Genomic DNA, 288,358 nt, shown 5'->3' with positions numbered 1-288,358 from the left:
AGGATAGCCAACCCTTTAACCTGACATCTTTGACAGCAGTGATTTGATTTTAATGGGACGGTTATTCAGAGCCATTGCTGTTCCAACAGAGGAAAGAAAGATGAGCACAAACCCAGCAAGTCTCTTTCTATGTTTGCCAAAGATAAGGGCCTCATTAGAGCATACAGAAAGGCTTAGTTGCAGGTTGACTTGTTGTGGCCATTGGTTGGTGGAAAGGGCGATATTAGCAAAGAGCACAGAAAGCGCATCAGAGAGAATTGATTTGCAGCCTTCATGGCGGCAGAGAGAAGCATCCATTAGGATGGTGTATTTTCAAAACTTTCACATCAGCAAAGCAATGCATTCAACTGAAACGAGACCCGGTCAAACTTACTTAAAGCAAACTATGGCAGCCACGGTCTTTCCAAAGTGCATTTTGCCCTGGGGCTAACTCCTTTTGCAAACAAACACAATGGAAAATGGAAGCCTTCATCGTTGCCCTCATTTGATACGTCTCTTTCTTTCATTCCACTTCCTCCTGCATGTTAACATGCAGGCCTCAGATAGAATCATTTTTATAAAAAAAAACTTTCCTCTCTGGAAAACTAAAATTTGGAACTGGCATCATTCTGTTACTTCCAGCCCTGAAATCCCCATGTACTCTACTAAAAGAGGAGCATTGATCATATATATATATATATATATATATATATATATATATATATATATATATATATATATATATATATATATATATATATATATATATATATATATATATATATATATCCTTTCAAATGCCTAAAGCAGGAACCTTGGCAACTTTAAAACTTGGCAACTTTAAAGCCTGTGGACTTCAACTTCCAGAATTCATCAGCCAGCTTAAAGTTTGGAGATGCCTGGCCTAAAAGAAAGCTCCAATTTGTGAGGCAAACTCCACTTTCAAAGGTTGGGATGGTTCTAGAGCAGAAACAAATAAAAGCATCTGTAGTTTTTGTGTGTTCTATGGAAAGTGATGGGATATTAGTTCATTGGTCAAGACACAGCTGCTTAGCAGATAGGCTTATGACATGGGAACTTACTGATCATTTACTTGGTGTAGAAAGCAGGTTGTTCAATGCATTTTGTGTCAGAATTGACATCCTGGCGTTGTTACCAAAGAAGGTTCTTCCTTTTAGTCTTGTTAGGATTTTACCTGAATGGGGTTTGTCACAACGATCTGATCTGTAATTAGGTCTTGCCCTCTCAGCAGAACTGGCTAGCCATTGCCAGCAATAGACATTGTTCTCCAACAGTCCTCCACTCAGCCTTAAGGCAACCCCCGCCATGTTTTTTTTTCTCTCCTCCAAAAGTACACTCTCCACACTGTGTTGGTACACGTGTTCCTGTCCACTTGGCCTGGAGTGTTTCAGTTTCCTGCAGTTTAACCTCAACAGTTTTGAGGCTAACTTTGTAAAGAAACCGTGGCCCTTTACCTGAACCAATGCTGATCAGTATAGATCCTATACTTTCCCGTACTAGAACTAAGGAAATTGTGAGGTAGTTAAAATATTTGCTGACCAGAATGAAGAATATCATCTTACAACCTGGCAGAAATATTTTAGATTTCTTTTTAATCACAATCTTTTTGGAGTAGATTGCTTTCTCTTCTGTTTTTTAAGTAGCTCAGAAGTCTACTATTTCTATTTATTTATTTATTTAAGTAACTCAGAATTCTACTATTTCACCGTTTCTCCCGTAACCTGAAGAAGGTTTCACACAGAGACACACACAGCTCCTAATTAGCCCAAACAAACCTCTCTAGGCTATCTCTCAGCAGTTCTTTAAAGAATTAGCATCCTTAGGTTGGACCATTCAGCTAAGCTCTGCAGCTGCAGTGAAATTCCAAAAAAAGTCAGACTTACTTTGAAAGTTCCTGCAGAGTGTTTTGGAAATGGGCAGTGAACTCCAAAGCATCTTTGTGCTTTGAATCCAAAAGATTGATCATCCTCTTGCGTAAGAGCCCTTGTACTTTGTTGCCTGGGTTCAGAGATCAGTAGGAACAATGGCAACTATGGGTGTCTTTAAATTGTTTTTGAGGGATTGGAAATTGTGCCAGTATGGAAGTACCCAGGTCCGATCCACCAAAGTCCCAAAATGGGAAGTCCAGATTCTATTAGACGGTCCAGTTACTGTAAGCTTTTGCAAGGAGGATACAGCTCATTCAGACATAAGGCCTTACCTCACTCACATTACGTCTACCCCAAATTGTGCAAATTGTCTTAATCTCATCTGGAAGGTTATATTCCTGACCTGCAGCACAAAATGTTGCTCCAAACCAGAGATGATGAAAGCACTACCTCTGAAGAACAGTACATCCAACCCACACTACAAAGAATACAGTTTTACAAATATATGTAAAAGAAATCATTAAAACTCAGATCATACTATAGACCAGGGGCCTTCAAACTTGGCTCTTTTATGACTTGTGGACTTCAACTCCCAGAATTCCTCAGCCAGCATGCCTGGCTGAGGAATTCTGGGAGTTGAAGTCCACAAGTCATAAAAGGGCCAAGTTTGAAGACCCCTGCTTTAGACTATGTATGGATAGTTTTAATGTTTTTTTGTTCCTGCATCTATCATCCCAATTCTGAAAGCCTGAATTACTGGAGCCAGTTCCAGTATTGGAGCCATTTTCCTCAAGGATGAAAAAACCAGTGTGAATATAGTTAATGATAGGAAAAAAAGGCATTTATCTTTTCCTTTCTTCTCCTGGACCATGCTCAAAGATTAAATTTGGAAATAGTTTTACTCTTCTTAGAAAAGCTGCTGCTTGAGCTGGCTCGGGAAGTTTTCAGAGATTTGGAAGGCATAAAAACCTGCTGCACTTCCTTTTAAAATATCAGATTTCTTGCTAATGACAGTAACAACTGATTGGCTAAAATTGTCATTCAGGAAGCTGATTGGAAAAAACATGACTTTTATTTACTTATTTAGTTGTTCATAAATCTTAATTTCAACTTATTTAACATATGTTTGTTAATGTTTCTTGATATTAAAATGATCCTTATTGTGATTTTGGCAAATCAAAATAACCATAATGCTACCGTAGATGAAAGTTCAAACAGAGCCTGTCTAATCTTCCAAGAAACTATGATTCTTTGTTTATTCTCCAGATCTTGAAGATCTACTGGAACCAAGTCAAAGCAGGACAAGAATGTGTTATATTACCATTGAGTTTAGTCTGTCTGCTTGAACATTTAAATCAGAAATACAGTCTGAGAAGCAGAAAAATTTGCATTCCTCAATTTGCTATGACAGACATGTCAAACGCAAGGCCCGGGGGCCGGATGCGGCCTGCAAAGTGGTTTCATGTGGCCCGCGAAGCCATCCTGGAAACAGTGAGGGAACGGTCCCCACTGCCTTGGCCCTGGCCCAGAGACCCTCCTTCTGCCAGAGACCCTCAGATCTGTCCCACTCCTGCCCAGGCCCCCATAGGCACCCTTGATGCAAATGATGTAGAGCTGGCCACGCCCACCCAGTAGGCCATACGCACTCTAGCCACGCCCACCCAGTAGGCCAAGCCCACCCAGGCCACACCCACCCAGCCCCCCTGAGGGGAACCACAATGCTGATGCGGCCCTCAATGAAATTGAGTTTGACACCCCTGTGCTATGATGTCTCAAGAAAATAGAAGGAAAAGTTTCCTGGCGAAAGGAGAAACCACCCTAACAATCAGGGATATTGATCAATCAGGAAAGAGGAAACTGTGATGCTAGAAAAATTTACAGCCCCTAAATATTCATGTGTAAAGTCTAATCTAATCTGCAGTGAAGTATATATGGATATTTGCACAGATGTAATCAAAGAAAAAAATGCAAGCTAGTTAATAAAAACTGCTTCAGCACTTCCATAGAACTAAAAAAAAATCCATCTAGCTATTTTGTCTATCAACTCTGAATAGGAAATAGGGAAAATACTCATGATTTTCAATTGAGATAAGCAATGTGATTAATCAAATATCAAAAGGATCATTACTTTGGAAGATTAAAAAAATATATCAGAGACAAATATTTATCAGGACCAAGTAAATGGCTACAAAATAATCTGTAAGCTTAGTAGGGCTGCTTTTCTGGCTTGTGATATATGAGAACCATTTCCTGATAATGTTAGGCTTTGTGCAGCTAGCTTAGGATGGTAGGCTATGGAAAGAGGAAATGAGAAGGCTGAAAAAGTAGAACAATATAAACAACTCCCCAAAGACACAGATTTTCTCAAAAATCTGAGAAATGACACATGGAAATGATATGGAGATGAAGAACGAAGATAATTGAAGAGAACTTGCAACTAGGGTAAAAATCGCATCTCAGACCAAAGCTTGTAGCTTTCCCTAATTTGTTATCCCCTAGTTTCCTCCAGAAGTTCTGGACTGCAACACCATCATTATAATTATAACCCCAAAAGCATCAGATCGGAGATGATCCTAAAGCCAAAGTGCGCAACCTAAACTTCTCAGCTTGTATGCAACTTTCCCCAAAATTTCAAGGCCTCCCTAAAGACTTCCTAACATTGTTTTCAAAGTATAGTTTATATGAGAGTGAAAGAGAAATTATTTAATACATGGCTAGAGAATAACTTTAAATCTATTATATTCTAATTGAGTTTAAAAGTAGAATAGAATAGAATAGAATAGAATAGAATAGAATAGAATAGAATAGAATAGAATAGAATAGAATAGAATAGAATAGAATAGAATAGAATAGAATAGAATAGAATAGAATAGAATAGAATAGAATAGAATAGAATAGGATGGGATGGGATGGGATGGGATGGGATGGGATGGGATGGGATGGGATGGGATGGGATGGGATGGGATGGGATGGGATGGGATGGGATGGGATGGGATGGGATGGGATAGGATAGGACAGAACTGGAAGGGACTTGGAGGTCTTCTACTCCAGCCCCCTTCTCAAACAGGAGAACCAATACCATCTTAGACAATTGACTGTCTGGCCTCTTTTTAAAAACCTTCAGTGAGGGAGCGCCCACGACTTCTGGAGGCAAGCTGTTCCACTGATTAATTGTCCTCACTGTCAGGAAGTTTCTCCTTAATTCCAAGTTCCAAGTAAATGAAAGGAAGATCAATTTTTGTTCTTGAAACCCCACATATTTATTTTTTGAATACAGGCAGTCCTTGACTTATGACCACAATTGAGACCAACATTTCTATTTATAAGCGAAACATTTATTAAGTGAGTTTGCCCCATTTTATGACCCTTCTTTCCACAGTTGCTAAGTGAATCACTGTAGTTGTTAAATTAGTCAAACTGTTGCTAAGTGAAACTGGCTTCCTCATTGTCTGAAGGTCGCAAAAGGGGATCACGTGACCCCCGAGAAACTGTAACTGTCATAAATATGAATCAACTGCCAAGCAACTGAATTTTGATCACATGACCACGGGGATGCTACAACTGTCATAAATGTGAAAAACAGTCCTAAGTCATTTTTTTCAGTATCATTGTAAGTTTGAACAGTCACTAAACAAAGTGTTGCAAGGCGAGGACTACCTGTACAGCCTTAGCATGCTTTTTTTGACATTTTATTAAGATGTAAAGTAAAATACAAAATACAAAGCAAATAGTAGGACCCAATGGGGAGGAAAAAGGGAGAAGAAAGGAAGGGAAAGGGAGGGGAAAAAAGAGATTGACTTCTGACTTCCCCTGTTGTAGTAAAATAAAGCATTAACATCAAGCCTCAACTTTTTACTTTTTCACAATAGTAAAAACTAGCCATTTCTGTAACAACAAATCAGTCTAATAAGTGAAACCCAAAATCAAAGTTTCATTCTTTTCCACCTCAAGCACAAAGTCCAGAAGCGGTCTCCGTGTAGAAATGAAGGTACTTATATTCTTTTCTTTAATCAAAACAGTCAGCCTTAGCATGCTATTGAGGCCAATACATTCCTCAGATATGAACCAATTTACTCGGCCCTATTTTAAAGACAGGAGACGTTTGCAATATTAGTAGAAATGTAGTAGGCAAGAGTGGAAATCTGAAGAATTAGGGACCATGGAATTTAAAGCCTCGGAGAAATGATACTGATAGGCCTTAAGCCCAAAACCAAATTAAAAAATTCTGTCAGTCTGCACTGAGGAAATGCGCAAAAAAAAGGGAAAAATTCAGAAATACCCATAATGGAGGAATGGATTATGATGCTAGAATTAGCAGAAATGGCAAAACTGGCCTGTTTGATCAGAACCAAGACTATAAGTACTTTTTATTAAAGACTGGAATAAAAATGATTTAGTAGGGAACTAGGTAATTTTAAACAGGGAGGTGTGAAGATTTGTTTGCTTGTACAGACCTCTCACATCCTGGACATAACCTGTTTCACCTTCTTCCCTCAAGACTACGATATAGGGCAGACATGTCAAACACAAGGCCCGGGGGCCGGATCCGGCCCGCAAAGTGGTTTCATGTGGCCTGCAAAGCCATCCTGGAAACAGTGAGGGAACGGCCCCCACTGCCTTGGCCCTGGCCCAGAGACCCTCAGATCTGTCCCACTCCTGCCCAGGCCCCCATAGGCACCCTTGATGCGAATGATGTAGAGTTGGCCATGCCCACCCAGTAGGCTATACGCACTCTAGCCATGCCCACCCAGTAGACCACACCCACCCTGGCCATATCCACCCGGCCTCCTGAGGGCAACCGCAATGCTGATGCGGCCCTCAATGAAATTGAGTTTGACACCCCTGATATAGGGCATTGTACACCAGAGCAACTAGACATAAGGACAGCATTTTCCCCCCACGCCGTCACTCTGCTGAACAACTAATTCCTACAACACTGTCAAACTACTTAGTAAAGCTGTATTATTATTATTCTTTTTAATTGTAGGGATTTACCTGCCTTGAAACGCTGCGCTTGAATCTGATTAGCGCTGCTTCTACAAGTGTAACACTCGGCAGGAAAAAATCAATCTTGCTTCCATAATGAAGGAAAACAAGTCATTTTCCAAAAGAAATATGATTATGCATTCACAGTTTGGGTAGAAGGAACAGAAGGCAAAGTAATACAGAGTGGTTTTGCTCAGAGGGACTCTCTGCTAGCTGAGACCAGCATAACAAGATTCAATTCTAGTTTAATGTGGCTGCAGCTCAAATCCCATTGGAGAGTTTGTTTGGCAATCTGACAAAGTTATCTCAAGAAAAATAGATTAAAAAACATAAACTTGACTTGGGTAACTGCATTTTCTCCTCAGCACATGGAGTTCCTTCTTCTTTTTCTTTTTTGTTTGCCTCAGGGCCCTTTTAGCCCTCAGCCCCCAAAGTATTACCACTTGGTGCTTCTGCATAAACCAGGACATCTTAGCCACCTTTTGCTCAAAGATAAAAAAAAAGCCAGCGCCATGATTTTAAGGTGAAGAAGATTCCTTTTAGATACAAACTAGTATAGAAATTAAAACATTATGAAACTGCTTGCTTGCCAAGGGATCTGCATTTATGTCCTTTAATCAACTTGTCTTATGCTGAACCCTTAGAATAATTTTAAGTGATAATTATCAAATATTATAGAAGAATTTTCACTCGAACGTCAAAAAACTATGTAGAATCACGTATTACCCTATGTTATGTAGAGGCATCTAAAATGACATGCTAGTTTTGGGACAAACTTAAAATATATGAAATGAAATGCCTTCTAGACATTTTGGACAGACACTCGCACAATTCCTGATTATTACTTACTCAAAGTTTGGATTTTACTTATGGACTTTTCATGGGTCAGCATGTCTTTCCCACCTGGTGCTCTGTAATGTTATTGGGATTATAATTTCTGGGATCCCTGTACCATAACCACGGCCTTTGGCTGTGCTTACTAGGTAGAAATTGAAATTCCCATGCAATTGGAAAATTCTAGATTGGGCAGGGCTCTCTGGAACCATTGTCCTCAATTGTTAATTTAGCCAATAATAGAAATGGTCAAAGCATATAACCAAAAAAGATGCCACCGAGTGTTGGGTCATTTCCAGGACTAGACGAGCGCCAGGCACAAACTCATTACCTGTACTTCCTCATGACTGCAGCGTGGTTACCATCCACTCCAAATCAACTTCACTGCTTTCCAAGGTTTCTCAGTAAGCTGCAATGGGCCTTCGAGAGTGCATACGTTGTGCTTTCAAACCGCTAAGTCTCCTAAAGAACCCACGATGCTCATGTTCATGCTTATTACTTGTGAGGTAATGAAACTGTTTAAATCCATCTGCACTATTTTTAGACATGTCTGACCTTGTGCTCAATGTGTCCCTTGCTTTAAAATCAGATCTAAGTATTATGTTGATTTTTGATGTTATAATAAATTAAGGATCCATTTTCCAATTGTAGACTGTAAGCATGTAAGCACAGATTTGCCAACATAATGCTGGATCATGGTTCAAAATTGGGAAAGGAGTCCAGCAAGGCTGTATACTGTCACCCTGCCTGTTTAACTTATATGCAGAGCACATCATGAGAACGGCAGGGCTAGATGAATCAAAAGTTGGAATTAAGATTGCCAGAATAAATATCAAAAACCTAAGGTATGCAGATGATACCACTCTAATGGCAGAAACTGAAGAGGAACATTGTCCATGGGGTCACGATGGGTCGGACACTACTTCGCAACTAACAACAACAACAAAGCACAGATTCTTGTTACAAGGATAAATAGCAGCCTTGCTGTTGTCTTCTTGTACTTTTACAATAGAAAAAGGAATTGCAATAGTTTTGAGAGGATGTAGAATATGAAAGGGACAGCATAGTTTTTAATCCAGATTTTTACAATTTTTCATTACAATTGTATATACTTTTGACAACCATAGGATTTATTTCCAAATACTCCACCCTCGGACAGCAATTGAAATTCATCACTGGCCAACAAAGGATAAAGAACTCTATAGAAAGTCTTTATAAAATATATGGTATGTTTGCTAGAGAAAATGACTTGTCATCAATATTTGATACTGAGATAATGGGCTCCTTGTTTGATTTGTATTATGCATCAGGTTTGACCATGCCCAATGTTTTTCTTTGATTTGTTTTGAGTTTTTTTAAACAAGAATATATTTTCAAGCCAGTTTGCAAAAAAAAAAAGGAAAACAAACAATTTTAACTCCAGAGAGCTGCAGAGTAGTGGAAAAATGCAGGACCTAACCCAGCTCTATTCACATTGTCACTAGCAATCTATGCATGTTTCTTCTGAGTAAGTCTCATTGTGTCCAGTAAGGTTTGCATCAACTAAGTCTGCCCTGGATTTCAGCCTTTGTTGCATTATTTGTGCATGACATCATTTGAATGCAAATACTCAACAGCCACATGCATCCAGTTCAGTAGAAACCATGTATATACATCACTAGCTTTTTATGGATCAGCTGCATGTCCTCATCTTCCTTTCCGGATGGGAATAATTCATATGTATGCATAAACATTTTTTATCTAATCTTAAAGAAGGTGAATCACATGTGAGAGGGACCTAAGAAACCTCCACAAATGGAATCTACAGTGATCAATTCTGGATCCCTTGCCCCACTGACATGGGTTCATTTGAAGGTCTGAATGGCAGCTGCTCATGCCCATTAATGTGAAACTAGAGCAAAACTGATGTTCTCATTTGCAGTGCTGTAGCTTGCAGAAGGTCTGTTTTTCTATTAGTTTTATCTCTTGCATCAGGAAATCTCCCAGTTGGTCAGCACAGACTGCAACCGAACTATGGCTACTTCCACAAGAAGCTTTGCTTTGCTCCTATGTGGATGCAACATCTTCAGGTTCCTCCAATAGCATTCCAATGCAGCTCGGCCACTTTTCTTCTAACTCTGCTGTTGCAATTTGAGCCCCTGGAATTTCATGGCCAATCTCCGTATGCCAGCTCTATGGTTGGCTGGGAAGGTATTGAGACGCCATGGTGCCTGGGCAGTAGGCCTAATAGCTTTTCCTACCCAAGCCAACATTTTTTTGCCTGTTCTGAACAAGGGAGAGTACAACTCTGTCCAAAGGCCAATTTCTGGGTTCCCTCATTGACCAGCTGGAAGATACACAGATCAGTCCTGATGTGTTATGGGGCAGTCACGATCACCATCTACCATTAGGGAATAACAGAATAACAGAGTTGGAAGGGACCTTGGAGGTCTTCTAGTCCAACTCCTGCTCAGGCAGGACCATTTCAGATAAATGGTTGTCCAATGCCTTTTAAAAACCTCCAGTGTTAGAATACCCACAACTTCTGGAGACATATCCAAGTTGTTCCACTAATAGTTCTACATATCAGGAAATTTCTCCTTTGCCAGTTTCGATATCCCTGGCAAAAAGCTTATTTTCCCCTACCTATCGGAGCAGAAGGCCCCAGACTCTTTCCTCACCCAACCTCTGGATTAGGGGTCCCCAAACTCATCACCTCATTAACCCCTTCATGACATTTCAGATTGTTCATTGACTCTTCCCTCATTATTATATGAAAATAATGTAATGAATAGTACTTTAACTGATAATCTCAGGAATACTACTACTACTACTACTAACGATAATGGATAGTCCCATTCACCCATCACTTTGGAGAACTCTGCTCTGGATTCAAGTGAGACATGAGTCATTATCCACCCACCCACCCACCCACTCCCATCATTAAACACTTGACTCTTGACTCTTCAAAAAACAAATGAAATAAAAATGCTCTCATGCTATGCTGGCTGAATCAAAGCCAACAGGACCTTTTTAATAGAAGCCGGAGTAGCATCTTCTCTGCACAGTGGCTTTCCCCTACAATAATTGCTCTTTTGTTCTTGTTTAGATTTGTAGTTTCATTCATATAAACGAAGATATAAAGATATATTGTGGGGCAAATGCAAGCAACAGTTCTTGATGACTTTAGCCATTTTTATTTCTTTTCATGGAATGCTGGTGAAAGGATTTTCGTTACTCCAGGATCTACAACAGCTCAAGCAGACAGGACTTTGTGTCAGTCTCAATTTATGAATTCATGATTAATCAGCCATAAGGAGAGCTGATTGGCTTATGTATTTGCAGACCACTGATGCTAGGGAAAATGCTAGAAGGCTCCATTCAAACTAGTTTGTGAGGAATTGAGTGCAATCGGTTGGTAACAATGGAGTGAAAATGGCTTTGCGGATGGGCTCTAATCTACTTCCAAATTAGTTATTTTTCTTGGAACTGGTTTGGCAATTCTCACAACATCACATCTGTGTGACTGTTATTAAAAGTATTTCCAACATTATTTTCTACTGCAAAGAGTATATATTTTTCTTTAAAAGGCTGTCATATTCCCCTGTTCATTAAAACACGGAATATTTCCCAACATTTCATCAATCCTTCCGTGATGTTTTCTCACCCATTTCTCCAGGTTTCTTCATATCACTCCTCTACCCAGAGACCATCCACTCCATTTTTCTGTGGAATATTTAGCTAGCTGGCTGCTTTGTCTTATATTTACAGTATACAAATAGATGAGTTGTGGTGGGAAAGGGACAAATGTTTTTAGGAAAACCTTTCTTTTCTTTTCTTTTCCCCACATAGAGTGGGCTGTGAGCTTGGCTTTTTGTTTTTACTTTGTTTTGGTTTTTTTAAAAAAAACCAATACAACTACAGCTATAAAGCTGGAGGTAGTAGTGAATGGTCAGCTGGAACAATCATGAATTGATTAGCTTGGAGACTTTAAGTCTATCAAGTCACAAAATGGTTGTCATGATAGGGTGACTGGTCCTAAAACGAAACAAAAGTCAACGAGGCAAGAAGCCATGAAGACTCATGTCTACAAGTGCATTGGTGCCAATAACCTCCATTTTTCTGAGGGTTAACAAATACTGTACGGTCCATTCACATTACATTCTCAAATAAGTATTTGTTAAAAATACAGCCCCATTAAACTATCCAGGTGCAGAATGAAATTAAAAAGTCCCTATTAAAATGTTTAGATTTTTTTAAAAAACACTTTGTTCAGCTTAGTCATGACACAACGGGAAGAGGGACAAAAAGAGCAGCCATAAGATGATGCATGCCTGCGCCAAGGCCCATCCCAATGTTGCTGAAATACCATGATTGACAGGTGACTTCCCAATGGCTCATGATGTGCAGAAGACAGCTAAACTGAAAGAATCAACTAATTTTTTTACTTATCACTTATTATTTATATTGGACACACAATGTCAGGTTATGTAGAGTACTTTCAGAATAGGCAAGACAGGGATCAGCGGTGTAAACAGAAAATTCCATGCCAATATGGCATTCTGTCAACATCAGGGTGAAAAGTACTTATATTCTACAGTGAGGAAAATCCTCTGTCTTAATCTCACTCTATCACCCTCTTGTGCACCTTCTCTCCATTGAATTACAGGTACTCTCTGACTTACAATGTTTCATTTAGTGACCGTTCAGAGTTACAACACAACTTTAAAAAGTGACTTAAGACCATTTTTCACACTTACAACTGTTGCAGCATCCCCAGGGTCACATGATCAAAATGTAGACTGCTTGGTGACTGGTTCATATTTATGACCGTTGCAGTGTCCCGGGGTCATGTGATTCCCTTTTGTGACCTTCTGACAAGCACAGTCAATGGGGAAGCCAGATTAACTTCACAACCGTGTTACTAACTCAACAATTTAATGTTTCACTTAACAACAGTGGCAATAAAAGTCCTAAAAATGAGGCAAAACTCGCTTAATAAATGTTTCACTTAGCAACATAAATTTTGGGCTCAATTGTGGTCATAAGTACTGTACTGCCTTAGTTTTATAGAACATTCAATTATATGTCAAGGGTGGTTTAGGTTGAATTTTAAGATTCCATTATTTTGCTAGCTACAGTGATTACTATGGTCAAAATAATGTAGTGGCTACAGTATATAAACATAGCAATTAGGAAGGTAAGCTCTTTTTTTAAGATAGTAGAAATGTAAAACTGTTGCGATGACTTGTATGAATACTTAAATGTTAACTAACTAAGAAAATCTTAACAGGTAAACATGTTTTTGAACATTGTGGGGAAAACAAATTTAAATGAGAACTTTAAAAACAGGATCAATGGCAAGGTGATTAAGATGATTAATTAGAAAAGAAGCTTCATATTGATGTTATTTGTAGAAATAATAGTAAAATGCCTATATTCAATTGTTATCTACTAAAATACTAAGAAGTGTATTAATTTAAGGTTGATAAAAGAGAATATTATTGGAAGAAGAGAAATTCAAGGAAAGCTACTATGTGGAGTATGGAATTACAGAAACTAATTGTTATTGATTGTTTATAAACATAAACCCAGAAAACACATTGTTTACCAAATATTAATGGTGATTATGTTAAAAAAATAATAAAATATATTTAAAAAGGAAAGTAAGCTGTACAGTAAAAGTGTTAATGTAGGAGCTGGTTAGTATGTATCATATTGAGAACTCTATGATGGATTACCTTACGAACAGTTGGGATGAAAGTTAATGTCAAGAATAACATTGACTTTGATATTTATTGTTATGTTCATTACAGGTATTGTTGTTAATGTGATTTCATTGTCTAAGAGAGCACAGTGGAACTAGGATGATAAGGAGAGTAATTATTAGAGTTTTTTATACTAGTTAGACTAAGGTAATGTTGGATTTTATAGTCACAGTAGTTGTAGGAATGCAATAAATTTTAATGAAGGAGGGAGCTTGCTAGCCACAAATTTCAAATGAATAAGAAAATACATCATTGCGGCTATATACTGTATATCATTTGCACAATGACATCGTAAAGCAGATGACACGGGTGTGTCAAAAGCACAAATTACTACAGAAATATGATCTGTTGCATGCAAAGTCCATATTACTGAGTGCTAACTGAGGCTTTACTGGAGTTCCTTGTTTTAAGTACAAGTTGACTTCACTAACCAAGTAAACCTCTCCACTGCCAAATCCTTTCTTTTTTTTCTTTCTTTTTTATAGAGCTACTGTATATGTGAACAGATTGCCTATTGGCACAACTGCTGTTCAGGATTTCAAATAGTTGCTTTTTGAGGTAAATTAGACCTAGGGACATTTTTTTATGGAATACAAAACTGACAGAAAGAGCTGAGGGCAGAAGGAAAATGCCAATTTCTATTTCTTTCCCAATTTTGTTTTTGTTTTAAATAAAATCCTCATTTATTCTCTTAATTCAGATTGTTTTTCCAACAAATACATATGTGAGTTCACCGTCAATTTGCAGGGTGGAACAATTACGTTGCATTCATTAACTCAATCAGCTTTCCCTTAACAGTGTGAATTTGATTGCTTCATAGCCGATAGGTAAATCTCCATCAAAGTTACAACCGTCAGTTAGCCCTCATTTTTATAAACTGAAGTAAAGATTACACTGCTGTTACCGTTTCCTCCACAAAAAAGGCACTTGTTTACCCCAAAACACTAGAAATAAAAACCATCAAGAAAGATACTTTTCTGAGAGATGGTACCACAGTGACCTCAGCTGGCCAAAACAAGTTGGAGGAGAGGAGAGAATCCATTTGTTGCACTGACAGCAGCTGTATACTGAAACAAGTGCTAAATTCAGCAAAGAAGCTGACCTGTTGGACTACAAAGTACATTACCCAGGCCAGTGCCAGATTAGGAAGACTATGGCAAAATACTTTCAGAGCTGGAATAGGACATTGCTCCCAGAAGCCTTTAAAAAAACTTAGCAGGAGCTGAGTAACTTCCCAGGCATTTCATGTAGCAAATTCTCTCCTCCCTACAACTCACACTTTCTCACTGACTTACACACACATACATTTACAACTGCCCTTGTGAATGGGATGAAAAATCCCTGAATTCTAATGGAAATTCTTTCACCTTTTCACAGATGAAAGAAGGAAGATTTCTGGATCGTGGTATCTGTGAGAAGCCTCCAGATTTATGTCTAGGGGTCCTGATCCAGTTTAGAAATCTGTGCACTTCGTGTCACCCTTGAATGTAGACCAAACTGGGAAACCAAAATCACGAACGCAAATACAAGTAGTCCTCAACTTGCATTCATAACTGAGCCTGGAAATCATGGTCGTAAATCATTATGGTCATAAAGTTGATGTAACCGGACTTGATTTTGTGACATTGTTTACAACAGTCGTAAAGCAAACACTGTGGTCTTTAAGCGAATCCATTTTCCCACAAAGGGTGCTTCTTGCCAGAAACAGGACGTCAACACGAGAAAACAACAAAGAACATTGCAAATTGCAGTCATGTGACCACAGGGCACTGCAAATGGCCATGAAGAAGGTTGCCAAGTGCCCAAAATGCAGTCACATGACCACTGGGGAATGGCCATTGTAACTTCAAAAATGGGTTGCAAGTAGCTCTGGGAAGGTCTCTTCTAATTTTGAATGGTAATTATGCAACTGGTTATATGTTAGAGGACTACCTGCAGTACTTCTATTATAGGGTTATAGTAACCGAATCTTGCAAGTCTGAATACACCTCCCCCTTCCCTGCCTTTATCTTTACGTAAACTAAGGAAGGTCAAGTGTGAGGCATTTTCTCAAATTCCATTCCTGCTTTGGTCTCAGATTTTTATTTTTAATCTGACCTTTGTCGTGGTTGTGGCTCTTCCTCCTGTTCCTCCAGGTTATTCTTACAGCCCATTACTCTTCTTTAGTTCAGATGAAGAGGAAGAGAGACAGCTGAACCATGTGCCCCTAACATAATACAGCGAACCTTGATTTACCAAACAGCAATACAAGGGACTCGCACACACTCAAACTGATATCATTTGTGTAATGATGTCATGATGCAAGAGACAGGATTTGCTTATCGTGACGTCAGTTTGCATGGTATGATGATCACTTCACCATGCAAGTGATAGAAAAAGGTATATGAATAATGACATAAATCCCTGTGTTAATCTATTTTTCCGTTGAGCGGAGACTGATGAATAACAGCTACCGCTTCTCCTATCTGAATCCTTTAAAGAAAAGTCAGTGCATGGTATTTGACCTTGACTTTTTAAAACTGTTATAGATTCAGACAAATGCATTCATCCGTACTCTTTCCCATACATATTTCCTCTCACCAAAAGATTCTAGAGAATGGCAAGTGTTAAGTTGGGTTCCGGAATCAGAGATGGCACAGGTTCAGGAGCTAAGTTGTTTTATTGAGGAACATGGCCGAACTGGGGAACAAAGGATTTCAGCCCTCATTCATACCTGGCCAGGTAACTGCCTGGCCAATGGGTTAAAATCCAAGCATCCTGACGGCTGGTCAGCCAAACCCCTTAAATCTGGCTCTCCCGCCGAATGCTGTCTCTTTGTTCTGGCTTCCCGCCGAACACTGTTCCTGCTTGCTGTTCCTGCGCAGAGCTGTCCAGCTCCACGCCTCCTTAATTCACTGACCCACACGTGTATGCAAAACCTGCATACACTACACCCCTTCCCCCATGGCGGGAAACACCCTTGTTCCCATTTGCTTCTTTCCCCAACCCCACACTATCAACACAATTTACCTACAACCCCCTACCCCCCCTCAAGTACGTACATAATCTGAGAGGTAGGCTGGAGGCCTGTGGGCTCGGCCAGACCACCTAGGGGGATCCCCCCCACAGGTTTGATGTTGTCCTTTGAGTTTATGATTTTGTGGTTATGCTCCCCTGGTGCTGCTGAAAAAGATGATGGGTTTTCAGGTGTGGTCGCCCCTGGGTTAAGTGGCCTCCTTGGACTGGCCCAGGTGTTGTCATTCCCTCACTCTGATCCAGCTGTTGATGAGGTCGGAGCAGTTCCACCCCCTCTGAGTTGGGAACTATTTCCCTGTTTACTGTGTCTCTTTGGTCACTCTGAGTCACTTCAGGTTGGAGTGAGGCCTCTTGCCCATTATTGGCTGGGCCCCTCTCTGGTGCTCGACGCCTGAGTTGGTCAACATGTCTCCTCCACTGTAAACCCCCCCTCCACCCTAACGATGTACGATACTGGTCCCGTCTGCTCAACTACTTCCCCTTGCACCCATGTATCCCCAGATCTATAGTTCCTAGCCCAGATGAGGTCCCCCATTGTAAATTCTCTGGGAACCTTTGGGTGTTCCACATCTGCCGCCACTCTGTCTGGGTGTAATCTGTCAAGAGTGGTTATGAGACGTCTTCCCCAACAAAGTTCAGCTGGGCTCTTCCCAGTTGTGGTGCAGGGAGTGGTGTGTTGGTGCAACAGGAATTTAGCCAAACGTTGTTTTCAATTTCCATGGATGATGCGCTTCAATGCGTCCTTTGTGGTGCACACTGCCCGTTCAGCCAAGCCATTACTGGAGGGGTGGAAGGGAGCTGAGGTGACGTGTCTAATCCCATTGGTCTTCAAAAACGCCTGGAATTCCGAGGATGTAAATTGTGGACTGTTATCAGAGACCAATACATCAGGAAGGCCATGAGTGGCAAAGAGTCCCATGAGTGCCTGGACAGTCCCTGATGTGGTCAAGATACTGACTGGCACCACCTCCAACCATTTGGAGTGGCTGTCTACTACTATCAAGAATGATTGGTTGTGCAGGGGGCCTGCGTAGTCAATGTGTAACCAGGACCAAAGGGTGTGTGTCTCCTCCCACTTGTGGACAGGGGCATGTGGCTGTGGTAGCCGAGATTTTTGGCACATGTAACAGCCAGCTACTTGTTCTTCAATATTCTTGTCAAGGCCCGGCCACCACAGATAGCTCCTTGCCAATGCCTTCATCCGTACGACCCCTGGATGCCCCTCGTGTAGTGAGTGGATAACTCTGTCTCTCAGTGTTTGTGGTATGATGACCCTGCATCCCCACAATAGGCAACCCTTGTGTGAGGATAACTTGTGTCTTCTTGTGAAAAATGCCATGGATTCGGGCCCTGGTGATTTGTCTTGCCACCCTGTGTTAACCCACGTCTGTGCCCTACTCAAAATCCTATCCCTTGTTGTTTCTGCTGCGATGTCTCAGGCACTGAGAGGACATTCTGGCAAATCCTGAATAGCTAATATTTGGGCTGCTGGTGCTGGATCTGGTTCCGTGTTGTTAAGAGGAAGTCTGCTTAACCCGTCTGCATGGCCCATTTCCTTGCCCGGCTTGTGTACTAGTTTACAAGAGTAAGCCGCAAAGAAGATGGACCAACGAAGCATTCTGGGTGACAAGATCTGTTGGGGTTTGCTTATCTGTGGTAAACAGACCTAGCAAGGGTTTATGGTCTGTAAAAATGGTGAAATTCCTCCCATACAAATAATCATGGAATTTTTTTACTCCAGCAACTATTGCCAGGGCTTCCTTGTCTATCTGTGCGTAGTTCCGCTCGGCTGCTGACAAGGTCCTAGAGTAATATGCAATGGGAATTTGTCTGCCATCCTCCTCTAGGTGGCTCAACACAGCCCCCACTCCATAAGTAGAAGCATCGCAAGCAATGCAAATTGGTTTATTTTCTATGAAGTGGGTGATAGTGGCGTTGCTTGCCAACAGGTTTTTTAGAGATTGGAAACTGGTGTCGTGTGCCTTGGTCCAGTTCCATGTTGATTTCTTATCTAATAGCCTATGCAAGGGTTCAGCAATTGAAGCCTTGTGGGGTAGGAAAGCGTGATAGAAATTAAGTAACCCCAGGAAAGCTTGGAGCTCTGCTTTGTTTTTTGGTGTGGGGGCCTCTTTGATCGCTTTCACCTTAGATGCTGCAGGGTAAACCCGCCTCAGGTATTCCAATGCAGCACTTCTCTTTCTTAAGCTTAAAGCCAGCAGCACGAAATCTACCCAGAACAGCCTGCAGTCATTCTGCCAAAACCTCCTCTGAGTCCCCTGCTATGAGGACGTCATCAAAATACGGGCAGACGCCCAGTATGCCCTTAAGTGTTCACTCCATCTCCTCCTGAAAGATGCCTGGAGCTACACTGACTCCGAACTGCAACCGGTCTACCCGGAATGCCCCCTTGTGGGTGACTATTGTTTGCGCAGTGGCAGTCTCTGGGTTGACCGGGAGCTGTAAATAAGCCTGAGCGAGATCCAGCTTGGCGAAAATGGCCCCTCCCTGGAGTGATGCTAAGATGCTGCTAACTGTGGATACTGGGTATGCGTGGGGGTTCAATGATTTATTGATTGTGCATTTATAATCAGCGCAGATCCTGATGTCACCGTTTGCCTTGAGCGGGGTGATAATTGGGGTCTCCCACTCTGCCCCCTCTACCGGGGGCAGAACCCCCTGCGCAACTAGCTTGTCAAGTTCCCGCTCAATTTTATGTTTAAGGGCGAATGGTATTCTCCTGGGCTTAATTCTGATTGGTTGAACATTGGGGGTCAATTTGAATGCAATCGGTGGACCTGTGTATTTTCCTAGCGTTCCATCGAATACATCTGCAAATGCCTTGCACATGGATTCGATGCTGGACATCTGAGTCTGTGTCTGGTGAATTCCCATGAGGCGGATTCCCAGTGCTTTGAACCAGCTTAACGGTGGAGCCTGAGTCCAGCTCCATTTTACATGGAACCCCTTGGAGTTGCACCTCTAGCTTAATTTTGGGGGTGAGGGATTGAGAACCCCCTGTGTTACAAACCGCCCATCTGCTCTTGGTATAGCTGATAGGCACTGCGCTTTGGACCCCCAGTACCTGCCGGCAGGTGAGTTTCAGCATCCACCTCATGTAGCGCGTCTCTGCTCCGGCTCCAGCAGACAGACGCGATGTGTCCCATCTTGCCGCATGCTCGGCGTTTGGCGCCATGGAATTTGCAGGTAGAACGGTGATGGTTCCCCCTGCAACTGGGACATTTTTGTCGGGACATGCAGCTTTTGCACCCAGAGCATCTCTTGTTGGCGGCTGGTGTTGGCGGCTGGTGTTGTTGATGCTGGTCGTTGTCTTTTTGTGCTTCCGTGCCGTCCGGACGGATGGGGGGGTCATAGATGAACCACGTCTACTTCGGCCACTAGTTCATCCTCGCTGGTTCCTTCTGCCCCATGCGTCTGATGGATGGTGCTCCCCTGGCTGTCGCGGCTGGCGTCAGACATCTCTGGCTTCTCAGCTAGCTCCCAGGCCAATACCTCTTCTTGTAACGTCTTAAGGGTTAGACCCGGTCTGGCCAGCAGCTTTTGTCTCAATTTTCGGTCTCTGAGCCCACAAACAATTCGGTCCCGCAATCTCCTCTCTAAATCATTGAAGTTGCATAGGCGAGCCGCCTGCCTGACTGCAGCCATGAATGCAGACCCTGACTCCCCCGGCCGCTGGTTCCTTTTTTCAAATTCAAACGTCCATGCCACTTCCAACATGTGCGGGTTAAAATGCTGATTTAATTTGTCCATAAGGTCATCATACTTCACCACCCTGATGGCTGTGGGCGCGCACAGGCCCACGGCTAATTGATAAATGTCCTTTCCACATGTGCTGAGCAGGGTGGCTGCCTTGATCCTGTCCTCAGTAATATTATTGGCGATGAAGTAAAATTCTAGCTGCCCCACAAATGCCTCCCACTCTTCTGGACGAGCGCTATTAAAAGTGGGGGCTACACTGACCAGCGCCATGGGGGCTTGACTGACCTAGACCATGGGAGCTGGACACGCCTGAGCCATTTGAGCCTGACCGTCCTGGGACATCTTGTGCATTCCTTCCATTCTGTTCCGATGCAGGTGGTGATTTTCCAGTCATTTGGGATTCTTACCACCCTTCAGAACAAAATCCCACCTTCGTCGCCAGTTGTTAAGTTGGGTTCCGGAATCAGAGATGGCACAGGTTCAGGAGCTAAGTTGTTTTATTGAGGAACATGGCCGAACTGGGGAACAAAGGATTTCAGCCCTCATTTATACCTGGCAAGGTAACTGCCTGGCCAATGGGTTAAAATCCAAGCATCCTGCCGGCTGGTCAGCCAATCCCCTTAAATTCGGCTCTCCTGCCGAACGCTGTCTCTTTGTTCTGGCTTCCCGCCAAACGCTGTTCCTGCTTGCTGTTCCTGCACGGAGCTGTCCAGCTCCACGCCTCCTTAATTCACTGACCCACACGTGTATGCAAAACCTGCATACACTACAGCAAGTAAAACTTCTCCACTGGCTGAAGTTCTGGTTTCAAGCTTTTACCAGCTCCTGTTGTCTTTGCACCAACTTCTCTGGAATCGTTTGAAGAAGAATTTAGTTTCTAGAAGGTGTCTGAGCCAGCTTGATGTGGTGACATAGGCTTCACACTAGAAACTAGAAGACTGTGACTCAACACTGACTCAAAAGCACATAGATACAGAAGGTATCTCTCAGGCTCTTTGCTGTGACTGTTTTGTAGTGGGTTCTGGAGAGCAGGAAGGAGGCCGAGACGATGAGTACAGCATAGCAGCTCTTTATTAGGTGGAAGGGACTGTACTGTAGAATAGGGGCTACCTGCACTCTTATATATACCTGGCCAGTACCTGGCCAGGTACTCAACCAACCAATCGGTTTGAACCTCTGTTTCCCGCCGAAATGCTTCCCACCAAAACAGTTACAGTTCAACGCCTCCTGGTGGTGACTCTTATACACAGCTTTAGGTGTTACAATAAAGCTTAATACATAACAGTGACCTTAACCAAAAGCGATTCTGACAGAATTCTCCTTTTAAGATCTATAGAGAAGGTTTATGACAGAATTACAAGAATTCTGGCCAATGAATTCTTTCCCAGTTAAAAGCAGTATTTCTCCATTTACTGTAGGAAGGAAAGAAAATGCCTTCATTTTCTTTCTAGCAGCTTTCTTTCTAAAAGCTTGCTGCTGGGTATTTGCATAACAATCTCCTGAATCTTTCTCTTGGGACCCTCCTTTACAGCAATGGCTTCTTTTTTTAGTAACACTATATTGCAACCTGTTACATTTGCAATCTATGAGCTAGAAGTCTGTCTCTCCAATCCACAAAAAAGGCAGGAGACTCCCAAACAGATGGGTGTACAAAGCAACCAAATTTGGAGCAAATTCCAGGGTGCCACTGCCAGAAGATGGGTAACAAGATGAAGGGATCTCTCCAGAAATAAAGGTGTTCCCCCCCTTGTGCAGTAGACTTCAGCATCAGAACAGTTCTTACCCAAAGGGTTTAGGTAAGCTGGATATTTGCTCTGATCCTTTTTTATTTGATCACCCACTCTACCTCTTGATAAAGCTGGAAGCATGGGCCACTCAGATATTCAACAATCCTAGTGGCATCATATCTCATCCAAACCTTCTCATGAGAACTTTTCTTAACTAGACCTGTATTTGTGGGTGAAGTTGAATGGATGACGGAGTGTGCTGTTTATGAGAGGTGAGTCTAACTCATTTGCTCAAGCAGGGCTTTAAAAGTAGGCCAAGTGCCACATGAAATTAGGCCATAGCTTGCCAGTGGCCCTACAGCTACAGGTTCCCCAGCCCTAGAATTAAACAACAGAAACAGTCCTACTTTTGCTCTCCTTCAGAGAGCTTTGTCTTGAAGCTCCATGGCAAGAATGACATCCCGAATTGCAACTTTCATTTTCTTATACCAGCTTTGTAGCATCTGATGCCATGTAGCCATAAATTTTCTGTCTGCCAAACCCGGCTCTGAAGTATTTAATTTCACAGTACGATGAGCAAGTCATATGCATGATTTTATGTGCACACACTTTAAAAAATCATTTAGAAGCTGACTTTTATTTTACTATTCGTGTATTTGCATTGACTGGAGAACTGGAGACAACTCAAGAGAGAAACCCCACCCCTCTGCACTATGTAAAATAGGTATTTTTCATTCTCCTTACAGCCTGAAGTCAATGCAATGCAATCTGTGTTTGACTAAGCCAGTCCCATCCTTCTTATTTTCTTTTTCCCCAAAAAATATGCATTGGAATTATTAGTTAGGGAACCGTATCTAGCTCACTGCACTGGAAATAAAAACAGTAGAATAGTGCTGTATTTTCATTGCTAAGTGTGGAGTTTTTTTCTCTCTCTTCTACTTTGGGGTACAGAATCTCAGCCATTGGATAGTATTACCTCAAGCTTGATAAATATATATCATGAGGATTGTCACATCTGACAGCAAAGCTAATCTGTTGGTTGTCAGGTAGAAAGCCACCATAAGGAAGCCTGATCTTCAACAGCTGGAAATCACCATCAGTATTTTGATAGTTCATCTTCCTCTTGGTGCAAAAATTTTTCTTTTCCTCTTTGTTCTGTGACCGACCCGTCAGTATAAAAGCTGAGTCTTCGGAGAAGGGCGGGATATAAATGGAATTTTTAAAAAATGCTCATGAAATAAGGTACCTTTAGATGATGTTAGGAACAAATCCCTAAGAGGTCTCATCACCAATAAACCAAATTCATGCACCACCAATAAAGATTAATTGTTACTTCCTTAAGTTTGGTTTTCAGTGATTTTAACCTTCCTGTATTTCTAAAGTTTGTGTGTGTGTGTGTTCATTCATATATTTATTCATATATTCAACCGTTCATTCTATATTCAAGCAATCATGGTCTATTTTAGGGTGGGCAAGTTGTAATACACCAGCCATAGGTCTCTCCCCCAACTTTTTTATGCTGCCTCCATTGTCAAATTTTCTCGGCAACCAAGTAATGACAGTATGATTTCTAGTGGTTATATACAATGGATTCATACACAGCCATCAAGCTATTCCCTTTTGGAGTAAGCAACATTGTGCACAGCACAGAAAATGAGCAAAAAAAGTAAGATAGGAAATGTATTTAGAATGAGTTTATACCAACCGTCTTCACTGTCACCTGTTGATTGGACTAGTATAGCATGTTCTACATCAGGATACTCCCAGAGAGCATTCAGAAGTGTCAGCTGGTCCAGTTTCCTTGGGCATCTTGGTACAGCCACGTAACATTGTTTATATGTGAGCATCACTGGTTCCCAGTGTGTTTCAGGAGGCAATTCAAGGTGCTGGTTGATGTGTCATATAGGGCCAGGTTATTGTGGGACTGTGTTTCCCAGTGGTTTCTGCCTGTCCCACCACTATTGATAGAACGGGCATGCTTCAGGTACTGGGGTTGAATGAGTGTCATCCGGTGGATGCTAGGAATTGAATTTTCTCTATTTTGGCACCTGCCCCATGGAAAATTCTTTCCCCCCCCCCCCCCAAGACATATACAGCCTACCCTGCTGGACTTTCAAAGGGATGTGAAGATCTAGCTGTTCCTCAGGAATTGGAGCTGGAATGTTAGCTACAGAAAGTCTGATATTAGGGTATTTATTTATTTATTTATTTAAATCCCATTTATATCCCGCCCTTCTCTGAAGACTCAGGGCGGCTTACAAGCTTATGTCAGGAGCGTCAAACTGGCGGCCCATGTCACACACAGGCCATGCCTACCCCGGCTCCACAAAAGTAAAAAAATGTCACAGTATGTTACAATATGTCAGGTGACACAATCGAGTTTGACACCCGTGGGGTATGTGATGAGTGGTTACTCAGATTTTATATGGCTCCAATTTGCTTTCTTTTAATTTTAATGGATTGTTAGTTTTTACATTGTTTGGTCTTCCAAAGTTTCTTTGGATTGATGGGTGGCCATATATAATAAATAAATAAATCCTTACTTTGCTTTCTTTGCAAACCATCACCGCTTGAACTGCATCCATGTATTGCTTCATATACTGCCTTCAGTTCTGTAAACTTCTAACTTCTCTTTTCTCAAAGATCTCATCAACTCCATCCCACACTTATTTTTATGTGCTTTATTTGAATGCGTTTAGGTCATTTCATTAAAAAAACGAACAGTTTACAAAAGCAATATCAAACACATTAAATATGAATAATTTGATTTCAGCAGCAGCAACAGAAATTACCAATGGCATCCACGTGCAACCAGGTAAACACATAATCCTCCTTTGAAGCTCCTCTATTGGCATACCATATGGGGGTGGATTTTTTGTTATAAATCTGGTAATTACTACAACATTGCTTGTTTCTTTGTTTGTATCCTACCTTTGTTATTTTTTACAAATATCTCAAGGCAGCAAACATATCCAACACATTTTCTCCTCCTATTTCCCCCACAACAACCCTGGTGGGTTGTTGGGTTGAGAAGAGTGACTGACCCAAAGTCATGGCTAAGGTAGGACTTGAACTCAATAAACATTTTCAGCTGTTGGATTATTGAAAAAGTGTTGCAAACTTTATGTAAAGCCAATGACCAGCCTTTTTAGAAATGAACCTACAAATTGCTTAATATGCAGTAAGTTTATCTACTCTAATCTAGCATCAAAGCTTGCTGCCCCCAAAGACTGCTTCAGTTCTTTTTCTTCATTGAGCAGTCCTGTTATGTCCACACACCCATTGAGAATGATCAGGTTGGACTTTTTGTGCATTTATATAAAAGCATCAGTGTTTCCATTCAAGTTTCTGCTAGCTGAAAGACTGGAAGGATGAAATATTTTATTTATTGAAATATATAAACTTTGCTTTTCAATTGGGACACCTTGAGCAGAGGACCATCCTTGGGTTCTGCTATGAAGTCATGGGCAGAGTTGCAGATTTAGAGAAGACGGAAGAGTATTTGAAACCCTGCCCAACCATGATGCTCACTGAGGAATTTTAGACCAATCCTTTTTTCCTTAACCTGACCTCCCTTTCAGGATTATTGTTGAAATAAAATGAGAAAAGCCCTTTGCACATCATGCTGGACTCCATAAAGGAAAGGTAAAGAGATAAGTGTGTTGCAAATTAATTCTTTCTAATAAACGACCAGTTTCAACATGGCTAAATTCACATAGGTGAATTCCAACAAGGCTTACTTTACATTCTTGTGTGCAACGTTTGAGTATAATGTAGTATTCCTTTTGAATTCAGATCAAAAGGGCTTGTTTATTAAGGAATACTGTCTACATTATACTGTTATTCGTAGTTAAATCAACTGATATCAGTAGGAGAACTAGGTACAATCCATTTGCAATCAATGGGTTTAAAAGGTAGTAATTTTTGTTTGGATTTTTTTTCCTCCAACTTAATACTGACATGACTGATATTCAAATGAACAAAGGATATTTGTTTCTGAGATAAGCGGCTATTACTACCAATTTATGCAAATGAGCAAACCACCATCATCAGTGCTGATTTGCATCATTATTCCTGTTTCTGGTTCATCATACTGGAGGTATTCTACTTTCTAGGAGAGGCTAGAATAAGGATGCCTTCCACAACTGAGATAATCTATTTAGAGACAGCTGACCTAAGACAGAGATAACAGAGATGAAAATTTCTTGACATTTTTATGAACTCATCATTTCTGCCATTTAATATATATATACAGAGAAAATCCTATTTTCTACTGATTGATTACTTTAATGAATAAATGTAATGTACTCTTGGTGATTTGGTGGGGCAAGTGGATTAAGCCCTTTGCTGGAGGAAAATGGCGTTGCATGAAAAGGATTTTGAGGCAGTTTCATTTTCTAGACATCCATCCAAATTTCAAATTATTTGAATTCAAAATAATTAATGCCTTCTGAATCTGGTGCAACAGATAACATACTTACAATATTTATTAACTCGACAGCTTTTTCTTTCTACAGATGCTACACATAGCCATTCAGACCTTAGGCTCATGAATTCGAAGTAGGATCAATCTATATATTACCATGTTTCCCCAAAAGTAAGACCTACCCCAAAAAATAAGCCCTAGCTTGATTTTTGGGGGTGGGCATAATATAAGCCCTATCCCAAAAATAAGCCCTAGTTTGCAGGTGAGGCACACACCTAAAAGTCAAGTTAGGGCAGGAGTGGGGAAGTAGAGCTGCCTCATGCACCCCACATTGACATACTTGACAACCAGGCCTCTCCTCGCTGGCCCACTTCTTCTGCAGCGTCCCCAGGCCTGCATTTCACAGTCAAAGGCCTTTCTGAAAGGCCTCTGCAGCCAAGAACTGAGCTATGGATTGAATCCATAGCTCGGTTCTGTAAGGCCTCTGCAGCCAAGAACCAAGCTATGGATTGAATCCATAGCTTGGTTCGCGGCTGCAGAAGCCTTGCAGAACCGAGCTATGTGGGGCGCGTGGGGCAGCTCCACCCACCCCCTGCCCCTTCACTTTTGGGGAAACACTAATCCTACTTTGGATTCATGAGCCTAAGGTTTGAATGGCTATGCGTAGCATCTGTAGAAAGAAAAGGCTGTTAAGTTAATAAATAGTGTAAGGATGTTATCTGTTGCACCAGATTCAGAAGGCATTAATCCAAATAATTTGAAATTTCAATGGATGTCTAAGAAAATGAATCTGCCTCAAAATCCTTTTTATGCAAGCCGGGTCTTATTTTCAGGGAAACATGGTACTAAAACTCCTGTTCCCATCTTTAAACTAGGCAAAATGGTGTGTCGAAGGGCAACAATCTCTGAACCAAGGTACCTCAAATGGGATAACTTACAAAATGTGTTCAAAATGTGGGACCCATCACCCCAGTGGAATTTAAATTTGGCAAATTTTATAAAAGATTTCCTTTATTGTTTGACCATGCTATGCAGTTCAACAAGGGCTATTTTCAAGGTAGATATGTCTCTGAATGCATTCTAACTTTTCTAGCAAAGGCAGCACATTGGAAATTCTATCAAGGCATTGACAGAGGCACACCATTAAGGAAATCTGAAAGGATGACTCAATGAGTCACATATTGTCTAGTCACAGCTAAAGCTGTATGTGATTAGAGGCACATTCCCTTATTAGGCATAGAATTGCATATTATTATGCTATCATTCAAAGCACACTCACTTCACAATAAAAGTAAATTCTCCAGCAAATCAATGTTGAGCCCCTGGCCATGTCTATGTTTTCCTTGCAGCAATACAGAAGTTGCTTTATTCTAGGATGTTTTTTCAATTTCACAACCTGAGGTTTCCTGGGCATCTCTTGTCCCTGTACTGACCAATTCCAACTCTACTTAGCTTTTCTGAGCTCCCTGCTCCAGATGATCATACTTATTCTTTTAAGATTATGACAGGATGTTTTTCTTAATCCAGGATCATGGAAATTAAGGTGGGAATTCAGAGCAGGACACCTATTTTTGTTAAACTAATTAAGAAGGAAAGAAAAATAATAAAAATGTTTTCTTTTAATAAGCCATTACTAGATAACTTGCAAATTAGTTCCAATTTAAGTGGCCTGATATTGTTTTAGTGCAGGGCTGTCAAACTGCCGGCCCACGGGCCAGTTGCATCATATGGAGGCCGAGCCCACCCCAGCTCCGGCAATGCAAAAAATGTCATGATACATCGCGACATGACATGGCGAGTTTGATACCCATGCTTTAGTGTAATCACTGAGAAAACTTTTCCAAGTCACTGCCTTACTAACCTGTGGTGACAGAGAAGCCAGCATTTTGACAATTCATGTTGAAGTAAGGGGGGGGGAGGGGAAGAGGCAATATGTCAATCTTCTCCAGATGTTGCTGGGTAATAACACTATCCATGTCCATTGCCAGACATCTGGAGATTCACAGATTGATTTCCCAAATCTGGTGCCCCCAGGTTCCAAGCTGAGTCAAAAATCCCAACCATTATAAAAATAAGGGCCAGCACACTGAATTGGATTTAGAAATTTAGGCATCGTTGTTGTAATGCTTCCTGTTAATTATGACATGAACAAGGGGAAAACTAATGCAAGTTGAAAACTTGATCGCATGCACTAAAACTGCCTGCTTATATTTCAAAACACAAGAAATCATAAACAACTCCCAGTCATAACACTAAATTATAATGTGGTTTGCTTTCGGTTTACTATAATCCATTCCTTATGACTCAGCACTGTGTGTAAATCAAGCCTACTTATCCAGCTAGGTTAGTGGGTAGGTAGGTAAAAACAGCTGACAGAATAAAAAATGTTGCCTGGCATTGCCTCTTCCAGCCATCTAACTAAATTGCTAAGTTTAAAAGCAGTATTGAAGTCATATCGCTTTCTGGGGTAAATTCAGAGTATCAGGAAAATGTTACAAAAATTTCATGACAAGCTGCCATCACCTCACATGGGGCAAATTCAAGAGCCTACTGCTGAAAATGTGCCAATAGAACCAGCCTCAGGTGCTGACAACACTTCTTTAACACATTCACTTCTCTTACACAACTTATTCACAACAGCTGCTACCAATCAAGCTGCTACTGATCAGATACCCCCCCTCTCTCTCTCTCACACACACACACACACACACACACACACGCACACACACACTTACAATGATAAATTCTCCTCACTAAAAGGCAAAAATGAAGTGTTAGGGAGTGATACAGCCCCTGGTTTTCTCCGTGATTTGCTAGGAAATCCGAAAAGACCAAAGTGATATTTGTGAGGGAAAAAATGAAGAATCTATTATAATTTTACAAATCTTTCCTTTTAAACTTTTTAGGATTAGATTAGATTTTATTAGAGACTGTTAGTGGAAATCAAGTTGAAGGCAACTGATTCTATTATAAATAATTAGTCTTGACAACCATACATTAAGAATATTCAATACATGTTTAATAGCATCAACAGTATGTTTCAAAATACAATGTCATTTTTAGTAACGTTCAAACTAAAAAGATGACATAAATTTCTAAATAAAATGTCAACTAATACATTTGTGTTCTAAAATAGGCTACTCAGGACTGGCTTCAAAATTTGAGCAATCCTTCACCAAAATCCTTTCAGTAACCCGTTCTTCTCCTCCATGCAGTTAACCAGCTATTAGCCTTCTGCATTTAAGGGCAGTCCCCATGACTGAGAAAGGGCAGACACTTGGGCTTTCTTCAAGTAATTTTCACTGCCAGAGATACAACAAGGTAGCATTCCCTGTGTAGATGATTCTGAGCACCCATTCATATGGAGCCTAGACAAGGGAGAGTTGCATTATTTGGGTCATGTACGTAATCAGAGTACCCGAGCCTTGTCCCCTTTTGCAAAATAGAAAGCTGGAGCTTCTTTTGAAACAAAACAGAAGCTACTCGACCAAAGCAGAAAAGAATGAGATTTAACACCCTCAGAACTGATTGGAATTATTAATTCACTATTGCAAATAATATGTTGCTCAATTATAAAATTATAATTATAAATTATATCAATTATATAATTATATATCCATTATGAAATTATAATATATAAATTAGAAAAGAGCTGCTGAGAAACGATATAAAATCAAAAAGAAATATTGAAAACAACTCCAAAACCCAGTGAGAATCAAATTCCTAGCCATTCAGGTATCATGTCTTTATTATAACAATTATGTATTATAGGAAGGAAATCTACTATACCATGTCATACCCTACCTAACAACTTTATGGAAGAGTCAGATCTTAGTAACTTTCCACATTGATACCGATTGGTGGTTACCAGACCTTAAGTGCAGCAAATGCCATGAAAAAGAAATTTGAGTAAATCCTGGATTTTTTAAAATCTTGAGTATTTGCATTTTGTCCTTTAAAACTAAAGGTTTTACATTTGATTTGTTTCTGTTTATTTTCTTTTAATAAGGCTTTATTTTGTTTATGTCTTGTGAGATTGGTTTATTTTCCAGAGAGAAGTTAATGCTATAGTATAGGAGCAAGAAATTATGCTATAGAATTTATTTCACTTTTTCTTCACATTTTTTCATTTGCCAGAAAGGCAATACAGGTAGTCCTTGTCTTACAACAGTTCATTTACAACAACACTGAAAAAAGTGACTTATGACTGTTTTTCACTTATGCCCATTGCCATATCCACATGGTCATGTGATCAAAATTCAGACATTTGACGACTCACATTTATGACCATTGTAGTGTCCCAGAGTCATGTGATCCCCCTTTTCCCCAAAGTCAATGGGAAAGCCAGATTCATTTAGCAACCATGTTACTAATATAACTGCAGTGATTCATTTAACAGCTATGGCAAGAAAGGTTGTAAGATGGAGCAAAATTCATTTAACAAATGTCTCACTTAGCAACCAAAAAAATGGGCTCAATTGTGGTCTTAAGTCGAGGGCTACCCGTATAGGTAATGGGAGCTCTATATTTCACATGCCAGAGTTATATAGTTCTGAGAAATATAGATGGTGGCAGCATTCACAACCGAGCTACACATCAAGGCAGATAGTAGTATTTGAGTTATGTGTGATTTTGAGAAAGGAGGTTTTAGGCCTCCTACCTTTCATCTAATAGGTGCATCCATGCTATTACAATATTTCCAAGTACAGTTGCTTTACCACATTATATTGAACAGCTTTTCTTATATTTGCCACGTACTAAAAATCACATAATTGTTATTCGCATGCTTTTTAGGAATTTCTAATTGGGAAAGTAGTAGAACTGCTTACACACATCTAAGGATGTTGCTATTGCTAAGAGGAGTCTAAAATCTTAAATCTTAAATAATCATAACAAAAAGAAATGCGAGCTTCAGCTTCCTTAAAAACTAAACTTCTTATTAGTGGAGGAGAGGATTTATCCTAACATATTTGTCCTTCAAGACTTTTACTTTGCATATAATCAACTTAATGTCCTCTATTTATAATCAAAACTCCATTCCAAACAGAAAGGGTTTACAGACCCTTTCTCATTGTATTATTTTGCTTTGGTCTTAACTAGCTAAGGTTACTGCCATTTTTAAACTCTGCATTTTTACCTGGAGAACCTTAGGGCTACCTGTTAAAAGGCATTATTGGCTATTTGATTACTTTTCTGGGAAAAAAAACAAAAAAGGTGGAATAAGGAGTGGGAAATATTGGACGTTACAAAGGGAAGATGCCATTCTCATCACTTTTTCAAGAAATACCATCAGTAAAACAGTAACTATGCAATAAAAATCTTGGGTAGAAGTAACCAAAGCAGCAAAGAGAAAACATTATGATGCTCCTATTCAAATTCTTTGGCATGCAAAGTTCATTTGAAGTGATCCCAAAATGACATCCATAAAGCTGTCAGGCTTCCTCCAAAGGATAATCGTTCGCATCATATTTCAAGCACCAAATTAATTGTTTCTGACATTTAACTTATAACCTAAGGAATTTTCTAGTTAAAACTTGACTATGATAACAGTAGATTAGAACTGGGTGCTTTTTGACAGAATAGATTTTTCAACTTCTTTTCACTGACAGTTCTTGACAAGGACTTTGTATATGTGTGTCTGTGTCTCAAGCACACTTATAGATTACATACCTCTCAGCAAAGTACAGCTACACCATCAGCCTCCTCATCCATGCCTCCTTGACTTTGAACAGTTTCATACCTTATTTGGAAGGCAAATAAGCTGGATCAAGCATGAAGCGCCACCTACCGGAATAACCCAGAAAATGGGCTCTGGAAAACAGCTGAATGAGAAATAAATGAACGACAACCACTAATATTTTACAATGAATTTACTATGATGAATTCACAGATTCAGGAAATTGAGGAAGACAGGGGTTGTATACACCAAATTAAGGACAAAACCTCAGTGTTCTGCTTTGGATTCTTTACAGGCACCAATTTTGTTTCAGCTTAAGACTAAATCCTTTTTATCTCTTCACAATTTTCCTTATTTCCTTATTTGCGTCTTTTTTTCCCCATTCCCTTACAATTTTATGGAAATGTCTCCTTCAAACCCCTACTCAGGTCCAATAATGATGGACTCTCCCACTGTAATGTGAAAAATGTTGGTCAAAGCCTTGTTGAGTCCCGAAAACCAATCATAGTGGTTCTTGAGAGTCTCAACTTCTTTAAAATAAGCAATTTTTCAGAAACCATGATCGTCCTGGGAAATGTTCCTTCATTTATGCTATATAATCTGGTGAAAACTATTTCAAATTAAACAGACCATTGGAGAGAAGCATACACAGGAAGGTGCAGTGCTTGTGATATGATGGCATAATGCTGCTGTCACTATGCTGATATGCTGATTAAAGCCTTTGATCCTTTGGAAATAAATGTGCAGCTGTGCATAACCCAAAGCTTCTGAGCATGTTGTAATCCCCTGAAGATTTTGGAAATACAATACGGCAGCAAGACAGTTAAGGGAGGAAACAGTCCTGTTACAGCAAAAAAATTCTTGAAGTGTAAGTTGTGCAGAATTAATTTTCTAGGTACTTTGAAGATTTTGTTACATTGCCCTATTAGTGCTTGACTTGCAACCACAACTGAGCCCAAAATTTGTTGTTAAATGAGACATTTGTTAAATGAATTTTGCCCCATTTTATGACTTTTCTTGCTTCAGTTATTAAGTGAATCACTGCAGTTGATAAATTAGTAACTGTTGTTAAGTGAATCTGCCTTCCCCATTGACTTTGCATGTCAGGTCGCAAAAGGTGATCACATGATCTTGGGACACAGCAATGGTCATGAATACGAGCCAGTTGCCAAGCGTTTGAATTTTGATCACATGATCATAGGGATACTGGAAAGGTTATAAGTGTGAAAAACGGTCATAAATCACTTTTTTCAGTGCCATTGTAACTTTGAATGGTCACTAAACGAACTGTTGTAAGTCAAGGACTACCTGTAAAGGTTTCCAGAAAACCAAGTAGTTCTGGTTTCCTGAACTTGCCAGCCACATAGCACTCGATGCTGAGTTATAATCATCAGCATCAATAATAAAATAAAGATACCATTTATCAGTTGGACTGTTGATTTGATCACCGAGCTTGGCAATTTGGCTGCAAACTTTCATCTCCATTCGGGGGGGGGGCATCTTCAGAGTTTGCAGCCAAATCGCCAAGCTCGGCGATCAAACTAACAGCCCAACTACCAACCCAAGCTACTAATATTCAAACACATCTCAACCATTTATCAGTTTTTGAGTAACACAAGGCTGGCTTGTGAGAAAGGATGCTGGGAATGGATCTTAGAAAAAGGATGCTGGGAATGGTTTAGTAAGGCCCAACACCACATTCACCACACACCAATCTCTTTTTGGTGGAATAAAGAAGATCAGCCAGTGATGCATGACTTTTTGAATGGAAGCATGTTATGAAGATGGTAGAGGACAGGAAGGCCTGGAGGAACGTTGTCCATAGGGTCGCGATGGGTCGGACACGACTTCGCAGCTAACAACATGTTATGAACAGGTTTGTATTTTATAGTATAGCCCAGAGGTCCCCAACCTTTTGGGCACCAGGGACCATTACGTGGAGAGGTTTGTCCATGGACTGAAGGGGGGCTTTGTGCGCTGCCTGCATCCCGCAGATGGGGCTGTTTCTGCAGCCCAGTTGCTGGCATGCTGTGGCCCGGTACTGGTCCACGGACCGGGGGTTGGGGACCGCTGGTATAACCCAGTGGAAACAGAATTCCACAACAAAGCCCTGTTTATAATATGCCAACTGCTTGGGGTAGAAATATTATACTGTGGAGAGATTGAAATGCTTATATATATAAGGAAATTTTATCTGGATAAAAGCATGTCTTAAGTTTATCATCTTTTTCAGTCAGATCTCTTATTTAACAGGGAGAAACAGCATACATGCTGCACATTTCAAGACGGATGGGCAAACTTCTCCTTTCCATTCATTAAACTATGGTAGTATGGTAGAATTGGAAAAGCCGCAAATGAGTGTCAAGTAAATTGGCCAGGTTTTTTGTACTTTGGTGAATTTCAAGGGACATTTGATACAGAAAGTAATGGTAACCTTGGGAAACAGGAGGGAGAGCCCCAGAACAGGTAGTCAGCATGTAAAAGTCTCAGCCTACAGAAGAGGGCAGAGCATGAAAGTTTCCCAGAGAGTAAAAGAAAGGTGAAAAATACTTTCATTCCTGCAAGATTCCGCTGAAAGGCAAAAATAGTACTCCTGGTGGTGCTTCTCGTAGGACTAACCAGAGATTCCCTGCCCTAATTCCTTTTTGCAGCAGCTCCGAGGCAGTGTGATCGAGAATTCATCATTAAGCAACCTAGTCAACGTCTTTACGAAGAAATAATTTTTACAAGATTAATCATGCTAATTTCAACTCTGATGGTTTCCCCACCCCCCGCCGCGCTCCCCAGCCAGGCGGGCCAGCCTAGCTCACTGGCGTACTCCTCGGCTCCGTCCCTAGTTGGAGAAAGCTAACGGTTGCGCATCTGTGCATTTTTCCCACGAGAGGAAACGCAGGTCAGACAGCCCTTAACGTCCGCACGCGTTTCAAAAGGAACAAGCATCAACAAACAAACAAACTTGGGAGGCCGGTGTGTGGTGTAGTTGGTTCACATAGTGTGGTGCAGGGGTCTTCAAACTTGGCCGTTTAATGACTTGTGGACTTCAACTCCCAGAATTCCTCAGCCAGGCACGCTGGCTGAGGAACTCTGGGAGTTGAAGTCCACAAGTCATAAAAGGGCCAAGTTTGAAGACCCGTGGTGTGGTGGGATGGAGGGTTTGTTGTCACTGTTGGGAGGGGGGGAAGAGCACGGGGGGGGGAGAGAGAGCAGGGGGGGGAGGCTCAACTAATCTCAATGTACACATGTTGTACTTTGACAATAAAGGTTTATTATTATTATTATTTATTATAAACAAGCGCTCGTTTCCCAAGACCCGCACGCGCCAAAGCCAACGTGCTGGTGGTGGTGGTGGAGGAGGAGGCGGGGGGGGGGAAGAGGGGAAAAACGCCTCCGATTGGCAATCTCAACTCGTCCCGCCCCTTCTTCTAAACCAGTCCCGCCTACCGACGGCGAGAAGGAAGGAGAAAGATTCGGGAGGGCGGGGCTCGAGGTGGCTCGTCATTCCTCCAATCACCGCGGGATTTGCCGGTGAGTTTTTTTAAAAAAAAACAAACGGTTCGCCGAGCCTCTTTTCCTCGCCGCCGAAGATGGCGGGTGCGGTAGGCCCGGGGCTGGGCGTGGAGGAGCTGAGCTTGCTGGAGAAATCGCTGGGCTTGAAGAAAGGCAACGAGTACAGCAGTCACGGCGAGCGGAAGGTGAAGGCGCCGGGGAAGCGCGGGAGGCGGGGGACCCGGAGCCGGCAAAGGGTGGCTCGCCCCCACCCCGGACCCTCGTTGCCGACGGATACGAGGGAATGTTAGTCGGAGTCTTAGGAGCGCCGAGGGGGTGAACGGGAGTGGGCATCGGTAATCTCTTCGCCAAGCAGCCGCGGTGTGACGCCCAGTAATTCACTCATAAATCTTCCGAGCCTTTTCGCACGACGCAATGCGAAGCGTGGCGCCTGCACCTTTCGCTGCCTGCTCCAACGGATCCACATGGGAACGTTTTTTAAGTTCCACCAGAGGCTTTTTTGTCAACGAATCGGGGTTTTTTTTTTGCCGTGATAGAAAGCTGCTCCTTTTTTTTTCTCCTTTCCTTTCCATTAAAAGTGCATTTATGTTTTTATTTTTTTAAAATTGCATTTATATCCCGCCCTTCTCCGAAGACTCAGGGCGGCTTACGAGCTTAGCAGTAGCCTTCATTCTATGTATATGCCTGCTTATTAGGGCTTTCACACACACACCCCAAGCGGCATTATTACAAAGTCAGCTTAATTGCCCCCAACAGTCTGGGTCCTCATTTTACCAACCTCGGAAGGATGGAAGGCTGAGTCAACCTTGAGCCTGGTGGGACTCGAACCTGCACTAATTGCAGGCAGCTGGTGTTACTTTTTACGGTAACTTAACAAGCGCTAGCATTTAAAGAGGTTTCGATGACTACATCTGCCTCCCCTGTTGGGCCTGCAGCATTGCATGCTGCCGATTGAGAACCAGTCGGATGTTAAAACATTGCAGCAAGGGATGCAGTGCCTTTGATTTGTGAAAGGTGCCGCACCGAATGCATTGGAAGATACCTTTCAAGCAGCCTTGACCCTTCCCAAGGCTCCGCCTACTTTGAGAGCTATCCCTGATAGCCATGCCAACCCCTTGCAGAAGTACTGCCTTTCGGATGCTTTCTGTGGCCCTAAGATTTTGTTAGCATCTAGGAAAAATTACGTCTTTTCTCTCGGGTGTGCTGGTTGATGTTTTTCTAGTGGAACATTTGAAATGTGCAGATAGTGTGAGAATGGTTATCAATGGGACAACCTGCTAAAGAAATGAACACAAAAAGCAACAGGTTGCCTGTCAACAAAAGTGCGTATAGTCAAGGCTATGGTCTTCCCAGTTGCAATGTGTGGCTGTGAAAGCTGGACCATAAGAAAGGCTGAGCGCCAAAGAATTGAAGCCTTTGAACTATGGTGTTGGAGAAGACTCCTGTGGGTCCCTTGGATTGCAGGGCGATCAAATCGGTCAGTCCTAGAGGAGATCAACCCTGACTGCTCTTTAGAAGGCCAGATCCTGAAGCTAAAACTCAAATACTTTGGCCACCTAATGAGAAGGAAGGACTCACTGGAGAAGAGCCTAATGCTGGGAAAGATTGAGGGCAATAGAAGAAGGGGACGACAGAGAATGAGGTGGCTGGATGGAGTCACTGAAGCAGTAGGCGTGAGCTTAAATGGACTCCAGAAGATGGTAGAGGACAGGAAGGCCTGGAGGAACGTTGTCCATAGGGTCGCAATGGGTTGGACATGACTTCGCAGCTAACAACGACAACCTAAAAAAAAATAACTCAGTTCAGCAGCAGGGAAGAAAAAGAACACTCTTCCTGAGAAAGGTGGCCACCTGCTCAAATTCTTATGTTGTGTGCAGAGGAGAGGATGCCATCCCTCTTCTACCTGATTACTCATTTACCTTTGTGTAATTTCTGGAAAGCAGGGCTAGTACTGAAATACAGAACCTAAATAGAGAACCTCAACTTGTGACAACAGACAAGATATACTGCTTAAGGTGCTGGACTTTGAGCAGAAAGATTCGGGTTCTAGTCCTTCCATAGGCATAAAAGGCAGGTGGGCAACCTGGGACAGTCACTTCCTCCTAGCTCCAGTCAGTGCCAAGCTTTGTAACAAAGTGACCAAAACAAAAACCCTCTTTGTCACAGCATGCATTTGATGTGTAAGAACTAGGTGACCACAGTGCAGAATAAGCAGAATCTGCAATTAAGTGGGACAACTGCTAAGAACAACTCTAAAAGCATGAGGTGGTATTGCTAAATGGATGCCTGTACAGTAAATAGAACCTATTCTTGTTGAAACCTATCAAAGAATTGTGATTTACTTGGTAGGAATCAAAGTTAAAATTCCTTAGTGGGGCAACTTGGATTTTAATATATTGAGAAGCAAGGCTGCCATCCGTGACTAATTTGAATTCTGTCATTTTTTAAAAAATAGTATTAGATTTTTAAAAATATTAATAAAATTTGCTAAATTGTATTATGGTAGAACTTTAATCTAGTTTCATTAAATCATTTTGAATTCTTTCTAGACTCCCGTACTTCAGGAAAACAATGGCCCTAGTCTGACAGGCCTCACCAGTATAGCTATCTATTTAGTCAAACAAGCAAAGAAGGAACAGCTGCTTGGGAACACAGCTGAAGAAAAAGCAGTAGTACAGCAGTGGTTGGAATACAGAGTGGCACACATAGATAAACAGTCCACTAAAGAAGAAATCAGGACAAATCTGAAGGTAAGGATTATTAACACAGTTACTTGTCCCAGTTCCTACCAACCTACAGTTCACAAACATGCAAATGTGAGTAGATAAATAGGTACCACTTCAGTGGGCAGGTAACAGCATTCTGTGCACATCAGTGTATAGTCACGTTGGCCACATGACCACAGAACTGTGTTCGAATAATGCCGGCTCCATAGAGTTGGACACAACTGGACGGGGAAAACCTTTACTTTTATTATTGCACTGTTTTTAGCAATCATTACTGACTCAGCAATACAATTTTCGCTTTTTCCCCTGATTTGCATGGAATTTATTTTTCACCGCTATTAGGATTTATAAGAAGTAAACAGATTTTGGGTCTGATTAAACAAATCAGTTACTCTGTTTATAATGGCTTGCGTTGCTTAGAAAAATATCTGCTTTCTATTTTAGGAGGGGAAACTTTGTTTTTAAGATCTGTTTTACCTTAAACCTGTGCAGGGGCGTGGACAGTTTGGGCCGCAAGGGTGGTCCATGTAATATCACTGCTTCACTAGCTGCATTGGCTGACAGTTTGCATCTGAGTACAATTCAAGGTGTTGGTAATCACCTTTAAAGCCCTTCATGGCAAGGGTTCAGGTTATTTACAATACTAATGGGATTCGCCCTCTCCACCTGTGCCGACAGGATGCTGTGGCCCCATTGGTCAGGGAATTCTGGATGGTGGGGTCCAAGAGAAGGGCCTTCTCTGCCATTGCGCCTGCCCTCTGGAACATCTTGCCTCCCCAGAGTGAGGTCCAGTCCAACTGTCCTGACTTTGTGGTTCTAATCTGATTCTGCCAGCTGGCTTGGGGGCTTCGTGTTGGAAGTGGTTGATAAATTAATATCAGATCCTACCTTACCCGCCCCCCTGCCCACTCATCCTAGTCCCTCCCCATCTTTTAACTGTTGTCTTTTATATTATTGTAGTATTTTATTTATATAGTTTTATCATTTTATATTGTAAGCAACCCAAAGTTACCCTATGGTAGGATGGGTGGCCAGTGAATGAATAAATAAAATCTACTGTCACAAATGAAGGTGAATCTACGCGTCTCAGGATATTGTGGCAGGATCCAATCGGGGCCAGTCACCAGGACCAGAGGTTTAGTCTTCTGAGCTTTTGGACTCATGCTGGAGCCCATCTTTAGGGAACTCCTCTCTAGCAGTGTGTATGGTTTGGGCTATTCTGTGTGATATTTATATGGTGCCTGTTGTGTTGTTTCCTTGGGCTTGGCAGCACAAAAATAGGCATATTTCCTCCAATTGCTTCCTGCACAGCATTGAAGTCTTGTTATTGCATAGCCTACAAAATGCCCATTTCTGCCTCTCAACTACTCGTCACTTTCTCCTGTGTAAACTTTGGTACCCTCACACCTTGAATAAATAGGCTTGGAAGACACATACTGAACTCCTCTGGTGGGTTGCCTGCAAGCATTTTGATTTGACAGGAAAGAAGTCTATAAATTGATAATGTGTTTGATTTCTTCTGCTTCTTCTAGGACCTGAATTCATACCTTGAAGATAAAGTTTACATCACTGGAAACAATTTTACTTTAGCTGATATTTTATTATACTATGGACTGCACCACATCGTAGTGAGTACAAACTTATTACAATTGAAAAATATATAACTTTAAAATCTCTCTTCCACGTGCATGGTATTTTAATTTGAAAAGTGTTAATACAGGTGGTCCTAGCTTAACTAAAATAATTGGGATCAGCAGCTCCATTCTTAAGTGACAGAGTTGTAAAGTGTAATGTCATGTGATCACTATTTGCAACCTTCCAGCTTACCAATTGACTGCTTGTCAGAAGCCAGCAGTGAAGGTTGCAGATGGTGATCATGTGGTCTCGGGACACTGCAACTGTTATAAGTGTGAGCTGTCAAACACCCAAATTGCAATTGTGTGATGCAATGGTTGCAACTGTAAGCAACAATCGTCGTAACTCCAAACAATTGCTGAATAGGTGGTAATTCAGTGAGGATTACTTGTAAATAATTTGTAATACCTAATACAGTGTAGGCAAATTGTCACATTCCTGACTAATTTTTCGTAATCGGAATGAATTTTTATCTTTCAAACATTTAGCTTAGGCCAGAAAAAAAGCATAGAAACAAGGAATTGGAAAAAAGCAAATGTTATCTATTTGGTAAAGGTTTTATTAAGCTTTGAAAATGCTGCTGCTTTTATAGTCTGCAGTGATCATATCAAAATGTGCACAAAACATGGCATAGATCAATGAGCAAAAAGGAGCAAGAGCAAGCAAAGCAGTGAATCCTGATTTTTATGAATATTGTATGGGAAAAGAAATGGATCATGTGATAAAATGACATTTTCTATTTAGGAAGAAATATTTTTATACTTGAGAAGTCATTTATCAGATTAAATTGTCTACAAACCGCTTTTTCTTCCATTCTTTAGGCTGACCTTACAGTGCAGGAAAAGGAGAAATATCTTAACGTATCTCGTTGGTTCAATCATATTCAGCACTATCCGGGTATCCGGCAGCATCTGTCTAGCATAGTTTTTATGAAAAACAGGCTCTACAATACACATTAAACACTAAGTTAGGAATTCCAGACAAATGAAAATAATTTTTCAAACCTTTAATGTGCAAGCATGGATTTTTGTCATTTCCATATGTGAAGCTGAACAGTTGGTGCCTAAAGTAATAAAGTTGCATCGAGTAGCTATTTAGAAATATAGACATAAAACAATAGTTTGGTCTATTTCAACCAAACAAAATGTGAGTCAAATGTCTTCAATTAGAACATTGTATCATACAGATCCATAGCTTAACTTATATGGTATGAGAGACAAAGTCCTTAACTGCCATGGTGTTACCTATGCTCACTGCCTCAATTGTATCGTGGATAGTATGCTGTTGTATTTTTTTTTTTATGGATGATCACATTAGTTTTGTAAATGTTATTATGAAAAATTTATTGTGCCGTGTATTTTGAAAGAACAGTGAAATATATCAGAAGCAAATACTATTTAGTGTACAAATTATGTTAAATCTCATACTTAGATTATATCTTACTTCCGCTGTAGAAAATTCAAATTGTTGCAAAATTGCAAAAAAAACCTCCAGAAGAATATTTATTGAAAAGATGAAAAATGTTTTATTTTAAAAAGTAAAATTCTCAGCCTCTCAAATGACCAAATGTGCTGTCTTTTTTAAACTGTTCTGAGTTCTTCTATTCTTTTTAAAAATTTCCTCTTTTTTTCTTTTACTTTATGCCTGCTAACATTTGCAGATATATAAATGAGAGACATCGGCAATTTAGGAATATTCCTGTATTTAATTAATTAATTAATTAATTAATTGATGGGATTTATATCCCGCCCTATCTCCCGAAGGACTCAGGGCGGCTAACAACAAAACATATAATAAGTACAGAAATCAAGATAAAAATGAAATTGAGAACATCAGTGCAATAAATTAAAATTAGAGAATTTTAAAAATGAATTAAAAATACTAAATATAAATTAATTAAAATGCCTGTCAGTCTAGGTCAGCCTGGCGGAACAGGTGTGTTTTGAGGCCGCGGCGAAAGGATTGGAGGTTTTGGGCCATCCGAAGCTCAGGGGGGAGCTGATTCCATAGGGTTGGCGCTCCCACAGAGAAGGCCCTCCCCCTGGGGGTCGCCAGCCGACATTGCCTAGCTGACGGTACCCTGAGGAGGCCTTCTCTGTGTGAGCGTACTGGACGATGGGAGTTTGTTCCCGGCAGCAGATGGTCTTGCAAGTATCCCGGACCTAAGCCATGTAGGGCTTTAAAGGTAAGTACCAGCACCTTAAATCTCACCCGGAGGGCAACTGGTAGCCAATGCAGCTCACGCAGGAGGGGTGTAATATGGGAGTATCGGGGAGCTCCCATCACAACCCGTGCAGCTGCATTCTGCACCAGCTGAAGCCTCCGGGTGGTCTTCAAGGGCAGCCCCATGTAGAGAGCATTACAGTAATCAATACGGGAGGTAACGAGTGCGTGGGTGACTGTACGTAGGGCATCTCGGTCCAAAAAGGGGCGCAATTGGTATATAAGATGAATCTGTGCAAATGCCCCCCTAGCCACGGCTCCAATTTGATCTTCAAAACTGAGTCGTGAATCTAGGAGGACGCCCAGATTGCGTGCTCTATCAATGGGAGGTAACATCTCTCCTCCTATAGTCAGAGATGGAACCTCTTGGACTAAACGAGATGACGGTATGTACAGCCACTCAGTCTTGGCCGGGTTGAGTCGAAGCCTGTTTTCTCCCATCCAAATCTGTACCGCTTCCAGACAACGGGACATCACATCGAGGGCATCACTGGGTTGGTTCGGGGTGGAGATGAATAGCTGGGTATCATCAGCATATTGATGATATTTCACCCCGAAGCTACGGATGATCTCTCCCAGCGGCTTCATATAGATGTTGAACAGGAGGGGCGAGAGCACCGAACCCTGAGGCACTCCACAATTAAGAGGCCTAGGGCTTGACCTCTGCCCTCCTGCCAACACCGTCTGCGAATGGTCCGAGAGGTAGGAGAACCACCGCAGAACGGTGCCTCCCACTCCCAGCCCCTCAAGACGACGCAGTAAGATACCATGGTCGATTGTATCAAAAGCCGCTGATAGATCTAATAGGACCAGGACAGAGGAATAACCTCTATCTCGGGCCCGCCAGAGATCATTCACCAGCGCGACCAATGCCGTCTCCGTGCTGTGCCCTGGTCTGAAACCCGATTGGTACGGATCTAGATATTCAGCTTCCTCCAGGTTCAAAGGGAGCTGTCGTGCCACCACGCTCTCAACGACCTTCGCAAGGAAGCGAAGGTTGGAGACAGGACGGAAGTTGTTTAAAACAGCTGGGTCCAGTGCCGGTTTCTTGAGGAGGGGCCTTACCACCGCCTCTTTCAAGGCAGCAGGGAAGTACCCTTCACTCAGTGAGGCATTGATAACTGCTAGGAGCCAGCCTCGTGTAACCTCCCGAGATGCATAGACTAGCCAGGAGGGACACGGGTCCAACAAACATGTGGCGGCACTTAGTTTCCCCATGATCTTGTCCACTTCATCCGGAGTCACAGGATCGAACTCTTCCCAAATGTACTCGGCCAACTTCATTGTTTTCCTCTCGTAAAATAAATTGCATTTATTTCCATATGCATTTCATTAATTTATGTATCAACTATCCCTTGTATGGACTTTCTGGATATCTTCTGTTCAGAGCTCAATTGAGCTTCCTAAGGGGGTCTAACTTACAAACCTTTCTAAAGTTGTACTTTTAATTCTTGAGGAGATATCAATTTTATTATTTCACATGAATAAAATTGCTGCTCCAGCAATTTTTTTTTAAAAAGCTATCACTAAGGTCCTGCTTTAAATAATTTTAGCTATTGCCAAATGATAAAATTCACTCCTAAATTTCAACTCTAATTTAGTTATTCTTTATACTTTTTTATTTACAATATTCCATCTTTATAGTTATACTTTTATTAAATTTCTACAAGAATAAAATGTATTAAAAACTTGAAAAATAGGGAGAGGCAAAGTATAAGGGATACATGGAAAAGGAAGGAAAAAGAAAATAGTAATTTCCAAATGCTTTGATACAGTTAGATATAAAATACATTAGGTTTTTGATCTAAAATTCAGTAACATGCAGTATTTCTATCATCATAAACTATAATCAAATTCCAAAATTAATCTAGCATTTCTTCAGTCTCGAGTAAAAAGTCCAAAAGTGGTTTTCATTTACAAACAGACAAAATATTTTCTTTAGCCAAATAGTTTGGGTTCTCAGCCAATTCCATTAATTTCCCTATCCATTCCTCCATTGTGGAGATCTGTGCATCTTTCCCTCTGCGCTAATATTCCACCATTTGATCAGCATCTGAAGACAGCATCTGTTGTATCCCCACCACCAATTTATCCTTTTACTTTCGTGTGCTTGAGAACTGATAATACAAGTGGAAGAAACTGCAACAGACTGTTTTATATCTTCAGAATTGATATTTCTACCCGTTAGTTGAAAAAACCTCTCTGTAGTCTGTTACTACATTTACATTTTAATATTTTGGATATCTTGCTTTTGTGTTTCACTTTTAAGATACAATATCTCAGGTATAATTTATTCTTTTGACTGTAGTTTTTTCTTCACAATTATATAGACATTGTTATGAAAGTGAAACTATATTATCCAGGCACTGAAAATTAATATCCTGCATAACTGCTGCATTCAAATTCACTGAAAAATGTTGATGTTATTTTCGTAAGTATCTGCCTGTGGGAAATAATACTCTGTCAAATGGTGTGATTAGACTACACACAAAAAAGTACTCAAGAGTAGAATAAAACATATCTGCAAATAAACAGCCGATTGTCATTCCTGCTGATCTTAGCTTTCTTAGTGAGCCTTCCTGACTGTTATCAGGACAAAAAGATGCTGCTGCAAAAAGATGCATCACACTGCTTAAATTTGTTTTCCTGGCTTCATCTTTATTTTTAATATAGTTATAGTTAGTTATAGTTTATTTGATTTATATACCGCCCTTCTCCTTGGTAGGGACTCAGGGCGGTTCACAGGGCATATATAAAAAGAAAGACAATACAAAAATTAAAAAAGGATTAAACCCATGCCCAATTAAAAACAGTAATACAAATTTAAAAAACAATTAAAAACCTATAATCCCCCATCAGGCCAGACCAGCTAATTCGAACAGGTGGGTCTTCAGGCCCCGACGGAAAGTTCAGAGGTCTGGTGCCATCCGGAGCTCCACCGGCAGTTGATTCCATAATGCCGGAGCACCCACAGAGAAGGCCCTCCCCCTGGGGGCCACCAGTCGACATTCCCTGACTGGCGGCACCCTGAGGAGGCCCTCTCTGTGGGAACGCACAGGGCGGAGGGGAGTCGATGCCGGCAGCAGGTGGTCCCTGAGGTATCCCGGACCCATGCCATGTAGGGCCTTAAAGATCGTAACCAACACCTTGAACCTCATATATGCATAACCATATATCAGTTTGAATATAATCTGGTCCATAGACTAGACTCTTACCTGAGAGAGGCCATACAGCAAGGAAACATTTTTGCAGTATAAGTGCATACATCTTGCATTACTGGTGCCAACATATGTATGAAAAGAATTACATCTGTGCTGTTTTCATTTTTTTATGTATAAATATGTTAAGTCTTTCACAGAGATATATAGATATGGATTTACATATGAAAGGATTAGAACCAACTTCTTTGTGGCTCAACACTAGAAAGAAATTGTACACTTTGAACTAGCATGGGCTTAGGCAGCATCCTGTTCTTCATTTCACACCAACACTGCTTGGCTTTAGAGAATTAAATAAAAAATAATAAATCATGCAATGCTGAAAATCCCGTTATGATTGTGTGAAATGCAAACATGTTGGTCTCTCCTGCAGTTACAAAACTTGATTTTTTTCCCATTTCTCCATACATTTGTGATGAATTTATAGTGCCATTACCCCATGGATTTAGCATAATGCAGAAGGAAATCAAAGTTTGATTTTGCAGTAGCAATTACTTGTTATATTCCTGAACCTATACAATTTCCTGTAATGGTAATAACTGCAAAAATTTCAGCTGCTACCTGGATCGTAATCTTCACTGCCGAGAGAAGATGGTATTTTAATAAGCATTACATCTTAAGGATATCCTTTTTTCCCCTCTGATGTTAGCTTGGGCCCCTTTAAGAAGATTTGGAACCATTAAACTTTTCCTTTTATTGGAAGAACTAAATCACTCTCAGCTTTCTGCAGCCTCCTTATCTAATGTGACAGCTCCCGGGCTACATCTATTCTACTTCAAAGAGGCAGGTAGCCTAAGGCCAGAGCTGGATTGCAGATTCCCCTGATTTGGCTTGCTGTTCCTGCTGGGTGTCATTTGTCTTCTTAGTCTTGCAGTGGGTAATTTCTGTCCTTCCCTAACATCATCTGTCTGAGCAGTTCCTGCCTGGCAGGCCTGTCTGTCCAGGTTGAGCATCAAATACCATAACCATATGATTAATCTGATGAGGCAACTACTCTGAAACCGTTCAGCCCCAGGCTTGCTTTAACCAGGATCGGCATCACAGCCTGCAAACTTCTAACAATCATGACCGTGGTCTTAGTTTTCCACAGATGATGCCTATGGATGTATTACGCTTTTGCAAAGTATCTTCTCTGCCCCACAACTCCCCTTTTAAAGAATGTCATTCTGATTGCTTCTGTTTCCTGAAAAGTCTGCCTCAACAGGTTTGGGTTTCCCTGCCGGCCGTCAGCATTCAAGTTTTGCACCGCCATTTGAATGAAACAATTCTTTGGTGGAGTATCATTGCTTGAGAGCCCGTGGGAAAAAAACGGCAGGACTCTGCATGTTAATCTGAAACTTCTACACTACAAAATGCCCCTAACACTAATTGCAGATGGCACGATAATCCCCAGAACAGAACATCGCTTCAATTGCAAGGCAAAAGTGACATAATTTGTTTAGTAAATCTTCCCCAAGACACTACATGATGACTACATATGTTGATTTTCAGACTCAGAGCTAGCCATTCCCGAGTTTTATGATGTGATTATTTTATCTTACAAAAAACAAAATAGATTTTACTTTTAATATTTTTCCTAGCCCATACTTATTTAAGGGGGACATATACTCTTACAAATGTTCAAGAAAGTAAAGAAGTATAATAATACAAAAGTTTATAGAATGTAGAAGAACAGATAACAAAGACAATAGTTGAAAAAAGCCAATTTAAACAGTAAAATAAGAGTGGATAGTCAATAATTCTTAGATAAACCATCAGTATACTATGAAATACTTCATAGTATGTAGTTATAACATGTCTATTGAACAGTTAAAATATTTGGTTAACTCATTAGAATTAGCAAAAGGAAGCTATAAAAGATAAACAATGCATTACGAAAATAAAGGAATTAACATATAGGCCAAATGTCATATTTAAATATAAACTCTAAAGTTAAATTTTCAGCAATGGCACAATTCTGTGTGTAAAGCTGTAACCTAAAAAATATTTCTTTACATAGTTTTCTTTCTGTTTGATGCTAAAGAAAGAGTCCTCTCAGAAGTAAAGAAAAATGAAATGCTTTACTAGCCATGTTGTTAAGGACGTTTCAAAAGATAGATTAGTCTGGAAGACATTTTTCTGTTAATACTTCATTTTCTCTATCTATTCAATTTAAGATGCTCTACTCCATTTTTTATTTTTATTTCTTTTTCCAAGGCTAGGGGTTTTATCTCCTTGAAAACCAGTTCTCCGAGTATCTGGAGGAGCATCTGATAGAACCTCAATTATACTATCTCCCACTTTTAAAGAGGTTTCATCTCTCTTTACTTCCAAGATTGCTTCTATAATTTTGAGATGCACTAATTTTACTAAAACGTATTGCAGAAGCTGTCTTTCTCATGCATTCCGTTGGCTCCCCTAATTTCCAAAGATTCATCCACTGATGATTAAAGTAGACTTTTAAGTAAAATCAAATAATTAGAAGAAGCTATAGAGCTCTTTATAAATTTTCCTTGCCTAATTCTTCTGGCCTGCCTCTAAATTTTAGATTGCTTTTATATAATTCGGCTTCTAACAGTTATGGTTTAGCTTCTAATTTGTTTAGTTTCATCCAATGAAATTTTGGAACTAGACATGGTTCTGAATATTCAGTCTTTACTTCTTTAATCTCTGTATTCTAAGATTCAACTTGGGTTGCCAGTTCTATCGCATCTGTCATCTATTCTTGCCTAGAGTGTATCGAAAATTGCTTACATTTCATGGAGTGATTGTTGAAATAACAACAGTAATTGGATTATTTCCGATAGACACATCTTCCATAAAAAGAACTACAGGGGTTGTGCAGAAGAAGCCTAAATGTCTTGCTGGGATTCTTCCGCTTTTGGTCTTTGCTTTTGTTGTTTTTATTTCTTCTTGAAAAATAATATGTACCATAAATCAAACCAGTAAGAGTAAAAAGTCAAAAATGAAAATCATTAAGATTTGATACATTACAAAAAAGTAGTCAATTTTTATAATATGGGAAATATACCCAAGAATATTGGATAAATGTTTTTAATAATATATTAAAATTGTATGTCATTCAACTCAACATTTTTTTTAAAAAAATAATGTTTTTATTTTTTTATATTTCTCAGGTAGTAAAATATTTTTTATTACCGTAATTGTTGACTGACAATTAGGCTACCTCTCTGCTTTTCCATAGCTGTTAGTTTCCATCCATTCTATTACGAAAGTCTTCAGTTAAATGACAAATTTCTATATGCATGCATTAAAACAAAACTCAGTGTGAAACATTTTTTAAACAAAAATGTTTTGAATCCTATATTCTGAAATACGTTTTCATCAGTTGTATGATTACTTCCATATAAGAAAAAAATGAAATATTAGTCTTTTTATAGAAAATTAATTTTATGACATTTATGGTAAGCAAATTTTAGTGTGGTGGTATACTTGCACTGAAGTCTTCTGCATTTAATTGCTGAAAGTTAGAAATGCTATTTTCAGAAACATTATTACTTATTGTAACTTGATTGAAATGTCCACAAAAAAATCAAATTATGTAATATTAAATTAAAAATAGTCAGCGATCCTAGAAACTTGTGACTTGTTGGCAGATCAAGTCTGGCAATTTTATTTGCCACACTTCATCATCTACCCATGTTTTTGCGGCTGCAACTCTACTTTTACCTTGCTTGTTTATTTATCGATTTATATGTGGCAATTCTCTGATAAAAGATAGCATGCTTTTCCCCAACTATAACCCTGTGAGGTAAGTAAGCATTACCTAGTTTGGGTAATAAAACGTCAGCAAGAAAACAGCCAAACCAAAAAGCACCAAGGAAGAAAAAGTTGTTTACCCATCAAATATACAAACATTAAAAACAAAGAAATAATGATCTGCTGTTGCAAATCAAGTCCAATGATCATTAGCATTGACAAAATCACCATCAGTCAATTGCAAAAGCCAGCTTTACTTGGAACAGCAGGAGTCTTCAAACTTGGCCCTTTTATGACTCGTGGACTTCAACTCCCAGAATTCCTCAACCAGGCACGCTGGCTGAGGAATTCTGGGTGTTGAAGTCCACAGGTCACAAAAGACCCAAATTTGAAGACCCCCTGGCTTACATCTTGCAATACTTTTAATATTATTAAACAACATCTGCCTATCCCATGCCCTTCGGAAGGATTCAATAGGTGGGGAAAAAATGTCAGTCTTAACATCTAGCTCACCATGCAACCAACCATAAGTAAACAGTTCAGAATTATTGTTCCTCTTGTTTTGCATGGTGTTGCTCAGACCATACCTAGAATACTGCATCCAAGTTTTGTTACTGCATTTTAGGAAATCTCCAGATATCTACAGAGATTCTCAATCATCCAGGTCCTGGTTGTACCAAAGGTTCTTTTTTTTCCAAAGGCAACTGTATTTTCTTGGTGTGTGTTTTTTCTTTGAAGACCTTTCACTTCTCATCAAGAAGCTTCTTCAGTTTTCTGAAAACTGAAGAAGCTTCTTGGGTGAGGAGTGAAATGTTTTCAAAGAAAAAAAAATCAAGATAGTCTAGTTACCTTTTAGAAAAAGCACCTTTTGGAAATGCCCAGATGTTAACATTTAAGATAATAAAAGTCCTGGAAGGAAAATTGTATGAAGAATTGTTGGAGATGTTGGGTATATTTAACCTGGAGAAGATTATAGGGAGACATAGAAACTATCTTAAAGTACCATAAAGTGCTGTCAGGAGGACTGAACTATGTTGTTCCTGAAGACCGGTCAAAAGAAACAAGATTTAAATTACAAAGAAGATGATTTTGATTGACATCAGGAAAAACTTATTGATTTTAGAAATATTTTCAAAGAAAAATTTAGCATTTAAAATGGATGTTTAAAAAAAGTTTTTTACCCTTTGTTAAACAAAAAAAATCTGAGGAAGCATAATAAATTATGTTAATATCAATGAATATATATTATTTTCTACAGCAAGAAATAATATTAGAGACAGTTAAATTGATTATGTCATTCAAAGAAAAGAATATATCTAATTTTGTTTCCACTTGGAAACCGCTTCAGGGTTTTGTGCTTGGGATGGAAAAAATAAAACTTTTAATCTGGTTTTGCTGCTTAGACAGATATAGAAATTAAATTATATACATTATTGTATAAAAGTAAGAAGTTGAGGTTGTAATGTTATTATCTTCTACTGTGCTTAGTGGGAAATCAAAGCCTTTTTTTTCTTTTACCTCTTCTTACCCATACTTTCTCCTTTCCCCTTTTTCCTCCCTGTATTTTCCGATTATGTTCATTTTCGTTATATTACACCTCTCCAGGTGTTTAAGCAAAGACCCAATGGCCCTCCGTTGGGGACATTATTATCATGCATTCCTTCAATACTTATGAGGCTGGAGTAAAAGATCTCTAGGATCACTTCGACCCTTACTATGATTCTATGAATATCTTCTCTCAACTAGCAAAGAGGTTTCCTCACGTACATCAGGGAGATTTCACAAATAGCCAAATTTGCTTACAAATTAAAGAACATTTAACAGCTTCTCTTAGTCTTGTTTACATTTCCTGCAGGGCTAAGCACGACGTTAGCAGCATTTCACAAAAAGCATGAAATATTACGTTGCTGGAGTGCAGCTGATTTGCTTCGCTTAAAATGTATCGTTCCTGATGCAATATTTGTTGCACAGTATATTGAAACTGCAACTTAGAAAAGGAGATATTTTTAAATAGATGGAAAAATACCCTCCACCATATCGACCTGTAGATCTAGAACTCTGTAGATTTCTTCCAAAAGATGGAGACGTACCGGTAGCTTGCTGGCCAATTCATATTCACAATGCATGCCGAGCAAAAATCTTTCCTCTTAGCTCCGACACTGACCCTAAGTATTTAGATTTAGAACGAGCCATTTAGGGAATCTTTCAATGAGACTTCAATTGTTGACGTCATAGAGGGCGATTTCTCCCACCGGTTGTTTTGGAAACTGCTTCACAAAGTGAAAGCCTTCCTGCTTATGCGCAGTACTCACATCTAGTCCCGTCCAGAGCGCCTTATGACAGTTGCGCATGCGCTTTCGTAAGGAGGAACTGCAAAGTCGTCCCGCTGTGGTCCTCCTCGGGAGGCTTTTGAGTGAAATGAGTAGTGGGGCTCCCGGGACTTTAAGCGTCAATAAAACTGCGGAGTCTCCGGTTTCTGGAAGCGGTAATAAAAGGAGGGATTCAGTGGGTTCCGCCTCCTCGTGTCCTATTTTTAAAGGTAGGAAGCGCTGGTCCTTCCTTTTGCTTTCCTCCGTTAAGTTTCAGTTCTCTTGCATGCTGATAGGGTAATTGCAAACATATTACATAGTACCCCTAGAGTAGCGAGGGAGTAGTTTGATTTGGAAGTAGAGCGGGCATGGTAATGGTGATAGGCGTTCACCGCCTTCATCGCGATCTATTGCCCAATAAATGAGACGTAGCAGAAGGAAGCAGAAGAAGCGAAGGTCCGCAGACAGCACAGGTATATGGACGAAATTCGCGCAAGCTATTCTAACCCTTTATGTATAAAACACCAATGGATTCTGAGAAGAAACAGAAAGGATAAAATAAATACATTTCCTATGTCCTAGCTGCGAACCTGGAATGGCCCCCGGAGGAAAGACCAACTCTGCAGATCTGTCAAGCAAATGGACGTTGTCATTGTTTGGCTGATTCAGTGGAACTTGGTTAGAGTTGGTTTATAGAAGGATGGCTTAAGAGGGCTTTTGTTGTCTGAAGGCATACTTCTCTCTTGCCATTTTGGTCTGTTCTTACTAGAACTTTTATTTTTGATGTTATTTTGCAATTCGAATTATTTTGTTTGATTATCCTGTGGATGTTTTAATTAAAAATTGCTGATTGTAACCTGCCAACCTGTACAGTGATGATGAGTAAGTACACTGTTGGGAGATTTAAAAAGACAAGTTAAGAATAGGCTGTCGGAGAAAATCAAGGTGGTGCTCAGGAGTGAAAAATGATTTGATGGCACAGAGTCAATGTATCAAACATGCCAAGAGTCAATGACTCTTGTGCATTCCAAAGCATCTTTTTGCATTTAAGTCCAAGCTTTGCACGGCTTTCAGATGATCATTGAGATCTGTCTAAAAACAGTATCTCTGAGGGTATCTCTTTCCCAACTTGGACTCATGCACACACAAAGACAAAACTAAAGAATATGTTTTTCCAGTGGGTAACAAAGATGGCATTTGTTTTATTTTTAAAATGTTCTATTTACCTGTGTTATCCTTCACCCCAAATAGTACAATAAAATGTATAGGTTTCATATATTAAAAAGTATCTGTTCTCAGTAAACTAGCAAGTAAAGTTCTTTGACAAAGTTACTCTGTAAAATGTGCTATCTATAGATATAATTCTGTGTATTTGCTTTAAGGTATAAAGCAATTGTATTGCATGCAAGTCTCTTTGTAGTCAAAAGCTCAATACACATTTGAGGGCTGTTGATAGAAGGGAGTTTACCTTGTCATCTCCTAAATCTTATGAAATTAAAATGGCTTTTGTAATGGCCTTACAAACCTGGACACTAATTTGTCTACAAAGTGACATAAAAAAACCTTAATAGCAATAGCACTTAGACTTATATACTACTTCACAGTGCTTTACAACCCTGTCTAAGCATTTTAGAGTCAGTATATTACCCCCAACAATCTGGCTCCTCATTTTACCAACCTTTGAAGGATGGAAGGCTGAGTCAACTTTGAGCTGTTCAGATTTGAACTGCTGACAGTCAGCAGAGTTAGCTTGCAGTACTGCATTCTGCCACTGTGCCACCATGGCTCATATACTGTTATTTGAAGGAATTTTCCTCCCTGTATCTGTGGGAAACTGTAAGTGAGAAAAACTACTATTAAAAAGTGGACAACAGAGGAAGAAAAAAAATCTTAACCTGTCCAAGTTTTTATACATCTCTAATAATAAATAAATAGATTATAATTCATCATTTTTCTTGTAGATGTTGGCGAAATATATTCCCGACTTCTGGACCACAGACCAGTTATTCAAGGAGAAATTCGTTATTTCATCAAAGAATTTGAAGTAGGTTAGATGTTGTTTTGAAATGAAGTAAGATGGATTTGTGGAAGAATTTGATCTTGAATTAAAAAGCGAAGCTGCACAAGCATATTGTGTAGGACTCACTGGAGAAGAGCCTAATGCTAGGAAAGATTGAGGGCAAGAGAAGAATGGGACGACAGAGAATGAGGTGGCTGGATGGAGTCACTGAAGCAGTAGGCATGAGCTTAAATGGACTCCAGAAGATGGTAGAGGACAGGAAGGCCTGGAGGAACATTGTCCATGGGGTCGCGATGAGTCGGACATGACTTCACAGCTAACAACAACAACATAGGAGAGACTGACTATTTTTTAAAAAAATGTGAAATATGCAGAAAAATGCTTTTTAAATATTAAATACCCTTTTATGCAAGTGTAATATTGAATATAATTGCCACAAGATGGCAGCAAAACCTTAATAAGAATAAGAAGATATATATGAAATTTGGATAGCTTTCAAACTATCAGGGTAGTTTTCTTTCAAAACTGGATGATAAAATAACAAAATAAAAAGTAATTGTAAAAATGTTGTTTAAACATAGGATGTTTAAATGAAGAATAGTGGGGATGTATTAACAATGTGTGGAAATATTAATTGTGCAGTTACTGCATAAGCATATTTAATCAGTAATAAATCTCTGAGTATTTCCAAGTAATTATGTAGTTAACTGGAGTCTAAGAATTAAAAATCTAGATATTTTAATCTGTTTTACAATGAAAATATAAACATGTCTGATTAGTTGTATATAACACTGAGTTCAATGAATTTTACTTTCCAGTAAAGGGCTATAGAATTTCAGTTTAGTTCTTTTTTAAGTGAAACTGGATTTGATGTTAATTAAATGTCAGCTTTTTTTGTAGAATGTTTTGAATGATCCCTTTCTTTTTTTTCAAACAGGAAAAAAGAGGTCTCCGAGAATTGCGGATTCTTGAAAACTTAAACAACACAGTATTTGAGGCAAATGACAAGATTTTGCCAAAATGTAAAGGAATAATGCATGGAAATCTAAATGAAATATTGAAGAAATGTAAGGGGAAATTTATTTTCTTCAATGCCTTTTGTATTTAAAGAATATTGTCAAACTGTGTAGATTCTTGAAACACCAATGAGCTCACCCATCCTTTTGAAATTCAAAAAAAATGCATTTCCCTAGACAGCTTTGTTGACTTGCTGTGTAATGATTCACCTGGGCTTAGGGACTTGAGCATGGGGAGGGAGGGGAGGGGAGGGGACAAGGCCTTCAATGGGAACACAGACCACCTTTGTGTTGAATTGAGGCAGGAGCTTACTGGTAGCACTCCAGTTCAAAGAAAAATAAATGGACTTCTTTTCACATTTGCAAAAAAGATAGGAGAGGGAAGTATGTAAACTGTATCTGAAGTAGAACCACTTTGGCATTATAAGAACTGCCCTCAGGCAATACAACTTCCATATGGATTTTGGTAGTCCCATAAGCTGCCTGCAATTAGTGCAGGTTCGCATCCCACCAGGCTCAAGGTTGACTCACCCTTCCATCCTTCCGAGGTAGGTAAAATGAGGACCCAGACTGTTGGGGGCAATAAGCTGACTTTGTAATAATGCCGCTTGGGGGGGAGAAAGCCCTAATAAGCAGGCATATACATAGAATGAAGGCTATTGCTAAGCACATTGGTTTGTGCTTAAATTGTAAGCCACCCTGAGTCTTTGGAGAAGGGCGGGATATAAATGGGATTAAAATAAAATAAAAAAGTTGGGCCTGAGTGCTAAATAATATAATTTGGCCATTGTAATGCTATCACAAAATAGGTATATTTCTGTTCTAGGTAGCAACATCAGATCGGTCCAATAATATGCCTCAATGAAGCCTTTGGCATTATTTATTTATTTTCCACATTTATAATCCACCAGATCAAGCAGAGAGTCTAGTTTAAACTAAAAGAAGTCTTATAATGCATAACAAGATAGCAGGAATTAAAGCATCAAAAATCAAATTAGCTAAAATGATAGCAAATCCAATTCTGTTGGAGCTATAAATCATAGCAAAATAAAGATAGACATCCATTCTAAATACAATAGTACAGTAGTGACAGTTTAAACATCACAGGTTTGTCCAACATCTACAAGAGAAATGAAATAGCTCTGTCTTTAGCATTCTGGAATGACATTAAAGAGGAGCAAGACGTAATTTCTGAGGCAGGCCCATTCCACAAAGCGAGGGACCTAACTGAAAAATAATATCAACTAGCCTCAGTTTCCCTCATTTCACAAACCTCAAAATAATAGCTTTTCTCTGGAAGAACATGCCTTATTGGTTGACATTGTTGGAAAAGATAATCTTGTAAATACCTAGCAAAGCCATACAGGGCTTTATAGTAAAAACCAGCACTGCAGGGCCCAAAATCTAGGTGTCATGTGTTTTTTAGAGCTAGTCCCATTGCATTCCGCATCAGTTTCAGTTTCAGAGTAGTCTTCAGAGGCAGCCCCATGTACAGTATTTAGTATTGTAGTAGTGACAGCATCGTGGGTCACTAGTAAACATCTTATGCTTCAGATAAGGCCATAACTGGTGCAAAAGACAGTGCCAGACAAAGACCCTCCTGGCCACAGTCTCCACCTGGAAGATACCAAGTTGGGGACCTGTTCCCTCCTTAGTGGAAGCAGAACTGTAGAACAGTTCCTCCAATCCTGAGCTTCATTGGTGGTACAAAAGGTTAACCTTTCCTTTATCTGTACAGGGTTACAGACAACAGAAAACATCAGTGTAGTAACTTCTGTACAGAAAGTCTTCAACTTATGACTACAATTCTGCCCGACATTTCTGTTACTAAGACAGTTGTTAAGTAAGCTTTGCTCCATTTTATGACCTTTCTTGCCATAGTTGTTAAGTGAACTGCGGCTGTTGTTAAGTTAGTAACATAGTTGTAAAGTGACTCTGAGTTCCCCAATGACTTTGCTGGTCAGAAAGTCGTAAGAAGAGATCACATGACCCCAGGACACTGCAATCATCGTAAATATGACTCAGCTGCCAAGCATCCACATTTTGATTACATGACCATGGGGATGCTGCAACAGTCTTAAGTACGAAAAACAGTCACAAGTCACTTTTTTCAGTGCTGCTGTAACTTTGAACGGTCACTAAATGAACTGTTGTAAGTCAAGGACCACCTGTACTGAAGAGTTAAATCAGAAGATGCTGGTTAATCTCCCCTGCTGTGTTACGTTCTTCTGTTGCTGTGATTGCTGTCTTTAAATGAGTTAAGTTTGCCTAGAACAGACTTGTCAAACACAAGGCCCGGGGGCCGGATCCGGCCCGCAAAGTGGTTTCATGTGGCCCACGAAGCCATCCTGGAAACAGTGAGGGAACAGCCCCCACTGCCTTGGCCCTGGCCCAGAGACCCTCCTTTAACCTTGGCAATTTTAAGATGCCATTTTTTGGGCTCAGGGTACCTGAGGAACTACCTCATCCTGATGGGACTAGCCCACCCTACACATTATAGAAAAGACCCTACTTCTAATCCCATTGGCCAAAATAGTTAGGCTAGTCCCTAGAAAATAGAGAATTTGATTTCATGATATGTGTTTGTTAGACATCTGCCTCTAAAATTAACCGCTATTTGTTTTCCCATGGTGATAAATTCCATTTGACAAATGGTGGACTCTGACTTTTTTTTCTACCAGATTTTGAAATTAATCAATAACTTATCAATTAAGGACAGCTATAAAAAAAACATTGTCTCCTTTGGATCATACTTGACTCTGTATAACTCTATGCCATATCCATGTAATTTTTTTGTCCAGAAGTTTTATGTGTCTTGTCCTGTCTTTTTCGGGGTTGGGGAGATGAAGGATGAAATATTTTTCAATTTTCTGGTCTAACCTGTAATTCTTGAATTCTTTGATGGCTCCTCTCTAAGGACTAATAAGGCCTTGCCAGCTTAGTTACTAAGTCCAAATCAGGTTAGCCAGCTGCTACTATCATACGCTTTATTTGTTTCAAATGCAAAGGCGAAATGCCTGTCAATAGCAATTTCTGTAATGTAAGTTGGAAGAGTACAATTTTGTCCTGTTCCTGGATTTCCAATTGCCATCCAACTAGCTCTCTTAAAGCAGGATGTTTGATTAAGATAGGATTTCACTCTAAGGTGGTACATAGTTTTTTTAAGGGTTGTGCTACCTTTATCCTATTATTTTTCAACTTAAGACAAAGGTGATAGATGTGTACGGCTTCCAGACAATACATTTTCATATTTTCCAGGTTTCCTTTCATAGAGTAAAAGTGTTTAATCTGGTTCAATTAATATCAGAGCTTATTTTTAATGTAAAGTGGTTCCCACTTTTTGTTTGGGCTGTATTGTTATAAGCTACTTTTATAAGGATTTAGAAATGACATTTAAACTAGGCTTAGCAAATCACAGAGATGTTTTTTTTTTCTTACATTAGAAAGACCTAATGAGTATATAGCACATTTTTGTTTAAAGTAGTGTGAGCAAAGCCAGTGTAGTTCTCACATTAAAAGCTGATCCATTAAAAATACGAATGATGAGTTGCACAACTGTAAACTTGTATTTCAGTACAGGTAGCCAACCAGATGTTCAACACATTGCAGCAAACAGAACAGGAAGAAAGAAAGGTAAATACCATACTAATATTTTACATTTACAAATTAGCAAAGTTAAGCTTATTAGGAAGAGGGAGGCTGGGAGAGCACAAGGGGCTTTAAATGGATTATTTTAGCCACAAAGGGGTATCTAAAATTGGGGAGGGGGGACTAGTTGACAGCCCTTCAAGATAGACTAAATTAAGAAAAGAAAGTCATGAATGTGAATACTGTACGCTTTTTATTACAAGGTTACAGTAACAGATTCTTGCAAGTCTGAATGCGATCCCCACCCTCCCTTTATCTTTGTGACAAGTAGGGAGAGTCCCATCTGAGAGGCTTTCTCAAACTACATTTCTTCTCCAACCTCAGATTTCTTTTATCTCACTGCTACCTTGGTTGTACAATAATTCTTCCTCCTGCTTCCTCAGGATTATTCCATCTATCCATTACACTAGTTCAACATTTATAAAAGGGTATATTAAGTTTGCCACTTCCATTATGAGTACAGGAAACCACAATTAACCATGCTAACTGAGGCTAGAAACTTTGTAAAAAAAACATGTTTAGTGACGGCAGTCCAGCCATCCAGATGCTCTCATAAAGCGAGGACCTCACACGGCCCTGATTTGCAACTTCCTACTGATTTCCTCATTGGTTTTGCTTGTCCAAAGCTGGCAGGCAAGATTGCAAACCACAATCACATGACTCTGGGGGTGTTGTGCCGGCCATAAGTACAAGGAATAGTTATTAAACAAGTACACTCTATATAATATTCAATGGATAATTATGTGAATGAAAAGTGCCCATCTTATCTCGAAATTTGAACCGTGGTATTTGAATGAGAATTAGATTTGTTTTATGCTCACAACTAGTTGCCCATCCAGATTACCATTTTAATATTAAGATTTTTTTTTTACTTCACATCCAAGATTCTCTAGACTGTGCCTCTTGCTCTTTCTTCTTGGTTGATATATTGTTATAAACTGGACAAAGTGGTTTTGTTTCTTAAATCTCTACTGTTAAATTTTGTGGGTAGTGTGCCCACTATGTCATCTAAACACTAAACCAATCAAAGATATGTCAGGCTATGTGCAAAGGCAGTGAACCTTCAAGCTGATTTCCCTTTTCTGTCTAGATACATCCTATTAAGCTTTACACTGAAGCAGTCTGTGATTTGGTACTTCTTAATCTGGTGTGTCTTTCAACAGGACTACTTAGGAATATATCAGTCAAAAGATATATTTGTTTAACTGGCAAAATGGACATTTAATTCCCATCAGATTAAAACTGCGTGTAAGAATGTGAATTAAGTAACTCTGAGATTCACCAATTGCTCTGAAACAAATCTCGATGTTATTTTAAAGTTCTCAGGAAGGTGAAAAGCATATCTTCTTCTGGAATAGCTACACTAGATGTAAAAAAAAAAGAGCCGTAGGTAAACCTGCAGCTTTAATTAGCCTTTCATAGTTGCTTAAAAAATAGCAAAGTTTTTATATCTTCCCCGGCTTCTGTATGGGTGGAAAGTTTTTCTAAGAATTTCGTTCACAGCCAGAGAAAAGGGAAATCCCTGTTTTGCATGGAACAAAAAATACCCAACAGAATGGAAATGTAAATCTGGTCAGTCGAAAACACTGAACATATTATGACTACAGCTTTCTGAAATGGAACTATTTCATACCTTTGGATCTTACTTCATAAAAGGCTAGATTATAAGAACATGCGACTTGCTATAACCTCTCACAAGGCTGCACACTGTTGGTTTGTAATACATATTCTTAAACCTCAGCATTAGGAAAAAACTGCAAGAAATTAATTCTGTGTTTTTCTTCTGTGCTTCCTTTAATTATGATTAGGCAGCCCTTTCAATTTTTTCAGCCCTAATAGAGAAGCACTGTAAGCAAATTGAAGAAAATTTCATATTTCTTATTTCTGTAATTGATAAGGGCAAAACACTGTAGCATTCCTAAATTTCCTAAACTTGCTAAGAGAGAGAAGGAATACTACAGGTTTACATATCTCTAGTCCACATATTTTCCTTCTCTTCTGATTTTGGAGCTAAACATTAAGGCACAACCATGTTCAGCCCAGTTTTTTCTAGCTGTGTTGTACACCAACTGGTGACCGTTAAGATAAATTGCATAGTCCTCAGATTACAACCATAATTGAGCCCAACATTTCTGTTGCTAAACAAAACATTTATTAAATGAATTTGCCCCATTTTACCACCTTTCTTGACACAGTTCTTAAGTGAATCATTGATTTTGCTTATAAGAAGGTTGCAAAAGATGATCGCATAATCCAGGACAACCATCATAAATATGAGTCACTTACCAAGCATCTGAATTTTGATCTCATGACCATGGCGATGGTGCAACAGTTGTAAGTGTAAGGTCGTAAGTCACTTTTTTCAGTGCCGTTATAACTTTGAATGGTCACTAAAAGAACTGTTGTAAGTCGAGGACCACCTGTATATTTGAAGAAGGAGCAGATGTCCTGGGAAAGACTGGTTCATTTTTTTAACCAATGTTGAAGATTGGAATGTATTGGGAGACACTTGTTTTTTCTCTATGATACTCATTCAATAAGCCATGGTTCCTAGCCTCTTTTGCTGCAGGACACATTCTGTGCATTAAAAGAATGTCAGAGTCCTATGGCAAGTATCCATTCAATGCAGGTCTCCTAATACTTTGAAAAGTGTTTTGGGGAAGAATAGTATTCCATACAACCTGCCCATTATTGATTGTTCTCAGCTGTTTCTCTTTAAGTAAAATGTCTTAAGACAATTTTATCTCCTTTTAGCTTACTGTTAGACTATCAGGAAGTTATTCATGCCTTGGTCTTCTCATGATTGGATTTCTGTAATGTGTTATATATGGGGCTGCCCTTGAAAACTATCTGGAAGCTGCAGTTGGCCCAGAATGATGGATGTCCCATAGTATATATCCCATGTCTCCTCAGCATCCTGAAATGCACTAGTTACCACTTGACTTCCAGGAGCTGTTTATCACTTATAAACCCTTTCATGACATAAAGCCAGGCTACTTTAGAGACTGCCTATTTCCACATTTCTGTCGATCTGATGAGGTCAGGTAGAATGGGCATGCCGTGGATCCCATCAATCACGCAGTGTCATCTTGAAGAACCCAGAGGCGTGTGTTTTCTGTGGCTGCATCTGATTGCATCCAATTTTATGACATTCATTGGTTTGATCATTAAATGAGATCATGTGATCATGCCTTGTGACCTCCCTTGCCTATTTTCCTATTGACTTTGTCAAGAAGCCAGCTGGGAAGATAATCACATGATCCCCAGGCACTGCAACTGACATTAATGCAAGATTTATGCTAACCATCTGAATTATGTTCATGTGATTGAGGGGATGCTGCAATGGTCATGTGAGGACTGGTTGTAAGCCATAATTTTCAGCACCATATTAACTCCGAATGGTAGCTAAATAAATGGCTGTTCGTCAAGGACTACCTGTAATAATCTCTCTCATGTAGATCAAAATATAATTTCAAACCTTAAATGATAGGACAGCCATTGATCCAAACAGATACAATGAGTGAACTTGTATGTAAAGAAATGTTTCAGAGACCACTATTGTGTATGGTTTTTTTTTCAAATGGGCATATGGCATCTTCTCTCTCTTCAATTCTAATTTTGGAATTTTGTTGTCTTTTTACTTTGGCCTGGTTGGCTGTACTACTCTCTTTAGTTTTGGGGGACAATATAAAAACATTCCTTTTCAGCAGTACTTATGTCAATGTGCTAATGCAGGGGTCTTCAAACTTGGCTCTTTTATGACTTCAACTCCCAGAATTCCCCAGCCAACCAGGATTCTGCAAGTTGAAGTCTGCAGGTCTTAAAGTTACCAAAGTTGGACATCCCTGCTCTATAGGAAATCAATAAAGATACATATCTCATTTTAAAGAACTACCCCAGTAAATAGCACATCTGAGACTGCTTCTGTCTGATCAGGACCTTGACACATCTTGCCAAGTTGCCCAACTTTGTGCTATCATGTGTTGTAACTTTGTGCTATCATGAGCCTTGGTGGAGCAGTGGGCTAATGCCTCCTTAAGTAACACCAGCTGCCTGCAATTAGTGCAGGTTCGAGTCCCACCAGGCTCAAGGTTGACTCAGCCTTCCATCTTTCCAAGGTAGGTAAAATGAGGACCCAGATTGTTGGGGGCAATAAGCTGACTTTGTAAAAATGCCGTTTGGGGGGGCCCAAAAGCCCTAATAAGCAGGCATATACATAGAATGAAGGCTACTGCTAAGCACATTGATTTGTGCTTCTTAGATTGTAAGCCGCCCTGAGTCTTCGGAGAAGGGCGGGATATAAATGGGATTTAAAAAAAACCTGTCCAACCTACAGTTGATGCTTAGCACAAAGTTTGGTGATTGCCACTGCTATTTGTACTACAGTTACTCCAATAATGTATTTTATGTAATTTCATTGCATTTTAAAAGAGTTTTATAATTGCACTTCTTTACATTCTATTGTTGTGGCCCAAAGGCCATAGCAAAGGTTTGGTTGATTTTTTTCCCCCCTTTTTTTCTTTCTGTTTGTGAATTTATTTATTGTTACAAGCTACACATGTTCATAAAATGTTCATTAAAAAAGACCTGGTTGTTTGAACAGGCCGTCCTGGACTAAGGGTTTGGGTTTATTTTTAACTATTTATTGTTAGGGCTAAATTCAATTTAATTTTACTTTTAACTTTTGTATGTTGTATTTTATTGCCCTGTACACCGCCCTGAGTCCTTTGGGAGAAGGGCGGTATAGAAATTAAATAAATAAATAAATAAATAAATAAATAAATAAATAAATAAATAAATAAATAAATAAATTTTAAAAAACTCCCCTACTGAAGAGATCCTCATTGCAATGTACAGTAAACTGTCTTCTCTTCATTGCCAGATTCAACATTTATTACCTGTTTTTTCTCCTCAGCTTCAGGCTGAGAAACTAAGGGCTGGTGAAGCTCAACATATGGCTGACTGGGAGGAATTCACCAAGGAACAGCAGCACCTGAAAACAACGGTCGATGAAGAACACACAAAAGCTATGGAGCATCTTAAAGAACAGTATGAGGCTTTGGAGAAGGACCTCCCAAAACAGGCTCTCTAACAAACAGGCATCTTCCACTCCTAGTTTTCAATTTCCAGGATTTCCAGCACAGTATTAAGAGTTTAGATAAAAAAAAATAACAGGGACCAAAACCAAAAGTGCTAACTGAAATTTGGTTCCTTGCACTGAATAATTTTTTCATATTCATTTTAAGTGCATGTGCGTACATGCACACACACACACACACACACACACACACACACAAGAGGTTTGGTAGCAGCAATAACAGTATTATACTTCAACAAGCCAGATTAAGTGCACATTTAAAATCTATTTACAAAATGAATAATTACATACTTTTTGTTTGGGTCTTTTCAATGAGCTCTCCTGTTACTTTCCTGAAGAGTTAGCTTCTGTTAGAGACAGGGAGGAGTCATAATTATGTGCAGACATACAGCAATAGCCTGACGTGTAGAGTAATAACTGTAAAAGGCCCATACACCTTGGGAGTATAATAGTCTGAAGTCTATGAATGAATTCTTTAGGTTACTAAGGTTTTCAGTATAAGTTTAAAGAACCTTGAGAAAGAAGTCACAATTTCACTGAATTTGTCCTGACTAGAAACAACGGGAGAGTATTACGTTGGCTGTCTTTGAGGTATGTATTTGCCCTACTAGTGTTTCTGTGCGTAGTACAAAAAAAATACTCTCATACGCTTAATGGCCTGAAATCTCTGGAATAGGGTTATGTAGATTCAAAGGCAAAATGCAATTTGTAGTATGCAGTGATCTGCCTATAATGCCTTCAGGATCACCTCAGACTTTCCCAGGATCATGCTGCAGCTGCAAATGACGCACACACAACTCTAAGAAAAGTCACTGCTTCTTTAAGATGTTCTTTACAGATGCTACTTGGGGGTCCACACAGACTTTCAAGCATGTGTTGGCTTTGAATCTCCTGTGTAGCCCTTCACTGACAATATTCAATGTTATGGTTGAGCCCTTTCAGTGAACATTGCAAATGACCAGTGTTCTTGCAGATCAAATTGTGTTTTCCATGTAAATAGTATTCTGGAGCATAATTAAGTTTGTGGGTGAACTCCATGATTTAATATGTATTAAAAATTTGCATACTGTGGGCCAAGTTCATGCTGTAGTTCTTTGTCATTTCAGTTGTAAAAAAGAAAAGCATTAATAACAGGATGAATGTTGAGGTACGTTAGGCAACAGGCAGGAAAATTGAGTGTTATTTTAACAGGCAGTGTGTAAAAGAGAAAAATGTAAAACAAAATTACCCATTATCTATGTTGCAAATGCAATAAGCCAACAATAGGTTGTTTCTGCGATTGTATGGCTTAATTTCAAGATTCTCTCCTGACAGTCTGTTGATAATGTGATTAAAGCGAGCAGAGCAGATGGAATAAGTATCTGTGATTTCTTTCAATAATACTGAACTTCTGCCAAACTGCTCTATCCACTACTGTATGGCTGACAAGCTTCATCAATCATCATCAGGTAGCTAGACTAAAACTCCATTTGCCAACATTGAGGTATGCTGGAATGTTGTTAATCTCTTGTGACTTGTGGGGGGATGGGGGGGCAATAGGTGACTTTAAAATATTTCTCCACTGGAGAAAGAACATGTAATGAAATCCCTATTCAGGGGAAAACAGTTTTTCATATCTGTGTGGCTCCGTCTTGCTCAGTAGAAGAGAAAATTAACAGAGTTCATGGTTTATTACAAACAGGCCTTTAATCGTTCTGTGTGCATTAATCCTCAAAAGTCATATCAATAATCTTGTTGCAATAGCATTTTGCCTTGAATATTGAATTTGATTTTTATATTGCAACAGAATAAATTAAAAGACATGGTAGCCCTAGAGCAGGGGTGTCAAACTCAATTTCATTGAGGGCCGCATCAGCATTGCGGTTGCCCTCGGGGCCGGGTGGGTGTGGCCAGGGTGGGTGTGGCCTACTGGGTGGGCATGGCCAGCTCTACATCGTTCGCATCAAGGGTGCCTATGGGGGCCTAGGCAGGAATGGGACAGATCTGAGGTCTCTGGCAGGAGGAGGGTCTCAGGGCCAAGGCAGTGGGGGCCGTTCCCTCACTGTTTCCAGGATGGCTTCGTGGGCTGCATGAAACCACTTCACGGGCCGGATCTGGCCCCCGAGCCTTGTGTTTGACGTCTGCCCTAGAGCACGTCTTCCAATTTATAGCCCTGAAAAAAATGTTGTAAAGAAATGCCTGGTTGTATAGTACATGGCTGACTGAGGAATTCTGGGAGTTGAAGTCTACAAGTCATACAGTGGCCAAGTTTGGGGACCTCTGGTACCGTGCCTATCAGACCTAGCAATGGCATCTTCATTTGTTAAAAGACAGGAATGTCAGTTCTCAGTTGCTTGGCCCAAGTTAAGTCTCCTTGTCTTCACGAGTCTTCATATATTTCCCATCTGTTGCATGTTTAGCAATCGCTCACAGTTTCACCTGTGTCTGTCTTATGGGTTCCCCTGGTTATATTTTCTTGAGCCCTTCAATCTTTACCTTCATCCTTCACCCACTTACTCAGTTCCTTATTCCATTTTGTATTCTGACTTCCGTGCTAACTAGGAACGTGTTTTTTTTCCTGTTTGTTCTTCCTGTTAATATTTTTTTACTCACCTTCTTCCCAATCTTCATTTTCTTCACTTTTCCTTATTTCTCTCTGTCTTCATTGTGGGGTTTCATTTTCTTTTACCTACCTACCTGTTTAGTTTTTGAAAATGGGGACATACCAAAATAAACATTCTGTCATCATTATTCTTTGATAACCTATTTCGATTTATTTTTGGTTCTGTTTGTTCTTAATTTACTGTCTTTTCATCCATTTCTTGTTTCTCATTGCTCTTAACAACGCTTCCTTGTTTGTTGTTGTCATTATGTTACCCATCCAGTTGGCATAGCATTTTTTTTGGATATTCTGCTCGCTCTTGAAGGTACAGATCTGCCAATTTTTCAGACAACCGGTGGGGGGGAATCCCTGCTTTTTACGGGGAACTTCCAAAAGCCATACATATTGCCTATTGAACAGCACCTGGATTTGAATAATTGTTCACACAGAGCAAATAAAAACTTCAAAGAAATATTTAAAAGATTAGGAATGAATGAACCAGAGTCGATCAGTTTCATGTAATTGCCTGCTTCCAGTGATCTAATATGGATCTAGTTCCATTTTTTATTACGAATCTGTAGGAAAGATTATCACATTTTGTTTCTTTTTAAAAATACCAGTCTCCTCTTCAGTCCAATCCCTCCATTATGTGTGTGTTTCTGATCATATTAACTAGGTTAATGGGTCTATAATTAACAAGGTCTACATCGCAATAGAATAGCCTTACTCTCATCAGGATTTGTAACATAAATCTTTTTAATCTCTGTCAAAGAGTCCTCGCCATGTAAACGCTGATGGGCAGAAGCTATCCAAGCCTAGAATTTGAGATTGTGACAAAATCCCTCCTAACAGCTTGAGTGCTAGAATTAACAACTTCTACTTCTTTACAAATATCTCAAAATAATTCCTTGATGATGAAACTATTTCTGGAAGTTTTCCGCCTAGACCAGGGGTAGGCAACCTTGGCTCTTTTATGACTCGTGGACGTCAACTCCCAGAATTCCTGAGCCAGCATGGCTCAGCTTGGAAACCTCTCCCTTTCCCCTCAACATGGCTGGCTGAGGAACTCTGGGAGTTGACATCCATGAGTCAGAAAAGAGCCAAGGTTGCCTACCCCTGGCCTAAACTTTGAGATCATCCACTCAGCTTATTCATTGGTTCCTAGCATCTTCAAAGAAACACTTGGGTTTTTAATATAGTTGAATACCAATAAATGCCCAACCTTTGGTCTTAAAAGTATATTTAACAAATATATTTGTTCAGTCTTTCCTCCCCCACCATCCCTCATTATTGACTTATTTATTTGTTCATTCAATTTACATAGCTGCCCACCTTGCCCTGAGTGACTCACAATTAAGAACAAAAAGAATAAACAAATGCAAATAAACAAACATACAAACTACACTAATGCCAAGCTCTGATGGTGATAGAGCTTTTTGTTTGGAGGGTTGTCTTGACTCAGTGTCGTGGGTTGTTGTTGTGGTTTTAATCTTTGCACCCTGTTCAGTCACTGCTATGAGATAGGCAGCTATACAGACCATGAGTACATAAATAAAATATTTTTTTATTATCCTAAAACCTTGGGGTTTCCTTGAGCATTCCAGTTCTTTTCTCTTGTTTCTCAAAAGAAACAACTTACCACTTTTCTAATACTCACCAGCTGAATTAATTATTATGAATGCTTGTACTCAAGATGTCAAAATGGTATTCATTGAACATGTAAAATAAATTCCTGGTGCACTATTGTCTGTTCAACACTTTACAAGAAATAGGAATATGACTTGGCTGATCTCAGACTGTTAAGCTGGGTCAGCCCTGATTAATTCTTGGGAAACTACCAGGAAATACCAGGGCTGTAGGCTAGACTGGACTGGAAAAAGATCCTGAAAATAAGGCAGTGGAAAACCACTTCCATATTATAAGAGAGTGGAAAAAAAACCCTGGGTAACATCTAAGAAATTTCCAGGAATTGTGTTTGATCTAAGACATTACTTTTATAAGGAAACAAACCTCGGATGGAACTCTGCAGATTGTTTCTCATCAACAGATGGCAGTAGAAGAATTTAACAAACTTTCAAAATGAGGGTGAGTTTATTGTCACCAGCTTTCGACATCCCTATCTTTTCAAATACTATTTATATATTAATCTGGTCGCCCTGCACCATTTTTGTCAAAAATGTTCTTGCACCAGCACATTTTTGGTTGCGACAATCCGGTGCAGTACCAAATTTTTTTATCATGTTTGCAAAATTGAAGAGAACACAGAGCCCTAGAGGAGGAGATCATAGAATTATCAATTACTTCTGAGCAATAAAACCAATATAAAGATTAATTTGAATATATGGACTGCGGTGGAGAGAGTCACTGAGGTTAGTTTCACACATGATGCACGAGTGAATGGGTACAACTTGCCTCGCTTTTACATCCCAACTCACTTTCCAAGAAATTGCCTGATTTCTGCCCATTTTTGGGGAAAGCAGACCAAAAAGAACATCCTTTAGGCCACTGTGAAGAGTTTACAGTACATCTGGAGGACAAAATTGTTCTGATCTCAGATCTGTCAACTGGACAGACCCAATGGAAGTGTGCCAGACTTTATCTGGCATGGTTACCTAGGGTGAATGTAAGTTTCTTGCTCCTGAGGAATGGAAAAAGTTTTCCATTCAACTTATCAACTTTACTTCTTATGGGTTATATCAGTGCTCCCTTTATGGAGGTGATAGAGGCTAGATGAGAGCAGTGTAAATATATCCTGGATGCAAAGCCACCAGCTTTAAGAGGTGATGATGCACCCCTGCTGAAGAAATCATTGCTTCATCCAGCTAGTTTGGAGAACTCTCAACTAGTTTTTTAGTTTTTAATTAAGCTTGTTGAGAAAGTGGAAGATCTCAGAAGGACTGTGAAACTTTCTCAGTCAAGCTGTTATACCATGATCACATTGATCACTCTTGCTGATTACCTGTGGTGAGACCAGAATGGGGGAAACATGACCGACCTCTTATTCCCCTTTGATCTATGAAAGACCTTCAACATCATTGATTGCAATATCCTTCTGGATTTTCTCCAGGGTTTGGAAGTGTAATATAAGATGTTACAATGGTTCTACACCTTCCTCTGGGATTGGTTGTGAGAGTCACTGTTAGTGGTAGAGGTCAAATCAGAAAGCCTATCATGAAGTTCTCCTACTATCTATATATCGCCTCTGAGAGAACTTATCCTTTGCTATAGGTTCAGATATCAACAGTATATTTAAAAGTGGAGCATCTCAATTCTAGGTTGAACAAGATTCCTAGACACTGTCAAGATCTGGGTGGGTATACTCAATCCCCAAAAGATGGAGTAGAAGTGGGTTCAGAGACTACAGCTTCCGTTGCACGGTCACTATGCCCAGTGATATTTCACCATTGGTTCTTGACAGGGTTGAACTCCAACATTTAAAACAGATTTGCCATCCTAGGACTCTTCTGGACTTTCAGTCTTGGTTTCACCTTTGTTCGTGCCGATACTATGTAGCCATTAAGTGTGTTCTTTGAGGAGAGCAATTGCCTCGGAATTCTTATTTCTACTGTTCTCATCTATCGGAACCATGACACTGTGTTACAGTGAGGAAGTATTCACCACTTAAAGGGCAGCAAGTAATGAACATCTTTTTCTATCATTAGACAGTCCTACTCATCCTGCATTTTTTTTCTTTTTTTAAACTGCTTGCTCATATCACATTACACTGAACTGAATAATACCTTTGTTTTATCTGAGCAGCCCAGGAATTTCTTAAAAAATGTTTGTACTACTGTAGGTAGAAGTGCTGGCTAAATCTATTCTAGGATCATTTGGGTTTCTGAAATACCTATGGGTCATATATTTTTTTCAAATACACTGGCTGATCTTTGGGGCACAAGTTAACAAGGGTATTATCTGTCATGCTCCAGTGCCATACAGTAATTCATATTCTCCTCATTATAGGAGAAGTGGATATTGCTGGAAAAGTGTACTTATAATTTGTATTTTAAGCATGTCAATATGCCATGAATATACAGTATATATCACTACAGCTGCAGAAGTGAGGACACACTATCATTCACTAGCAAAACAGGTCTGGAAATGCAGAATGTACTATTTGAGAAAACAGACAACACAGAACCAAGATAAAAGGTACTGTTGGTTAGGGACGCGGTGGCTCAGAGGGTTAGGACGCTGAGCCTGTCGATCAAAAGGTCAGCAGTTTGGCGGGTCGAATCCCGAGTGCCGCATAACAGAGTGAGCGCCTGTTACTTGTCCCAGCTTCTGCCAACCTAGCAGTTTGAAAGCACGTAAAAATGCAAGTAGAAAAATAGGGACCACTACGGTGGGAAGGTAACAGCGTTCTGTGCGCCTTTGGCATCCAGTTATGCTGGCCACATGACCACGGAGACGTCCTCGGACAAACGCTGGCTCTTCGGCTTTGAAACGGAGATGAGCATTGGCCCCTAGAGTCGGAAACGACTAGCACGCATGTGCGGGGGAACCTTTACCTTTACCTTTACTGGTTAATTTATTTAGGATAAATGGTTGTCTTGCTAAGAAAGTTATCTAACAAAAACTAGGTAATTGAACTATAAAAACTTCATTACTCTTGCTACTAAATAGTTTCCTTTGAACTATCTATGTTAATAAAGACATTTCCATTATTACATGCATATTCTTATAACTGCCATTCAAATATGTTTAATTATCCAAACTGTTATTCTTAAATTTCAGAACCTTTTGGTGGCGATCACATAGAAATTATCTCCCAGAAGCATTTTCTGATTGTAGATAATCTTGCCTTATGTAAATAACTTTTTCAATGGATATTGTAATAGGTTTTGCTTGGGAGTCCTTTTTTCCCCCCTTTTTCTTTTCCTGAAAACAGGAAAAAGAAAAAGAATGCTTTTAGTCACATGATCTATTTGTCTGAGCCAAAATCTTATCTACATAAAGACTGATTTAGCTTCGGGGATTTAGACTAAATGTCCTCATGGCCCTTGTTTCTTTTGAAATCACATGTATGTCCTTGTTTAAAAACAATTTAGAGAATATATTGAAATTGTTTAAAAACCTTGCTGGCCCTGTCTAGGAACAATCCAACACTCACATCATTTCCTAAAAAAAATATAGTGTTGGAAAGCAATTATCTATTCACTAAGTAAGCCAAAACAACAGTTCCTGATGTTCTTCAAAAAATATTTCAACTTCCCCAAGAATCCGGAAAAAATAGTTTCATGAGATGGCGCTATGAATGAAAGTATGACATTTGGGTTTGTTCATCAAAGGCTAATAAATTACTACGGACTTGGCACTGGTGCAGAAATGTTCAGTTGGATATGGATAAGAAACAGCTAAGTGCACATTTCTTTTAGAACATGGACAAAACTTTGGCATTTGTTTGTACCTTAAGGGGAGAAAAATGGATTGGCCAGGAACAATATAAACTATCTTTCATTTTTATCTTAATAATATAAAAATATCCATTAAAATAACATTATGGTCCAAAGAAAAATAACTAAGGTAAATTCCAAATTAGAAAACAAATGCTTTTACTGTTCTTTTCTAACCATACAACAGTACAATTCTGTGTTAATGTTTTTAAATAGTTTATTCCAAAAACCACTTTTCCAAAAATTTCACATGAAACCTAAGATATGTTAGATTTTCGCTTAGCATGGCTTAGTTTGAATCCTGACACTATGATTTTTAATCTGTACCTGAGGATTTAGGCTAATGATTGAACCATGTCACTGGAGCCTATTCTAGTCATGTCTTTATGTGGTGATTACCCAGGTAATGTTGCATGTTAGTTATTAGTTTAGAGTTCATCTTTTATATTTTAAGCAAACATTGTCTTAAGTGGTTAATTAACTAAGCATTGCAAGTCTTTTGACTGCATGGACATTTCTGTTTCAATATACATGGCAAATAAAGTTCTGAATGAGTTGCTCTGTTTACCTATTGTCAGTTTCTTAGATCTATTTATTCTATATCTATAGTTTACTGAACTGATCATTTGTTAACCCTAGTTTGGATAAAAAAAGTACTTTCTATTGTCTTATCCAATTATTCCCCCAATCAAAAGCAATTACATTTTTGTTGTAACATTGAAACAATTTTTTAAAAAGGAGTTTGCTACCCATCACTTTGTTCATGATTGCGTAAATGCTTTCAATGTCCTCCAATTCTTAAATGTCTTTTTTCCAAACTTAATGAAATTTTTTTGTTCTTGCTTATCCAAATAGTTATGCAATTCACCATTCTAACCTCATGCAAAATCTATGAGTAAACACTGGAAACACACAACAAGCTTTACTTTAGGTAGTGGTTTCAGACTAATGTCAAGGAACCCTGTTCTACAAGTATACTTTGCACATTTCTCTCGTGTGTGTGTGTGTGAGAGAGAGAGAGAAATGTTAAGTATTTAGATTACCTTGCTAGGCCCCAAACATGGGACAAATCTTATTTCCTGTTTCAGCCTAACCCAAGGCCATCAACAGGCAGTAGTCACAGCAGTGACAGCTCATATTTGTGTAAATATACACATACACACACACACACACACACACACACCTCCAGTGATGGACCAGCCATGATTTCTGAAGGCAAGCTGTTCCACTAGTTAATTGTCCTCACTGTTAGCAAATTTGTCCTTATTTCTATAGTTGCTTCTCTCTTTAGTCAGTTTCCATCCATTGTTTCTTGTCCTGCCCTCTGGTGCTTTGGAGAATAGTTTGACGCTCTCTTCTTTGTGGCAGCTCTTCAAATACTGGAATACTGCTGTCATGTTACCCCTGTTTCTTATTTTCTTTAGACCCAAGTCCTGCAGCCATTCTTCATATGTTTTAGACTCCAGGCCTTTGATCACTTTAGTTGCTCTTCTCTGAACATTTTCCAAAGTCATCTTTTTTGTAGTATGGTGACCAAAATTGGTGGCAGTATTCCAGGTGTGGTCATAAAGAAATTATTATAGGGAGAAGAGAGAATGGCTTTTAAGAACAGGAGGAAGACTGCTACCAAGGAAACAGTCAGATAATAGGGGCCTGAGTGAGAGAAAATATCTCAGACAAGCCTTTCCCTAGTTCGCACAAAGATAAAATCAGGGAAAGGAGAAGCACATCAGATTTGCAAGATTCCTGTTCTTGTGATGGTTACAATAAAAGCAATCCTGACTTATATCGTATTGGTTTCTTAGTCTGGTCTACCTTGTTGGGCTGGTAATTATATTGTGGCAGAAGATTCTAGGAAGCATTAAGAGTCATTAGAAGGTGCAATTTGTCAGAATGCATTTCTGAAGCACATCCTATTTTCGGTAGGATCAAAATCTCTTATCCTCTCTCACCATTAACTATCCCATCTGGGCAGGTTGGAAGCTGTATTCCACATTGGACACCTGAAGTTGATAAAGTATATTTTAGAGCTTTACATATATCTTTGGGCAAGGGAATTTGATCCACCATTGCTGGTCTTCTTGCTGATGTTAATCCACATAGTCCACAGCCTCAAAGGCAGTTTAAAAACCCTACTGCAGATCTTGGAATGGAGGGGGGGGCGGTGTGCTTCTCTGAAATTCAGTCTTTTCAATTTCTTTTTAAATAATCCAACCATTCAGTCTTATGATTGAGGACGTGTTGAAAGAAACTACAGTTTGAGACTGTCGAGGTAAATAAGGAATGTCAAAATTCAGAAGGCTACGTTGTTTAACCCGAAGGCAGCGGAGAGCAGAAATGAATGGAGCAAAGTAAAGGAGTGCTTACAGGGAAACGTCTCATGGGTGAAGGCACAAAGTCGGCTGTAATCCTCTCTGCCATTTTCTCCATCTACCACACTACAATCAGACTTTCTGGTGAAAGAGGAGGCCAACCACAGTCATGAGCCAATACAGTCCCTAAAGGAAGTTTCATATTCCCAGGGCACAGGTGGCACCTTGTAACCCCTGTCAACAGTGTTTCAAACTAGGCCATACATAAAAAGAGAGGGGGGGAACAAATAGCTTAAGAACACCCAACATGACCCAAGGATAATTAAGCACAGTAAGCTGGCTCCAGGCAGTTTTGGAGTTTTCTGTTTTTGAGACTCCTTTGCATGAATGCGTAGGACATACAAGTCAGTGAACCAAGCCAACCGGATGGGCTGCTGTCCGCTAATTGGACAAGACCTGCCCCCATATCCGGCCACAGGATGACAGATATTACTTTTCAAAACCGCTACCTCCAAATCAACCCCTGGCTTGAAGAGCCATTTATATCTTTGAAAACTCTTTAAAAAGTGTGCTAATCTTTCTTGTTTCTCCCTTTCATTCCGGAATTATAATTCTATCCCAGCTAACATGCTTCAAAGAAGAGGGGGTCAGCTTATTTTCCAAAGCACCAGAAGGCAAGACAAGAAACAATGGATGGAACCTAATCAATGAGAGAAGTAATCTGTTATTAAGGAGAAACTTCCTAAGAGTGAGAATAATTAACCAGTGGAACAGCTTTTGCCTTCAGAAATTGTGGGTACTTCATCAATGGAGGTTTTTAAGAAGAGTCTGGACAGCCACTTGTCTGAAATGGTATAGGGCAGTAGTGGCAAACCTATGGAATGCGTGCCAGAGGCGGCACGCAGAGCCCTCTCTGTGGACACGCGCACCATCACCCCAGCCCCACCTCCTGCCACGGCCCCCTCCTCAGCAGCAGCCCCCCTGGAGGAGAGTCACCCCCAAGCAGCACAGCCAAGAAAATGGCAGCCAGGCAGCAGGGTCAAGACTCCGCCCTCACACCCCATCGCACACAGATGATGCTGTGGAGCACGGGCAGAGGGTGTGGCTGCCATGGTACTGCAGGGGTGTCTGGGTGATCTGCTGTGGCAGGCTGTGGAGGCGGTAGGTGGCCCTGCAGCCGGGCAGGGATGGGGGGCAGAGTGGGGGCACTCAGTATCTAAAAGGTTTGCCATCAATAGTATAGGGCAGGGGTGTCAAACTCAATTTCAATGAGGGCCACATCAGCATTGCGGTTGCCCTCAGGGGGCCAGGTGGGTATGGCCAGGGTGGGCGTGGCCTACTGGGTGGGTGTGGCTAGAGTGTGTATGGCCTACTGGGTGGGCGTGGCCAGCTCTACATCGTTTGCATCAAAGGTGCCTATGAGGGCCTGGGCAGGAGTGGGACAGATCTGGGGGTCTCTGGCAGAAGGAGGGTCTCAGGGCCAGGGCCAAGGCAGTGGGGGCCGTTCCCTCACTGTTTCCAGGATGGCTTCGCGGGCCACATGAAACCACTTTGCGGGCCAGATCCGGCCCCCGGGCCTTGTGTTTGACATGTCTGGTATAGGGTGTCTTGTTTGAGCAGGAGGTTGGACTAGAAGACCTCCGAGGACCCTTCCAGCTCTATTCTGAATATGAATTCTAAGAACAGTGTTGATCTTATGCATTTTAGTACCTTCCATCGCTAGGCAGACACCCACTCCTGCAAAAAAAATGTTATATATAGTTCAGTTGTGCATTTCTAAAATTGAGTTAATCAAGGGTTCATCTTTATGATGGCTTTATTGGTAATGATAGAAATTTTATTACAAAGCATAAAGCACAAGCAAGTTAGGCAGTCTTTAATGTCTTCTATATCCATAATCTCCTACCCAGCACAGCCAAAGCAAGGCCAACATACACAGACAACACTACACTGGATAATGTTGGTCTAGCCTGTTAGCTAAAATAAGGTTAGGCTTAGACTAATGACTGGGATTAGGCAGCAGTAAAGAATAGAAAATGGTCATTTCTGAGCCTGGCACGTGTCAGTGAAAATGCTTAAAATATTTTCTGTGCTATGTAATAGTTCAAAATCGAAGCTGATTACATGTTGATAACCACTGACCTCCCCATTCCTTTATTAGGAAGACTGTGGAGCAAGATAAAAACCATGTCATAATTTAGCAGAGGACAAACATCACAACATCCAATGCCGTCTGCTATGTGCATATTTTGTTAAGACTGGTTCCTATTTCCTTATTTGTTAATGAGCTGACTTATCCAGATATTCAAGTCAGGTTTCCAACACCAGTAAGCTAGATCTGAATTTCTGCCAAGTCGGGGTTGGAGGCAGAGATAACAGTCAGCAATGACAATAGCCTTCCTTAGCCCATTTGCCAAAAACAATTGGCAGAAAGCAGTTAACAGTAAAACTTATCACTTGGTATGAGGAGAATTCTGAAGTTCTGGAAGAATTCAGTGAACAGTTGCTTATTACAGATAAACTGCAGGATGCGAGAAAGAGTCATGCTTCTGCTAGAGACTTTTACCTGACTTGCCACGTTTGTGCATTTAAAAAATTATAACAACCTTTCATTGAATCACAGCAACTCTCTTTTCTCTATTGTAGGTAACATGTAAGTACCTGGACTGCATCTGGAGTGTACAATGGAACGTGAGAACGTTCTTGGGGAAATGGAGGAAGAGGTGGTGCCTAGGAAATCATCAGACCTGAGAGGCAGAAGGCTCAATAAGTCAGAGAAAGAAATTTAGGAAGGACCTGCCCTAATGGATCAAGCAGTTAAAAATGGCGGTGGGAAGCTGGGCACTTTCAGCCTTGATTCTCTTAATGTAGACTTACAATAAAGTAGATTTAGCTCTTCTAGTCATCTTTCCTGTCTGGTTTACCTGGGAGGGCTGCAATCTTGCAAGTCTGCCCACCACTACATTTAAAAGCTTGATCCACTGAGGAGAGGCCTTTCTTTCCCTGGCCGTTAAATCCCTGGGGGCTCCTGCTTCTCTAATTGTTTCCTAGGCTGCAATTCCCACCTCCTTTCCCCAAGGTCATTTCATTACATCTACTGAAGACTTCTCACAGACAGGATCCAGAAAAAAAACCCTGAGCATGCAGGATGAGGCCCTACTGACTGGCTGCCCCTTTTTTTAGTAGAACGGTAGCAATAATAAAACACTTTTTTTTAAAAAAAAAGAAGGCAAATAATCTCCCTATTTTTGTTGTCTAGATTATTTCAGTCGATTGTCTGTTTTGCTGTTTTCACCTGGTTATTCTTTTAGCTTTGTACACTACCCAGAGTCTGTTGAGTTGGACAACTAATAAATACATATAAATAAAATAATATACCGGGGGGGGAGCATTTACTGCTTTCTATGCATACATTGTTTTGGCTCTGTCTCCCCCATCCCTATCTTATCCTTCTCTACCACTTCTCGTTCTTTGAAGATGCTTTTCTCAGTCAGAGCAAGCTGGTAGAACAGAGACAATCCCTGGCATACAAAGGGGTTTTTCAATGTCATAGCAAGCTTATACAAATAAAGGGGAAGATGAAAGAGGGGTAGTTTTCCAGCTGCTCAGGCTGTGTTTTGTTTTCCTTTACATTTTCCTTTCAGTGTTTTTTTTTCTTCTTTACCATAGCAGAGGAATTAAAGGTTTTGGTCCCAGCTCAAGTTTCCCTAATATTCTTCCAAAATACTTCTAAAGAACCCATACAGTGAACCTTCAGTAGCAGAGGTTTCTGTTTCTCTCAGCAACCACAGAATTTTGATCTTATTGTGACATTTGTTTCTATCAAGAATGACTATCAGGGCCCTCCCTGGTCCACGTGCGGCCTGCATGACTTTTGAATCCAATCTACAGCCTCTCCTCCTCAGTATGACAGTAAGATATCCTGCATGCAAAAATCACTAACAATCCTTTTTCTCTTAGAACTGGTAAAAATGTGTACCAGGGAAACCTACAGGATGGGCAGGACCTGTTTCTCAAAATGCTGGCGTTTTAACTATAGGATTTGTTTTCCAAGTTTGGGGGGGAAAAAGTTATTTTTGAAATAACATTCCTTTTGCAAACTATTTTGATTTGCCATGTTACGTTTAAAAAAAAGATGGGTTATAAATGGAAAAGAATAAATTTAGCACTGGCAGAACTGGTGGAATGATGGGCTACCTGATTTTAAAAAAATATTTTTTATTCTTTTTTAGCCACGTGTCCTGCTACAGAGCTCTACTAGTTTTGAAAGGTTTTATTTTAATACTGAAAAAGTTGTTGACTTCAGTATGATGTTTTTAAATGTCAGTCCCTGAGGCCTCAGGTTCTATTATTGTCATTTATTTTTGTCTACATAGCACCTTTAAATTACAGATTGAAAACATGTTGTCTCCATCTTTATGAATTGCATTGTAATTCTAAAAGAAACATCATGGATAGAAGAAAAGCAGCAGACAAGATGGCAGACATAAGAACTACAAACTTAACTAAATGGAATATTCATAATTTAATAACTTTTTCTGAAAAAAAGTACTTTAATATCTGTTCAAACATGCACTGACAACCACACAAAAAAAACACCCAACAGCTAATAATATTATTTTGATATATGATCTTTAAATCATTAAAAGATCTATAGATTGCTGGAGTCCTATTCATTTGTTCATTTGCAATTTTTAATTTGCAGTGAGTGTAATCTTGGATTCCCAATTTAAAATTTAATTTACAATTCAAACACATTTTAAAATGTAGGCCTCAGGCAGTCATTCATAGATGGCCAACTTGCTGATCTAGATATGCCTAATCCACTTTTTCACAAGAGACTATATACCCAGCCTTGGTTAGAAAAAGATCTGGTCATTTTAGAACAGAGGTCAAAATAATTATGAATGTGGAGTTTACCATTTCCCCAAATATCCCCTAATAAATTCTGAATGTCCAGGAATCTACAACAAAGTCCAAGTAATTTGAAGTAGATGCAATTGTCTGCTTCTGAAAACTATTTTTGAAGTAATGGATAACAGTCTAGCCAGGAACCTGTATTAGAATTAATTTGTTTTATTGTGCTTATGGTTGGGTCTTTTGTAGGAATATTATTTTTTTGTATATAATATTTTCTGAGCTCAAATATTTTTCAGCATCTTGATAGATTTTAGCTCTAAAGATATTTGCATTAACCAAAACTACTTTGCACTCAGGCAAAACATTAATTTCTTTTTATTTTTAAATCAAGCTTCTATTTTTCCCTAATCAAAACAGTATTATAATTGATTGCACCTAGGTCCCACATTTTTACATATAATAAACATATGGTGGATGCAAAAAAGAGGCCTGGTTTGGATTATGTGGTTACAACTATAATCTTAATTTGTTCTAATACCTCTGCTCAACACACTACCCTGCTTTCAAAAATATGATATACACATTTTCTGGCCTAGTGTGATGTGCAAGCCCAACGGCCCACTGAAATCCATCAAACCTGTCTTACAGATTTTATTGGATCAGCGTTAAACATGACTACATTTCTGATAATTAAGCCATTTCATTGGGATTATCATTCTCTAAACTGCAACTAATTTCTCTTGAAAGGCTAGGCCCCCCTCATAATTATATTTATCTTCCTTGCATCCATCAGGATCCATGTACTCCATTTTACTTAGCTTCCAATATCTAAAAATTGAAATGGGAAACTAGCATGCAAACACTATTTATGTCCAATAATATTTCACCTGACATATCACCTTCTTGGGGAAATAGTTGGTATATACATTTTATTATATATGCACGTGCGCACGCACACACACACACACCCAGGGCTTTTTTTCTCATAGAACACTCAGAACGGCATTCAGGCACCTTTTTTTTTGCAAAAAAAAAAGCTTTTGCACAAGCTGTGCTGCTATTGGCTTAAGCCTATTGCAGGCTTTGCTCTTTTATGACTCATGGACTTCAACTCCCAGAATTCCTGAGTCAGCTAGGCTGTTGGCTTTTGGAAGCCAATAGGAATTGCTGCTGAGCTTGCCAAAAGACCCAGGAGGCAAATATTGCACAGGCAAGTTGCAGCGAAGGCAGGAACTTTGCACTCCTCCCTGCTCCCCAACTACACCATCTCAACTAGATAAGTAAGATATTATTTGCAAATAGGATATTCAAGTATGACTCAAGGAAATTTTCTCTGCATGGAATGAGTAGTGGTTTGTTTCACTTTGTTTTACTTTTCAAATTGCTGTATGGAAGAAATGATGATTAGAAAAAGGCAGGAAGTTATTTTTATTAGGAAGAATTCATTTATCCCATGCTAGATCTTTAGGAGCTTAGTACCACCAGCACAGAACATTTGCTTTTCTGAAACTTCATTCAAATTCAATTCCTGATAGGGGCATTTGAAAAAAAAGTTATTTATTAAATTTATATGCTGACTATCTCACCAGGATGACTCTGAAGTCAAGGAGAGGGCTTGCAACTTCTGTTTGTAGTTATCCACATTTCTGCACACTGAGATAATCAGCCATTGTACAAATACAGAGCCTATCATGCTTTTATATTTATAGGGAACAGATACATTACCTGAAATTTTTGGAATGTGTAAAAAAATTGAACCAGCTCAGAAACTCATATCCCATTGTTTGTGTATATAGAAAGTAAACCCTGAAATAGATTTGGAAAGAGCAAGAACTTTGATTAAATGGAAATGTTGCTAAGCATAGAAGTGTTGAGTTAATTTGCAGCTGTTTCTGCTGTTTTCTTTTTATGTGCTTATGATTTTACATCACATTTTAAAATCAGCCAAATTGAATAGGAATAAGATTGTGACTGAAAGAATACTAATTCTGAAATATAGTAAATATCTTTAACAAGTAACGTTAAATTTAGCTTTAGTGTAATTTGCTTGTTTACTGTAGCTAAAACTGGAAATTATATTTCTAAAGCATTAGTTTGGATCATTGGGAAGAAAAAAGATTTAATATTTATGATTCAAAAATATAAATATGTGAGAAACATGTTTTTAAAGACCTTTGCAGCTTGTTCTCATATATACCCTGCCACAAAGGAATAACTAAAATTATGAAATTTAGAATCTACCAAGCTTCCCTCCCATGGACAGAAGACAATCCATGGGAAATGTGAGTCCATAACCCATAGCTTTAGCAGCAATAATAAATCTAATTATGCTATGCATATTTAAGTTAGCCAAACCCTGGAGCAGTGGTAGCAATCTTCTATCACAATGGCAAGCCCTTTAAGATTATATATTGTTAATCCCAATATAAGTCAAGAAATGAGGAAAACTGTGGTTAAAGAAATTGTTTGATCCAATAATAAAATTTCATTGATAATTGATGAATCAACCACAATAAGCAAAAAAAACTACCCTCATAGTATTTGTTCGATGCTGTATTGAAGGTATGGGAATGAATTCACCAGTAAATTTGTTTTTGGACTTAGTAGAACTTGAAAAAGTAACAGCAGAAGGAATATTTGATTCCTTACTCCAATGTCTTTACTCTTATGGGATGACAGAAGATTATTTGAAAAAATATTTGATTTCTCTGGCATGCAATGGCGCCACTGTGATGATGGGATGTAAAAGTGGAGTGAAAAAATTGCTGTCAGAACGTTTTCCTTCTATTATAGTTTGGCATTGTGCTAATCATAGACTAGAATTATCAGTAGGTGATGCTGCCAAGGAAACTTCAGGAATAAATAGATTCCAATCATTTATTGATAAACTGTATGTCATATACCATGCTTCAACAAAAATAGCAGAGAGTTGCATTCATGTGCAGAATTACTGGGGACTGAGCTGCTGAAAATTGGAAGAATTTTAAGTACCCGATGGGTGTCATCTAGTTTGTGTAGTTTTGGCTGTATGGAATAATTTTGAATCCCTTGTGTATCATTTTAAACAAGCAATGCATGATCCTACAAGAGGTAAAAATGATAAATGCACTTATGATGGCTTGAAAAGAAAAATAACATCTACAGAATTTTTATTGGACCTAGGATTGATGTGTGACGCTCTCCAAGAATTGTCATATTTAAGTTTGGATCTACAGGACCGTAACATCGACTTGTATAAGGCAAATAAGAAAATAAAAACACTGGTACAAGTTTTTGAAGAAAGAAGACAGAACTTTGGGTCCTATTATAAATGTGCTGTTGCTGCTGTAAGTGATCTTCACTTTCATGGAGTTTTACTTCACAAAAGAGATTCAAAAAAGGATCCCCCCATTGACCCAAGTATATTTTATACAAAATTGAAAGAGTCAATTGAAAAAAGATTACTTGATAGCAAAGACGATGAGTTGGCATATTGGTCTCGCATACTTGATCAAAAACATTGGCCTGAAGATGTTAATACTCAACTGACATTTGGAGATGTGGAAATTAGAAACTTATCAATCAGATTGCAACTAAATGAAAGAGAAATGATTCGTGGATTCCATGAATACATTCTTGAAAAGACATATCCAGAAAAACTGTTGCATTTGATACAGACTCTGAATACCATTCCTATTTCTTCAAGTGAATGTGAACGTGGGTTTTCACAGATGAATCTAATTGCCACGTTCACATTCAAGAGTTTTGTTAAAGACTAAGACAATTTCAGCACTTTTGTTCATCAAACTTGTCAGACCACCTCTCAGACTTTTCGATCCTTCAAAGTATGTTGATCTGTGGTTACTCAGAGGACGACATTCGGCCATAGATACTAAGAGCAAGGAAAGGAGTCAAGATTTGCCAGACGAGAATTGGACAAAAGTTTGGAATTTTCTATGAACATTTGCCTTAAATACAATAAATTAAATGTATGTTAAGAATTGAATATATAATTGTTTAATTATATAAATAAATATATAAATAAAATTATATAAATAAAAGATTAACAAGATGAGAGTTCCGGCACCTTTTTTTTTTAGAAAAAGAGCCCTGCACACACCACTACCTCAGAGGTATTAAGAAACTAAAAATGGTAAAAGACAACTTTTCAGGAAAAAGAATAGTTAAAATATGGAGCACCAAGAGACTGTTGAGAACAACTTTTCAATTTGCCCTCTAATAATTATTTTTTATCTCACCACACCTTTCCATCATGGTGGCCATTTTGTGGGAATGCCCATAAACATGCTTTTGAGATTTCAGATGCAGTCATTAATATTCAAAGGTGAAGATTCTTAAAGTTATTATTCTCTCAACCTTTTTTGCCACATTTGTTAAGTGAATCACTCATTGTTAAATGAATCATATGGTCATTAAGTGAATGCTTGTTGGAAGCCATTTGGGAAGATTGCAAATGGCAATTACATGACCCTGAGCCATTGCAATTGTCACAAATACATTGCCAAGCACCTGAATTTTGATCATATCACTGTGAATTTGGCTATGGTCATAAATGCAAGGACTGGTCATAAGTCACTTTTTTCAGTGCTGTTGTAAGTTTGAATGATTACTAAATGAATGGTTGTAAGTCGAGGACTGCCTTATTTTATTGTCCTTTTACATGATCCCATATTTCATGCTATTTTAGTCAATTATTTTCAGAAAATTAATATAGATTTTAGTTTTTAAGTTATCTCTTCATAAAGTTATTCCGTTAATTGATTTATAATCAGCATTTTTGCCTGTTTCAGTCATTATATTCCAATTCATCACTTTAAGGGAATTGATCCTGTAACTCATCTCTCACTGCATGTAAGATTTGTGACTCATTGTTCAGACTCCACTCTCATTAAATCAAAGTAGTTAGGTTTAAAATGATTGCGATTCATGAATGGGCTAAATGTCACAAATACACATTTCACGCAATGGCTGAAGTGACACTGCAGACCCAAACTTCTTTATTTATAGATCAGTCTTATTCAAAAGATAAATCTTATCATATGTCAGTGAAGTTTAATTTAGTGTTTGGAAGAGACCATTTGTTCCAGTATAGCTCCCATTAATTTCAGTAAGAATGAAATGAAAATGTGACACTTTTCAGCAAGTGTTGCTGGTTTCAAACATCACGGTAAGCCATCTAGAAAAACAATCACTTCCAAAGATTTGTGATGCTCAGCTGTCTTCTGATGGGGGAAAACTGTTTTATTTCCTCCTACAGAGGGTAAAATAAGTGACCTCTTAGTAGATTTTACTATCTTTACAATTTAATTCCCTATTTTAAAATGTAGGGTTTGTTCCAGAAAAATTAAAATACAAGTGGGATGTAGTTGAGAAATTGTCCAGATAAGCTTTAAATTCTACTAAACACTATTAAAATGTGGTGTGTCCCTTCAGTGCTTTGTAGAAGTACATCCTTTAAAAATGCTACTTCTTTATAGGAGTAGCTTTAAAAAATGCTATTAATGTCTGTGACATTCCACCATTACCTAAATTTGAAGGAAAGTAAAGATTTATGTGAAAAAATATGTGTATCATTTTAAACCAGAACTATAAGATTTTGACTTAAATGAGGAATGAGCCAAATATTAGTGGACAAAGTTCAGCTGGTTCAATCTACTTGGCTACTCTTAAAAACAGGAACAAATGAACATGTGCATATGTGGTATCCAAATCCAGACCTCTATCTTGTTCTAGATCGTATAAACCAGATTTAGAACAAACCTACTTGAGAAGTAAGCCTAATAAACTGAGTAGCACTTTTTTGCAAAAATATGGCTGACCAACAATATAACCAATGAATTGATTTTGAAATCAAATGAACCACTCAATGAATAGTATTAACAAAGGATGTGGAAGATATTCAATTCATGAAACAATAACATACGGAGAAAATTTGTTTTTCAGCTGATTACACATTTTAATCCTGATGCAGAACAAAACAAACTCACTTCTAAACACAGGCCAAAATACTTTGTTCCAGTAAGAGGTGGGGGGAGAGAGAAAGAGCAAAAGGCTGAAAGGTTTTCTTGGCAACAGGGTGTGGAGTAGATTTTTTTTGAGCCAAACCCTGGAAACCAAAATGTTTCGTATTTTATTTCTGCCAAACCACACTCAATTCAAAATAGTTCAGCAGGTGTCATCCATATTCAAGAGGAAACATATTTTCTAGTTCAAGCACCCCCTGGTCTTAATTAATATGGCTTATTACAAGTCAAATTCCTGGCTCAAATATCATGAGGACGAAGTCATGGAAGCCTCACTAAATCTGAATTAGAATTTTGAATCCTGGCTGAATGTGCAATGTAAATTTAACGTTGTGAAGGACCATCCCTTCTTAAATTCTTAAAGCAATCCAATGGCACTTTAAGTTACTCAAAAAAAGTGCAGTAGGATGTGATTTTCCTTTACCTCTATGTTTAAAGCTATGAAACCAACAGAACAAAACTCTAGAACTGATTCCTTCCAAGAACCAATAGAAGGAAATGATGAATTTGGTTACTAAAACAACACTTAAGAGCTGTTAATCAGCAAGTACCTGATAGCTTATTATTGAAAGTAGCATTGTGAAAGTTGCAAGTGTGTGTGTGTGGGGGGGGGGAATATATATTTTATCTACAATACTTTGTTTACTTACCTGAAAGTAATACTTACTGGAAAGGTAATAGGCCAAGCCTGATGATGTAACTCATTAGACTGTTTCAATATATCTTCTGTCTGTGGCAAACATCCACAGGGTCTAAGTGCTCCCTCAGTTGTTCCTGTTCCTGAACAAAATGCCAGGAAACGTTCTAGATCTTCCTAAAAGCATCCCTGGTATATATGGTTCTTGAAGTCTAAGAACCAGCATAATACATTGCTTAAGACCTCAGTACAACTCTAGAATTCATTGGTTGATTTTAGGTCATTTGCCCTCAGCCTAATCTATCATACAGGATTGTTACAGCAAGGAGATAATTAGATGATAATTCTTTATATACAGTATCCTCTTGAGCTCTCAGAGAAAAGGTAGGACATAAATACCGTAGGAAAATAAATATTACCACTGTATTAGCATTTGAAATTTGGGGGGAAAGCCTGAGCATACCATGGACAGCCAAGAAAACAAGCGAACAGATCATAAAACAAATCAACCCAGAGTTCTCACTTGAAGCAGGCTCAAACAATCATAGTTCTTTTCATTTTCTTTTTCAAAGCCTACAACCATTCATTTAGCAACAAAGTTAGTGGCACTGGAAAAATGTGACTTCAGACGAATTCTTGCTCTTAGAAATGCTGCAACATCCCCCCACGGACATGTGATCAAAATTTGGGCGCTTGGCAACTGGCACGAATTCATTGAAGGTTACAGAGTCCCAGAGTCATGTGATTGTCATTTGCAACTTTCCCAACCAGCTTCCAACATGCAAAGTCAGTGAGGAAAAAGCTGGACTCACGACCGTGGGATTCACTAACATGGCAAAAAGGTTAATCAAGCTCAATTCACTTAGCAGCCATGCTTAGCAGTGGAAATTCTGGTCGTATGTTAAGGAACTGTGGTCATAAGTTAAGGAATACCCATACACTCAACTCTCTAGCTCCCGTTTTTCCAGAGTGGTTTATAAAATAATAATAAAACATATGCCAAGGTAGCAGTCTAATAAGATGCAACAGATAAGGAAAAAAGATATAGTGCTTTTTAAAAAGCCTAGAAATTCAGAAAGCAGTTCTTAATGTACATAGTTTGTGTAAGCGTAACAATGATGGATGTGTATTGTTTTAGAGGCCCCAATGACATTATCATCTCCCACAGCCAGGGCTTTTTTTCTCATAGAACGCTCAGAACGGAGTTCCGGCACCTTTTTTGGATGGAACCTTGTAGGGTAGGCAAGGTGGGTTGTATGACATGTGTGAGTTCCGGCACCTTTTTCTTTTACAAAAAAAGCACTGCCCACAGCCAATACTCTTCCTCACAGGAGAATTGGACCAAAGGAGTTCAGGAAGGGCCTTCAGCTTAAATTTGCAGGGGCTTATGAAAAACTGAACAATGATTACATAAAACCAGGAGGGAAACGTGATTTGGACAGAAATACACTGTGCAAAAATTTGATAGCAGTCACTAAATATGCAAAGCATAGCTCAATAGCAGAAAAGAACTGAGATTTGATAAAACCCCAAATCAATTACACTTGAGTTAAAATGGGCTGCCTATATATTAAATAAATAAATAATAAAACAAATCAAATGTAGACTTCTGAGTGCCATTTTATGATTTAATAAAATTGCAGGGTTGGAAAAAAAGGCCTGATGTATTTCACTGTCTGATTTAGAATCTGTTTTGGTTACAGGTTTTCTCTCAATCAGTTTTCCCTAACCCTGGCACTTTACCGTTGGTATATATATCAGAAGTCTCCAACCTTTTGGGCACCATGGATTGGTTCTGTGGAGAGAGGTTTTTCCGTGGACCAGAAGGTGCATGGTTTTGTGTGCTGTCTGCATCCTGTGGATGAGGCTTTGCTTGTTTGTGCGGACCGGTTGCTGGCATGCCGCGGCCCGGTACTGGTCTACAGACTGGGGGTTGGGGACCCCTGGTATATATATGATCTTCAGCTTCTAGAATTTCTCAATTGCAATTGTATAGCCATTACAAAAGATCTTGGGAGATGTAACCTCACACATGGAGGATGCTAATGTAGACCAAGTGTAGTTTAGGTACTTCAAAATGAAGTTTGATACAGAGTAAGTAGGATTGTTGTATGTTCTCTTTAGCTCTGGGAAACAGAACAAAGCAGCAAAAAAATCCCATTTTGGCAACTATTAAATGTGATGTGAATTGATTCTTCAGTTTATACTTGCCAAATTTATATTCTTTTGCACAGGATCAACTATGCAAGGTCTGGGGGGGGGGATTAAGCCTCTTGCACCATTCAGCTAAAATCCAAAGAATAGCCTAATAAAGCTCACGAGTTTTACTTAAAGACTAGTTTTTAAATGTTGTGAAAAGATTAGACTGCTGTTTTTTATTGGCTACAGATCCGAACTCAGGGTTATCACTTTTTTAAGTCATATGCTTCAAAGGTTTCCAGGCTGAGTTCTTCATCAAACAAGACACGCTTGGTTGCTTTTAATCCCCATATTAATATGGACTTAAGGCACCCCCATCCCCAGGAGAAATAATTATGAAAAGTCTTTCTTGAAATCTGCAGATGGTTTTACTCCCAACTGGCTCCTTATACATTTGATCAACACTTCACCTGAGAAACAGTCTTCTACCACTGGAAAAGAGCAAACACAATAATTAAGAGGCTAGGAAGAGCTACCCAAGGGGGAAAGGCCATAATAACTGGGGATTTTGAACTTAAATCAAAAGTAAAAGGAGATATAAAGCAAGGATTTCAACCCGTAAGTGATGTGAACAATGTGAACGGAGACGTTTCTCTTTCTCACAGACACGTTTACATTTTTAAAATCTCATTGAAATGAAATGTAAGGAGAGGATAAATAATATTTTATACAATGCATAATTAGCTTTTGAGATTTGGTGCCATTCAGGTGTAAGGAGGGGCATCCATTTGGATAGCTGTAAAAGTGAATTGATAAATTCACACAGGTCATCAGGTATGGCTTTCATGGCTTACATTTTGCTTGCTGCTATAAAAATGGGCTCAGCTGCATGAGCAAACTCTAAACCTTTTGCCCTGTTTTCACCAACAATCCACAGCTCCTCCAAGAAAAGTTCAATAATCTCTTTGATCTCATGACTCAGCTTTGCCAAGCATAATTATTTTTCTAGTTGAACATTTTTTCATACTCCATGCCCAAAGTTTGTGAGGTTTTGCCTGCTGCTATTATTTCAAGGGAGCAATAAATCTTTACTTGGTCCGTGACTGGTTAATTCATCTGCGGTCTCTGGTACTCTTAATTAACCATCACAGTTCATAAACTAAAGATGCCTATTTTCTTTCCCTCTTTCTCAACATCCAGCTTTCATAATCATAATGTAAAGATCAATGCTTTATGTATAGTAATCTTTATTGTTAAGTATTCTTACTACCTTAATGTGATGGGAGGCTTCAGAAAATTTAATACTGTAATCCCCCAGTAGAAGTCTGAACTGCTACCAATCTTGATGGTAAAGCTGAAAGAAGGACCTTCTAAGAGTAATATTAGTGGTGGTGAGGACAAGTAGAGCCTTGCAAGCAAGAGAGAAGCCCATCTAAGAGAAGGAACTCCAAAATCAAACTTAGAACAAAACAATGGTAAATTACTTCTGTATTGTTGTCCTGGCAAATAGATGGGGAAGAAATGGAGTTAGTGACAGATTTTATTTTCCTGGCCTCCAAGATCACCGCAGACGGTGACTGCAGCCAAGAAATTAAAAGACGCTTGCTCCTTGGGAGGAAAGCCATGGCAAATTTAGACAGCACACTAAAAAGCAGAGACATCCCCCTGCCAACAAAAGTGCGTATAGTCAAGGCCATGGTTTTCCCATTTGCAATGTATGGCTGTGAAAGTTGGACCATAAGAATGGCTGAGCACCAAAGAATTGAAGCCTTTGAACTATGGTGCTGAAGAAGACTCTTGCAAGTCCCTTGGACTGCAAGGCGATCAAACCGGTCAGTCCTAGAGGAGATCAACCCTGACAGCTCTTTAGAAGGCCAGATCCTGTAGTTGAAACTCAAATACTTTGGCCACCTAATGAGAAGGAAGGACTCACTGGAGAAGAGCTTAATGTTGGGAAAGAGTGAGGGCAAGAGAAGAAGGGGACGACAGAGAATGAGGTGGCTGGATGGAGTCACTGAAGCAGTAGGCGTGAGCTTAAATGGACTCCAGAAGATAATAGAGGACAGGAAGGCCTGGAGGAACATTGTCTATGGGGTCGGGATGGGTTGGACATGACTTCGCAACTAACAATTGTTGTCTAGAAAACTGCATGGGCATGTCCACAAGTTGCACCAGTCATGTATTGCTCAGTCATATATTGTTCAATACATACAAGTAAAACTCTCCTTGCAACTCTGTAAAAACATGCAATTTAGCTAGCTTGACCAATTAATTAAATGTGAATGTATACCATATCTTCAATCATAGGTAGTATATTTTAAATGCCATAATAAATAAATGCTGGGCAGCAGGAAAAAAGAGCTACTCTCCTGAATTTCCTAATGATACCTGGTTGACAACTTTAGGTTTATAAATTTTAAAGCAAGGGCCTACTCAGAGCAATTAATCATTATATTAATAATTTATTCAAAGCAGTTAATGAAACCTCAGTATATTTTTTATTTATTTATTTATTTATTTTAATTCCATTTATATCCCGCCCTTCTCCGAAGACTCAGGGTGGCTTACAAGCAGTAGCTTTCATGTAGCATACTATGTAAATTTGCTCAAAACTGAATCTGATTATCTTGAATGGGGCTTAAGCTTAGGTCAGCATGCAATCTTACACCCAGGCTTCACGGATTTGTTAATTTATTTATAATATAGTAAAGGTAAAGGTTCCCCCGCACATGCGTGCTAGTCGTTTCCAATTCTAGGGGCTGTTGCTCATCTACATTTCAAAGCTGAAGAGCCAATGCTTGTCCGAGGACATCTCCGTGGTCATGTGGCCGGCATGACTAGATGCCAAAGGCGCACGGAACGCTGTTACCTTCCCACCATAGTGGTCCCTATTTTTCTACTTGCATTTTTACATGCTTTCGAACTGCTAGGTTGGCAGAAGCTGGGACGAGTAACAGGCGCTCACTCTGTTACGCAGCACTCGGGATTCGACCCGCCAAACTGCCGACCTTCTGATCGAAAAGCTCAGCAGCTCAGCGTCCTAACCCACTCAAGAACTCCAGTCAGGCATGATGATAATTTTCTCCCCACTTGATCCTCCAAACTCTTTTGAGATGGATGTTGAAGAGTGGTACCAATGGCCCAAGTTTACCCCAATGCATTTTATGGATAAGTGGGATTTTGAACGCCATCTCTGTGATGCTACAACCTGTCAGGCTTTCCAGAAGAAGCTGGAAAAATGGATTCCTCTGTTCAGTTGGGAATATTAATACATACATAAATTCATTCCTGTAAGCTCTTTTGCAGTACACAAAATTCAAAGTTTTCTGATGGTCATTTACCGTGATTTGCCCCCCCCCGCCCCCGAAAAAAAATAAATCCCGCCTTCTGGGTTTGTTATCTTCATTGTTATGCAAAGACATATAATGTTCTCTTTCACATGGCAGATAACCCAACTCCTTAACAGCAAGCTACAGACAATGGAAGGTGCCCACCGGCTTCTTGAGAATGAATGACAGCAGTTCAAAACCGTGGCTCATCAAAAGAAGCCCGGGGTTGAACCCCAGGTGGAGATGGCGACCCGCCACCGCGTATCTGGGGGAGGCTTGCCCACGGCCACTTTATGCGTAACTTCCTATCCGACCTGAACTCCGGAGCTCCCGGTTCTTGAAAACACAACGACGAGGCGCTTCCTCCTCCCAGCCCTCTTCGGCCACGGCCGATGCCCGGGAAGAGAGCAAGATAAGACGCGCCTCGTCGTCGCCGCAGGCCCTTGCCTTCCAGCCCCTCCCCCGATCGCCCTCTGACTCTCCGTCGAGGCGGGTTGAGGGCGGAGGCTGGTACTACTAGAGGGAGGACGGGGCGGGCGGAAAACGGCTCGACGTTGCCCGGGCCGGTGTCTTTTCTGCTCCCGCTTTTGCAACGCCCGTCATGGCCGCGGCTCTCCGTCCCGGCGCCTTCTCCGCCGCCGCCTGCCTAGCTCTGTTGCTCTGCTGTCTCGTCTGGCGCGGGGCTTCCGCCTGGACGGACGAGATGGAGCCGGAGGAGGACGGCGACGACGCGGACCCGGAGACGCGGCACCTCTACAACACCGAGATGCTGCGCCATGGCGTCCGGAGCGCACCGCACTTCGTCATGTTCTTCGCCCCGTGGTGAGCGGCGGCGGCGGCGGCCTGGAGAGGGAGAAAGGGTGCGCCGCGGTCCTCTCCCGGCTCTCGCTATTGTGGCAGCCGGAGGGAGAGCCGGGCAGGGCGGGATGCGAAGGGAGCCGCCGGGAAAGTCCGGGGCGGGAGAAGGGGGGCTCTCTTTTCCACCCTCGCCCCGCCTCCGTTACCTTTTCCCCCCAAACCGCGTGTCCGCCCGCTTCCCACAGCCGCAGACCGGTGCCAGGAAGAGGCTGGGATTTGCTGAGGCTTGGCAGAGTTGACTTCCACGCAAGCAAATCCTTTCATCTCTCCTTGGCGCTAGCCGGTGAGCTCAAGTTACTGTCTTCCCCGAAGGCGTCAAGCGGACTTCTTCCGGGGTGGCTGGCGTGAATCGATGAGACCGAAAGTGGAAAAAAAACTCGTCCAAAGTGTCCCTGTTGTGTACATACATAAACGTTTAAAAGGAGGCGGGGGGGGGGAAGCGGGGCGTCCTGGGATGTTTGTAATCGCAGAAGCCATCTTTTCTGACCTTGCCTTGTTTGCAAGCTTCCCCTTGGAAGGGAAAGGATGATGAGCTGGCTGCACGGGTGGGGTAGGGCCAGGAGGAAAGGGACGATGCAACAAAGGAAACCCATCCTAGAATCGGTTTCTTGAAGGCATCAGTTTTGGCTGCAGTAGGTTCATCCCGTTGAACACATAACAATGTTAGCTCCTGCCGAATTGAACCAAATGGATGAAGCTTCACCTTATGCAAACGGCACAGAAAGCTCAGCAACCTTTAACAGGTGAAGCAGAGACACTCCAGATTACAAAGGCTTCTGTCGGGACCCACCCCAAAGCATGTCTTAGGAAGACAAAATTCTTGGAGTCAAGTCTATTCCAAAAAGAATCTTTACTATGACATGCTTGGTTGTAGGAAATGAGACAGGACTTAATATTGTTCCACGAACTAACCCTTATATAGAGTTCCCGGTTTAACCCCCCTTAGCCCCATTTGGTCAGTCCCCCATCCTTTCTCATCCCTGGGAAAAAGGAACTTAGGACCCTTCATGTTTATTGCTCTCTTCCGTGACACAAGCCAGATGCTAGCCCTCCCTTTTGTTTCCCCAGTTCAAAAGGCTTCTCCTTTCCTTTGAAATGCCTAATACCGGTTCAATACACATCCATTCTCTTCTCTTCGGGAGATGGCAGAATCCATGGAATAATGTTTTAAACATACATTTATGAATATGATATAAATGGATTCTGACAGGCTACTTTAAAATAGCAACATCAGTTCCAAAGGTAAATAGATGCTCAACTGACAAAAAAGTTAAATGTCTAGCACTGCAAATTGATATTCATGGAACAAAACGAAAAGGGGAAAAATACCCAGGGCAAGGTGGTGATGGTGGTGGTGTTTGTGCGTCCATGTATGCACACACCTTTAAGTCAGTTTTTGACTCCTGGTGACTGCTTGGATTAGGTCCTGCAAGGTGTTTGCAAGATTTTTGCCATTATCTTATTCCTAAGGCTGAGAGAAAATGATTGGCCAAGGTGACCCAGCTGGTTTATTGTATAAGACAGGACTACAACTTAAAGTCTCTCATACCAAAGTTAAAATGATGGCATTCATAGGGCTGAAATCATGCATGTTGAGTTCCATCCTAGACTGTAGTAAAGACAGGACTTATTTCAACTCAGTAACTGGGGCTTAACTACAGGGAAAACACTGATGTCAAACATCCTTGGCAGAACCACGAAAGTGTCCTATTGATGAGTAAAGTTTGGGAACAGGTAATCCTGGAGCTTAGGCCTAAACAAGGAAGGCTTCATACACCAGTGTCATTATCTTTCACTAGAGGCTGATACTGGGATGGTGCCAAATTGCACAATGAAAGCTTTGTCTCAGTATGTGACTGTTGTGAAATGGGCAGATTTGTATTGATGAACATTATTTGGAAAGTACTCCAAAGTAAAACTGGCAGAACCTTGTACAGTCCTGCTCACCCTCAGAAAGTGATACAAAGCTGCAAAAATGCAAGAAACATTGGACAAAATGGTCAGTGACAATTCTTCTATGAAAAAGGTTACAGTACTGAATATAATTTTTGTAGAAATAAAATATGCAAAAAGGGTTCTTTTGCACAAAATGTTTTCTTGCCATAAAATACAGTGATCGTCACAACCCTTTTAAAGCAGATTACACCAAAATCTACTTGTCATGATTGCTGTGTGTTATCCTGAGTATATGACATCTTCATTAATGACATCTTCATTAATGATTTGGATGAGGGGATAGATGGGGAACTCATCAAATTTGCAGACGACACCAAGCTGGCAGGAATAGCCAATACTCCAGAAGATAGGCTTAAGATACAGAAGGATCTGGACAGACTCGAACACTGGGCACTATCTAACAAAATGAAATTCAATGGTGAAAAAAGTAAGGTTCTACATTTAGGCAGGAAAAATCAAATGCATAGGTATAGTATAGGTGGTACCTTGCTCAATAGTAGTAACTGTGAGAGGGATCTCGGAGTCTTAGTAGACAATCACTTCAATATGAGCCAGCAGTGTGCTGCAGCTGCCAAAAAAGCCAACACAGTGCTAGGCTGCATTAACAGAGGGATAGAATCAAGATCAAGTGAAGTACTAATACCACTTTACAATGCTTTGGTAAGGCCACACCTGGAATACTGCATCCAGTTTTGGTCACCACGATGTAAAAAAGATGTCGAGACTCTAGAAAGGGTACAGAGAAGAGCAACCAAGATGATTAGGGGGCTGGAGGCTAAAACATATAGGGAACGGTTGCTGGAATTGGGTATGTGTAGTTTAATGAAGAGAAGGGTGAGGGGTGACATGATAGCAGTGTTCCAATATCTCAGGGGCTACCACAAAGAAGAGGGAGTCAAGCTATTCTCCAAAGCACCTGAAGGCAGGACAAGAAGCAACGGATGGAAACTAGTCAAGGAGAGAAGCAACCTAGAACTAAGGAGAAACTTCCTGACAGTTAGAACAATTAACCAGTGGAACAACCTGCCTCCAGAGGTGGTGAATGCTCCAACACTGGGGGTTTTTAAGAAGAGACTGGACAGCCATTTGCCTGAAATGGTATAGGGTTTCCTGCCTGAGCAGGAATATTATTATTATTATTATTATTATTATTATTATTATTATTATTATTATTATTATTATTATTATTATTATTATTATTATTATGCCTGTCAGTACAGTTTCTGGGAACCATAGCCTTATTTGTAGACACCTGTTTGGCTATTTTGAGCTCAGAATACTGAAATGATTAAGCGTTGGTTTATCTAGCAGGCTCTTACTGTAAATCCTTGCTTAATTATGGTAATTGAAACCACCAGCTCTGTTGCTAAGTGACCCAGTCATAAAGCACAACTTCACATGACTGTGCCGACTTATAAGAGAGTGGCAGCAGTCCCAGTTGCCATCATCAGGCAAATCTCATGTAGTTGCAGCATCTCACAGTCATGTGATTGCCATTTGTGACCTCCTGCCAGCTTCCCCATTGACTTTGCTTGATGGAAGCTGGCAGTGAATGTCACAAATGGTGAACATGTGACTCTGGGATATTGAGACTGTGATAATTGCCAGCTGGTTGCCAAGTACCTGGATTGCAATAAGATGACCACCAAGATGCCACAATGGCCACAATTACAAGGAATGGTCATAATCTCCCTTGTTCAGCTTCATTGTAACTTTGAATAATTGCTGAATAAATGGTTGCTTTACAACAGGCATGTCAAACTCGCGACGTCACGTGACATCGCACAACGTATTGGGACTTTTTCCCCATTGCCGTCAATGCGGTGGGTGCAGTTTCGGCATGATACATCCAGTGGCGTAGCATGGGTTGTCAGCACCCGGGGCAAGGCAAGTAATTTGCACCCCCTAACCCGTGGATTTTAGCACTCAAGTCTCTTCCACTAGCTCAGGAATTCTGGGAGTTGAAGTCCATGAGTCATAAAAGAGCCAAGGTTGCCTACCCCTGAGTTAGGTTCAAGGCAAAAAAGGGTCTCTGGAGAAGAGGGAAAATGCTAGTTTAAAACTGAAACAAGGCAACTTTAAGGTGCCTCAGCTGTGATTTAGGATGAGACAAAGAGAGGACATGGCGTTGAAAATGGTTAATGGGGCATGTTTGTTCCACTCTTAGTGGACGTCAAGATAAACCCCACGAGAGAATGACCTTACAACAGATGTGAATAGGCTTGGACTACGTTTGTAGATTGAGTGCATACATCACATGGAGCGATGATGGGCTTCATCAAGATTTATGATCCCACAATTGGTTAGTTTTCTCCATCTTGTTATGTCATGTCATGTCATGTTATGTCATGTTAGGCGACAAACAATGACTTCCAACTTACAATGCCTCAGCTTCCCAAGGTTATTCCAAAGCCGGAAAAGCCAACCAACCCACCCTGCAGCTTTGCCTGCTTAGGCTGAACCCCAGGAGTTCATACTTGCTGCAGCGCCCGACCTATTTTCTGCCCAGACGCTGCTTATCCAAGTCAAGCCGCCTCCTTCTCTTTGGCACCTTGCCCCAAAGATTCGCCGGCCTGGCTGGAAACTCTCGCTGCTGGCGACGTGTGTCGGGGGGGCGGCGGTCCCGATCACCTCCTGCAGGGGGAACCGAGTGGCCGCAGAGAGTCAATACGGCAGGAGGAGGAGGAGGAGCAGCAGCAGCAAGCAGCCGCAGGTGCGGCAGCTGCAGTTGTTACCTTTGCCTCTGGGAAAGGAGGAGACGGGGGCGGGAGCTGGGTCGGGGGGGCCGGGCTTGCAGGTTGAGAGCCAAGCGGAGGAGAACCGTGGTGGGAGAAAGAGAGGGAGGCAAGACGCCGCCAAGCCTCCCCACCCCCACCCGAGAAAGGAGGCGATCCGTAGCCGCGAGAGGACGGGATCCCGCTCTGGCTGGGCGCAGCGAATGCGGTTGCTTTCTACGCTCCGCCCGCTCGCTCGCTCCGACCCTCGGCGAAGTGGAATCGTCCCCCTCCGGCGAGCTTAATGGGCGCCCCCCCAGATGTTGCGCCCGGTGCAGCCGGCCCCCCCTGCACCCCCCACGGTACGCCACTGGATACATCCAGCCCTTGGGCCGGCAGTTTGATATGCCTGCTTTACAAGAACTACTCTTAAGATGCTTTCCCATTACTTCAAAGAGGTGATAATGCTCATTGCTGCAGAGAACTTTTCAGTGGACGTATTCCATGAAAACTTAATTGCTCTCACCCCGCCCTCCAAAATCTAGAACCTGTTTTCACGAGTAATGTGTAAGTTGTAATACATGTGACCATAGGGCTTTTCTGCCCCATCTCTCTGCCTTAAATTTGAGTTAGTGTTCCATAGAACAGACATGTCAAACACAAGACCCGGGGGCCGGATCTGGCCCGCGAAGTGGTTTCATGTGGCCCACAAAGCCATCCTGGAAACAGTGAGGGAACGGCCCCCACTGCCTTGGCCCTGGCCCAGAGACCCTCCTTCTGCCAGAGACCCTCAGATCTGTCCCACTCCTGCCCAGGCCCCCATAGGCACCCTTGATGCGAATGATGTAGAGCTGGCCACGCCCACCCAGTAGGCCAGACACACTCTAGCCACACCCACCCAGTAGGCCATGCCCACCCTGGCCATACCCACCCGGCCCCCTGAGGGCAACCGCAATGCTGATGCGGCCCTCAATGAAATTGAGTTTGACACCCCTGCCATAGAACTTCATTTCTCAATATGCAGAATTACTTATTAGGACTATAACCAAACTACTTGAGAAGCCATAACTATTGTATCTCCATGCAACAATTATTTGCATGCTAGTTTCTCTGAAGACAACTGTAACTTTTCCAGTAAGGGCAGACAATTAATTATGTGTTTGTAAAGGCAAGATTGGCAATACAGTATATACAGAGTTGTGTTCATAATTTAAATGTTATCTAGGAAACAGGTTTTCTAGATCCAATTTCTAGTACCCAACATTGATTTTTGTAACCTGTTTAATGAGAATTGTTTATAAGTTCTGATTCTTTTATTAGTTTAAATGAATTTTATATGATATTCTCTATGTTTCACTTCAAAGTTAATTTAAAGATAGAAAAACAGATGGAAATTTTTACTAAATAATGTGTCCAGCCAATCCTATGTTCATCAGTTTGTCCTTAGCTTCTTTTTTCTGACTTTTTCCAAGGGAAACAACCCTTGGCTCAGACAACACACTAAATGAACCATGGATAGAACCAACCATGTTTTTCAGCTGTACTTATTTGTAGGAGGAGTCAACAGATGTGACTCAGAGCACACTGCTCATTTGCTTGTTTTTATTTCCAAGGACTGCTGGGGAAATAGGAGGTGACATGGAGATGCAGTTTGTTAAAGCGCATGGTAAATATTTGTGAATGGGGCTTTGGGGACATTATGGGTAACCATAATGTGAGCTCTGCCCTATCCAAAATTGCTTTGAGGTGAACAAAAGAAACTTGGGAAGTACAGTAAAGAGTCAATAGTATATAAATAATACTATTTGAATAGCACTGTATTTATTAGTTTGGAAGTGAGTCAGGCCACCCTAAAGTAAGGGGAAAAAACCAACTACCGGTATGTTGAAATATATCAGTTTGTCAACTGAAATATTTCCTTAAATGGGGAAAAAATAGAGTCTATCAGGGAAATTTTCTTGATGACTTCTTGGGACCTAGAAAATATTGCAGGAGTCAGTTGCAGAAATGAAAAGGGAACAGATTGAATTGATTGGCTTGTACTGATGATATTATCTAGTTGGGTAATGAAATGTCTGCAAGCAAACCACCAAGCTCAGCAAGCACAGAGGACACCACCCCCCTTCACACAGTTCAACCTGAGTTACAGATTCTGCTATTGGCAATCCTAACAGTTTGTAGGGGTGCAAACTTTATATATAGTCCCTTATAAAACCCTGGATAAAAGATTGAGGTTTGAAACACAGATTTTTGTGAGATTTTGGAGTGGGGAGTGCAACCCTCTCAATCTTTCCCTCATAATATTAGATTTCAGAAGTGAGAAACAGAGAAGGACATAGAAAGTTTGGAATGGAGGGAAAAATGAAAATTTTTCTTGTGGGATTATTCAGTTTGCAAATTTATATTCTATCAGCTCTGGTTGCTCTAAGTTAAAACTTAGTTTTATTAACTGCACGGCTAGAATTTCATTTTGAAAGTATTGACTATACCCACAAGAATCCCTAAAAACACAATTTTCTAAACCAAACTCAGCCTGGCATTCTGTTTGTGATTTTCTTAGGTTTTCATAGGTCAGGTAGAAAAGTAGATAGAAATGGCTCTAGGAACATTTATTTGTAATGTCATTGATACAGACACAAATAGGAATTCAAAGAACTGGCCTAAAGTATTTTGGCATATGAGACATAATATTTCAGTGTCATCCTTTCCCATAACCATCTAATTGCTACTCTTAAAATAGTGTCCTAGATTTCCTTCTTGAGAAAAGTCATTCTAATGACAAGGACAGCTTTGTGAGATCTACACTTTGCAAGAACAAAATAGAATGGTATAAGGATGTCATGTATAAATATTTCTGCTTGGTTCTCAGCATTGATGACTTTATAGTCATAGTATAGTAGTCTAAAAAATACCAACAGTGCCTTAGGGTAAATGAGAATGGTGAATCAAATAATACAAGACTTAGGGGGATAAAATGTGTAGCTCGAAACAGTTTTTAGATTCTATAAAAGAAATAGTCCATTCAAGACATGGTCAAATTTCAATAAAATGGGGAAATTGAGTTAGACCAGGATAAGTGTGTATGGGTGCACTTAACTCTGTTGTAATTGCATGATGCAAGGATAAATTTCTGCCATATATGCTATATTCCATTCTATGCAAACAGCAAAACTTTCTTCTGCTTTTGTGCCTCCTGCAACCCTCTCTGCATGACTTCAAAATCTACTATGAAAATTGGGAGGCTATGGCAGATTTTAGAACTCATATGGTGGGTCATGGTGGAATAGGAAATCATTGTCTCCCTTGTAATTTTACCAGCAAAAATTTCTTCTACTGAATGAACACTGTAGTATTTATTCCATTAGATCTTGTTCTGCTAAATTTAACTTTTCCCATGTGAAATCACAGTCATTTTTGTATCAATCCTGAAGTTTTGCTTTGCTTTCATTCCATAACTTGGTTGCTGTTAAAACTGCTTTTTTATACAAATATGACACATTAGTAATGGGAGGATTTAATCTTCCCAGCATCTTGTTGGCAAACCTTCAGTGAATTCTGACCTCTTCTGTGGACAACTATCTCTTTCATGCATCTTGGACTTTACAAAAGTAGATTTTAATAAACTTCAATTATTGATAAGTAGAATGTATTTATCCCAGAAATAGATATAAAAGAAACGATGTTGCTTTTATTCCAATAAACTGGTTTGTCACATCTAGTTTATCAACTAACATCTAGTTTATCAACTAACATTAGCAATAAAAGAAAAACTGTAATCTTTGTTGTCCTTATATTAAAAAAAATCTACCAAAGTTTTAAGAAACCAAAGGATTTTTTTAAAAAAAAATCATTTTCAGAAATGCAGAAATGAACCTAGACAAAGACCTATCTTCTATCCTTAGATAAAATGTATGGAAGAGAAAATATAAGTTAGATATATGTAGAATTCCTAATGTCACTAATCTCAATAAAATAGAATAGTAGATTCAGAATTCTTAACAACTTTTTCACCAGAATATTTTTTTAAAAAAATTGCAGGTGTGGGCAATGCAAGCTTCTTCACCCAACTTGGAATGAACTTGCAAAGAAATACAACAACATGGATAATCCACAGGTCTATGTTGCAAAAGTGGATTGCTCTGCAGATACTCCAGTGTGTTCTGAACATGATGTCAGGGGATACCCAACGTATGTGTAAAAAAATAATACTGACTTTATGCATTTTCCCCTCAACTCTTACTGATCTGAAAAGAGCTTCTGAATGTTTATTTTGTAAATACATGACATTCTGTATTTGTATTAATTCCTTCCCCTTCTTTGAATATACCATGTAAGTAGCAATAGGTTATGCAACTGTAAAACCAGAGTACCTACAAAACTCTCTATAATATCTGTTGCCTTAATTATTTTGCTCATGGTAGTAAAAGCAGTATAAGATGATAAAAGCAGTGATGAGCATGCAATATTTTCATTACTGACCCTTTGCAGTGCATACTAAACAAATGTTTCTACCTGGGTTTGGCACAGCTGTGCAAATATACCACAACAGTTTTATAACTAGCAGAAAGTAGACGAATTGCTCTAATAGACTAGGACAAAAAAAGTATTAACCATTTTCTTACATTAAGAAACTGTTGCTAAATCAAGATCAAAACCGTGGGGAGCCAGGAAATTTAGTGTATAATTCCAAAGCTCCGTCTAAGGTTCTTAGCAAGGGCTATTAGGGTAGAGTCGGCAGAAATATTCCTCTCTGAAGATACACACACCCCCTCTCTTTTGTAGAAGCTTCATGAATTCATCCTGGCCAACCTGTATTTGGTGACATCGTGTTTTCCATTTTGATTTATAGTAAATCAAATAGTAAACTATTTTATTAGCAAACCACAGGTAGAAGGATTTGACGCGTAATAGCAGATCACACTTAGTTCTTGAGATCTGTTTTTTAAAATCTATTATTTTTATAATTGCTAATGTAAGAATGATGGCAAATAATTTCCTAATTAAAACAGTAGTGAATTTTTCACCTAGAGAGTTAACAGCTTAATTTCCAGTTTGGCTACCTCACAAGCCAAATAAATACCAGAGCAGATCTGGTTTATCTCTGCCATATTATTTCAGGCATTCTGTTCCCCTTTTTAAATATTTTCTAAGAAAGATACAAACACTTTAAAGGGAATTGCATAATGGATCCAAAGTCTGAGAAAAAAAGGGAATATGGATACTTTAATAACATCATAGGCAACCATCATTTTCCTTGTAAACTAGAATTCTGAATCATTTAATAGCTTTGTCTAGAACAGAAGTATACTTTATGTTTTAGGGGCAAAGAAAGTTTATTGATAATGCCTTCATGGGAGTTAACTTGGCTTTTGTCTTTGCTTTAAAAGAGCTTTTGTATGTCTACAGTACAATGGCATTTTAAATTTGGAAAGTCCAAGGGTGTGCTATTGAAATTAATGGGAATGTTAGAATTAATATTAATAAACCATTGTGAGGAATGTTGTTTGAGATCCAATATAATCTGATGGTTTGTTTTAAAAATGTTTCAAGTTTAAATGACTATGAACCTATTTTGCTTATTGTTTTCTTAAATTTGCAGTCTAAAATTACTTAGACAACACAAAGAAGATGCAAAATATCAGGGACCTAGAGAACTTGAGTCACTAGAGAAATGGATGTTGAAGACATTAAAAGAAGGATATGCTGTAAGTAATCAGAAACAGTCCTTATTTAAGAAACAATATACAGTTGAACTGTTAAAGGATGCTAGTAGAGCAGTGTTTACATTTCTGGAATAAAATTTTATGAGCCCAGGAATCTTATCTTTATGGAGATGTGAGAAAAATATTGAAAGAGAAATTACTTTGGCTAAAATTCAGGGTAACTCAAAACACATGATTTGCTGTCCTCATGACAATGGTAGGAGGACACTTAGAAATTGAAATAAATAAAATTTAACCCATTGTTTTCTTTATTGGACCAAAGACAAATTACTTTTATATATGCATGAAGAAACTACTCCCCAAAAGAGCTGCTTCTGTGGTCAGCCTTTCTTCATTTTTCTTGAAACAAGGTGGTTTCTGAATTTTAAGTTAGGGATTTCTCCAACTTCACTACCTATAGCTATGTGAACAGGGAATTCTGGGTGATGTGGTCCCAGGACATCCATTTGTGAAAAAAAATGCTGCAGGGAAAGAGGATGTCTTCATTTATAATCATGCCAAAGTTTGGCCAAACTGACAAAGTTGCAAACCACGATCATGAGACCGTGCCATCTGCATCCAGTTGTAAATCTGAGCTGGTTGCCAAGTGCCCAAAATGTGATCACGTGACTGGGGGCAGAGAGCAGCAGTTGCAAGGTCCAGTATTTCAAGGATGGGTTGTAAGTACTAATTTTTTTAAAAAAAGTCCTTTGTAACTTTGAATAGTTATTAAACAACCAATCGAAAATCTAGGACTACCTGTAACTCTTTTTTTTTAAGTTTAAGCATGCTGTCTTTCATGTTCTTTTTCTTGCTGCTAAATATAAGGAGGAAGAACCTAAATTGAAGCCATCAAAAGCACCTGATATAAAGCAAGGTCTTTATGAGCTCTCAGCAGATAATTTCAAGCAACATGTAGCAGAAGGTAATTTTATTTATTTATCAAACAAATTAATGAGAATATATTTATTTTTATTTTTATTTTTATTTTAATCCCATTTATATCCCGCCTTTCTCCGAAGACTCAGGGCGGCTTACAATTTAAGCACAAACCAATGTGCTTAGCAATAGCCTTCATTCTATGTATATGCATGCTTATTAGGGCTTTCGCCCCCCCCCAAGCGGCATTATTACAAAGTCAGCTTATTGCCCCCAACAATCTGGGTCCTCATTTTACCTACCTCGGAAGGATGGAAGGCTGAGTCAACTTTGAGCCTGGTGGGATGCGAACCTGCACTAATTGCAGGCAGCTGGTGTTACTTAAGGAGGCATTAGCCCACTGTTCCACCAAGGCTCCTTATGTGGCTCAGGGTTGAAATGAGGAGTCCTTGGTGCTTTCTGATCTTGGTTGTTTTCTTGCAGACATTTCATTATCCAAACTAGATAACATCACGTAGTAAGGAATGGGGTTTGCTCTCAATTTATATTCTAGTGGATTGCCCTATCAGTGTTGGTGAGAGTGGTCATGGAGGTTCTTTGGTTGGGCCATTTACTGTTATCTTGTTTGACAATTCCTTGATTGGGGTATTGTTTACTTCTTGATTGTTCATCTGATGTTGATCCCATAGGCGTACCTTTAATTTGTTGACAAATTTGTCCGTCATATTGAAAGTATGTGGTTAGGCAGAGGTTGATAAGATCCCCACTTTCAAGACTCATAGCGCAGATTGTAATGCAATATCGAGGATCAATAGCAACACAAATATGGATCAGATATGTAGATGACACCTTCACCATAATAAAAAAATGACCATTGAGACACCACAACACCATCAACATCTTCAAAGGAATCCAATTCACTAGGGAAAAAGAAAATAAATTACTACCTCACTACCTGCTGATAAGGATATCCTGGATATCAGGATAGCACACAAACCAACTAAAGCCCTCCAAAACATCCTAAATAAACCAAAAGACCCAACAGCTCCAGAAGAAAAAACAAGAATCACCTACAACATATAATGTAAAGACTGCAACTGCCACTACATAAAACAAATAGGCAGAAGATTAACAGAATACATCCGTAAACATCAACTCGCAGTCAGAAGACATGATGAAAACTCTTTAATTCCACAACATATGGGCAGACTTAACCATAGTTTCAGCTGGAAATGTGACCATCCTAGACCACACCAAGTCCAAAAACACTAAAGAATTCCTGGAATCCTGGCAGTCTGATAAATTGGCCATCAGTAGACCCATAGATACAAACAACATGTACATACTGTGCAGAAGAGACAATCAACAAGCCAAAAAGGGAACAAAAAGATATAAACACCTCCCCACCAGCAATTAACACCCAGTTGAGTACAGATTAACACCAAGATTAACATCAGACCAACAATCAAGAAGTAAACAATACCCCAATCAAGGAACTACCAAACAAGCTAACAGTAAGCAGCCCAATCAAAAACCCTCCAAGACCATTCCCACCAATACTGACAGGGTACAAGCCTCTAGAACTGAGAGCAAGCCCCATTGCCTACTAGCTGTTACCTAGTTTGGGCAATGAAATGTCTGCAAGAAAAAAAACCAAGCTCAGAGAGCACCAAAGACCCTCATTTATCAAACTTTGATAAATGATATTGAAAGTTCTTTTTAATGTTTCATTTTAAAGCATATTTAATTTATAGTATCCCATAATGAAAAAAATTGGACCAGGCAGCAATTTAACACAGACCTTCCACAATCTGATAAATAGTCCGATTGTAGTAGTTGCTCCATTATTGGAACATTTAACAGTGCTACATTCCACGAGTTGTGGTGTGAATGGTATTCTGAAGGGCCTCATTATAAGGCAGGGGTCCCCAACCCCCAGGCCGCAGCCTACTACTGGGCCTTGAGCTGTTTGGAACCGGGCTGCAGAAGTGGTGGGTGAGTATCCCTACTTGCTCAAACAAATACTCTCCTTTTTAGTGAATTATTAGGATGGAGAAATCCAGAGTAAATCATTAAGAGTATTAAGTATAAAGCTAGAAGATCAAAATGCGTAATGCAGGAATATAAAAGTATTGATTCTTTGAGAATGGAAATCTAAATATGGTATAAGCCAGGGGTAGGCAACCTCGGCTCTTTTATGACTCATGTACTTCAACTCCCAGAATTCCTGAGTCAGCATAGCTGACTCAGGAATTCTGGGAGTTGAAGTCCATGAGTCATAAAAGAGCCGAGGTTGCCTACCCCTGGTATAAGCCAAAGACCTGCCTCTTCTTGAAGCTTTACTGCATAAAGAAAGGTACGTAATAACTCAATGAATAAATACACTCTGTTTTGTGTGAGAGTACTACAGCCCTTCTTTTCTTTTAAAGGCAATCACTTCATCAAATTCTATGCCCCTTGGTGTGGCCATTGCAAGGCATTGGCACCTACTTGGGAACAGTTGTCTCAGTCCCTTGAACGGTCAAAGTCCGTCAAGATTGCCAAGGTAAGTTGAAAATTAATTACTTTGGGAGTACCACTGACAAAAAAAGAACACTGTTTGCTTCATACTGTCAACGCTGCTAACATCGAATGTTATTGCTTGACAAGAGATGAAGAAGTAGCCATTTCATATGTTAAACTTGTGTATTGCTTTAAGAGATTTAGTTTAAGGTTGGGAGGGGGGACGAGTAGGATTGCACCTTTCCAGGCCATCTCTAACTAGAGAAGATAAGACCTTGGCGGGTTTTCTAATGGAAGGGAAACTGATTCTTTAAATTAATTGGAGAATATGATTAATGACAAAATTAGAAAGGTGGAGAATTGTGTTTTATTATATTGTGCAAGGGGTGGAGATTTCAGATTCCAGCTTCCTTCGAGCAAGCATTTGCTGGTGTATTAGGCTAATAAAGGACTTTTATGGTAAACAGTGCCTCAGAGTCACCTGAAAAGCCCATACGTGGGAAACTTGACACATACACTACAATTAACATTATCAATTCACATCTTGGAATCTTTCATGCAAGCTATTTACCCACCATAATTCCTGAATTTACTGGAGCCTCATATGTTAGTCAAAATGCATTTGCTTGTCCATTTGCTTGACATTGATTGATTGATTCATTCATTCATTCCTAGGCATCCTGAGAAGTAGCTTTAGCAAACAGCTTATCCTGGAGAAATTATTACTTTTTATAAGAAGTCTCATGAGTAGTTAACACAGAGACAGGGGGTACCATAGGCTGTTATTTTAAAAAAGAAAAAAAAGCCAGCCCTGCAACTTGCTTTTATGACTGAGGTCCTGCTTTCATTGTAGGCATTTGCTTGTAGGTCTTAGAACCACTAAAAGGAGTATAGTTATATTGTTGGCTTTCTGATGGGGGAAAAAACCCTGCTGCTGGTCCTAGCATTCAATTGGGTGCACTGTTAAAGTTGAGAAAAAATTCTCAACCAAATGTAAGAAAGCCCCGTTAAAAAAATGTTTACCTTCTTAAAAAATAAAATTTTCGGTTGGTAATTTTTTTTAACCTTTTCTCTGCTAACTTCTTTTTCTTGTTTCATGTTGCTCTTCTCTTATTTTCCTTCTTACTGAGTCACTCTTTAAGCCATGTTGTTTGGGAATTATAGTCCCTATGGACTAGTCGCTGCTTTAAAATGTATTGAAATGAAAAGAATTTAATTTGGTCAATTTCCATTGAGTTCAATAGGCTTAAAAGTATTATTTGCTTGGCCTAACTATCTTATCTCATTTCATCAGAGCTTTAGGCACAGAGAAATGATTGCTTTTAAAGTAAATGAATTAATTTCTTTCTTTCTCCTCCCTGCTTTGGTCAGATAGAAACCATAATTTCTGTGCTTAATAAATTTAGATCTTCAGAGTTAACTGGAGTTGAGCAGCATCCTGATTTAAATGCATACAAGCTCATATATATTAGAGCTGATAATGCAACAATTCAACTTTTTATGAAAGTTTTTAGTTATTTATTTTCCCCTTTCCATTTTTTTTCTAATTTCCAAGTTAAGGGTTGTTGCTGTTGTTTAATTTATAAATTGCTACCATTTCTTTTTCCTACTCATTTTTTTAAATTTTATATCCTGGTTTTTCTTTCTCCATACTCCTAGCTCTTATTCTTAATTATTTTCCTATGTATGATTTCTTACTTAACATTTTCCTTGTCTTCAAGATTTGCTCTCATCCCTTTTTTATTCTGATAAATTCTACCAACTACATTTTAAATCTTATTGTTTTGTTGTTCATATCTTAACCTTGATTGTTCTGCTACCAACTTTCCTGTTCAGTTCCTATCACTACTTTTGTTGGATGCCGTTAATGCTGAAGGATGCTGACAAAATACTCAGTCGCCAGTCACCTTTCTTCTCAGCCCATGCCCCTCATCACTCATTATAAAGAGTGCTGGTTCTCCTAACCTCTTTGGCAGTTTTTTATATCCTCTGCAGAAGAATACTGTGGTTGACATCTCAGTTGAGCAGAGTTCTTAAACACTGTCTGAAAACACTAGGTAGTACAAAATATAGCAGCTACAGAAATAACAAGAACTGGGTTATTAGGACCATATCATCCCAATATTTCAGTCTATCTCTCAGTTCATTTCTGGATCCATTTCAGGTAGAAACTTGTTAAGCCTTTCATGATCTGGGATCACAGTATCTTATTTTGTATATTCCACCAAGCCCTGTAATCATCTTTGGAGAGTCTTTTCTGCATGCCCCCTCCCCTCAGGTTGAAGTGTGGGGTGCAGCTGCTAAGAATACACATGCATTCTCAGAGCTGTCTTGCAAATTCCCAGAAAGGCATCTCTCTTTCTAGCTCCAAGCAAAAATCTATTTTATTCTCCCAAGCCCTATAACTTTAAATTAAACATTTAATGCTTACCTACTCTTCTAATTAGTCTTACTTTTTATGTTTCAGTCTGTGCCATTAGTTAAAATTGCTTTCTTTAATAATTGTAAATTCTTAATTTAAATATTTAGACTCCCGTTTTTATCATGGCATTTATGTATTGACTGTAAGTTGTCTTGAGGGAGATTTTGCTCTGTTTAGTGTCTCTAATGATCTTCATCGTGTCATAACAGAAGAACTATTGTCAATTCTCCTTGTTTCTTATCATTTGATATAGTTTTTCATTTTTTTATTCCTTTGCTTCATTTTCTGAAGTTTATTGGCACTTTCTTGGTTTCCCCCCTATCATTTTTTTAAACAAACATATTTCCTTTAATAGGCTTTAGCTTCCTCTCAGTGTCTTTGCATGTTGTCCTAAGTTGATTTTTTTTAACTTACTGTATATTTACTTTTGATAATCCTATTTCCTCTTTAGTCCTTACCCACTATCATTAGGCAGTGTTTTCCAAGTGTTTTTTATCCAAGTCTCTGTATTACAGAAAACAAGCATAAATATCTGCTGAATTCAGTTAGATTTTCTAAAAATAAATAAATAAATAAACTTCTACATGAAGGCAAATATCCCCAAGCATGATTTTTAGTGATATGCTGCCTCTAAACACAAATGTTTGTCTAATATTTTCCATTAAATTAAGCCTGTTTCTGCTTTGGACGTGGCTCTATCATTGTCTCAAACTCAGTGTACACAAAACAGGATTTGTTTCCCCTTAAATTATCACTTTCATCTTCTTTTTCTTTTTCAGTCCCAACTTAATTCTTCAGTCTTCTCTGCAAGTTGAGTTTGGGGCATATTCTCTTTGCCTTGTTTGGCTCACATTACTACTCTAGCTGAGGTCTGTCTATTCTCTTTATAATGCTTTAAAATGTGCATTTTCTTTTCAAAAAAACATTCTTCACGCCATGCTGATTACACTGTTGCTTGTCTTCCAGACTGCTTGATTCTCATCTTAAATCCATTATAGCTTTCTTAACTCTTCACTCATTTAGCATTTCTGTTGGTGTGTTTAAATGTTACACTTAGCATTTTTTCTCTTCAGTAGCTTTTTCTATTTGACCATATTTAGGTTTTAAAAACACCTATGTTTTTAAACACCTGTATGTTTGAAAAACGTAAAGAATATAAACAAGAGATGGATAGCTCCATCTGTGCATCTCTATCTAGCATACAATTTATTTTCATAATCTTTTACCTTATCTTTTAATTCTTTTTCCCCCTATTTCATTCCATTCAATAAATATTAAACTGTTTTGTTAAATTTCTACTATCATGTGCTGTTTTCATCTTCCTAATGTTCTTTCTTTCTTTCCTGGCTTTCTATGCATGAAACTCTTTTTTTGTTTAGGATTTGACTTTTTTATGATGCTTACACAAATTATTTAAAAAGTTATTCATATCTTTATGCTTTCTTCAACATCGAGTCTCATGTTTGTTCTTTAATTCTGTTCTCATTTTAGTTATTGTATTGGTTTTACATATCTCCTTTTTTTTCACCCTAGTGTTAGCCAGCATTTTTTCTGTTTTCCTCTTTCGTGTTTTGAAATTGTAAGCCTGTAAGTGTAGAACTATGTATTTTATTTAAACACCATTCCTAATAAGTTTAGCTCCATACATACCCACTCTAATTTACAATACATCAGTTCAATAGTTGCTTCTTTTGTACGGTTGACCGTATGGACTTAAACATTGAAAAACAGCTATTAAGGATATACTTAACTGCATAAATTTACACCATAATCTTGGCTTTTGTGGATTAAAAAAAATATTGAATCCCTAGGTGGACTGCACACAGCATGCTGCAATCTGCTCAGAAAATCAGGTCCGAGGTTATCCAACTCTGCTTTGGTTCAGAGGTGGAGAAAAGGTAAGAATATTGCGAATTGGGCTTGTTTGTAAAATTACAGATTTACTTTTACACGATTGCTTGGACTACATTATTTTTAGGCCTATCTCAAATGTGATTATGAAAACCTGGCACTCTAGTTGTTGAAATTAAATTGTTGTATTATTGAATCATGACACATAAGCATGTTAGACAAAGATAAACTTTGTTGTAAGAGTTCCAATGTTATTTATGCTGAATTTACAAAAGCAATCTTTTCTGAACTCTAGATTTCACTAGGAAAATAAAAGATGGTCACGATAGCCTTCAGGCAAAGTGTAAATGAAGAAGTCTCATTGGAATAATGAAATCTTAGTTCTTTTCCTCATAAAGGCCTAATAGTAAGATTGTTTTACCTGTTGAATGTATTCTTTAGTTTAAACCATTTCCTTTATTTTCTGGCACTGTCTTCTTCTGCCATTTCGGATTCCTTTTCCTAGGAGTAAAAAAACCCTCTTCCTTTTGCCCATGTATAACTGCAGTCAAAATACTCCCCCCCCCCGCAAAAAAAATTCCGTTCTTGATTTGCCTAATGTCTGTTTAGGCCTAATTAAACCAAATTCTGATTTCAGTATGACTCCCTCAAGTGTTGTTCAGCAAAGAATCATAGTCTCAACACATTCAGATTTTCAAGGTTTTTAAAAAATAATTAAGCTAGGAATCCAGCTATATCAAAGGCATTGGTAAAATAATATATTTATCAGCTATTGTATCCTGCAAAAACTATTTAAAATAATCACATTCTAATAGGACATTAGAAAATGTTTGCTAAGCTAGAAATAATTGTGATTTGATTTTAGGTTGACCAATACAAAGGAAAGAGAGATTTAGATTCTTTGAAAGAGTATATTGAATCTCAATTAAAAGATTCCAAGGAAGCCATGAATGATGCTAAACCCACCAAAGCACCTAGAGAAACAACTCCTGAGGTAGGTCTTTGGAAAGTTATTTCATTAAAGAGATTTGTTTTCCTCTCACTAAAAATAGTTCCTCAATCTCACTTTGTTTGGCTACTCAGATATTGTACGTATATTTAAAGGTAGTATGTTTACTTCCTGTTGGATGGCAGCAAATTAAATTTTCCTGCTTTTTTTTACTCAGTCATTATACTTGTGACATCATACTCTGTTGCCAGGTTGAGATAGTCAGAAGTATTTTCTGTCTTAGTATGTAACCCAGCAAGGTGACAAGGGTACAAATGGACAGGTCAGACGGGATAACAATAAACAAGACTGTCCGAAAAGAAGAACCATGGGAAAACGAAGAGATCACTGGACCAAAACCAGTAAAAAGTTCATTAGCATTTCCATAACTTTAAATTCAGTTCATTTCAACATTTGTTTACCTGTCACACAGTTTTAACAGCAATGGGTATGGAAAGATGTTGCATCACTTCGCCTTTAAAGAATTTGCCAGTGTGGCATCAGAATGTTCCAGAGAACTCCAGAACATTCTGTTTCCCTTTGGATTATGCTGTTTCTGGAACTACCCAATATTGCATATCCAAGGGCTTATAATTAGGATCCTGGTAAGGCAATTTGACTCTAACCTTTATTTCTTTTTATAGGGCAAAGTTCTTTCCCTCTCTGAAAAAGATTTTGATAAAGAAGTGGCTAATGGGATCACTTTCATCAAGTTTTATGCTCCATGGTAAGTTTTCAGAGAGAAAAAGTATACTACAAGTATTTAACTTCTGTTTCTCTTTTTGTTGTGGAGCATATACTACCAGCCAAGCTACCTACTTCATCCTATAGAATTGGAAAATATAGCATAGAATAAATGACTAGTTTTATATATAAGTAATTGTTTCCTGTTCTGGTGACATCAGTGAAATTCTTGAGATAAACTGAAGTTAGTTAACTTTTAATTTGATAGCTATGAATAATTTGTGATTACACTTTAGTGTCAGATATTAGGCAGAATTGTTTAATTTTAATAAAACTAATGTACTTCTTTGAACTCATCCCTTTACAGTGTTTTAATGTCCTCAGATAGTACTCCTTTCCTCATTTATTTTGTTAGTAGTAGAAAGTAGTTAACTTTTTATCTATTCAAATAGTTTCGTGTTACTTCCACCTCCATTTATAGACATCAGTGTTGAAATTTTTAGTCTTGAGTGCTGACATACTGTATGAACGTCAAGGTTGCCTGTAATATACTTTGCCTGAAGGAGAATTAAGAATGGTTTTTTTCTGTTATCCAGCTGCATGTAACTCAAAGAACTGTTTGTTCCCTTGCAAGTGTTGGATTTAATTTAGTCTATATCAGTGTCAGAAAGTATAGGGCTATGAAGTCTGTAATATGAACATTTTGAAGGCTAATTCACACAAATATTTGTAAAGTTTTATTGCTTGATAATGAATACAGATAGTTTAACTTTGCTAAAAAATAATTTATTTTTATTTTATTTTATTTTAATTCCATTTATATCCCGCCCTTCTCCGAAGACTCAGGGCGGCTTACAAGCTTAGCAGTAGCCTTCATTCTATGTATATGCCTGCTTATTAGGGCTTTCACACACACACACCCCAAGCGGCATTATTACAAAGTCAGCTTAATTGCCCCCAACAATCTGGGTCCTCATTTTACCTACCTCGGAAGGATGGAAGGTTGAGTCAACCTTGAGCCTGGTGGGATGCGAACCTGCACTAATTGCAGGCAGCTGGTGTTACTTAAGGAGGCATTGATTTAATCAAGACTTAAGTCTTTCTTACAGTAATAGTAGGAGTTAATGATGACATTGATTTTATTATATTGCTTCTGATTATGTTGGATTCAACGTATTACTCTGATAGGCTTTACCTTCATTGGTAATTTTGTAATAATCACATATACTTGAATGATCAAGTGATTAAATATGAATTTGTAAACTGATCTAAGATTTGCTCGGGATTCAGTGATTTTATGGGTGGTTATAATGGGATCGTGATCTGTATTGTTCAGTGGTTTGAATCTTACTCCAATTGAGAATAGACCATCTTTGGGCACATATGTAACATTTGTGCCCATATTCATATTGTCTGAAGCTTCCCATCTGACCCATCCTAGCAGTACCTTACAATAGGTGAAGAAATATTGAACTTTGGGGGATAGGCATATATATCTTTCACTTATAAATTATGATGGCATGAAATTGGGCTATATTCTTCTCTGTTCCATATGAAATATTACATATTTGTTTAAGTAGCCAAGAGTGTATGGAGACTACTTTTGCTGTTTATTTTAACTAAATATTTACATTAAGCTGAACAACAAGAAGTTCATCTTATCTTAGTAGCTTTCATTATATACAGTCCACGCCTGTAATGCACACTCTGCATATACAGCAAGCTTGTTTAAAAGGACAATTTTATTATCTGAGATAATGATAGGGAACAGATGGCATGTACAAATGTACAGTATGGAACAGTTGAATAGATGTCATGAGAGTTGAATAATTTATATGTTAAATTCAGTCTTTAACTACTAGTTTATGAAAATTGTTTTGTAAGAAGAATATTAATTTTATATGCTTATTCCAGTGTTCTTTACATTTTGTGATGTAGCTCACTCAGGGTTTATAAAACTGTTTAACACTTACTGGAGTGTATCCATGATCTAATAGTTCAAATGGGGAAATTTATAAAAAAAATAAATCAGATTTTCAAGTGCCATTCTCAGTAAACTATTTGCAAAAAAAGATTAGAATGTATATAACATTTATTAAAGTATTTCTGATAAAGTTTAGTCCTAACTGTAACTATACTCTTTAAAGGAAATTTACTTAGGGGAATACTGGAAAGAAATGTAGAAATCAATACAACAGACAGAACTTCTCAAAACATTGACCTTATTTATGGATGTAATTATTTTTATTTATCAAGCTAGTAGAGAAGCTAGCAGCTTAAAAGAGAATAATATTCAAAATAAATCTAAATGTACAAAATACCAAGTATACACAAAGGAAATTTGTACTCAAAAATTTGCAAACCTTTTGAATTTTTGCAATATTATGACCTAAAATGTGATCTTTTCTTCACACAAGTCCTAAAACTAGAGGTAGAGAACCCAGCAAAACAAATGAGTCAAAAACAATTTACTTATTGAGGAAAATAATCAACAGCTACATATTTATCTTTGTTCTCCAACTCTTAAGCACCACTTTCATTTTTAATTGCTTTTGAGCTGCTGAGAAGTTATACATTGTACTATATTGTAACTTTTAACCAATGCATTTTTATATGTAGCATTTTACACATACATGTAACAAATGCTTTATTTCTGCCTTTTAAAATTTAGAGTTTGTTAGAGCAGTAATGGTGAATTTTTGGGGCTTTTTTTGTCAAATAAATTCAGAAAATGTCTAACTTGATTCTGCTAGGGTGTCACCCCCACTCCCAAACAAAAGAGAAATAATTAGCAATCTCCTCCCCCTACACACACACACACACATCTAGGCCATTCAGTTGCAGCATTGAGGCTGCACATGAGGTAAAGGCTGGAACTTCAACTCCAGCCATTGTGCCACTGGTGCCCTTCAAAAAGGTTGCCTCACACTCTTCCCCAGGACCCACAAGGCTTGGGGAACAGCACAATTGTCCCCACAGCCCATAGGTGCTCCCCAAGATCTGCCATGTGCCACTTACCTTCAGGCAGTGTTGTCTTTCTATTGAAGGGCCCCTAAGGCTGCTCTGGGTTGCACGAAGGTCCCATTCTTGAAGTATCTTCGGAGAAGGCTCTTCCACAGCCGCTGAAGCCACCAAAAACTTCATGCGCACCCCATTCTCATACAATTTTCATAAGCTTCAGAGGCCACACAGAGCACCCCATTCTTGTGCAATCTCCAAAAGTATTGTGAAAATAGGGCGTGCTATTTGAGAATAGTTGTCAGGAGGTGATGAATGCTGCCGTGTTACCCAAAACTTTGGGGCATGTCGCCTTTCAAACGTGTCATAGGTTTGCCATCACTGTGCTTGAGTTAGTGGTAAGAGAAAGGCCTTTGTCATCCTATTCAGCAAAAATTAACTTCTTTTAAAGTACCTTAGAAAAAGTTTTGTTTAAATGGTACATTCTTTCCACTGTCCTTAACTCAGATATGATATAATCTGAAAGAACGCAAGAGCTGTTAAAGTAGCTTACTTTGTTTGACTTGTTATTGATCCTTTTCCTCCCCAAATACCAAGAGGGGAGTGTGTTTTGTCTTAGATCTTGCATTTCAGAAGCATTTTCAAACTCTCCAAGCTTCCCTTTTCCAAGAAATATTGCAAAATTAAGGCAATTGTGCCATATTCTCCTAAATCCTAGAGAAAGGCAATCTCCTTAATCCTTCATAATGAACTTATCAGATTCAAAGGGAGTAGCTGAATATTTATGAACCTCTGGTAGGATGATGCAGATTTCTACTCATGAAAAATGGGTGGCGATTCTTATAGGTATAATGAAGCAGATGTGATTTAAGTTAATTTTCTGTCATCAGATATGAATTGGATTGTCTGAAAGGCTTCATATTTAGATCTGTATTTAATGTTCTTGTGTGACTACTAAACAGATTGTATTGTGATATGCCTAAGCTGGATTTAGTTTGGTTTTCTTTCAATTTTCTTTCTTTTTTAAAAAAAAACCATCAAAACCAAAATAAAATTTACTCATTATTTCAGGTGCGGACATTGTAAAAAACTGGCTCCCACATGGGAGAACCTGTCAAAAAGGAACTTTCCAGGACCAGTGGATGTCAAGATAGCAGAAGTAGACTGCACTGTTCAACGCAATGTCTGCAGCAGATTTTCTGTAAGCACAAAAGCTAGAATGGTATTCCAGAGTTTGTCCTAAACGTTGAAATTGCTAGTGGCCGTTAGTTTAGTCCAGGGGTGGGATCTGTGGCCTTTTTATGACATGCTGGCTCAGGAATTCTGGGAGTTGAAATCCACAAGTCATAAAGGAGCCATAGCTCCCCATCTCTGATTTAGTCAGTCCTACTGCTTTATTGTTAAAGCCATATTCTATGATTTAAAGGGTTTCCTTATTCCTGTTATACAAGGTCAATATGCTGGAGATCTTGAAACGCCTAAAAAAAGGGCAGGCCTAGTTAGTACTTGGATGGCAGACTTCTGGGAAGTTCCTAGGACTATAGCATTAAGAAATTAAAACAAAGGGCAGAAGATGGTCAAGACTAATAATGTCTATATTGCTGCCAAAGAAAATAACAGAGATTTAGCTTGACTTAAATATGTCTTAAGGGACGTGGTGGCTCAGTGGGTTAGGACGCTGAGCTTGTCGATCAGATGGTCGGCAGTTTGGCGGGTCAAATCCTGAGTGCCACGTAACAGAGTGAGCGCCTATTACTCGTCCCAGCTTCTGCCAACCTAGCAGTTCTAAAGCATGTAAAAATGCAAGTAGAAAAATAGGGACCACTACGGTGGGAAGGTAACAGCGTTCCGTGCGCCTTTGGCGTCTGGTCATGCCGGCCACATGACCACGGAGACGTCCTTGGACAAGCGCTGGCTCTTTGGCTTTGAAACGAAGATGAGCACCGGCCCCTAGAGTCAGAAACGACTAGCACGCATGTGCAGGGGAACCTTTACCTTTTTAAATATGTCTTAGACATGTATAGAATTGCATTGAATGTAACCGGAACGGTGGGGGTGGGGTTCTGCTAATGAATATATGCTGAATAAGAGGATAAGATTAAAATGATGTTTTCTGATTTCTTTTTTTCTCTTTCTGAAGGTCCATGGCTACCCAACACTCTTACTTTTCCGTAGTGGTGAGAAAATAACTGAACACACAGGAGCCAGAGATCTCGAAACACTGCACAATTTTGTTCTGGGACAGGCCAAGGATGAACTGTAAAAATGTACCTGCTTAGTTGCTGCTTCTTTAGCTGGGTCCAGTAAAGTTTGAAGTTGAATCATGGTAATGTTATTGGATTTCCAATAGTGGTTATGCGGGAAACTGGATGTTCTAAAATGTGGTATCATCTATGCACATGTTTGTGTTTCCTGTTATCTACTCTGCTAAACTTGAGGGAAGACTACAACAATTGGTAACTGTTCAAATTAGGAACCAGTATTTAGGGTACTGGTTACATCAATGAATTTCCACTTGTTCTATGATGAAAAAATTGTGTTTTGAAACAAAAATTAAGAGAAAAAAAGGCTTAACATCAGGACATATTAGTTTCACTGCAGATAACACATTAGTACAATATCTGCTACATAAAATTTACAGAGTTTAATCCCCATTTGTCAACCTGTTGCATCACTATCTTAATCTTCTTCAGAAACCAAATTAGAAGAAATTCTAAAGCACACAGACACACAAACATTTAGGAAGCTATCCCTGGCTATTTGCTTTCTGTTGCTGTCTCCTCTCATGAGGATGTGCAATGAAAATTAATGGTACTGCAGATTTCTAGATATTGGACGATGCTACTTCTTAGCTAAGCCAAACACTCCATTTAATTAAATTGCATGACTTGGCTGTCTTCACATAGATTTGATGTTCATTTCAATTCCAAAGAGTATAAATAAAATTTTACTGGGTGAGGATTGTCCCCTATTTACAATTTGTCAAATTCAGATTAGCTGGGATCCATTTTTACCTATGAACAAGTAAAACTTTAGAAGTCTATGAAAGACCTTCTCTTTTCCCAGGTCCACCATAACAAAGAAATCAAACTTGCTTATAGAATTTTTCTAGATGATCTGTAGGTTTGTACATTCTCCAGCCCCATCCAATCCTGTTTCCAATTTAGTATGCCCTAAGAGAGAGAATTAAAGCCAAAGACTTTCTTGTGCAAGTAGTGATACAGGATCGAACTATAGCAGCTAAATCTTGATCTAATTTGCATATGGATTATTGCCATCTTTCTGGGGCAGAGTTACGGGTCATTATCTGCAGGTCTATACAGAAGATATACAATATTCATAGCCATGTCTAGATGCTCTGTTTTGTACTCTAGTTTGTCCTTCCTTCATTTTTTGAAGGCTAGGGAATTTGTCCAGAACAAAGCTGGAAAAAACATTTGTGAATTATGGAACTTAACTGAAAGGGCTAATCACATATGGCAGAGAAATCAACACATATTTCTGCCTTAAAAGGAGCCTTTATTCATTTTAAAAACCTAAAGAAGCACAATTTTATGAGCTGGCTAAGTTGTAATTCATGAGTTTCTTGTACAAAATCAAGTGGTACAATTGTTTACACAATTTCTGAATAAATTTTTTTAAAAAAATCATGGTCTTACTAAATAATACATCAAAGTTAATATATCTGATGACTGCAATAAATTATACCTTTAGTTATTTACAAAAATCTTCTTAAAATGAAAAGTAGTCAAAGGGAAGTGCACTTTGTTGAAATTTTGCCTGGGCATTTATCTGGAATCTGACATTAGAATAAGTATCATATACCATTTGAATGTATTTTTCTCAAACTAAGGGTATGCCCCATTATTAAGAGTAAATGTAAAGCGTTTCTACTTCTCTGACTGCAGCTTTGCCTCAGTTTCACCTTGTCAGCTTATATTATTCTGAAGAGCAATCAGGTAAGTGTCTCTTCTTTAGTAAACTTAGTATGATTCATTTTCTTTCCCATTTGAGGAAACAAGATTTTTTTTGAAAAACTTGTAGTTTGAAACTTCTCAGTTCCTCCAGTGGAGTTACATGTTTTATGTCTAAGGAATAGATTCTGGTTTCATGTGCACATTTGGTCATGGTGCTGCCAAGACACTAAGAAAGTTGGTTAGAATTAGCAATAGGATGTAACTAGAAAATGCCTTTGAAAATAACACAGAAGCATCTTCCTATCTGTCTGATAAGCTTGCCTCCAAAACAACCCTTTGTTCCCAAAATGGTAGCTCAAAAAAGGTTGCCCTAATCAGATTATTAAGAGGCATTATGACCAGTTCTTTTTTATTTGAAAAGATAATGTATAAAAGTTGTCTTTAGCTTCTAAAGGAAGCAATTTAAGTGAAACAGTTCATCAAAACAGAAGACATTTTCTTGCAGTAGTTTCCAGGATCTCACATATTCAGTTTTTATGCCTTAAGGGTAAGCAAAGATAGTTCTGTTAACTTCTATGTGGTTGTAATTTCAAGTTAAAATTGTGCTTTTTATTCCTTAGATAGATTCCTGTTTTCTTCTTGAGATATTATCCAAAATGTGAGGAACGCTTGTTTAGTAAGACGGAAATGTAGTTGAAACATCAGGTTACTTTTGTCAGATCAGTCAATGTTCACAGGATCCATATTTTGTAACTTGCTGTGGCCTATTTAAAACTGTAAGATCAAAAAGCAATGACTGTGCAAATATTTAACAAGTAGTAACAGAATTCTTTGCTTTTCATAATTCCTTCTTAAGGCATAAATGCTGTTCCGGAAGCATTAGATTTTCTTTTTGCTGCTGCTTGTAAAGATACTTTGTCAGTGACACCCACAAGCTCTTACCACCATATTCCTGTATTTTTTCAAAATGACGTTGGAATTGTCATCAAAGTAAAGAACTGAAATTGCATTAAGTTTTGTAGGAGCACAACATGGTTTAGGAACATTCTCTGGATTCATTAGGTGAACCTGTTTAAAAAAATTGATAGTATTACCTGTAATTTCAACTCAGTCCTTCCTAAACTAAACTTTTATCTCTGAGCCATCTGAGATTGCGTCATGTTTATAAGAGTACCTCCATGTCTTCATAGCTACCCTATGCTCTTATTCAATTTTGCACGGGAGCCTATTCTATTATTTTTAGCTACTTAAAGTTAGATGCAGTTGTATATTTTCATACAAAGTTAATGAAATCAGAACTTGCCCGTGTTAGGTCTTCCTCTGCTTTCTATAATCCTCCCACTTCTAACATTAATTTATTAATGTCAAGATTATCTTCCTATTTCTATGGAAGTTTAAGTTAGCCAACAGATATGCTGGAGAAATCAGCTATGTAACAACTTCAGGAAGAAAGACACAAGTTTAAATTCTTCATAATAATTACAATTATGAGTCATGCAATAACACATATACTTACCAAAGTTTGCACAATGGCATGATTTGTGGCATTCATATGAGCATTGAGAGGGAAAGAGCATTCTCCGTCACAGTAGTTTGCTGCATAGCCCTTTGGTGCAATTATCCAATCCTTAACAAGTATATTATATGGGTTAGAACAATCAGATTAAATATACATACAACAAGGAGACAGAAAACAGTATTTCTCTATGAATTTGCAGGATGTTATAAAATTGTTTACTATGTCTTGAATTTTAGACAATATAACAATAATTTCTGTAGTATAAGGCTGTCTTTATGTAATATAAAAGACCAATGTAAGAGATAGTAAACCATTCTGTATAACATCCTGCAAATTCAAAGAGAAACACTGATTTCAGGAAAAATCTTTACTGTTGCTTCTAATACTGGCTTTCATGCATTATTAAAGTAATGCTGAATCTTCTCTGCCAATCCTATGAAGTACATACTCATATACAGGTAATCCCCATTTAGCAACCACAACTGGAACCAGCAACTTGGTTGTTAAGCGAAATGATCACTAAGTGAAATTGCAACTGTGCTTATGATCTTACTCAGCTTTCCTTTGCTTTATAGACCTGCAAAGGTCATGAGTGTAAAAAATGGTCACTAAGTTATAGACATGGTGATTATCTAAAACACAGAACGACAGATTCCATCACCTCAGCTTTGTGTGCCATGTCAAAAGATCCACTCCTAAAGTAGGCAAGGGTAGAGAATGTTCTGGAAGGGCGCTTCAGGATTTTTAAGAGATTAAAAGAATGATCAAAAGAGAGTTTGCGTAGAGTTAAGTTACAAACAATTATTTCAACATCAAGTGTTTGGTCCTCATTTTACACTTGCATGCCCAGTGTATGCAAACAAAAAAACTCACAATTTGGTTCTACCTACTGTGAGTGTTTAGAGCAGGGCTGTCAAACTGCTGGCCTGCGGGCCAGACATGTCACCAGGAAACCGTGCCCACCCCAATACCGGCAATGGAGAAAAAGCTCTGATACGTCGCATGATGTATGTTTGGTTTGGAGACTACAAAAGGGATCCTGACATTTCTTGCACAATTGGTGTCTATGGAAAGTGCATTTGTTTCCATAACAGTATAATATATGTATAACAGTGTAATACATGCGCACGCACCCTCCACATAAATATAAGCTACATTTTTAAATGGAAGCTTCTACAGCTAGAAACAAAAGATTCCTTGCCTAGAACCATTTTACTACACACTATTGCATGCACCAGCAAGGCAACATTCAATTACAGAAAGACAGATTTTAATTCCAAAAGGAAGGAAGCCATTTTAGTAAGATCTATGCAAAACTTTAGACACTTGGAACCTACATTCAGAGGGCTTTACAAGCAAATGGACAACTTATAATAGGAATTTTTAAAATTTAAAAACTGACAAACCAAATGACAGTTTTGCTGACCCTGCCCCCCCCCCAAAATCCATCAGGAATGGAGAGGACTTAAAATATTATAAAGTAAACAAAATAGTAATATGTTCTAGAAAACAACTGAAAAAGCATTTTATTGTAGCCTGTAACTAAAATTTGCTCTTCGATCCAAGTTAAGATTATGACAAATATATCACTGAACAGGATATTCAAGGAAGTTTCCTTTCTCACTGTATGTACTTTGGTAGAACAAGAACACATCAAATCCGCTAAAAAGAAAACTAGCATCAATACCCCAGATACTGTTTTAAGGCCACATTTAAGACAGAAACACCACATACCTGCCATCCCAAGTCTTGGAAGCTAACATAAAGTTCATGCTTTCTGCAAGCTGTTTTTAGGTCGCTGCTGTTATAATCTGTTAGGAGGTATTTATTAAAAAAAACTGTTGGAAATTGTAAATTGATGTAAGTTCTAAAGCAAAGGTTGGCAGTTTTTAATAGGCTAAGGTGCACATAGCACATGGAAGACAAAAACCATAACAGCTACTACATAATTGGGGCTACACACATTATTTTCTTGCAGAAATTTTTAAGAATAAAAAATAAACATTGTTTTTAATTCTGTGAAAGCAGTTTTAAAAACCACAGCCTCGGCATTGATCAGTTTCTTCAGGATGTATTATAGTGCTGAATTTTGCTAAAGTGCAAAATTAAGCAGCATAGTAGAGAGGGTGCCTGGATCACAGATTATCCACACCTGTTGTTAAATTTTTGCAGGTTGTTGATTGCAATGATGAAAGCATAACTTCAGAACCTTACAGGGCCTGTTTTGGATTTTGGAAATCCAAAATCATTTTTTTAATTCTACCAGGCAGGAGATTAAAATTATTTGAAGAAATACTAGGCTAGCATAGGTTTGGGTTATTTTTTTGTAACCTAAGGTTGTTTAGTCCTATTTAATATGTGTAAAGTTGTTCTTATTAACAATGCTTTGGAAAAGCCAGAGAGATAACTGGTCATCAGAGCAACAGTGATGTGTTATGGGTAATCCCTTTTGGGTTTTTTTTGCCCTATCCTGTATTCCCATCAGCAAGTCTTCAATGCTTTGCTGTTCTACTATTCTACCTGGATGAAAGGGCTGATTTGCTTTTTATCACTGAGTTCTGGTAGGGTGACCTGGTGATATCAGATTTCACTCAGATCTATCCCCCTAAATAATTGACATAGCACCAGCACAGGTTAAAAGGGAGAAGCTGTTATAATCTATCAGAAATCTGCCTCCCCAAAGTAGACATTGTAGAATGAAAACTGTGTACAGGTAGTCCTCAACGTACAACAGTTCTGGAAAAAGTGACTTGCAACCATTTTTCATACTTAATGACTGTTGCAGCAGCCCCAGTCACATGATCATAGTTCAGATGCTTGACAACTGTCTCATATTTATGACAGTTGCAGTGTCCTGGGGTCCTGTGAATACCTTTTGCAACCTTACAAGCAAAGTCAGTGGGGAAACCAGATTCACTGAACAGTTGTGTTACCAACTTAACAACTGGAGTGATTCACTTAACAACTGTGGCAAGAAAGATCACAAAATGAGGCAAAATTCAAGTAACAAATGTCTCACTTAGCAACAAATTTTGGGCTCAATAGTGGTCGTAAGTTGAGGACTACCTGTATTCTATGGTAATCAAAAATCAGGGGCCTAGTAGTACCTTTTCAAAGTAAGAAATTTTATTAAAAGGTATGAGCTTTTGTAAAATACACTCCCTTCTGAATCAGTCTCTGATTTCTCTATCACTAGGAAATTGAGGTGTTTAGGAGTATTCTGCTTGGAGTTGAATTACAATTGTTGGTATTCTGCTGTCCAAATATTTCCCCTGTTTGTTTTATCCCAGAAAGTATTTCCGTTAGCACAGGCAAGTGGTTTATGGAGAAAGCAAGATAATTTAAGGAAGAGAGTTTATTATTTTACTGACTACAGCAAGCCTTTGTGTGTGGATCAGAACAGAATGTGGAATGCATTAAAGCTAACAAATTTGCCAGAAAGCTTGATTATTGTTATGAGGAATTTTTAAATGAACAAAAAGCTACTGTAAGACATGAATGTAGAGCAACAAATGGTCCTGAATAGGGAAAGTAGTAAGACAAAGTTATATTGTCTCCGTACCTTTTTAAAGATATTTTAAGAATATATGTTTAAGAATTTTAAGGTGACAGCTAAAATCAAAACTGGAGACTGAAACACTGATAATTTGAGACATATAGCTGACATTAATTCTTTAAATGAATGTTAATAAACTTAGATGACCTCATTATGAAAGTAAAAAATAAAAAATCTGGGATTAGGTGAAATATTAAGATGACACAGATAATGCCATCACGCTTTGTGAATTCTGAGTTGACCAGGAAAACATGAAGATGGTATTTAATTTTGTTGGGCTCAAGAATGAGTAATGGAGCGAATGCTGGACAAGCAAAGGATTAATACTAGAGACAAAAGTATGACAAATTTACATAAGCTCACAAAGAAAAAGGATATACAACAACAAAAATCACAACACAGCCATAGTAATTACTCCCCCCCCTCGGTAGCAAGATATGAATATGAAAAATGATCTTTCAAAAAAGACCAAGAGAAAGAAAATGGGCTTCTCCAAATTTAGGATTTTGAGACAATTAAGATTACCATAAGCTCCAAAAATGAAATTAATGAAGATTGACTGCTCCTTTAAGGTAATGATCAGGAATCAGACACTCAAATTCTTTACAAAGTGATTCAAGCAGATGATAAAGTAGGGGGAAAAATGAGCATGCTTGGCAAGATTGAGAATAAATGAAAGACAGAAAATGTCTGAGACAAGCTGAGATGTGAGCATTTGTAGATAAAATCAATGGCAGGACTGACTTGAAGATATGTAACAAACAATAAATCTGGAAGAAAATAACCCAGTTTCTAAGTAAGATTTAATCTCCAATCTACAAAGCTCACACAATTATCTAGTTTTTGGTTTTTTAAAAAGCCAGTATAGTGTAATAGTGAAGGTGCTACAGTAAGACTAGAAACAGAAAGACCCAAGTTCTCACTTAAGCATGGAAGTTTGGGTGACTGGCTTAGTTACTCACTCTAGTCCTTGAGTGGGAAATTAAAAACATCTATATACCAAACCACACTGGATTGGTGTGCAGATTAGTCTATAACTTTCAATGAAGAGGCTTTCATCCTACAATGGATTGATCTGGGCTGATTATTATACACATTCAAGCTTATGTATATTGACCAGTTTGTCTACCTCAGGGGTCTTCAAACTTGGCCCTTTTATGACTTGTGGACTTCAACTCCCAGAATTCCTCAGCCAGCATGGCTGGCTGAGGAATTCTAGGAGTTGAAGTCCACAAGTCATAAAAGAGCCAAGTTTGAAGATGCCTGGTCTACCTAGTAGTCATTCAAGTAGTAGATTCAAATGTATGTGTGTTTCAACTATATTATATGAAGTCCATTATTTTTTCAAACTATAGTAAAATAAAACTTGCTAAAAAGCATTGTATATTTTGTATGAAGTAACACAATTTCCTTTCATTACAACAATTCCAGTATTTTTTGTTGATTACATTAATTTTAAGACTATGATCTGAAATAATAAATCAGGCTTTGAATGAAAAAGAAGCTCTCTTTTTAAGCCTATAAATAGTTTTGCATTTGAAATTAATCAAATTTCACAGAACATATTGCTACCTAAAACTTACAATTTTGAAATTTATATTACAGCATTGAGAGTCGCAATTCCCACTTTTCTACTAGTAACTTTTCTACTTAACTAAAATAATAGTATGATCACAAGACATTAAGCCAAGTTAAAGTTCTGTCATAACTGGGTTGGAACATATATTAAATGTTCAACTTTTACACCAAAAGCAATCTGAGACTGGTAGGCTTCAAAACTGGTTGTGAATCAACCAGTTGAGCAACTTGTACTTAAAAATAAATATTCCAAAAAGATACTAATGATGATTTCATGTGTATAAAGTTGAAGGGCCAATTAAAATATTTGGGCTATTTTTTATTGAACATAAATAACTGCAGAAGAGAAAGAAAAGGAAAATATAGATATGAAATTTTTTTTAAAAAATCATAAAATGCTCAAAAAATGATGTGTAATGAATAAACATAGCCCAGCAGGTATGTAAGAGGTTACCTGTGATACTGGATGTCCTGGAAACATCTTGTGGTTGTGTGGAGCGGTTTCTGCTCTGGTCCCTGCGTCTGCTGGGTGCTGACCTAACAGTCCGAACATGAACTTCACTCACTTTAAAAAAAGCCACCATGAAAGGCTGTTTATCGTAAGGGCCATCTCGACCTATTAGTCCTGCTTCTCTAGGGTTTATACTGAGACCTATAAATTAAACCAAAGAAGGCAGTATGTCATATAAAGAGCACAGTGTTTCTGAATAGCTCTTTTGAGCCAAGCAGACGGTTTCATACATGCAACATCTTATTGACCCTCCTTAATTTCCCCCTGCTCGTTGTTTCTATTCAATAGCTGTTATCACTATTTAAAAATTATAACCTGACAATGGCGGTTGAATCAAATTTATTTTGCACAATTCTTTTGTCTTGCATAATGTTTCCTGTATTATTATTTTTTAAAAGGCTTGTTAACAACAAATGGAAAGCAATTAAATCACCTAGTAACTGCATCATATCAGCCTGGATCTGTTGGACTTGCAAAGGTGTTAATCAATAAACCATAGTTCACAAACATGAATAGCTGGATTGACATAGCAGAACTAAGAACAAAATCAATCTGGCTAAGCAGCTAAAAATGGTACACTTCCCCATCAACTGAAGCTGAAAGGCATTCTACCAACCTGTTTGATTATTAAAGATACATGGCCTATTGCAAAATGAAATGTAGCATGAGACCCCCACCAGTATTACACAAGTTAAGTACCATAGATTTATCAGATGTACAGCCTGATAAATGGAATATTTTACACTGTATCACCACTTCCGGTCTACAAAGAAAAGCAATGTGATTTCTGATCCAGTCAAGAAAACACATTGAAATTTCTATCTGCCTCCTAGGCAATGGTTCAGTTACTCTACATGTAGTAGTCATTCCTAGAAAAAAAGTACTTTCAGAGACTTTTTCAACAACTGCCAACAATATTCACAAGCCAGGAATTCTCAGTATTTCATAACTACAAACATAGGATAAAATAATCAAGAAGCTTTCAATCTGTGTTATTGGTTTCAGAGCCAAAGCTATATCATATCACAGCTGTGTGATTGTGTGAGCCAGATATATAGCTTAATGTTATAAACATAGCTTTCACTTAATGACAAGGTCAGATGTTTAGAATACGTTGGTCTAATACCTACCATCTCTAGTCACCACACTCATCTGGAGTCCCAAATTATGCTGAGGGTTTATCACCCACATGTTGCTAGTAGCAGTGATGTCAAATTCTAGCCATCCTTCTTCTGAGGCCCATACTATTCGGGTGTCCAGCATAAACAAGTTTGAATCTCTGAATGTAGAAAACAAAGTTTAGGGTAGGCGTACAAAAAGGACTGCATTAAATACTGAAATCATTAAAGCAATGGAAAAAATAATAATTCCATTGTGTATCACTGTTATTTTATCCAGCTCTTTAATCCTACTTTTATAAGGATTGAACCATGATCATATCTAGACTGAAATGATTCAGAAGACTAATACTATATAGATATAAGTTCAAACTGTTTTCTGACACCTAGTGGTCAACCAGAATTTACAACTCAGATATGGTAGCCCAAAATTATCTTTATTCTAATAGCCTTTCCCAAATGGTCTCTGCGTAATGTTTAGGATTATAATTCTTCTAATTTCCTAGCATTGATTATATTATTATGTTATATTATCTCTAATCTTGTGTGTTGTTATTATAACAAACCAGGTTAAAGGATATATAATTAGATGTATGCTTTTACAAATTAAGGAAGTGGGAATAATGTATGAAGCAAGTGCACAGAGCAGGAACGACATGGCTACTTTCATGATTCGAAAAGAAATGTTTCATATGTTATCTTGCATATTGTGAAGCATCTTCAAAAAATTGCACAACTCAACAAATTAATAGATTGTTTCTTCACATTCAGATATACTAAGTACACTAAGTGTGAGAAATATTCTTCCCATATTTTATGGGAAATATTCAAATGTCTGAAACCCATATCCTTATTCTGGAGAGATACAGTCTAAAATTCTATTACCACCTCATTACATGTAATGTAATGGCTTCTCAGTCTTGGCAACTTCTAGATGTGTGGACGTCAACTCCCCAAATTCCCTAACCAGACACTCTTTAGAAGAAGCTTCTTGGATGAGAAGCAAAACGTCTTCAAAGAAAAACAAGAGTCTAGTTGCCTTGTGAAAAAGCACCTTTGGGACTCTTTACAGTGTTCTCCAGACTATCCTAAGGAGGTGCTTCAAGGCAGCAGCATGCTGCATGATTCCATTCCTAATTCTGACCTCACTTAACTTTTCCTAATTATTTTATATCAAAACCTTATCAATTTTAAGATATGTGGACTAATTCCCAGAATTCCCCAGCAAGCCAAGGATGAGAAACACTGCTTTATATGAGAAAAGACTTGTCCTATTATAAATTACAGCAATGAAAATCTAGAGGGATTATTAATACTTTAATAGGATTTAAATTACTAATGTGTAAATAATATATCTACCATACTAAAAAAAACCTATGTACTCCGTTTTAATGCAGATTTCCTCAATTTATCAATTTTGAACTAATACCAAAATGAGCCATTAATTTTCATGTCTTTAAACTGGCCATATACTTTTTTCAGGTGTTTTTTAAATCTTTTTTTCTTTTTTACAACCCTGTAATCCTTTTTAAGGGGATGGAATCAGGTCGACTGAGTGGAGCTGAGCGTTTACTGGCTGGATACCCTTCCTGATGCCTATGTGGAGTTTGCAGCAGATATTTTTTTCTCTTTGCACCGATAGAGAAACATCTGTCACTGCCTAAGTTTGAAAACTCTCAACCTTTTGAGTGGGAGGTGAGCATCTTCACCTCTAGGCCACTCTGCATCTCCTAGGCTAGTGTGCTGCTTTTTAATCAACTAATGTGTTCATTTTACAATATAAAAGGTGCATATCAAGTGTCCTTGCAAATACATTTTTATATAAAGTTTGATTGCAAAAAGAAAAAATAATATAGTACAAAATGGTCAGAAAAATGTATATGGGATAAGAGAGAGGAATAGAGAAAAAGAAACAGGGTTACCAGGCATTCCTATTTGACTGGGATTGTCCCAAATTTACATTCCAATCTGGGTGTTGCACTTAGGTTTATTTTTTAAAAATATGGAAAATAGGGCTGTACAGTTTCCCCCAGCAAAAGGCAGGATGTAGATTTAGCCATTAGCACAATGAGAAAGTTTAAATGGTAGAATATTTGCAGTTCAGGATTGATCTGTAATATCATCTGCATTGGTGATATTACCTAGTTTGATAATGAAACTAGTTGAGAGAGGATCAAGTTGAGAGAGGATCAAGCCTGTCTTAAGCTTCACACTAGCATTTCAGTGGTATGTATCCAAAGCATGTTTCACCAATAAAGTCTCTAAATTTGGTAAACTCCTGGTAAAACTTCAATAGTATATACGCATGAGAACAAGAAAAAAAACACATGATTTACTGCTATATTTTCTGTGACTACAAGCTGAGAACTGACAACTGTATTTCTTATTTATGTATTGATTTATATGCCCCCTCTTTTATTTTACACAACATAAGGCAGCATTAATAATGCTCACTTCTCCTATTCTCCCTATTAAATGGGCTGGGTTAAGAAAGTAACTGGCCTGAAATTCCTCAGCTAGCTTCCATGTTATAAGGGAAGACAAGAACTCATGTCTTCCCAGTTTTTAGTCCAGCATCTGACCCACTACATCAAATGGGCACTCACTGTTTTATTAGCAGCTGAGTCTGTTAGAAAAGTCAAAATGATAATGCATCATAATGTCATTGTGCAAATGACACAAATCAATGATATCACAATATAGTGAATTATTTGCCTGATGAGGTCATGATGCACATCATCTTTCCCCTATACCCTGCAGCCTTCCTGGGGGCATCTATGCTTTTTAATAGAAAACAGCAACTTTATAAATGGTTTGGACTGAAGCCACTTTCTGCTATTCATTAAAGTAGCATCACCTTTTAGGATCCCATGTGAACCAGAAAAAAACTGGCTGTTTTTAAGCAATTAGCTTTTTTGGGAGGGACTCACATTGACCCCTGAAAAGGACATTGTTTAATGGTAGAGAACTTCTATGCTCATATAAGATTCAAAACACTTTTTCACAAAACATTTTCCATGAGTGCATAGCCTATTACTTTTGTTTTCATTGTATCATTGTATTGATTGTGACTGCAAATAACATCCACTTACACAGAGAAAATTTTCCAGAAACATATTACATTTATATTCTTTCTTGTATGAGCAAAAATTTGGCTTCATTTCCCCATATTTAATTCTCACTCTATGTGAGGTGGATTAGAATGAAAGTCACCACTATGTTTCCAGATTTATTGGGATTTGATTGGTTTTCTTCAGTCCTGCCATTAGAACTACTGTAGTATCCACTCTTAAAACATCTTCAAATACAGTCTTCAGCTAACCAGGAAGTTAAGGGGTTCTATAGTTTACTTCTCCTTTTTTTTTGCCCTACAAGATGGTTTTTGTGTGTGTGTGCGTGTGCATGTCTATAAACACAATTTTTACTGCAGCAAACCTCTGTAAGAGTAAATAAGGTCAGCAAACAGATGATCTAGAAAAAACAGCGCCCAGTCTACCTAAGCAAGATAGATGTGCTGCTAACATAGAAATCATTTATTTCTGGAATTTCCATCCCACATTTCTAGACCACAAGGCTCTCAAGAAAGGAAAAATTAGCTCTAGGTTTGAAAGAAGAGTGTTCATTTGCTTTTTTTATAAATATCAACCCTACTTACTATTTTTAACCAATATATCCTGACTTTATATTTACAGCATTCATGAGACAGTACTTTGCAACTGATTACAGTATTTCCAACACAATCTGAAATTTCTTTTTCTAAAAGTCTATTTAGGGCCGTTGGAAAGAATCCTGAAGCTTTTTTTTATTTTTCTAGCACTGACTGGGTAATAACATTTTATGTAATTAGTAAAAGAGTTGGTTTTGCTGGTTTAAGAAGTACATTGTGAGACAAAAATAATTTTCCTCCTTCTCATAGATATACATTACATCAAGTAATAAAAAAGCTTTAGGTATACTCTCAAAAAAGCTTTTTTCTTACAGTTACTATCCAACTCTTTAGTTGTTTTTTTCCAACTAGTCAGATATATTTCTTTAAATTCGGGTTGAATAAACAGACCTTTTTCCCCCCAATCTGTTGAGTTTCAAACAGAGGCCTTCTTATTTTAATTACCTTTTAAGAACTGCAGGTTTTGGCCTGTCTTCAAAGGTCACTGTTACCCAGGTGCTTAACAGGACCATTACACATCAACAGCAATTTATGGAGCTATTAATTATCCTTACTCAATAAAACTTTCCTCACGCTCAACTTTTTTTGGATGTTTACTATTCTTCAATGACACATTGACATAACAGTCTAGACTCTGCATATTGGTAACCTCAGGCTTCTTTAAAAAAAAAACAACCTGAAGCTGTGAAATTTATATATGTATATGTCTTTCCTTATGTGGTTAAATTTGATGAGTTGATTAATTCTGTAGATATTTTGCTTTGTACGTCACTGATATTTTCACCTCAATCCAATGCCATTTTATGAGTAACCTTTCATTTCAAGCTAGGTGATTAAGTGAAATGAAACTATCCTCAAATAATACAGTTTCAGAAGTAGAACATTAACTTCCATCTTCCACTTCTGAGCTATTTCTGAGTTAGGATCACAAGAAACTGCCTTCTTGAGCTGTACAGTGATTCAGATATGAAAGCAAAAACGTTCTTTGAAGCAAAGGAACACAAACAGTATCTGTCTGTAACTTGTAAAAGCAACTGTGTCTTTTTCGGAGATTGCGTGGCTTCCCTTTGCAGCTGCTGTTTCCTATGAGTTAACTGAAATGCTCAAGATTAATATTAGTAATAAAATTGGTGGATAGTATAACTTTTTGAGTTTTGCATATAGATGCAAACCATGAAAGAACAGTTTGCAAATGTCTTTTAACACATGTTTAATTATTTGGAAAGCATAGTTAAACACTGGTGCAACATACAATGAAAAAAACTGAATAAATGCATCTCTCTTTCAATTCTTTTGAGGAGATTACATATTTTCTAAGTAGTGAATCTTACCAGCAAACTGCATCACCATATTCTAGACTTAAAACTGAACCCATTGGGGAAGCTGGATTTGCTTAACCATCACGATTCACTTAATGACTATGGGGATTCACTTAACAACTGCCATAAGAAATTCTGGTTCTAATTGTGGTCATAAGTTGAGGACTACTTCTACAGTCAGGATAGATCTAATCTAATATTTACAATAGCAATAATACAGAAGTATTATTGGTGCTAAAAGTTCCTCACAGTACACTCTCTCTTACATTATTATAACAAACCTGGGTGGGATTTAGAGTGGAGTCCATTCTACCTAGAAGATACTTCAGTGCCAATAATTATTCATGATGTAATTTCTGTTCAGTGGACACATGGCAATAACTGCTGGGCTTGCGTACAATATAAGTGTGAGCAACAAAAGCAGTGTATAATATTTTGAATGTAGGAAAAATACAAGCTATCTGAACAGAGATGTGTTTGCTGTCTTCTATAGCAAAATTCTGAGTTTCAAAGGCTGCTCCCATTTCTGTTTGTTTTCTTTTCCATGTTCCTTAATGGAACACAAGGCTCTGCATAAACAAGACTGTATACACAATAAACTGAATGGCTACCCAGTCAACTGACTCATTCTAAACCGAAACATCTTTCCTCATAGAGGCAACTCTCCTCCTCATAACCTCCCAAGATACCTTCCATTTGTTTGTCCTCATCTTATTCTTTTTCCTTCACTTTGTTTTTCCCTTTTCATTCCCTTTTTCTTACATGCTACCCTTGGGAGAGACACAATCATAACTGCCATACTAATGCCTAGTTATGGTTTGTGATTACAGCTGCCTTTATAACTGATAAGGTATTTGTACCTGCTGATTTTGTGCCCTTCATTTGTAACAGAAAAGTGGACTTGACGGTACTTTCGGACTTGCTAGACTGATGGCAGCCTTGACAGGCACACTCTACCTTGCTCTATCTTTATTTTAAGGTTACATTAACAGAAACGTGCAAGTCTGAAAGTACATTTCTCCCCCTCACAGTTATAGTCCAAAAACTAGGAGGGGGGGTCCCCTCCAAGGGATTTGCCATATTCCAATTTCTTCTGCAGTTTCAGCTGCAATGACCATTCCCTAGTCTGCATCTCTTCCTCCCATCTCCCAAACCATTTCCCACACATCGTTACACATAGACATTCAACTAACCCCCTCCATTCCACCATACCAGGTCCCCACAGGTCTTAGGCCTCCTTCTGCCCACTCCTCCAGGTCTTCCCAGGACTTGAGTGTCCTCTCCACCACCCACTGAGCACTTATCCTTTGAAGATCTCCAGAGTTCCAAACCTAACACTGGGGAAAGAAGGCAAGCCATTCAGTCCCTCAGTATGCCTGGGTTCCACAGCTGGGTCTTAAGGTGTCTGCCTTTTTCAGAGCAGCCAAAGTTCCTTGCAGCTGCACCAAAATGGCAGCTGCTTTTGTGATACAGCTGTGCAGCCCATAATGGAGCGATCCATTCTGCTTCCCTAACACAGTTTTTGCAGCATGGTGGAAAGCTCCAAAGTAGGAAGCAGGCCCAAAGCCTGCAGACTCCCTCTGGGGAGACAGAAGGGTGTGGGGCCCTAGTGGTGGTGGTGAAGGACTATAGGGACCCGGTGGTGGTGGAAAAGCAGGCTCAAAGACTGTGGGGACCCCAAGGGCAGGAAGTGGAGTATAAGGTGTCTCAGGGGGTGGAAGAAGCCCTGGGAGGTCTGGGACAGATGGGCCTAGGTCTGCGCTAGGCCTCCCCTACCATGTGCTCTGCTTAATAACCCTGTGGTTGTTTAAATGACTTCCAGGGAGAGCAGGGGGTGAGGGTCATTAAGCCAAGCAATCTCGCTTAATGACTATCACAACAAACAACCATAATGGGCATTATGGTCATAGATCCCAGTCTACCTGCATTTCAAAAATAATACATGTCTCCTTAGTTATGATAGCCCTACTTTTTTTTTTACAGTTTTTCAGTTTAAATTAAGTAAAGGGTGAAACCAACAAATAGAATAAAGGTATTTCTAATTAAATTTCTAAAAAAGAACCATAACTCTTGTATGTTCATATATGTGTCTATATTATAACTTTCTGGAATATAATTGCTAGAACAGCATGGCACAAGAACAAGTTTTTAAATTAAGATTCTAAATCTTGGCAGTGAAAAACAAGTTTTGTACTGATCCCACACATTATTTTTGAAAAGACTTTAAATTGGTTTGCCTGAAATGGTATAGGGTTTCCTGCCTGAGCAGGGAGATGGACTAGATGACCTCCAAGGTCCTTTCCAACTTATTATTATTATAAATCTTTTCTGTGTATAAATTTCAAAGAGTATGAACATAAATAAAGATCTTTGAAAAAATAAACAGTTTTAATTCCACAGAATTAAAACAAAATGGTTCAAGAAGTAGGAGATGATAGAATCTGAATTTTTATGCTTATGTTGGTTTCACATTCTTAGCAGAAAGGACAAACCTGTTCTGATATTCTTGCAATACTTGATAGATGCTAATCAGAAAGGTTTGATTTTTAAAGCCTCCAAAAACACAGTCCTTGTAGATTCGGAATTCAGCAGCAGTAACAGCCTCTCCTTCTGGAATCTGAGACAAATTAAATTTGAACTCCTTGTGATGATGCTGATAAGGCAGGAATTCCTTGTCATATTCAACTGTATAAAAAGCAAGAAGATGACAATTATAAATTAACCATAAATTCTATGCTTTTCCTTGCAGACTAATTTTCAGAAATAAAGACTGCATTACTTTGGTTTTAATGACAAGCTTGCCTCAGAAAAACTAAAATAAGGCAGCTGAGACATCTAGGAAAATAATATTTTATAAAAAAAACAATTAGAATTGAGCAATTTCATGTTAGCAAAAAATGCAAACAATATTTGTTCTATTTGGTTTCTGGCTTTTCTCCAAAGAATTAGCATGTGGTTTATACAGATCTATTGGCCCCACCTGTCCCAGGCCTCCTCCACCCCCCTTCCCACCCTTAACCCTGCTTTCCCATGACAACCAGATCCCTGCAGGCCTTCCCACCAGAGTCCCACAGGCTTTTCTGCCTCCCCAGAGAGTCCCGCAGGCCTTGGGCCTGCTTCATCCTCCAGAACTTTGCACAGAATGAGTTAGGGAAGCATAATGGATTGCTCCATTTAACACTATGAACGTGTTAACACTTTCCACATCCTCTACAGTATCACTCACCCAAAACTGCATGAGTTATTATTCCCAGTCACTTACAATTCTATCACTTCCAGGCTGAATATTATGATTTTAAAAAATCTAGTGACCAAAAGAATAAGGTAGTAATTGCAGGAGTTGTTCTGTTCTTTTCTGTTAGCTACAATACTCAGCTGCTACTAAGTGTTTACTTGGGATGAAGAACAATTTAGACACTTGCCACTCAAACTTTTTGATCCAGATAGTTCTAGAAATTACTAGTTTCTATTACTAGTAACTGTAATTCTACATATGTTAAAGGCTTCTTATATGCTGGGGTATAAAGAAATTGAAATGAACATATAAAACATATAAAATCAGTATTAGCTTCTTGGATCAATGAGTTTGAATATTGTGCTTTAGTATCTTAAATGGACTCCAGAAGATGGTAGAGGACAGGAAGGCCTCTAAAATTTGTCCATAGGGTCGCGATGGGTCGGACACGACTTCGCAACTAACAACAACAATCTCAATTATAGGTTAGCTGAAAAATTCAAAGATTCTTTGATCTAAAAATGCAGTTAATACCATACACTTATCAAATCACCACAGCGAACACAAATAAAGTTACTTCTAATCTGCTTATGGTTGATAGAAGTTTGAACGTTAATTCATGTGGCTTGGACTTATTATCACTATGGTAAAACTTTATTTTTCCTTGATCACATCCTATACACCTTTTTTGTATTTTCTTGTATTTAGCCTTTTTTCTAACTGGGTGCCAGTCAAGATCCCCAAAGAATACCTTCCTGATTCAGCACTCTTCTGCTCTGTTGGCACACTGCCACTATCCATTCTATTTTGGTATTATTTTTCTCCATATCACTGTTTCTTATCTAAAACAAGAACTCCTTCTAGACTTCTACTGATGTTCAACCTGTAGTATGTGACTAAGTTTCACTGAGTTCTATGGCTCTTATTCTTAGATAAGGCTGCAGTTCTATGGAACAGATATGTTTAACCCTGCTTGCTCTACGTAAGCTAGGGATGGAATGGTTTTGGTACTGGGCTGACCTTTTTTGTCAAAAGAAAATAAGTGAGTTATTGTATTGGGCTGTGAATACAATGAAAATTATATACACTTTCCTGGCAGCATGTCAAACTAAGTTCTAGTGACTCTTCCTCTTAGGGAAGCACACATAGGATCTAGTTCCTTTAGTCAATCTATTAGGCTTATTTGCCTTTCATTTACAAAGGATTCTAATTTTTCAGAGTTCTCATTGATGTAGCACTTTCTCTGGCTGAGGGGACTTACTGCAGACCATACTTTTTAAAAGCAGGCATCAAAAGGAGCTCATGTTCTCATCTACTTGATGGAATGCAGATAACTATTTCCTGCCTTGTTTTACCCACTTGCTTTGTACATCCAGCTTTCTGAACTGCTTTCAACAGTATCTTCCTTTATTTCCTATAATATTATCAACCACAATCCATATGTATTTCACATGAATGAAAAAAAAACCCCGATGCCTAACCAATATCTGGAGACGATGAACAAATTTGTAGTATGTTGAGTTAATTAACTTAAAAATTGACAAATATCCAAACTCATTAGATCACGGGTGTCAAACTGCCGCCGGCCCATGGGCTGGATGCATCATAGCGAAACCACGCCCACCCCATTGCCGGCAATGGCAAAAAGTCACGATATGTCGCGACACATCACATGACATTGCGAGTCTGACACCCCTGCATTAGATAGAATAGGAACCCTTTATGGGAAATCTTATTACAAAAGAAAAAGAAGTTATCCAACTGTGCAAGTGAAAAAAATATGAAACTAGTAAGTTTGTCCTATCACAGATACATTTATAAAATAATTTCTCTAATATTATTTAACTTATACAGTGAATATATTATAAAAATGATCACACTGCAAAAGGTGATACTGGAATGAAATTTGGAGGTCCAAACAGCAGCAACAGCAGATATCTATACACTGTCACTTCATTATCTGAAAGCAATAAAGACTTAAAAATATATATTTTGAAAATAAAAACAGAAAGTGAAAAATAAACATTAACATGAAACATAAGGATGATAAAGGTAAAACCTCAACCTATACACTCAATGAACTTACACTGGATGCCAACAACACAACAGTAATAAATATTTTGTTTCTTAGAGTTAAACACACCAGAAGATTGATGATATGCTGGCAAAACATAGAGGCAATTAATTGTAGGGAGGAAGGCAATAACAAACATAAACAAGATAAGGCTATATCTATAATAATAAATATCAGACCACTTAAATCTGCTCTTTTCATTGGTAATATATGGCTGTAGAAGCTAGAGAGATAAGGAAAGAAAAAGAGGTGGTGGGTTTTAAATTATGGACTAGAAGTAGAACCTTCATTAATTTTGTGAGAAATAAAGATTGCTTCATTGAGTCAGGGATCAGCAAACAAAAAGTCACATGCTTTGTGCATGTGATGTAAATCAATGACAGAAACAACTATGCTAAAAACCTGAAAGCCACTATATCACATATGTATACAATCCACTAATATCTGCTCCTTTCTTTTATTTCTACTTATAAAACTTACACTGTTACTAGTTCAATAAGCTACATGCAGCTTTAAATCCGCATATTGATGCACTGATCACCAAAGCTTCACTTTTCAATAACATTTCCATTTATCATTTAATTGTCTTGTCAGAAAAAAATAGAATACTTATTAGTATATAGCTATGTGTTTTGGAGAATATTTTTTTTAAAAAAGAGATGCAAACTACTCTTTGTACAGTAGTATTTTGGCACAAGTCATTTTTAATACATACTTACTCTAAAGGTGAAAAATCAATCCAATATAAAATGTAATACAATGTCACCATAAGGAATATTAAATTTGCTGTACTTTTCATTATTCAGTGCATAACCAATAACTAACTATTCAAAGTTAGCGATCCTATGGTAAGTAGTCATGATTTTGCAGATGTGGCATAAACTATGATTATCTGAAAAGAGATATAAAAAAGGCTTACAGATTCTCTTTCCACACATAGGGTTTTTAAATTAATATCCCTGATGAGTTAGGACATACTTGAAATGCCTCAGTCCATCTGATAAAGAGATTGGATGCTGCAATCCAGTTCCACTCTTACTCTAAAATATGCAGTTAAAATTTCTTCAAGAAATCCACTTCTCTGTAAATATAAATAGTAGTTCACAAAAAGTCAGGAAAAGAATACATTGTGGTTATAAAGTCCAAACTATGGGTAAAATATTCTTTCTCATGTGAAAAAAGGAAACAAATAGTATTACCCACAAGTAAAAATAGTTCACTTAATTCTAACACTGAAGTACTATTGTGCTGAATATATCAAAAGAAACTGCTTATTCTAATATAGGAAATCACGAGATATTCATAGTTAACATTATAAAAAAACACAAGCTTGCTATGATACATAATTTGTGTCAGTCCTGTTGATTGATTTAAGTAGTCTTTAAATACTGTGAAAGTATAAATATAATTAATACTGGAGAACCATAATAATGTACTTACCCAGGGAAATGTATCTAAATCATTATTGAATTGTCCCAGAAATGTATGTAATGTATGTATGTATGTATGTATGTATGTATGTACGTACGTACGTAATGCCTCAAGCTCAATGTTTTTCATTCAGGAACAAAATATTCATTCTATGATCTTATATTCATATTTATATTCACAAGATGTAAAATGAAGAACAAAATATTCAGTGAGTAGGTGTATTGGCAAACAGCAATTTTTGAACATTCCCTATCCTTGTGGTTTTTAAATACCCAAGGAAAAAATCAGTAGAACAAACTAGTCTAGACCATAGATTTTTTTGGCTCTTTTATGCTACTTTATTATAATCAAAATGAATGAATTTCATGTTTGGCTTTAAAAAAATAAACCACAAATGTGGCACACTCTTTTGTATTCACAAGATGCCTTCCAGAACAGTGATTGTTCTGAAAGAAAATTTTGCTTTCAGAATGCCAATATAATTCCTTCTTGTTATACCATGTTGGTTTAAACCAGGGGTGTCCAGCTTTAGCAACTTTTAAGACCTGTGGACTTCAGCTCCCAGAATTCCCCCACCAGACTCACGTCATTTGTTGTCAGGCAGAAATCTATTTCAGTTCTGTATTGATAATAAGCAAAGACCAAAAGGAAAGTTCAGCTACTAGAGCAGCAGCATGATGTCTCAAGAAAAGCTGAGATGCAGAAGCAAGCAGTAATGTTCTCTGACTAGTGACAGTGAAGCAAAGAAACTCTGACCCATTTTTGGTGATGCATCTTTTGATAAGTCATAATAATGATCACTCATCGTTTCCGTGCCACCGTCTTTACTTGCTTAAATTTAGATGCCTCAGTGTGCCTCCAAACAAGGAAGACCATTCACAGCTTTTATCTTCCTGCCAGAGGTTTCAAATACAGAAAATTAAAAACTATGGTGCAGCAGCAACTTAATAAATTCAACCTTTGATTACACTGGAGAGGACATTTCTAATGGAGGACAACCAAGAGTTTTTACTTGCTCTCCTCGGACAAAGACTAAATTATTTATTATCTATCTGTCTATGAAGATCTTTATTTTCTCTATTGTATGTTAGCCTCTTGCTGGGGTTCTTTTAATCCAAAACTGTCTCCTTTTTCTTTATTTCTATAGAAAGTGATACTACAGTTAGTATATTTTGCTCTGTTTAAAAATAGCAGAGAACTGAGGCATAAAGCCAGAAAGCCTAGACTAAAAGAGTTTACTTATAATCTGCTTATAGAGCCAAGCAACTAAACAAAGATAGGAAAAGCAGATGCTGTCTGAAGTTGGAGTGTGACAATTGTATATGCTCAGTCACAAAGTTATTTCTTTCTTGTCTATTGAGTAGGTCCAGGGAATGGGAAGGTTATTATTTTATATTTGTGGGTATGACTGTGATCTAAGTACTCTGCTCTTTCATTTCCTCTAAATTTTAAAATTATTTTCCTGATAATTTCCATTAAGCACAAATTGCAGCTAAGAGTAATCTTAGTAAATCTGTAAACCGTGCCCCGCCCAGCCCACCAAAGAGTACAGTAAGTGTACTAGAAATAAAATATAATGAAAATATGAATAACAGCTACTGTTTCTAGACAGACTGAGAGTTTCAGACTTTCCTTGTAGATTCACAAGAGAGAAATGGATGGATCACACAAAAGCCATATTAGGCACAAGGAATTAGAACATGGCACAAGGACAAACTCTTAATTGCTACTGATGGTGCATGAAGACCTTTTGTAAAGGAAAGGAAATGGAATGACAACTGCTGGGGACAGAAGCAATGAAGCCAAGTAGTGGAATTATATCCCTTTTATGTTGTTTTAAATAGTACAAAGGAAACATTAAGTGCCAGGATTACATTACCTGACAAATTATAAGTTAAAGAGACAGGGTTATACTGAAGCTCCATGAATGCACAAATGCTAATTAACAAAGCAGCAACAAAAACATATGACTTGAGTATCCCTGCAAAGCAGGATGTTCATGTGTACAGAAATGGACAGATTCCACATGGAGAATATAGTCTTATAGTTGTTGTTGTTGTTGTTCTTGCTGCGGCTGTGGACTCAAGTTGTAAATTATTTGATGTTCGTTGTTTATAATGAATATTAAATTGTACCATACCAGTTCCAGTGTTAAAGGTATCATATGGCTTAAGTGGCCCTCACTCACTTAACAAACATATCTTGCATCAACTACGGTTTCTGAGTAGTCATCAGAGGCAGCAAAGAAGGGTACATTACAGTAAACCAAACACAAGGTGATAAGTCTGGCAATTCCTTATGCATTTCAAAAAGAGTTGCAATTGGACCACCCACAAAATGCTAAATAAATTTTTTCCGGGACACAGCATCCACCTGTGGCTCAATCGATATCTGTGAGTCAGATAATAGACTTGCTATTTCAGAAAAAAATGTGATTCCATCTATAACTAAAACTGGAATTGCCATGGAGGCTGGTACTGCAGGTTTGGGATTTTTAAAAAAAGGGTCTATCACATTCACACACACACACACACACACACATATCAGCTCTGAATTTCAAAGATTGACTCAGTGTGTGGTCAAATTGCCTGCCAGATCATTGGGAAATCCTGCAATTTTATTTCCTTTATCATATTACAGGTATTGGAAAGACTGCAAAAGTACACAAAAGGGTTTATATTAACAGTATACAAGCAATGACGCACTGCTGAAATGTTAAAAAACACATTTTGCCCAGTCTAGGTAAAGGTAAAGGTTCCCCCGCACATGCGTGCTAGTTGTTTCCAACTCTAGGGGCCGGTGCTCATCTCCATTTCAAAGCCGAAGAGCCAGCATTTGTCCGAGGACATCTCTGTGGTCATGTGGCTGGCATGACTAGACGCCAAAGGCGCATGAAACGCTGTTACCTTCGCACCGTAGTGGTCCCTATTTTTCTATTTGCATTTTTACGTGCTTTCAAACTGCTAGGTTGGCAGAAGCTGGGACGAGTAACAGGCGCTCACTCTGTTACGCGGCACTCGGGATTTGACCCGCCAAACTGCTGACCTTCTGATCGACAAGCTCAGCGTCCTAACCCACTGAGCCACCACGTCCCTGTTGCCCAGTCTACTTAGCAACTATTCAGCTTGTAAAAGGAAGTTCAATTCACAGCAAAGTTGGCTCTGAGAAGGAGTAATAACTTTTTTGATCCCTATCAATTGCAGTTAATGTTATTAGATGTAAAATAATCCGATTAGTTAGTAGGGAATGTATATTTTAGATTCATTCTTCATCTTGATAGCTTCCTGACTGATGAGTTCCTCCTCTTCAGGGTTCTTCCACTTGTTTGATCTGAGGAAGGGGACAGTCCCTGGCTCTTCAATAGAAGCGAGCCCTTCCTATTTACACAGAAGTCTCTGAAATCTCTGCCAGTTAGTTTTGGTAGACTTTTGTAAATTGATTTATTTTATCTCACCTTTATTATTTTTATCAGTAACTCAAGACAGTGAATGTGCATCAATTGCCAGTTTCAGAGGGTCCACCTTCCATTTACTTCTGACAATTGTTGAAAGGTAGAAATAGCAATCCATGCAGTCAACAAGCACCATCCCAATGTAAAGTTAACCTTGTTCCTGCTCTTTGAATCCACACATTCCCATGGCCTTTCAGAGAAAGCGCAGCTGCAGAACTAACTGTGGTTCCTCACACAGGGAAGAGGTTAAAGCAGTAGATCCACCCACAGAGTTGAATTCTTCCCATAAAGAGGAGAGTTCTACAAGTTGTTGGCTACCACCTCTTATGAAGTTCCCTGATGATGGGCTCCAGCACAAGCCCCAAAGTTTGGAAGAATAAACTTTTGGTCCTGATGACCAACTCAGATTGGATCCTGCAACATTATCCTGAGAGACGGGCATTTGCCATCATTTGCGACCACTGCAGATCTGACTCCAGGGCTTCATAATGATTTGAGGTAACTCTAGGGCTTTTAGTACTTACAGCTGATGCTTTTTTTATTCTAACTATTCTTCAGTTTTAGGTTGTTTAGTCAGTATGATCCAAAAAGACTTATTCCTGAGTTTGCTTGTTCTTTCTTTCTTCCTCCCTCCCTCCTTCTCTCTTCTCTGTTGTGAAAGTAGTTATCTCCTCTTAACACCAGCTGACACACAATAGAGTCAGAGCAAAACAAAACAGCTTAACCTGAGACTCTGGTGAAGAATGATAAGGTCATTAAAAGAGCCATAAAAACAAGAGGGGAGATAATAAAATAATAAAAAACACTTAACAATGGGAAATTAAAAGGAAATTAACCAAACTTCTAAAGTAAGTTGTAAGGAGCTCACTAAAAAGACTTCTCCTCCTATGTCATCTTCACCTCTACCTCCCCCACCAGCATCCAATTGTTGGGGAAATCCTGAAGCACCTGTAGGAAGCAATTCTACCTCAAGGCTCCTGGGGAAGCTAATTTGTTGATCCTCCATCAATATCATACCACAATCTGGAAAATAGTAGGAGAATTTTTTTTATCCAAAGGCAGGTTTTTAATGTAAGTGTACATTAATTTAATACTGTGTATAGTGCATAACACTTGCCATTGACAAGATAACCCCAGTTTGAGCATTGAAAGCACTTTTGTACATAGTACAAACTTATAACAGCCTTAAATATGTGTATTTTGCATTTAAATCATCAACTGTATGTCAAATATATTAACCTAATGTTACATAATTATATCTTCATACGTGTTCATTATTTAGCTTTTAATAAAAAATATTGTTTTCAGTACAGCAAATGTAGCAATAGAGATAGTACTTAAACTTACATACATTTCACAGTGCTTTACAGCCCTGTCTAAGTGGTTTACAGATCCAGCATATTGCCCCCAACAATCTGGTTCCACATTTTTACCGACCTCAGAAAGATGGAAGGCAACCTTGAGCTCAAGTCAACCTTGAGCCGGTCAGAATTGAACTACTGGCAGTTGACAGAATTAGCCTACAAGACTGCATTCTAACCACTGTGCTGCCACCATTCATCCTATAGATGAGCTCAAATGTATATGCATATTTTCATATGTTTTCATATTACCAGATTGTTTTATTGGTATGAGCCAATCTTCCATCAATGGTTAGTCCTGTTTATTAATATGACTCAACAAAATATGATTCTAAAGCCTCATGTACTAAACCTTTTAGTTGGCTTTGCAAATGTACTGAAAAAAAATCTGTTTACTGTTGTTAACCATGTTTCTCATATGCTGTTACATCAGCCACCAAGCAGGCACGACTATTTCATCCTTCTAGGTTAAAATTTCTTAGGGCTCTATGCACATCAGCAATATTTTCCCTTATATATATTCATAAATTATAGCACATTAACTTTCCAAATGAACATTGACTGACAAGGATGATTTGCCTTCAACACTCCTAGACAGTTTTTCAATTTGCCAGTAGCACAACCATTTGTCAACAAACAGGTTATGTAATCCTATAATTAGTTACACAAGTGACATTTAGAAAAGGCATATTGGATCATAATGCTTCCTCATTTCCTCAAAACCCACCTTAGCTGTAGCACAGGCAACCCCTAAATTTGAGGCTAGTTGGCAATGGTTAAAATACCACCCAACTAGCTTTCCAGAATGCTGTGTGCCATATCAGCCTATAACTCTGTGCAGGACAGATGGACTTATTCCAAATAGAATCCTTAGCTGCGGTGGCTGGTTTTACTTTATTTTTAACTATTTCTAGGAGTTCTAGAATCATTCTTGGAAATATACAATCACATTGCCACCCAAGGGCACTACACTGAAAGCCTAGGCAATATAATGTTCTCCTAATTATAAAATGCTCCCTATCTTCAACAGTAAGGCATGTGTTCCATCTATGAACTGATTCTATGACAGGCTAAATATATATTTTTAGAGGTGTATTTAGCAATATGGTGAGATGATATATTCAGCAAAGAAGACAATAAAGAAGGTCAGCAGTTTGGCAGGTTGAATCCCGAGTGCCGCGTAACAGAGTGAGCGCCTGTTACTCGTCCCAGCTTCTGCCAACCTAGCAGTTCGAAAGCACGTAAAAATGCAAGTAGAAAAATAGGGACCACTATGGTGGGAAGGTAACAGCGTTCCGTGTGCCTTTGGCGACTAGTCATGCCGGCCACATGACCATGGATTCGTTCTCGGACAAGCGCTGGCTCTTCAGCTTTGAAACGGAGATGAGCACTGGCCCCTAGAGTTGGAAACGACTAGCACGCATGTGCGGGGGAACCTTTACCTTTACCTTTATATAACCTGAAATGAACTCTCAGAAAAATAGTATTTTAAACAAGCACCATTGAGAACTTGTTTGTTTTAAGGAATTTACACTGGCTGTTCAATGTTAACAATCTGTGAAGGTAATTTACAAACCAATATTAACACATTTTAAAGATAAAATTGTTAATAACAACTTTTAAAATAAAGAAGAAAAATAATCAAAAAAAGATCTGTGAACATCTAAAAAAATAAAGTTATAACTAGTAGCCAGCACGAGTTTGTTAAAAATACATCATGCCAAACCAATCTTATTTCATTCTTTGGCAGAGTGATTAGTAGACCAGCGAAATGCTGTGAACACCGTAATACTTAGACTTCAGCAAGGCATTCATAACCTACTTCTTGGTAAACTAGAAAAATGTCTTAGGCTCAGTACTCTTCAATATCTTCATCAATGACTTTGATGAGGGAATAGAAGGGGAACTCAACACAGTTGAACAATAGGCCATATCCAACAACGTGAAATTTAATGTGGAGAAAAGCAAGGCAGGAAAAACCAAAGATGTACAGATTAGGCAAAACCTGGCTCAAAAACAGTAAATATCAGAGGGACCTCGGAGTCCTAATGGACGATCACTTAAAACAGACATCTCAAACACAAGGCCCGGGGGCCAGATCCGGCCCACGAAGTGGTTTCATGTGGCCCGCGAAGCCATCCTGGAAACAGTGAGGGAACGGCCCCCACTGCCTTGGCCCTGGCCCAGAGACCCTCCTTCTGCCAGAGACCCTCAGATCTGTCCCACTCCTGCCCAGGCCCCCATAGGCACCCTTGATGCAAACGATGTAGAGCTGGCCATGCCCACCCAGTAGGACATACGCACTCTAGCCACGCCCACCCAGTAGGCCACGCCCACCCTGGCCATACCCACCCAGCCCCTTGAGGGCAACCGCAATGCTGATGCGGCCCTCAATGAAATTGAGTTTGACACCCCTGACTTAAAACATATCAGCAGTGTGCGGTGGCAGCCAAAAAAGCTAATAAAATCCTTGGTTGTATAAATAGAGGCATAGAATCAAAATCACGTGAAGTATTAGTACCGCTTTATAAAGCCTTAGTAAGACCACAGCTGGAATATTGCATCCAGTTTTGATCACATTACAAAAAAGTGCAAAGAGCAACTAAGATGATTAAGGGCCTGGAGACAAAAACATGTGAAGAACAGTTTCAAGAATTGAGTATGGCCTGTCTAGAGAAAGGAAGGACTAGAAGATCTCCAAGATCCCTACCAGCTCTATTCTGATTGATTGATTCATTGAGTCGGCAGGCAAAAACAGCATTTAACATAATTTCAAACAGAATATTGTCATTTTTTAATCAAATATAAGATAGGATAGCAGTTCTAACATACGAATTACCAAAAAAAAAGTTCATCCACCTATTTTCAGAGATTGGCTCTGAATCTACATTAAGGAGATAAAGGGGGAGAAGGTGCAGAATTAGAAATTGATGACAATTTACTATTCACAACAATCAGTATTCATTAACAGATGTCTTAAGGTATTCTGCAGCATCTGAATGTTCTGAATAATGTTCAGGAACAGATTTATATACAAGTCATTTCAGGGTAGATAACTGTGGCCAATGGCAATTAAATCCAGCCATTCCTCCTCTGAAGTTATTATTTCTGATATAGTAGTTCACGGCAAGAAATCCACAAACCAAAACCGGACCACCATTGGTCAACACTGACTTCTCTAGAACTCAAACATTATAACCCCTGCAATCCATATTACTTAAATTCCTCCATACAGCACAAATATACTCATTTATTTGAGAGATTTGTATACTGTTGTTCCCCATCAAAGAATATGGAGACCTATAAATTTTATAAATAACTAAAAACAACAATCCAGTGGCCTAAACTAGGACAAATATATCAATTGGCCTGGGATCATTGAGTGATCTTAATTTCTGAATGGGTCTTTGAACCAGGATTCTGTGGCCAAAATCTACCAAACTAATCGCTATTTTCTGCTGACATCCTGAAAGTTTTAAAACTCTGCCCTATTCAAAGTATTTTATTAAGAGCAAAGCAGTTCTTCAGACCAATAACCTTCCCAATAGCTAACATTCCATCCATTCATAATTATTCTAGATGATTTAACTTTGTCTTAATGGAGTTACAGCAAAGTGAATTATGTGTCTGTCATTTTTTACAGAGCACATGAGTTTTCTTTTGAAAACTGCCAAGCAGGTGCAAAGGCACACATGGAGACAATTTAATACTGAAGCTCCTCTGAGATCATTTTTCCAGATTGCTTCTGATGTTTTGGTGGAAACTGCTTCATTTAATCTAACAAGCATTTTAAGAAAAACAACCCATTTTGATGCTGCTTCTTAAATATCTGTAGAAACCAGATGAAAACATTAATATAAACCAGTCCTGTGAGCTCCCACCTGCTATTTTGTCCTCTTACACAGTGAAGCTAAATTCATCATCATATATATGCATATACACAGTGCTTTCTTTTTGTAAAAGAAAAAGGTGCCAGAACTCACACATGTCATACAACCCGCCTTGCCTACCCTACAAGGTTCCATCTAAAAAAGGTGCCGGAACTCCGTTCTGAGCATTCTATGAGAAAAAAAGCCCTGCATATACAACTCATTCTAGCTTCCAGGAATCACCAATGCAAAGAAAGGGGTATAATTTATTCCAAAAATATGTTATGGTTGTTGATGGAAATTTGTTTTAATCAAGATTCATGTGGCTATGGACTGGCATGGTCCTAAGCTACAACATCACTGCTTGCTGGGGTGCCTCTATTAGATTTCAATGAGTCGGTCATAAACTATGACGAAACTGGTTTAAATGCAGAAGTTGTCACAGTTCAAAAAGGGAAAGGGAAAGAAATAATAATAGAATTATTACAATTCTTAGAAAAAAGAGAAAACAATCTTTCTCACATACAAACCATTTGCTATTCTGAAATAGAAATTCTTGTCCTTTGGTCACTACTTGTTAATTCATACAACAGCAGGACTAACTCACAGAATATCTAATCTGAGTAACAAAGAAGTGTGCTATTTCAATCAACTTTGAAAGACCTGTGGGGTGCCCCCTTCTGAGGAGACCATCTCTTGACCTGGAAATTTTAGGAAGTCCCCTTTCTGTTGAGATGGTGGTGGCAGAACAACTATGAAGGATATAGAGTTATTGGTATCTTCTCATCTTTCCTCCTGGACCATCTGCTGGGAACTAGAAGCTCCGTTCTGGAGTTCTCTGCTCCTTCTTCAATGGGTAGCTTCAGTCAGCAGTTGTGATAGAATAGAATTGGTCAGCTCACTGGCCTTTATCTTGTGGAGCGCACAAAAGTCTATCCTCTCTCCTACTTTTAACATCTAGGTGTAGTTACTGAGAGAGTTGGTTTGACAGTTCAAGCTATAGTACCATCAGTGTGCTGATGATATTCAACCGCACATTTATTTATTTATTTTTATTTTAATCCCATTTATATCCCGCCCTTCTCCGAAGACTCAGGGCGGCTTACAAGCTTAGCAATAGCCTTCATTCTATGTATATGCCTGCTTATTAGGGCTTTCACACACACCCCAAGCGGCATTATTACAAAGTCAGCTTAATTGCCCCCAACAATCTGGGTCCTCATTTTACCTACCTCGGAAGGATGGAAGGCTGAGTCAACCTTGAGCCTGGTGGGACTCGAACCTGCACTAATTGCAGGCAGCTGGTGTTACTTAAGGAGGCATTAGCCCACTGCTCCACCACCCTGGACTGTAAGAAAGAAGTGCTGGTATCCACACATTTCTAGGTAACAATAAAGGAGAATATTTGTAGCTCAGGGTTGAAGTAAGAGGTACTAGGTGCTCTCTGAGCATTGTTTTGTTGCAAACATTTCATTACCCAAACTAGGTAATGTCATCAGTGCACCGATGACATTCCTAGTATGGGTAATGAAACCTCTGCAAGAAAACAACCAAGCTTAGAGAATACCAAGGACCCCTCATTTCCCAGGTAAAATTTAAAGTGCCATTTTTGACCTATGAACATCTTTAGCTTTGGTTTGGGAGTATAGTAAGATCCTGCTAAACTCCTCCCTACCCATTCATGGTTATACCTCTGTTCTCTTAAGATGTCAATTAAAGTCAAGAAATCCACCACTCCTCACAGCACTTAAGCTGCTGGCCGAACATCAGAGCACCACACAAAAGTGGATGGAAGCATGGAATAGCTATACCTCCCAAGATATTTTCGAGCATATTAATCCTAACAATATACCTCCAGGGTTCAATTTACCCCAACACATATGGGTGACATACAATAGAATTAGAACAACTTATGGGGTGTGTGCCGACTCTTTGTATAAATGGGGAAAGACATCTTCAGCGCAATGTGATTGCGGGGCTCCCCAACAGACTATCCAACATATAGTGAGGGAATGCACTAATAGAAAATACCCAGGAGATTTTAAGGACTTCCTCTGCGTAACAACGGTAGCTGCTGACTGGATTTCCAAACTCGACATCAAACTCTGAAATGTTATTTCTGTTTTCCTCTTAGGTTTTATTACTGCTTCTTTTTAATTGTTTTGGCTGTTTTGGCTTGTAGGTATGGAATGTTTTTGGTGTTGTGTGTGACCAGCCATATGCTAAATAAATAAAATAAACAGGACCACTTACTCCAATCTGAAGTAGTTCAGCCAGGGAAAAAACTACTCTTACTTCCCTACTTCTAGGAACTGAAGGCACAATGCATGGCTTTTCAAGGGTCAGTGCCAGTAATCTGGAATAGTCTCCCTGTAGAAAACAAATTGGGACCTTCCTTGATGGCAGTTCCCAAGGGCATCAAGCTTCTCTAGAGAATATTTTAACCATTTTAACCATCTAGGGATATTTTCCCTTTATCTCTTACCATTATTTTTAACCCTGGTTCACTTGGAATTGACAGTTTACTTCATTCCAGATTGATACAGTATTTTAAGATTTATCATGGATGTTTTCATATTTCTATATCATTGTAAGCCACAAGTCCCTTAGATTGCGACAGTACAGAAATTATATGAATGAATAGTAATAGGTCAATACATAATTTAAGTCAGCCTATCTGAGTACCACATATAGCAGATAAGAGGATTTTAACCTTTTTGAGCAGGATGGCCTGTGGTTTGACCTGTGTCATGAAGTTAAATTTTCATCTCTAATTGCCCATGCACTATTGTATTGCAATTTCTGTACAGACTTATGGCATTGTCTCATTTTGTCTATCCTGAGGCGTATCCAGGACGAACAACAATTAACTAGTAGAAATAAACTTCTACTTTCCAATTCCCTCACTAGCGTTACTAGTCCTGAAATAAAGATCTATTTTGTTGTGATTAAAACATGCCATTCAATAGTCGATCCCTGATGTTTTTGATTTTTAAACATATTTATGTTTAAATACCCTGCTCAGATAGACAACTGCCCCAATGCAGCATGTTAATTTGGTTAAAGTGCTAAATTCATTATCAAAAGCCAGTTTGATGGTGACACAAAATAACAGACTTGTAAACAGATAACCATTTGCATTGTGATGCCTAAATTTGAAACACAATGTGGATTTTTTTTACAACAAACATTTTTGTGCTTGAGATTGAACAGAATTAATTAATTCCACCACATTACCAACTTCAAAACTATATGGACAAATACAGGCAACATTTAAAATTCCTGGAATAGTGGTTTCCTGGCTGATAAAGATTCAAGGAAGTTTTATATACATAGTCAGCTGCAAGCTTCTGTGTTTGCCAGTGAACAAATTCATTCCCCCATCTTTCCAATTTGAAAGAAAATCGGAAAGTCTATTCTCTAAAGTACGTGGGCTATATGTACTGGTTCTAAATAGTTTATTTGCTGGAATTCATCCATCCCATTTATCTCAATAAATCTTGCTCAACAGAACACTGTGGGAATCATGCTTGGAAAAGAATTATTCTCATTTTTAAACAGCTGTCAAACAATCTGACAACTATATAGAAAGAGGCACAGAACAACAGAACTGAATTAATGTGTATTAAGATTAATATCTAATTAATATATAAACATTTAAATTAATATTTAAATAAGGACTTTACATGCATTCTTTTCTTGCAACTATGGTGAACTATCACCTTAAAAAAATCTCTCTTTAGAAATTCCATTCTAATAATTCAGCTGGTCCATATAATTCTAGCGTACCACATTTAGAGACAATCTTTTTGATTATTGTAATAACATAAACTTCTGGTAGAGTACTGATACCTCCCCAAAACAGATAGTATTGTGAACCAGGACAGCAGCAGATACAGCCCCTTTTAAATCTGTGTTAAGTTTCACTGTGTTTGTCTAGCTCTAGCAGGCCTCCAGATGCAACAGATATACAGATAGCCCTCTATTTACAACAGTTCATTTAATAATAATAATAATAATAATAATAATAATAATAATAATAATAATAATAAGAAGAAGAAGAAGAAGAAGAAGAAGAAGAAGAAGAAGAAGAAGAAGAAGAAGAAGAAGAAGAAGAAGAAGAAGAAGAAGAAGAAGAAGAAGTTGGAAGGGACCTTGGAGGTCATCTAGTCCAACCCCCTGCTCAGGCAGGAAACCCTATACCATTTCAGACAAATGGCTGTCCAGTCTCTTCTTAAAAACTTCCAGTGTTGGAGCATTCACCACTTCTTAGTGACCATATAAGTTACACGGCACTGAAAAAATGACTTATGGCAGGTTTTCACACAGTTGCAGCATTCCCACAGTCAAAATTCAACTGACTCATACTTTTGATTGTTGCAGTGTCCAGGGTCATGTGATCACCTTTTGTGAGATTCTGACAGACAAAGTCAATGGGGAAGCCAGATTCACTTAACACCTGTGTTACTAACATAGCGACTGCAGTGATTCACTTAACAACTGTGGCAAGAAAGGCTGTAACATGGGGCAAAATTTGCTTAATAAATGTCTCGCTTAACATGGAAAATTTTGGGCCCAATTATGATCGTATGTCAAGAACTACCTGTAATTTAAATGTGTCAAGCTGCTATTCAGTAAAGTTGAATGAACAAATTCATCCTGCCTCCTCATTCTTTATAACACATGCAATTTGTTAGAAAGCTTATTTTTCTGATCAGCCCTTTGGTTAGAAATTAAGTTTGTGTTCATTATTCTTTAAATTGGCTATTTTACAAAAATGTGCCAAAATATGTCTCATCTAATAACCAGTAAAACTAATAGATCAGTGGGAAAGTGAGTGCTGATGCTCCTCTAAGATATAAAACACTGATTAATAGAATCTACTTTAATGCTATCAATATGCTAATTTAATCCTTCATACTGTACATTCAAGAAAAAAAACATTTAATTTAAATTTATTAAAGAATTTTGTCATTTATACTGAAATAGCACTTCCACTTCAACATGAGAATGGTGGCCAAACAGCTCTATAGGTAGTCTTCAACTTACAATTGCAATTGAGTCCAATTTCAGTCTTAAGTTGTGACAGTTGTAAATGACTGCCCCCAATTTTATATCTCTTATTATTAAGCAACCCCATTGTTCACTGTGGGATGATTTTTGCCAGAAAACAGAAGTAAAGGTCAGTTTTGAGCAAAAGTGTTGTAAATTGTGGTCATGTGACCAGGGATGCTGCAAATGGGCATAAATGCAGGCCGGCTTCCTGGCACTCAAACTGTGGTCACATGACCATGGAGGAGATAGACATTCAGGTTCTAAGCCCTTTTGGCGGGAGGGGGGGTCCAGCATAATTTCGAACAGTCACTAAATGACTGGTCATAAGTTAAGAACTACTTGTATGCAACAGTTCTCCATGCCACTGGATTAAGCTTATGTGGGATTCCATCTGCTTAATGATGAACAAGATCATTTAAACACCCCAAGTCCTGGGAGTCCTGGAACTGTGATCATTAAGAAAAACAGATACATGGATGTCTTGCTTAGTGACTGTTCCACTCAACAAACAGGATAACAGTCCCAATTGTGGTCATAAACTGAGGGTTATGGTTTTGAGTCCTGAAATCTGTACCAAAGATAATCAAACAACTAGAGAAATGTGCACCCTGTAAGTCTTGGATTGTGTGGAGTCCACTGTTGTGATTCAGCATCAGCCTGTGGTTTCGGCAGCTGAATCAGACAATTCTGAGGAGGAGGAGGAGGAGGAGGAGGGGGGGTTTGGAGAGCCTTTGGTTGCAGATGCATCGCAGAGCTCTCAGCCAGGCCCCTCCCATCTTGTTCCTCCTCAGACCCAGCTGTGTGAGCCTGAAAGATTAGACAAAGACAATCCACAGCTGGCTTTGTTCAAGGATGCTCGAAGCAGGAGGCAGACAAGCAGAAGTGAACAAAGAAAAGCAATGAGGCACCTCGGGAGGAGGCAAAGAGAAGCCACACCCTGAGACTGTTGTTTAAAAGGGGAATGTGTGGGAGGTGCTGGTTGCTGAAGGCAAACCGTTTGAAGAGCTTCTGATATAGTCTCGGTCTGTATTTGTTTTACTCTGTTTTGAACTGTTTCGTTTAGTTTTTGCAAATAAATTTGGTTGGCTTAATTCCAGCCTATTGAATATAACAAAGGGGTTGTCCCTGACATTTCTGCAGGGCCGGTTATAGGCTGGAACAGAACATCCACCAGCACTGAGTCCTTGATTATCAGAGCCCAGATGTGATGGGTGGGACATATCAACAGAATATTTGTCTCACCAGTTGCTTTATAGTGTACTAAAGTCTGGGTAGAGACCTCGAGATCAACCACGCAAGCACTAGAAAAGGTGCTGTGAAAGAACCCTATACCACTATGACATTCAACCAAGGAAACTAGAAGCTGCAGTTGCTGCAGAACCCACACCCTGAGCTATGAAGCCTCCACCGGCTTTGTAGACAAGCAGCACCAAAACTTGATAGAAAACCATAAGCAACATCACAGAATGATACTCAGAGTTATTATAGCAATGGATTTCCAGTGCCTCGATGTGCTAGACTGCACTTCCAGATTGGTACTGAAGGCTATCACTGTGTCCACAGAGGAACTGGACAAGAGTGTGTCTTTTGAAACCCAAAGGATTACCATATCTTTCATGCTATAACATTGTCAGCCCTTTGAGGTAAGCCAGGTGACATCACAAAACATATTAAAACTCTGCTTTATTGATTTAGGCTATAATAACACAATCCTGAAAGCCTTATCATGTTTCTCTTTTTCTTTCTCTTATACCCAAAAGGAATCAAGGCAGAGCACCTTTTAAGGGGTTTTTTTTCTCATGCTGCCTTGTTCCCCTGAATTCATGTTTTGTTAATCTCTGTATATCTTATTTCTGTGTTCCTTTACACTTACTCATCAAAAATATTTTCATAGGTAATTTTAGCTTGATAAAATACTAGTTGTTCTGAGCCCTTAGGCGTGGTAGTTTATACACAGCATTCATTTATAATTAACCCTCGGATTGTGCCTGTACTAATTACTATAAAACCTTACACAAAACGCTACTAAGCTACATATATAACTTTAATGCAATCCTGGAATAAATATGTTGGATTCAAACAGAAATAATATTTCTCTGTTCATACATGAAGAGGGAGGAAGGGAGAGAATGAGATTGGAAGTTCTAATATATTCATATTTTCGTATTAAGTATTCAGATTAATTCTGTTTTGGTTTCAGACTTATCCAAAAAACCTCCAGTTTGAAGTAAAATTAAATTGTAAGTTTACATATGGTAATATTTTTTTTAATTCATTAAAAAATAACTATTGAGGGCAATGAGATGAGGCTGTCAACATGGAGAACTTAGCCACAAACAGCTGTCCAGCTTGGGGGAAATCCATAAGTAGAATATTAAAAGCATTTTGTTTTCCAAAACAGGACTATGTGTTTCTTTCCTTTTTGTTTGTAATGACTCAATTTCTTTACATCTGGCAAAATTAAAAGAAAATTGCCATTAAATCAAACATTCCAAGGATTTAGGCATTTGATGATCTTTGCAAGCTGTACAAGTTTGATCAAACTGTGAAAGTTCAAGAAGTGTTAAGTATTTGGAGCATTGGCTGAATAACAAAACTGGAAGACTGAAATAAACAAACTTCATCTCTTTGAATTAGTGTCAGTGGAAACAGGTGTTTGACATTTTGTCCATTTATGCATAATTCATTTTCTTACACTATTACTTAACAGACACATGGTTCAGGGAAACAGTTTGCTAAAGAAATCACATGATACTTGTGATTAGTAACAGAAACTAGATGGGTTGAAAGTTAATATATTTAGGACTCAGTATAAGCAGCTTGCAGTCGTAGCCAATAGATATCTAAAATAAGCATAAAACTTTATTATCAGTGCTAACACCAGCCAGATACCCAAAACTGCCATCAGGAGCTCTTCTGTCTGTAGAAGAGCAGTTTTTACTGTTCTCCTAAATCAGGGGTGTCAAACTCAATTTCATTGAGGGCCGCATCAGCATTGCGGTTTCCCTCAGGGGGCTGGGTGGGTATGGCCAGGGTGGGTGTGGCCTACTGGGTGGGCATGGCTAGAGTGTGTATGGCCTACTGGGTGGGCGTGGCCAGCTCTACATCCTTCGCATCAAGGGTGCCTATGGGGGCCTGGGCAGGAGTGGGACAGATCTGAGGGTCTCTGGCAGGAGGAGGGTCTCTGGGCCAGGGCCAAGGCAGTGGGGGCCGTTCCCTCACTGTTTCCAGGATGGCTTCGCGGGCCGCATGAAACCACTTCGCGGGCCGGATCTGGCCCCCGGGCCTTGTGTTTGACATGTCTGTGAAATGATAGGGGACGCGGTGGCTCAGTGGGTTAGGACGCTGAGCTTGTCGATCAGAAGGTCGGCAGTTTGGCGGGTCGAATCCCGAGTGCCACGTAGCAGAGTGAGCGCCTGTTACTCGTCCCAGCTTCTGCCAACCTAGCAGTTCGAAAGCACATAAAAATGCAAGTAGAAAAATAGGGACCACTATGGTGGGAAGGTAACAGCGTTCCGTGTGCCTTTGGCGTCTAGTCATGCCGGCCACATGACCATGGAGACATCCTCGGACAAGCGCTGGCTCTTCGGCTTTGAAACGGAGATGAGCACCGGCCCCTAGAGACGGAAACGACTAGCACACACGTGCGGGGGAACCTTTACTTTACCTTTTTAAATGATAGTAAGAAAATACTTGGCCTTGGGGGTAGAATGAAGTCTGAAAATGCATGTTTCATATGGTGTGATCTTATGTCATAAGGGTTCCTTTTTGGCTAGATATTACCTTACATACTAATTGGTCATTTATTTTAAACTATGTACAAATCTAGTCAAAATTATCAAGAGGACAAATGAAGCACAGTCTACATGGTGTCATGACTGAAAACAAAGGACTATCTTCTATCACAGAGAGTCTCTTTTTCCCCAATCAAATATTCTTTAATTAAGGAACAGAGACTAAATTTCCATATCCAAGAGTACCTGTGAAGTCAGAAAAATCATGATGGTGGCTCTGATTGCATGATCAAAAACCTGCTACTTTTTACATGCATTACACACACATATGTAAAAAAAGGGGGCTGGCATTCTGCTCCTGCAACCACTCCCACCATTTTTGTGAGAGGTCACTGCTGATGATTATGTCTGTGATATCAAGACAGCCTAGAAGTCAACATTCACTCATCCTTCAAGTTAATTTATTTATTTTCACAGTATTATTACAGTATTTATACTAATTACATGTCAACTATAACTGCACAAAATTCATATGAATACATTTTGCCTTTGTCATAATTGAGATAATTTACATATTATTGCTAAGATCAATCATTATCAACTGGAGAACTATTTCAAAATTTGGACTCCATATACTTTTGTATTTTCCCTTTTTAAAAATTTGAATAAACTGACTTAAATGTAAACAAATTAATGGGGCAGTATGTTAAAAATATGGAAGACTGACTGAATAATCTCACAAATAATGCAACAAAATAAAATCCTGTCCGAGTTTTGCTATTTCTGATCAGACGAAATAATCACTACTACTAGTTTACAGATATTATCAAGACTGTTAAGATTTAATATCCTTTGTAAGGCAACATGCAGTTCATACTGCATTTTAAGCCACGTCACTGCTGACAGACACACTATAAAGATTCCAGAACTATTATCCCATTTTCATCTTACTCTAAACTAATTGGGCAAACTGATAAGATCCTGAAAAAACTAAGAACTGGCAGCTTTGAGTAGTCACACAGCATTTAGGCCACAATTCAAAGCAAAAAAATAAAAAATAAATCAGACTGAACACAGCTGCTTTTCTGGAATTCTGAGCAGAAATCTTTCCTGTTTACTGCATATTCCTGCTCAAAAAAAAAGCACAGTTGTTACGTATGTGTTGCAAACAATAAATGCAGACTTCAGAAATAAAATCTCAGAATAATGTTTATTTCTTCCACTATCACCTAGATGCTACTTTTTCTATCCATAAGCAGTGTTAATGAAGGGGGAGGGGGATGCAGAAAGGAAAAGAAAGAGTACTGGAGTTTCCTGTTTCTTTGATAAGAAATAAAGTAATTTAGCGAGAATTTAAAACAAGAACAATCTGCACCTTCATTGGCAGAAAGGGTGTTGTTTTTTGGGGGAGGGTTGGGGGGGGTTTGCTTCTGGGAATGTTTTCTGCTTCTGGGAAAGTTTTGAGCAGAAAAACACTAGCAGTGACAATCTGCTCTATTGTGTAGCACAATGCATGCTTCTTAAGTATTGTCAAGGCAGTACTGTTTGGAACTATAGCCAAGGTTATAACAATATAGCATTTAAAATTACATTTGAAAGGGATTTAGTGCTACTATTAATGAAATATAAATACAATAATCCATTGCATGAATATTTATGGAGATTCTCCATCATCCAGGTCATGGTTGTCTCAAAAGGCAAGTGGACTTTCTTTGTTTTTCCCTGAAAATGTTTCACTGCTCATCCAATAAGCTTCATCAGTTCTGACTGGATGATGGGGAGAATGGAAGGGTTCCATTAGTTCTGACATCCTGTCAGAACTAACTTCTTATCAGAAGTAATCCTTCTATCCCAAACACCATTCAATCAGAACTGATGAAGCTTCTTGGATGAGAAACAAAGCGTCTTCAAGGAAAAACAAGTAAAGTCCAGTTGCCTTTAAGCCATTGATGCATAGGACTTCGTAAGCTATAATTTCCAATAACAAACTAAGATAGCCATAAATTGTCACAATATCTCAATCAGGTAATGTTATATTGATATATAAATGGAACAGTGAGAGAATATGTAATTGAAAGGACTGATATTTACACTATGTTATGGTCTTAAAAGAGAATTTTTATAAAATGATGTATGGTTGGTACATGTCACCGGAAAAGCTATCTAGAATGTATAAAAGTTCTTAAAACTTATGCTGGAAATGTAATCAACAAAAAAGGACATTTTATCATTCTTGGTAGATGTGTAAAAAGGCCAAAAAACTTTGGACTCAATTACATATAATAATAATACAGAAAACTTTTAAGATCCATATACAATTGAAACCAGATACTTTTCTTTTGGGACTGATAGATAAGCAAATGGAAAAAAACATGGAACTTTATTTTTATATATGACAACTGTAGCAAGAGTATTATATACACAAGAGTGGAAAGATTCGACTTTACCCACAATGAATAAATAGATGGTGAAGATGATGGAACTTGCTCAGATGACCAAAATGATTGCTTTAATTAAAGATAGATCATTTCTAAGCTGGATGATGACTGAAAAGCCTTTATTGCCTTTTTGCAGGAAATAGAAAAAATAAAGTTATGATACATAGTTTTGATGATTGGAAGAAAAATAATAGATTATAGAAAAATGTAAACAGTGCTGTAGACATAACAGTAAGAGTTAATTTATATTTACACTTATAACCTCTCTAAAAGAAAATTGGAAATCATTTTTTATAATCCTTTTTTTCTTTTCTTTCATTTATGCACTCTTTTGTACAGATTTGCTTTGTGTCTTTGTTCTTTTCTTCCTTTTTTCCTCTTGTTTCATTTTAAATATTACTTCGTTACTTTTTATTCTGCCTTCAAAATACTAATAACATTTATTAAACAATCATAAAATTGTATATGCAATAATTAAACCAGCAATTAAACCATAAGGTAAAGGTAAAGGTTCCCCCGCACATGCGTGCTAGTCGTTTCCGACTCTAGGGGTCGGTGCTCATCTCTGTTTCAAAGCCAAAGAGCCAGCGCTTGTCCGAGGACATCTCCGTGGTCATGTGGCTGGCATGACTAGACGCCAAAGGCGCACGGAACGCTGTTACCTTCCCACCGGAGTGGTCCCTATTTTTCTACTTGCATTTTTACGACCTTCCGATCGACAAGCTCAGCGTCCTAACCCACTGAGCCACCGCGTCCCTTTTTAGACAAAACCATACAGCTACTTAAATACTGTAATTGTATAATTTCAATGCCTTTTTCCATTAGAAGTCACAGCAACTAATAACAGAAAGTGAGGGGATGAACGAGGCCAGCTAGCCTCTATGTACTGGCCAGAGAACGTGCAGGTGGAAGTAGCTTAAGATCTCCTCCCATTTCACCCAGCCAACAATCTCACCACAACTACTACATGGTCTGGCATTAGAGACCTGAAGACTGGCATGGGCTTTCACTTCTACCAGCCAGGAAAGCAAGAGCAAAGGAAAGAGGAAATGACTTTGTTTTATTCAGCCAATTTATAGAAATATGATCTGAGAGCACACAATGAATGATGCACCACTTAGAAACTTGGTGTGTTCATTCTTGAATGGCATAATGAAAGAAAAATGAAACAAACACACATAGGTTATAGATATAGGAGAGAGCCAGTTTAGTCCAGAGGTTAAAAATGCTGGACAGAAACTGAGTTTTAGTCCTGCTTTAGGTACAGAAGCTAGTCAGGAGGTTTTTTTAGTCACCCTCTCTCAACCTTAGCAAGAAAGAAGCCACTTCTGAAAATATTGCTAAGGAAACTCTATGGGCATGCACATGTATACATAAATAAAAATAATACAAGTAGTATTAACCATAGCAAGAAGAATATATTTATACTTAGGTTCAGCACATTTTATAAGGCCATTTTTAATAAGCCACAAAGGGCTAAATTCACTGAGAATGCTAACTTTAAACCACAGTTTACAAACCAAAATAGTTTACCGGTAATTCACACAATACAGCAAAACAAATTTGTCCCTTTACCATGTCCATCCAAGTATCTGTATGTTCCATCTGGGAACAAAAGGTGCTTTACAAATAAATGATAAATAATTATCATTTATTTAAATAATATAAACAAAGATCAGTTTTCAAAAATCCCAATAAAACTTTACCTTAATATTACCTAAGCAAAAATTCATTCTGTAAAGATAAAGGCATTTCTAAGGAGAGAAGCTTTTACCTGCTAGCAAAAAGTCATCACAGAAGAGATATTAGGAAACGAGTGTCAGAAATGTGGCTTAGACTAATAAGACATGTTCTTAACCCTTGTTAAATAGATTTTGGTGATAAACACATAGAAGGAGCACATCTATAGATAGATACTGTAGCAGAAAACTTGATATAGCAGAATGTTCCTCTTCCCTAATACATGCATTTCCTTTCGCTTATGTCAGGGATGTCAAACTCAATTTCATTGAGGGCCGCATCAGCATTGCGGTTGCCCTCAGGGGGCCGGGTGGGTATGGCCTGGGTGGGCGTGGCCTACTGGGTGGGCGTGGCTAGAGTGCGTATGTCCTACTGGGTGGGCATGGCCAGCTCTACATCGTTCGCATCAAGGGTGCCTATGGGGGCCTGGGCAGGAGTGGGACAGATCTGAGGGTCTCTGGCAGGAGGAGGGTCTCTGGGCCAGGGCCAAGGCAGTGGGGGGCCATTTCCTCACTGTTTCCAAGATGGCTTCGTGGGCCACATGAAACCACTTCACAGGCCGGATCTGGCCCCCGGGCCTTGTGTTTGACATGTCTGGCTTATGTCAACAAAACCAAGAACAAAACCAAGAACAAAAACCAAGATCTTATCCAGCCAATTACAGCAAGAAACACAAAGTAGTCCAGAATTACTCTTTCTAGCCATCTTGTAGGGAGCCTTGAAAATCCAGTTCTTTTCAATGAAAACATAGGTAATTGTAGCCAAGGTGAGGTTATTAAAAGTTGAGTAATAAGAGTTATTTAAGATTGGAGGCAGATGACACATTCCCAATGGAAAGAGTATATACAAGATATCTCAGTGCATTCCTTTTTCCGTCCTTGTTAAAGCATAAGATTCAAATCGCAAAGAGAATAACAATGCAAACAAGAAAATTTGGATACCAGAAACAAGGATACTAGAAAAAGTCAGGCATATTTCCCAGACCTTGGAGAGGGGAACTGGCAGTAGTTATTTTCACTGTACCTAAAACTATACAGACTTCCTAATCATGCATGCTATATATTTACTTAAAAGGAAAGGAGCAAGGCAAAATAGGCAAAACCTCTGTCCAATAAAGAAAGAAATGGGGAAAGTAACATGGAGAACACTTTGCTCTACTATTGCTAGGTCATAAATGCACCAAACACTTGAACACTGCAAGATTTGGCTTGATTAAGACTCTTCAAATCAGGCTTTGGGTCAAAACTTTCTTTTCCCCTCCATAAGAATAATGCCAACAGTGTAGTGACAGCAAAACACAAGCAGCAACTTAAGAGAAACATTTCAAGAGGTGCCAGGAACATTATTTATTGACGACTAACAAAGGTTATGTCAGGAGCATTTCAACTGCAAACAAAGCCTGTCTTTAGTTAGTGCGATCAATTTACAGTCTTCATTTTCAAGGGCTGCATAGATATTTGACTCCAAAACAGGAATTCAACAAAATTCCAGAGCAAGTTCAGCTTAGCAAAACAGCTTTTCTCAGCAACATAGCAATAGTGCAATGTTAAAAGACACAATAATGAAAAAGGAACATGTCAAGTAGCAAACAAAAATCTTTTTCCCTAAATAACATCTGAAAGGGACACGATGCTTCCAACCTTCATTTTAAGCGTGAACATGTTTGAATGAAGTCATTCCAATTTTTTTTCCCTCTCAAACATTTTTTCCTAATTATAAATTAAACATATTAGGGAATTCAACTGAAATTGATTCCCAATCTTTGAGATAATAATTGGCACAAGACCATTCTCATTCAGGAATCCTAAATTTTTAAAGAGCCAATGTAAAGAAACCGTCTCCAGCTATACTGAAGTTTGGGGGTAAAAATTAGTGTTTCTTCTCCACAGGAAAAGGATAGAATTTATACTGCCCCGAAAATTTTAATTAACTATTATATCAACCTATCTTTAAACTCAAAAGTTCTCCTCGTGTCCAGCCATTTAGTAAGTAGGTAATAGTTTTGCAGGATCCAATCACTGGGACCAAAGATTTAGATTGGATCCTGTAACATTATTTTGGGACACATACTGTATATTTGCCTTCATTGCAAGATAATACTTTTATCTACATATCAAGAATAAACCATATGACACAAGAGAACTGATTAGACCTATCCTTATACTGTTTTTTCTTCTTCTTCTTAAGAGACTATGGACAGGATTTGAGTTGCAGGACTAAGACAAAGCATTAACTACTTCCATTTATATCATTCTCCCAATTTAGATATCTTTCTTTTGAAGATGCTAACTTTGGTTTGGATTTTAAGGATAAATTATTTGAATTTTTCTTTATGTGCTTACATAAACATACATGTTTAGATGAAAATAAACATCATGGTAAACTCAAGGTCTCTCCAAAGCAACAAATCCTACAACAATACTGTACATAAGCCAGTGTCACCAATTTCCATTCTGAGGGAGAGGGAAAGATTATTCCAGAATTTGTGCTTAGGAGTTTAAGAACAGCATTGCTGGTGCCTTCTTTTTTCTGCATTCTAATCAACTAGATAGCAATGGAAGTTAAGAAATACATGTTTCAGAGAAATCAAACTAAAATGGGATTATGCTATGTAATTTAGAATCAAACTTTCGTGACACAATAAAATAAATCCCCTAATTGAGGCTTTTTAAACTGGTGTGCCTTAGACTCCCAGATGGGAGTGAGGCTTCAGCCTTTGATGAAAAAACCAAGAAGCATTTTTTTTCTCCATATATTTCCATTTTTCTCCACTTTGTTTCATGGAATGCTAGATAGGTCAGGTGTGTAGCTGAGGAAGCTGTAAGCTTCTTTAATCGGATGGAATTTGGGAAATATTCTTGCATATACTTTCTCCTTCTCTCACACATATGAGTGCACACATTAATCCCTGCTACTCCTGACAACAACCTGTTAAAACTATAAACCTACTTAGCAACAGGTGCTACTTATGAAGCATTCTTTTTTTGTGCAGCTTTCAAGTGTTTTCACTGAGAAGGCAACTGCCAAAGTTTCAAGCAGACAGACTTCCCGTGGGATTTGATAAATAAGGAAAAACAGACTAAAGAAAGGGAAGGCAGATGTTTGGAAGTGAACTATAAAACATCTGTACTGCGCTCCTGAGAAACTTTAAAGGAATACAGCTTTAAAAGAAACTTCAGCCTACTGGAAAGCACACACTCAGGCATGAAACAAACCAAAGAAGTGTGTCACAGAAGTACCCTTGTGGTGTGTTTGTGCTAAATCAAGCATCAAAATATATAAATGGAAGTTGGGGAAACTATTATTAAAAATTCAACTGGAACACTGCAGTGTATTTATGCAAAGCTATGGATGTGGCTACACCAAGTGCAGAACACATTGAGGAGGGCAATTAATGAACATACAAAAGTGTTAATGGCAGCACCAAGACTATACATCCAGATCTCAATTACATATGAAATGGAAACTAATTGTTAAAGTAATTGTTAATGTTTGTGTTTTCAAAATTCAAGTGTTGCCGGGTGATACAGGGGAAAGCCTGTTTCTTACCTTTCTTTATAAATAATTATCCCAAAGTGAGTTCTCACAAAAGAAGGGGAGAAGAAGAAAAAAAGAAATCCTTGGGTTTTATGGTTACAACTAGTATTATATTACAAGAGAAACCTGGAGAAGCTTCAGGAAGATAAACTTGCTCCTTTAATTTTGAAAGTTAGATCTGCACATAGAAGGACAGACAAGCATTTGAATGTACTGTATAGGAACGCTGTACATGTAGTCCTTGACTTACAACCGCAATCGGGATCAGTACTTCCCTCACTAAGCGATATGTTGACCATGTCAAGCTTTATGACCTTTTTTGCCACAGTTGCTAAGCAAATCTAGCTTCCTTCATTGACTTTGTTTGTCGGAAGCCAGGAGGGATGGTCGCAAATGACAATCATGGGGTCCCAGGAAGCTGCAATCATCATAAATACAAGCCAGTTGCCAAGTGCCTGAATAGTGATCACATGATCTTGGAGAAGCCTTGGTGGCAGTAAATGTGAGGACCAGTTTTAAGTAACTTTTTCAGTGCCACTCTAATTTTGAGCAGTCGCTAAACAAATGGTCATAAGCTGAGGACTGCCTATAGTGCATTAAACCTTATGGGGCAATCGTGATCAAATTTCTTCAGAAATAAATCAATTAAATGTGATAAACTAGTGTCAAATATATGAGTTAACCAAAGATAATAGGGTTGCCAAGGTATTAAAAGTACATACACTAAAAGAAGAACCAATAAATTATTCGTGGCAAATAGACACTGACTGCTACCTGAAGTCAGCTCACACACGGAGTGACAGACTAAAAAAATTCTTATGCTTGGCAGTATAAAGGGCAATGGAAGAAACACAAAATAATAAATAACATGAATGGTTGGGATCAAAGAGATAACTGGAACATCTTGGGAAGAACTATGGATTATCATCAGGAATAGGTCAACAGGCCAGCATTTGTCCCTATAGTTGCCAGGGGAGAAAATTATTTGATGGCAGGCAACTAACTCACTCATAGATTTGTCTCCTCCTTGAGCAGGAGGTTGCACTACTAGAAGACCTCCAAGGTCCTTTCCAACTGCATTATTCGGTTATTCCATTAGTATACAGTAGTATACTAATATTGGGAGGCAGTCAAAGCAGTATTTTACAAGTCATGCATGAATCTCCGGTTTACTACTAGTCAAGCTTAAATTTTCATATATATGCACAAAAGCACACTTAAATGCACTATATACATCCTGCTATTTTTTTAAAAAGCAAAAGCAATTAACTGATGAGGTTTCATGCCACATCTTTATATCCTATTACAATTCCTGTATAATTTAGATGAAGAATAAAATGACATAAAACTTAACATCATCATCATCATCATCATCATCATCATCGTAGAGTTTTTCCTGCAAGTGCAGAGTCTACTTTTTGGGGCAACAAACACCATCATGTGTCATCAAATGTAGCATCCAGATCCCATTGGGCATTTTTCATGTCTGCATTTTTTTGTATCTTGCCATCTTTGCTTCAACCTTCCATTCTTGCCATCTATATTAAAGTGGAAGGCAATGTAGGCAATGGTGCGGGGTGCTGCTTGTAGAACATGGCCGTACCGCTGTGGACATTTCTCCCACATTTTCTCTATATAGCGGCGCAGTGCCCATTTAATTTACTATTTTATAAATTATATCTGGGTTAGGTCTTTTTATCCTACTTTCCTTTCCTTGTTCTTGTTTTCTATGAAACTCCAAAATTATAATGCTATAATACACAGCATAATACTTTTTAGGTTCTTTTTGCTTCTTTTTGGAAAGATTATTGAGTCATTTGGTAAATGTGGACGTGGATTACCAATATTTTATTTATTGGTTGAATTGATATGCTATAATAAAACATGGTACAGTGCCTTACATCAAAATTTAAAAAATTAAAGATATAACTTAAATATAAATAAGCAATCAAGCATGCACAGTAAGGTCAAAAGAAAGCCAACACCACAAAATTAAATGCTCAGTGTAAGAACAAAAATAACCCCATTTCATCAAAATACAATTAGGTTATAATCATTTATACCTGTCACACATAATAGCATAAAAGAAAACCAGCAAAATCATATCAAGGAATACTGTCTCTGGAACTATTTGGTTTTTAAGGCTTTCAAAAATGCCATTTCATTAGGGGCACGTCTGATATTTAAAGGATGACACAACATAGCAAAAATGTCTTCCTTGTGAGTGTTACTTTCAATAACCTACTTTGATCCTCCAAAGCTGTTCCATAAGTTTGATCATTAGCAAGGGCTATAAAATGCATAGCCAGATTTAAACACAAACATGTATTTCAGCACATCTACAAGATTTGATCAATCAGTAAAAAGAAATTTAAAAATCTGACCCCTATTATCATCCAGTATTGCTATTAGAACACTCAAGTTCCATGATTACTAGTACAATGTGTATTTTCCACTCTATGTTTGAGCTTAAGTTTTTGGATATTTGGAGCAGGTATTAAGTGCTAAAGATTAAGTAGCTCAATTTATTTTTTAGTAACTAAGTTACCCAAAAGTTGTAGTAGTACTTATTTTTGAATGAAAATCCAATTTGGCTGAAACTTATTTAGAATTTCTACATATTCTGCATATTCTCTTGATCTCGGTGTATGGAGATTAATTTAACAACTGTTTTATATACGTGTTTTTTTCAGGTACATACTCATGCACAATAAACATATTAAAAGGGAAAAGAAAAGAATTCTCAAAACAAAAATGAAATAATAAGTTGCTGTAGCTCTTATTATCTACCTTTGTAGTAAACATAATCTTAAAATGTTGGTTTTTCCATATTATATTGTCAAAATATTTACCATTCAATAAACAGTTGCTTAAAAGCTATGCAAATTCTGTTTTCAAAAGCAGGGATGAAAAATATACATCTATAAAACATTTGTATAGTGTCCATTTATAAAGAAGAGGTCAGCTTTCATACATATTTATTATATTTAACTGGATGATGCATAAACAAATAAGAGAGAGTTCCTTGTAGTGTTTACAGGCACCGATTTAGAAATCAGGAGCCTGGGAGTTCTAGTCCAGCCTTAAGCATGAAGCTACTTGCATGACTTTGGGAAAGTCACACCTTCTCAACCTTATGATGAAAGCAATGGCAAACCGCAATGAAAATGTTTGCCAAAAATATTGATGATTTTGTCCATGTAATTTCCAGGAATCAGGAATCAAGACTGCTTTGAAGACAGTCCCTCCCCTGTTTGTCACACACACATACACACACACACAAATATTAAAATTGTTAAATATTTTAAAATACAAAAAATTAAAAGCAAGCTCTCATCACATTGTGACATAACTTGCATACCATCTCTATAAACTTGGTACATGTATATGCCAAGACATCTGTTTTTTTCCATTGTACTTATCCAAAAAAAGAAAAAAATCTTCCAGCTGCCACTTAATTTAAAAAACAAAACACAATCCTGACATTTTGGAAATGCAATAAAACTCTGCATATTTTATCTCATTGTTTGCTTAAATCAAACCATTGTAAGAACTTGTCATTTTCAAACTTTAAGAGAACTCTTCTTGCCATGTTGCCTCATCTGCTGAAATATTTCTAGAGGTTTCATAATTCTTTAATTCTACCACGTGAAACACTATTCCTCCTCATATCTGATAGACTTCTAATCTTCTAGAGTCTAGACTTTTGGAAGGCTTTGAAGACCTGGCTTTCCCCCCAAGCACTGGGATGGGTTGAGGATGGAGTCATGATTGCTGTTATTATTGAGGAGCGTTATTTTAGCACTGGGCACTGTTTTTTGGATGATGTTTTCTTATATGTTGTTGTTGCTGTGGGCTATTATAGATGAGATGTGTAGCCATATAAATTTCCTTAATAAACAAACAAATTATATCTACTCTTAGGCTTCTTTTGAAAATTAAAAAGATTCAGCTACGATTCCATGATTACTTTTGTTATTTTCCATACAATTGTTTCACAGGATGTCTACCCATCCCATTAGATCAGAGGTGGGGAACAATGGTCCCTTTAGGACTTGTGGATTTTAGCTCCCAGAATCCTGGGAGTTAGTGTCCACAGGTCATAAAAAGGGCCATCGTTCCCCACCTCTGCACTAGATGGAATAAGGTAGGCTAACTCCAGGTCCCTCTATTAAGTGTAGTCATCTGATGGGAGCTCAGAAGCAAGCTTTTTCTATAGTTGCACCTATCTTCTTTGCCTTCTTGAAGAACATTCCCTACAAGATCTGACAAATTTTGCCTAAGTAGTTAGAAGAAGGTGGACCTATTGATACCCCAGAGACAAGTCATGAAGAGCTTTGTAGCTTAAACTGTACTTGAAAACCTACCAGTAACTAGCCCAGGGTCAGTTATATGTTTCTAATATTAGACCGTTATATTCTGGACCATTGTAAATTCTGAATATTCTTCAATGGCAGCCCAGATAAAAAGGCATCACAGTATTCAATTGGGTAGCAATATGGGCAGGAATCATTGTAGTTATGGGAGTTATAGTTTGCATTCAAATTAACATATTCAAACATAATATACCCTCAAATGGCAAACATTCTCCTTTTAAGCATGATGAAAGCATATGAAATGTTTTTAGAAGAAAATAACATGTCAAATGATTATTTATTGTCACACAGCATAGAAATTCATAGAAAACAACAAGAGCACAAACCTGTTCAAATCTATAGAATTAGTGAGGTAACTTAATCCTATATTTCCAACAGTGAATTAATACAATACAGTCAATAGGAAGAAACATGGTGAGTAAAAGTAGGAAAACAAATGTTTAAAAGTATTAATTATATGCAAATACCATAACCCTCCACAGATCATCATACTCAGTCTATCCCCTTTAGAAGCTCTATATAGCATAGCTGAAGTTTGATTTGCTTAAATTTTCCATCAACTTTCCTAATTCGTCTACATAGTTACTCACATAATAAATAGTGAATAAGTGCAGCTATTATTTGTTCTGTAACACTTTGCGTGTCTCCTACTCATTTTACTCATCTGTTTACTATTTCTGCCAACTCAAACACATAACATACAGAGAGATTTCCCAGTCATCCACCTGGACTCCAGATCCAAATCCTGAACACAATCATCCTCTGTCCTCTTTGTCATGCTTTTCCCTTGTAGCTAGAGGGGTGAGAGTTACTGCTTGTGTTTTTAAACGCAACATCTGAATGGCAATTTCCTGTGTGGGCAGTTCATCATTGTAGTGTACAACTGACAGGACAGGAATCATCTCTGAAAAGGTCAGATCACTATCCTTCCAGAGTAACTCTGAATTGGTCCAAGGAATTAGGTTGTTTAAAGGCAAATATGACCCATTTGTTCCTTTTCATTATATATACAGTACTAGCAAGAAATTACACAAGAAAGCATGAGCCACAGGCCTGTATGGCAAGCCTAAATAAAGTGATAACAATTTCCTTTCCTAACTGAGAATAGCAAAGATTTCCTTTCCTAACTGAGAATAGCAAAGATTTCCCAGAACATACTGGCATACATTTTCCTAAAAGGAGAGACAACTAGATAACCTTATCAGGATTCACGTACACTGAAGTCTATATGTGATATATCTAAAATCTCTCCCAATGATCAAGTACAAAACTCAAAGCAATAAGCAAGATTTAAAATCACTTCCATGTGCATATTTTTTTTGGGGGGGAAAGAGGACATAAAATCCATTTTTCTGCATTTTCCTTAGATTTTTATTTTTTGGGCAGAACTGAAATGTTTCATACCCCAGAGAGGAAACCCTAGAAGCAAATAAATGTACAGTATTTCTAGACAGCAGTATTTTTCCTCAAATTATCAAAGAAGCCAAAGCATTTTTGGCAGATGTTATCAGGAAATCCGTGTTAACAGCATCTAAGATATGCTTTTATGTGATTCTCATTAAATTGGCTCCTAGAATCACCACAAAGAAAATATCATTGTATTATAGTACACCATAAAGTATCTCTCTTTTTTTTCTCTCTGAAAATTTACAGCTCTAAACCCAGACAGGACAGGCAGGCTTGGATAAGACAAGAAGGTTGTGAATGACATATAACAAATTATTAGGTTGAGGTAACAAAATAAATATACCAGCTGGAAAAAAAAGAAACATATTTTCAACTGAACAGTTTTGAGATTTGTGTCCTTAAAGATAACTTCATTCATGGGGGGGGAATGTTTTATTACAGTCTTTGTCTGGATTTTGACACTGGGCCATATTCTTTACAAAACAAAAACAAGGAAATGTCTGTAAATGACATACCTCACATTTTTGTTCATTGTTTGGTCTCATCAGAATCCATTCTCAGCAGTAACTACTCAAAAAATACTCAACTCTAATTGTGTGTCCAACAAAATATGTTGAATGCAGCATTTTTATAGATCTCATTTAATCATTAGTTCTATTTCATGGATCCAAGAGGGGGGAAAAACCCGAAGGATAAAGTACACATGCTACAAAGAGTAGGTACATTCCTCTGCCCAGCTTTGCAAGCCTTGAGACATACATGAATAGTATTGTTGCATTTATTTGAGAAACATCTGTTCAGGAACTATATTTTGTTCACTGGACTTTTATATTTTGCCTTTCTTACTTATATAGTTGAATCTATGAAGCTAATGAGACTTGTATCTAGCCAGAAGAATGGGAAAAAATCAGGAGAAAAGGGAGGGGAGAGGCCATTGCATTTGTGAGAGATCTGTGAGCAACAGTTATCATTTGGTATCACAATCTATAGTGCAGTAAATTTGATAAGTCTGACAAGCAATATTTCACAAATTTCATGTGGCAGTTGCAATTACATGTTGGCTGGAACCAGTTCTCTGAACCTGCTAGTGAAATAGTTTAATTTGTCTTGTATTTTCAAGTCTGGAGCCTATGTACCACTGAACTTCATTAGCAGGTACTTGTTTAAACTGTACAAACTGGCGTCATTCCTAATGCTATCTGTCTTAACATGCAAGAAAGATATGTAGTGAGAAGCATATATATATGCACACACATATATACATACACACACATATATACATACATACATATATATACTATTTGAAGCAATTTTTCTTCCTGCTTCTGTGAGGAATGCTTTCAAATCGTTTCATGATTTTTTGTATTTTCCATATATAATCCATAAATAATCTAATTTCCTTATTTTTTTCTTAGATTTCCCTCTCTTTAATGAATTTTCTATAATTATCTTTTAATTATTAACTTTAGGAGCCCACTTACATTGAAAGACCCAACGTTCAGAGAAGTTTTGAAAAAATGTATACCCCTGGATATCCAATACCTAAAACTAAGTTTTTAGAATGCCACTAAGTTCCCTACTCACTATTCATTCACAACATCCATCACTCACATTTGTTACTGTCTGAATAAAGATTGCCAATATAACATTTTCACATTCAACATGTGAAGCTGAATTATTGGAGAAAGCCCACAGTCTTTGTCATAACATGTCTTAATTTACTTTTTTTTTTGAAGAAAGGCATCTCTAGATATTTCTTCATGTTTCCTAGTAATTGAGTTTAAAAACAGGAAATTATATTTAGTGATACAAAATTTACTTTATTTCTTCAAATTTAACCAAAAATCAATTGCCAGAGGCTTGTGAAATCTTAGACAGTTGTAGATGATATGAAAACTGGTTAGCATATAAAATCAAAATTTGTTTTTCTAAAAAGCCAGGCTGGTCTACTTTTCTATGGCAGTCGTCCCCTATCTTTTTGGCACCAGGGACCGGTTTCATGGAAAACAATTTTTCCATGGACTGGGGGGGGAGGGGAGAGAGAAGGAGCACACAACCTAGATCCCACGCATGTCCAGTTTCGCTCACCCACTATTCACCTCCATCTGTGTAACCTGGTTCCTAACAGACCACAACTCTGTGGCCCAGGAGCTGGGGATCCTTGTTCTTTGGCATTCTTGCCTCAAAATGTTTTTCAATGGAAAATCTATAGAGAGCAAAACATTTCTTTTATTAAGATCCCACTGTTTATATTTTTAAATCTTGATGAATTACATGGCCTAGTTACTGTCATTCAATTACAATGTACTCTGAGGAAAACCTGCTTGTCTCCTGCTAATCAGGAGTGGAGTTGAATGAATTTGTTTCTTAGCCCAGAAATTTGATTTCTTTCCGCAGCAGATATATTGTTCTACTATTATTCAGGCCATGTAAACAGTCTATAACAAAGCAACTATGTACATTTTTATTAGAAGCCATATTGGGTTAAATTCAGACTAAATTAGTTACAATTATTAAAATGTTGATAATTTAATCTTAGATGCTACTATTGCTACTAAAGGGACATCACTAATAACTGACTCATTTTTCAGCATATAATAGTTCAATATTTACAAAAATAAATATTTAAATACAAAAATTAACATATTACTTGTCAGCTCTCCAAGGTAGGCCAGGTTATGACACAGACAATGAAAGGCCAACTGGAATTCTATTGTTCTAGGATATTAAAAAAAATAGAATCCTGAAAGTCTGCCAAAGTAACCCTCTTAAACCAAACAAAATCAAGGTAGGTTTATTTTGAAATTCTTTCAAAATAATGTAAGATTAACATCTAGGACTTGGACTGGGAAAATACATGTTCAGTTCACTTAATGACTTTGGCTCAACTCCCCTAAGCCCAGCCTCTAAAAGGATAGTTGTTGTGATGATAAAATTAGGAGACTCTCAATTATATTAATTTGAACTTTCAGAAAAAAGCCTGATGTAAATGCAATAAAGACTATTTTAAAGGAGAAAAAATCTAACAACATGGCAAATGAATGAAAGGAAAAGTGTTTCAATAATACAGTAGAGAACAGTCATAAAACGGTAAAATATTACAATATAGTTTCTGAACTGTGTAGGAATTTAGTCATCACATGATTGTAATTTCATTCGTAATACAAGATTACAGTATATTCAACTGCAAACAAGATTCAACCAAATTATTTTTTGTTGATATAATATAAAAATGATGTCTTTCAAATTTTATTAAATAATTATTTAGTAATGGGGATTAACAATGATTTCAAACCAAACCCTAGAGTTTGGTTCTTTTAGTAAGGGGCATTTCTGTCTTCAAACTTCCTGTTTTTTGTGGGTGTCAGCACCTATATTTCAGAATGAACCCATTTCTGCTACAGTTATGTTAGTTATTTTAAATTTACTTCAATAACCTTGTTAGATTGTGGGAATGCTTAACCCTTAAACTCTTATTAGATATATCATTCTTATAAATAAAACATCCTGGTTATTAAGTAATGGAATGTAATTGATAACTCGCTCTGACCTTCATATTAATTTGTTGTATTTTAATATGTAGATGCATCCCAGGATAATAAAGGTTAACAAAGCAGATCTCACAACAAATTTGATTTTACCATTTATATTTGATTGTATCTTAGCTGTATCCCAGATCCCTGCATATTTCATCTTTTACCTTAAACTGATAAAATCTGGATTTGCTCTCCCTTTGTTATACCAAGAAAAGAAAGCATGAGAATTAAGATAATAGGTTACATTTAAAAAAAGAATTTCCATAGATGAAGCTGAAAGTTAAAATAATTGTTCTTAAAATGTGATTTTTAAGAGTTTGTGTATTACTATAATCTCTATGTGGTGTCAGGAAGGGCATCTGGGCCAGTAAATTCCCAGTTCCATCCAGTGGCCCTGATTCTACCTGAATTAAAGGAGTACAGGGACTTCCGGGTGGCAAGGCTCCATTGATGGCGGTTGTTTCGACCATCAGCCCCATTGTTTTCCGTTGAATCGTGAAAACAGCAACAATCAGCTGTTTCGCGGTTCGGGAACCCCCCCCAGGAGAAGAGGGGAGGGTGAGCATTCACCTACACCTGCACTGATATTAAAAGATCTACAAGATGCTTTACAAGATGCTTTAAAAAGTCAATCTGAGCAAATATCTAAGCAAATGGCAGAGCTTATTGATGAGAAAAATAAGGAAATACGAGAGGACATTTTATTGGCATTTCAGGGGCTGGCAGCTTGTATTGAGCATTTGGATGAATGTGTGGAAGAAGTAAATCAAAATAATTTGAGATTGGAAGCTAAAATGTCTGAAACAGAATAAAATGGATAAGATTGATGACGATGTGGTAATGATACAATATAGAGACATGGAGTTTGCCCTGAGGATAAGAGGTTTGAAAGAGGATTCAAAGGAAAATTTGAAAGAGATTTTAGCAGAAGCTTTGGAAACGATTTTGGGGTGTCAAGCTGAAGATATTATGGTGGATATAGATAAAATATTTCGTGTCAACTCCTGGATTGCCAGGCAAAGAAAATTACCAAGAGATGTGGTAGTTTATTTCACAAAGAGATCAATTAGAAATGTGATTGTTCAAGTTTTTTACAATAACAGATTTAAAGTGGCTGGTCAAGAGGTTTTGATTTTGAAAGAAATTCCTCCAAGAATTTTAAGGAAAAGGAAAGTGTTTGCTTTTTTGGCAGATGAATTAAAGAAAAGGCAGCTCCAGTTTAGATGGGAGATACCAACTGGATTGGTGGTGAACTACGTAGGTACAAGATATCGTCTTAATACAGTTTTGAAGGCATGAGATTTTTATTGCAATCTACTGAAAGCAGGTTCTCCGCCATCCCCGGAATTTAAAAGAAGGAAGGAAGAAGGAGCGAGACAGACACAAATGGAAAATATACAGGGAGATGCAGAAATTATTTCATTGATTGCAAAAGAAGCTCAGCAAACTTTGGAAACTGCGCAGCCCCAGGGATTAGAAGAATCTAAGACTCAAAGAGTGACACGAGCTGCAGCTAGATGAAAGCAACAAGAACAAGAACAACAGAAATCTATAACTACAACTCAAGAATTTACTTATAGTGAAGCAGTGGGAGGTGTGCGACCAAAGAGGCAGGTGCATGAGGATCTGCAAGATGCGCTCTGAAAGCTTCATGTCGCAAAAGATGGCAACAAAGTTTCTACCTTGGAATGTTAATGGTTTAAATTCACTGCAAAAGAGAAAGAAAATATTTCAGTATTTGAAACAATTTAAAAATGATGTTACAGTACATGTTTGCAAGAGATGCATATTCATGTATCTGATCAAAAATATTTGATAAATTGTAGATTGGGTACTCAGTTTATTGCATCTGCTTCAGAAAAGAAGAATGGAGTAGTTATCTATGTGAAGAAGGATTTATCAGCTAATCTAATTGAAGCAGATAAACAAGGAAGATATATTATAATTTAATAGAAGGGCAGAAAATATTTTTAATTGGACTATATGCACCTAATCAACAGCAAGGAGAATTTTATAAATTTTTACATAATAAAATAATTCAATGGGATTATAAATCGTGTATTTTGATGGGAGACTGGAATGGAGTGCTGGATACGCAGAAAGATAAAAAAGGACCTTTTAAAAGCACACCAAATCATGCTAGATTGCCTAAATCTTTTTTGATATGAAAGATGATTTGGAATTGAGAGATGTCTGGAGAGAACAAAACGTGGATGAAAAGGATTTTACCTTTTTTTCTGACAGACATCAATCTTTTTCCAGGATTGATTTTATATTGACTACTAATAATTTTTTCCAGGGTTAAGAAGATTAAGATATGTCCAAGAACTTTATCAGACCATAGCCCAGTATGGATGGAATTGGACAAGGGAAAGGGAGATAGGAGATCTTGGAGGTTAAATGAAAATTTGTTTAGATATGAAGAAAATGTGGAAGAATGTAAAAAATATATGAAAGAATTTTTTATAACAAATATGCATAAAGGTACTTCTATTGAAATGGTTTGGGATGCAAGTAAAGCTTATATGAGAGGAGTGTTAATATATTTGAATAACAAATATAGACGTAGATTAGAATATAAGCGTAAAGAGTTAGAGGAGGAAATAAACATGAAAGAGAAGGCTTTTATTTTGAAGCCATCTAATAAGAGGGTGAAAGAAGCAATTAATCTGTTAAGAGGGCAGTTTAATATGTTGATGGCAGACCAAGTGGCAACTAATTTACGGTATGCTAAACATAATACTTTTTATAATGCTAATAAGCCAGGTAGGTGGTTAGCTTATCTGTTAAGGAAAAAACAAAAGTCATGTAATATAGATAAGATAGAATATAAGGGCAAAGAGGTATTTCAGCAAAATTTTATTAAAAAGGCTTTTGTTGAATTTTATTCCAAATTATATGCTAGGGATGTAACTCAAGGTTTAGATATACAAAGATAGTTACAAGGTGTGAATATCCCTGTACTTACACAAGAGCAAAGGGAAGGAATGAATCAATTGATAACTGTTGAAGAAATTATTTTAGCAATTAAACAATTGAAAGTGGGTAAGGCACCTGGAACAGATGGTTTGACAGCCATTTATTATAAAAACTTACAAATAGAAATGGTGGAACCTCTAAAAGAATTATTTAGAACAATTCAGTCTGGAGGAGAAGTGCCTCCTTCGTGGAAAACAGCTTTTATAATGTTAATTCCAAAGGAAGATCAAGATCTTACTCAAACTAAAAATTACAGACCAATATCGCTTTTAAATACTGATTATAAGATATTTGCTAAAATTTTAGCAAATAGATTAATGAAGGTTATGCAGCAAAAGATTCGTAGTGATCAAACAGGATTTACAAGTGGTAGACAAATGAAAAATAATGTGAGACATATTGTAAATTTATTAGAATTTTTGGAAAAAAATAATCAAGTCCCCACAGCGCTGATTTTTTTGGATGCTGAAAAGGCTTTTGATCAATTGAATTGGCAATTTTTATTTAAAGTATTGGAGAAGATGGAGTTTGGGGATAGGTTTTTACAAACTATTAGGGCAATATATCAGAAACAAACAGCCCAAATAATAATTAATGGTAGTTTAACAGAAGCTTGTAAAATTGAAAAGGGTACAAGACAGGGATGTCCGTTGTCACCTTTGTTGTTTGTTTTAACATTGGAAATATTTTTGATCAAGATACGTGATTCAAATAAGCTAAAGGGAATTAAAATAAAAGATCAAGATTATAGATTAAGGGCGTTTGCGGATGACTTGGTTATTACTTTAAGTCAACCGACTTTGTCGGTTGTAGATTTGATGGAGATAATTTTGCAATATGGAAAAGTTTCTGGATTTAAGATAAATAGGCAAAAAACTAAAATACTGTCTAAAAATATGACTATAGAACAAAAGGAAGTCCTAGGAAAATTAACAGGATTTGAAATTGTTAAAAAGATTAAATATTTAGGGGTATATATTTCAGTTTCAAATGTGAAATTATATAAAAATAATTATAAATTGTTATGGTTAAAAGTACAAGAAGAGTTAGATAGTTGGAGAAAATTACAATTGTCTTTATTGGGCAGAATTGCAGCAGTGAAAATGAATGTCTTACCAAAATTTTTATTCTTGTTTCAAATGATACCTATACTCAAAAAAGATTCAAATTTGGAAGAATGGCAGAAAGGTATTAATAAATTTGTTTGGGCAGGGAAAAGACCGAGAGTAAAACTTAAGATAATGCAAGAGATACGTGAAAGAGGTGGTCTTAAAATGCCCAATTTTAAATTATATTATGAGGCTGCGGTTTTATCATCAATTAGTGATTGGTTTAATTTAACACAAGGAAGATTATTGAATATTGAACGATGTGATTTATTATATGGTTGGCATGCATATTTGTTGTATGATAAAAAGGTGGATAATATCTTTAAGACACATATATTAAGGTATGCCCTGTTGCGCGTTTGGAAAAAATACCAATATAAATTAAATTATAAAATACCAATTTGGGCAATACTTAAACACGCAATAGAAAATATAAGTGTGGGATTTAAACATGATGTGACTACATATAAAGAAATTCTTAGAGTGGAAAGGAATGTATGGCAATTAAAGTCATTTAATATTTTAAAAGAAGAAAAAATAGTTCAGACCTGGTTTCAGTATGGGCAGTTACAAGCTAGATGGAAAGAAGACCAGAAAATTGGCATTTCGACAACTGATGAAAATTTGGTAAAACAAATCAGAGATCAAAGTCAAGCGCATATTAAGAAAGATATATAATACATTGATAGAAATAGATTCAGAAACAGAACTTGTTAAAGATTGTATGATAAAATGGGCCCAGAATTTTCAGGAGCCAATAACGATGGATATTTTGGGGAAGATTTGGGTCAGAAATGTAAAATTCACACAGGCACAAAATTTAAGAGAGAATTTTTATAAAATGTTTTATAGATGGCATTTAGATCCTAAAAAATTAGCATGTATGTATCCAAATTATCAGCCTAAATGTTGGAGGTGTGGTTGTGATGATGCAACGTATTATCATATATGGTGGACTTGCAAAAAAGTTAAAGCCTTTTGGATTAAAATTTGGTGGAATATGCAGAAAATATTTAAGAAAAAGATAAGGTTTTCTCCACAGTTATTTCTATTGGGTATTATTACAGATTGTACTGTTATAGAAACCAAATTGATGTTGAATTTAATAATGGCAGCAAGACTTTTGGTATCTCAATATTGGAAGAAGGAGGACCTGCCTATGATAGAAGAGTGGACTTTAAAAGTTTCAAACCTGGCAGAAATGGCAAAAATCTCAGCATATTTGAAAGAATAATCGCAACAGAGATATATTTTGGAATGGAGAAGATGGATCGATTATATTCAGAATAAATATGGGACTAAAAAGTTTCATTTAGCATATGAATAAGTATTAGTATTATAAGATGTATTAGTATTATAAGATGTATTATTATTTAGTTATTTAGTTATGTTTAAAGGGAGTTAATGTGCGATAGAATTTAAAGTGTTTTTTTTGTTAGTTAGCATATGTTAGCTTAAGTTTGTAAAAGTTAATACCCTGTATTCAGCTCTGGGAAGTCGGGGGGGAGGGGGAGGAAGGGGAAGTGGGGGGTGAAAGGGAGGGAGGGAGTTTATGTTTTTAAAATTTATTTTAAAACTTTTCAATTAAAAAAAGGAGTACAGGGTTGTAAAAAGTAAGTGTATTACTAGAATAGTCGTTTTCATGCTTTTATTTTTCCAATGGTATTTATTAAACATGTTATTGTCTTTACTGATTTAAGTAGCTGTGGTGGAAAGATAGGCAGAAAGGAAGTCTCAGTAAGAAATATATTTCTGCCCTTTGCTCATTCTGATTGGAGATTAATCCATTGTATCTCTGCACCAAACAGAGCTGTATTACCAGGCTTTGGGAGATGATGGTCATTTCATTTCTATACCTATGACAGATTCTTCTGATCAATTTCAATAAGTAAATTCTGCTTCAGTTTTGCTTCCGGTATAAATCACTCCCAATGAAAAGTTGCTGCAGATTTATTTTGGGGCTAGCTAAAGCATCTCATTTTAATTAAACATATCATCGTCCTGTGCGCTCCCACAGAGAGGGCCTCCTCAGGGTGCCATGGGTCAAGGAATGTCAACTGGTGGCCCCCAGGGGGAGAGCATTCTCTGTGGGCGCGCCTGCCCTCTGGAATCAGCTTCCAGTTGAGCTCCGGATGGCTCCCGACCTTCGCTCGTTTCGCCGCGACCTGAAGACTTGGTTGTTTGAACAGGCCGGCCTGGACTGAGGGATTGGATTTTAGTGTTTAAATTTTTAAAAAAATTAAATTTTAGATTGTATTTATTACTTAGGGCTATTGATTTAATCTTATTTTAATTTTTATACCTCGCGTGTTGTTAGCGTTTTAATTGCCCTGTACACCGCCCCGAGTCCTTGGAGAGGGGCGGTATATAAATCTAATAAAATAAATAAATAAATAAATAATTTTTTTCTCATATTAGCTTTTGTATTTTTTGCTTTATACATTTTTATGTCCTTTTATAACTAATGACACCAGGGATCCATCACTTCTCACTATTCCAAACTTGCCTCATTCCACTGAGTCCCCCAGAAACAGAACTACGGTTCCTTTGATGAGAGGACATGCTGATTCTTACATGCTGAAAGAAATCTTTTTTTTCAAGGCAAGAGATAGGTGTCTACTGTTTCAGTTCAGAAAATACACATGACAGAGCTGTAAGAAATATTGCTTAAACCTTATATTTTCATTAAAACATCCTTATCTATTTATGGTCTTTTCACCTGTTATGGATTCCAGTTTTCATTAGACCAAACTAATAAGGTTAGTGGTCAGAGATTGCTACAGAAGTGGTAGTTCAAAATACTCAGAGAGGCAAAGTTTGACAAGACTATATTAAAACTTGGATTTCACCGCCAATGAAATGTGGGGGGAAAAAATAAACTGGACACTTATGAAAAATAGTACAAATAACCTTCCTCCCTCACACCACAAAAAACATCATTTTACATTTACACAAAGAAAATAAGACATTTGGTTGTCAGCCATATAGCCAGCCACTCATACTAACAACACCAGTAAAAATTACAGAGTTATTTCAACTATTTCAGATGGGAAAAGCCATATGCTGCAATTGGCTTCTGCAATGAATTTTATAAACTGTTTGTGAACATTTGGCACTTTTCTTGGCAGAGTTCTTCTACTGGATTGCCTTTTCCCCCCTCAGACTTTAGCATTCTGCAGAAGGAATGCTAGAAGCACAGTAAAAATTTCCCATCAATCTCAGTGGACAAAACAGTTTTCTACATTTAGTAATTATACAATGTTATTGATGGTTGTGGAAGTACAGTGCTATACTACATAACAAAGCTACTGTTGTCTAAGATGTTTTTAGTCTATAGTCATATACACACATTTACGTAAGAGAAAATCCTACTGAGTAATCATACAGAAATTTCTACTGAAGAACTAAATAATCTGAAAGTTCAGTTCCTCCATTTATTAAATAATGCCATATAATTTGGCTTAATTGTATTTTTAGATACCTATACAATCCAGATTACTTTCTGGTTTTGCTGGTATAAAGCTTCTAATATTCTTTATCTTTGACAAAATTTTATCACAGTTTTGGTTTCAAAGCTATACCAAATAGGCAGGCTACTGCCCTGAAGGTGAAGACAATAAGCAGAAACTAACATATTCTGATTTTAAATGGTAATTCTGGGTTCACACCTACTGTAAATGAGGAACTGAGCAAAGGGAATCAGAAGTCTGGTAAATAACATTAGGGTTATGCAAAAGAAATTGTGTTTTAAAAGTTTACTCCTATTTATTCTATGTCGGATGGAATGAATATTTCTGATGCTTTTTGAAGATTGAACATCAGTGACCAGGTGCTATACAAAGTCATGGCAGCAACAAACAAGAAAAAAAAACATATCTGCAACAATACAAAATTGGAAAGAAATTGTTCTGCTGCTGTTGTTAATGATGTGTTCTATCCCAAGTTCTATTGACGTACGAGCACAATTGAGCCCAAAATTTATGTTGTTAAGTGATATATTTGTTAAGTGTGTTTTGCCCCATTTTATGATCTTTCTAGCCACAGTTGTTAAGTGAATCATTGCAGTTGTTAAGTTAGTAACATAGTTGTTAAGCGAATCTGGCTTCCCTGTTGACTTTATGAGAAGGTTGCAAAAGCTGGTCACACGACTCCAGGACACTGCAACTGTGATAAATATGAGCCAGTTGCCAAGCATCTGAATTTTGAACATGTGACCTTGGGGATGCTACAACGGTCGTATGAAAAATGGTCATAAGTCACTTTTTTCAGTTCTTCTTCAATTCTTTTTCCTCTAGAAAAATGATCACTGTTTACGTATAAACCAAGGTATAAATATAAGCTACTCTTACATTCAATCTTCCACAAACAGTTTAGATCACTTTTGTCCATATAATTTTCTTGGTAATAGTATATAAATTGTTTGCCATTGTCTTCTTTCTTGGTAGGAAATCAACTGTGAACGAATGCAGAGTGGTTTTTCTTTACCATCCAGTAATCACATCCAAGTGTCTCTCTCTGAAGGAAGTATTCTCAAGATAGAAGCCATTACCTTCCCTCTTAAGTGCTGGTGCCTAAAAATATCATTCTTAATATAGTTCTCTGAAAAAGTATCTGACTCCTTTTGGCTAGTCTTAATTTTTGCATTGGGAAAAGCAAAATGTATGGCCTGACACTCAAGAATCACAAAACTAATCTGATATCAAATTTTTCTAATTTTTCTCAATTATAAGAAAAATAACAAGAAACTTTACCTTTTCTTAGTTCATCATGATTAAATCAGATTCTTAGAGTTAATTTTAATTTTTTAATATAACAATTTATGTTTAAAGTCATGCATGAATTGTCAACTCATATACTTTGTTTTAATAAGAAATAAAAACACATGCAAGACTTAGATTATCAAATAGATTTAAAACTTTATATGTATAGTGGAATAAAAATTAATTCTGCTTTCAATTAAACATTGAAATTTTTGTTTACAATTAAAGACGTCTTAGTGGTCTTGCATTGACAATAAAAACATGAGAGCTTTGGTACTTGCATGCAGCTGGTTTAGTCTTCCTTTTATTACATATATAATTGTGCAAGTAAGGAAGCTGAAATTAACTGTAGTTTTTCATTACACTACATCCTTAGTTAATAGATCTCCCTTTAGCAGACATTGGATAAATCTCCTGGATTTGTGTGTTGAACAATGACCCATTCATGGCTTAGGATTGCATTTAGTTTGATGCCCCATTCATTGCTTAGGATTGCATTTAGTTCGATGAATCTGGTTCAGGTATGCCACAAGTGAACATAGGATTGCAGTCTGAATTATCTTTTCATTACTGAGATCCTGATATTTTTATTGGTCAAGAAATGAGTTAAGACTATTTAACTAGTGGCTTAATTTGCCCACTAAGCAAATATTCCATGACTGCGAGCATAGTAACTACCTCAGGTATGTTTTATTGATTGAATAATATTTATTCTAAATATGCTGCACAGCTAGAAAATGTAAGTTCTACATTAAATATAGAAAGTTAGTATGGAATTTCATGATGGCACTGATCAACAGCTTTCAAATTCTCAAAGTACATTATCATTCAGTGTGAATTTTCCCTAATTTGAAACTCTCGTATCTTTATTGTGTTAGGATGATTCTAATTAATATATTGTATTGTTAGATGCAGCTTTTTAGTATATTTAACCATGGCTATCAGACACAGTGAATATTCCCTTATTTGTAGTCAGTTAGTTTGCTTATAGTCATTATACACTTAATCTCTCTCAAGCTTTTAACTTATATGTCAAATAACAAATTGTTCCTTAAGATGTTAATTTAGCAAGAGAATAAGCAACATTTGGTATTGGAAAAAGTTAATTTATAACAAGAGACCTATGATGATGACTTTTCAGGTACTGTATTCTTCAGAATTCCATTCCAGGCACCTCAGAAGAGACTCCAGTCATCAACTCTTAATGGAACAGCCCCCAAACCATGAAGGAATACTACTGGTAAGTACTGTAAAATTACTCTATCTTACTTCACTATATTTTAATTCATTTGATCTCACTATAATCTATTTTATCTTATTTCACTGCACCTTAATCTCATGTTGTTGTATTTTACTGTGATTGATGCTCATGCTTTGATAGTAAGTGATCAATAATGTTATTGTTGTCAAACTCATTCAACTCTGATGAGAAAAAGAGCATAGCATACAAATCTGCATAGTTAATCCCTCACATCTCAAAATTTATTTCTCTAAAAGAGAAACTTTCTGTCATGTAAATGTGTTATTCAGTTAGGCTGATATATAGATGTCCACCTGGTCAGGTTACTATGAGTAAAAGGGAGGGTCACGGCATGCATTTCAGGAGTGAATTTACTCTGTGATAATCTACTCTGTGAATGTGTTGGATCACACACTTGATTTGGTGTCTTCAGATGATGATTCCATCATGATCAGAACTTTTCCCAATTAAGTTGAGGTAACCTTGAGGAGCTGACATCAATCTTGCAACTCTGAATGTCCCCCCCTCTTCCTGTCTTTATCCTAAAAAAGAACTAGGGAAAGTCAAGTCTGAAATACTTACTCACAGTAGTCAACTAGAACTATCTCTGGGGTGCTCATATTCTTTGCCACCATTGTTTGTCTTCATTCCTTTTAAAAAAAATCTATTCTAGGCTTTTATGTTCTTTACTTTTAAAAAGTGAAGTGATAAATTATACCAATGGTTGCAATCACTTAATATTTAAAAAATACAGTAGTTCTACTATAAAAATAATATGAAGGGGAAGTAGGAGTTCTGTTGTAAAATGTATAACTTACGGGAGAAGGGCGGTATACAAATTAAATTAATAATAATAATAATAATAATAATAATAATCATCATCATCATATCCTTCTGCTGACCCATTAAACATCTCAATAATGACAAAACATGCAAAATAACTGCTGTAAGACAAACTGACATTGAAGATGCATTAAGAAACATAGCTCCAAGGTAGCGTAGTATCTTCTGTGTAACTTATTTGGGATAGAGTGTGTTCTTATACAACTAAACTGCAGTTAAGGTTTAAAGAATCAATCAGGTATCTAATTAAGAAATCTTGAATCAACAACATATTAAGAACGTCTCTTCACTTCCCAAGAGAGATTACCAAATATAAAATGCATCTTTTTAGAAACAGAAAATCTAAGACCATTTTTCCAATTTTGGTAGCATCAACTGAACAGAGTACATTTCTGGCTGCCTTTTTGCATGAGCTGCTCAGGAATGAGAACAACTTGCTCGTGTTAACTGTACCCTATAGTGTCATAAATATGCGGACTATATAAACAGAAAAGACCAATCTCAGTTGAAGATAGTCTTCAGTCCTTATGCAGGACTGTGCATGACATATTTTTCTGAAGTGATCTCACTACCAATTTTTACTATTCTTATTCACTAATTCTACACTCAGCAGCTGTGTTTGTTTACAGAGCTAGGAACTGACTCAGGATAATGGAATTCATCCAGCAAATGTTTTGTGGCATTTTCCATTACATGTTACAATATATTGGTCCTCTTAGTCCAATTAAACATTGGTCACTTGTGTTAGTCAAAAACCTTGTTTAGGAAAAGGCTTTTCCAAATTATACGGGGAAATCGTGGTCCTGAAAGCTGGACCTATCTCATATATATTTTAAAAGGTTATTGTGGCATTTGACATTTTGTCATAGATACAAAGAATGTCCACAATTCTAGTGTGCCACTTTCATAAAAGTTATAGTTCCATAAAAATGTAGAACCTACCAGTATATTCCATACTTGTTACATTTAAGACAAGTTCAAAAGTGAACTACTGTAACATGGTCTAGATGGAGCTGCCCTTGAAGAGTAGCATAGTTTTTCTCCAGCACCACTGAAGTAAATTTAGAAAATATTCTTCTTTTAAGATGGCTGCTTTCTATTTTATTAAATGGATTAGTATTTAAGCATTTAACATAAAGAGGAAAGAGCAGACAAATGTCAAGAGATTTGATGCCTTGTTATGGGTTTGAGAGTTGGCTAACATTTTCAGGGGATCACTTTTCTTTCTGTAAATCTTAACTTTATATTTCTGTAAGCTGCAAATAGGGTGCTGATATCCAGTGACACTTGCAGTCAGGACCAAGATTGCTTGTTATAAATGAATCTTCACAGGAGTGAAGGAATAGTGATTTAATAAGGTGTGGTGATGAGGATGCAACATATTTTCATATATGGTGGACATGTAAGAAGGTTAAGGCTTTTTGGATAAAAATCTGGTGGAATATGCAGAAGATTTTTAAACAGAGGATAAAGTTTTGTCCGCAACTTTTTTTGCTGGGAATAATTGCAGACGCTACAGTTGTGGACACCAAGCTGATGTTGAACTTAATTACGGCGGCAAGACTTTTGATAGGCCAATATTGGAAGAAAGAGGAGTTGCCGACCATAGAAGAGTGGACTTTAAAGGTTTCCGACCTGGCAGAGATGGCGAAGATTTCGGCCTATTTGAAAGATCATTCGCAAGAACGTTATATTATGGAATGGAGAAAATGGATTGAGTTTATCCAGAACAAGTATAGGGTTAAGAAGTTTTATGTAGCATTCGAATAAGTCTTCTTTCGTTTCTCTTTCTTTTTTTTATTCTAGTTTTTTATATATATTTAATATTGTTAAGGTGTGTTTTATCCTATATAAGCTAGAGAGTGATGGATTTTAGAACTTATAGTTGTTAGTATATGGTTGTTTATGATTGCCTTTTTATATATATATACCTTGTATTTAGCTCTGGGAAGTCGGAGGGGTGGAGGGGGGGTGGAGGGAGGGGGGGAGGGAGGGAGGCTGGGGGGAGGTGGGGGGGGTATAGGGAGGGGGAAGGGGGGTTTTTTAAAGGAAAACTGTATTTTAAAACTTTTCAATAAAAAAAATAATAATAATTTATTAAGCATGTATGCTGCCCAACCCTCAACAACTCTGGGTGGCTCACAGAATCAAAGAATTTACAATATAGTAAATAAAAGGTAAAGGGTAAAAGGTAAAGATAAAATAAGTCAAGTGCAACAGCTCAGACAGAATGAAGCCAAGAGTTTCATTTTCCTTCACTAAAGATTTGAGGGAAGACTCAAATTTTCATGGCTCTTCTAACCAGTAGCAGAATATAGAGGCAGAGTATATGGATCGTGAACATGAACAAAAGTAGCCCGTGAGAGAAGCAAATAGCTTTTGGCAAGAGACCATATAGTACTATGAAATCTGATGAAGATCTGTGATTTTCCCAAGTTTGTGAACTTTCATATTGTACTTAACATGTACAATGTGTAAATACAGTTATAGTACAAAAATCTCCAACAACCCCTTGTGTTTTAATTCCAGGAAACTGAAGCATGGATAACCACCAAGTAATGCTTGAGAATTCAAGGTGCTGGTGATGACTTATAAAGCCCTAAATGACATGGGTCCGGATTATTTATGGGAGCACCTTCTTCCGGCGTCAACTTCCCATCGTCCTCAGAGGGCCTGAGAGGGCCTCCTCAGGGTGCCGTCGGCCAGGGAGTGCTGGCTGGCAGCCCCCAGGGGGAGAGCATTCTCTGCGGGTGCCTGGACTGAGGGATTGGGATTTAAAACTTTAGAATTTGTCTTGTTGGGGCTAATTTAATTTAATTTATTTTTTAACTTTGTATACCATGTTTTAACTGCCCTGTACACCACCCCGAGTCCTTTGGGAGAGGGGTGGTATATAAATCCAATAAAATAAAAATAAATAAATAAATAAAATTTCCAGTGTTAAGTCACTGACTGCACATAACAGCAGACTAAACCAAGAGGAACCACTGCATCATCAAACAGAAGTTCTTGATATGGTAACACCCTTTATAATTGGCTAAGATATCTGAAGAAGATCAGAGACAAAGTCCATTCAGCTACTCCTTAACTAAACAGTGATAATACACAGTTTTTTATTTTATGTACTGTATTATTATTATGAGCTACCACACACACACATTACATGGAACTTCTACAGTGATTATTAATTCCATGACATTTTCTTTTACTTCATTTAATTAACAGGAAAAGAAGTTTATCTTTAGAGAATGGAATTCATATGTAAAACTACATGTCAGCTCTGCAATCATAGGTAGTGGTGAGATAATGTCAAAAAATCATAATAAGGCAAATGGAGAACTCTGTCAGGGTAATTTATTGCATTTTTCTATGTAATTATGTTATGTTGGAGCACAGCACTGGAAAGTTAGTATAATCATTAGCAAAGTGGTGAATGTTTTGATTGTCAGACAGGTTGTATATGATGCAAATATATGACTCAGAAATGATTTCACATAAACATTTTACTTAACAGTAATCTGACTCATAACCTCCTGCATAGAAAATAACAAGTCTTGTAAAACATCTGTGTACTACAAGTATTTCAAATTTGTAATAAATTAAATATTGCACAGAAAAATTGGAAGAAAATAGGATGGGGAGAAGAAAAAGATGTTTTGAAAAACTGTTAATTTGAGTTACCTGGCTCAATTGCTAGCAATCTAAGTTATTAATATTTTTAAAAATTCTTTTCAGACAGAGAATTTTTTACAATGTTAGAAACACTCATTTAAGTCCACTTGATGTATCACAAATAAAACAAAGAGTGTGTTTTTTTTCCTTATATTAGTACAATATCATTTCACAACCCTGAGGAAACATCATAAGTAAAACATTGATCAAAGTATAACCCCAGCAATAACTGGTAAATTTTCTAAGTTTGTAGTGTAATGACATGATTTAATATTAGGAAGACTACCTCTCTGAACAGCATTGCTGCCTATGAATGTAAAAATCTTACAACATATTTTCAAAAACTCTTCCTGTTACCCAACGCAAAGAATATTTATCACCAATTTATCCACATATGTTTCTTTTATTATGTATGACCTAAAAGAGTTACCTTTTGTAAATGGAGGTTCTTATTATTAGCAATAAGACAGAAAGCCACTTGCTTTCAGATTTGGATTAATGACCTAGCTCTTAAACAATGCTTTGTGTAAATCACAATTAGTAAAGGGAAAATTGCATAATTTTTAAAAAAAGGATTCATTCCCAGAAAATAAGAGTTTCACTTATCATTCTCATATAAAAGCAAATATAGTGTTCTGTTTGATGTGGTTAAGAGTATACTTTGTCCAGAGAAGGAACAATTAGCTTCTTTAGAAAGAAGAACACAATAATATACCAGTTCAATAGCACTGGCATTGACTGGTAAAATGGCACCGGAACGGCTATTAAAATATAGCAAACAATGGAAAGACTTAAGTTAGCTTCAAAAAAGCCACCACAAGATGGAACTATTCAGGAAATTAACATTAATGTGAGTTGCTTTCAAAAAGTAAACACCAAGCGGAACATGATCCAGATTGTATCCTTAAGAAAGCAGGCGAAATCCTTAGGAAATTGGCAAGCTGCATTGGTTACCAGTTGTCTTCCGGGTGAGGTTCAAGGTCTTGGTTATGATCTTTAAGTCCTTACATGGCATGGGTCCGGGTTACCTCAGGGACCACCTGCTGCCGGCGTCAACTCCCCTCCGCCCTGTGCGTTCCCACAGAGAGGGCCTCCTCAGGGTGCCTCCGGTAAGGGAATGCCGACTGGTGGCCCCCAGGGGGAGGGCCTTCTCTGTGGGCGCTCCGGCACTATGGAATCAACTGCCGGTGGAGCTCCGGATGACATCAGACCTCCGAACCTTCCGTCGCGGCCTGAAGACCCACTTATTCGAATTAGCTGGTCTGGCCTGATGGAGGAATATGGGCTTTTAAAATTGTTGTTTTTATTATTGTATTATTGTTTTTTATTTGGGCATTGGTTTAATCTTATTTTAACTTTTGTATCGTAATTTATATATGCCCTGTGAACCGCCCTGAGTCCCTAGGGAGAAGGGCGTTATACAAATTAAATAAAACTGAAACTGAAACTGAAACTTTCCCCCCCCCGCCGCTATTTGCATGGCAACAAGCTATCCCATACATGCTGATCTATGTTTTTCTTCCAATGTACCAATCTGTTGACGAGAGATCAGTCCATCTAAGATTGAAAGGGGAACAATTGATTAAAACCTCTAACCTCAACCCAGACAAAAATCCAGGTTTTGGGCTACAATTTTAACCCATGCTCCTATTGCTAATCATATTAATGGCATTTTTCCAGTTTAGAAAAAAATATTTTCTTTTTATTAATACATTTTATTTTGTCATTACTATTCATATTTCAAATCATAAGGCAAACATCACCAGCTATATATTAAAAGTTGGTCTGTACATTAGATAGGAGAGTTACTATGTATATTGCTTAATAGACTGGTCCCTGACTACCTGAGTAAATAAGAAATACTGCAAGAACATATTGTACCAAAGCATTCTGTATTACCATGCCAAAAGCAAATTGCTAGGTGTTGCATTTTTTAACTGGCAGCAGTTAAACTATGGCAATTAATTCTAAATTGGTTGTTATTGGTATTACAGTTTATTGGCCAGAAGTCCAGCAGTAACTAAATGATAGGTAGGACAAATTTTTGGCACGGGACATCTGGTCCTATTAAGAATAAGTTACAGCTTCATAGCTGTCAGTCCATAAGACCACCATCTGCAATTAACAAAAAATAAACAACTTGTAAAAATACAGCTTCTAAGTAGAATATAACTTTTGTTTTAAAAGCAGAAACATAGGAAGTCTGTAACACGTAAACAAAACTGGCCTTAATTCTGGCTTCCTTGCCTTAGTTGCTAATTTATTTATGAACCTAATTCAAGATATTCTTACTTAGCTTTAAAGGCCTGATCTCTCAAAAAAAAATTCTCCTGTATGTCTGTCTATTTAGTAAGATTAGTAAAAGCCGCTATAGTAGTGTTTCTCAGCCTTAGCAACTCCAAGATATAAGGGCATTAAATCTCAGAATTCCCAAGCAGCACGAAGTCCACATATCTTAGAGTTGCCAAGGTTGAGAAACATTGAGCTATAGAAATCAACTTTGTTTTCCTTCTTTTTCCTTTACGGGGTCTGATAAGAAGCAGGTAAAGACTTATTGGACTGGCATCTTTTCAAAAGATACCTAAACACGACATCCTTCTCCAGATTTCAAAGCATTTTTATATTCGTGAGCAGTTATCTACACATTAAAAATAAGAAAATGCACAAGGCTACTCACTTTTCCAACCTGTACTTTGAAACACTTTTTATAACGTGATCCTATTTTTCTTTTTGAGATTTTTTTTAAGGATTTCTCATGCACATGTTTAAGATCTCCCTGCAGATTTTATATAATATTCAGATCTGAGGTATGGGCCATTTCAAATCTCTGTTGTTCATTCCTGAAAGTATGTTCTTGGTCGATTTGAAAGCATGTTTCCAATCATTGCTTTTCTGAAATATCTAACCTCTTTTCAGCTTCGACTGTAAACATGATTTTTTAATTAAATAAGTTTGTGTTTAGGCTTTGCCATTTTATTGCCTGTGACTTCTGGCCAACGTGTATATCTCTATAATGGATGTGTCACACTTGTTAGGTGGATAAAGTTCTCCAGGATTGGTTTATCTTGGAATAGGCAACTCCACTTGATAGGTAGGAAAATATAATGCATAGGATTTTTGTATATATTTATAGCTTCTTCTTTTTGTCTAATAATTCTTTTCTTTGACATCTTAAATTCAGTGTTGCCTTTTCTTTAGATAAATACAATACGTTGCTTATGCTGTAGACAGCTGGAGGGCCACCATAATATGAGTGTGGTTATCTATAAAAATGACTTGCCAGTGGTGACTTAGTGACTTGCACTACTGGGCTGCCTTTCAAGCAAGAGACCTGTATTTACAACAATAAAGATATGCTATTCAGATTTAAAGAACGTAATCTGTTTCGTGCAATATTGCAAAACATCAAAAGAATAGCAGGGAAAGAGTAGGAATAGGAATACTGAAAACCAACACACTCTCACAAGAGAAAGATACAATAGTGTTGCATACTGCAGAACACCCCTCCCACAGAAATATCTTAGGACTAGAATCCATATAAAATTTAAATTATATCATATAATTTCTAAAATTTCAATTTCTAAACTCACTTCCCAACTGTTCTCCCAATCGCAATACATTAGGATCTGTGCTAGGCCACTAAGTTACTCTTATAAACATGATTTTGGTAGTATTTTTCTACAGCAAAATATAGAGCAGTCTTTCAGCATCTATTCAGTTGCTTGAAGACTCTGGATCTGTTCTCTAGTACAGGGGTCCCCAACCCCTAGGACACAGTATATGTCTGTGGCCTGCTAAGAACCAGGCTGCACAGCTGGAGATGAGCGGTAGCCAAGCGAAACTGTGCATTTAATTTAATTTAATTTGTGGGATCTAGCTTGCATGCCACACACACAAACACCCCATTTCATGAAAAATTTGTCTTCTATGAAATGGTCCCTGGTGCCAAAACGGTTGGGGACCACCACTCTAATATATTTGGAAAATACAAAGTTAGAGAACATTTATTCAGAACATATTGCTTTGCAAGATCATCAGTAGAAGTAAGGAAATGCGAATGAATTAATAATTATAACTTTAAAAAAATGTAACTGTTGAACACATTGGCTATCAGACAAGGCCATGGCAATAATAAGGAAAAGTTGGACAACATACAAGATAATTTAACATAATTTTTTCAACAATAGGTGAAAATATATATATATACTGCTCAATATATATATATATATATATATATATATATATATATATATATATATATATATATATATATATATATACACACACACACACACAAACTAAGCGAACACTGGGATGGAATAAGAAAAACTAAAACAGTTTTCATTGCTAAAAGAACAAGCTTTCGTTGGCTAACTGCCAACGTCGTCAGGATGGACACGCTGGAGTGGGGAGATCATGTTTATACTGTTGTGCACTCCGCTCATGGAGTGCGTCACTGGTCTGTTGAGGTCGGCCGTATTCCTTTGAGTTGGCGCGCATCCATTTTGGGGGGATGTAGTTGTCTCTGGGTGTCTGTTGTCAAAAGTGGATTGCTGATAGTTCCATGTGTTATAGCCATAGCGCTAGTCATTGCCCGTGTTCTTATACCAGAGGTTCTAAACAACAGGTATCCACCTAACTTCATTAGACAACACAGGCCAGGTGAACCTACCCGCCATCAATGTGAAAACGCCTTAACATCACGGATAACACTGCCTTATATCCATGGTGTATCCGAGGCCACAGCGTGCATACTAGCCCCTCACAAGGTTGGTGTTGCCCACAGACCTGATCGGACTTTACGAGCTTGTGTCATGCACCCTAAAGATCCACTCCCCAATGAAGAAAAATCCTTGGTCGTGTACAAGATGTCATGCCAAAATTGCAATTGCAATTACATTGGGGAGACGGCAAAACGACTGAGGACTAGAGTGCATGAACACAAGCTCGCTATTAGAAGACAAGAACAACATTCACAGGTGTGGGCACACATGGCTACACATAACCATGTCTTTAATCTAACAGGGGCTGAGGCAATTGCCAGTGACAACATTAAAGGCAGCCGCTTGTGTTAATCATTCAAGACTTAAGAAGTCTGTCAAAGTAATGGGTATATTCCAGTATCTGATTCTTCTAATAACAAATCTATATTAACTAGGAAGCCACCATGAAAACAAAATACAATAAAACTAAATGTTTTACCACTAGAGGAGAAGACAGACAAGGCTGCATTATATTATCACATCTCTTTGTTGTAAACACAGAAACATTATACGTATCATAGATCTGGAAGAACTAAAGGATGGAGTTAAAACTGGAGAAACTAATGTCAGCAATCAGACTTATGCAGACAATACTACCTTGTTGCAAAAACTGAACAAGCCCTAAAAATGATTATTCTAAAAGTAGAACAAACACCTAAAAGGTAGGGCTTCATTTGAACATAAAGAAAATTCAAGAGTATGTCAACTGGAAAATTAGAAAAATTTAAGATAAACAAGGAGCCTATAGAAATAGTTGATCATTTTCTAGGCACAAGAATTCATAAAAACGGTGGGTGTTGAGGAAAAAAAAGATTCAGAGAATGGTAATAATAGGCAAAAAAAATCATGAAGAGGCCTAGAAAACTCATGAAAAATGGAAACATTTCAATCAAGGCAAAAGTTAGAACAGCCAGATCAATGGCATTTGCTGTTATGATGTACAGATATGAAGAACAGACTTTATGCAAGAGTAAGAAGACAGATTCCTTTGAACTATCAACTTAGATTTCCTTGGACAGACAAGATAATAAACTGTTCAATAATACAGGAATTCAAGTTAAAATGTTCAACAGAAGCAAGGATCAAAGACTATCATGCTTTGAATTTTGCTATTTTTTAGGTACTGTACTGTCTCAATCTTTTCAATAAGTACAGTAATTATCATTATATATTATTTCTACATAATGTTAAATGCAAAATTACATTTTTAAATATTCACCCTCTATAGTTTGTTGTCAAATGTAAGCTCTTTATAATTACAGCACATAAAAGAAACCTATAATTAACATTTTCCAAGTTAGTGGAAAAAAATGCTCCAATATAGAATGGAATGTTTTGTCTCAATTATTAATGCAATTAATTTATTCTTTCCTACATGGGATATAACAAAATGAATTCAATCAATAGATTAGACTACACTACTAAATATTTTTAATAACTGAAGAAAGCAGTAAAGAGAAATGATTCTCCTTGTGTTAATTAAGAATATTTTTCTGCAGCAATACCTTCAGTGTATAAGAGAAAACTCATTGTAAATATGAAATTCTATTTCTCTTCCAGTTTAAATGGGAAGAAGGGAATTATATCCATATTGTTGACAAGCCACAAATGTGTATTTTTTTGTTATATCAGTTAAATAATTTAAAAAATAAATCACTGCTTATTTCCTGGTGGTTACATGAATGTGTTTCTAATGCCTCTATAATTAAGCAATAGAGTTCCCTTCTAGAAATGTGAAGTGCAGAATGTTTGTGGGTAAAAAAGATGTTCATACCTAGTGCATGATTAGGTTTGGCAGCTCTAATTTTTCCTTTCTTGGAAAGAAGAGAAAGGCACAAAGAGTGAAATATATGTCCCAACCCAAATATCACAAGACAGATGATGGTGGAAAATATTTACAGAAAAAAATCCAATCATGGAAAATAAGTTAATTCTCAAATATTATATTTTACATAAATCCAATTCTCATATGTTCCATCTGGAACTTTCCAACATATTCAAAAATGTTCACACTCAGTATATTTACCAATGAGGATTAACAACATTTTGACTGATTGTTCATGATCACGGCTTTCCAAACGATTCAGGAGGAGTGTTCCAGATCTTGTGTGAGCATTGCACTTCGAAACTATCTGCTTAAGGAGCCTGAGCTTTTTCAGGCTTCGGCCCAGGCCTGAAAACAATATGCAGTAATACCTTTATTTTAGACTCATGCAAAAGCCTGAAAAAGGTAATGCATAGCAGTGAGGTGTTGCCCTCATGCAATATCAGAAGCATGTGTTTTAAATCATTTCTGAAGTTTTCAGAACCCAAGTAATTATAGCATAAATTGCTCTGCACCACTGCAACTTTAAAACAAACTGCTTGGTCAATTTTACCACACTCTGGTTGACCAGAGGGAGCACTGACTGGCTGGTATTCTTCTCTAACTGTATTAAAATGTCCAAGAGTGAAGATGATTATACATACAACCAGCTCAAAGTACTGTAGCTTAGAAGGAACAGAAATAGTTCCATATGGAAGTAGCCTGCTCTCTTTACAGTTTAAACTCCTGGATTCTTCAAACAGGCAAATCAGTTGTTTAGTCAGAAACAGTGGGTGGGGAACTACAAGCAAGGTACAAAATTATCCATATCTCTTTTTGGGGTACAGATTCAAAGCAGTTGTTTATGTCCAAGTAACCCATAAGCCTACAAAAAAGCTCTTCAGAAAACCACAGACACACGTTCTCCCTTTTTCTTTCCAGTTGAGGAAAGGACCCCACAGAAAGTTGCCTATGCAGCATAAGTCCCACTTTCACCATTGCCAATAAGACATTATTTTAATTGGTTAACTATCATGTATTCAATTTTTCACTCATGGTGTTCATAAATTCATGTCTGAATCTTCCAAGTCTTAAACCCTTATTCTAAATACTGTTCCACATTAGCACTTGTTAAGAGAGTTGCACAGCTTTTTCTAGTCATGGAACCTATTAGTTAAAATTAAAAAAAATAATAAAAAAAACTTTGATTCGTAAAATGGAGGCCATGGTTCATTTTTCATGGAATAACAAATCAAATTCTTTCCGTTACAAATGACCTTGACTGCATTCAAATAAACATTGTTCTTCCCTTAATGTATCATGAAACCCCAACAGGTTCTCATGGAGGCCTTGAATTCCACTGAACATGGCTTAGCTTAAGATGTGAATTTAGACACTACTAATTGCTAATTAAACATGATGGAGCGGTGTCTTCTGTACTGTTAATGATGTTTATTTAGTTCTCATGTTAAAGTGAAAATATCTAATGCAAATTAGAATTCTTTCTCCAGATTCACTTAAAAATTTGCTAGTGGAAGATATATCTTTGCTTGAAGAGACATGATGTCACTCTGTAGCCCTTGTGTAAATAAGCATTTAACTTTTTCATAACTAGGAAGATAAATAGTTTTGCATGTGCACCTGTTGGGAAATTTGCTAAAAACATCAGCTTAAATTATAAATGTTTTGCAAATAGAAAATTGCTATTCATGCAGTTCTAATAAGTTTGCAGAATAATAAAATTCTCAAAACTATTTTCATAGCTTTTTTATCTTATTAACAATTAGAGAAATATAATACTAATTTCATAAGTGCTACATTAATTCTACATTATAGAATTTGCATTAAAGTCTTCTTGGCTGATTCATCGTATTTGCTCAAATCACCTAACATTTTGACTTACGGTATTGAATATGTTGCTAATACTATACAATCTTAGCACTCTGGAACTAACTCCCTATTAGAAGTACACTGATGACAAATATGGCAGTGAAATTCCCAAAATCCTAAACAATTGTAAAATATTTGCAGATATAGATAAACACCAGGAAAAATTGGAAGTCAACCAATAAATGATTTTTTTTACAAATGCTGGTAAAATACATGGTCAACAACCCAATTAAACAATAGTTTGTTAAATAGAACCAAGGACATTTTTATCCACTGGGTTCATGTACATTGCTCAGAAGTATTCAAACAATGTAGACATCAGCAGCTTAAATATGAAAAATAATATTCTTTTAAAGTCATATAGTATCTAACTAAAGTATCTAACTAATGTATCTAACTAACTAAATAACACTTTATTTTTTGTCTTTAATTTTAGCAGAAGGAGGGAGAGGGAGAGGGAGAGGGAGAGGGAGAGGGAGAGAGAGAGAGAGAGAGATATTTATGAGATACTGATATTCCCAGTCAATATTTCCAATGTGAACCGTATCTCTTTTGTATGTTAGTAACATTCTATATAAAAAGGTAAAGGTTCCCCCGCACATGCGTGCTAGTTGTTTCCAACTCTAGGGGCCGGTGCTCATCTCCGTTTCAAAGCTGAAGAGCCAGCGCTTGTCCGAGGACGTCTCCGTGGTCATGACTAGATGCCAAAGGCGCACAGAACGTTGTTACCTTCCCACCGTAGTGGTCCCTATTTTTCTACTTGCATTTTTACGTGCTTTCGAACTGCTAGGTTGGCAGAAGCTGGGACGAGTAACAGGCGCTCACTCTGTTACGCAGCACTCGGAATTCGACCCGCCAAACTGCCGACCTTCTGATCGACAAGCTCAGCGTCCTAACCCACTGAGCCACCACGTCCCTAACATTCTATATAGGGACTGTTAAAAAAAAATACAAACATGGCCATACAGAAAATAAAAATGAAAAGAATGTCACACTTCTTGCTAAAACAATTTTACCTCTTTTCAAAGCTAGTAACCTGGATGATACTGGGAAGATTCTATTTCTGAAGTTAAATTAGTATTTGAACTGTCCATACTTTTTTTAAAAAACCGTTTGTGATAGATTACATGGGGGGAGGGGGGAGAAAATAGAATTTTTCCAGGATTTCTTGGATGTGTGTGTGTCAAGAATCAGTTCTTAAGATCATACATGATTGGCTTCACCTACAAATGCCATAAACATCCCTGCAGATCATATTTTGTATTTATTCCCATTCTTGCTATGTCTTTCTACTTAAGCTTCTCTCCAAATTAAAATTTCATTTTCTCCAATATGACCATGTAGAATTTCCACTACAACTAAAGAGATTGGGATGGGTAGTGGGAAAGACGTGGCATCAAAAGTTCAAAGCACATACTTTGTCTTTTTAAAATATGGCAAAACCGATCCAATCCATGAATGAACAGCAAAGAAAAGTTTACTTCACTGGTGATAATGTTTTAAGACACGAAGGTTTAAACTAGACAAACCTCATTCAGGGCCACATGCATAAAAATCCTACTTATGAGAAAAAGAACCACACATTACTATTTTGAAATTTAATCTCAAGTATACTAAGAAATGAAGCCTCCTACTTATTGAATTCTGAAGTAATAGCTGAGAAAGAGTTTGCTTAATACAAGGAAAACACTAAGACATGAATGTAATGCAGTCCTGGCACTAGTATTCTATTCCTCCCCACAGCAAAATGATATATGTATAGCAATTCCTAGGCTTTTTTGAAAATAAATTTACTACACAAGTTAATGAAACTAATTAACAGTCTTCTTTAAACATGTCTTAACACAACATTCCTTCTTTTCCTCCTATTTTTGGCTGCCAGGTAAAGGTGTTTTGTTCATTGCTACAATTATAACATTGGATCGTATCGCATGGAGAATATTCACAGACTATTTTCATCAATCATTAAGGAAACTATTTCCTGAATAGCTATCATTTTTATTGAAATGTAATATCAGTGATATTAATGTATCAATATATCACTAAAAAAAAGATGCATCTCTAATTTATCACTGAAATAAATTTTAGTTTTCCCCCCTCTTCTTGAGCAGCATAAATTACTCTTCAGATACATTGTATATATATTTTCTAATTCGACATTTTAAGCAAGTTGCATTAGTAGATTTTACATTTGCCTTTCTAGGTTTTCTAGCAGTCATTCATTATTGTTAGTTTTGAGTTGGGAATCACAATTTGTGAGTACTTTCACCCAGATTTAGCACATTTTCTATGTGCTGAAATCCTTATTGAATATACAGATCAAGCTAGGTAAATATCCACTGCATTTATATCATAATGCACAACCAAAAGAACAAAACAACAAAAATAGACTTGATAGGCAAATGTGATAGTGTTATAACCATCACATTAACCTAAGCGTGAGTGCACAAAATGCAGACTCTATGACTATTTTGCACTACTTTATGTTGATTAAGGAGGATAAATACGGGATGCACCAATGTTTCGATGTTTCAATTGTCCTGCACATACAAGAAACACAGGGATAGCATGCTCAGTGTCCATTACTGGAAAAACTTTCTGAATCTTTATACCAAGAAGACAAATATTCAGATTGCAATTAGGGTCTTCTGAGATTACTATAACAATGTTCAGCATCATCAAGATTTCTCTCCAACCAAGTAACCTCTAATGCTTACCAGCTGAATCTATTGTAATATTTGTCTTCAGAAATAATTTACACGTCTAGGTTTTGTTATTATGTTATTTATGCAATGTTACTTTATGTAACTGTAATATTACTTGGAGGTGGCAAAATAAATACATTCAAGTACAGGTACTCCTCAACCTATGACTGTAATTGAGCCTGTAATTTTGGTTGCAAGTCATGACGGTCATAAAGCAGGTCATCACGTGGCCGCATCCAATTTTACAACCAGTGGTCATTAAGCAAATGCTATGGTCGTTAAATGCTGCATTGGTTAAGCAAACCTATTGTTCGCTATGGCATGTTTTTTGCTGGAAACTGAAAGTAAACACCAGTTTCCAGAAAAAATGCAAATCAGGGCCCCATGACCACAGGACATTTAAATATTGGGCTGGCTACCGAACACCCAAAATGCAGTTGTGTGACTGGTGGAGGCAGGGTATTCACTGACGTTTTAAATACTTTTTCACTATAAAGAGAGGCACAACACATTCTGGAATGTAGCAGGATATAAGACAGAGAAGAAAGGATGCCTAAGACATGATTGTTTAGTGGTATTTTGCATTCAGAAATCTTAGATTGTAGTCAATGGTAGTACACGTTTCAATTAGTAGAGCTGAGAAAGATTTCACTTGAAACCTAGGACAGTAACTTTCAATCAGGATAAATAATATTAGTCAAGTTAGACCAATAATTTCAAAAGAACAGGTGGTCCCCAGTTTAAGGAGGAGGTCTGTTTCCTGTTGTCCTTAGTTGAATTTGTAAAGTAGAGCAGTATCACTGTGAAATATTGCATTAGTATTGTATAATAACCTTGAATTATTGTGTATTTAATTGGAATCATTGTGCATTTTACTCAAATTTTGCTAAGATAGCCTCGGATCTCAAGTCTGGGTTGTCCTTAAACCAGGGCATTCCTAACCCCAGGGACTTGCTGTAGTATCAACTACTTTTCCCTCTGAAAAACACAGATAGTGTTTTGCAGGATAATAAAGCAATCCTAGGACAGGAAGGCCAGGAGGAACATTGTCCATAGGGTCACGATGGGTCGGACACGACTTCACAACTAACAACAACAACAACAACAACAAAGCAATCCTATTACCTGTTTACTCAAAAGTAAGTCCCACGGTATACAATAGCTACTTTTCTCCAAGTTAGCGATATGCAGGCTCATTACTATACTGATAGAGAACAATCCCTTCTTTGAATTGTACCTGCATTTGTTTTTGTTTGCACAACCACACAACTAGCAGAAGATCTGTTGAGAGAAACAGCATCCATAACCAACCCCCTCCCTAGCATTCTTAAACCAGTTATTTCTAAACCTGCCCAAAACAGCACCAAAACAGTACCATGGTCAGTACCACAGAAGCATGGAGTAGAATGTCAGCAATCTATAATACAGACAGTGAATTCAGGTAACATATGTGTAATGACTACAAGATTAAGCAGAGCATTTAATGATATTGAGAATCAGTATGAACAGAACTTTAAATTAAGTATGTCAATTTTCCCCAGATTACAAAATCAACTTTAATCCCAAAGATATGGTTTCATATAAAGCCAACGCATAGCAAAACAAATCGCTATTTCTCATCACTACCTTCAATAAGTACTACACTCCGCCATCTAAAATCAATAATTCACTGATTTAACAGGCACTAGGAACTGAATTTAGGATACCATGCATATGCAAGAATTTCCAGTGTATCAAAGTTTAAGAAATACTGAATATCTCTCTCACAATTATTTATTAAATTTACAAGTTGCCATCTTGCCAAATGTATTTATTAATCAAACTGATATAGCCATCCATTTCACTGAAAGAAACTCTAGGCAGCAAACAATAATCAAATAAAATAAAAACAAAAATATAAACTCGAATATTAAGAATATGATAAAAACTTGAAATACAAACTCCAGATGAAGAAAGATAAAAATGACCATCTTATCCATGGAGCCATCTAAGCAAGCCTCTGGTTGGTTGGTAGCTGCAGGCTTGAGAACATAAGCAGGTCATAAGGGCTTTTTGGAATATCAAAATATAAAAATGACTCTATAATAAAGATGAAAGAGAAAGAACCTAAGGCCATTTCTATTTCTGGTAATAACAGTCTATCAAGAGCAATTACAGAGGCTGATTAGTTTGAATACAGGTTAGTTTAAGAATGAGGTCCATTCCATAGGTCTGTCCTCGCCCTAAATTTCTATGTGAACCAGAAATGTCTTTACATCAAATTTCTACAGTGTGTGAACCAGAACAGTATTATTGTACAATGCTGTATACTGTAAGTAGGATTGTGTAGTAAACTTGAACGATTAACTCGAATCATTATGTATTTAACTCAAATTTTGCTACAGTAGGCTCAGTTCTTAGCTATGGGTCATCCTTAAGTTGGGTGTTCTTAACAGGACTTGCTGTACATTAAAATTCTGTGGGGCACTAGCCCAAATGATGTATATCACATAATCTTTGAAATAAGAGACATGTCTTCATTCAGCAGGATCCCTACCAAGGCCAGATACGTAACTTTCTGTTTGCTTGGTTCCAGGCCAACTTCATACTATAATATGCAGTTACACTAAGGAATGCAGTTTGACTATATAATTTAGATCTCTATTCTGCTGTTGTGAAGAACTAGAGGTCATTAGCATGTGATAGAGAGGGAGGGGGGAATCCTTGCAAGTAGTGTTGGCATAACACGGCAGCTGGAAGAGTGGTCACTGGAGAAAAAAAGATAAGGAAAAGTTTACAGCCAGATAGCTGTTAGTCTTCTGCAGCACAAGAGCATATATGGCAATAAATAAGAGAGTATAAGGTTCCTTAAGACACTTTTAGAGGTTTTAACAGTGCAAATAGTCCTCAACTTACAACAGTTCATTTAGTGACTGTTCAAAGTTGCACAGCACTGGAAAAAGTGACTCACGACCATTTTTCACACCTATAACCATTGCAGCATCCCCATGGTCACGTGATCAAAATTCAGGTGCTTGGCCAGTGGTTCATACTTATGACCGTTGCTGTTGTTGTCCCAAGGTCATGCCTTCCGACAAGCAAACTCAATGGGGAAGCCAGATTCACTTAACAACCACGTTACTAATTTAGCCACTACAGCGATTCACTTAACAACCGTGGCAAGGAAGCTCGTAAAATGGGGCAAAACTCAAGTCAACGAATGTTTGTTTCACTCAGCAAACAGAAATGTTGGGCTCAGTTGTGGTCGTAAGTCGAGGACTAACCTGCATCGCCCAGCTCAAAACGTTAAACAAGGGCCACACAAGCCACCTGTGGCATCTGCGCAGGTGAGGAACCAACGCCTCCTCCCTTTTTCAACCCACCTCACTCACCCAGGTGGTCGTAAGTCGAGGACTAACCTGCATCGCCCAGCTCAAAACGTTAAACAAGGGCCACACAAGCCACCTGTGGCATCTGCGCAGGTGAGGAACCAACGCCTCCTCCCTTTTTCAACCCACCTCAATCACCCAGGTGGTCGTAAGTCGAGGACTAACCTGCATCGCCCAGCTCAAAACGTTAAACAAGGGCCACACAAGCCCACCTGTGGCATCTGCGCAGGTGACGAACCAACGCCTCCTCCCTTTTTCAACCCACCTCACTCACCCAGGTTGACGAAGCTCATGATCATGTCAGCCTCGTTGAGAAAAGCGCTGTCCTGCGAGCTAGCCAGGCTAGGATTGCCGGAGGAGCCCAGGCTGTGGGTGAGGAGAGTTTTGCGCTGCAGGGGTCGCGCAGTGGAGGTGTGCCGGGTGTCGTCGCCGCCGCCGCCGCCGCGATGCTCGGCCTCCTCTCCTTCCGCCGCCGCCGCCGCTTCCTCCTCCTCGCCGGACAGCGTGTTATAGAGATCCAGCATGAAGAGGGGAGCAGAGTTAAGCCTGCCCGGCGGGGCCGTTGACTGCTGTTGCTGTTGCTGTTGCTGCTGCTGCTGCTGCCGCCGGCGTTGCTGAGGGAGAGGAACTTCGGGCTCTCCCGGCTGCTGCAGCTGAAGCCCGTGCGCGGGCCGGGGCCGGTGAGGCAAGCCCAGCACGGAAAGAATTTCCTTCTGCATCTCCCGCTTCTCGTGGGACTTGAGGCGACGGTAGAGGAAGCCCGCCGGGGTGGAAGAGGTGGGGACGGGCGCCTGAGGCTGAGCCTTACCGCTCCCGGGGACGAAGCCCGCGGCGCTCCGGCTGCTCAGGAGAAGCGCCCCAGCGGCGGGCAGGAGAGGCAGCCCGGCGGGCAGGAGAGGACAGCAGCAATAGCTACCCCACACCACCGCCCACCACCAAAACCAGCGCAGCCTCAACGGCATCGCTTTCCCGCTTCTGCTCGGCCGCCCTTCACGTTCGCTTACGGCTAAAGTTGGCTGTGGAAGCCGGAGCTCGTTCGTCTTCTGCTTCCACCACCACCACCACCCTCCCTCCCTCCTCCCCCGTCGTTTCCCTCGGGGGGGGGGGGTGGCAGCGGTGCTAATTCAGGGGAGGGGAAGAAGATAAGCGCTCGGAGTTTCCCTCCTGGTCAGTGACCCCCATCCCCGCTTCCGACCAGGCTCCCACCCCCACCCCTCCGGGAGCTGGGGGGGCACCGCCGCAAGGGGTTCTCTGGCCCTCCTGGCCCCTTCTTCGGCAAACTCCAGGTGCAAAACCTTCTGGATCTCGCACCCGGATTACATCTCCCGCTACTCCTGCGCGGGAGTCGTCTTGGAGCGACCCAGGCAAGTGGAGCGATCTAACTCCGGGCTCTCTCTCTCTCTTTTTTTTTTTTCCACCGAGTCAGTCTGGTAGCCGGCGGTGTTTTGCGCCTCTTCCGCGCCAAGAACAAGTGGGAGCGAGCCGCGCAGCCCCTTTTCTCCTCACGGGAGTGAAGTTCTCCGGGGGTGGGTGGGGAAATAAATAAAAAAATAAAAAGGGGGAAGTTTGAGGGGAAAGGGCTGGAGAAGGCAAAAGAAAACAAAATCCCCACACGAAGTGCCAAAGCCCCCCCCCCTTAATCATCCAACTCCTCTCTCTCTCTCTCGCCCCCCCCCCCAGGCAAAAAGCGTGGCAGACACAGGCGCCTTTCCTGCGATAGTTTCTCTCGCGCGCGCTCCCCCTCTCTCTCTCTCCCCCCCGCCCGGCAGAAGTTCGCGAGAAGGCTGAGGGGAGCTTTCGAGAGAATCCTAACAGCGCGCGCTCTCCTCGCGCCAGCCCGGGCAGCTTTTGAGTCACTTCTGGCGAGCTCAGCTGCCGAACCTCACAGGTACCGCGATCCAGCTGGCAGAAGCGCCCGCCTCTTTTTTTTTTTTCTCTTGATGGGCGGCGAAGGCAACTGTTAAAAAGCGGCTCCCGGTCCCCCCGTCCGTCACTGCCTGGAACCTCCCCGCCCCGAGAGGAGGCGTTGCCTCCTGCAAGACGCTTGTTGCTGCCCTTTGCTTGAGGGGAACCAGCTCAGCGTCTTCCCGGTGGGTGAGATGGGCGGGGGAAGGGTTAAAAACCCCGATGTGAGACGGGGGGCTCTGCCGAAAAGGAAACGAGCGTGAATGAGGGTTGGGTTCTCTTCTGACACGCAGGTGAAACTTGGGAAACACGGCTTGGACGGGTTTTGAAAACGGGGGAGGGGCGGAGAAATTCCGCTTTTCGGGGATAAAAATAACAATTTCCAACGGTTATGATTTGTATTTCTATCTCACTGTTTGATGCATTTCTGTGCATTATCTCACCTTTTTTTTTACTTTCCAAAGAGCAATATATCGAGTTTGGGGGTAGACGCTGATTTCTCAGGAAAACACCCTTTTTGCTGAATTAAAACCCAATGAACAATCGTGCAGTCGTCCGGGTTTCACAAAACTCTTTTTAGGAGCTCTTCTAGTAGAGAATCATCTTGTCTGAAACTGGAAGCTCCTTATAAACTCAAATGTAGTATAAGTTTGGAAGGAAGGAAGGAAGGAAGGAAGGAAGGAAGGAAGGAAGGGTCTATAGTTAAGGAACTATATAAACAACAAAGAAACTATGAAGAACATGTTCCCCCCTACAAAGTGTAAGAAGAAAATGCTTTCAATGTAGCCTAGAACTGACATATCCCTACAGATATCCTTAGCTCCAGCAAAATTTGGCAGCATAATCTGAGGGGATTTCTCAGAGTTTCTAACTTTTAAATTGCCCCTTACCCTGTGTAACATTCAACTTTCCAAAAAAAAGTGGAATCAAAAACTATTTGCCATCTTTTATTACTTTTCTTCCTACTAATTATATAATGTCTTAGTTTTAATACAGTTTTTAAATAAACTCTTTTATTTCCTCTACTCCTCAAAAAAAAAAGCATCTATGAGGAGAACTTTCTTTGTGGGACAGGTACACTCTTTGCCAGAAAATTGTATTTTAAGAATTTACAAAAGCCCTCAAATTGTAGAATCCAATCTGGTCCCAGTGACTAACCCAGACTGGATCCTGCAACATTGTCCTGGGACTCGTATATTTGCCTTCATTGGTGACTATCAAGTTGCTCTGAAGAGCCCTAAGTGGCAAGAACAATGTTTTCCACTCTATTTATTAAACTCCACTTGACGTTTATTCAGAATTTCTGAGAGTGTGCGTCATCTTTCTAGTTTGTTATACTTACTATCACTGTTCTTATGGGAACTACTGTACAAATAGTCCTCAATTAATGATCATTCATTCAACAACCATTCAGTTATATTTGGGGCTAAACAAATGATAGTTATGGCCAGTCCTTGAAGTAATGGCCATTGCAAGCTCTTTCCCCCTCCTCCCCTCATCACCTGGTCAGAATGTGGGTGCTTGATAGTCAGCTCACACCTACAACCGCAGGGGTGCTTCAACTCCCACCACCTGGGTATCTCCCCATCCCAATCTCTTGCGCTCCACCACCCAGCTGCCCCCAGAGGTCCTCCTTCCCTCTGCTGCTGATGAAGTGTGCTCAGCCTGGCCCTTTGCAAGGCAGCTGCTGGCTGCCCCAGGCCTTCTTCCCAAAGGTCTGCACGATGTTGTTCAAATCACGTGCAGCCGTTGCACAGGGAATCCTCCTTGTGAGACCTTTGAATGCAGCACAGGGTGGCAGGGTGAACAGGGGCAGAGGAGTGCAGGCTGGCCAAAAAGACAGAGATGGGGAAAATAGGGGGAAGGGAGGAGTTGAAGAGGAGGCAGTCCCTTACCTTACCAAGGCTCTGGATTAGGAAGAACCAAGCTGGGGACGGCGCAGATTGGGGCAGATCCTCATCCCATGACCAGGTAAGATTTGGTTAACCATGGGACTGCTGGGATTGCTGTTGCTAAATGATGCAGTCACATGACACTGCACCTTACAACCACATCACTTAGCATTGGACATTCCTGTCTCAGTAACTATAGAATAGAATAAAATATTCTTTATCAGCCAAGTGTGATTGGACACACACAAGGAATTTGTCTGAGGTGCATAAGCTCTCAGTCTACGTACATCATAATCATAAAATACATTCATCACAAATCATAAGATACAACACTTAGTGATAGACATATTAAATCAACGATAAATCCTAAGATGCAAGCGACCAAGTTATTAACTAAGGAGTATCTGTATTCCAGTGCAATTTGGACTAAGCTCTTCAGAATACATTTTTAGAGCACGGGACACATTGATAAAATCTCCTATTGAATAATCCAGTAGTCAGCTGTAACGGTCAAGAAAGGTTTACCTGTAATGAAATATGGAAGTAAGAACTAAACGGGTGCAGGCTGATACACAGCACTTTGCAAAACTAGGACCCTTGTGTAATCATCACCACAAGTCACATCCTAGCTCTTTATGGATTTGAATAGTTCTTTAGAAGGTCACAGAAAACTCAAGCCAAGTCAGGTCTGGTTAGCATTTGGAGGGCAGAACACCAGGGAATATTAGGGCTGGAGACTAGGCTGGGAAATAAAAAAAATGAAAAGAAAGCAATTCCATTCTGTTGCCAAGAAAATTACATGGACATGCCCATTAAATTAGCAGAATCAAGGTTGACTGAAATATGGCTTTAAAAACAGTAATCCCATTTGGAAGAAAAAAATCAAAAGAGCAGATATGCAATAGGGAAAAATCTCTAGACAAATGATTAGATCAAAATATTATGCAAATGTGTGTTTCCTCCTATTCTTCAATTGACTTATGGAGGCTCTCATACTAAAAACAATGTATCTTATTTCACAAGTGGAGTAGTTAACAGGAAGCCTAATAGCTTGTAAATAAGTTAAACAGGAAGTCCATGAACTCAGAACAGTTTTTTAAAATAAACTAAGTAATAAATCTTTGTTCATTCCAAAAGATTCCTCAAGATAACAGGCATATTTTCCTTTGGCTGACAAATAAACCAAAGGCAGAAGGCAGAGTAAGTTAACTGTTATTAAAAACACTACAAGAAAGGGTCAAATTAATATATTCCATAACTGTGTGGTTCCTGTGAAACACTGGCTGTTTTTGTACATTGTGCTAACCTATGATCTGCTTAGCTCTGATTTCCTAAGCCACAATTGGTTGGGATCATCCTGCAAACTAAATGAGAACAATCCAAACCACTTTGGCTCAGTGTTTAAACTTAATCACAGATTTGTTTAAGTTTACCTTGCATGACAAGCTGAGACAAACATCTGCCCCCTCACACACACACTTTTTCTCCTATAAGCTGCTATGATTTGAGTTCAAACTTAGGATTCCAAGTTCTGCAGTATATGTACATCACACAGTTTATGTTAATAAAAATACAGAGATGATAAAAATGGTTGTAAGATGTATTAAAGCAGCAAGAGTTTCACGATAAATTGTCTCCAGATGAATAGAAATAAACAATCTGTCTTTAACATTGTAAATATTATTGTTATTCAAAGTGTTTACAGTATTACAAATAGGCTTCTGTCAAAAAAATAATATAAAGCAATGAGGCAATTTCCTATTTGCCCTGTCCTCCTTAAGCTGACTTCTATGTCAGCTAAAATGTTTTGGTTCTGTGACATCTTAGGCCATACAATACTGCTGTGTTGCAATCTTTCTCATAAAGCTGAATAAGATAATATTCTACCAGCAAGATATTTGCTATCCTTATTGCTGATCTCTTTCCTAGCTCTATTGCCTCGATTTCAAGTCAATACAATCACCTGACTAAGAAAACAATGACAAAGTCTAACAGATTTTATACACCCTGAGACAGCCCTTGGATGGTATCAGATTAAGGGCAAAATACCCTTAATTAGCCACCAATACAACTATGAAAGATTTAAGTGTATCCTGCTCATGGATTAGAGACATGATGAAGTCAATGTGACAGAAGACACTGCCAAGACAAAAAATGAGCCACTGTTAGGTGCAAGTAGGGAAAGACCCTTAGTCATCCATTTTAGGAAGGTCTCACTTTGAATTGAGAAGCTGGAGAAGTATTTTCTTGTTTCATTATCCTTTAGAAGAGGTAATGAGGTGACCCTAATCCCTGAGATTTGGAAAGCACTACAAGACAACAAGCTTTCTACAGTATTTAGTTCTGGGGTTCAGATAGAATGATCTTTTGTGCTGTATGTAGCATCCATGCTAGGATCCGGGCCCAGAGGACTGGGATTCGAAATCTGTTCTCCTTCTCCCCTCCTGGGATAAGGAGAGGAAGATCCAATCAATCAATGATTCTGAGAAGAATCTCCCCTCAGCCATAATCATTTGAACTGTGAGTCCACATTAGTGTTTCTCAACCTTGACAACTTTAAGGTGGGTGGACTTCAGCTTCCAGAGCTCCTCAGTCAGCAAATGGCCCACGCTGTAGTTCTGCAGATCAGTTTGATATTCAATTGGGGGTCACCTGTCTCTTTATTCAGTTTCCCCTGGTAGGTCCCTCTCTCTTCTTATTCTTTGGGTACTGGGCACTGGGATTTTAACCTACATGTGTCCAAATCTCATTCCACTTTCTTAGCATACTAGTGGGAAGTCGATTTCCAAAATAAAAGCTTAAAAATGTACATCCCCCCCAAAAGAATTCTCCCCTCCCCAAATCTCCTAGATTCCTTGCTTCTCTTCAAACTAGCAGCCACCTAACAACTGAGGGACTGCACCTGTGCAAAGAAAATGTTGAATTGTACTCATCTCAGGCATCCACAGTAGCAACCACAATGCTGCATGTATCGTGAAGTCATTGTGTAAGTGACACAGGTTAGGTATATTGCATCAGTCACATCATGGAATATGGTATGTCATTCATATCATTTGCACAGTGACACCCTGATATCCATCGTCACCCTTGTCCTCTCTTGAAGAGCCATGCTGGTTGTGTTAAGCCAAAATAAAGTTTGTTTCATTTGGTTTTAATGCTGTATTTTGTATGGCTTAGCATGATGTGGGAGCCCAACCTCATTCTCTCTGAGCAGTTGGGTGGGGTGTATTTTTTCAATAATTTTGCTGTGAAATTTGGGACAGAACTTCCCAGACCCCTCCACTGCAATTTGTTCCTTAATACCATTTGTGGTGGCTCAGTGGGTTAGGACGCTGAGCTTGTCGATCAGAAGGTCGGCAGTTTGGCGGGTCGAATCCCGAGTGCCGCGTAACAGAGCGAGCACCTGTTACTCATCCCAGCTTCTGCCAACCTAGCAGTTCGAAAGCACGTAAAAATGCAAGTAGAAAAATAGGGACCACTACAGTGGGAAGGTAACAGCGTTCCGTGCGCCTTTGGTGTCTAGTCATGCCAGCCACATGACCATGGAGACGTCCTCGGACAAGCGCTGGCTCTTCAGCTTTGAAACGGTGATGAGCACCGGCCCCTAGAGTTGGAAACGACTAGCACGCATGTGCGGGGGAACCTTTACCTTTACCTTACCATTTGTGGGTCAAAGCTATATATTGAATTGAACTTTATTTATATTGAACATTCTGGAGTTTCAGTGCTCTCAGAAACTGTTTTCATTTAGGTTCAGCTTAATTTAATTAATAATTTGGATGTTCTTCACATTGGTCAGGAATTGATTAAAAAGGGAACTCCGTGCCCCTATTATAGCTTTTCATACAAAATTAAAGTTTTTGTTCATTTTAAATGTTGATTTTAAAATATTTAATATAAAATATTTAAAATATTTTAAAATATTTAATATAAAATATTTAAAATATTTAATATAAAATATTTAAAATATTTTAAAATCTATTCTCAAAAAAGGACCTGAAATATTTCCTTAGTGACTGAAAGACAAAGGCGTTTTGTGAGGTGTTTAAGGATATACACAATCACAATATTAAAAGAATGTTTCACCTCCTAATATTTGCTCTCTCGCGCTCTCTCTCAAACTTTCCTTTCACTCTTCCACCTTTAAATATGTTATGAATGCTGAGTTGCTTTAGAAAAATCATATTTTCCTACTCAGGGATGACATCTGGTGGTGAATCAGAATCAGCTTTTAAAAATGATCCTGTAAAAGAAAAATGGTAGTTGGCTTCTTGAATCAGTTTCTTTAAATTCTTGCCTCAAGCCAAGATATATAGTCTGTCACAAGGTGCTTATGGTATGTTAGCTTTTTATGGTGAAATGATATACTTAATTAATGCATTAAACTATGAATGCATCTTCTGTTATCATCAGAAAAGCCCAAAATATAAACAAATTTGTAAAAAAGCAAAGTATGCTTCATCTTTTTGGCACTACATTTGTACCTAGCGTTATTTCCCCACATTAATATTCAGGTTATTTGAGTTGGAACACATCATAACCCTATGATGTAAGTCAGACTGCAGTGTCGTCTTCCTCTCTTTCTAAGATGTATCTATTGTTCAACCCCTTTCGTCTGAACTTTTTAACACCGAGATCAAAATCAGCTAAAAATGTTGTTCCCTCTTACTTCTTTAATACAAAAATATTCCAATCTTAAAAAACATATCCACTCAAATCAGTATATAAGTAAGAATCTAAGTCAGGGGTCTTCAAACTTGGCCCTTTTATGACTTGTGGACTTCAACTCCCAGAATTCCTCAGCCAGCATGCCTGGCTGAGGAATTCTGGGAGTTGAAGTCCACAAGTCATAAAAGGGCCAAGTTTGAAGACCCCTGATCTAAGTCAAACAGAATTCTGGAGGTTTCATATACTGAACCTAAATGCAAAATAGTTGTAATAGGAAGCCGACAGGCCATTTGAGCCTTTCCCTATTTCAGTCTTACTTATATTTCTTGTCTTGGTTATGATCTTTAAGTCCTTACATGGCATGGGTCCGGGATACCTCGAGGACCACCTGCTGCCGGCGTCAACTCCCCTCCGCCCTGTGCGTGCCCACAGAGAGGGCCTCCTCAGGGTGCCTCCAGTCAGGGAATGTCGACTGGTGGCCCCCAGGGGGAGGGCCTTCTCTGTGGGTGCCCCGGCACTATGGAACCAACTGCCGGTTGAGCTCCGGATGGCATCGGACCTCCAATCCTTCCGTCGCGGGTTGAAGACCCATTTGTTCGAGTTAGCTGGTCTGGCCTGAAGGGGTATTTGGGTTTTTAATTGGTTTTATTATTTCACTATTGTTATATTTTAATTTGGGCATGGTTTAATTTTCTTTTAATTTTTGTATACTTATTTATATATGCCCTGTGAACCGCCCTGAGTCCCTAGGGAGAAGGGCGGTATAGAAATCCAATAATAAAATAAATAAATAAAATAAAAATATTTCACAAACATCCCTTATTGTTATAGGTCCACTCACAAGTATGTACTCCATTCACAAACTGTGTTACCATTTAAGAGAGAACGTTCATAAAATGATGTACGATTGGTATTGGACTCCAGAGAAATTATCAGTTATGTATAAGGTACTTCTAATCAATGCTGAAAATGAGTGAAACATGAAGGGACATCCTATCATGTATGGTGGACATGTGAAAAAAAGAAAAAAAAATGGAAAGAAATACATACAATGATACAAAGAATCCAAGATCAATATTCAGATGAAACCAAAACATTTCTAATTGGGACTTAGGGAATGCCAATTAGACAAGATTTATGGAAGACTGATTTTATACATAGTAACTACAGGTAGTCCTTGACTTATGACCACAATTAAGCCCTGTTTTTTGTTGCTAAATGAGACATTTATTAAATGAATTTTGCCCCATTTTACGACCTTTCCTGCCACAGTTGTTAAGCAAATCACCGCACTTATTAAGTTAGTAACACAGTTGTTTAGTGAGTCTGGCTCCCGCATTGACTTTGCTTGTAAGAAGGTCACAAAAGGTTTTCACATGACCCCAGGACACTGCAGCCATCATAAATATGAGTCAGTTGCCAAGTATCCAAATTCTGATCACATGACCATGGGTGATGCTGCAACGGTCATAAGTGTAAAAATGTCTTAAGCCACTTACAATGAACTCAACTGTAGTCGTAAGTCGAGGGCTACCCGTATATAAGTACTAACTAGGACAGGGGTCGGCAACCTTGGCCCTTTTATGATTTGTGGACTTCAACTCCCAGAATTCCTCAGCCAGCGTGCCAGGCTCAGGAATTCTGGGAGTTGAAGTCCATGCTTCCTGGAAGTACTGAGAGGCACCAACAAGGAGAATGCTAATCTAAATCATCAGATATCTATAATTGCACCAGCTTTTCTCCTAGTGGACATTTCTTTCCCCTTATGGATGTCATTCAGCCTCTCAAAAGACAATCCCCATTTACTTAGTTTCCTCTAGTTTTACTTTATAAAGAAATATTTATCAAGCAGAATATAATAACGCACATAACTACATTATACTGTTTTACAACACTATATCACTTATATATATACATATATATGAATATGTACAGGTGTGAATATGTATGTGTATGCATACATGTACATATACATATGATATGAAAACTGTAGTGAACTTCATCAGCAAAAGTATGTATATTTCCATTCTAAAACAATAAACAAGAATACTCAGTTGTTGAACAATGTTTACTTGCTTTTATCTAATCCTACCCTTTATTAATACAATGACGAATTGAGGAAATAGGTGCATATTGAAATATGAATTTTCATAATTTTGTGATCTAGTCTGAAACTCAATACAAAAAAAAATCCACAGAAATGAAAATATGCCCAAAATGCATCTGATCAAGAAATGGGAACCCCAGTGACATGTGTATTTATTCATTCATTTTGAGCCATATATACAGCAACAAAGCAAGAACTTACACTTTAGAATTTTAGATTAGAATAGAGCTGGAAGGGACCTTGGAGGTCTTCTAGTCCAGCCCCCTGCTCAGGCAGGAGAACCTATACCATTTCAGACAAGTGACTGTCTAGTGACTAGTCTCTTCTTAAAAGTCTCCAGTGATGGAGCGCCCATGGTTTCTGAAGGCAAGCTGTTCCACTGGTTAATTGTCCTCACTGTTAGGAAGTTTCTCCTTGATTCCAGGTTGCTTCTCTCTCTGGTCAATTTCCAATCATTGTTTCTTGTCCTGCCTTCTGGTGCTTTGGAGAATAGTTTGATGCCCTCTTCTTTGTGGCAGCCCCTCAAAGGCTGGAATACTGCTATCACGTCACCCCTGTTTCTTCTTTTCTTTAGACTAGACAAACACAAGTCAAACACAAGCTGAAAAATGAGAAATTCATCAAAGAGGATGTATAGCATTGTCCATCCTGAACCTGCAAATCATCTCTTCCGCCAACCCCCAAACCTAAGAAATTATATACACAATTTCAATATTTACCGGATGTGGGCATAAACCATTTACTTTGGTGAATAATGCCATTTGGTTTTAGTTACTGCCAGACGACAGGAGATCTCTTCTCCTTCCCTCCATCTTCCTGACAAATGTCTAAAATGTGCCGCCCATTTTCACAACGCAGCAATGCAGCCAAGGAAGTGGACTTCAGCTTCAGACAACTCTTGGGTTTTCTCTTCAAATTCTTTCCAGGAACATCCATGGGGGCACGGTTCTTTGATGACATATTGTTCCACTTTGATTGAGGTTGGGTTGTGGGCAGCTCCTTCAAATCATAAACAGGGCAGAAACTGCTTTCTACAAAAATACCACAAAGGACTGAAGGGAAAATGTTAGATTACAGAAAGAGGGTTTGGTGTCACTTCTGCTACTCTTTTTAAGACTGTAAAATCTGAGCTATTTATTACAGATGTCTTCAAAAGAAGAGCCCTTTTTTTAAAAAAAAATACTGAAATGTGTTTTTCCCCCCTACAACTCTAAAGAACCAGTTTAGAGCTATTGATTGGGCACAATATATTCCATAAATACACAGAGGAAATGTACCTATGTTGGTGACAAAGAAAGATAATTATTACCATCAAGCGTAATTTAGGAATTTTAGCACAAAGAGGCTAGCAACTATTCGAAGCACAGGTTTGTGCTTAAGGAACTGTACTTCCATGCCAAAAGTCAACCTTTATACTGGAGGTCCTCATTTAGTGGCTACAACTGAGATTGGCAACCTCTCATTAAGCGAAATGGTCACTAAGTGTAATGGCAACTGTGCTTACAATCTGCCTTCAGCTTTCCTTTGCTTTATAGACCTGGAAAGGTTGGAAATACAAGGATTGATCAAAAAGTTATTTTTTCATTACGGGCATAACTGTAAACAATTGCTAAAAGAGGCAGTTGCTAAAGGAGGACTTACCTATATTCTTTTCTTACCGCTCAACTTTCTATACAGATCCAGTATACACATTCAGTGTAATAATATCACTTTATGGCTCAGTGGGTTAGGACGCTGAGCTTGTCGATCAGAAGGTCGGCAGTTTGGCGGGTTGAATCCCAAGTGCCGCGTAACAGAGTGAGCGCCTGTTACTCGTCCCAGCTTCTGCCAACCTAGCAGTTCGAAAGCACGTAAAAATGCAAGTAGAAAAATAGGGACCACTACGGTGGGAAGGTAACAGCGTTCCGTGTGCCTTTGGCATCAAGTCATGCCAGCCACATGACCACGGAGACGTCCTCGGACAAGCGCTGGCTCTTCGGCTTTGAAACGGAGATGAGCACCGGCCCCTAGAGTCAGAAACGACTAGCACGCATGTGCGGGGGAACCTTTACCTTTTTACTTTATGATATTGGTAAGAATCCTTCCAGTGTAACACAAGCAACTAAGCCCATGCACGCCTGAACCGTGTGCCTGGAGAGGTGCAGCAAACATGCATGATCTACAACAGAACAATTTCTTTACATAAAGACAAACAGAAGACATAGAGAGAGAGAATGTTGAGAAAGCATTCCAAAGCAAGCTATTTAGAAGCTAGCCATTCCTGTTGATAATCATTTAGCATAGCCTTCCTCAACCTGGTGCCCTCCAGATGTATTATGACTACAGTTGTCAAAAAACCCCAGACTTCAGCTATTAGTCACCTTTGCAGCCAATAATTTCTTCAAAATGTGTTACAAAGTGAAGCTCTCAATTGCATCATCTATCTGACTTCTGAACATTTGTTGTCTGTTGTACTTTCTCCTGACAGTACTGTTCCACTCTTTTGGACCAAGATTGTGGCATGTTTTGCTCTATTTCCCCCCCCCCCGGTTCTTCCATTATTGAGCTCCATAAGAGCTTCCAAGCAGATCATCCGTAATACCACCAATAGAAAGCATTATGTATCTCCTTAAAGACCTCCAAGTTAAGAAAATGTGATGGGACAGAGCAAAGAGAAAATACGAGAGAATTACAAGTGGGAAACAATAGGATCCGGAAACCCACTTCTAATACCTTTCTCTGAATGGGGAAAGCATCTGCATGCAGTTGTTTATTATTATGGCCCATCATTTTTTCAGCCCAATGCTTTCCAGCCCACTGCCTTTTTGCTCAGAGATCCCATACATTTAAAATGGCAGTTTTTAGTTTGCTTCATGTGTGTGTGTCCGTGTGTCCGTGTGGAACTATGGCACTTTTATGATCCATGGACTTCAACTTCCAGAATTTTGGGAGTTGAAGTCCACAAGTCATAAAGGGGCCATAGTTCCCCTCCTCTGGTTTATGATGTCTGCCAGGTGCTTTTCACTTTCCTAAAACCCAATGCAAAATGGCCAGGGCTACGCAAAGCATTTGAAAGAGAGGCTTCACAAAGCATGTCCAGTACTAGCAGAGCACCTCTTTTCAAAGCCACAATATTGGCAAAGAATGAAGGTTTGTGTGCATGTGTGTAGTGCATCCTGCTTCATTGGAGTTCCAGTGTTTTGTGTACCATTCTATACAGTACACACTGTGCATACATAACTAGATGTGGCAGATCCAAAGGATTAGTATGCTTTAAAGCAGGGGTGTCAAACTCAATTTCATTGAGAGCCGCATCAGCATTGCAGTTGCCTTCAGGGGGCCGGGTGGGTATGGCCTGGGTGGGCGTGGCCTACTGGGTGGGCGTGGCTAGAGTGCGTATGGCCTACTGGGTGGGCATGGCCAGCTCTACATCATTCGCATCAAGGGTGCCTATGGGGGCCTGGGCAGGAGTGGGACAGCTCTGAGGGTCTCTGGCAGAAGGAGGGTCTCTGGGCCAGGGTCAAGGCAGTGGGGGCCATTCCCTCACTGTTTCCAGGATGGCTTCGCGGGCCGCATGAAACCACTTTGGGGGCCGGATCTGGCCCCCGGGCCTTGTGTTTGACATGTCTGCTTTAAAGGCTTTTTGGAAGGAATGCTTTGCTTGTGCTAAAATAATTTCGAAGTACCATTGTCAAAGGGCTTTTTCACAGCTCTTAGATTTAACAAATATGTAGGGGGGATTTTGCTATTAATGCACCACTCCATCTATGGTGAATAAAAAACGTGCCAGGTAATGCATTTATTCGAATCCAAGCACAAACCTATTCCACTACGTTAGCAGATATTTTCATTTCTCAGCTGTACAACCCAACATTTCCGCATAAAGTTTAAGTCTACAACACTCCCTTGTTTATTTTCCCCCCATTCTTCAAGGTGGTTCAGATGTGTGTGAGTGACTGGCTCAAAGACATCCAGTAAGGGTAATCCTGAAATAGAGTTTTAAGGTCCTATTCCAATACATTAACCACTGCTCGGCACTAGCTGTTTCCATTTTATCATGTAAAATATAAAAACAAAACTGAAATTTGTATGTAGAAAGATGCAGTCCATCTGACCTTTTTAGAATACCATTTCGATTATCTCTGATACAAATTCCCAATAAAACCAAATCATTCCTTTAAAGTGTTTTAACCACATCCAATAATTTATTTCCCAACAGTGCCTGCATGAACCAACATATTGTCCACATTATTCTTATCACCACAGCCTTGTCTCCTTCCTCCTCCACTGCAGATGTAGCTAATTCCAGCCTTTTCTATTGTGGCCGAGGAATCATAAATTTTGTATGAACTGGAAGCAGAAAAAAGAACTGCTTGGGCTGCACCACCATGATGAAAACCAAAGCCCTGATGCCCACATTATTTACTTTAATAGCCTACTCTGCAATTCTGTATTGAGTTCATTCACTGATTCCAATGCATCCAAGGCCACAAAGCAGGCATCACCCAGATACAGTTTTAAGAGACAGGATCTCCATTCCAGATTTCAAACTCAATGCTGTAATTTTCAATCAAATCAGCCTTCTATAAATAAGTACATACATCCTTAAGGGGGGGGAACACGGTAATGAATAAACATACATACATCTTTTGTGTGTGCTAAGTTTCCAATTGTAATCGCAATCCTTTTGTATGCAGCTGCTTTTGATTCCAAATGAATACTGTTTTCAGTCTCCATGTAAATATAGCAATTATAAAGCAGACCATCAATTGATGAGAGGAGGGGGGGGGAAAACCAGCTTTGTTTGTTTGCTTTCCCAAAAAACTCCGTTATGCTCTCATTGTTAATAACTATAATTGCAATGATCATATTACTCAAAACACAGAACTTAATCATGACCCAAATATCATTGAATTGTGATATTTCTATCATACTCAAATTATACCAGGTTATTTTTCTGGACCTATTTTTTCCATCAGTCCATTTTTTTCCCCCTCTGCCTCTTTTTAATGACAAGACAGGTTGATCATGGCTTACAGATAAAGCCTGTCACCTTGGTCCAGGAAGACACACTCATTTGAAATAAGATAAAGTCCCCATTGATTTTAGTGCCAGCTCCTCCACTGACCCTACTTGTCGGGAGCAAGTGTTAAGCGTGTAAATGGTCAGCACATGACCCACATGATGCAAAGGCCTACATGCCCACTATTTGCGAAGTGCCTAGATTCTGATCACGTAAACATGGGGATACGATAGCTGTAAGTGCAATGGCCTTGTCAGTACTGCTATAACTTCAAATGATTACTAAACAGGAAGTCATTAGGCAAGGTTTATCTGTACTTTCCTCAGCATCGCTGCTGATAAGATTTGTCCCTGCCTTATTCCAGGATTTTGTTTGTTGATATCACAATCTAGGGGCTGTGCTTTCTTAATGGTCTCCCATCCAAATTTTAACCAAGTCGAATCCTGTTTGATTTTCTAGTTCAAACAAGGTCAACCAGATGCTGATGTCAACGCTGCTAGAATGTTCTTGCTTGACAGGAGATGAAGAAGCAGCTATATCATATGTTAAACTTGTATTGCTTTAAGAGATAGGGTTAAGGCTAGGAGGAGGAAGACTGTACCTCAAGGCCATATGAAATTAAAGAAGATAAGAACTTGGCAGGTTGTCTAACTGAAGGGAAACTGATTCTTTAAATTAATTGGAGAATATGATTAATGACCAAATTAGAAAAGTGGAGAATTGTGTTTAATATATTGTGCAAGGGGGCGGAGATTTCAGATTCCAGCTTCCATTGAGCAAGTATTTGCCGGTGTATTAGGCTAAATAAAGGACTTTTAAGGTAAAAAATGCCTCAGAGTCACTTGAAAAGCCCATACGTCGGAAACTTGACATCAAGCTGCTAACAGCAGAAAGCCTGGAAGTAATATTTTATATGTAGCTAAATTACATTATATTCAGTTACCAGAGGAGGCAAACCAAGCCTTTTTCAAATAAAGTTAACATTTCCCAAACAAATCATATGAGGAAGGACCATAGCTGAAATACCTTGTATGCAAACTTTGCAAGTTCAGCGGTAATAGACTGGGATAAACCCTGCCAGTTAGCATCAGCTATAGGTTCTGAAAACATGCTAAGCCAAAAACACATTTCATTTATATCTGATCACAGATATGAACTGAAAAAGCAACTTATTTAATATGCACCTATTGTACATCCCCTTCCCTTATAGCAGTGGACCCCACCTTTTCTGGCTCTGCGGACTGGCAGCGGCTATGGGAGGGAGGAGATGGTTTTCTGTACGTGTGCCCGCTGCTTATACAAATGGAGTTTTGCACACTCACCCACTGCTTGCACAGCCTGGTTCACAATGGGCCACAGATTGGTACCAGCCAATAGATCAGGGGTTGAGGACGCCCGCTTCAGAGCATTCAAGGAATTTAGTATACATCTCATAACAAATGAGCTGTGCTAGAAAAATTAGCCAGACATATCCTTTATCCCAGACATGTCAAACACAAGGCCCGGGGGCCAGATCCGGCCCGCGAAGTAGTTTCATGTGGCCCGCGAAGCCATCCTGGAAACAGTGAGGGAACGGCCCCCACTGCCTTGGCCCTGACCCAGAGACCCTCCTTCTGCCAGAGACCCTCAGATCTGTCCCACTCCTGCCCAGGCCCCCATAGGCACCCTTGATGTGAACAGTGTAGAGCTGGCCATGCCCACCCAGTAGGCCATACGCACTCTAGCCACGCCCACCCAGTAGGCCACGCCCACCCTGGCAACACCCACCCGCCCCCCTGAGGGTAACCGCAATGCTGATGCGGCCCTCAATGAAATTGAGTTTGACACCCTTGCTGTAAAGGGGAGGAAGGGTTTGAAATGACTGTAAAGCTCTTGAAACAGGCATAAGTTCAACTGGTGAGGCAACTTTTTCCAATCTGGTTGGGGAGGGAGAAGAATGAACCTGGGGACAGTTTGCAGAGAGACCTTTTGTTATGCAATCCTAGAAACAAATTCCGAGGAAGACAAAGTCTGTTGGTGGCAAGTTGAACTTCCTTTTTCTCTTCCCTTTTGGAAACCATGCAAGAAAATAGTTCAATGCTGCAATGGATGAAGGGGTGGGGGCCATACGCACTTTAGCCACACCCACCCAGGCCACACCCACCCGGCCCCCTGAGGGCAACCGCAATGCTGATGTGGCCCTCAATGAAATTGAATTTGACACCCCTGCTTTATCCCATATACAGAAGGGCAGAAACTGGCAACCACGGACCTACGTTCTAAGTCTTCCCCCTAACAGGTCAACCTTGGAGAACATGCTTCCATTTTTAAAGCTTGCCCTCACCTCCATATGCACAAATACACAGGCACAGCTTACCAGTTGGAATACTGTTCCTTGCATTACCAACTGTAGCATGGAAATGCAGTCTATCCTGTGTAATTCACCTACATTATCATTTTAAAGACATCATGTGACTGTCTGTCTGTCTTGCCTGAAAAATACAAGGAGGGAGGACAAATAAAAAGCAATAGGAATACACACAGAGAGGGGGGGGGGTTGATATAAAAATGTTTTGAGGCAGGGAAAATATACCATTCATTGTAAGCAACCAAACTCTCCATCTTCATAGTGGTTATTCTTCTAGAGCTTTGGGAAATTGCTTCTTCTATATACCACATTGGGAATGTTGTACCTGTTGTATGCATTTTGTACAAGACAAATATACTTTTTTGTTGTGTTGTATTACAATCAACCAAAAAGTCAGCACCAGCCTTCCATTCTGTTGAAAGCTGCTGTTGAAGGTTCTGTATCTCAGTGGCTCCTCCACATTTGTTCAGGAGCTCTTTGAGAACTCCAGAATTCTGAATAAGTCCATTCTTTCTCTAAACTATTCCTGAGTTAATTCAATAGTTCACATCTGATGTCCAACCGGAAAAATATCTATTGGTAACAGCTTGCCAATGGCACAATAATGCTACAATGGTGTACAAATACAATGCTCTAGCATTGTTTTGCTTCATCTGCCCAAGGGTTTTCAGGCGTGTTCTCTTTCAGCATGAGGATACAATTATGTTCCTTTCATGAGTGAATTTCACCAAACTTTTCATATACATTTTCACTTTATGAAATGTTCATCACTCTTGGATATATGGGAGTTTTTTTCTATGTTTGTCAACAATTTTTTTTTCTTTCTACTGTTCCCCCCCCCAGAGGTGCAGGTCCACTTTTCTGAGATAACCCAGGTGTTGATCCATTGTTTACAATAGGAATTGACCAACCAACTTGTCACCAAAGCCTGACTTCATGGCTGAGAAAGAGCAACTGGCCTAAAGTCACCCAGCTGGCTTTCATGCCTAAGGCAGGACTAGAACTCACTCTCCTGTTTCCCAGCCTGATGCCTTAACCACTAGACACAACTGTCTCTCAAATCAACTTCCAACAAATGGGGAAGAAACAATTGACAGCCTTGTACCTATGCATGTAAGTAAACAGAATATACCCTAAATTACAGACTTTTAAAAGTTGGATTTCATTAAGCATTGGAAAATAAAAGATAAATTAATAAGGTCTGGGTGTAATTAACATTAGTCAAATTAACAACATATAATACAATAAAGAAGTATTGAAATGTAATTCACACCCAAACATATGGTCACATGCAAACTGAAAAGCTTCCATTCTCAAGTTCCAAGGAGATTTTAGAGATTCATCTGAATGATACCCCTTAATGTCTCAATGTGTATGTAGGAAGGGACATACTGAAAAAAAGTATTATGTTAGTAATGCATTTGAATCAAGGAATCATATTTGTCACTGTCCATTTTTGAACCTGCTGTAGTTTATCTGAATCCTCTCTAAAATTTGGTGGCCAAAACTGGAACTCATACTCAAGATGAGGCCTGACCAGTAACAACAGTAAATAAAATTGAAACATTATCTCTGGGTATTTAGACACTGTGCTTCAAAAAAGTAGCCTAAAATTGTATCTGACTTTTCTGAAGGCACATAATATTACTGACTCATACTGTAATCAACTAGTAGTCCAAGGTATTTTCCACAGGGATTATTGGCAGGCTAGATAGCCTCCATTCTATAACTGCATATTTGATTTGTTGCTTCAGTATATAATTCTGGGCTTGCTCTGGGCTTAAATATGATGGGCTGGTTTGCAGCTCAGAATATTACATTCTCTGAGAGACACACAACATCCTTTAATTTTTCTAATACATTATTACTTTCAGTGGGATATATATATATATATACATCTTTTTTTTTCAAACAAATATGCTGATCACTTTTTCTTTTTCCTTGGTGTCAACTCTAAAATATTTTCAGCCATTGTGTCAGAAAACTGAGATTTGTTATCTATTTATTTTTTATGCCACACACAATGGTTCAAAGACACAAGAACCACTACAGGAAAAAATGGGCAAATAAATGTACTGCAAAGCACATTGCAGAACCAACATGTCAACGCCGCTTTTGAATGTTTTAACTGTTTGTCGCAGAAGGTAAAGCTTTCAACTTTTTCTAGCAGTAAAAAAGTACCTTTGTGTTTTATAGAAGCACAAAGTGAATGGCTGGAGCTTCTTCTAGCTTCTTTAGCAACTTACTTAGGCAATTAGACAACTCCCCACAGAGTGGTGTGACTCTGAAAATACCCGAGGCCGGTCGGATTTCTGCAAATCCCTCTCCTTCCTTTTTGCAAGCATGGACGTTTGGCTTGACGATGTCACTGTGAAGCTGCAAAAAAAAAAAACATACGTCCATATTCCATCTGTCCAAAACCAGCAATTGCACTGACACGTTTTATTCCCTGAAATGTTGCAGTAAAACCAAAAAAAATGCCACGTGGCTCAGTTTGCACGCCCACTCGGCAATACAAGACCATCTCTACCCAGACCAGCGGAGTGTCCGGAGCAAACAGAAATGCAAGGAGTCCTTTTCAAAGTAGAAAAAAAAACGCCAGCAGAGTAAGGCTCCTCTCACCTGATGCTGGCGCTGATTTACAAAAGATACTCGGGAGCTCTTAGCTCCGACGAGGCAATGCCCTCAGCAGCGCCTACCTGAAATTTTCTGTTACCCCAGTTTTGGAAATTCATCAACAGGACTCCAGAAGAGAATTCAATCCGCCGCGCCTACTATTGCTACTACGCCTGCGCCAAGCTGAATGCGCTCTTATTGACGGAAGCAGCTGGCGAGCTCTCCCGCGGAGTGCGGACTCCCCCTTTAGTATGCCAAGAGAATTGCAACTTTCTGTAGCTATTGCGATAAACTTTACTTCTAATTTCGGTGTTTGCTTTCTATGTCTTTCTTTAACTTGGTATGACTAATAATTAATTTGCATAAATGCGGGTGTAAGTAGTTGGCTCCTCAAAGTATAGATTTGTTTCTTGAAACCTTTTCGATTTGTAGGTCAAAAGAGTTATTTTAAACCAGCCACCTGCATCTAACCCTTGGCTTGGCTTTGTTTTTCTTATCCATACAAAATAAGCTGAGGACTATTTAAATGCATCCTGCATAGTCCAGCAGCAGCTGCAGTCTCATCAAGTACTTTTAAAGCATTTCTGAAGTAAAACAAACAAACAACAAGACTATCCAATGATCGTACATCAGAAAAAGAAAAGGAGGAATATGTGGTGAGATGCTAGAAGAAATATTTATTATAATCAATGGCAATGCTTAAATGTTCACAAAATATATTTACAGTAACAGTTCTTAAAATAATCAATTTTGCATAATCAGCAGCATTTTTTTTAAAAAGTGGAGGAAGTGGAGAGAAAGTAAATATTTATTTTTTATTTATTTTATTCTTTTAATTCCATTTATATCCCGCCCTTCTCCGAAGACTCAGGGCGGCTTACAAGCTTAGCAGTAGCCTTCATTCTATGTATATGCCTGCTTATTAGGGCTTTCACACACCCCCCCAAGCGGCATTATTACAAAGTCAGCTTATTGCCCCCAACAATCTGGGTCCTCATTTTACCTACCTCGGAAGGATGGAAGGCTGAGTCAACCTTGAGCCTGGTGGGATGCGAACCTGCACTGATTGCAGGCAGCTGGTGTTACTTAAGGAGGCATTAGCCCACTGCTCCACCAAGGCTATTTAGAAACATATATAGAAACATCTTTATGTGAAATGTTTTAAAAATTCAACACGATAACTAACAACACACAATGAGCCACATATCAAGGAGTAAGGTAAAGGTAAAGGTTCCCCTGCACATGCGTGCTAGTCATTTCCGACTCTAGGGGCCGGTGCTCATCTCCGTTTCAAAGCCGAAGAGCCAGCACTTGTCCGAGGACGTCTCTGTGGTCATGTGGCCGGCATGACTAGATGCCAAAGGCACACAGAACGCTGTTACCTTCCCACCGTAGTGGTCCCTATTTTTCTACTTGCATTTTTATGTACTTTCGAACTGCTAGGTTGGCAGAAGCTGGGACGAGTAACAGGCGCTCACTCTGCTACGTGGCACTCGGGATTCAACCCGCCAAACTGCCGACCTTCTGATCGACAAGCTCAGCGTCCTAACCCCCTTTATCAAGGAGTAGGCTATTCCAAAAGAAAAGACCCTTATCTATGTGGCTCCAGCAGAGACTGCAGCATTGGGAAGCTATGCAAATGATACATACCATTTACCTTGTTTTAAACCAGACATGTCAAACACAAGGCCCGGGGGCCAGATCCAGCCTGCAAAGTGGTTTCATGTGGCCTGCGAAGCCATCCTGGAAACAGTGAGGGAATGGCCCACACTGCCTTGGCCCTGGCCCAGAGATCCTCCTTCTGCCAGGGACCCTCAGATCTATCCCACTCCTGCCCAGGCCCCCATAGGCACCCTTGATGTGAATGATGTAGAGCTGGCCATGCCCACCCAGTAGGCCATACGCACTCTAGCCACGCCCACCCAGTAGGCCACGCCCACCCTGGCCATACCCACCCGGCCCCCTGAGGGCAACTGCAATGCTGATGTGGCCCTCAATGAAATTGAGTTTGACACCCCTGCTTTAAACGTTCATAGAGAGAAAGAGGGATGCAGGTATGACATTGTGCTATATATCCCCAGAGATAAGATTTTACCTGACTTCCCTAAAACTCCATTTTTACAGTGTAAAGTACATCTTGTGTACTGTTGGCAGTTGCATTGGCCTGCAGGAGGCAATATATGCCTGGTTCATAAATATTAGGAATTGTCAGACCTGGGGTAACAAAGTCTGCAAATTTCAGAAATCAAAGAAAGTCACTCCTTTCCTTAGCTCTGTATGAAATGTCTTAATCTCCTTTACATGTATAATTGCTAAGACCAAATTCAAGTCAACCTTCTTTCAATATATGCTTTATTATGTTTTAAACACATAATAAAGGTGCATTGGCTGATTGTGGAGTTTAGAATTTATTGCTGTATATTTGCAATTTCTGCACTGCCTTTTCCTTTTGTGTGCAGTGAAATAAATTTACCATAATCCTCAGAGATTACCAATTCAGTTTTGTCAGCTGCATAGCCATCACAGATACAGAGACCATCTATCGTTTATTATAAAGGATAGCCCTTTATTTTCGAAAACTGTGTTTTAGATTTATTTATTTTTTCAAAATCTCACTTTTATCTTTATTTTGGTCATTTATCTTTTACTGTACAAATGGCACCACTCTGTCACATTCATATGAACAATATGGAAATTGAATTGTCCTTTCCAAAAAAAATTACATATATTGATTTTATTTATCACATTTCTATATAGCCCATCTCACCTGCATGACTTTGCATGATTTTAGACATTTCTATTAGAACATGTAAGGGACGTGGTGGCTCAGTGTGTTAGGACGCTGAGCTTGTCAATCAGAAGGTCAGCAGTTTGGCGGGTCGAATCCCGAGTGCCGCATAACAGAGTGAGCGCCTGTTACTAGTCCCAGCTTCTGCCAACCTAGCAGTTCGAAAGCACGTAAAAATGCAAGTAGAAAAATAGGGACCACTACAGTGGGAAGGTAGTGGAAGCATTCCGTAGTGGAAGCATTCCGTGCACCTTTGGCATTTAGTCATGCCGGCCACATGACCACGGAGATGTCCTCGGACAAGCGCTGGCTCTTCGGCTTTGAAACGGAGATGAGCACCGGCCTCTAGAGTTGGAAACGACTAGCACGCATGTGCGAGGGAACCTTTACCTTTACCTATGATTCAAACTAATAAAGAAGCTGCATATAGACTGATATTATTAATACCTGTCCAGCTGCCAATTGAACTTTATAAATATGTGTGTATGTATTAAAGTTTATATATGTGTGTGTTTGTGTGTGTGTGTGTGTGTGTGTGTGTGTGTGTATTGGCTTTTGAATTTATACCATTATCAAATTTCATTTGAAGAATATAAAATAACTTAGTATTTCCTAAGAATCTGTCATACCAATATTAAAAAGCAAGAATACTAAATTTCAGGCAACTGACTTGAAGTACATTTTACTTCTACCAAGTGCAAAGTTTAATCTCTGACACACTTAAATAGCAATTATATGACACTATGTCTGTTATACACCATAAGACAAGATTCCCATGATGCTTGTTTTTTTTAAATAAAAACAACTTCAGAGTACTTATATATTGTTTGTGAGAACACAGAAATTACCTATTTCAGCACATAGCTTTCATATGTTTGTTTTATCTGATTTGTAAGCTGAAGGGACAGAAATCTTACAATACAGCCTTGATGGATACAAGAATATTTGAGATAAATTTCTAAAATTTTAACTCTTATGTTAAATAGTTCTAGAATAATTATTCTTGTGCTTCAGAATAAAACTGGCAATTAAAGAGTATTATGAAAGCACAGACTTGGACAGGGAAGGAAAGAGTAATTTTTTTCTTTAATCTTTTTTAAAAATTTGGTAAATTTATATGGCCATCCAACTCCATAATAATTCTTCAAAACATCTATATGTATATTATGATGCAGAAGAAGAATAACAGGCCTGGCTTAGTTTTTCTTGATGGATAAAGTATATATTTCTAACAGCAGATTATTCTGGTAATAAATAAGAATTGTGGGAAGATTAAGGCAGATTTAATTAAATTGACCTCAAACAAATGGGGTCACATTCCAAATTCCTCAAGCATCTGTATCTCGGATACACCTCTTCAGAGAAGGTTTCACTGAGACAAAATGTCACTCAGACAGTTAAAGCTGAGTTGGTTTTGCTATTTTACATAATACATGAAGAAATATATGTGTGAGCTTAGGACAGAACTGTAGTTATCTCAGAGAAACGGAGTCCCATCTTTTATCTTCCTCATTTCTAAAGCAGTGTGGGCAGGTGCCACGTCCTGCAGGAAAATGAAGTCAGCATCCCCATAAAGCTCGTCTGCAGAAAGAAGCATGAAGTGCTCCAAAATCTCCTGGTAGACGGCTGCGTTGACCCTGGACTTAATGAAGCACAGTGGACCAACACCAGCAGATGATATGGCTCCCCAAATCAACACAGACTGTGGAAACTTCACACTGGACTTCAAGCATCTTGCAGTGTGTGCCTCTCCATTCTTCCTCCAGACTCTGGGTCCTTGGTTTCCAAATGAGATGCAAAAGTTGCTCTCATCAGAAAAGAGGACTTTGGACCACTGAGCAACAGACCAGGTCTGTTTTTCTTTAGCCCAGGTAAGACGCTTCTGACGTTGTTTGTTGTCCAGGAGCGGCTTGACAAGAGGAATACGACATTTGAAGCCCATGTTCAGGATCCGTCTGTGTGTGGTGGCTCTTGATGCACTGACTCCAGCCTCAGTCCACTCCTTGTGAAAGTCCCCAACACTTTTGAATGGCCTTTTCCTGACAATCCTCTCCAGGCTGCGGTCATCCCTGCTGCTTGTGCACCTTTTTCTTCCACACTTTTCCCTTCCACATAACTTTCTATTAATGTGCTTTGATACAGCACTAGGGGAACATCCAACTTCTTTTGCAATTACCTTTTGAGGCTTTCCCTCCTTATGGAGGGTGTCAGTGATGGTTTTCTGCACAACTGTCAGGTCAGCAGTCTTCCCCATGATTGTGATTCCTACTGAACCAGACTGAGAGACCATTTAAAGGCTCAGGAACCTTTTGCAGGTTTTATGGCTTAATTAGCTGATTAGAATGGGACACTTTGAGCCTAGAATATTGCACCTTTTCACAATATTCTAATTTTCTGAGATTGTGGATTTGGGGGTTTTCATGAGCTGTAAGCCATAATCATCACAATTATGACAAATCATGGCTTGAACTATCTTGCTTTGCATGTAATGAGTCTATCTCATATATTAGTTTCCCCTTTTAAGTTGCATTACTGAAATAAATGAACTTTTGCACGATATTCTAATTTTTCGAGTTTCACCTGTAAATGCAGTTACTCATAAAGCTGAGATCGGGAGAATTTAAAATAAATATCCATAACAATTTGAGAAATCTTGGGCATTGAATCAATGTTTCTGAAAAGTGCTTAAGAATTAAAATGTTCAGATATTCCTAAGTGGTTTAGTACATTCTTCAAAACTAGTTATCACCTTATGGTATCAATCCCTCTCTACCTCTTTATTTATACTGCAAAATTAATAAAGAAATGCGCTCCATGCTTAAAGCATGGTAAACATATACTTCTCTATCCCAGGCTGACCAAGTGATGCTGATGGGATTCTTTCCTAGAGCCTGAAGGCTATGGTGATCTGGTTGGAGAAACAAGACGGAGTGGCTTTGGGTTTTAGGGGCTGGCAGATCATGATTTTTCTTTCACTTTCGATTGGATAGTATTGTCCCAGACAGAATCAGTGCACAATGTAGGAATCTTCTGAACTCTTATCTCCTTTTGAAGAACAGGTGGCAGCCATGACCATGGCCTTTTCACTAATCCATCTTGCATGCCAATTGTTCTTTCCTGAACCAGGCATCTTGACTTATGCTTTGATTACCCTTCCAGCGGATTAATGCTATGTGCTCTACAGGAGTCTGCCCTTGAAGATTATCCAAATGATGCAATTGATCCAGAATGCAGCAGCACACAAGCAGTTATGTGTGCACTTCAATACACCCATGTCATACCACTGCTCCATAAGCTGTATTGTCTTCCAAAAAACTTCCAGGTGCACCTCAAGGTGCTAGCTACTATCTCTAAAGTAGTCCAAGCTACTTCGTGGCAAGGGCAAATTATTATTTGTGAGATTGCCTCTCTCAGATTTTCTCTGCCCATTCCCATAAGGATGTGCATTAAAGAGCACCAGTTGGTAGAACCTAATAAACATCCTTGGTCTAACATGAAACATGTCCTCTGGAATACTATACCCTTATAATTCTCTTCACCCCACACTGAAAGTATTTGAAACCTCTATGTTCCTTCAGGCATTGAGCTCAGAGATGTTTGAGGCTATTGATGTAATCGTGTTTTCTTATGGTTTGAGTTGGGTTTGTTCTCAGGAACCATTTATATGTAGTTTAGGAGCATATAAACATCAAAATGGGGTTTAGAGAACACATTATAGTGTTACCACACTTTTATTATACTGCATGGTTTTTTTTAGTATTTTATACATCTTCACTAGATGTATAATGAAGAACCGTGGTGATGCAGTGGTTAGAATACAGTACTACAATTCAATTCTCACTGGCTCAAGGCTGACTCAGCCTTCCATCCTTCTGAGGTTGGTAAAATGGGGATCCAGATTGTTGGGAGCAATATGTTGACTCTTTAAGAGGGCCGTAAAGCACCGTGAAGCGGTATATAAGTCTAATTGCTAGTGCTATTATTGCACATTAAAAAATGTTGGAAATAGGAACTCATCCTCCCCTTCCCCCTAGTTGATGTACACATTTCACCAACAGAATAACTAATGTTGCTGGGATGCCAACACTCTTTTTGCATGCTATATAGCTGCAGGTCCCCTGCCTTTTGGTCCTTCAGCACCCCTCATCCATGGCCATTGCTGCTTGGACAGTAGAAGAAAACAGAAACCTGGCTTCTGCAGAAGACTCTGCCCACATAATGTCTGGTCTAAAGCTCGTTTTCTGGGCTCCTTATACAAACAGGGATGGTACACAGGTCAGTTTAAGCCAAGGAAGTCAGCCAGATTCTGGCAAGTTGATGTTGCCAAGCTGGTCATCATTCTGCTGGCAAGGGATTTCTCAGAGTTATTTTGGTAGAGGTGAGCAAGTAGTACATTTCCACCAGCTATGCCACTATCTAGAATGGGTTACTGCCAGGTCCTGTTAGTCACAAATGTTTGCTGACAGCACTGACATTTCCTTGTAGATTATGTGTGAGTAGGCGGCTATATCAATTTTCCAGAATAAATAAATAATCAGCTGTTCATTCTTGCTTTGACCCTCTGCATCTGTGACCTACCAGCCAGGTTACTTTGTGAGCTGTTGGGTAATTTGACATATAGCTATTCCACCTACTCAGGCACTTCAAAGGACTTGCCTTTACCATAGCTTTGTCTCATGTGTTAAGAAGAGCAAATGCCATCACATTTGGAGGGAGGAGAAATCAAGCCACGTCATGCTGAAACTGGGCCCATCCCATTGCCGGCAATGGAAAAAAAGTCGTACTACGTCACGTGATGTTGCGAGTTTGACACCCCTGCTTTAAGTTGTTCTTCATTACAACTATAAGGAGAGTACGTTTCTGTAAGACTCAGCTATCAGGGCAGCTTGTATATTTGTCAGCTGGCTCACTAATGGTGAACTGCACATAGGACATCAAGGGTAGTTCCCAAGACTGACAGGTTTCTGTGCTCAGTAGAACAGAAGATGTATAACTGTTCCCCCAAACAAATGTATTTAGGTTTCTATTAACCTTAATCACAAGTTTTCAGTCCAGGACCAAAGAAATCTCCAATACAAAATATTTACTGTGCAGCACAGCCAAATACCAAATGACCCATACCAAAAGTAAACACGTCCATACAAATGAGTTAAAAATGGTTACACTTTTATTGCAAGAATAAGTAAGTTCATGTAGTCAGGCCTCTATGGTGTTACATGGAAAACAAGCCACAGAAACAGAGAAGCACTGTCAATTCCAAATAAGTCTCAAATGACTGAATAGGTTAGCTCAGTCTAATAGTGTATAACATCAGTTGCAGGCTGTTACCTTTACACAGTGAAACAATTACTGCAAGAAAGGAAAAGTGGCTTTTAAAAAAAACCTGACAAATGATACAAAAACATGAATGCTAGCCTAATATTTGGCAGAGGTGCATGAGTAATAGAGTAACAATAAAAAGACAAAGCAACATCTGTTTTCAGAGGCAGGTGCTGCTTTCTTACAGTTTATAAACCACACTGATGAGCCAAATTAGACATTTTTTTAAAAAAGGAAAAATGTAGAGTTCCCTCCCTCCCAGAAAGCATTTTTGCAGCTTGTATTTGGTTTTACATTTCTATGCTGTAGCTTAGCTATTTCACCCAAGCAACTACTGTACCAGGATTACCGCCAGCCCATGTATGTATGTTTCATCTTTTTGTTTTCTTTTGTTTAAACAAGCAGACATATAGAAAAAAAATTAGATACACTGATTAATGTCTAGCGCCCAAGACTGCTGTTGCTGCTGACAGCTGTGTAGGAATAAGAATATGAAGAACTTGTGCCAGCATCAAAACTTCCTCTCCTTGATCCACTGCGTGATCCTGAACGTGATCCTGAGCGTGACCCTGAACGTGACCCTGGTGCTGAAGAAACATTATATGGGCTGGATATGCCTTTGGATGAAACAGAAGATGCTTCAAGTAATTTGAGCCCAGTTTGGTCTTCTACCATCGAGCGATTCATTGCCTCTCTGTAGGAAATCTTCAGCTTTGTTTTGGGGCAGGTCAAAATCTTTGCATAGTTGCTTATGTCTTGCAACCTTTGGGAAGTCCGCCCATCAATCAATCCTTTCCTAATAGCTTCTTCTGTACTTATTCTCCCATGTACTTCAGGGTCAATGAGGCCTCCTGTGATAAACTGGAATTCAAGGAAGCGTTGACCAGCCTCATAAGGCAACCACTTCTCCTTCACTGCCTCTGCTGCTGACATTCTCTTTCGCCCCTTAATACCTTCAAAGCCAAGGAAGGCTTTCTGAGCTGGCTTCAGCCGCGTAGCCATCTCATGGTCAATGATGCCCTGGGCAACTGCATCCTGGAGGGAAAGCCGCTGGCCTGTAGTAGGGCATAAGATACCTCCCGTACAAGTCTGGGCTTCAAGCAAACGTTGGGCAGTGATGGTATCAACAATCCCCCGTTGTACAGCTTCTGAAATTGAGATCTTTTCCAAATTCTCCGTGTCAAATATGGCTGCAATGGGAGTGGTTTCTTCTGGAGAATCAGAAAAGGAGCCAGAACTGCTTTTTAGCAAGATGGAAGAACTCTTGACACTCACTACAGTAGGAGACCGAATAATGGATTCTTGTTTGAACACTTCATCCCCTCCATTTCTACTAGCAATCATGTCTGCAAATTGTGTGAGGCTTAAAGATCCAGAACGGTACTGATCAAAAAATTTTCTCTCAACAAGACCTTTATCAAGGGCATCTTCAATGTCATATTGGTGGCCTGTTTTCCTATCTACAAGCACAACTCTTGTGCTCCCATCTGATCCGGTAGTAGTTATTTCTTCCCATTCGCATTCCTGGTCTGACAGCTCCATGTAAGTGCTATAATCTATGAGGCCTTTATTATAAGCCTCCTGGACTGACATTTCTTTGTTTGTGTCAGGATCTACAATGACAACCCTGCGTTTCCGAAGTGTATTTTTCTGTGAAGTCTGCACCACCTTCTTCTTCTCTCTCAGTGGTAATAGACAGAGCCTGGTTGATTCATCTATTTTACATCTTCCCTTCAACTGCAGGTAGGTCAAGTTTTCTTCTGTGTTGGGATCAAAAAATCCCTTGGTATCATCATTAGGATCAGACAGAATATCATTCAGTTCTTCATTAAAGTAGCCCCGTTGATACGCTGTGTGCACCGGCAAACGATGGCTTTCTTTAGGATCGATGATTCCACCGGTGGCAATCTGGGCCTCCAGCAAACGAATACCGTGGCCTTTCTCAATGAGTTCCTTGTTCATTGCTTGGAACAAGGAAATGATATTTCCCGTTTCTGGATCTTTGTACCCAGTGACTGCTCTTTCGGCAGACAGAAGTTTCTCCTTAAATTCTATTCCGACAAGGCCTCTCTTGTAAGCTTCTTCCACAGGAAGCCTTAAATTATTTACTGGGTCCACAATGAATCCAGTAGCTGCCTGAGCTTCCAAAAGCTCAAGAGCTGTCCCTGGTCTCACCAAGCCTATTTTCATGGCCTGGTAAACACCAAGCTTTTCTCCAGTAGCCTCATTATAAATGCCAGCTATGCAACTGGAACCTTGCAGGAAATCTTTGATTCGATCAGTGACTTCTTCAACGGTGATTGCTCCAGTTTCTAGTTCGTTTGCTGTTGACTCCCGAATTATGCCAGACTCGACCAATTCAGAAACACTGATCTGCTTTCTGATTCCTTGGAAAGATGTATTTCTCTTCTGCACAGGAAGGAGAAGTAAACCTGTGTGTTGTTCAACTCTACATTTTTCTCGGAGCTTCATGTAACTTATGGCTACCTTACTAAGAGGATCAATTAAGGGCTTGGATGGATTATTCAAAGCTCTATACAAATCTCGGTCAATTAGGCCGCGGGATAAAGCAATGTCCTTTGGCAAGAAGATACTATTGATAGGGTCAACAATTCCTCCTGAAGCTAGTTGGGCTTCAAGTAGACGCAAGCCAGTCTCTCTGTCAACTAAATTTTTCTTCATGGCTTCTGCAACAGGCATCATTTTTCCCGAGAAGGGATCCTTAAACCCAGTGATAGCCTTCTCAGCCATGTAGATTTGTTCTCTGTCATCAAAATCAATCAGGTCTCTAGCAACAGCACTGTCCACGCTCAATAATTCATTCCGATGGGGATCAATTACCCCTCCAGTGGCTGCCTGGGCTTCCAAAAGCAGGACTGTGTTCTCTGGAGTAAGAAGTTGTTTGCGTTTGGCCTCCACCAGAGAAAACTTCACTTTGGTGTTAAGGGAAGCACCTGCTATAGCCCCAGCCCCTCTAAGGTAAGGTTCAAGTTCAGCAGCAACCTCCTCCACTGACTTCTGTCCTCTCAGCAGCTTATCCAGGGTGCATTTGTCTATCAGCTGACACTCATACAGCTGTACTGCTGTGATTTTTTTCCGCAAGCCACTGAAAAGCAATTTAGAAGGATCAATCATCAAGTCTTCTTCTGTCTGGGTGCCTCTGGGCGCCCCTTTTGGTCGCTGCTTTAATTTCTCAATCTCCCTCTGCAATCTCAACCGCTCTGTCTCCATCTCCGCCTGGCTCTTCCTACTTGTCTCTTCCAAACGGCACCGATACCTTTCTTCAATCCTTTTGATCTCTGCCTGCAGCCTTTCGATTTCTATCAACAAGGCACTTTTCTCCCTCTCACTCTTGTCTCGTTCAGATTCGGTTTTCCTGATGGTCTCTTCCTTCCGGGAATATTGGCTTTTCCACTGATTTAAGTCATTCAGGATCTGCTGCTTCTCATTTTCCAGCCGCACTTTCAAGCGAGACTCTGACTCCAACATGCCTTTGGTACGATTCAGATCTTCTTCTAATCTGAGCAATCTTGCCTTGTCTTGTTCCAGGGTTTTTATTTTTATTAGCAGGGTTTCTCGTTCTTGCATGACATGATTACACTGGTTTTTGGATTCTTGGATCCTGTGGGATGTCTTTAAAAAGAAAAAAAAGAAATAGGAACAAAATTAACGACTGTGCTAACATCCAGTATTTATTATTTATTCTCTCTAGTTCAACCACTAACTTAAGAGTAGCGGATTAGTGCAGTCCTGAGTAATGTAACACTGTATTTTACACAATTTTAGGTCTGTTTTACTATGTAAAATTGTGTAAAATACAGTGTTACATTACTCAGGACTGCACTAATCCACTACTCTTAAGTTAGTGGTTGAACTAGAGAGAATAAATAATAAAACTTTCATAGTTTTCAAATAAAATGGACTGTGTACATTCTTGTTTTAAATAAGCATATTAAATCTCATTTCTGTACAAACTTGTGCAGAAGTTTGTATCCTTACGTTAATGAGACCTACTAACACGTAAGTTTGCAGCTGAACTTTCCTACTATTATTTTAAGAAAAAGCCTTAGTGCAATCAGTAGTATTGTTCTGAATAAACATCTTTAGGAGAGAACTGTCAATCTCTTTTTAAAATTAGTAGGAATTAAAAGTCTTAATTTGGAATACAGAACATTCTCTTGGCATATACTGCTTCGTTTTTAACCTCTTACAAAGTAAAATATAAATTGCAATGTCTTGATTTAGTGGTTTAGCAGTGACTGGGTTACTTTTTTTTCTTTGATAAAATTGGATTCACTGAAAGAGATAAGAAAATTCTTGGATGCATTTTAATACAATATTTCAAAACAATGAATAGTCAACTGAATTTTCTTAATGAAAAACTGTTAATACAAGAATATTCCTATCAATTTCAGATAAAGATCATTTTATGAATATGACTCTGTTCTGTTTAGTAAGTTTACCTATTCTAATAAGTTTACTCACAAAATATATTTAGTGAAATGTTCATCATTTACCTACATTAATATAAATGAATGACTGCAAGAATGTATATAATAGATACACTTTGTAAATGTGGATTCCTTCCATTGCTTTGTTAGTTAAATACCATAGTTCAAATATTATTTATGAGCTTTTTCCATCCTTTTCAAAATTTCTTCAAACAAATGAAACTTGCACGTAGGCAATAAATGGAGGATTGCTCCTGATAATCAGTGTACGGGCATAAATTACAGTGTTGCAGCAATGTGTCAGGAACCAAATTGGTGTGTGTGATCTGATTTAAAAATAAAGACCTAATTGGAAAAGGCTATAGACTGCAATGCAACATGAGGCACATTTAGGTATGTATATGTCTATGCTGGATTCTATCCTGCCTATTTAAAATAGACAATACGTATAGTAAGCTATACATATTAATATACATTCATGTCCATAAACATGTATACATGTTTTTAAACACAGGCTTATATACATTAGCAGGACAACACATAAGAAAATAAGCAATGTTAGCTTATTAAAATGAGCACATGCATGTGTGTGGATGTGCATATATTTTATGTATGATTACATGAGCATACACACACATCTGCCCTTGTAAAGAACAGGAAAGCAAAGCAGTTCAGGTCACACTTCAATATGTAACTGCATGAGTTATATATTGTGTATCTCATCATGCCAAGCAGTTAAGAGAAAGTAAGAGTGAAGAATCTATGGAGAGAAAGAAATTTGCATTAGGGGGATGAAATGGCAAAGCAACTATTCATACACTCTGTTGCAACAACTTTAAATGTATAGTATGTTCAACAGAGGAACCTTTAGGATATTTTATATCAAAGTCCAAGTATGTTTGTTTAAAAAAACAGAACTACAAAAAAATCAGTATAAATATGGACATAGTCTACACAGGGGTGTCAAACTCAATTTCATTGAGGGCCGCATCAGCATTGCAGTTGCCCTCAGGGGGCCGGGTGGGTATAGCCAGGGTGGGTGTGGCCTACTGGGTGGGCGTGGCTAGAGTGCATATGGCCTACTGGGTGGGCGTGGCCAGCTCTACATCGTTCGCATCAAGGGTGCCTATGGGGGCCTGGGCAGGAGTGGGACAGATCTGAGGGTCTCTGGTAAAAGGAGGGTCTCTGGGCCAGAGCCAAGGCAGTGGGGGCCGTTCCCTCACTGTTTCCAGGATGGCTTCGCGGGCCACACAAAACCACTTCGCGGGCCGGATCTGGCCCCCGGGCCTTGTGTTTGACATGTCTGGTCTACAAAGTCAGTAGACTGGGAAATAGGACCAAGTGAATTAACTGAAGTATGGCAGATACTCCATCTTTCCTTCAGAATATCAAAATAGGGAAAGGAAGGATTTCCTTTAAATTGAGGATTTCACCGCCATCCAATTATGTTTTATATCCCATTTGAACTTATTCCCAGAAGGGACCTTAATCTGATCCTAAACCAAATTAAAATAGCAGGGGAAGGAGAGATTGATCAAAATTAAGATGCGTACACATTTAGTGTTCGCTTATTTGAAAAGGCGTTGGGTGTTAAATTATAGAATCTGAAGGTGAATAAAGGTGTGATCAAATATTTGTGAATACCTCCAGAGCCTGCTTTTGGAATTTTTCAATTTCCTGTCTCAAATTTTCCCTTTCTTTCTGTAAACCATTTATCACACCCTGAAGTTCCAGGGCATGCTTGTTGCTTGTTTGTAGTTGATTCTTTAGGTCAAGAATTGCGGCATTTTTTTCCTCATCAACTTCACTTCTGCCCCTTCTTAGATCATCATACTCCAACCTTAAATTTCGCAACTCTTCCTCTAGCATCAAGTGTTCTTTTGTCAGATTCTCAGTAAGACACTGAAGTCTCTCAATTTCTATCTTGCACTCATTGAGGCATTTGCTCTTATCTTCAATAGCCTTCTGCAAGTGCTCATTGCGAATATGGGCCTGTTTTAAATTCTCCTGCTCTTGAACCATCTGGCGACGCAAGCTTTCTACTTCGGAAGTGTATTTTCTTATCTCCTCCATGTAGCGCTGTTTCTCTCTCATGTGGTTATCTAGCGCCTCCCTCTGGTGCCTCAAGTCATCTTCACTCCGTTTCTTTACAATGGAGATCTCCTCTATCTGCTGAGTGAGATTAGTGATTTTAACGGCTTGATCTCTCAAAGTTCTCCTCATAGCTTCTAATTCTTCTTCTGCACTTTTCCTTTTGGAAGTTTCATCAGCTACAATTCTAGACTGCCTATTAAGTTCCTCTTCCAGCATGTGTTTTTGATGCTGCAATTCTTTTACTGTGGTCTGGAGCCTTGTGCTCTCTTGATCTTTCCCTTTCTTGTCTTGTGCAAGCCTTTCATATTCACTTTTTAGGCGTCCCAACTCCTGCTCTTGAACTTTTAACCTGCTAATGGTTTCCTTTGCATTGATATTAGCTTTCTCCAGGTCATATTGGATCCTTTGCAAGCGAATATTCTCTTCCTCCATCGATTTCCTTTGGCTTATTTCTGCATCTAACAATTTTCTGTTTTTTTCAATCTCTTTATTTTTCTCCTTAATTGTTCTTCCTGCTTCATCAAGGGACTGTTTGTAATGTGCAATCTCCTCGGTGAATTTCTGAACAGTCTGTTTTAACTCTTTTTCGAGCTGTTGTTTCTTTTGTGAGATCTCTGAGCCAATTGATTTCTGCTGGTGAACACTTTCTTCTACTTTTCTAAGGCTTTCTGTTGTCTGACTTAGTGTGTTCTTCACTCTCCTAAGTTCCTCACACAAGCTCCTATTTTCTCTTACAGCGTTGTCCAGCTGGGCCCGGTAATTATTGGCTTCCTCTTCTTTTTTCACAGTCACCTGATTTATCGTGGTCTTTGTGATATTAATCTCGGTTTCATACTTGTTCTTTAAACTAATAATTTCCTCATCATAATTGTTCCTTACCTTTGCCAACTCATTTTCAAGTTCCCATCGGCTTTTAGCCTCTTCTTTCAGTTGAATCTTTAGCCTTTCAATCTCTTTGACTTTTTCGTGGATGGTCGAAGTGGCATCTTCAAGGGCTTGCTTGTATCTTGAATTGTCGTCATTACGCAGCTGGATGATCTGTTTCAATTCCAACTCTATCTGCTGTTTCTGCTGCAACACCTCCGAGCCACAAGCCTTCTGCTGAAGGACATTCTCTTCTGCCCTTCTTCGCTGCTCCGTTGTGTCCAGTATGGCTTCATTGAGCCTGACGATCTCATCTTTCAGGTCTCGATTCTCTCTCTGTAACCGATCGATCTGAGTCCGGAGGTTCTTGGCGTCGTCTTCTTTTTGTGCAGCTATCTGATGAATGGTGGTCTTCTTAATATTAATCTCTGTTTCATACTTGTTCTTTATATTACTCATCTCCTCATTAAACTGGTTTCTTACCTTAGCCAGCTCATTCTCACATTCCCTCTTCCGTGTGCCCTCGTCCTGGAGAAGAACCCTTAACCTTTCTATCTCATACTCCTTCTCTTTGATGATTTTCTCTGATTCTATCTTTTGCCAACCAAGGGTTTCTTTTTCATTCTGCCTGGTCTTCTGCAACTGGTCAAAATCTGCCTTCTGCTGCTCATATCTGTCTTCCAACAGCTTCCTTTTCCTCTTCTCATCTTCAATCTCGTAAGTCAGCCTCGTGATCCTATCATTCAGGTCTTTTATCTGCGCATAGCATTTGTCTAGGTTTTGCTTGGAGGCGCTGCTGTCCATCTCAACTTGCCTCTTCATTTCTTCCAAACTTATGAATTTAGCTTTCAGCTGGGAACATTCCACCTGATACTTCTGCAGGTTTTGCTCCAGGAACTTGTGTTTATTGTTGCTATCAGAATTGGCATCTTTCGCCAATCTCAGTTCTTCTTCTAGTAGTTCTATTCTGGTGCTTTTCATCTGCAGAATCAAGAGACAAGACAATTCGATCAACCTCGTGCAAGACAATGCACAATGTTGGAAAAGAGGAAACAAAACAAACCAGTTAAATTAAGAGCATTCCTTTACATGCTTCCTTTGTTTATTTCAAAACTTACTTGGCATCTTTACACAAAACTATAAATAACAAACCATAATGAAATAATAAATTAAAACAGCAGTTTAAAGACAGATTTTTTTTAGAAAAAGATTCCACAAAAATAAAGAGTCTGAAATAATTTTAAAAGGACTTGATCTAAAGCTGAATAGATATTACAGTAGGAGGGCAGTAGATTCTTGAGGAACATTTTCAGGGAAGATATTTAAGGTAAAAGTAAAGTTTCCCCCGCACATGCGTGCTAGTCGTTTCCGACTCTAGGGGCCGGTGCTCATCTCCGTTTCAAAGCCGAAGAGCCAGCGCTTGTCCGAGGACGTCTCCGTGGTCATGTGGCCGGCATGACTAGACGCCAAAGGCGCACGGAACGCTGTTGCCTTCCCACTGTAGTGGTCCCTATTTTTCTACTTGCATTTTTACGTGCTTTCGAACTGCTAGGTTGGCAGAAGCTGGGACGAGTAACAGGTGCTCACTCTGTTATGCGGCACTCGGGATTCGACCCGCCAAACTGCCAACCTTCCAATCGACAAGCTCAGCGTCCTAATCTATATACCTCGGAGTGATCATACATGGAGGAAATGTACAATTCCATGTATATAAAGAGTCAGTCCCTTACTCTGAAACCACATTTCATTGGAATGAATTAAATCCTAATCGTTGGGATAACAGTGATGTTGAGAATGGTTTTGAAATTCAGGTCTTTGGGGTAGCTTTTTAGCAAATTTTATTTTAAAGACAAAAGCTTTTCTAAATAAAAATATAATTATGTGACATAATATACCACATTAAAAGATAGCAACAAAAAAGCACAAAAATACTGTTTCTATGAAATAGCTTATTTTTTACACAATACAAAGCTATTTCAAATTATACCTGCCCAGGGAAATATATGTAGCCAGATCATGTATGGTTCCATACTATGTATGGTATGTAGCCAGAAAGATGGTTCCTCAGTGTGAGTAAAATGTACTCTGAATATGCTCAGCTTTTTGGTGTTGCTGTTTCACATCTTCACTACTTGAGATTCAAGCAGATCTCTGAGCTGAACTCAAGTACATATTATCTCCTATGTAAACACTAGTTTAGATTTAGATGATGCCACTTTCTACCTGCACAAGTGACTGTCAGAAAATATTCCCTGGAATGAAGGTTACAATTTTAGCAAATATTCCATCTTTAATTAATTGGATTTTTTTTATTTTATTTTTTTATTTTAATTCCATTTATATCCCGCCCTTCTCCGAAGACTCAGGGCGGCTTACAAGCTTAGCAGTAGCCTTCATTCTATGTATATGCCTGCTTATTAGGGCTTTCACACACACCTCCAAGCGGCATTATTACAAAGTCAGCTTAATTGCCCCCAACAATCTGGGTCCTGGATTGAATACCTGGAAACTTTCCACATATGCACATATCCACTGTGACACAGCTTTTCCTGAATTGCCCAATTTCAAATTTTATATGAGAGAATCACTCAAACATTATTTAGCACAAAAAAGTTGAACATATAATATTATTGTTAGCATAGGTGATGTAAAATTATTTAAGGGAAATTCCTCTATATTCTTTCGTTAACATGCTAGCCTTTTATTGTGCCCAAGGTGAGTATTGCTTTATGAAAGCTGCATTTATACACAAAAAGGCTGTAGGTGAAGTAGTTATATTTTTCCACAAACTGGTATCTTATAGATACAATGGGATACAATTAACACAATTTCAGGATTGTGGTTACATGTATGCACTGCCAAATCATGGAAAGCAGGTGTTACATATAAAAATCTTTTCACATAGTTCTATCGTTCATCTAAGTTAAACCCCAAGTCTGAATATGCAATATTAACTATAATAGCAACAAAAAGTATTTTAAATCAACAAAGTAACATTCTAAGTGTGATAGGAAGTTTTTATCATTACACCAAGGCATTACTTCTAACCTAAAGTTTATTTTAAACACTTATTATTTTGAGATATTGTACAATTCACAAAAGGTTTACGAACAAGGAGACATTACCTTTATGTCTTCCAAACTTTTTAACATTTCACTCAAGAACTTGTAATAATCTCCTGATCTTGTAAGAAGCTCAATGTATCGGGATTGAATCTCTCCAGCCTAAATAAGAATGGAATAAGAGAGAAAAGAATATTGACAGAATGTCCAAAATATTGTTTCAGCTTATTTGAACAGATTTTTGATTCTCGTAAAACAAAACAGCCTAATATTAAACTCGCATAATAATTGTCCTGAATTAGAGATAATTATTATAGGAAAGCAATGGCCACTGCTGAAATTACAAATAGCATGAAATGAGGGATATCTACCTCTTGCAGAATAAGGCCTGAAGGAGACTGGACCATGCTCCGCTTGACAGGTATGTTCAATAAAGTTTCTAGTCCTGAACTATAAGCTGCAGCCTGGAGTTCATAATCCTGTAAGTACAAAGCATTTGTAAACAATATTAGTGCACAATATTTTCTACTCTGAATTTCAGCTTTACAGAAAAGTGATATATTTCAGAGCCTGGGGACAAAGGAATACAGCAAAGTGGAACGGGTGAAGTTGAAAGAAACTAACCAAAATAATTTTTATTCTTTAAATCAACAATATATGGCGATACCGAAGTAGAAATAGTTGGATAGATAGATACAGGTCATTCATCTACACTTTATATCTGTGTTTAAACAATCAAATTGTTTAAGCACACATATAAAGTATAGATGAATGACCTGTATCTATCCAACTATTTCTACTATGAAAATGTTTCTGAAACTGTTTGATCTTACAATCATGTCAAAATAAATTAAAAAGCAAGCTTTCAGCCTCCCATTTGTCTGTTCTAAAATATTCATGAAGTAGACAGGGCTGACTGATTTGACTGATTACTTAAGCCTCGATGTAGCCAAGTCACTATGTGCTAAGCCACAAGTCACCACAGCTAGACTCAGTCTTGCAGGCAAGCAAAGTAACCATGTTTTCTTCCTATTTTTTATTTTGTTTTTATGGGGTTTTTGTTTTACTGCTCTTGCGCTGATCCTACATACTTTGGTTAGAGGCTTAGACAAAAGACAAAAGCAAAGTGCAGATAAATGAAGAAATCACAAACAAATCATGCATGACCATTCATGAATCATGTTATGCTACAGCCAAAATCAAATATTACTTTATCATCTTTAAACGGAAACAAGCCAAAATTGAATCATCCAATAGCACAACATGACATGTAAGCTCAACCATTTACTTAGATGGCCCATTGAAATAGCAATGCAACTTAGTACTTATTTCTAGTAAGTAGTTATTATCAGATCAAAGGCGGAGATAATGGTGTCTGTCTGCTGATGAAATAAGATCTGATAGTAGTAGAAATGGGAGGAGAAAGCCATTCTACTAACGCTGAAGCAGATTGGGAGCAGGGACAGGAGTGGGTAGAGAGCAAAGAAAAATCTTAGCTCTTGCTCTGTTTATTTCGTAGAGATTATCAATTTCACAATGTATACTAAGGGCACTTAAACCATTGTTGTGAAAACATTCTGAGAAGAACAGCTTGACTATCTTTACCTTGATCGCAAGTGAGCACACTTCTGCATTCTTGATCACTTCTTCTACTCTGTCGCGCTTGCTTGTAACTTCACTGTGTAAGTTCTGGCAAGAAGAGAAATGAATGAATTTTAATCAGATTCTTAGAACTCAAAGAGTATAAATACCCATTTATATAACTGGATCCTCAAATATACAGTGATAACCAGAATGTTTAGAATAGCTTATTGTAACTCGTTGCACCCGGAAGTCCAGTGACTAAAGTAGGTTAAGGGAAAAAAATAGCATAAGTTTAACTGGATGGAAGGCTGATTTTAAGATATTACGATGAGCTCTTACGATCATACCAATACACATTAGGATGAACTACAACCTCATTTCACGATAGTTCTGAAGATCAGTTTGGTGTATTTACGGCAAAACATTACCTTTTGCTCCTGCAGGTATCTCATGACAGTGCTAACATCTCCCAATTTCATGGCTTCAATAGTTTCCTGTCGGCGCCTGGCATCACAAATCCATTTATTCAAAGCCTGGTAAAGATCCCGATAGATTCTCAGCTGCTTCACTTGTTTTTCTAAATCCCAAGATCTGAAAAAAGCAACAAATATAGATTGATCCATTGAACCTGATTGATGCTGATTTCTATGACTGTGTCAATGCAAGTTGTGAGGTAAAGGTCCTTTCTAATACCGTATTTTCCGGCGTATAAGATGACTTTTTAACCCATGAAAATCATCTCAAAAGTTGGGGGGTCGTCTTATACGCCCAGTCGTCTTATACGCCAGAAAATACGGTAGTTTCTAACAGTTCTGCTACCCAAGAACCACACTTGCATTGATGATGCCAGTGATTATCTCTCTACATAAAACATAATAAAAACATAACATTTCCTACCACTGAACCATACCGGTAGTCCCTTCTCTAAGAATCAGAATATCCAATTTACTCTTTGTGGCATTCTAAATTCACAGTTTTTGCTTATCTTGTAATGCCAGTTAATCTCAGTTAAGCCACAGTTGCAAAGAATGCAATTGCATAGCTTGTAATTTATTGTAATTATTGTGATATAGTTACAAAAATATTAAAGCCTGCAATACTATATGCAACACTATTTTTAAGTTTAATATAGCTCCATAAATGCAACTATCTTTTATAAAACATAACTAGTTGACATGGAAGTGCATATTCAGCTAGCACGATGACAATCTTTATTTCTACCTCTGTCAGCCAGAAAGGGTTATGTTCAAATACCACAGGATCAAATTTAAACTAGAGGTTTTTATCTAAAGTAGCCTAAAAACCACTTTTCCAGAAACCCCATTTGCAAGAAATAGCACAATCTAATTAAAAAGAAAGGCTTCTTTTTTACTAGAACTTGCAATGTTATATTTATAGTGAATGTAAAATTCACAGGAAAGCAATGACGCCATTATGAGAAAACCATACACGCTGCTTCAAAAAACAAACCTGTCATCCAGCTGTTTTTCCAGCCTTTGCCAACGGTCTGTTAGTTGACTGACTCGATCGGCAAATTTTCCAAGATCTAACTCATAGTGAGGGTATGTTTGAGAAGACTGGGAGTGGACCTGGAGAGCTTTCTGAAGCTCTGCTTCCAAAGTACCAAGCAGTGACTTCTTCATACTAAGGTCTGCTTTCATTTTCTGCAAAAATACAGGCAAAAAAGGAAGGAAAAATTAATTATTTAAGCGTCTCCACTCTGAATATCAACAAATATTTTTAAAAAAACTCTGGCTTAACTGAAAAACTGGCAGCATACATTGCATCTGATTAAGCTTCTGCACTTGATAATTTGGAGGAGGTATTATAAAGATATAGACTAGATCCTATCCATGGAAAATGGACTGTGTTTTTATTATACTGTCTAATTATAATATAGATAACATTTGACTTTTCTATGACGTCAACATATCACATAAAGCTATAGTTTGCTTAACTATGATGTACTGTACAAACCATAATTAATTGGGCCCATTCATTATGCTAAGGCAACTTGAACAGTTAAGCCATAATCAGCTGTGCTCACATCAATGATAACCCAGAGTTCCAGAGAATCCCAATTTATGGCCATAAGCAGAATGAATTGTGCTCAGTTTCTCAAGGAAAAAGGCTATAGTAGTCAGATAACGATGCAAAGGAAAAAAATTAGCAAAAGTTGGAAAAACCAATGTCCAATTTTAGACTTACTTGTGAAACAAAGAATTAGTATTATGCTATTAATTCTTCATTTCACAAGCAAGTCTGAAATTGGACACTAGTCTTCCCAACTTTTGCTATTTTTTTCTTTTAATATAAGCTTTCTTATATTGCACTAAGTATACTTAGTATAATACTATAAAGTTATATAAGGGGCAGCAAGAGTTTTCTCCCATTTATTTATTTATTTATTTATTTAATAATATTTATATACCGCCCTTCTCCCGAAGGACTCAGGGCGGTGAGCAGGGCAAGAATAAAAAATACAAAGTTACAAGAATTAAAAAAGGATTAAATATATGCCCACTAAAAACAGTAAATACAATATTAAAACACCAATAAAAACAACAGTAAAAACCCCCACAAATCCCCCATCAGGCCAGGCCGGCTTGTTCGAATAAGAATGTTTTTAGATCGCGGCGAAAGGAGCGAAGATCGGGCGCCATCCGGAGCTCAACCGGTAACTGATTCCATAGCTCCGGGGCGCCCACAGAGAAGGCCCTCCCCCTGGGGGCCACCAATCGACATTCTCTGATCGGTGGCACCCTGAGGAGGCCCTCTCTGTGGGAGCGTATAGGGCGAAGGGAAGTTGATGCCGGCAGCAGGTGTTCCCTAAGGTACTCCGGCCCCCTGCCATGTAGGGCCTTAAACACCATTACTAGTACCATTGGCAGGTTAAGTCGTTATTTTGGCTATACTCACTGATATCAAGGAATTTGCATGCGTGATGACATGGTAAGTATGTGAAAGCAAATAAAATATTAATGAACTGGGATCCTTGCTAGTATTAATATTGCTTTTTGTGGTCTTCCTTATGCCTTCCCCACCCCATTTCCCTTCTGTGGGGTTTTTTTTTAAGACAGCACATCTTTGTTTTGTTTTTATTATTCTGTTTTGTTTTATTATTGAATATTTATTATTGGACATTTATTTATTATTATTTATGTAATCAATCCCTACAGCTTTTCAAGGCTGGGATAAAAACAAACAAGTTCAATTCATAGCTCCATGTAACTCATGTGTAATCCAATCCCACATTTTTAAAAAAAGAAAAGGGGGGAAAAAAACAAGACAAACATCATCTTTTACTTTCTCACCTTTAGGCAAGCTCGATAGCCTTCCACTTTATCTGGGTCCAAAGACAGAGTGTCCTCTTCTGTAAGCCTAATTTCAAATACTCGTATCATGTCATCTGTCTGGAGAATTGCCTGAAGCAGCGTTCGCAGGGCATTTAAGCTGTAAGAAGAGTGCCATAAAGAAATCAAATACTAAATAAATGTTTAGTATTACTACTATTTAGTATTTAGCATTACTAATATTTAGTATTACTAGATTTAGTTATCATCTTAGTATGTTTTTTTAGGTTTACTAAAAAGCAAGGCACTATCAAAGGCAAAAAAAAACCACAGGGAACAAACTCCACTTTCACTAGCACTAATGTTGTTACCTAATCTGCTAATGGAACATCTACACGACCCCACTAAAAAGGTTATTCGCTTTCACCAATTCCCTTTTTCCATTTGCCCCCAATTCAAGCATCCTTGAATTGCTATATGTTCTTTTGCTTGTGGGCATTCCTATTCACACAAATGCTCGGTGTCTTAAGTGTTGCAGAATAATTGTACTGCTTGCTCTCTTGACTGGAAAGATGTACGCTTTGTTGTGTTGCTCTATTTCAGACATGTCAAACACAAGGCCCGGGGGCCAGATCCGGCCCGCGAAATGGTTTCATGTGGCCCGTGAAGCCATCCTGGAAACAGAGAGGGAACGGCTCCGACTGCCATGGCCCTGGCCCAGAGACCCTCCTTCTGCCAGAGACCCTCAGACCTGTCCCACTCCTGCCCGGGCCCCCATAGGCACCCTTGATGCGAACTATGCAGAGCTGGCCATGCCCACCCAGTAGGCCATACGCACTCTAGCCACGCCCACCCAGCAGGCCACGCCCACCCTGGCCATACCCACCCGGCCCCCTGAGGGCAACCGCAATGCTGATGCGGCCCTCAATGAAATTGAGTTTGACACCCCTGCTCTATTTTAATAAATAGTGTGCCTTCAACTTCTGATGAATATGGAAGGGATAAGGAAGAAAAAACAAGCATCCTGAACTAAGGCAGGCTAAGGAAAAGTTAGTCCTCTATTCCACATGTAAAACTATTTGATGCACATAAGAAAGAACTGAACATATTTTTGGAAAAAACATGGGTCACCTCATTGCAAAACACAACTTATTTACTAATAGGGCCATTACATGGTTTTCCACTTCCCTATTTTAGCCACACTGTAGACTGTAGCATAGGCAGGGATAAAACAAGTCCACTTGGTTTACAATGACGGACACTCGCAGATACAGAACATTTATTATACACATTAGAAAACTACATTACATTACTTTTTGACATAATCGCCATTTAAATTGAGGCCCTTGTCATAACGTCTTAGGTGGCTAGAAATTCCTTAGTAGTTTAGTTTAGTTTAGTTTTATTAAATTTTTATACCGCCCTTCTCCCAAGGGACTCAGGGCGGTGAACAGGGCATATGATAAAAATACAAAACTACAAAAGTTAAAATAGAATTAAATTAATGCCCACGATAAAACAATAAAATATAGCAATATTTAAAACCAAAATTAACTCCCCATCAGGCCAGGCCAGCTTGTTCAAATAGGTGGGTCTTTAACCCGCGCCGGAAGGAGCAGAGATCCGGTGCCATCCGGAGCTCCACCGGCAGCTGATTCCACAAAGCCGGGGCGCCCACAGAGAAGGCCCTCCCCCTGGGGGCCACCAGCCGGCATTCTCTGAGCGGAGGCACCCTGAGGAGGCCCTCTCTGTGGGAACGCACTGGGCGGAGGGGAGTTGACGCCGGCAGCAGGTGATCCCCGAGGTATTTCGGACCCATGCCATGTAAGGACTTAAAAACCATCACTAAGACCTTGAACCTCACCCGGAAGACAACTGGTAACCAATGCAGCTCACGGAGCAAAGGTGTAACATGGGAGTACCGGGAAACTCCCAAGACAACTCTCGCGGCCGCATTCTGTACCAGTTGGAGCCTCCGAGTGGTCTTCAAGGGAAGCCCCATGTAGAGAGCATTACAGTAGTCAAGGCGAGAGGTCACGAGCGCATGAGTGACCGTACACAGGGCATCCCGGTCCAGATAGGGCCACAACTGGCGCACCAGGCGAACCTGGGCGAAAGCCCCCCTAGTCACAGCTGCTACATGTTCTTCCAAGGTAAGTCGTGAATCTAGGAGGACTCCCAAGTTGCGAGCCCTATCCACGGGGGGTAACAGCTCACCCCCCATAGAAAGAGATGGAACATTTTGAATGTCCCGGGATGCCGGAATGCACAGCCACTCAGTCTTGTCAGGGTTGAGTTGAAGTCTGTTCCTCCCCATCCAGACCCGAACCGCCTCCAGGCAACGGGACATCACAGCGAGGGCATCACTGGGGTAGTCGTTGGTGCCAAATCTGGGCTTTTGGGGAGGGGGGGTGATCAAAAACATCCTAACAGAACTGGTTCAAAAGTTTTTGGGTGCATCTAGCAGTGTGTGGGCGAGCATTATCGTGAACCAACACCACGCCGGAAGTGGTGCCATAGAAAATCCCGCCAAATGTGAAGGTGCCAAAGGAGTACTGCTAGTGAAATTCATGGAGCGTGGTTTGACCATCAGTTCAGAAGTCTACTGGGAAACATTAGGAAAACTCAGACAAGCCATCCATAACAAGCATCAGGATAAGCTGACTTCCAGTGTGGGGTTGGTTTGCAAGTGTCTGTCATTGATAACCAAACTGAGGTTTATTTCCAAATTGCCCTCATACTTTATTCTTTCTCTTTTTCTATAGAATATTATCAATCTAGAATATGAAGGTATTCAACCCTCTTAAAATATAAGCTTGGTTAGATAGGAATGCCAGCAGCTGAAAACAAAGCAGATTTCTAGAACACAGTTAACCAGGAGTCCTTTACATTGCTATTACCTGTCCAGATAGCAGGCAGAAATCCCATTAATATTTTCCAACTTCTGAAACAAAGCACTGATTTCAGACTGCAAATAATGATACTTTTCAGAGCCTCTAAAATTTGGAAGGTAATCATTTTGCCTGTTGAGAATTTCTGCCATTGACTGGGATTCATTTTGTATACTCTGAAAACAAACAAACAAGTAAGTAAATATCACTTGCACATTTCTTATGCTCAAAGAAACAATCTGAAACTTGCTCTTTGATTCTAACTGGAAATGCAAGACACCTCTAAGAAAACTTCAGGGACTTCTCCAGGCAGCTGCCAAGAATCAGTGCTAAATTGCGAACACACACACACACACACACACACACACACACACACCGTGCAAAACAAAACATCTAGCACTGCTTCTCCCTGAACAATACTGTAATTGATGTAGATAAAATTGTGTCACAATTACACCCAAAATGGTGCCCACTTCCAGGATAGAGTACAGCCTAGGGATACCAACAGGCAGAGAGGCCAGATGCTCTGCCTTCCCATCATGAGCTCTGGAGATCTTCCAAAGGTAACTGCACAATCAGTATGGGTAGTGGGGAGGAGGGTGTGGGACCCGGTGGGATGGAAAGCAGACCTACTGCCTGCAGGGACCTTAGCTGGGGGTGGTGGTGGTGGAGGGAAGTAGACCCCATGCCTGGAAGAATTCCAAGGGCCAGGAAGCAGCATACGAGGTGCCTGGTGGGATGAGAGAGGCCTGGGAAGGCACTAGGCCTCCCAAGGCACCCAGTGCTCCGCTTAACAATTACACTGGGGAGAGAAGAGGTGAGGGACATCCTGGAGGGCCCATGTGATCACCTCACTTAAGAACCATCACAACGCACGACTGTAATGGGCAGGCTCCATTATGGCCATAACTTGAGCACTACCCTCAGTCCCATGCCACTAGCCTCAATAGTATCAGATTGAAAATGTGGGCCCCTAAAAATACAGGTAGTCCTTGACTTACAACAGTTCACTTAGTGTATGTTCAGTTACAACGGCACTGAAAAAAAGTGAATTATGACCTTTTTCACGGTTAAGACCTTGGCAGCATCCCAACAGTCACATGATCAAAGAAGTTAGGCAACCGGGTCATATTTATGACGGTTGCAATGTCCCGGGGTCATGTAATCATCTTTTGCGACCTTCTGACAAGCAAGGTCAATGGGGAAATGCAGATTCATTTAACAACCACGTGACTAATTTGACAACTGCAATGATTCACTTAACAACTGTGGCAAGAAAGGTCATTAAATGGAGCAAAACTCACTTAACACATCTCACTTAACAACACAAATTTTGGGCTGTTGTGGTCGTAACTCAAGGACTACCTGTATTGTCAAGTGTAAAAAGAATGTGGGGTATAGGGAGAGAGGATATGGGAAAACGTATTCATATCAAATTCTATGTACCTCTAATTCACTGATTCGGACACACAAATTATGAGTGGCCCCTTGATCCAACTGGAAGGGAGTTCTCTGCACCATCCTGAGCTCACAGTTTTCAATCTGACGACGAAGTTTCTGCAGTTCCATGAGTAACCATGCCTCCTGCTTTTCTATATTTATAACTTCAGTTACTGGAAATTTGGGGGGGGGGGAATGGAAAAAAGAAAAGTGGGAAAAACAAGTTTTAAATTGAAAAAAAAGTGTTTTGAAACACATTTGAGTATGGAATAGTAAGACAAGTATTACATTTTCAACAGCAGTATGGCTTTGAATCAAGTATAATTTGAACAGTATGCCGAATACCTTTGTCTCTACGTTCAAAAAAATGCAATAAAAAGTATTAGGATTTTTTTTTAATTATATGTCACCACATATAATTAAAAGATGTTTTCCTATAGCTCTCAGCATCCCATTATTGCAAATGCTTTTATTGACAAGACTTGCCTTTCACATGGGGCCTATTTGTGAAGCCCAAACCTGCCTAAGCTATGATATTGCAAGTTGAGTTTAGCTCTCCAATCATACTCCATGGCCTAACAAATCTTTGGTAATCTTACTTAATACAATGAAGAGGTCACTCAACCTCAGATGGCTCTGGGCATCCTATCTTTAAAAATATGAACATTTAAAAAAAATTAAACAAATCAGAAGGACCTCAAAGGTAAACTATATAACAACAAAACAAAATACAGGAGTCAAACCTTTTGCCCCAAGGCCCATGAGAACAGGAAAGGTTTCAATGACTTTCTCAACATTCTTTCAGCCCCAAATAGAGGCATCCTTTGGGACATGCATCTCTAGCAGATGGTCTAGGGCTGGCTTAGTGACTCACCAACAGATGTGAAATATTACAACAGTTACAAGTATTTACTACATCACTAACCTATGGTAGGTTGTGGAGGTAGTGGTTGTGTTTGTAAATCCGGAAGTTGGATGACCAACGTCTGGTAATGCTTCTGAGCATCTGTGATCCGAGTCTGCATCGTCCTCTTATCCTCGTCGCCAAACATCTCTGAGCCTTGGCTGTTCCTGATAAATTCTTGGTAATGGATCTCTAAGTCAGAAATTATTCTTTGATAATCTTCTCTGCGCATTGTCTTCAGCTGCAAAGAAATGAATGCAAACAATTTCAGAAAAAAAGCAACTCAAAGAGGCTGATGACAAATTTATCTCTACTTACTGCCTTGCTATAACTGAACCTTGTAGATGAGAGCAAATGATTCAGGAGAGCAGGGGATTGGAGACTGGGGGGCAGGGGGAATGACTAAAAATGACAAATGGCTTAAATATATAAGTTTATGTTAGCATGAAGTGTCTAAACTAGAGACCATAGAATGTGCAGATAGGAGAACACATAAAGTTTGTGTCAGTAGATACAAGACTGCCTGCCGTGTTATCAGTATAGACAAGGGCTGAGAAAAGGCAGACCGTCTTTCAAATATCTGGAATGCTTGTCTTGCGATATATTAAGAAGGTTTCAAAATATTGAAAAATAGTTTTGCAAAGCATTGAAGCAGATTCTTCAATACTGTAGCCCCAAACCTTCTATGCCAGATGGCAACCTGAATATCAAACACTGATTATTTTTTCTTAGCCTATCACACTGAATATATTGTCAAACTGTTTACAAATGCGTGCGTGCGCACACACACACACACAAACACACACCTGCATACATTCAGCAATGGCACAACTGAAACTTCAACCATCAGTTTTTCTAAACTACTGTAGATACATAGGTATGGATCCCCTGTCCACAAAGAAAATTGCTAACTATATGTATACCATAACAGTAACTCCAGAACATATGATGCCCACCTTGGCAATAGTCATAACCTTGATTTTCTCAATGTCAATCAGACAATAATGCCAAGACACCAAGCTCTTCATGTTGATGTAAAGTTGATTCCAAAGAGCCATAATAGCATCGTAGTATTGTTCGATTCTAAAGAGTAAATGAAAGGGTTATTTACATTCAGAAAGCAACATGTCTCCTAATAATTGAGAATACACATAAAAGCTGTAATATTTCCACCATTGAATATTTTTCCATTCAAAAACCCAAATGTTTCTCATATTTATATTATATATTTATATTATTTGGGAGTGTGGGTTTTTAAATGGATGGATAGATAGCTGGCTGGCTGGCTGGCTAGATATTCAGGGATGGTTTGTAGATAAAATTATACTCTGCTCCAACTATAACAATTTCTGACTTTGGGAAAGGTAAGAATATGTCTGAAAAAAGAAACACCTACATTGGATTCACTCAAAACACAAACCTCTTGGGGTTTGAAGAACCTGGATTTGTACTGATTTGCCAATGAACCAAAATTATATTTTATATGTGCACCATATCTGCCATACCTACATAGAGACTGAAGGCAGATTTAGGGATGAATAAGAATCCCATAAGCCACACTGCTCCCTAGCTACCCCAACCTCAAATAATAATAATAATAATAATAATAATAATAATAATAATAATAATAATAATAATAATAATAATAATAATAAACCTTTATTGTCAAAGTACAACATGTGTACATTGAGATTAGCTGAGCCTCCCACCGTGCTCCCTCCCCCCAACACACAGTGACAACAAACCCTCCATCCTACCACACCATGTGAACCAACTACACCACACACCAGCCTCCCAAGTCAATTCTGCATAGGTTTACAGAGATTATATCCCATTCAAAAGCCTAACAGCCCACGGATAAAAGCTGTTTTTCAGCCTGTTGGTACGGCTGCCTATACTCCTATATCTCCTACCCGATGGTAGGAGAGTAAAGAGATACCGTACAGGGTGTGAGTCATCCCTGAGAATCTTCCTCACTCTTCCAAGGCAACGAGCCCTGGCGATGTCATCCAGTGGTGTCAGGGGACAGCCCACAATGTCTTGTGCTGTGCTCACTACCCTGCTCACTACCCTATCTCTGTTACCTAGAATGCCAAGAGGATATTTTGCAACACCTTCAAGGGGAGCTTTGCTTTGATGAAGGTTTGAGCAAAGCACTCGTTTCAAGCAGAAGTATCATGGCACCCTCATTTCCACGTGGAAAGCAACCATGCTGACTTTGTTCCTGCCAGACACGTGGCATATCATCTGGATCAGCTTCTCCAACAGCATAAACCCCACTCTGGAAAGCAATGCCATATGACATGCCCCTTGCTTTCTCCCAATGTCAAAAAAGGCTTCTGCTCAGGCAAAGGACTTGAGCATCTCTTCTGATTTTGCTAAGTAACAGGTGGGACAAGGAGAAGCATCAGGGCAATGTGGCACAAACTTGCACAGGCCTTGTATTAATTCTGTGTTCTTGTAACTACTGCGAAAGCACTTGCTCGTAATTCAAGAACTACAAAGATGAATGAATATGGGTTATATACACACCCTTTTATAAAATACGTTTGAATCCAGAAACAGTGCTCTACTCCAGATCTCCCCAGTCTGAGATACAGATGAAAATACTAATACTTATTTCTTAATAATTAAAAATGTATAACATACATATTTATTTTCCCATTCTAACTGAAACACACACAAAAAAATCTGAAAAGCATCTTTTATTTATATAAAAAAAACAGTTTCTTATGACTGGGTAGGAAAAATAAATTTTCAAAGAATATGTGCACTGTGTGTCCAAAGCAAGTTTTCCCACCCAAGACAAAAATGACTAATTTTGATTGGCTTTTGATGAGGAAAGGGTGGAATTTTCACCAGGAAGTCTTGCCTCATAGTTCAAGCAATAACTGGTAACTTACTTGGTTGCCAGATCCACAGCTAATGGGTTTGGAGGTGGGATAATAAGACTAACAGATGGCACTAGCATATCTAGGCCTCCTGGTCCAGTCACATGCCATTTGCTACGTTCACTGTTGTCTTTTAAAATGCACTCATCTCCTTTCCGCATTGTTTTCTGTAGAAAAGAAAGAAAAATGACTGCAGCTGCAAACAAGCTACAACTCCCTATTTTTTCCAACTCACATCATTTTGTAAAAACAGATTTAAATGGAGTGACCTTCGGCCCCTCCAAATCCCAACAGTATGGCCAATAACGAACATGCCAGTAGATCTGAAAGGTCTGAAATTAAGGCTTGAATGTTTGCTCCTGGCATAGAATTATATAGGACTTCCAAAAACGTTTTCATTCGGATATAGATCTGATAAAGCTACATTACTAGAATACGCTCTACACCCTTAGTCATTTTCCAGAACCATAGTTAATGTAGAACAAAATAATCTACTACTCAATGCATCCTTGCTTACTTTAGAACAATTAATTCACTCATACAAATGACTCTCCACCAAACTCCAGAATTTGCTAGGAGTCGTCTATGAAGTTATATTTCTGAACAAAGATCCATTTTTATCATTTTTGAAACATTCAGCCTGACGTTTATAAGGACAGCAGTTGCATTTAAATCCAACGATAAATAAGTTACGTTAGCATCCTACATGTTTACTTTAAAGTAGGCTTTAGCTGAATCTATATAAGAATCTTCAGCACAAGTTATTTCGTCCTGAGACTTGAAAACTGAATTGCCTAAAATAAATTAGCAAATATGTGGATGGTGTGGGTTTCATTGCCTATCCACAGGGAAATGTCTGCCACAAAAATACATTTATGCCACAGAACGTTCTATGTGGCATTAACAGAAGGAGCCATAATAATGGGATTCTTACCAGATCTTGTTTGTAGTCACACAGAGCCCTGAGCATGATGGGCTTATTGGACTTATAATCAGGGTTACGGGGTTTCAACTGTACTATCTTCTTTGACTTATTCACCAAATTTTGCACCTGCCTCTTATACTCCAGGATTTTCTCTCGCTCAGCCTGGAAGGAAAATAAGTTGTGATTAACAACTATATTTAAATACCAAACTATCATTGTTATTGTGTCAAATTGGATTTTAACTGAAATTATAGGCAGGTACCTTAATCAATATGAGTATTTCATCAAAAATTCTGACATAACAAGCTGTCAATAAACCATATTATTTTTATTTATTGTTCCATGAGTGTATTATCAATGTATATCTAAGACAGCACTACTCTGATTTCCTTTCAAACACAGAACTTTTCATACGAGGACACTGAGTGATGAAATATAGAACACCACAGGTAGTACTCAGTTAGTGACAACTGGGACTGGCAACTCGGTTGATAACTGAAGTGGTCACTAAATAAAACTGCAAATATGCTTGTGATCTTACTTCAGCTTTTGTTTGCTTTATAGACCAGGGAAGTTACTTTTTCATCACCACTGTAAGTGCAAATAGTCGCTGCACAAGGTATTTGCTAAACAGCGATGGCATTGAACAAATGGTGACTATAATTGATTCTCAGAGTTCTGACCATGCAAGCACCCCCATGGTCATAATATCACAATCTAGGCCCGTGGTGGCGAACCTATGGCATGCACAGGTGGCATGCAGAGCCCTGTCTGTGGGCACACATGCTCTTGCCCCAGTCTTAGGCCTTCAGCTGGGTTTTATAAAACCTTTTCGCTTTAGGCCTTCGCTGGCGTGTGCAAATAAAAAAAGGTTCAGTCAATTTCAACTTCTCAAGGGAAAAAAAAAGATCTCGCAAAGTTGGAATTGATTGATTGAACTTTTTAGTCCCACCCAGTCTGCCATTTCCACCACAGCCACACCCACCCAATGGGCCACACCACCCAATGGGCCACGCCCAGCCAATGGGCCACACCCAGCCAATGGGCCACGCCCACCCGGCACCTCACGATACATAAGTGAGTTTTGGGTTACAGTTTGGACACTTGGTCTCCAAAAGGTTCGCCACCACTGATCTAGGCACTTGGCAACTGGTTCACATTTATGACAGGATGCAGTGACTAACAATCATGTGATTGCCACGTTGGCCACACTCAAATATCTCTGCACTGCCTCTCCAAGACTAGCCGTGCCTTCCTCATACCCTAGCAGCCTCTCCCTAACCTGCATTTCTCACATACCTCTTCACATCCTCACCAACCCTCCCCTGAAACCCCAGGCACCCTCTTGCTCCCTTCCCCATCTGGCAGCAGCCACTAAGCTGCCTGCCAGCCTGGGACTTGCAACTTCCTGGCAGTTTCCCTACTCCTTTGGTTGTTGGACACCGGCAGGAAGTTGCCTTGCCAAACGATATGGGATCCAGTTAATGATGGCAACCATGACTGCTATCACTAAATGGTGCAGTTGCACGTTGATTGCATCATTTAGCAACAGAAATTCTGGATCCAATTGCCATCCTAAGTTGAGGACTTTCTTTATAGAGTGCTGAGCCTCGGAGAGTTTGTGGTACAATAACAGACAGTGGCATCCATACCTCTAATTCTTTAATCTGCTCCAGCAGAACTTGCAAGGACATATTTTTATCACAGATGAACCTTTTCCTGATGACATCCTGTAAGTTCTTCAAGTAGTTCTCAGTAGATTGGGCTTCCTCAAAAAACTACACATAGAACAAGCAAGCACACTTAATATATTGGGTTTTCATAGGATATACAGGATGTTCCCAAAGTCTTAGTGCAGTTTTAAGCTTTAAAAGATTAAAACTGCACTAAGACTTTTGGGATGCCTTATATAAAATGCAACAGTTAAGAATATCAATGACTGCCCTTTCAAGAATATAGATTTATAAGAACAAATAAAGGTTACTGAAGACAATCTATATACAGTGTACCTAGGTACTCATTGTTAATTGGTTCCAGGACGCACAATGATTACCAAAAACAGTGAGTAGTAAACAACATAAGGAATAATGTATTGGGTCACAAGACAGTCAACTATGACAGGTTTTAGCTTGTACATTTAGTACCAAACAAACAATGAGTACCGGGATAAAATTTTCAAGTCAAAATGTATTGAGTACCAAATTCAATGATTTTCAAAGCAGCTGAGTACCAAAGTACCACTGTGTAATCTTTAAGAATTGAATCGACCTTTAGAAGCTTTATTTCACAAATCATCATTACTGCAAGCAAAACTAAGAAAGCTTATTTTAAAACAGTAAGCATGCACAATTATTGATTGGAACCTAATTTACCTGCATTATTCCAACTACACAGAGTAAATACAGGGTTAAATGATAAATTACATATTATTTATTGCTTCTGTATACCAATACATACCTGAAAGTAAGCTGCATTTTCCTTAAGGTGAACATCGATGCACTTTGTGATCTGAAGAATCCAACTCCATTGAGTTTGTAATGTATCCATATAGGCCTGCACATTTTTAAAAAAATGCCATTGGTTGTGAATTCTGGTAATTTGATCTATTGTTCAGCTACCAACTCATTTTTTTAATCTTCAAAACTACCTACCCTAGCATGGAGGATCCAAGAGTCAAAAATCAAGTCTACATCCATGACCAAATTTCTGCTTTGCCTACTAATAATGTCTGACTTGTCCCTCTCTCTGAGTTTGCTTATAGAAGACCCATTGAGGAAAGGCAATGAAAATCAGGACACCCAAGCAAAGGAAAATGTCCTCCTCTTCTTAGCATTCTTATCCTATTGTTGGTCTTATGCTTTCTAGTTGGCCACTATATGGAGAACGTAAGCCTCCTCCACAAATCCAAAATGGCCCAGCATTAAGGATGCCTGTTGATTATGATTTAATAAGTTAACGTTTTTGTTACAGTAGCTAATTCTAAAGTGAGCTTTTGAAAATTAGCACTGGGCCCCTTGTATTTGCATTTAGCTTTGCATATTTTCAAGATTACTTGTTGATCAGAAGAGGCTGCCTAATAGTACAGTTCCGGGTACAGGATTTCACTACCAGCTTTCACTTCAATGAGATGTCATATTGTTCCCAAAATAATGTTAGGATAAAAATGTAGGAAGTTGAAAACATACCTCAATTTTGTCAGAAGCAGGGTGCTGGCTGAGCACCAACTGATCACATTCTTGCTTAAGTTTGTTGAGTTCCTTTTCCTTAACCTCAAGCTGGCTCATGCGTTTCTGTAAATAGGCAAGGACATGGATGTAAACTCAGTTTCAACAGGAAAAAAGGATCAGTACGTTTAGTATTTATTGCAATAGGAACAATTTTGTTGAAATAAGCACACAAAATATCAATCATATGGATCATTCACGTTCAACTGTATGCTGCATCCTATCTGTCTACAAACCTATGTTTAATACTCATTCCTCTCTTCTCTCATTGCTCTCATCTTCTTTACTTTGCTTTCTTTTATTTTACTGTGATATCCCTTCCATTTTGAGACTGAATGCCTGTGCTAAATTTCTCCTAACCTTAGAGGGGAAATTCCCAATGATTTTTTTTAAAAAAATTAAAATCTACTTTAAAACCTCAATAAGACCACCACACCAGCATGGACAATAAAGTTGAATTGGCTTTATATGGATTCCCAGAGTGGCAATATCTTCTCCTCAACGTTTTCATCTTCCCTAAAAGAAAGAGAAGCATATCTCCCAATGCAGGCCTTGACATTCCCCAATGCTGGAAAGAACACATTATTTGAGAGAAGTGTGTAAAGAAGAAGCATCAATCATCACATTCCTTTTCTTACAAACTTTCTGAATGGCTGAAGCAGGTATCCATCTTGAAACTGGCGAAACTTTTCTAAGTATTGAAGAATTAAAAACTTCTATTAATACCAGCTTTTATATTCTGCATTTTAAAATTCAAAAATTATTTGCAATCTTTCAAAATAAACAAAGACCGAACCATGAGTTATTGAATGAGATTTATTTGTTGGGTGTCCTTAACTCACAGAGAAAACTTCTTGCTTCCTTGCAATGTCAGTGTTCCTGTCACTCCAATCATAGAGAAGCTCTTCCTCCTCACAGTCATTGATCCACATGATTTCCCTGCTAGTGGCTTGGATGATGTTCTGCAGGTGGCGGAGCTGATCCATTCTTTCAAAGGAGAACCTCTACAAAACAGCATCAAGGAAAAAGTTAAGCCTTTTCACTGAATGATCAAAGCGTAAAAGTACAAGCCGTAGTAGGGAAAATGTGGTACCGGGGGAGGGGAGGGGAACACGATAAAGGTATCACACACTGAAAAACGAATAGCCAAGATGCTTAATATACCCTGGTCATGTCCAGACCAAATCAAAATTCTGCTCCATCTCTTCAACATAGGACAAGTTGCCAGGCAGAAATTTTCAACAAGTATTTCTACTAGATTTTAGACACAGTTATTGTACCAATAGTAAGTGAATTAAATGTGGTTCTCCTCCTCCTCCCCTCTCCCCTCAAATATAAATATATATCTATATCTATATATCTATAAAAGGTAAAGGTTCCCCTGCACATGCGTGCTAGTCATTTCCGACTCTAGGGGCCAGTGCTCATCTCTGTTTCAAAGCCGAAGCTTGTCCGAGGACGTCTCCATGGTCATGTGGCCGGCATGACTAGACGCTAAAGGCGCACGGAATGCTGTTACCTTCCCACCGTAGTGGTCCCTATTTTTCTACTTGCGTTTTTACGTGCTTTTGAACTGCTAGGTTGGCAGAAGCTGGGACGAGTAACAGGCGCTCACTCTGTTACGCAGCACTCGGGATTCGACCCGCCAAACTGCCGACCATCTGATCGACAAGCTCAGCGTCCTAACCCACTGAGCCACCGGGTCCCTTCATATATCTATCTATCTATCTATCTATCTATCTATCTATCTATCTATCTATCTATCTTGAAATAAAATGACTGACTACTCAGGATTTCTGGGAGTTGAAGTCCACAAGTCATAAAAGAACCAAGGTTGCCTACCCCTGGACTAGACTTGTTACAGTGTATCATTTTTGAAGTGTTTTTTTTAAGAAACATTTTTTAACAAACTTTTCTGGTTGGAAACAACAAAGTGCAGTTTTCTGTTTGAAAAGGTTACAGTCTACCATGAAATTAATTTATTCATTGCATTTGCTTTATGTCTTTCTCTAAGAAGCATAGGGACATATAGATGGTGTTCTCCTGCTCCATCTTATCTCACAATAACCCTGGAAGATTAGCTCTGGTAAGAAATATAAATTATGGACACTGGAATACATCTTACTCGAGCATTATGTTTGTTAAACGTTTATTTATAAGCAGGGGTCTTCAAACTTGGCCCTTTTAGGACTTGTGGACTTCAACTCCCAGAATTCCTCACCCAGCTCATAAGGCTAAAAGATAGCAAATAATGAACCAGAGTATATCTCTAAAAGCATTTTACATTGTCGATAAAAAAGAGCAATTATCGTTTTTATTTGTACACAGCTCTTCTTTCCAAAAGAGGATAAATAGGAGCACATATAGTTGCTCCCATTGCTAGACTGTATAGTTGCTCCCATTGCTAGAGTGCAGAGGAGGAAAAACATTCTAACATTGTATTCCTATTCAACTCCAATATTTCTATGGAAGTCAAATTATGCCATGTATTTGGAATCACACATCATGTAAGAAAAAATACGAATTTTCCTTCCTGCTTAAATTTAAATGCAAACCTGATGCTGAAATTTACTTTAATAGCTAGGAAAAACATGTATTATAAGACTTTTAAGAATAAAATAAAAAATAGCTTACCAAGAGATATTCATATTCTTCTTCCAGCTGATGTACAGCAGCCTTCTCACGCTGTTAAGTAAAGAATAAAGAAAAGATGTGTCTAGCAAACAGGGGATTTCCATTAAAGACAGGAGAACCCAGGGCAGTAGTATTCGGGGCACTATTTTTCCCGTAATAGAAAAGAGGGAACGTGACTCTGCAAGGAAATACGGATGAGTGCTGGCAATTAAGAGTAAAATACCAGACACAGGATTGGAAAACTGTGGTTATCCAGACTTGATTATACCACTTTTTTTTTAATCCAACCAGCATTGGACCATCCAATGGCCATACTGAATCCAACAAAAATCTTCGTTAGGACACCATTGAAGTGGTCATTCAATTTGATAAGCCTTGGTGGAGCAGTGGGCTAATGCCTCCTTAAGTAACACCAGCTGCCTGCAATTAGTGCAGGTTCGCATCCCACCAGGCTCAAGGTTGACTCAGCCTTCCATCCTCCTGAGGTAGGTAAAATGAGGACCCAGATTGTTGGGGGCAATTAAGCTGACTTTGTAATAATGCCGCTTGGGGTGTGTGTGAAAGCCCTAACAAGCAGGCATATACATAGAATGAAGGCTACTGCTAAGCTTGTAAGCCGCCCTGAGTCTTCGGAGAAGGGCGGGATATAAATGTAATAAAAATAAATAAAATAAATAAATAAATTTATCCATCGAGCCAATGAGAATCCAGGAAATAATGGAAATGGGAAGAATAGAGCAGAGAATGGTGGGTATAATTTGGTAGGATACCAGAAATGTCTGATGTTGTTTCTGCACCCCTTCTCCATTAATTTCAAGCTCCCTGTTTAAAATAAAAAAGCAATAGGCAGAAAAAGTATGCATCATTGTTTGTGTGTGAGGAAAAATGTGGTGATGGTAGAGAAGCTACAATTTTTCTCAAAGGTGAAGACTTAAGATTTTAGCAATATTTATTGTTAAACAGATTAGCAATAATATCAATAGGTACTTAATAACAGGCAGTCAATCATCCAAAAAAGAAGTACATATAGTCACCTACCAGATCAGTTTTCACTTTATCCAAGTGCCAACGATAGTCTCCAATAGAATTATGGAATCGTCTATGCTCAGCGATTTGTTGTTCAATGGCTGCAGCATCAAATCCCCATTTGATTAACTCCATTTCAGTCTGAAAAAAGTGCATTTATTCATAAATGCACACCCAAAAATTATATAAATTCCATAATTACCTTCCAAATTGAATTTGATTCCCTAACTTCCTCCTGACCGTGCTTGTGCTAACAGAGTTGTTAGTTACAATTTGTTTTTTAAAGTAAAGCGGTGGAAAAATCACGGGACTTCAAGCTGTGAAGCTTCTTTTGCTTTTGCTTCAACACCAAAAACAAACCAGATCATGTCTTGTTTCCTTACTACAACATGATATATGCACTGCACATTATATTAAGTAGCTCAGCCAATACTTTATTGCTGGTAATGTGTAAGTATATTACAGTCTCATTCCTTTTTATGCCAACTCTTACATATAGCATTTTTAAAAAAAAAAAACAGAAGTAGTTGGGAAAAGCAAAAGGCAAAGATCTGAAACCTCAAATTAAAGTCTTGAATTTTCACAAAAAATGGAAAGTCAGGAAAGGAAGCAGATAATTATTTTGTTTCAGGAAACTTGCTTCTGTGGATGACTGCATGATCAAGAACCACTGTACTTATCAGTCTGTATAAAACAGGACAGTACTTTATATCAGCCTCAAATCATACTTCAGGCGTGTTCCAAAAATCTAGTATTTTTCACTTCTTCTAATAATATTTAAAATTGCCCTATCTCTTTGCTATGACTTTAGGTTAGAGAAATCCTATCTGTGGCAGACCAGCAGCATATTGCAGTCTGCTAGAAGTATACAAAATGTTTTCTTTCGTAATCTTTCTTTTGTTTAATTAATCTGCTATACTAACCTCTGTAACTAATGTATTTCATTTTGGATATTTATAGTTAAAAAGTTACATTTTATTTGTCCTGTTTTATAATAAAATTTTCCTCTTGCAGGCAAGAAAATAGGATAAAACCCTCTGGCCACACGTCTCTAAGTTACATAGCCAGGAAATTACATTACAGGAACTATTTCTTTGTTTACATTGCAAGAGCCTTATCACTTTCATTCACCTGGGTAATGCCAGATAACAGGAAGTGTTACCTTGTTACTACCTTGTTACTACTCCTAATCAGGGTAAACAGGGTATGAGAAGTCAGAGGACTTGTGGGAAAAATGATTTGAGACCTCTGACCTTCCACCCTTCTAGTTCAGTCAATCTGCTACAACAGCTTTTCTCAACTTCAGCTACTTTAAGATGTATGGACTGGGGGAATTCTGAGTGTTGAAGTCCACACGTCATAAAGTTACTGAAGCCATAGGAACTGAACAGATGCTTCCATTTACAATGCCAACCAACAAATCAAAGATCTGAACTAGTCTGAGGACAATTATTCCAACAATTATTCCAACAATTCCCAGGCCTCAATTATTTTGACCTTGTTTCTGAGAACAAGAAATACAGTTCTGAGAAAACAAATACCCTTTTAGATTTTATGAATTTTTGCATAACTTTGCTGCTGAATATTATCAAAACCTCATGAGGAGCAATTTCATTGAGATGAACATCCATGTTCTTAGTGAGCAATGGCATCTACCTTGCTACCATAATTATTATTTTACCGAGAACCTTTTTGATTGTTGACGCATTAACGTTGGTTTTAGCAAGAGTAAGAGAGGTTTGCAAACATTGGATATTCTTTTTGTTTTTGTGACTTTTTGAGTGATTTTATGCTCTTGGTTTGAAGACCCAATTACTACCTGTAATTGATGCCCATCAGTCTAGGTCTGGAAAACTGACAAAATTTTGGAACAATACAGATCTACAGTAAGGGACATAGTCTTGAAACAGAGAAAAATTGGTCAGCGGCAAATCTTAGTCAACCTTGAAAAGATTTGCCACTGCCCAATTTTTCTCCATTTCAAGACTATATCTTGAAACAATCTATGTTGTTCCAAAGTTTTAGGAATTATTTTGTCAATTTTCCTACCTAGACTGATGGGCATTAATTATAGGTAGTCCTGTAATCGATTTGGGTCAGTCCTGCCCTAAAAAATGTCTCATACATTTTGATTGATTGTTCAATGAAAGACTAGAGAACTTCATGAACCTTAATAATCTACTTTAAATAGCAGAAATAGGGGGTGGTAACTTTCTTATATTGGCATATCACTTATTAATCATTTTATTCATTATACAAATAAAACAAAAGACAAAATGGTCCTATCAGACTCCTGTATATATATTGCTATGACCACAGGAAGTTTTGATAACAACATTCACTATCAAAGATACGCAAGTATTTAAAGAAAACCAAAAGCAGATGTATAGTCTTTTTCTATAAATTATATTTTGAGGACATCTAGGAGGAGATGCTGTTCCAGAGTGATACAATAACTTTTATTTTATTTTTTTTTAAAAAGGCTTTATGAGATATCATGCCAGTAGACTAATGCTACAATATTCATCCTCTTGGGCCACACCTGTGCTTAGTTAACTCATGCTGGAACAATTCCAACAAGCAATGCCAATTTAGGTTATTAGCCTCCTGAATGTTACACAGGACTTTCACCTTCTTTTCAGCTTTGCTTTAGTCAAAGGAGCAGCAAGTTAAAACAAGCATCAGCGTAGAAGAACAAAAGGGTGGCTCTGTTCCAGCTTCCACTCCTCCCAGGGAAACCTGATCCAGGTGCTTAGCTCTAAGGTCTCCAATCAGCAAACCAGCTGGAAAATAAAACTAAGCACTAGCAAGCCTGCTGGGGCTTCCTGGGAAGAATTTCCCATGCACTGCGTTACAAGAGAAAGTATTACTCTGGCCCACTGGAGCTGAGCTTTGCAGACAAAATATTAAGCCAGAGAAGGTCAATACAGATAAGATAAGGGAGCTATAAGCAACTGGCTCAAAATGCCTATTTATAACAGACTTCCAAACACTAGGAAGAGGCAAGTCTCCTTTTGCTCCAAAATTTAAAATGCTACAATTAACATATTTCTTCCATTTTTTTCTCAAAATTTTTAAGGGAGGAGGAGGATTTTTCTTTGTTTCAACTTAACCTTTTGTTCCCACATTAATTTCCAGATGAAAATCCTCACACACAAAGTTGAAACTGTTTTTCTTTTTCCTTCATCAAGGGTATCTTTATAAGAATATAAGAACAACAGATAGAAGAGTTTTGTAAAGATTTATTTTATTTTTTTATTTTAATTCCATTTATATCCCGCCCTTCTCCGAAGACTCAGGGCGGCTTAATGCAAGCATTCTTTCATTAAAGAGACTTCAGATTAGTGTGAGAACACTTATTTCCCTATCGCCAGCCATTATATTACCATAGATGACCCCAAGTTCAAGAGAAATATAATTAGATCTGAATCCTGGGCTTTGGCAGAAACTATATCTTAACAAAGCAGCAACAAGAAAATCAAAATTTGTTGTCAATGTTTTACTGCTACCCATCCTGTAAAGACTATTCAGATTATCAAAAATATCACATTTACTTCAATCTGACATGTTAATTTAGCAGATCTCTACCTTGGGCCAAAGAAGCAGTTTCTAAGCAATGAATATCTTTTTAAAAATCACTATGAATTAATATCTGTCAGGACCCACCCCAATCCACATCTTAGGAAAACAAAAACTCTTGGGAGTCAGTTCTAGTCCAAAATGAATTTTTACTAGGACATGCTTGGTTGTGGAAATACAAGACAGGACTTAGTATTGTTTTACAAATTGAAACTTTATAAAGGGTTCCTGGTTCAATCCCCCTTCCCTCAACCCCATTTGGTCAGCCCCCATCATTTTACTTCATGTCATCCCTTTTGTGGGGAAAAAGGAACTTTGAATCTTTATGGTTATTGCCTTCTTCCTCTACAGAATTAAATGAAGACACAGGCCAGATGCCTTCTTCTCTAACCCTCCCTTTTGTTCCCCCAGTTCAAAAGATTTCCCTTGGTCTTTGAAATAACCTAAGGCAGGCTGAATCCACATGCGCTCCTCCGTCCTCGGGAGATGGCAGATTCCATGGGGGGGATATTGTTTTAAATATACATTTATGAATGTGATATAAATGGATTCTGACAATATCTAAGTCTCCTTTTCTTTGGGACACTACCTTTTTGAATTCTTTTTCTTCTTCCACCATGTTGTAATTATTCCAGAAGAGCTTCTGTAATTCCTCTCCTATCAGAAGCCTCTCCTTCTCTGCTTCTTGTCATATATACTTTCTTTCTTTACACTATCTAGCTTATCTACATCCTTCCCTCATCCCCTGCTTGTACTTGACCCGAGATTCCATATCCAGCTACTTCCAATCTTGTAGAGAATTGGCAGAAGTGAAGTAATGAATAATGATTTTTAATCTGCTTTTCACACACACACTGTGAAAAGCAAGCTTTTTGATTAAGGCATTCCGACAACCCTTTCTGATATTCAATTTCAGGCACCATGAAGGTTCAAATTAACTGATTTATTGCTAAAAGCCGATACAAAGGAATCTTTTCAACTAACAAGTCAACACCTGGTTAAAGTTAGACAAGGGTCAACGACATTTAAGGGAGGTGGGACTTAGGTCACTTATGGCTACATAAGGATTGTAAACTGATGCCTCTTTTAACTCCTTCCCCTGGTTCTGCCAGTCCTTCTTCTATATTCATTCAAGCTTACCTTCTGCTGTCTCATCCAGTTCAGACATTCACTGGTGACACGCCTAGTGTATTCATCCCAACCTGAAGCACTCTGAGAGCTGTAGCCACCACCTTTGGAACTAGCCCTTCGGACACGAGGTACACTGATGGCCTTGTAGAGGGCACGCATCTGCTCTTGAAGTTGAAGCAGTCTAAAGGAAAAAAGTAACCGTGAGGAAGAAGAATATCAAAGGCCAAGCCACCAGAATGGTTGGAAGGAACAGCTGAACTTTCAGGTTCTGAGCTATCTTAGCAAGAAGCTTCAAATAATCAGAGAATAATAATTCATTATTGAAGAATTCATGAAGTATATTGGGTGGGACAGAGCCTTCTCCATGGTGCCTACTGAAAAAAATACACTAATTACCAACTTCATTAACATGTTGATTCCCAGATAAAAATTTAACTGTACTAACATCATTTATGAATGCTTAAAGTCTGTTGTAATAAATACTGTTTGTCTCTGCTGATGATTAGTTTCCACCTTTTTAAAATTATTTTGTTGATATTTCTAGTGGTTTTACATTAGGGCCACCCACCTGTGATAAGTTTTTATCAAAGCAAAAATAAACAGATGCAATCTTAGAAGTGAATTTGAGACACAGCTTCACAAATTTATAACATTCGTGCAAGATACTGCATCATGTCTTACTCAAGTGTCGATGTTCGCACAAATATAATAGACTGTATGGTTGACCTTGGGGGATGAGGGAAAGAGATCCTGCCTAGGGAATGACCAGACAAGAGAGGGAGGAGCCCGTAGTCACTTAATGGTCAGACAAAGTAACTTAGGAAGGACCTGCCCTAATTGATCAAGCAGTTAAAAGTAGTGAAATCTGTACCTTCAGAGTTGCAAGATTCTATTAATGTAGTCTTACAATAAAGTAGAGCAGGGGTGTCAAACTCAATTTCATTGAGGGCCGCATCAGCATTGCGGTTGCCCTCAGGGGGCTGGGTGGGCGTGGCCTACTGGGTGGGCGTGGCTAGAGTGTGTATGGCCTACTGGGTGGGCGTGGCCAGCTCTACATCGTTCGCATCAAGGGTGCCTATGGAGGACAGATCTGAGGATCTCTGGCAGAAGGAGGGTCTCTGGGCCAGGGCCAAGGCAGTGGGGGCCGTTCCCTCACTGTTTCCAGGATGGCTTCGCGGGCCACATGAAACCACTTCGCGGGCCAGATCCGGCCCCCAGGCCTTGTGTTTGACATGTCTGAAGTAGAGGGATTCAGTGGCTCAGTGGGTTAGGACGCTGAGCTTGTCGATCAGAAGGTTGGCAGTTTGGCGGGTCGAATCCCAAGTGCTGCGTAACAGAGTGAGTGCCTGTTACTCATCTCAGCTTCTGCCAACCTAGCAATTCGAAAGCACATAAAAATGCAAATAGAAAAATAGGGACCACTACGGTGGGAAGGTAACAGCGTACCGTGGGCCTTTGGTGTCTAGTCATGCCGGCCACATGACCACGGACACATCTTCGGACAAACGCTGGCTCTTCGGCTTTAAAACGGAGATGAGCACCAGCCCCTAGAGTTGGAAATGACTAGCACGGATGTGCGGGGGAACCTTTACCTTTACAATAAAGTAGATTTAGTTTATCTAGCTGTGTTTCCTATGTGGCTTATTCAGGAAGGCTGACATTAGATGGGAGCTGAATTATTTACTGTTCATCCGGCAAAATAAAGGGTGCATCACATGACTCTAGATTTACATCGCCTAGAACACGGGTCAGCAACCCACGGCTCTTTGAGCAGTCTCCTGCGGCTCCCAGCCGCCCGGTGCGCGTGCACCTCTTTGAACGGGCAGTGGTGCGCGCCCGTTTGGAGAGGTGCGCGCCCGTTTGGAGAGGTGCGCGCTCCAAATGGGCGGAGGTGTGCACGGACCTCCCCAAACCTTTGGAGAGGTGCACGTGCACCTCTGCGCGAACAGGCAGCGGCGCCGCTCTTTGAGAAAGCTGCCGCGGCACGTTTGCAAGCTGCCGAAAACGGCAGCTTTGCAGACAGGCCGTCGCCGTCGTGCAACCAGGAACCGGTTCCATCACAAATAAAAAAAATGGCAACTGCGCGCGTCCGCGCATGCGCAAGAAAAAACCATTTTTCGCATGCGCAAAATGTTTTTTGCGCATGCGCGTGCATGGACGCACGCACGCGGCTGCCACTTTTTTAATGTGTGATGGAACCGGTTCCCAGTGGCTCTTTTCCTTTTTCAGGTTGCCAACCCCTGGCCTAGAATAACTCCCATCATCCACATGTATCTACTTGTTTATTCAATGTGACAGAGTTTACTATTTCAGTATTTCAGTACCTTAGACATACTACTTAGTTACAAATACAATGGCAATACCTTTTCTGGTAGAGCTCACATGGCTGACCCATTTGTCTCATTTCTCTGATCAACGCTTCAAGCATCTCCATGTGTTCGGTTGCCTGAGTAAAGCATTCCTCCAGCTCTCGGTTCCTGCTAATTTGGATACCATCTCCATACTTTAGTTCCTAAAACAGTCAAAATAAAGCATAAATCACTATATTAACACACAGAGAGAGAGAGAAATTTATTAATACTGTTGAAAAATGTAAGACTACTATGACATCCTTTACAAGTCTTTGTACAGAATTTGGACAACTACAGCTATTGCAAAATGCACTAGATAGACTGCTTTCCAAATTATACAGATAAGATTATAAATTAGGAGATAGAAAAGAGCTCCAAATGTGGGTGGAGTGGCGGTGGGGATTTTGAAATGGCAAATGCAGTTCAGTGCAAGCAAAGGTAAGGCTACATACGTTTGCCTGGCCTTTTAAAAATATCTTTCTTTTCAATTTTTTATCATATATTTTAAAAGAATCAACATTTTGAGTGCAATACAATTCCATGTATGAGATTATAATGCAAAAAGAGTTTTCAGTTCCAAATGAATTCCGCATCAGGTTTACGTACATTTTTTAAAAAAACAAAGCTATTTTAGATAATGAGGCATACTTCCACAGGCTCATTTCCCATTCTTCCAAAGAAGAAACTAACTGACATTTCTAACAAAAGGCATATATAATCTTTGCAGCTAGTATAATAATACTTCTACTATGTTTTGGTATATAGTATACTGGTTTGGTAAAAATTAATAAAAATATCTCTGCTTGGAAATGGATTGCAATTTTCAAAATTCATTCTGTTCCAGAGTAAATCAGTTTCCAATAAAGTCACACTTTGCAGCATTGCCACCATATCTGAAAGATGGATCCAACTATGATACATTTCCAACATTTTTTAAGAAAAATAATCATTCATTTCAGCAATCAAGGCTAGAGTGATTTGCCAATGGTAAAACCTGCCAATAAAAAAACAACTGCAAGTATAACGGTTGAAGTAAATTTAACATTCTTTCTCCATTGAAATTCTCACCATTGTATGCCTGTAACTATATTCATGTTCTATATCCATTTAATTATACAATCATAAAGTTGTTCAGACTTTGAGCAATGCTTTATTAATAATTTATAAATCATTCCTAGCAAATGATCAGTATTTTGTGTAATAAATTGGATCAAGCTTCTCAATATTTCTTTCTGCAATTCCTGAATGCTACACTTGTTGTTTGAAGATATTATAATCAATTAAAGGTAGAGCAATGTAAAGCAAGGATGGGCAACTTATGACAACTTAACAACCTGTGAACCTCAACTCCTAGAGTGCCCAAGACAGACACAGGCTTTGCTCCAATCTTAACTTCATAAATACACAGAGAGGCTCAAAACTAGCAGGGACAAATTAGGAAAGTGATCTTGGATTTGTGTAGAGAAAATGAAATCATTAGTTATTAGTAAATATAGTAGGAGACTGGAAATAATGTCTTTATACAAGACTGCTTTTGCCACTGTGAAGACAACTGGATCCTATTTAGCTTTTCTACAGATGTTATTATTGATTACTTCTCACCCTCAGCATTCTCTTGGAGATGCTAATTGGCAGAACAATGAATTCAAGGGACAAAAAGAAAGAAAATGGGAGGCCCAAAAAAAGGATACAATGAAGCAGATGTCAAAAAGAAGCCACACCTAAAATTTATATTGATGATGATTCTCTTTGGGAATGAACAGGTATTGATTAGCATTTCTTTCTAACAAGCAGCTACCAAAAGATGAATATATGCATATGGCACGACAAATTATCATGTTTAATGTTAATTAATGTAGGAATCTAGACAAAATTAATGTTTAATGTAGGAAGCAGTCTGATAGCGAAACAATTTGTGGCTGGCTTCACAAGCATCAAGTTACGCTAGCATAGTTTACCATTTTGTGTGTTATATGAATCTATATAACTCAGGTGTGCTCGATAATCGAGCAGAAGCACGATACATAAGCAATATATGAACCCGGCCTATTTTTCTATTTGTGGCCTGTTTGACCTGAAGTAACACTCCAAGGCATCTCCCAAATGGGCATTACTCCTGATCTTTTTAAAACCTGAAATGAGCAGGGCAATTTGGCTACTGACTGGATGGGGTGGAAGGCAGATGGAAGAAAGCAACAAGCCACTTTCATGTTTCCAAAGGAACAAAATGGATGCAATCACCAGGTTGACATCTGGTGCCTTCTCTCTCTCCATCCCCGCCTTTCTCTCTCTCTCTCTGTGTCTGTATCTGTATCTGTGCTGTGAAAATGAACCCTAAGCTTTTTCAATATAAAGCAAGTGTTGTTCTATCATTTTATGCATCCTTATTAACATGTTGATTTGCTTTCTGCAATATCTGCCATTGTTCCCTTATTGAAAATAGTGAAGCAACACCGTGGCCCAACTTACAGGTTGCACTATGAGCTCAGCGCGCATGAGGCAATCCGAGCAAACTTGCAGAAGGTCCTGAATGGTGTTCTGACGCCGGGACACTGTGGCCGTTCCATTTTGACTGAAAGAGCAAGGGTGAGAAAGAGAATACCAATTACACTGTTGAAATCAACCATTAATTATAAATGTGTTTTCCAAAAGATCATAACACACCTTATTTAAATTAAAGTGTTGTAAACTGCTTGACTTCAGAAAGATCCTGATGATACTTGGGTCACTCCTTTTTGAGGTATTACAATGCTGAGTCTGCACTCTGTGGAACTACTGTGGGAACATAATGCAGCAGCTAACCTGCTGTGAATTGGATTTTTTTTTCACTAGATCAAATCCATACAAATGAGAAAATTTAGGAGAAAGTTCTTAAAACAGTGTTCACTGTTGAATTGGCACCTTTACGATGCATTGAACTCTAATTCCCTCTTGGCCAGTCAATACAGGGAGAGAATTGCAAGGAATTAGAGACTAGAGGAGGCTGGGTTGAAGAAAACTATTTTAAGTATTAACTGGGGGTGGGTGGGACATATAGGGTGTGATAGCACAGCTAAAGCACTGGTATAAAATACAGGGGGGTTTGCCCCTTTTTTTAAGCCTCATTTTGGAAATCTCTCCCAGAGTATTTCCAGCAGTCAATACTATCTCAAAAGTCGCATTTTTGTGAACTTTTTGTCTGGAGCTCTTTCTTCTCATTTTAAATACATATACCTCCTTTTTACCTTTGATAGTATCTTCCTTTTCTCGTTACTCATTCCCAATTAAAGCTATCCATAAAGCAATATGTAATTAGTAATCAACATATGCAGGCTATTCCAATTTCAAGATCCAACCATCCAAAGTACACATTTGACACTAACTAGGCCCAGGTGGAAGACACATTATACATACTTTTAGATTCCTGAATAATTTGCAGTTTATCAACAGAAAGGTTTCCTACTCTCAGTTGTACAGTTTTATCCTGAAAGTATGTCACGAAAGGGTAAGGTGAGGAACCAGGAGCAAAAGTTTCATTTGTTCCATTTCAGATACTTTCTTCTGGGTACTAAATGCCCTAAATGTCAAGGATAAAATAGGTATATTTATAAGCCTCAGGTCATATGATGGAAGGTCAGTTCAGATCTCTGAAATCTCAACTTTTTAAAAATATTATAAATCTTATCTGAAAATTTATCTTAAGCCATCTCCAAAATCAGACTGCCTCCCAGACTCTCATAACTGACCTTTTGGTGAGGGCACTATGTATAAGAGACTGAGGTTCTATATGATAATGTTTGGTTATAAAGAAACAGCCATCAGAAATTTGCCAACGCTGAACACACCCATGCAAGCTCCCAAAATAAACTGATGGTGGAACTTTAAACTATCTATAGATTGTTTTGGATTTCATTTGTTAGTGAAACAGTCATGTGGTAGAAATCCTTTCATGAGGAACGTTTCTTTCATCCATTCTTTTCTGAAAATAAAAAAAACTTGTCTATTCAGCAAATAAAAATGTAATACATAAGCCAGCAGTTTCTCTTCCCAGAATTCCTTGCCACCAGCCATGCTAGCTAGGGAATTCTGAGAATTAAAATCCAGAGACCTCAAGGGACTCCAATTTTCAAAAAGCTGTATTAGGAGACCAAAGCACCATCCAGAAAGTTGTGATACGAAGGAGACTCTGAAGGGCACAACATAGTTTAAAATGTTTTTGAGAGGAATTTACATATTCATACAAATTAAAATAACATGGAAAGTTGGTTTTACTGTGCCCCATTCCCCAGGTAAACTGACTTTGACTGCAAAGTGACATAGTCAAATTTGCAAACAGAGTTGTAGTTGTAGTCCTGTATCTGAAATTCACCCATCTGAGGATCCTACTTTCAGATTTGTTTTACCATATTGTACAATTGTTATAAATACAAAAGCTGTAGTAACATTTAATCTTTTTTTTTAGGCTTTACGAAGCAAAGGAGATAAAATAGAACAGCACGTTTACAAGAGTGCCATCCTTTGGAATTATCCAGTAGAATATTATTCCCAGCTATGAAGCTTAAAATATATATTTTGGATGCCATTCTAAATTTTTATTTAGAAAAGCTAAATAAAGCAGAATGTTGTCTAGTACAATAATAGTGGCACAAGTAGTAGCTCTTTTATTTAAAATATATATTTTGTTGTGCTCAAAGAACAAAGAACACTTGCTTGGGCTGCTTTTCCACAATACAGTCATCCTGAGTTGCAAGTCAGCACTAGTTGAACATAGGCAAGGTGCTCTAAATGAGGAATCATAGAGTACCTCCCTGGTAAAATCAGGGCTCTCAAACAGGCTCAGGCATCTCCCAAATGGAAGAATTTATTAAAACATTTCATAGAGGAAAGTGCCCTATAACTGGCAGAAAAATATATAGCAATTCCCTTACATACAGATGATGTAATTCTGTTCGCCCAAACTTATGATAGCCTAAAAAGAGCACTGCAGGTCCTGGCTGAATACTGCCACTCGAAACCCTAGAAATTCACTATAATAAACCAAGATGCTGGCTTGTACTAAACACCCTAAAAAATAGGTTTGGGAAGTAAACCAGGGGTCCCCAACTTGTGGGCCACAGCCTGGTAATGGGATATGGCCTACTGGCCACTGGGCCGCGGGACAGGCTGGCCAGTGTGCGTGCATGTGCGCACGCACCCCCCACTTGTGCTAGTGCAAAAACAGGAAAAACAGGTTGCCGCTGTGCCTTTGGGTGCAAAAATGGGCCACTGCCACACTGTGGGGCAGAAAAACAGACGACACTCCATGGGGTGTGGAAATGGGCCACCACCACACCGCAGGGTGCAAAAATGGGCATCATGCCACAGGGCACAAAAAGGGGCCACCGTCGCACTGCAGGGTGCAGAAACAAGGCGCTGTGCCATGCAAGAACGGGGCAGGGCTAGTGAGTATCATGCGGGCACTAGCCCCGCCTTGTATGCTGCATGCGTGCACACGCACGATAGCAGTATTCCAGTATTTGAGAGGTTGCCACAAAGAGGAAAGGGTCAATTTATTTTCCAAAGCACCAGAGGGCAGGTCAAGAAACAACAGATTGAAACTAATCAAAGAGAGAACCAACCTGGAATTAAGGAGAAACTTTCTAACAAAGAACAATTAACCAGTGGAACAGCTTGCCCCCAAACGTTATGGGTGTTTCATCACTGGAGGTTTTTAAGAAGAGACTGGACAGTCACTTGTCTGAAATGATATAGCATCTCCTGCTTGAGCAGGGGGTTGGACTAGAAGACCTCCAAGGTCCCTTCCAGCTCTATTCTAATTGATTGATTGATTGATTGATTGACTGATTGATTGACTGATTGATTGATTGAATTGAACTTTTCTTCTCCCTGGCAGACCTAATTCCTTTTGCTTCCCTTGAGCCAAGGCAATAAATTAAAACTTGCTACTCTTCTTTAATACAAATAGACATGCTACAGCATAAGTGTAGAAACAACAAGGCAATGCCTCAAGGTCACTTGATATCCACTTAGAGCTGGTGCTCCTCCCTAAGAACATATTTCTATAGTTTTGACACCTGCTAGATATCTAAATTACTAAGGTGAGCTTTAACACTGGCATGCCATCCATTCCATTATCACAAGTAGAATTCTGTAATTGCAACAATGGGGACTAGAACCTTGCTTTCTTTTAAAAATGCAAGATGGAATTATCCAGATACCTGAGATTGCCAAAACAGAGTCTAGCACCATTCCCAGTCAATGTTACATGTTAAGAACTTACAAGTAATATTGATAGAAGCAACTGTTAGCCTTTTTGAAGAAAAAAACAAAAGACTAATAATAGTACACTCATGAAACTGATGGTATATATAATTATGTTCAGACATAATTATTTTTCTAAAGACATACAGGTTAATTTTCTAATTAGCAGAAACTGGAAGTAATGTACATTCTGCATTCAGATAATACACCAACAGCAATTGCTAGCTGAAGCGCTCAGTAGGGATAAAAAAGTGCTTCTTTGCATAGCAATCTATCAGCTATAGCACACTTGCATAGTATGTTTTGTAATGTGCCACTTGCACAACTCAATTTATGAAAGATCAGCACAGTTATTGGAGTATGACACCTGCACTTGCTCAAGTGTGCCAATTCTGCATACCAAACTCTACAAAATCTCCTAAATTTTGCTCCTCTGTCCTAGTCCTATTAGACCTCTCAGCGGCTTTTGATACCATCGACCATGGTATCTTACTGCGGCGTCTTCGGGGGATGGGAGTGGGAGGCACCATTTTACGGTGGTTCTCCTCCTACCTCCTGGGACGTTCACAGTCGGTGTTGGCAGGAGGGCAGAGGTCGGCCTCGAGGCCTCTCGTTTGTGGAGTGCCTCAGGGGTCGGTCCTCTCGCCTCTCCAACATCTATATGAAGCCGCTGGGTGAGATCATTCGTGGTTTTGGGGTTGGGTATCATCAATATGCTGATGATACCCAGCTTTTTATTTCTACCCCAAACCACCCCAGTGATGCCCTCTCCGTGATGTCCCGTTGCCTGGAGGCGGTCCGGGTCTGGATGGGGAGGAACAGGCTTCGGCTCAATCCCGACAAGACTGAGTGGCTGTGTGTGCCGGCGTCTTGGGAAATTCAGAATATTCCATCGTTAATTATGGGGGGTGAGATATTACCCCCCGTAGATAGGGCTCGCAACTTGGGTGTCCTCCTAGATTCACAGCTCTCCTTGGATGATCATATAGGAGCTGTGACTAGGGGGGCCTTCGCCCAGGTTCACCTGGTGCGTCAGTTGCGGCCCTATCTAGACCGGGATGCCTTGCGCACAGTCACTCATGCACTCGTGACCTCCCATTTGGACTACTGCAATGCTCTTTACATGGGACTGCCCTTGAGGACTACTCGGAGGCTCCAGCTGGTGCAGAATGAAGCCGCGCGAGTGGGGGTGGGGGCTTCCCGATACTCCCATGTAACACCTCTACTCCGTGAGCTGCATTGGCTTCCGGTTGTCCTCCGGGTAAGATTCAAGGTGCTGGTTACGACCTATAAAGCCCTAAATGGCATGGGTCCGGGTTACTTACGGGAGCACCTGCTGCCGGCATCAACTTCCCTTCGTCCAGTGCGCTCCCACAGAGAGGGCTTCCTTAGGGTGCCGTCGGTCAAAGAGTGTCGACCGGCAGCCCCCAGGGGGAGGGCGTTCTCTGTGGGCGCGCCAGACCTTTGGAACTGTTTACCGGTGGAGCTCCGGATGGCTCCCGACCTTCGCTCCTTCCGACGTGACCTAAAAACATATTTATTTGAACAAGCCGGCCTGGTCTGATGGGTTTAGGGGTATTTTAACGCTTTGTATTAATTTATTGAATTGGGCTGTTGTATTTAATATTTCTTTTAATTTTTATATATTGTATTTTATTGTATTGCCCTGTACACCGCCCTGAGTCCTTCGGGAGAAGGGCGGTATAAAAATTAAATTAAATAAATAAACTTTCTCAAAGAGGGGTAAAGCAGCTTTACCCCTTTTTAATGAAAAGCTGAAATATCCTAGTTCTTTATTTACTTTTTAACTGCTTTTAGTCTCCCCTACCTGCACAAACCCACCTACAGTTATTAGCTCTTTATATCTGATTATGCTTGGCAATCAGGTTGCATGCTCTGTTTTTTATCAAGTGATCTTTTCATTAGTCATGGATATTATGGGACACTCCTTATTCTCGTCTTGGAATTGTGATGGTATAGCAGTCATTTTCATTAACAAACATAGTGGCTGCATTTGTTCACATAGTCTGTAATGCCCTGCCCTGCCCCACCCCTACCCCAAGAAGAAGCATTTGGAAATAAAGGGGAAAAAATAACCATTTTTTTTTTAAAAAAATGAAGTTGTAATTCTAGTCTTTGCATGAATGTACAGACTGCTACCTGTATTCTACTTGTCTCTGCAAGTAAATTCGCTGCATAGATAGATTTAAATGCATAAGTATATAAAAGGCATATAAAAGACAGCCTTGCCATGTAACAATTCTTACCCTATTTTAAACATTGATAAATTAAGGAATTGGAAATTATGGTTTTGAAGCAAATGCAACCCAAATTTAATCACAAATTTAATTTTATCACCACTTCTCCACACGTAATAAGCAATATGAAAATATTGACTTCGCATATAGGAGTAAGAATTTCTAAAAGCAACACCCAATATTGCTTGAACAAATTCTACTTATGTGCTACTAAATTTCCCCTGCCTCCCCCCCACCTCCTTTGAAAGCTCTCAACATCTGTTCCGGGGGCTTGATAGACTATATGAGATTTTTGTAGGCAAATACAAAAAACAGTTAACGGGGAAGAAAAAAATCATCTTTCCTCCCTCTTGATTCCATCAAAGGAAATTGTTTCCATTGGCAAATTCTATTGGATTTCTGTGAGTTTATTTATTTATTTATTTTATTATATTTATATACCGCCCTTTCCCGAAGGACTCAGGGCGGTTTACAGGGTGATTAAAACAAAAAATACAAAAGTTAAAAACAGATTAAAAAAAAATATATCCGTCCCTGAACAAATAAAACCCCAGTTAAAATTAAAATTAAAATTCTCAGCCTGGGCCAGAGAGCTTGAAGAGCCAGGTCTTCAGGTCCCGGCGGAACGGAGGTCGGGGGCGGTCCTAAGCTCCACTGGCAGCTGATATAGGTAAGGAGAGTTTGGCAATGTTGCCTGGAAGGAACCATGTACTTCCTGCTCTGCACAAGGAAAAGTAAAAACACAAATACAGGAGGAGAGAGAGGAAGGGAAAACGTGCACACCACCCCATCCCTCATGCCTGATACTGGAGAAAGCAAGCTAGATAGGGGCTTCTCCGAGATAAAATGCTTTACAAATGAGTGGAAAAAGAAAAAGAGTGATAAAGGAGCTTTGACTGGGGAGAACCTTTTTGCAAACTGTGGATGGAGTTAATCACTAGCCATTGCATTTGCAATCTCCATTCCTTATCAATGAAACTGCTGCAGAAACCAACTTGTTCCTAGATTCCCACAACTGAGAAGCTGAGAACAGACAGCTTACTCAACCCTTGGGGGGAGGGAGAGGCTGACACTGTCATTTCAGTAAACTCCAAGCTGGAAGATGAACAACCAAAAATAAATAAAAAAATTAAGAAAACCAGACCCTAACCTCACAGGCAAGTCTGCTGAAACTCTGAGGAACAAATAAGTTTGCATCCAGAAATATATATGCCAATACTTCTATATTTCAGTATGCAAACTTCCTCAAATGTTACAGCTATTTCTAAATGCCTAAAGTTGAAGAGTCATATATTCTTAAGAATTAAACATACCAAGTATGGTAGCCAGAGAAGATGACAAGTAACAAAAACTACATCTTGATGCTGCAGGCAAAAAAGACAGGAAAATTCAGAAAATAGCCAGAAAGAAAAGAAAAAATATGTTAACTATTAATGGCTGAAAGAATGCTATATACTGTACACGCCTAAGCAATTCAATTCATTTTTGCACGAAAAGTAGTTGTTCAAGTTGCCTTTTAAAAAACCAATTTTACTTTTCGGATGTCCTCCATTATCTATTTCTGGCATCTGATCTTAATTTAATTCACACAATTTCTGCAGAGCTCTTTTGGTTTTTAACAATTAAATGACAGAAATTCATTAATTTCTCCACTGTATCTGAATTTCTACTTATTCTGAATCCATGGAGATAAATGTCCATAAAATGTACTGATTTTGCTGAACATTTCTGCATAATAGTTTCCAAACTAGGCTGGGTTAATACTCTGAAGAGAGTATTAATACTCTGAAGAGAGTATTAAATATAGAGCACAGACACAAATATTATTGTACCAGTGACAGGGCTATTAATCAGTTGTTAACTAGAGTTAATTATATATGTTTTTGTGTGTGTTCAGTTCCTGCAGTTTTTCAAAAGTTGCTATTACCTCCTTCCTAAAGCTGAAAAAGAGTGACCCAAGGTCACTCAGCTGGCTTTCTGCCTAAAATGGGAGTAGAAATCACAATCCCCACCTCCCATTTTCTAGTCTGATACCTTAACCACTATGCCAAACTGGCTCTAAGGTTTCTACAAAGTCTCAATATGCTCAAACAACAGACGAGAATATCTCAATAACCATAAATGTGTATCAAAGTAAGTATTCAATGAAAGGTAATATATGGTAAATTTATTTATTTATTTTATTATATTTATATACCGCCCTTTCCCGAAGGACTCAGGGCGGTTTACAGGGTGATTAAAACAAAAAATACAAAAGTTAAAAACAGATTAAAAAAAATTATATCCGTCCCTGAACAAATAAAACCCCAGTTAAAATTAAAATTAAAATTCTCAGCCTGGGCCAGAGAGCTCGAAGAGCCAGGTCTTCAGGTCCCGGCGGAACAAACGGAGGTCGGGGGCAGTCCTCAGCTCCACTGGCAGCTGGTTCCAAAGGGCAGGCGCACCCACTGAGAAGGCCCTATCCCTGGGTGTTGTCCGCCGGCAGTCTCTTACCGGCGGTACCCTGAGAAGACCCTCCCTGTGGGAGCGCACTGGACGAAGGGAGCTTGATGCTGGCAGCAGGTGTTCCCTCAGATATCCCGGACCCAAGCCATTTAGGGCTTTATAGGTCATCACCAGCACCTTGAATTAACCATAAATGTAGAATGTGTATGGTTAGTAAATTGCCCACATGGAGGAAAAAACAATATGAAATAACTTTTGCAAAGAAAGGGAAGGAGGGCTAAGAAAAGAATTACTTTCCAAACATTAAACACAGTAAAGAGATTAAAAAGAAGCATGTTTTATCAGTTGCCTTTGAATGTATGCCATCCACAAAGAGGAGATTTAATTTTCAAATATAAGCAGGTCTCTTTAAAGTGGACATTCTAAATTTGTGTCTTAGTGGTTCACACAGCCGGAATGAAGAAGCAACATTCTTAACTTCCTTTAATAGTTTATCATCAGCACTGCTAAAGCACTACATCACATACATAATGAACCACAGCAATGCTACAAGATAGGATGCAAAATGGAACAAGCTAAAAGAAACTCTCCAATTTTGTTATTCAAAGAAAGAAAAAAAGAACTCTACTGAGCCTCATTAAACAAAAAAGATGGTGGTTCTGAAAAGAAACTTTGATGACAAAATCAACTACTAATTTGGGAAGGGAGAAGTCAAGATTCACACCTCTATAAAGTCTGTCAATTTTTAATCTTAAGTATTATTTGGTAATTCTGCCAAGGATTCACACCAGTGAAAACAAGCCCTGCTAACCAAGTAAAATAAATAGGACATAAACCAGTTAAATGGGCTAGTATTCACAATACCCTTCCTGCAGAAACAGTTCAATGTCAGAAATCAGACACAATCTCATATACTTGTCATATATGATACTCCCTCTTGCTTATTCATGCACAGGCAAGCCATAGGTGCCTGCTCTCTCTCATATGCATGTGAATGCTCCTTGTGATCATATATCTAGAGAAGGTAATGTGTAGTCAAGGGAAGAGCCAAGGTCAATAACTGCTCCTGCTAAGTAGTGTTTGCAACACTATCAGTGTTGTGCTTTTCAATTATACATGTAAAAATGGTTCATAACTGCATGCAGCTTCCTAACCAGCATGCTGTCTCCACAACAGGAAAAATAAGGCGTTTGAAGCAGTGTTTCTCAAGAATACATATAATTTTTAAAAATCCTTCTTAGTGGATCAACAAAAGCCAAATTATTCTTCTGTAGGACTCTCTCTTGAAAGCACAAAACAACTTTCCAGCCTTAAAGTTGATAAACTCTAAAAGGAATTGGGTGTTGATATAAAGACTACAGCAATTCCATTATCAAAAGGATAATAATCAGAACCATGTAAGCAAAAAGGACATTAGTCATCAGAAAACTTTATGCTCTCCACAAAGTTAAAACTATTAGTTTTAATCCCACAAGATACTGTACTGATGGGTGAATCATCCATCTGATCTCCTTTATCCTACAATTCAATAGCCATAACCCAAAACTGCCAAAAGCCATTGTATCATCAAAAGTTGCAATCAGAACCTATTGTATGAACTCTGTCCTGGACTTTTTTTAAGGTATCACAAGAAATAATCTTTCCCATACTCTTAAGTCCAAATGCAGAGCAACTTCTCCATAAAAGGAGTGAGTAAACTGAGTATAAAATGAGTTGCAACTAGATCTTCTTTCTTCACACAGATGCACAACTGAATCAGCGCAGTATTTATATTCCAGGAAGCCACGACAGGTTTCAGCAACCAACTATAGCTGTCCATGATGGGGATGTGTCCATTCCTCCTTAACAGGGCAACTTTTTATTTATTTGCAGAGAGAAAGAGGAAAACCTAGGCACACGCATATACCAGGAGAGGTAGATACGTGACATATTGTTTTGCACTTACGTATATCCTTCCGAGTTGATGTCCCCGACATAGCTTTTCTGGACATAATACATTTTATGAGTATGGCCGCTTCCCCCGCCGCCGCCGCCGCCGCCGCCGCCTCCTCCCATCATCATATGGGAATTCATGTCGTAGCGCATATCCGGGCCGGACTCCGCTCGGACCATCCTGCCCAAGGTGTTGAGCCTGGGATGGGATCCATTCATGCTCATCTTGAAAGCTGTATTAACTCAAGCGTGTTGCCTCGGATAATGAAAAGAAGAGCCAGATCACCAGAAAAGCATCAACTTGCACCGACGGAACGGAAGAAGTGTCCTGGAGAAGGGCTGTATTCTAGTTGTTGTTTTTTATTTATTTTTCTCTTTCTTTTTCTTTCTTTCTTTCTTTCTTTCTCCCTCCCCGCTTCTGGCAGAAGCAAACAAGCGAGTAGCGCGAAGCCCCCAATTAGTTCCCTTACGCAATGCAGAAAGCGAAGCGGCTGGTTTGGTGGAGGAGGAGGAGGAGGAGGGGAGGGCGGTCGGGGGGTAGGAGAGAGGAAGCCGGGACAGGTACACAAAAAGTGGGAGGAGAGGGGCTAAAGACAAAGGAGAAGTAAGTTAAAAGACTAGCAGTTTGGGGGAGAAAGAAAAGAGAGGCCGGTCCCGGTGGCGTTCAGCAGCAGCGTCCAGGTGAGAAGAAAACCAAGCGGCGGCGTTACTGGTGGTGGTGGCGGAGGAGGAGGAGGAGGAGGAGGAGGAGGAGATCAGCCAGTCTCCTCCCTAACAGGCACAGGAAGGACGAAACCGCAACTTTGGGGAATCTTTTTGAACTAACAAGTCTGGGCGTGGAACCACCGCCCTCCAGTTCATTCCGGTCCTCGCCTCCCCCCATCGTCCCTCCTCCTCCTCCTCCACCCCCTCTTCCCGCCGAGCCAGAGACATAAAACTAGATCCTGCCGGAGAGACTCCTGGGGCCGCCGCTTCTGCGCCTTTACACCTGGGCCCAACCCATAATAAGGCTAGGTGGAAGCCAACGCCCCGCGCAGACACTTACGTCCTCGCTTTCATTTGCAAGGCTCCCCCTTTGGTGGCCCTGTCGCCCTTGACAACAAGGAGTCTAGCTGGGAGTGCCAAGCGAGGAGCCCCGGGCTCCCACGGGAGAAAGCCTACAGAAGGTGGGGCGCCTCCCGGTGTGGCGGCGAAGGGTTGGAAGTTGCCGGTGAGGATAATCGCTCCGCCAGCTCGCAATATAACGTTGACTTCCGGGTGGGGGCAGCGCCCTGTGTTTCACCAAAAGCTGAGAAATGAGGAGGAGGAGGAGGGGCGGCGGTGGAGCGGGGACGGTGGAGAAAGTTCCCTTATGCTTCACAAAGAGGGAGCGGGATTATGAACCCGGCTAGCCAGCTTTCCCCCCCACAGCGTAACGACCTGTTGATTTGATTTGGAAACCGGTGGGCGGGTGGAAGAGCACGTCCACACAGCCTCTACCCGGGCGCGAGGACGCCTGGGCAGCTCTTTCGCCCACGCGTGTCCGCGTGCTCCCGCCCGCTCAATAAAAGGCTGAAGCCGCAGAGAGACGAGTTTAGAGGTTGTAGTTGCCATACATACGTTCAGTGCTTTTTTTTTGTAAAAGAAAAAGGTGCCGGAACTCACACGTCATACAACCCGCCTTGCCTACCCTACAAGGTTCCATCCAAAAAAGGTGCTGGAACTCCGTTCTGAGCGTTCTATGACAAAAAAAGCCCTGCCTACGCTAAATAAAAAAGGGACGCGGTGGCTCAGTGGGTTAGGACGCTGAGCTTGTCGATCGGAAGGTCGGCAGTTTGGCGGGTCGAATCCCGAGTGCCGCGTAGCAGAGTGAGCGCCTGTTACTCGTCCCAGCTTCTGCCCACCTAGCAGTTCGAAAGCACGTAAAAATGCAAGTAGAAAAATAGGGACCACTCCGGTGGGAAGGTAACAGCGTTCCGTGAGCCTTTGGCGTCTAGTCATGCCGGCCACATGACCACAGAGACGTCCTCGGACAAGCGCTGGCTCTTCAGCTATGAAACGGAGATGAGCACCGGCCCCTAGAGTTGGAAACAACTAGCACGCATGTGCGGGGGAACCTTTACCTTTACTTTACGCTAAATAAATAGAGGCTGCGATACAGGTGGTTCTCGACTTACAACGGTTTGTTTAGTTCGAACTTCCAACAGCCCTGAAAAAAAGAAAGTTGTGACCATTTTTCCCACACACAGGACCATTGCAGTATCCCCATGGTCACGTGATTTACATTTGGACGCTTGACAACTGGTTCCTATTTAGGACGGTTGCAGTGCCCCAGGATCACGGGACCTTTTGTGGCATTCTGACAAGCAAAGTCAATGGGAAAACCAAAATCGCTTAGCAACCGTGTTACTAATTTAATAACTGCAGTGATTCGTTTAACAAATAGGGTAAGAAAAGTCGTAAAATGGGACAAAACTCACTTAACAAATTTCTCACTTAGCAGCATAAATACTGGGCTCAGTTGTGGTTGTAAACGGAGGACTACCTGTACTCCGTGCTTTTTTTGTAAAAGAAAAAGGTGCTGGAACTCACACATGTCATACAACCCGCCTTGCCTACCCTACAAGGTTCCATCCAAAAAAGGTGCCGGAACTCTCTTCTGAGCGTTCTATGAGGAAAAAAGCCCTGCCTGTACTCAAATGGTATTTTTGTCTTACCACGGCTTGAGTCACTCAGTGAGTATAAGGTGTGGCGCATGGAAGCGACTGAGGGAAACCCCTTTTGTCTTGTGTGTGTCAGTAATCTGTGGCTCCTATGGTGCTGATGTTGTGATCCTGGACCTCCCAGTTCTCACCATAGCCCAATGGGGGATTCTGCATTGGGAATCACGGTGAAATTCGGTTTTCTCAGATTCCACTGGATGATTAAGCAATGGAACCAAAAGGAGGTCAGGAGAGCCATTACTGTTGTGGCCAGTTCACTTGGAAGGGAGTTGGTGATGCAGAGCTCATTTTCTTTGCCCAAATGTCCTTTCCTGAGCAATGTGTGAGAGGTATGTTCAATTTCACCCTCTACATCAGAAAACGATAGTCAGGAACTGGGGCTGTTTCCACATCGCAGTGATTGCACCTATCTAGCAACTTCGCTGGAGGAGTACAGTAAGAGCACTGCTCTCTAGGGGAAGTGAATTTGAAACTGATAGTCCATGGGCCAAAGAGAAAGCACATCATCAGGATAAAGGCACACTGACTTCTAGGAGCAAGCTACGGAGAGTTGCTAGTAATGACAAATTTCCCAGCTCCAATGCATTATGTCAGCTTCTAGTTTCTCTTTTGTTTTTCCCCTCTCCAAAAGAAAAAAAGCTCTTCCACCTTAATTAAAAGAGAATGGGGGAAATCTTATGTTGCTACATGCTCTCCAGCCATGCCTCAATCACAAGGATCCATTTGAGACACAGGAATGTGAATTCCCTATCTAGGAAGTAGCTGCTACCAATATTTTCTTAAGTAACGCCTAGGCTTTTATTTTTAATAGACAATACCTCCCTATTTCCTTGGAATACACTGAATGGGCAAGTGAGATAAAGGAATAAAACAAGAGTCTGTGCTTCACAATAAAAGCAAAACAGCCTCAGGGTCATTTGCTTGCAATTTATAACAAAGTTTTTACTTAACTAAACAAAGACACTTCCAGATCTGAAGCCTTTTTGGTTGGCCAGTTCTCATTCTTCTATTATAAGCAATTTGCAGAACTATAAACTTTTGTTTGTTGAAGTGTGTCAGTTCACACTAAACAGTAAAACATTGTCATGTGAAATTATAAAACTAGTTGGGATTTTTTAAATTTTACATTAGCTAATTATTTTTCCATATAAGAATTACAGCTATTGCACTACTGCTTCTGAAGTGCTTTAAAGATGAGGAAAATGTTCTATTGGAAGAGTGACTTCTTGTGCTTTTTCCATAAACTAATTGTTCTCCCTTGAAATCTGAAAATAATATTAAAGGATGGGAAGGAAATATGGGCTTAGATCAATAAGAGGTCTTAGTAATTGTCTAATTAGAGGCAGAGCTCAATACATTAAAATTTTGCAATGTTAAAATTTTATAGAAGGTGCATTCCATATGATTATATTTCAAAGTAGTTCAGAACAAATCTTACTTTGTAAATTGAATGTATTTATTACTGTTATTTTTATGCCACTCCAAGCAACTTAGAAAAATTCTTAAACCCATTTTTGCTTCTCTAGATACCAAATGTTTATAAACTAATTTGATATATAAATAAAAAGGTAACTCTTTTGATTAGATCACCAATTGCCCACTATAAACAATATGTAGTCTTACTTGCAATTGTCTAATTACATTATTTCTTGGCAGGCTTTTCCATGCATAACAAACAAGAAAAAAAACCTGAAACAAGTTAGCTGAAACAAAATAAGAAATACTAGTGATGTAATGCAAATCTTGACATTATGAGCTACATTAATGTGCACTATTAAACCACAGTTTTTCGAAACACTGTAGTAGAAACTTGCAGTATTTTGAAGTTAACAATTTTTTGTGACTGACTTTTTCACTAATATCTGAGTGCCTTCATACACAATTCTGAGACTCAGCACATTAGCTCCTATGTTCACAAGGAGAGGGATAATTGAAAGAGTACAGGATAAATTGGATATTTTCCCCTTAAAAATAAAAAAGGGGTGCACAAGTAGAGCTTCTACATTTGAATACATTTGCATGGAAGTTGCAGAATGTAGGAAACTGACTATCATAGATACACACTGAATGCCAAGTGCCCCATTCACAATCATAACTGCACAGGGATGCTGTAATGGCCACAACTTCAGGGATCACAGCTTCTCTTTTTCCAGTGCTATCATAACTCTGAACAGTTGCTAATGGTGAGTAAACTGGGACTAAGAGCTGTGGTGGCGCAGTGGTTAGAATGCAGTATTGCAGGCTAACTCACAGCTCACTTTCAGGCGTTCCATCCTGATGGGATCAAGGTTGACTCAGCCTTCCATCCTTCTGAGGTTGGTAAAATGAGGACCCAGATTGTTGGAGGCAATATGCTAACTTTATAAACCACTTGGCTGTAAAGCACTATGGAGCGGTATATAAGTCTAAGTGCTATTGCTATTCAAAAATTTTCTGAGGGAAGGTTCCTTCATATGTTTAGCTCTCCTTTTTGCAGAAAATAGGATTTAAATTGATATGATTATTTTAGCATTTATTAAAAGATGAAAAAGAGGATTTAAATCTATTTCATCCATAAAAGTTCACAATATAAAAGAAGCTCATTTTTAGCATGATGAATCTCGAAACTGCAATATTTAAAAATAATAATAGTACAAAGCATTTTTTTACAATTCACAGCTCATTACAAGCTATAAACTCAAATGATAAAATTATAAATTATAATCTTGTGATATACACAGCTAAAAGGACGCGGTGGCTGAGCTTGTCAATCAGAAGGTCGGCAGTTTGGCGAGTCGAATCCCGAGTGCCGCGTAGCAGAGTGAGCGCCTGTTACTCGTCCCAGCTTCTGCCAACCTAGCAGTTCAAAAGCACGTAAAAATGCAAGTAGAAAAATAGGGACCACTACGGTGGGAAGGTAACAGCATTCCGTGTGCCTTTGGTGTCTAGTCATGCCGGCCACATAACCACAGAGATGTCCTCGGACAAACGCCGGCTCTTCAGCTTTGAAACGGAGATGAGCACCGGCCCCTAGAGTCGGAAACGACTAGCACACATGTGCGGGGCAACCTTTACCTTTATCTTTTATACAAAGCTATTCAAAAAACCCTCTAAACAATTATGCAACTATACATTTAGAAGTGATACAAGTCGTTTCAGTTATGAGGCATCATGGAACTCAAGAGGTGTATAGAGAAAGAGTTGTATTACTGTGCCTTAAACCCCCAGGGCTTATCTCAAAGCATGGGCAAACCAGTTGATTTGAAAAAAAGTCCCCTAAGGATCCAAAACTAGCTAGGGTTTTAAAGTTTGAACTGGGCACCAAACAATGGAAGCTATCTTATTTACAGCCAAACCACTGTTTAATTCTAACACAGTAATATAACTACATTTTTGGTGTGTTTCTTAGAGTTATATTCTGCTTCAGGAGATCAGGGTGGTGCACATAGTCTCTCCTCCCATTTTTCTCTACAACAATCCTGGGAGGTAGGCTCAGCTGAGACAACATAAGTAACCCATGAACTTGAACTAGCCCACACACTGGCTTACAGCAGCACAGGATTTGAATAGAGGTTCTCCAGATCTCTGTACCTGAGGCATTTTTCTCAGAAACATAAGCTTTATTACTAAGTCACAGATATCCCAAACAAATTGGGTATCATGTCCACTGCACTTTTAATGGATGTTTTGTATTGGTTCCTCAGGGACCATACAATCTTATCTAAGATCGGCCACAAATCATCCAGCGTTGTCAGTTTCCCACCAACAACCACTCCATCTTGTAGGGATTAAGTCTCAGCATGCTTCAACGAAACATCCCAAAATGTTTCTCACAGAGGGTGTGGCAAATCATGCTTAAAGCCTGCCAGACCTGATTGACAGCTCAGCTGAAAAACTTGAAATGCTTAGCAATTTTGCTTCAGGTGGAGTACAACGACGCAGCAGGCACTTTTTCTCAAAGTTGTATGTTACTTACCTCACAATAGGGCTTTTCAGCAGTGAGGCGGGAAACAATTATTTGCAGTTGAATTCCTTGCTTTTCTTGGTGTTTTCTTGAACTCTTCTCTGCTATTGATGATAGATTTATTTTATTTATTTATTTATTTATTTATTTTAATCCCATTTATATCCCGCCCTTCTCCGAAGACTCAGGGCGGCTTATAATTTAAGCACAAACCAATGTGCTTAGCAATAGCCTTCATTCTATGTATATGCCTGCTTATTAGGGCTTTCGCCCCCCCCCCCCAAGCGGCATTATTACAAAGTCAGCTTAATTGCCCCCAACAATATGGGTCCTCATTTTACCTACCTCGGAAGGATGGAAGGCTGAGTCAACCTTGAGCCTGGTGGGATGCGAACCTGCAC

General features: G+C 38.8%; 5 protein-coding genes across 7 annotated transcripts; 3 read left to right on the top strand and 2 right to left on the bottom strand.

The window, feature by feature from the left end:
• Positions 1 to 35,540: 35,540 nt before the first annotated feature.
• On the top strand, positions 35,541 to 41,421 carry EEF1E1 (eukaryotic translation elongation factor 1 epsilon 1). The gene is made up of 4 exons (XM_083358984.1): positions 35,541 to 35,689; positions 38,054 to 38,254; positions 39,763 to 39,858; positions 40,687 to 41,421. Exons 1-4 carry the CDS (start codon positions 35,582 to 35,584, stop codon positions 40,822 to 40,824), a joined length of 543 nt encoding a protein of 180 aa, XP_083215110.1. The 5' UTR covers positions 35,541 to 35,581; the 3' UTR covers positions 40,825 to 41,421.
• Positions 41,422 to 51,296: 9,875 nt separating this feature from the next.
• Positions 51,297 to 64,514, top strand: BLOC1S5 (biogenesis of lysosomal organelles complex 1 subunit 5). The gene is made up of 5 exons (XM_083360603.1): positions 51,297 to 51,544; positions 53,276 to 53,358; positions 54,272 to 54,401; positions 57,925 to 57,983; positions 62,914 to 64,514. Exons 1-5 carry the CDS (start codon positions 51,355 to 51,357, stop codon positions 63,088 to 63,090), a joined length of 639 nt encoding a protein of 212 aa, XP_083216729.1. The 5' UTR covers positions 51,297 to 51,354; the 3' UTR covers positions 63,091 to 64,514.
• Positions 64,515 to 90,532: 26,018 nt separating this feature from the next.
• TXNDC5 (thioredoxin domain containing 5) lies at positions 90,533 to 117,530 on the top strand. The gene is made up of 10 exons (XM_083359949.1): positions 90,533 to 91,195; positions 99,940 to 100,089; positions 101,501 to 101,606; positions 102,432 to 102,528; positions 104,912 to 105,027; positions 109,218 to 109,304; positions 110,123 to 110,251; positions 110,890 to 110,972; positions 114,959 to 115,088; positions 116,028 to 117,530. Exons 1-10 carry the CDS (start codon positions 90,975 to 90,977, stop codon positions 116,148 to 116,150), a joined length of 1,242 nt encoding a protein of 413 aa, XP_083216075.1. The 5' UTR covers positions 90,533 to 90,974; the 3' UTR covers positions 116,151 to 117,530.
• Positions 116,028 to 202,959, bottom strand: BMP6 (bone morphogenetic protein 6). Its single transcript, XM_083359939.1, has 7 exons — positions 201,724 to 202,959; positions 133,565 to 133,757; positions 126,099 to 126,247; positions 124,912 to 125,109; positions 121,058 to 121,134; positions 119,321 to 119,431; positions 116,028 to 118,872 (listed from the first exon to the last, which is right to left on the bottom strand). Exons 1-7 carry the CDS (start codon positions 202,409 to 202,411, stop codon positions 118,723 to 118,725), a joined length of 1,566 nt encoding a protein of 521 aa, XP_083216065.1. The 5' UTR covers positions 202,412 to 202,959; the 3' UTR covers positions 116,028 to 118,722.
• Positions 202,960 to 229,935: 26,976 nt separating this feature from the next.
• DSP (desmoplakin) lies at positions 229,936 to 282,059 on the bottom strand. 3 transcript variants are annotated; one of them, XM_083361179.1, is made up of 24 exons: positions 281,326 to 282,059; positions 270,907 to 271,009; positions 268,450 to 268,598; positions 266,096 to 266,267; positions 261,389 to 261,517; positions 260,351 to 260,401; positions 258,559 to 258,720; positions 257,678 to 257,782; positions 256,950 to 257,045; positions 256,145 to 256,270; positions 254,502 to 254,654; positions 253,580 to 253,734; positions 251,633 to 251,759; positions 250,698 to 250,917; positions 249,779 to 249,945; positions 248,342 to 248,508; positions 245,463 to 245,601; positions 243,619 to 243,812; positions 242,577 to 242,739; positions 242,170 to 242,253; positions 240,936 to 241,043; positions 240,628 to 240,726; positions 236,189 to 238,483; positions 229,936 to 233,726 (listed from the first exon to the last, which is right to left on the bottom strand). In XM_083361179.1, the coding sequence occupies exons 1-24, from the start codon at positions 281,535 to 281,537 to the stop codon at positions 230,535 to 230,537; spliced, it is 8,568 nt and encodes a 2,855-aa protein (XP_083217305.1). In that variant the 5' UTR covers positions 281,538 to 282,059; the 3' UTR covers positions 229,936 to 230,534. The 3 variants fall into 3 exon arrangements, with proteins under 3 accessions (XP_083217305.1, XP_083217306.1, XP_083217307.1); XM_083361180.1 differs by having other exon boundaries at positions 237,518 to 238,483; XM_083361181.1 differs by having other exon boundaries at positions 237,986 to 238,483.
• Between the last annotated feature and the right edge of the window lie 6,299 nt (positions 282,060 to 288,358).

This window comes from Vipera ursinii, assembly GCF_947247035.1.
Source record: "Vipera ursinii genome assembly, chromosome: 3".
NCBI lineage: Eukaryota > Metazoa > Chordata > Lepidosauria > Squamata > Viperidae > Vipera > Vipera ursinii.
The sequence above is the reverse complement of the archived record's forward strand: the minus strand, read 5'-3'. Positions and strand labels throughout refer to the sequence as shown.

What these genes read in the sequence shown, in the direction of transcription:
- EEF1E1 (XM_083358984.1), top strand. Translation starts at nt 35,582, where the DNA reads ATGGCGGGTGCGGTAGGCCCGGGGCTGGGCGTGGAGGAGCTGAGCTTG. An exon ending in AAATCAGGACAAATCTGAAG is followed by an intron (nt 38,255 to 39,762) that starts GTAAGGATTATT and finishes TGCTTCTTCTAG; the next exon opens with GACCTGAATTCATACCTTGA. An exon ending in ATGGACTGCACCACATCGTA is followed by an intron (nt 39,859 to 40,686) that starts GTGAGTACAAAC and finishes TCCATTCTTTAG; the next exon opens with GCTGACCTTACAGTGCAGGA.
- BLOC1S5 (XM_083360603.1), top strand. Translation starts at nt 51,355, where the DNA reads ATGCGCTTTCGTAAGGAGGAACTGCAAAGTCGTCCCGCTGTGGTCCTC. An exon ending in ATTTCATCAAAGAATTTGAA is followed by an intron (nt 53,359 to 54,271) that starts GTAGGTTAGATG and finishes TTTTTCAAACAG; the next exon opens with GAAAAAAGAGGTCTCCGAGA. An exon ending in AAATGAAATATTGAAGAAAT is followed by an intron (nt 54,402 to 57,924) that starts GTAAGGGGAAAT and finishes CTTGTATTTCAG; the next exon opens with TACAGGTAGCCAACCAGATG.
- TXNDC5 (XM_083359949.1), top strand. Translation starts at nt 90,975, where the DNA reads ATGGCCGCGGCTCTCCGTCCCGGCGCCTTCTCCGCCGCCGCCTGCCTA. An exon ending in GGTTCAGAGGTGGAGAAAAG is followed by an intron (nt 109,305 to 110,122) that starts GTAAGAATATTG and finishes ATTTGATTTTAG; the next exon opens with GTTGACCAATACAAAGGAAA. An exon ending in CTAGAGAAACAACTCCTGAG is followed by an intron (nt 110,252 to 110,889) that starts GTAGGTCTTTGG and finishes TTCTTTTTATAG; the next exon opens with GGCAAAGTTCTTTCCCTCTC.
- BMP6 (XM_083359939.1), bottom strand. Translation starts at nt 202,411, where the DNA reads ATGCCGTTGAGGCTGCGCTGGTTTTGGTGGTGGGCGGTGGTGTGGGGT. An exon ending in TTGCAAGAATATCAGAACAG is followed by an intron (nt 126,248 to 133,564) that starts GTTTGTCCTTTC and finishes TTCTACATTCAG; the next exon opens with AGATTCAAACTTGTTTATGC. An exon ending in CAGGACATCCAGTATCACAG is followed by an intron (nt 121,135 to 124,911) that starts GTAACCTCTTAC and finishes ACCTCCTAACAG; the next exon opens with ATTATAACAGCAGCGACCTA.
- DSP (XM_083361179.1), bottom strand. Translation starts at nt 281,537, where the DNA reads ATGAGCATGAATGGATCCCATCCCAGGCTCAACACCTTGGGCAGGATG. An exon ending in CTGCTTCTGACAAAATTGAG is followed by an intron (nt 257,046 to 257,677) that starts GTATGTTTTCAA and finishes AAAAATGTGCAG; the next exon opens with GCCTATATGGATACATTACA. An exon ending in AGCAGATTAAAGAATTAGAG is followed by an intron (nt 254,655 to 256,144) that starts GTATGGATGCCA and finishes TTTTCCTTCCAG; the next exon opens with GCTGAGCGAGAGAAAATCCT.